Genomic DNA, 288358 nt, shown 5'->3' with positions numbered 1-288358 from the left:
TCACCTCTTCCTCCTATGTCTCAGGGAACTAGGCACTCACACATATCTACACAAATAAAATCTATACCAATAAAAGCATTTAAAGGCAAAATAAAAGTGACTAATACATACTTGGAAAAATTTTCTATATCCTCATTTATCAGGGAAATGTAATTTGAAACTATGCCGAGGGCTGACTTGATGGTTCATTGGGTAAAGACATTTTTTTGTACAATACTGCTGACCTGAGTTCCATATCTAGAACTCACCTAAATGTGGAAAAGAATCAATTTCAGAAAAATCTGTCTTCTAACCTCCAAATGTGTATCATTCATTACACATGCCTCCTGATCATGTACACGCATGGCATATACACATGCACTCACATAGTCATCATAAAAAATAAAACTGTTCAAACCTTTCTGAGATTCCATGCACCCACTCAAAATGAGAAAAAATAAATCAAATGACAACAAATGCTGGTGGAGATGTAGGGAATTGGGGAACACTTAAGTTTTGACCACTGTTCATGGGCGTGGAAATCAGTATGGTCACTCTGGAAGTCAGTATGGAAGTTTATCAATAAAATAAAAATAGGGGTTGGAGAGATGGCTCAGGGGTTATGAGCACTTGTTGTTCTCCCAGAGGACTAGAATTTAATTTCCAATATCCACATCAGATGGTTCATGGCAACCTGTAACTCCAACTCCCGGAAATCTGATGCCCTCTTTTGCCATCAACAAGCACCTGTATACATATGAGACACATATCTACAAGCACATGCACACATATACATAAATTAAGAATAATTCTTTAAAAAAACCTTAAAGCTAGAATCAAATGAACCCATCATACGAATCCTGAGCATATGTCCAAAGGATTTACAATAGACCACAACATGAGCACACACGTTTATTGCAGCTTTATTCATAACAGTGAAAGAATAGTTATGATATGTCTAGAAGCTTATTCTGTTATATATTAAAATTTATATTGACTGATATATATATGGAAATTACTCTAAAATTTTTCTGTTTAAATAACATCACAAAGCTTACATTTACTTTTTTATAAAAAGTTGATATATATATATATTTTTTTTTTTGGTTTTTCGAGACAGGGTTTCTCTGTGGTTTTGGAGCCTGTCCTGGAACTAGCTCTTATAGACCAGGCTGGTCTCGAACTCACAGAGATCCGCCTGCCTCTGCCTCTCTAGTGCTGGGATTAAAGGCGTGCGCCACCACCACCCGGCCAAAGTTGATATATTTTATTTTGCTTCTTAGATTTAATTACTTTAAAACAAAACTTTTTAAAAGTTTAGAAAAAGGACCAACACAAAGGAGAGGTATATGAAAACATGTATGCAAGCCTAATATCTTACACACATCGAAAACAAATATTTTATTTAAAATTGTCAGATTTACAAAATAATTATGAAGATAATAAAGCTCTCACAGCAAACACCAATTTTCTTATGGTAGTTTGTATAACACCCTTATCACAAATACTCTTTCTTATTTCCATGGAAGCTCAAAATCAAGATGCAGCTCCTCCCCCTTAACCCACTGAAAACCAAACATTTTCTTCACATGGTACCCTTTGTTTAGAATCTGTGGACTTGAAGTAGAATAAAAGGCTTTCCTACCTCTTCCCTATAGATTGAAAGCTTTTTGCTCCTGCCCCTCTGCCAGAAGTCTAGAAACAAGCAAGCAAACAAACAAACAAGAATATTTGCTGCCCCTCCAAGTTGTTTTTTCCTGATCCCCTGCCATCTGGTCACTTATTTTCATTGATGCACAATAAGAATGACTATCTCTTTGGGTCTCCACATTAGCTTAAACTGGTCTTGAGCCTGTAATTTATAAATGTTTAGTTGTTTTCCATATGAGTGCTTCCATAATGCTATTGCTACAGTATTTTACCAAAGCCAAAAATGGCCTGCATTGTGAAGGAATTACCCTCCTTTGGAATTTCAGTCCTTTGACTGTCTTGATAAATCTATTTCTTTGAATGGCTTAAGAAAAGTAATCAGTTTTTAGAATTAAAAAGATAAGTTTGGTGTTATCTTTATTTTTACCTCCTCAACAGAAGCAGGGTCTAAAATTCGAACTTCATGTCAATGAAATCCTAAAGTAGGAATATTTTAGGGGGTTTCCATACTTATTTCTTAAATATTATATCATCTGTAGGATACATTCATCTTACTGTGACTGTAGTTATTTTGAGTTTGGAATTATTCCAAATAAATATTTTAAACATCCTCAATTTATGTATTTTTAAATATGTATGGAACTGTAATATAATTGTATCTATGCATAAATATATCATAAATTGTTAATGACAAGGATATACTATTTGGGGCACATCATAGAATTTCCTTATATAAGCTGAAACATGTACAATTTCACTAGGCAATATATTTTCTGCCATCATTACCAGGGGTGTCCTCAACAAGGCAGCAAAGCCCATGAGTCAGTAAAGGGCACAGAGAAGAACCATTCTGGGGATAGTTTTAGGGAAGAGTTTCTGCAAACACTTATATAATGGAAACCTATCGACTGTGATTGGTTAGCACATTACTTCAGATTGGATAGTGAATGCTCATATCACCAAGGTCACTATGCAGAAGAAGCACATTAAAGGAGAAGTGGTGTGTGCAGACATGTCAGCAGGCCAGCTACCAGCTACTCATGCTAATTCAGAATTCAGTATGCTGACTTCCGGGAATACTCAGTAGTATGATGTACCATGCTTCTTATTTAGAAATGTAGTGTGCCAAGTAAGCTGGCCACTAGGTCATTCCTGCATTTTCTTCTACAGTTTTATTTTGTTTTACAAGCTTATCTAAACAAATTTCTTATAATATAAAATGATGTTTCATAGCATATATATGGAAGTTTGATCATCTTTCCCCCTACCCGACTCCCCTCCCTTTTTCCCACCTTCTGCTGTCCTGTTGGTCTCCTTTGATACTTTTGTTTCAGCTTTCATTCTGAACACATAAGATATTATACATCTATAAAGCCTAGAGCCAGGCGGTGGTGGTGCACTCCTTTAATCCCAGCACTCGGGAGGCAGAGGCAGGTGGATCTTTGTGAGTTCAAGACCAGCCTGGTCTACAAGAACTAGTTCCAGGACAGGCTCCAAAACCACAGAGAAACCCTGTCTAGAAAAACCAAAAAAAAAAAAGCCTAGAACCCAGAGATAAGAGAAAATATCTGCTATTCGCCTTTCTGAATGTGACTTCATTTACTCAATATGATTATCTCCATTTTCATTTCTTATATTAGACAAAAGGGGAAATATGGTGATATTTCATTTGTATATTAATAAATAAAGCTCACCTGAGGATCAGAAAAATTAAACAGCCCCACTGGTCAGCCTTACAGACCAAGCAGTGGTGACACACACTTTAATCCCAGTAGCCACACTAATTGCCATGGAAACCAGGAGGTGCACACCTTTAATACCAGTGGAGAGAATTACAAGATAGGAGGAAACAGCCCTCACATACAGTCTCCTTCTGAAATTCCTGGAGGCAAGATTTCCATTTGGGACTGAGGTTGAGGTAAGAGCCAGGGGCTTGCTGTTTTGCTTATCTGACCTTCAGGTTGAACTTTATTTATTAAAATACAAACTACAATTTATTTTCCCTCAAACATTACTTCATTCCTCTTTACGACTTTTTCTTCCCATCTCCTCTCTTTTACTCTTGCTTATTATGTTTCCTTTTCTGTTATTCTACTTTCAGATCACATGCATCCTATTATTCCCTATTCTTTTTCTTCTTTTTTCCCACCCTCTCCAACCCTTCCCTTAGACCTCATGGTCCCTTTTGTAGTTTCATGACACCACCACACATACAAACATATACAAGAGCATGCATGTGCACATATGTGTATAATGTGCATATACACAATTTAAAATGAAGAATCAAAGATAAAATATACCATATTAATCTTTCTAAAACTGGAATATGTCAATGAGTATAATAATTGAATTAATTTTCTTGCTACCGTCATGGTTTTACAGTTGAATAAAATTCCATTGTGTGTATTTACCATATTTTTATTATCTATCCATTTGTATATGGAATCCTCATCTGTGCCATCCATTATCTTTGGAGATTTTTCAGGGGGTCTTCCTTTATCAAACTTTATTTGTATTTTTTTTCTCTTCTGGCAATTTATTTTATAACAAACTATTTGACATTTAACAACTAAAATAAAAAACCTGCTTTTACTAGTTTTATAAGTCAACTATCTTTTCTGTGGTGAAGTATACATGAGCTATTTTCACTTGTAGTTGCCCCAATAGAGTAGGAGCTCTTTTACATTTTCTTTTTAACTCTTGGAGCCAAGGCAATTTATTAACCCCCAGAAGCAAACATTATTTGTCTTAACCCAGAATGAATCCACAGTCTCCCTTATTTCCTGTGGAAATAAAAGCAAAACCTCTTCTCTAAAGTAACATATCTTTTGACTTAAATTTTTAGGTCAGTATTGTTTTAAAATATATAGGTTAGTTTAATCTAGCAGCATTTATAATCAAATGCCTTTTAGCAGCCATTGCTCTTTCCTCAGCAAACAATTCAAAGACAACACAATAACATACAGTATCCACACTCTTTGTGTATTTTCTATCTTTACATGGCTTTTTTTCTTACTTTATTTAATTTATTTTTATTTTTTGTTTTTTGAGAGAGGATTTCCATGTTTATCTTTGAATGTCCTTGATCTCACTCTGTGGACCAGGCTGGCCTCAAACTCACAGAGATCTGCTACCCTCTGCCTTCCAAGTGTTTGGATTAAAGGCATAAACCACCAAGCCTTAATGTGGGAGTCCCCTCTGTATGTTGTGAATATCATTGGTGAATACAGAAACTGGCTTAGCTTGATAGGGTAGAACAGAGGTAGGTGGTGAAAACTAAACTAAATGCTGAGAGAAGGAAGGCAGAGTAGAGAGAAGCCATGTAGCCCCCACCCCTCTGGAGACAGACACACCCAGTAAGTTACAGCCACATGGTGATACTCAGATTAATAGAGATAGGTTAATTTAAGATATGAACTAGCCAGAAATATGCTTAAGCTATTGGCCAAACAGTATTGCAAATAATATGGTTTCTCTGTGGTTATTTTGGGGCTGAGCATTCGGGAAACAAACAAACAGCCTTCATACTACAAAGCGTAGCTACTCTATCTCTTTTTTAAGGACTTTATCCTTTTTCTTTTCTCTCCGAAGCCTATGTATATTTTTAAACACACTAAACCATTTAGAAGTATTTGTTTTTTATCTGAATCTGTATTCTTACTGTATTTATCTATCTTTTTCTGAGAATATGTGTTTTCTTTATTCTGCTAAATAGCACGGCTACGATTAAAGCTGCAGCTTTGGTGACTGGCTACACCCCATTCCTTAGCCTTTTAAGAGTCGAGCTTCATGGTGGAGGTACTGGCAGGAGCCTTTTTATTTTTTGCCACAACTCTGTGGAGTTTCCAGGTCCATACCACCACCAAGAAGCCTGATGGCAGCTGCTCATAAATACCATTTAAGTGTTTGGTGCTAGGGCCTTTTAAAAGAGTTGCAAGGTTTTTGCTGCTAACACTGAGTCAGGAAGCCTCTCTTAAAAGAGCCACACCTCTACTTATCTCCAACAAACAGAGCCTATCTGAAAAAAATGCCACTACCAAGAAGCTGCAATTGACTCCTGTTTTTGTGAGTCTAGAAGATTGTCTTTTAAGCTTTCTTGGGCTTTATGTGGATGTACTTTTAATTTCAGTAGCCACACTAGTTTGTCATAGTGCATGCCTTTTATCCTAGTGGTACATGCCTTTAATCCCAGTTCTAGAGAGGACTCTAAAATGGGAGGAGACAGCTCTCAGTCACAGTTTCATTCTGAGATTCGTGGAGGCAGGATCGCCATTTTGGACTGAGGTCGAGGTAAGAGCCAGTGACTGGCTGTTCTGCTTTTCTGACCTTCAGGTTGAATCCCAATTTTTGTCTCTGGGTTTTTATTAATTGTGCTATAGGCTCTTCCAGAGGGCCTGAATTTGATTCCAAGCACCCACAAGGCAGTTCACAATCACCTATCCAGGAGGATCTAGTGCCTCTGGCCACGACTCACCTACACAAAGAAACTCACCTACACGTAGAAATTCACACATGCAAACAATTAAAAGAACAGAAATCATTGTTTGGAATTAAAGAATGAAAAGAATTTTTACATTAAATATTTTTTAATGTAGGTTTTTACAGTAGACATATAAATGAGCTTTTGACAAGAGACATATAAAGAAGAATTCCCCAAAAGATGGCAAGATAACCCTCCTTACAATATTGCTGATACACAGTATTTCTAAGACATTTGAATAAAATCATGTCAAGGAAAACATAGCTTAAACACGAATCTAATAAAATATGTTTTTACCTGTCCTAGAGGGTAATTCTTTGTTTTCTGAATATATTCTTAGTGATATAGCATGGTATTTGAAAGTCTGAGACAAAGAAGATGACTATATATAGCTGACTAACTGGATCTCAAAATAGATTGGATAGTGTATACTTACAGATACATAAAAGTGCTGGAGGGTAAATAGAATCCAGCAAGAAATTGATCAAGATTTCTACAAACCATATAGAATCTATGTGTTTATTTATGGTAGTTTGTTTTGTATTTAAAAGAGCTATAATTTTTGTAGTTATATTTATAATTCAACTATACTTCTAAAATGTTAAGAATACTGAAAGCAGAAACAAAAGGATCAAAACTACTTATATTTCCAGTAGCAGGAAAAATCATTGTTGTTGTTTTGCTGTATATATTCTCTACTCTATTAAGTTTCTAGAAACATGTTTGTGTCCCACTGTCTTTCAGTCTGATTTTAATTTGTGTAAATTGAAGTAGTGGGACATTTTCATGAAAGAATAGTTCAGCTATCCATTTTAGAGCACAGATTTCTTATTTTAACTAAGATGAGAGTATACTTGAAACAAAAATCAATAAATAATAATATATGAAGCAGTGATTTTTTCAGTTGATGATGGTTGAAGCTCAAGATCTAGAGACACAATGCAGAGTACAGTGAGCATACATGGGATATTACTGTCTCTTTGAATCATAACACTACCTTGAAATGACAGAAAAGGAAGATATAGCTTGCAGGACAAAATTTCAGAGAAGAGAAATCCCTAGAGGTTATCCAAGTTTGGGTATAATTTCTGATTGCAGGAGTCAGAATGGAAAACCTTGTAATACAAGAGGCACTGATTAGACTACACAGAACTTAAGAAGTAGAGGATCAGGAAGTCTTCTGGGAGACTGTGTCTCCTAGTAATGAAGGTCAAGCTATATTCGTGTTACCTAAACACTGTGACTCCTTAAACAATACCCCAACAAGGACAGCACCAATAGACACATGCAAACATGAAGCAGGGAAATCTTGCAGGGCTTACCCTACGTGTACTATAGGCAACTAAAGAATGTTGAAATCAGGAGAAATAGTCTTCCTGATGTATGAGTCCTTTAACTGATTATACAACACTATTCAGCCATCCCTGAAATCATATACATACAAGTAACACTAAACAAATCCAGCAAGTTATATTTATAAATTTATGCATGTATGTGTAACAATTATAAAGAACCCATGAATTTGAAAGAGTGAGAGAGTGGAAGACATAGGAGGGGTAAGAGGAAGGAAAGGGAATGAAAGAAAATGATGTAGTTATATTTTAATTTTAAAATTAAAAAAATAAATAAAACTAATATGTAGAATGGTTTTGCTTTAGTAGTAAGGAAATATTATCCATATACTAAACACTGTTTTTATCACATGTAACACAGTTTAAAGAAATATCTAGTGTTATCATACTTCTTTCAAGTAATTTAGCTGTACCTTATGATGAAGCTCAGGCATATTATGTATTTAGAGAAACATAACAAAGTTGAATTTATAGCGTTTGATATTCAATGCCAAATTACCAGACATTCAAAGAAGCAGGGGAGTATGATAATTAAGGAGGAGAGCAATAAAATAAAACTAACTTAGAAATGAAACATAATAACACTTGTAGAAAGGGACATTAAAATATTACTATATAGTCCCCTTGAGTTTCAGTGATCTATGCAGAAGAGGAGGCAGAAAGATGATAAAAAGCTAAAGGTGATGGATGATTGCAAGGAAGCTGTATCTTCCAAACACGACAATGATGATGCATAAATTGACTCCTTGAGACTGTGGCAGCATGCACAAGACTTTCACAAGTTCAATCCAGACAGGATCCTAGCACTAAGAGGAAGTAGACATGGGATCCCATCCCTTACCAATAATATACCTTTAATTGATACCCATTTGTGAAAGAAAAAAAATAGTTTTCTTCAATGGAGACTCACTGGGTATATTAACCAAACTCCAGGGCAGACCCATGTCCAGGTATCCTGCCAACACACACACACACACACACACACACACACACACACACACACACATCATCTGTCTATTTGTTTATTTTTGTGTGTGTACACTTGTTTTGTTTGGGGTTTGTTTGTTGTGACTTTTTTCTAGTTCTTTTGTCTTTTGTTTTATTTTTGAGAGAGAGAGAGAGAGAGAGAGAGAGAGAGAGACAGAGAGAGAGAAGGAGAGACAGAGAGAGAGAACAGAATAGGAAGTTGGGTGAGTAAAAAAGTTGAGAGAATCTGGCAGAAACTGAGGGAAGGGAAATAGTATGATCATCATATTATATAATGTATATAAACATTTTAAATAAAAATCTTATATAGAACTATATTCTATAGATTCAAAAATAAAAACACAAATAGGTTAAACATATTCAACAGAGACATAGTTTTTCCCAAAAATATATCAAACTTTAATATATGGAAATTTCAATGCTAAAGTTGTAAAATTGCACTTGTTTGGATTAACAGCAGATCAGACATCTATAAAAGAATTATTAATGAACTTGAAAGCAGCAATAAAACTTTCTATAATTAAACATTCACAGAGAAAAGGAAACATTGAGAAACATGAATGGTGAAGTGTGAGGCATAGTGTAAATATATTTGAAGATTCAGAAAGTGAATAAAATGGGAATATAGGCCTAGTTTTGAAAAAAAATGTTGCATTAAAAATCTACAATATTGAAAAAAAAACAGATACCTACAAAACAAAAAATAGACAATTCCCAAGATAAGCGAACAAACAAACTGGAGAGATGAAATGACTCAGGGGCCAAGAGCATTGGCTGCTTTCAGCATGCACATGGTGATTCACTTACAGCCTGCAACTCCAGTTTCAGGGGATCCTACACCCTTTTATAGCCCCATGGGTACTGCATGCGCATGATACACAGATATGCATTCAGGCAAAGTACCCATATACATAAAATAATAAATGAAAAAAACAAGGCAAAGTCTGTGAAAATTAAATTGCTCAAAATAGGTAATGTAAAGAAAAAAACCTAAAATGTACCTAAAAAGAAAGGTCCTTTATTTATATAAGATAATTGTGGATTAAAGCCTCCTTGGAAATGAGACTTTGCTAAGTACTAGAAAGAGCACTGGGGAGATACATCCCATAATTAAAGAAGGGGGCAAGAACACAATCACAACAATATGTATACATATATGAAACATCACAGTGTATCACTCTATACTTCTCTGTTGCAATTTCTAATAATAAAATGATGAAAATGAGAAAAAATTAGGTATTATCTTTAAACTTCTGAAACCATATAAAACTTTCCAGCTAGACCTCTATACTTTGAAAATACATTCAAAATACAAGTAAAATACTTTTTATAAAAATAAACAATAATCAAAGAATCAAATCATTAATGGACACTTATTACATGAAATATTAATGTATGCTTGAAGGAGATGTTAAAGAAACTCCTTCAGGCGGAAAAAAAAAATCATACTAGAAAGAAGTCTTGTTTTCCACCATATAAATGACTTTAGAAGACAACTGCCTAAAGTGTTTAAAAAAATGTGACTTAGGTATGGACCTCACACCTCATTGTAGAATGCTTGACATATGCAAGACCCTCAACTGTGCAAAAACTAAATCATGGTAATATATATTACACATAAGAGAAATGTGGATGAAAACAAAGGATGAAGAGCCAAGACAGAAGACACAGTTTTCATGTGCTTGATTATATTTGGTTCCAATCAGTTAGGAAAAATGAAAAGGTGAGCCCATGTATTCTAGATATTTAAGTGCTATTCATCATCTGAAGTGTGAATGCGGCATGAGTTTTAAATCCTAAATTATTATTTTCTTTTCTTTCTTAAATAAATGATTCATACAGGACTCACTTATGACACTTTTAAAGGGAATTATGCTACACATTTTTAAAAGACTTTAGTTGAAATTACATTATTAACATCAGTCTAAGGAATTGTGTGACATGCTCGGGAAACAGAAATAATACACAGTGATAACTTGACTATTAACATTTTATAATTGAGACTACTCAGAATCAACAATTTTAAAGAAAGAATGATTGATTTTTGGCTCACAGTTTTAGAGGTTTCTTTTGTGGGATAATGCTCTTGCACCCTGTACAGAACTGTCACTCGTATTGGTTTAATAAAATGCTGATTGTGAAGTATAGGAGGGGCGACCAGACTAGGAGAATTCTGGGAAGAAGAAAGGCTCAGTTTGCAGTCACCAGTCAGATGCAGAGGAAGCAAGATGTGAATGCCTCACTAAGTAAGGTAAAAAAGCCACATGGCTACACATAGATAAGAATTATCAGTCAATGTACGTTGTAAGAGCTAGTTAATAATAAGCTTGAGCTAATAGGCCAAATAGTTTATAATTAATATAAATAAGCCTCTGTGTGTTTGTTGGGACTGAATGGCTGCAGGACCAGACAGAAAGAAACTTCCATCTACAGTTTCTGTTCCTGGCTGGCTAGTTCTGGGGCTCTGGACCAGCGATGAAACAGGACATCATGACAGCAGAACATGTGACAGAAGAGCCTGTTCATTTCATGATGGTTAGAAAAAAAAAAGACCATAGAGACACATTCAATTTCACACTCAAGAATCCTATAAAAAACACTAAACCAGAAGTTATAATATGTGTGCAGATGACCTGTAGGGTTAACACACACACACGGTGGGGGAGGGAAGGGGGGAAGAAAAGTAAAAGTAAAAAACTGATGAAAAGATAAAACTCAAAAAAGAAAAAGAGAAAGAAAGAAAGAAAGAGACCAGATGTGACATTATGAGACAAGGAACTTACTGCTGGGAATGCAGCTTACCCTTATGAGTAGTTTGCTTTAAATAGAAGCCCACACAAAAAAAGACCTTCACTATCATCACGCCTGACAGAGGGCTTATTTCTTTTCTTTTTTTTTAATTTTTTATTGAGAAAAAGAAAAAAAGAGTTTCTGCCTCCTTCCCGCCTCCCATTTCCCTCCCCCTCCTCCCACCCTTCTTCCCCTCCCCCCACTCCTTTCCCACTCCCTCTCCAGTCCAAAGAGCAGTCAGGGTTCCCTGCCCTGTGGAAAGTCCAAAGTCCTCCCCCCTCCGTCCATGTCTAGGAAGGTGAACATCCAAACTGGCTAGGCTCCCACAAAGCCAGAATATGAAGTAGGATCAAAACCCCATGCCATTGTCCTTGGCTTCTCATCAGCCCTCATTGTTCGCCATGTTCAGAGAGTCCGGTTTTATCCCATGCTTTTTCAGTCATGGTCCAGCTAGCCTTGGTGAGCTCTCAGTGGGTGGGTGCACCCCTCGTTGATGGATGAAAATCATTTGTTAAAAAATAAAGAAACTGCCTTGGCTCATTTTATTAGTTAGAACATAGGTGGGTGGAGTGAACAGAACAGAATGCTGGGAGGAAGAGGAAGTGAGCTCAGAGATGCCATGCTCCCCTCTCCCGGGCAGACACGACAGCTCTGCTCTCGGAGGCAGACGCGATCAAGCTCCGGCCCAGGATGGATGTAGGCTAGAATCTTCCCAGTAAGCGCACCTCGGTGCTACACACTTTATTAGAAATGGGCTAGTCCAGGTGCAAGAGTTAGCCGAGAAGAGGCTAGATATAATGGGCCAAACAGTGTTTAAAAGAATATAGTTTGTGTGTTGTTATTTCGGGTAAAGCTAGCCGGTGGCGGGAACTGGGTTGCGGAATGCAACCCGCAGCTCCTACTACACCTTGTGGTCCTGACTTCCTTGCTCATTTTCTCCCTCCTTCTGCTCCTCATTTGGATAAAATATATAACGGACTGAAGAGAGTAGACATCAAAAAAAGAATAATCCAATTTCAAAATGGGATACAGATTTAAATAGAGAATTCTCAAAAGAAAAAATCTTAAATGGTTGAGAATCAATTTTTAAAAATAGATTCATTTCTCTATTTTACAACCCAGCCACAGTTTCCTCTTCCTCCTTTCCTCCAAGTCCCTCTCCTACTCCCTCTGTTCCACCCCCCATCTACTCCTGTGATTCTATTTGAAATAAGGCGCACATCCTATGAGTATCAACAAAACATGAAAAGTATCAAGTTGCAGTAAGACTAAGCACCTCCCCATGTAGTAAGGCTGGGCAAGGCCACCCAGAATGAGGATTAGTGTCCTGAAAGCCAGCAAAAGAATCAGGAATAGCCCTGTTCCCACTGTTAGGAATCTCGTGGGAGGTCCAAGCTACACAAATGTTACATATTTGCAGAGGACCTATGTCAGTCCCATGCAGGCTCTCTGGTTGAAAAAAAAATTGTTCAACATCCTTATCCATCAGGGAAATGTAAATCAAAACAACTCTGTGATTCTACCTTATACATGTCATAATGGATTAAAAGCACAGGTGACAGCTCATGCTGGAGAGGATGTGGAGCAAAGGGAATACTCCTCCAATGCTGTTACAAGTAACAATTTGTACAGCTACTCTGAAAATCAATATGGAAGTTCCTCAGAAAATTGGGAAACCATCTACCTCAAGACCCAGCTATACTGCTCTTGGGCATATACCCAAAAGATGCTCAATCATGCCATAAGGACACTTGCTCAAGTATATTTATAGCAACTTTATTCATAATAGCCAGAACCTGGAAACAACCAAGATGTCCCTCAACTGAAGAATGGATAACCATGCTACAAACCACAGAACCAGAGAGATTAGATAACAAGGAGGGTTTAAGGGTCACATAGATCCAAGATACATGAATATCATGAATATAACTGGGAAGGGAAAAAAGAAAAGACTTTGTGGATGGAGTAGGAATGGATAGGGATGGGAACATGAGGGATCAGGTGATGGTGGGATGTGGGAGGAGAGTACTAAGAGTCTACGAGAAAGGGAGTCACTTCAGGGTCAGAGAGAAACCTTGTGCAAGGGAAACACCCAGAAATCTACAAGGATCACGCCAGCTAAGCATCCTTGCAAAAGGGGTTACATAGCCTGAAGTAGCCTTCTCCTGTGATCAGGCCTAACTACCAGTGGAGAGATAGGGAAATTCAATCACGTAAACTTCGATCTGTCCAGCCTATGGAATGTGCTGGGATAAAGGTGACACAGAGATAGTAGGGGTGGCCAACCAATGACTGGTCCAGTCTGAGACCCATACCTTGAGAGCAAGCCTATCCCCAACACTGCCTAGAGTGCCAGGATGTAGAAGCTGGATTGCTCAGAGACCTAAAATAGAACCAAACACAACTTAAACAAAATTACATCAATGTAATGATGGCTAAAGCTATTCTTCTATATTCATAGATTGGTGTCTAGCCCAATAATATCTAGGCTAATAGTCATCATAGGGGTTTCATCCAGCAACTGACAGAAACAGATGCAGAGACCCACAGTCAAGCATTAGGTCAAGCTCAGGATATCCTGTGGAAGAGAAAGAAGAAAGCTTGTAGGAGCCAGAAGGGTCAAGGACAACCTGTGAAGGTTCACACAATCAACTAACCTAGGCCCATAGGGGCCCATAGAGACTGAACCATCAACCAGGAAGCCTGCATAGGACTGACCTAGGCCTTCTACATATATGTTACAGCTGTGTAGCTTGGTCCTCTTGTGGGACCCCTACCAGTGGGAGAAGGAGCTGTCTCTTACTCTTTTACTAGCTTTTGTTACCCTACTCCTCATACTGGGGGTACATGGGGAGGTGCTTAGTCTTCTACAACTTGATATACTGTATTAGTTGGGGTTTCTATTACTGTGAAGAGACACCAAGGCCATGGAAGCTCTTATAAAGGAAAACATTTAAATGAGGTTGTGACTTAACAGTTTCAGAGGTTTAGTCCACTGTCATTATGGTGGAACTTGGTAGTGTGCAGCAGCTGGAGAAATAGCTGAGAGTTCTACATCTTACAGGTAACAGGAGACAGTCTGAGACACAGGGTAGTATATTGAGCATATATGATACCTCAAAGACAGCCTCCACAGTGACACACTTCCTCCAACAAGGTCACATCTACTCCACAAGGCCACACCTCCTAACAGTGCCACTCCCTTTTGGAGACATTTTTCTTTCAAACTACCATATATACCATATTTTGTCAATTTCCAAGGAAGATCTGCCCTTTTCTGAATAAAAACAGAGGAGGGGTAGATGGAGGTGCAAAGGGGAGGTATAAGGGAGAAACTGGGAGGAGAGGATAAAGAGGAAACAGCAGTTAAGGTTATAAAAAATAAAAGAAAACAAAGTAATTTGTTTCCCAAGTGAGGTTCCCATGGACAAAAAAAAATTTATTTTCAAATGCCTACCAGTTGCAGATAGCCTCTGGGTTTCTTGTCCCCTTTCTTAGTCTCCTTTCCTTTTGTTTGTTTTGTCCTACTCTGATGTGTGCATTTTTGTTTTATCATATTATATTAGATTGTATTTTATTGTTATCCCTTAGAAGTCTATTTGTTTTTTAATGAGAGACAAAATGAGATTGGAACTGGGTGGGAGAGAAAAAGTGTGAGGGGTAGAGGAATGGGAAACCACAAATCAGGATATATAATATGAGGGGACTCTATTTTCAGTAAAAGAATAAAGTAATAATAAAGGGAAGGGAGAAGTGTTATAACCTCAAAATGAGAAAATTATGCATCACCTATCAAAAGTCTGTTCAAAATTTTAAGCCACCAATGTATTCAATAATTGGTTAAGTCAGAATCTTTATGACCTAATCATCTCTGAAAATGCCATCACAAACAAACATTGGTATATATTTTACTAATCTTATAGGTATCTTTCAAACAAATTAAGTTGTCATTCAAAATTTAACCATTATAACTTCATATCCATGGGAAATTAGTTTTTGGAACTTTCACAAGTACCAAAATCCATGAATACTCAAGATCCTCACATAAAATAGAGTAGTAGCTGCACTGAATCTTAAGGCATAGTTATACTTATTCTTATCTCTAGATGAGTTATAACACATACATAATATACATATATATATATATATATATATATATATATATATATATATATATTAGGAAATGGCAAAGAAAATACCTGTACTATCCAATTTAGGCACATTATTTTTCTGAAGATTTTCAAGCTCAGGGCATGGCTTTCAGATACCACAATGATGACAATTCAGCAAATTAGCTTCCTGCTGGAGGTCACACTAGTCATGATAAGAAAGGTCTTATGCTGGTTGTGGTGGAACTCACTGGTAGGATTTGCTGAAGGAGGTGGAGGCAAGAGGATCATGAGTTCAAGGCCAGCATGGGCCGCACATTAAAAAAGGAAAGAAAGAAAGGTCTTATACTGTTGGAAAGTTCAGGGTCTGGACACAAATGCTGACTACAGATAAAAGACAGGTCTTTTTTAAATTAATTTACTTATTTTTTTAAAAAAATAAAACAATCATTTTTCATTTTACATACCCATCCCAGTTCCCACTCCTGCCCCTTCTCTCCTTCCTCCCACCCCATGCCCCATCCATTCCCCAGAGAGGGTAAGGCACATTGCTTTGGGGAAGGTTCAAGGCCTTCCCTACTATATCTAGGCTGGGCAAGGTATCAAGGAACAAAGAGAAGGAAACAGGGGTATTAAAGATTTATAATGTCTACAGACAACCCAAAAGTATATGTACTTCTTACTTGCATTGTCTTTTCATCTTGTATGAGCGCTTTCGGCAAATCCTTTGTATCGCCTAATACCCGTTATGTAGAGCCAAAAGAGCCCTGTCCTTAAGAGTCATCGGGCCTAGTAATCTGTAAAGACCCTATCTTAGTTTACCCTCCTTCCCAATGCCATTCCTTTCTACCCACACTGTTCACTGCTTTTAAGGCAATTGTATCCAGAGAACAATGAAGCTCAGTGCTGATGATATTTATGTGGGTAACTGTTGTATTTATGGTACCTCTCCAAGTGTCTTGTATAGTTCATGCTCAGTGAATTTTTATAAATAACAACCAACAACTCCAAGATTAAAACCATTGTACCTCGTTAAAGTGAATCAATGTGTCAAAGCTAAGGTACACATATAGATACTATGTAGAGAATGAAACCTAAGGTACACATATAGATACTATGTAGAGAATGAAACCTAAGGTACACATATAGATACTATGTAGAGAATGAAGTAAATTGAAAAACTTTTATGTTCTCCTTCAAAAAAAAAAGTCCAAGGGTTACCAATGAGCCAGAAGCAAGAGAACAGCCTGGGCTCCTCCCAGTATCTTCACTTCTTAGATGAGGGCAGGGGGATTCCTAATGCCAGGAGCTTCAGGGCCATCACCTTGGCAGTGGGTTTGACAAAGTTTGCCATCAGGACTGCTGGACCATGGGTCCTGCATGGAAGGCCCCTGGTGCGGTGCCTTGTGTGAAAAGTAAGTGGCTATTAGTTCCTTTAGTATTTGTGTTGCTAGTTTTTTAAAAAATATATTTTTATTGAAAATGTTTTTTCATAAAATATAATCTGGGTTGCCCTTCTCGTCTTATAATTTTTTGGAACGTAGAGAAAATGTAGCTCAGCAAGACAGGGAATAGCTAACCAGACAGAGTGAAATTTCATGAATAAAATTAAATGAATCACCTCTCATGTGAAAATCTGGGTGTGGATTAATTCCCACCACAAAGAAACATTTGAGTATGAATCAAGTACCAGCTTCCTCCTCCCTTCTATCTTCTTTTCCACTCAAATTACTGTGTTCAATTATTTACCAACTTCACAAACCCTAATGCCCCTTTCAGTTGGCCAAATTACACTGGCAATAATTGAATTAAAATGTTATTTCAGTAGCGGGCCAAAGAAGTTCTGGTCAAGAGTTCCAGACCTTGCTTTTCCATGCTTCCTCCTTATGTGTCGGGATCCTTTGCAGAGGGAAGGGTAAACCATGCAGTACACATGGTGTAATCAGCTGTCACTCCCATCCCTGCCCCAGGGCAGAACCCCTCTCTGTGTAGTTTGGGTCTGTGCTTAAAGATGATTGCATGTGCCAGTCAAGTGTTCTATGAGATGCTCCCTGTCTGATTCCCCACTGCAGTGTCCACCTCCACAAAAGAATATTGAGATCAGTGTTTCCTTCTCTCGGCCTGAAAAGAGACATACCTCCCAAGAGCCCATCCTTAGCTCCTCTGCAGTTTCATCAAATCAACTTCCCAGACTCCCGAGTTGTGTTGGTTTATAGCATCAAACTGTACTGCTCAGCTCAGGAGACCCCTCTACAGCACTCCTCCTGTACTAGTGTTTGTGGTTTGGAAGGACTGCTCACGGTCTTCCACACAGGGCTGCAGCTCCTGCCCTCACCCCATCTACATGAAAGCATGGATCTGGCTCTCGTATGACACCCTGCTAACAATAGGCCTTGCAAAGGCCATAAGCTTACTGAAAGTTTGGGAGAACTGGAGCCTGCTGATTACATTTTGGGTTAGAATTTAATTAGTTAACCAGAAGAAGAGATTAACAATCATAAGGTGATTAAAATTAACAATTTTATTTTATTCTCCAAGTTCTTTTCCATAGTCTAAGAAATACCAATTTCAACACCGTAGTGTCTTGTGACAGATTACAGATCAGATGGAAAGTATCCCAACTTGTTTTACAAAATACCAACATTTTTCAACATGGGTAAACAGTAGTAAATGCATGACTAATACAACCTGGAAGCTTAAAATTTCAGCCTGATGAGCTTTCTAGCAAATGTAGTAACATTTTAGAATACTAAGAGGAAAAATCCCTAAATCACCCAAACAGAACAGTAAGAGTGGGACAGTTTACACTGTGCACCCATCTGCTCTAGAATGAGGGCCCACTGCTTAGATCACTAACTCTACCTGACCTTATTTGGAAACTGCCATAGCACTAGAATGTGTCATGGCCAAAGCAATAGTATCATGTGCCAGGCTTTTTTAGCCTAGGCCCGCTCTTCCTCCTCTCTTAAAGCTTCGGCATATGACACTGAATATGATCTGGGATCACTCCCACTGATGCTGGCCAAAAACATCAAGATTTTCATCTTGGTTGTTTCAGCATAGGCTCTTGGGCCCCAGAGGAACTCATAGGAAGGAGGAGAGCTGCCAGACACTTGCCTGTACTCCAGGTACCCTTCTTGTACAAAATCATCAGTGATGAGCTTCCTGGGCTCACCATATATGAAGTGATCATTCCCAACATACACGCCTATGTTACTCAACATAGCCCATATCATGTCCTCACTGATACAGTTGCCTTTCATAAATATTATGCTCAATACCATTATCAGGAGGCCTGTCTTGGGTATGCCCTGGACATCAGTCATCATCCCATCATAGGTGAGCTCTAGGGCTATGACAAGAATGTAAGTGTGGCCATCAGGCTCTACTTTCTTCACCTCAATGCCGAAGATTAACTGCATGCACTCTAAGGCTTCTCTAAATATCACAGGGAAGTGGTCCTGATAATTTCTAATGATTTTATTCAGTATTTCTGCCTTGGTGACTGGCTCTTTCATTAGATACTTAAAGAGCAGATATTTCACCAGCTCATCTACTTTTGCATCTATTTCACCTTTAGACAATGAACAAGCACATGGCAAGACGTCTGAGGAATCCGGACTCTCCTCAGTTTCCGAGTCTGCACTGAACTGGCTACATGGAGAGGAGATCATGGCAGTACAAGAGGAGTCAGCTCCTGGAGGACTATGAGAAGGACCTGATGTCCTGGAGTCAACAAATGCCTCCTCTGAGGCGCTTGCTGTTGAACCACTGTAAGAAGAGGAAGAAGAAAAAGAAGAGGGGAAAGAGGAGGAGCAAGTAGAAGAGGATGAGGAATCTACTTCCCCTATTGAAACAGGAGCACTCATTAGATCCTGTGTTTCACTTTGGGCCTCGGGCTCTCCCTCAACCATACATCGCCTACGCTTGCAAGGTCTAGGCATGATGTCTCTAGTCTTGAACACCAGACAGAAGCACGATGATGTAGACCCAAAGACCTAGGGGAAGTAGAGGAGAGTGTAAGTATTCATTATTGACAGTCACCCCACTGGAAATGCTCACAAAGGCCAATAATGGGATTTCTCTTGTGTGATGCTCTAAAGTCACAAGGATTCATTCCTGCCTTCCCAACAGGTCTGTCTGTTAAGAGACTGAAGGAAGTAGCAACAAATTTCCTCAGAATGCAACTGGGACAGAGAAGAGGCTTCTGGATTGCCAGAAGCCTCTTGTATGGGGCCAAGCAGAGTGGGTCTGCTATGTTTGGGGCACATGCGGCACATTCACAGTGAGTGCTTCAGCTTTGCCCCAGACCCCGCCTGGGTGTTCCCCAGTGTCTGACCTGAGGAAAACATCTCAGACCAAGACCTTCATCTCTTAGTTTCTGTGAGAGAGGATGTGGCACCCCATAGCCACAGACGGCAGGAACGGTACTGGAATCTCCATTCCTGACAGTAGACTGAATTACACTGTGAAGAGCTGTCCCACTCTCAAGTTCCCTCTGTGCTCACTCTGGGTTCTCCCTTAGCTCCTGTCAGGGACTGGACACCACCCAAGTGCTGGCCCAAAGCAAACACCTGGACCCTTCTCATCTGCTGGCCTGGGGCAAATTCCTGAACTGCACCCATCTGCTGGTCTGAGGCAAACTCCTGGACCCTTCTCATCTGCTGGCCTGGGGCAAATTCCTGAACTGCACCCATCTGCTGGTCTGAGGCAAACTCCTGGACCCTTATCATCTGCTGGTCTGGGGAAAATTCCTGGACCCCACCCACCTGCTGGCCCAAAGAGGAGCAATCCTCTCTGAAGCAGAACAAAGGACAATGAAGGTACTTTCATCTGGTAACAACTATTCAAGGGTGACAGCAAAAGGTATCCCAGTTTAAAAATTTAGTCCATGAGTTGGGGATGAGGGACCTGCCCAATCCTTACCTTGATGGCTCTACTTCTTCTGATGGCCTGAGGTCACCTGCCTTAAACCAAAGGCCCATTTCAATGAGATAAATGAAAGAGAAGAGGAGGAAATACATCCATAATTCCTAGGGTCCCTCCAGCTAACAGGATAGTAGGTAGGGACTGGGCTCCATCTGTATAGATGATTTGACTCACTCAGTTCTTACCTTGAGTCCTGGCACCCCTGGGAGCCTCCCTTGGATGACCTCAGTCACGATTCCTTTGACCAGGGTCTTCAGGTCCCTGAGACCAATGTTCTAGAAACAAGACAAAGGGATCAAACTGAAAATCCTGCCCAGGAATATGGGGCCACAGTAGATAGGTTTCTGTGGGCCCCCAGATGTGTCCTGAACCGGGGTTAGTTCCAACCATCCTCAAGGTTCCCATCTAGTCAGATGAGAAATCATGGAACCCCTGCAAATAACCAAGGTCACACACTCAAGTTGCTAAACTCCAAGAGATCCTAAAACCAATCCCAGGAGGTGTGAGCAGGTGCCACACTGCTTCTATGCTGAGTGGTATCCCCAGGGAAGCCTATACAGCCCAGCCTAATCTCTGCTGTGTTTCTTTAGTGTAGTGCATTCATCTGGCATGTCTCCTCTGACAGGTTCCCTTTACACTAGAACTCCTCTTCCCTAAGACTGGCCCAACCTTCCTGCCGAATGTAGTTCACGTAACTTTGCCATTTAGTTACCCATAGGGCTGGTCCCAGACACAGCCGAACAGCATAGTCCCTTATTTCTGGGCTGCGGACACATGCCATCGTCATGAAGGGTTCCTGTCTGGAATCTGGCTCCTTCTGGGACCCTTCCCTTTGTTTACCCTCTGAAGACCTTACTACCAGGGTTGTCACATCCCTGAGATCTCCTGTCCCAAGCCCTGAGGCAAAAGGGAGATCCAGCCACAATAACCACCCTTTCAGGGCTTGCCAGGCATCAGAACAAGGGCAGAGCTTATATTGGGGACAACGGGTACTTTCACATGTTCACTTCTTACCATGGCTGCTCACCTTGATTGCTGGCAGATGCTAGACACCTCCCCTGATAACCAGGTGTGACTCTCTCTGCTTTTCTAGCGATATCCCTCTCTCAGCCTCACCTTCCTGAAAGACACAGAAATTAGTATGGAGCCCATTTGAACACCTCTGGAGGTATTTCTCAAGACTGGCAGAAGGAACAGAGTGCACTCTTGCCTTGGGGATCTGAAAAATCTCCTATTTACTTCTCACAAGGCCCCTGCTGACCTCAGATCCATCATTCAGGGTCAGGCAGGCCACCTCTGATACCCACCTTATGCCTGAACATTATCCATGGTCTTCTGGTCTTAACTGACAGCAGAGGCAGCTTTTATACGTATAGTATCAGGGGTCTCCTAGCTCCTTCAGCAATTGGAGGCCGTCACCTCAGAACAAGGCCTGATCCTCTGTTATACCCTACAGGTTGAAGCAAAGAAGCCCTCCATCAGGTCACTTTGCTCAGATCTGGAGGGAGTTTGGAGGTCTATCTATGATGTCAAGTGCAAGGGGCTCAGTCTTACAAGTGGGCTGCATTAATTGAGGATCCTTTTTCTAGAAAGTGTCTCCACAATCCACCTTCAGCAAGCGCAATGGTTATCTCCCCTCTAGGACCCTTACAAATATCTTTAAATTCCCAAGCCCACAGATGTGAAAGTAGAAGGCCTACCTGGTGCCATACTAACCAAAAGGGTTAAATTGCATTGTCTGGAAAATTCTGTAACCACAAAGTGAATAATCCATGCAAATTTCTGAAAAAGCACAAAAGCCCTTACATGGATTTCTCTCTTCTAGAAACCTTATAAAAAAGGATCCAAGTCCCCCAGCCACAGAAGTGGACATGGCAGTATGGTGGGGCTTATTCTTTCAAGTCACTACTGAACCATCCTCAAAGCAAAGATGCACCTCATCAGGTTACTCTGACCTCACAAAATGACTCTAAGCACCCCAGTTCCCTGTATGTGGATGCTAAAGGAGGGAGAACCCGTTTATGCAATTCAGCCAGTTTTTTTAGGACTATATAAAGGACACAGTGCAGTTAATAGTCCCCGCCATTCCATCTGGGGTGGGCTTCTGCAAGTCCCCATCCAGTCCCCACAGTGACTGAAAGAGGCCAGTGCTCCTCCTTTATCTGAAATTCCGAAATGGTTCCTAGGTGCCAAGAACTGTGAGGGCCAGGGGCATTCCTTCTAGTAGACCCTAATGGAATTATCATTTGGATACCCCTCTGGAAGAACTGAAGCTTTTGCATCCCACTCACGGCTTCAAAATACACCCTGAAAGGAAAGCTGCTCTCTATGCTAAAGACCTCTAGACATCATTTCTCAATATGGCCCACAGTGACCGATGGCAAAAGGCTTAATAATACCCCTGTGCCACTGTTTAAAATAGTGCTCATCACAGGGGTGCAGCTACAATTTGAGGTTCCCTGTACTAAGTGCACTTCCCCAGGCCACTCTCCATTGGGACCAGACAGACTTTAATCCCAGACAAAAGCAGGCTTCTATATGGGAACCTCCAAGTGAGCCTCATTTGTTGCCATGCTATGAAGTTTCACAGTCTGTGATCCCTCTTCCTGAAAAGATCCCTTTCCACCCAACCTAAGCATTCACTTCAACTCCGGAAGTGCAGCAAATCTGCCTCCCTTACTTGAACCTCACAAAACAATGCCTAGTTCCCCAAAGTCCCTGGTTTCAAAAGGCCAGGGAGGGGCTCTTTCCCAGAAATCAGCAGTAAGGGATCTTTTAAACTCAAGGAGCCTCCCAAAATGGTTCTCATCCCCTCACCCCTACTTGGTACCTAGATGTGGAAGCTTTAGGAGGGGCTCTTTCCCACAAGTCAAGCACTAAATCGTCCTTTAAACTCAAGGAACCACACATAGCGGCTTTGAACTCCCTTAGTCCCCGGGACATTCACGGAACTAGATGGTTCCTGTTTGCTCCTGTGGGCCCCACTTGTGTCTAAGTCGTCCCCAGGCAAGGGTTGCCTCAGTAGAGGTCCACTTCTCCTCAAAGGGCCCGTTTCTTGCCTCATGAAGTGCTCACCTCAACCCTGAAAGCGATGCGCTGCCATCTCCCTTCCGGGAACCGCACAAAATGGCGCTGAGCCCCAAAGTCCCCGGATGTGTCAGGCTGGCTGAGGAGGCTCTTTTTCCCCCTAATCAGCACTGATGTGCCCTTTAAACTCAAGGAACCTCACAAAATGACTTTGAAATCCCCTGGTCCCCGCATTTGGGAACTTGAGGAGGCGCTCATTCCCACATGCTCATCTAAGTTTGATGCAGGGCCCTCAAAAGGACACGATGTATCTCAGGTCTGTGTATGTAGAGCACTTACTCAGCTTCAACGTGGACTCCCATCACATGGTTCACTTCTCTCTGGGAACCTCCAAAATCACTCCTACGACGACGTTTTCCCCTAGATAGAAGAAAAGGGGCTCATTTACACAACTGAACCCCTATTTGGTGTAGCCTACCACACCAGCAGAGCTATATTATATTATGTTCTTATACCCAGCTCCCACAGCCCATACTCTCAGTCTGAGGATTCCTGGAGACTTATCTGTACCCTTGGGGGACCCGCTAACCACAGCTTTAATTTCGCTCCACAAGCAGCACTCTCTTTTTTCTCTCTGGAATGTCCAAAAATAGCACCCCAGAAATGGAGGGGCTAGAGTCTCCTTACAACAGTTAGAGGCCACCTTATATCAAGCTAACTTGGGGAGTGAATTTACACCATTTGGAGACCCTCTGGTCTGGGATGTTGCCTTTAAACCTCCCCACCCCCCCCCCACACACACACAGACTTTCAGCTCAACCCCAAAACAGCATAACTGTCTCCTAAACAGCATAACTGTCTCCTGTCCAGAAATAGCAGAAAAAGACTTCAAGTCCCTCCAGTCCTTTGATGGGAATGCAGAAGCTTCAGGACGAACTCATCCTCACAAATCAGTCTAAGTTTGGTGCAGAGCCCTCAAACAAATACTGACGAAACACTGTCCAAGAAGGGAGTTGTGTGGTAAGAATTCTGGCTTGCAAGAAAACTCAAAGAAAACAAGAGTCTTTTGATCTCAGTTTCTTCAGAACATGAAATTGTTCTTGGAATGTGTTTTTGTGCTTCTCCCAGGTGTAGCAGCGAGGAGTGAGTTCACTTCAGGTATTTCTATTCATATGCCTTTATGGAAAAACATGTTTTTGCCATGATTGGAATGTCCTTGTGATTGAACAACTTGCTCATGTGATTCTTCTTAACCCTCATAATATAAATTGTCTAATGATCCGAACAAAGTTGGCTATTTTATGAGTCTTTAGTATGCCTTAGTTTTAGGTGCCATTCTCCCAGATTCACACTGCCAACTAGAGCTATAAAACAGACACAATGTATCTTGATTATCTAGACCTTAGATAAATGCTTCTCTTCTCTCACCCTGTGAGGCTCAATTCAGTGGCTGTCACATCTGTAAACATGCCCAGAGCCATCCTGTCCTGGTGGCAGTGGTGGAACAGGATGTTCTGGGGTGTACTCTGTGTTCCGTCATTGTCGCCACTTTGGTCCCAGTTAAAATCTAGACCCCCTGCTTCATGACCTTTAGTCTACCTCCCAGCATTCCATTCTGTTGAACACAGGGAGGGTCTCATTCCTACTTGCCTGTCCCCTCTGCAGGGCTGACAACAGAAGCAGACTGTGTTCTGGGGATCCTCTATCTGTAGATTAGCTTCCTCAATCTACCCTCTGCTTCAGGGTCCGAGCCTTCTCATTTTTCTCTCTTGCTGGATCCTACCCAGCCTCTATTCCAAAGTCTAGTTAGTCTACTCCAGTGCTCTTTAAGGACTCCCTATGCACCTGCAGTTCCCAAATGTCTGTCTCTGGGTATGGTCTCTTCAGCTTCCTGCTTCCTAAAATCTTCTTAGGTTCCTTTACACTTGCCACCACATTTCCTATGAAATTTAGTCTGAATGCCTAGGAGGTCTGAAAGAAACAAGGGTTGCCATTGATTTATGCAGTCCACTTAGAACAAAGTAGTATAAGCTTAGTACCTAGTAAACAGTTCTTGACTGATCCAGTTTCCCATGTGGCTACCCTGGTAAATCAGAGATGACAGACTCAAAAGACAAAGGGAACTGTGACAAGGCTGTACAAGCAGGGGACCCAAAGTAAAAGCAGAATACATCCATTCTAAATCTTTTCATAAAATTGAAGATATATTTTTTCATACAAGATATTCTGATTTTCCACTCCCTCTACTTCTCCCAGTTCCTTCGCTCCCCCCTCCTTATCCAGATTTATCCCTTTTCTGTCTCTCATTAGAAAACAATCAGGCATCTGAAGCTTAATATAATATAATTAACATTAAAAACTAACATAATGGAATAGTACAAAACAAACAGAAGGAAAAGAGACTAAGAAAAGGCACAAGAAACAAATATAGATGCAAAGACCCACTCAAATTCTAAATCTCATTTGGTCCATTACCATTATTGCACTGTTGCCTCCACACTGCTAAAAGAGAACCTCAGATCATCTACAGAGAGGGGCTCTAAGGCTGTGAGTAGCAGTAGCCTAGGTTCTGAAATCTATGATATAGATTTCAATCCTTGCCATTCAGTTGTTTCTTCATATAGACATTGTTTTTTAATGTGTGTGTGTGTGTGTGTGTGTGTGTGTGTGAGAGAGAGAGAGAGAGAGAGAGAGAGAGAGAGAGAGAGAGGAGAAGGGAGGTAGCCATCGCTGTTCAGGATGTATGTAGCTGGTCCAGAAGGGACACGATAACAGCTGTAGAAAAGGTCTCTCAGTGAAGAAGCAAATGCATAGTTCTCGGAAAAGACCTTATGCAAGGTATGTTTATACCTCAATGCCCAGATTTCTCACATATAAAAATAGACATGGAGAAAAACTCTAAGTAACTCCATTCAAGTCAGGAATGAAATAGGGCTGTCTACTAGTCCAATTTCTTTCAGTATAGTCTTTTTTAAGGCCTGACTATAATAATTAGATAAGAGAACAAAGTTAAAGAGGGACAAACAGGAAAATAACTCAAATGAGGACAAAAATACATAAGAGATCCAAAAAATTCCACCAGAAATCTTCTAGAAATGATCAACAATTTTATCATTCTTATATTTCATTTTTAGGAATTTTAAATATCATTTAATGTGTATAAGAGATCCAACTGTCCTTACCAACACTTGGCATGGTCTGTTTTTTTCAGTTTGTATTATTTTAATAGATGGGTATTGCTCATGGTTGCTTTCATTTGTACCATCCCAACAACAAATGATACCGTGATCTTTCTTTCCAGGTGATCATTTGCCATCAGTATGTATTCTATTTGACCACAATGGAATAAAACTTGAAATCATCAAAGAAAGATCTTTAGAAATTTCACAAACTCATGGAAATGAAAAACCACATTACTGAATGCTGAATGGGTAAAAGAAGAAAATAAAGATGGGAATCAACTTGTATTCTCCTGTCAATTTGCTTTCTCTTTTACTCAGGAAATTACTGAATTGCTTTAAAAAGCTTTTTGGGTGCCATCAACATGATCAAGTTTTTTTTTAATTATCTAATTTGTATGCAAGTAATTTAAATTAAAAGCATTTTGTAACATTAAATCATATTTTATCCTTTGAAACTGGCTTGTTTGTTCATTTCACTTATAGCATTGCTGAATATGTTATCAAGTTATTTAGAATATTTGAATATTTGCTTTTATGTTAGAGCTCCTGGCTCAAAGTTATTTACATGTGGTTTCTCATCTGGTATTGGAATCAAGATGTACTGGCCTAGCAAAATGAATTGAATAACTCTGTATACATAATTCTGTATGCTTTTGCATAGTTTTGTATGATGATAATATGTTTCTCCTAGACCATTTTGTAGAACTGTACTCAAAAACTACCTAGAGTTTCAATGTATATTCTTGCATCAAATCTTTAAATGATTAATTTTACTTATAAATGCAAGTTAATAAAAGATATAATGTATTTAAAATATAATTTACATATATTATATAATGAATGTGATTATAATTGCAAGCCCATAATTTAATATATAGGAGAAAAATATTTATAGCAAATACTTAGAAGACTTTATTATTAGAAAAATTCACACCTACTTTCATTTCTTGCTTCTGGAATAATGTGAAGTAAATCCAAGCCATAAGATTTTATTTCTAAGCTGTGGTCATCCTTGTAGATTCTTGGGAATTTCTCTAGTGCCAGGTTTCTTGCTAGCCCCATAATGGCTCCCTCAATCAAGATATCTCTTTTCTTGCTCTCATCTCTCTGTCCTTTCCTCCATCTCAACCACTCAGGTCCCTTAAGTTCTCCTCCCCGCCCTCTTTCTTCCCTTCTCCTCTCCTTCCATCTTCCCTCCTCCCCCACCCCTACACTTGCAATTTTCTCAGGATATCCTGTCTCTTTCCCCTTCCCAGGGGGATCTATGTATGTTTCTCTTAGGGTCTCCTTGTTACTAAACAATAGTGAAGTGGATGCCTGAACTGGCCTTGCCCTGTAGTCGGATTGATTATTAAATGTCATTACAGAACCTAAATCCAGCAACTGATGGAAGCAGATGCAGAGATCTATATCAGAGCACTGGGCTGAGCTCCCAAAGTCCAGTTGAAGAGTGGGAGGAGTGAGAATACTAGCAAAGCGGTCAAGACCATGATGGGGACACCCACTGAAACAGTCTACCTGAGCTAATGGGAGCCTTTGAACAATGGCCTGACAGCAAGGGAACCAGCATAGGACCCAACTAGGCCCTCTGAATGTGGGTGACAGTTGTGTGACCAGGGCAGACTGGGGGGCCACTGGCAGTGAGACCAGGATTTATTCCTACTTTTTGTTCTGGTTTTTTAGAACTCATTCTTTCTGGAGGGATACCTTGTTCAGCCTAGATATAGTAGGGAGGGCCTTGGTCCTGCCTCAAAGCAATGTGCTAGACTTTGTTGATTCCCCATGGGAAGCCTTACCCTCTCTGAGGAGTGAATAGGAGTGGGATGGGGGTAAGGTGGAGGGATCAGAAGGAGGGAAGGGAGTGGAAACTGTATTTGGCATGTAAAATGAGAAAAGATAGTGTTTTTAAAATAAAGGTAAAAAAAGAAAAGAGGTGGGAATTTTTTTTTAAAAAATTTCATTTCTAAGTTTTCCTATACTTTGCATAAATAATAAGACTTTTATGAAACATAAATCCAGTGTAAATTATACTTCTTAAAAAATAAGTAGTCATTGATGGGCGAGTGAAGTATCTCAGCATGCAAACTGGACTGTAGCCAAGCCTGAGGATGTTCGACCTCTTGAAAGCACATATCAGAAAGAGAGAACTGATTCCACAAAGTTGTCCTCTTACTGCTGTGTCCAGTATGCCTTGCTTCCGGATACCTGGGGTGACAAGAAAATGAAGACAGGACAGACACATGTACCGAGAAGCTGGGATAAGGCAAGCCATGCTGTCTCTGATGGAGCTGCCACCAAGTGTGCAACATCCCAGAACCTCAGAGCATTTATTATTGCGGCACAAGAAGGAGGTATTAACTGGTCTCCATGGGAAGACCCTTTAGGGGATCAGCCTCAGGATGTAAACATGCAGGATTAGGAAGCTACAATTAGTAGATACTCTGTAAACTCTGTCAACATTTGCACACAGGCCAGGGGAAGGCTTTGATGATTTCCTGAGCCTGACTCAAGAAAGGTTTGTCAGTTTCTATGGCTCTGAAGCTTTGGTCCTGATTATTGCATATTCACTCAAGGCTTCTTTGCTCCTCATATGCGACCTTCATGTGTATGCTATTTGTGTATAGAATAAATAAACGCAAATAAATGAAATAAGTAATCATCAAATGTCCGTGTGTTTTTATTGTTTATCCCTTAGATATACATTTTTTATATTTTTAAAGAATATAATATAATTAAATAATTTCCCCTTACCTTTTCTCACTCCAAAGCCTCCCTTATACCACTTCTGGCTTAATTTCAGATTAATGGCCTTATTTTTTCATTTTATTGTTACAGTCATATGTGTATATGTATATATTCCTAAATACATAATGGAATCTTCTCAATATATATAATGTATATTTTGGGAGCTGACCATATGACACTGGATAACCAGTTGGTGTGCTCTTCCCTGGAGAAGATTATTCTCCCACCTTCTGTGTTCCTAGTGTCCTGTAGTTCTTTGGGCAGGATTCAGGCCTCCTGGGGTTTCCCCCATATATGTTAGCATGGCTAGTGTTGTCACCCTTGTTCTGCTCATGTTTGAGCAGCCATGTTGGTGAGATTTTATGGCTGTATCTTCTGACATCCCTGGGAGACACAGTCTCACAGCAAACTCCCTGAGCCTCTGGCTCTTGCAATATTTCTGACTCATCTTATGCAATGTACCTGAACCTTAGGTGCACAAGCTGTTCTGTAGATAGTATATCTGATTCAATGTCAAAATATGCTGCAATCATAACAATTATTTGCTATGTTCCTTAATTTTATAATTCTCTAATTCCTCATTTCACTCCTTCTTTTTCCTGGCTAGTAAGTAAAATAAGCACCAATAAACTTGAGTCCTGTCCAGCTTCCCATAATGTGGGCTCTGCTGGATTAAACACTTAGGATGTCTCCTAAATTCTCACACTACAAGATAGTGCAGGCTCATTATGTAGAACCAACCTTTTATCCAAAGCCCCCTACTTCCTTTTATTGGGTAATTAATTCAGAAACCTAGATCTCAGTGCTAGGGTTGTTACTCGGAGGATCTCTCAGTTTACAGAATAAAACAATTATATGTGTTTTATATAAAATATTTTATACTTTAAATTATGCATGCATACATATTTAAAATATTTATATACTAGTTGCCTATATATATGGTAAACTGGACATCAGTATATATTGATTATATAAGCTCTAATTCATTGCCACAAAAAATAATTCCAGGATCCTCCATTTTCTTTCTTGTACTAATCCATCCCGAGATTAAGGGGTTTGCTTCACAGCATTCATTAACTGGCCAACCCCTGTATACTTACGCTAGTTTCCATATCTGTCAATTTGTTCTCCTGGGGGAGAAAATAGAAACTAGTGGCTATCACATACATTCATACCTACATACATGTATATGTGTGTATGTATAGATGGTTCTTGAATATGTATTTTTACGTACAAACACGTGAGTGAATAATGACAAAGGACAATTTCTGCGAAAAGTGTTTTTAAAATATCTTTTGATTTCAGTGCAAAAAAGACCTCCTGGCACCTTTTGAAACAGAGAGCAAGCTTAAAACAAACAAAAATAAACTGGAATAAGCTGACTGCATTCAATGCCTTGTCAGTGGTGGTCTAGTCAGTATACGCCCCTCTGCTACTGCCCTCTGAGGAAGGGAAGCACTCACAAGAGTCCCTCCTTTAGCAAAATCAAAGCTGTGCAAACCCCCTTTCCCTCTAAAGAAACCCTGTGTGAAGGGGAACCATTCCCACACAAGGCTGTAAAGGACAAGGTCGGTTTAAGGGTCACTCATCTGTAGCATTGAATAATCTCAGCTGCCAAAATACACCAAGGTCATACTCGCTTCTTGTCATTTCTTTAAGCATTCCGTGGCCAAACATGTGGCCTGGCAGTATGGTTTTGGATGTAACATTTCCCACTCAGTATGTGACTTGGTGGACAATGATTGACAGTGCCCACTAAGAGTCCACACTGAAAACAATCTTGGACATGATTGCAAAAGAATATAAGCCTACTTTGAGCAGTAAAGACCTTTTCCTTTGTCCCTAAATCAGCAAATTCTTTCTAATATCTTTAGAAAAGTTGTTATGCCTCTTGCATTCTTCCATAATTAGAAAATTTCCCCTATATTCTGCATTCCATCTTAGAATGTCGTTTTCAAAATTTAATGCAAGAAGTTTCATATGAAAGATCCCTGTATCGTCCCCTTAAACAGAAAGGAAGTAGTTCAACCTTTATGTTGTAACTTTTGTGGCTTTTGAAAAGTGTATACTATGTCTGCATCATTAAACCATCATAACAAAGCTTCACTGTTTTAACAAGTCTCCTAGGATTAACCAGTTTTCACTTTTCTAAGATTTCCCAAAAATTCTTCCCTTACCAAAATTCTATGTGAGTAGAGGCATACATAGTCCAAAAATTCTCAATCAACTACATTAACAGAATAATATGTATTTAAGCATTACTTATATCTTGGCATGTCTTTTTTTAATTTATTTATTTATTAAAGATTTCTGTCTCTTCCCCTCCACCGCCTCCCATTTCCCTCCCCCTCCCCCAATCAAGTCTCCCTCCCTCATCAGCCCAAAGAGCAATCAGGGTTCCCTGCCCTGTGGGAAGTCCAAGGACCACCCACCTCCATCCAGGTCTAGTAAGGTGAGCATCCAAACTGCCTAGGCTCCCACAAAGCCAGTACATGCAGTAGGATCTTACAGATGTATAGACTGAGTGGATTCTGTCCCAAACCAATTGGCATTAACTGTGTTTGTACTTGTTCACCATTTTCTATTTTAGAGAGGCAGTTTTCCATGTAATACCTCTCTTACATTAAAAAAAAGTCATCAATTTTCATCTTATTCAGTCTTTTCCCTTGTAATTATGGGAGGGAAATACTTCATTTTAAATAAAATTCAAAGTTTATTTCAGTTTTTAAAATCAGAGATGTGCAAAAATAAAATAACAAAAACCTGTGAAGTCACTATCAGGCTTTTATTTTGAAAATATTCTTATAACCATGGTATATCTTAATTTGAGGGAATGAAACTTAAGTCTCAGGACAATCAAGGGTCTACTAAAAATGTTTAGATATGCTCCAGCGAAGACCCAATGTGCTCATGGAAAGTGAAGTTATGGTCTCATTTGGGCATTTGGATTTTCGTATTCTTTTTCTTACTAAGGTATGGCTCAAAACCAGACCTTCATACGGGTTAAGGGAATATTCTACTACAGGGCTGCATCACCATCCTCAGCTAATTTCTATTCTTTTGCTATTAAAAAAATATAATGCATTTGCCACTTTTTCTTTCTTCTTATGTCTACTTTAGTTTTATTTATCAAGATTTGCCAGAAGCATGATTTACTTTTTGAAGACTACCTTGAGTCTGATTTGATTTTAGCATTACCGTTTTGCTGCTTCCTCATTATCTCTTCCATCAGGTTCTGACTTAGTTTGATTATTCCTTGTTGTCTAGATTGTTTGATAAATATTTTGTTCTTCTTCTAGTTTTTATATAATTCCTCACAAATGCATTTAAAAATATACATTTTTCGCCAGAAGGTGTTGGTGAACGCCTTTAATCCAGCACTTGGGAGGCAGAGACAGGCGGATCTCTGTGAGTTTGAGGTCAGCCTGGTCTACAGAGCTAGTTCTAGGACAGGAACCAAAAAGCTACAGAGATGCTCCAATATGGGTCTCTTAATCTATGTGACTCAGGTTTAGAAACAGTTTTCTATATTTGGTCAGTCTAGCACCCATGACTCAGTTGTTTTGTTAGTCCACTATTCCTTGAATGCTATCTAGGCACATTCATTTGAGCTAGAACTCAAGAATATCTTTGTACCAGATATTGAAAATGAGAAAGAGTATGTCCAATACAAATACTTTTATTTTGTTGATGCAGGCATACTTTGTACATATTATTGTTACTTATATTCTGTTCAGAGGAATTTAGTCACAGAGCTTCATGTAAGTAAGTGAAGGCTTGAAATTGGGACTCTCTAGCTGAATATCCAAGAGGAGGAGCCTGTCACAGTATGCATGAATGTTTTACAAACACACTCATTAATTAATTAAAGTTTATTATTTACTACTAGTGGCTATCACATACATACATACCTACATACATGTATATGTGTATATGTATATATGGTTCTTGAATATGTATTTTATGTAAAAATCACTCAACATTAAATCCATCCATTTGAATTATATAATTCTATTTTTTAACATACCCACAAATTTTTGCAATTATCAGCCTAAGTAATTTTAGAACATTTCTATCATCTTCAAACAATGCCTTACACTTTAGTTATTATCCTTTGACCTATCAAATCCCTGCCAGACGTAGAAGATCATTAATGTACATTTTTCTCTCTTAATTTGCCTACTCTGAACATTTTGCCTAAGTGGAATAATCACATTTGATTTTCTGCAATAGGGTTCTTTCACAAAGCATAACATTTCTAAGTTTCACTTCTGCTCTGGAGCACATCAGTATGATGTTACTATTTCTAGCTGACTAATGCTCTAGTTGCATCCTATTCTCCTTTATTTGTCAGAATCTCCTTTGAATTTCTGGTAACATTATTATAGCAATAGAATAATTTGTCTTTTTAATATTTATATTTTTTACTTCAATGTGGGAGGTACATATGGGTATGAGGTGTATGGGTGTATGGTTTATGAATGCCTGTGCATGCAGAGAGGCCAGAGCAGGTCATCGAACAGCCTCCTGTATCATGTTCCACCTATTTACTTTGAGACAGGGTCTCTTGTTGAACCTGGACCCCAAGTTTTTCAGCTAAGCTAGCGGCTATTATGTCCCACTGATCTTCCTGTCAACACTAGATACCGCCTTCGTTCTGGACTTGCAAGCGTCTATAGAATAAAGACCAGTTTGTATGCACATGATGCTGGGATCTGAACTCTAGTCAACAAGGACTCTTAAATCAGTGTGTCTCTAGCCCCATAAAACATCACTTCTATATAGTTTATTCTCATTTTCCTTATTTACCACATTTAAGTCTTCAGATTTGTTTCTGAGCATCCAAATTAGCATCTGTTATTCTCTTAACCCAGTATAGCACTACCTTCTCCATGTTGCAGACCCAACAAAATAATTAGATGCATACTGTTTTATCCAATTATTTCCAAATTATTTAAGAGACTGTACAGGAATAAATTCATTAACTTTTATAATTATCTAATTATTTTGTTCCTACTTTAAATTTTGGCATGGGTTTGAATTATTGTTTGGGATCACTTGCTTCCATTCTTAAAACTTCCCTTAATATTTTTGAAAGATAGTATGTTAGTAGCAATGAAGTCAATCTATCTGTACACAAGAATAATACTATTACTTTTTTCACTGAAGCCAGGCAGTGGTGGCACACGCCTTTAACCCTAGCACTCGGGAGGCAGAGGCAGGAGGATCTCTGTGAGCCTGAGGCCAACCTGTCTACAAGAGCTAGTTCCAGGTCAGGCTCCAAAGCTACAGAGAAACCCTGTCTCAAAAAAACCAAAAAGAAAAAAATTCACTTGATTTTTGACAGAAACCTTTCATGAATATGTAATTCTTAGTTGATCATTTCATTCTTTAAGTATTTATAATACATTATATGACTGTCATATGCCTGTATTATTTCTGTTATAAAATCACTTAATATTTTTAATTTTGTAAATGAAAGATCATTTTCATCTAGCTTTCAAGATTTTCTCATTTTCTTTGCCTATCAGATTTTTTTACTATGTGTATTATACATTTCATTATAACTCTCCTATTTGGAGTTCATGGAGTTTCTGAAGTATCTAAATCAAAATTGTCATCAATAGGGAATGTTTATAGATAATTGAACATTTTCTTTCTTTTCATCTCTCTTCCCTATATTTAGTATTCTAATTATGTTTATTCCAATGTGCCTTATCATAGTTCAACATTCTCCAAGGCTCTATTCATTTATTTTCTTTGTTTCCCAGACAGCATAATATCCTCTGGTCCTCTTTTCAGTTTGCTAATGCATTTGAATTTTTTTGACGTTTGAATATTTCAGACAATATATTCGATCATATTGTCTCTTCCCCAAATCCTCTCAAATTTTCTCCTTCTCCCTAATCACCAAATTTTGTGTCCCCATTTTTTAAAATTCCTGTTAAGTCCACTTTCTGCCACATATATGCTACTGGATGTGTGAGCATGCAGAGAAGCACGGTCAGCCTACCAGCCCAAGCTTCTTCAAAAATAACTCTCTCCCCCAGAAGCTAGAGATAATTTTTTTGTATTGCTGATACATTTTTCTATCATTTGAAATATGTTGTTGAGAATCCCTAGTATAATTCTCATTTGACTTTGTTTTTCAACTCTAGAATTTCTATATGGCTCATCATGTTAAAACTTTTATATTATTATTAAAAATTTGTTTGACAAGATATTTTGTATCTTCTTTTACAATAAAGAATAGAGGCACGTTTAGTTTGCATTCTGGTTATTGTGGTTGATAGACTTTAGAGCTGGGCGCAATTATTGTTTTACTCCCTTGGCATCTTATGTATTACCTTCTGGTACTATGAAAGGTAGTCCTCAGGGAGAAGATTTAGGACCAGTATCAGAAATCTCTGATTTTACACCTTGCTTCTCCCATTATCTTGCCAGGAGCTACATTAAGAGTCAGGTGCCTTTTCTTCGGGGAAGAGAAAATACAGAGTGTCAATAAATCTCAGATCTGTTTGGAAAGGGACTCTGCCTTATGAACTTAGATAAAGATCATCTATCCTCAATATTCCAGTGTCTTATGACCAGGAGAGAGTATGTATCCTAAGTGTGGGCTGAGGGGAAAAGAGAACTTCCACTCCCCTGCAACCGAGCCTCTGTAATAACTATCGTTGATTAAAATGAGACCTTCTGATGTTCTGGCATTTTGGAGGAGATACCATAGCTTTCAACAGGGAACTCAATATTTCTGGTTGCACCCACCTGGAATGGAGTTAGGAGGTAAAGAAATGATAGGGTGTAGACGACAGTTAAAATATGCCAGTCTTTAACACTTGTAGCCAAACACCAGTAAAAATTTGCATATTTTCTTCGTTTTCTATATGTCTATAGGGCCATTTTTGGAGATCATTTTTAAAGTATTTTGACCTCTTTCTCTAGGACGCTTGTCATCATGTTGTCAGTGAAAGAATTACAACTAGTTTATTGTCATTTGTGACTTAGTTTTAATTTTAATATTTATCTTATTTTCCATGCCATGTCTTCCTATATATTTATTATGATCTGAATGTCTACCCAATTCACTTGTGGAAGCATGTCAAATATGATAATAATGATAATAATAAGTGAAGCCTTGTCTTTGAAAGGTGATTTGCCACTTAATCTGCTAAACAAATAACATTATATATCTCTCTTATACTAGAACCCACTGTTCTACTATTCACTCCATTCTATAGTTTATTTTCCAAAGCTTGTAGAAAATATGCTTAAACTTATGATCTCCCATATAAAAAGAATATTTTATAAAATGTAGCTTATCCATCAGAGACATTTACTAAACTTTTTTTTTATTTCTGTCTTTCCCACCTTATCTGCATATTGATATCCACTTGTCCTTTATTTCAAACTATTGTTTTCAACAGTGGGATATTTTTATTTTATAAAATACTCCATAAATATTTACTTTCACTATGACCCAAAAGTGTACATTCAAATTAAAATTCTCAGATCATAAACTGGGAATTGAACTCAGAGTGTGTACTTTGCATGCTTAACATTCTGAGGTTTGCCTTTGTTAAGACTTGTTTGGATTCCCAGCAGTAGACCATGCATTATTCCCTGAGAGAGGTGATTAAAGATTACTCCTTCTGTACATGGTTAACCTTTTACTCTGAGAGTGTGTTCCCTGCTATACTATCTTGTAGGAAACTACTTGTTCATTCCTGGCTGCTCAGCCCCAAAATAACCATATAAAAACTGTATTAATTAAATCACTGCTTGGACCATTAGCTCTAGCTTCTTATTGGCTAACCTTTACAATTTAATATAATTCATTTCTACTAATCTGTGTATCGTCATGAGGCTGTGGTTTACTGGCAAGGTTCAGGCATATCTGTTTCAGGCAACAGCTACATGGTGTTTTCTGACTGCGCCTTCTTTCTCCCAGCATTCAGTTTGCCTTTGTTGAGACATACATACACACTTTTTGTGGGTGCTTGAGGTTTGAACTCATAACCACATGTTTGCAGAACAAGCACTTTTACCAGTATTAACCCTGTGAGTATGAGGTCTGTGAAGAGTTTTGCTGGGATTTTGATGGGCATTGCATTGAATCTGTAGATTGCTTTTGGGCTCTTTCTGCTGAGGTTGCTGCCTTGGGCCTGCAGTTTCTGGCTCAGGCCTGCTCCGGTGGCAATCACTGCATCAGGCCTGTTCCAGTGGATATGGCTGGCTAGAGCCTGCTTCATCAGAGATGGCTGATTCATGTCCCGTCTGACAGAGGTTTCTGGTTAGGGCCTGCTCCCTCAGCGGTGGCTTCCTTGTACTTACTCCTGTGACATTTGCTGCCTCAGGCCTGTTAGAGCTTAGGTTGCTGGCTCAGTCCTGTTTGTGTAAATGTCCCTGGCTTGGTTCTGCTCCTGGGGAGGTTCCTGGCTTGGGCTTGGTCTTGCAGAGCTCTCTGATTCATGCCTAGCCCCTGGGAGGTCCCAGACTTGCCCCCAGAAAGTTTAATTTTTATATAGTGTTTTTCTATTACACAAATACTTTACTCTCTTCAATCAATTCACACTGACAGTAGTAATTAATAGTGTGACTAATCAATTATACATACATACATAAAGTAAATAAATACATGCATACTATTGCTGGAATTTTAGTTATTCAAACATATAGGAAGACTTTAGAAAATGTAATCACAGCATTAACAATGGTAATAATGAAATTCACTGTGTCTCAATACAGTACTGATGTGAGATTCCCTTTTGGACAGGTGTTGCTTTTATTGATTAATGAATAAAGAAACTGCCTTGGCCTGTGGTTGGGTAGAGTAGAGCTCAGAACTTTAAATCTTTGAAGAAAGAAATTAAGGAAGACACCAGTAAATGAAAAGATCTCCCATGCTCTTGGGTAGGTAGAATTAACATAGTAAAAATGGCAATCTTACCAAAAGCAATCTACAGATTCAATGCAATGCCCAGCAAAATCCCAGCAAAATTCTTCACAGACCTCAAAAGAACAATACTCAACTTCATATGGAAAAACAAAAAATCCAGGATAGCCAAAATAATCCTGTACAATAAAGAAACTTCTGGAAGCATCACAATCCCTGACTTCAAACTCTACTACAGAGCTACAGTACTGAAAACAGCCTGGTACTGGCATAAAAACAGACAGGAGGACCAATGGACCCAAATTGAAGACACACACCTACAAACACCTAATTATTGACAAAGAAGCAAAAGATATAAGATGGAAAAAGAAATCATATTCAACAAATGGTGCTGGCATAACTGGATATCTACATGTAGAAGAATGAAAATACATTCATCTCTATCACCATCCACAAAACTTAAGTCCAAATGGATCAAAGATCTCAACATAAAGCCAATCACACTGAACCTCAAAGAAAAGAAAGTGGGAAGTACACTTGAACATATTGGCACAGGAGACCACTTCCTAAATAGAACCCCAGTAGCATAGACACTGAGAGAAACAGTTAATAAATAGGACCGTCTGAAACTGAAAAGCTTCTATAAAGCAAAAGACATGGTTAACAAGACAAAACGACAGCCTACAGGATGGGAAAAGATCTTCACCAACCCAACATCAGACAGAGGTCTGATCTCCTAAATAAATATACAAAGAACTCAAGAAATTGGTCATCAAAAGAACAAATAATCTAATTAAAAAAATAGAATACATACCTAAACAGGAATGCTCAACAGAGGAATCTAAAATGCTCAACATCCTTAGTCATCAGATAAATGCAAATCAAAACAACTCTGAGATTTCTTCTTACACCTGGCCAAAATCAGAAACACTGATGACAACTTGTGCTGGAGAAGTTGTGGGGTAAAGGGAACAATCCTGCATTGCTGGTGGTAATGCAAGCTGGTACAGCCCCTTTGGATATCAGTATGGCAGTTTCTCAGAAAATTAGGAAACAACCTTTCTCAAGACCCAGCAATAGCACTTTTGGGTTTATATCCAATGGATGCTCAACCTTGCCATGAGGACATGTGCTCAACTATGTTCATAGCATTATTTTTTGTAATAACCAGAACCTGGAAACAACATAAATGCCCCTCTACTGAAGAATGGATAAAGAAAATGTGGTACATTTATACAATGGGGTACTACACAGCAAAAAAAATACTAACATCTTGAAATTTGGAGGCAAATGGATGGATCTAGAAAATATGATATTGAGTGAGGTGACCCAGATCCAGAAAGAAAAAATATCATATATACTTACTCATAAGCTGCTTTCAAAGAGAAACAGCCTACAATTCAAAATCCCAGGGAACCTAGGTGACAATCAGGACCTAAGAGAGACATACATAGATCTAATCTACATGGGAAGTAGAAAAAGACAAGATCTCCTGAGTAAATTGGGAGCATGGGGACCATGGGAGAGTGTTGAAAGGGAGGGGAGAGAAAGGGAGGGGAGCAGAGAAAAATGTATAGGTCAATAAAATCAATTTAAAAACTTAAAGTTTCTTGTCTTATGGCTAATAACTATTGGAAACTCTTAAATTTTATTTTTATATCACCAATATCATTTATATGTTAGTCTTGGTTAAAATTCCCTGTTTTGTCCCAATTTAATCAAAAATTTAAATCTTATGTTCGGCACATTTCTTCACTCTATTGTAAAGTCCAACTTTAGCAAGAACTCTTGTTTAATTTAAACAAGCACCTCCATACTCAATATCTGATCTTACTTTATATTTGTTCAGGCTTTTATTTTGTAGCATCCTTTGGGTTATATCTGATTGCCCTGATCTATCTTCAACAAAAATTTTCTTAGGTCAGGTTAGCCAGACTCCTTCTTACACATGATTGAGTCTCTAATTAATTCTATCTACTGATTCCATCCTGCTCCTTAGCTATAAATTGCAACTTGCTCATGCTGTAAGCAGTACTGATCATTTAGTGATTCTGTTTCTGCGGTCCCTGTATCTTTATCAATGGTCTTAAAATCTTTCATATTTAATAGCTTTAAATAGCATATTTGAAGAGCTGTCTATTGAACAATATTTTACATTCTCTCCACTTAGATGCTGTTTTCTCTTTGACAAAGCATATCTCAGAATAATCATTTAATTCGTGATGAGCAAGTTGTCAGTTTCCTGGGTTCAACTGTGTCTGGAATAGACTAATTTTTTTTTTCATAGCTAGTTGACATTTTTTTTTTGACTATAGTATTCTTGTTTGAAACATGTTTCATCTGACCAAATCGTAAATATAATTTTGATATTTTGCCTTTGACACAAGAAGCAGATATGAGCCATATGCCTATTTTAGGCATTCATTTTTGTAGATATTTTTAGTGTCTGACTTATACACACAATTTGACAAATAATCTTGGATATGTGTATAATTGTCCTAGAAAATTATTGCTGTTTTGCAGATGCTTCCTGTTCTCCTGTTAGACACAGGGTAGATTTGCTTCCCGTCCCCTTGGAGTTACATGTGATATGTATTGGTTAATATGACTTGCTAGGTGATAACAGTATGCCCATAAAGAAGTTCTAAGAAGATAGTTCAATTTGTCACATACTTTTCCTTCTTGCAATAGTGACTTCAGAAACTCACATTGATCTGAAACCTCTGTAAGTTTGCTATCTGGAGAACTAGTACTGTAATAAACAGAGCTTTCTCTGCTGTCTAGCACTGAATGGTCTGTATGGACAAGAAATAAATATTTTGTTGTGTTAAGCCACTGGTAAGTTTGTTTTTTCTAATTTTATAGTATAGTCTAGTCTATCTGTACTGAAACAAGAATTATCACCCAGAAGTAGTATATTAATGTAATAAAACAAGCAACAGTAATAACAATAACAGCACTGATAACAGTACATATGTAGCACTGGCTGAGGTACTGGATGGGGATTACTGAGTAAACTTCCATCCAGGGCTGGAAGAATTCATGTCATGTAGTGTATAAATGTTTGCCAAAGCTGTTGCATTAATTTGATGACAAGATGTATAGCCCCAGAAGAAGAGAGCCAAATAGAGAATAGCAGCACTGAGAGTTAAATACTGTTGGCCACCTCTTTAAAATTATTGCCGGAAAAGCTGAGATCAGAAAAAAATCATCTGGTTTACAAACAATGATGAAAATGAACACAGACTCCAGAAATGTGAGGATCTGCAGAATTAAAAGAGATTAGTGCTTCTCAGCACCAGTGGGTGAAGGGAACAAAAGAGATATTTTTGGTGACCAAATTTTTTGGAACTCAGACTATAGGAAAGATTAAATCATGTGGATATCCAGTTAACCATTGGAGAAAACTTATAATAAACTATTGAGTCAAAAGAATAGCAAAATTAAAGCTATTGTCCACAAGTAAGTCCTTTCATTGAACAAAATATTTTACAGGAAATGAGCTTCATTTGCAATTCTCCCTTAAAAAACATTTTATAGGCTCAAGATCCCCATAATTTAACTGTGGGAGATAAAAGAAAAAGAAAGCAAATGTAAGAAGTCTACAAAGTATATTTAGAAATGAACTGTCAATGTAGTGATTGATATTTGAAACTGAGTGGAACTAAGTGAAAGAAGATCCTGGACAAAGTTAACTATGACCATTTTGTACGGAAATGATTCTTTGACTGTAATCATTTTTGTTAAGTATTTTTCTTAAACGCCCAACCTCTCTGCTGATGCAAATAATCCCAGTCAGACCAAATGAGACCAAATTAGAAGATGCCCATGTTTAATGGCTGCCAGCACTGCCAGGTGGCAGGGAGAAACAGGAGAGGGAAAAAGAGAAAAGGGGAGACCACAGGAACCGGGAGACCACGTGTTCATTCTGGGGGGGACGCAGTTTAAATAGCCTGTGGGAGTGGTCTTCACCTTTCCTGAGGAGGGATCACCATTTGGAGGGTTTTCTCAGAGGTGGGGTTTGTACTGAGGCAAGTCCCAGGGGAGGGAGCTTGGAATGGAGATTTCTGCCCAGCATTCTAAAAATGGATGCCAGGGGGCTGGAGTGAAGCCCCCAGCTAAGCAATCCTAAAAACAGGAGGAAAACCGTGGAGATTTTTAGCCTCCAAATAGGATAAATGGGAGATGCATGGAATTGTTTCATTCAAATGTGGTCCGCTGGGTGGGGAAAATGAAGGAAACCTTCCCATGGCAGAGATAAGGTATATAGAACACTCAAGAAACATTCCCACTTCCTGAGCATGAGGTTCTGGATCGGCCTAGTGGGCTTTCAGAACTGCTTTTAGGATCTCTGTGAGTTCGAGACCAGCCTGGTCTACAAGAGCTAGTTCCAGGACAGGCTCCAAAACCACAGAGAAACCCTGTCTCAAAAAAACCAAAAAAAAAAAAAAGTAAATAAATAAAAAATAAATAAAATCTGTTGTTTAAAAAAAAGAAGAAGAAGAAGAAGTTCCTGAAAAGGATCTTGTAATTATTCAGCCACAGATAAGGCTGCACTTCCGGGTTCTAAAAGCAGGCACGTGCGGACAGTAAATTGTTTCGTGGGCTTGTGTTTTCCCTGTTCCATCACTATACAATGCATAAGCAACTATTCAGTTTATAAACTGACTTTAAGGACAGAAAACATCCAGAAGAGACATTAAAATTTCAAATACCCTCAGAGAACTTAGATTTTTTAAAGCAAAGGAGATCCAGAATAAGACTTTGCAAATCTTCTGTCACAGGGCAAGGTCAATATGTTCTCCATGAAAAAAACAAAATATTTTGTGCCCAAATGAAAATTTAGCTCTCTTTCTTTTTTAAAACTTCTTTTAAAAAAATCCAACCTTTTTATTTTACATACCAATCCCAGTTCACACTCCCTCCCTTCTTCCTACTCTCCCACCTTCCCCCAACTCCACCCCTATCCACTTCTCAGAGAGGGTAAGGCCTCCCAAGAGAAGTCAACAAAGTCTGACACATCACATTGAGGTAGGACCAAGGCCTTCCCCTTATATTTAGGTTGAGCAAGGTATCCCTGTATAGGTAATGGACTCTAAAGAGCCAGTTCATGCACTAGAGGTAAATACTGTTCCCACAGCTAGTGGCCCCACAAACTGCTAACCCCATAACATCTCTCTCTGTCAAGATAGTTCTTCCCTTGATCTCCCTCTCTGTCCTTCCTCCAACTTGATCAACATGTTCCCTCATGTTCTCCTTATCCCTTTTCTTCTCCCCTCCCCATTCCCTTGAATCTTTGAGGGTTTCACATCATGAACCCCAATTCTGTTCTCCTCCTGGTACCCCTATATTTCTCCCCCATCCCTTTTGCATTCCACCCCCTACAAAAGAAAAACAAAACAAAGCAAGGAAGCAAACAAAAGCAAGAACAAAAAGAAAGAAAGAAACATCAAACCAAAATAAAACAAAACAAAAAACAATATCCAAAACATCTTTGCTTCTCCTCTTTTTCCTCTCCATCACCTCTTCATCTATCATGATGGCATTGGAGGGTTTGGTGTATCATCAGCTGGACTGGCAACTGTCCATTGCAATGAGTCATTTGTCTGTTTCAAAGTCTCTGGTTTTTGGTACACCATCCTCACTGGATCTTCACCAGAGCTCTTCTGGAATATCCTGTGTCTTGGATACCTTGCAGGTATAGTTCTACAGGACCAGTTCCTTCACAAACTCCAGCAGGACCTAGATGGGTAATCTCACAGCTTTTTCTTAAGAATATGGTAAGACTGCTCTTCTTACTCTCTGAATTTAGGGGTAGTGACATGATATACACTGCCTAAGAATTTTAATTCAAAATTACATATTTTACCCAAAGATAGAAGATCATGAATAAGCCTGAGATTTCCATGCCCTTTTCCCAATTTGTATTTATGGAAGCAGGTGTTGTATGAAATGCTCATCGTCATGGTTACTTGAAAAATGACAGGGTGATCAAGGGTGTCTCTGTTGATTTTCAGTGAACATACAGAGAAAACAACCCTTTGACAGGTTAAGGTCTGCCATTTAAAGTATGCTAGCATTACACATTATACATTATACCCAAACCTACCCGAACTGATGCTCATTGGTATTATCGTGATCCAGGTATATTCATTGTTGTGGAGCCCCATCACCTTTTTTGAGACTTCAGAGATTACTGTTAAAGTTTATTGTTCACTGTGGAAAAATTGAATATTATTAATATCAAGACAGAAAGTTTAAATTTTAAGGTAGAGATATATCTAAAGAGTCAAAAATAAGTATGAGGGGAGAGAAAATTGTAACAGTAGTCCTTAGATTATGGTTTTCTTCTGCCCCACACCAGGTGACTCTTCCGATATGAGACAGAGACTCTGAACTTTTATTTTAACAACCTGTTTGGATTTAGAGAAGGAAGGAGCCACACTCCGACTCAAAGCAAACTTTTCTAATTGAGTCAGGACTTCAATCTTTTTGAAAAACAAAGAGATACTAATTTTTAGGCAGTAAGAATTTACCCTGTAGAGAATATTGGTACTACCAGGTCATTTTTCACCAGAGTTTCAGTTGGAAATGGTCATATTTTATTATATAACATATACAAAATATCAAATAATAAAACTTAATAGTTCTAGAGATCTCATGAACAATGGCCTCAACACTCAACTAATACTACTTCATTTTCAATTTTCCATTTCTATGTTTGCATCACTTTTATTTTGTCTTCTCTTGTCCACAGTAATAAGGGAACATTCAGTTTAACATAGCTCAGTTTTATTAACTAAACCTTTCTCATTTCTCTCCTTCAACTAACTTATTGTTTCAGGATTTATACTCTATTTTGACAGGCACTTGCATTTACAAAATATTTATTAATTTTATTTTATTTACTCAATTACCATGTAAAAGTCAGAGAAAAACTTGTAGGGATTGGTCCCAGAGGTAGAACTTAGGTCTTCGGGACTGGTATTAAGTATCCTCTCTTTAACAACTTAGCCAACTCACAAGCTCTTTCTCCTTTTTTTCATTAGCAACATTTATTCATTCACTTGGACATTTGTTGAACATTATAATGTGTCTTCAAGTAGAAAACATGCAAATGTACAGTTGAGATATCAGCATTGCCATGGCTTCTCTGAACTCTTTGTTTCTTAAATCTTAGATCTTATGAATGTCCTGTTGGCCCAGCAGTGGAAAATGTGAATTCTAGCATATGGGAAACATTTGTCTGATTCTGATGACTTCCAGCACAGCTCCTATCACCCCACTCTTATAGCTTGATGTTATTCCATTCTGAAACATCTTTCAATTTGGGGGATGGAAATATTGTAATTATATCATAATCTGTTTTACTTTTAAAGTGCTTCCCATTTCAAATCTAAAGTTTGCTTGTAAGAGACATTTAGCTCACCAGTTCCATTCTGTCTATTGCTTCCTTCTTTTTTTTTTTTTTTTTTGGTTTTTCGAGACAGGGTTTCTCTGTGGTTTTGGAGCCTGTCCTGGAACTAGCTCTTGTAGACCAGGCTGGTCTCGAACTCACAGAGATCCGCCTGCCTCTGCCTCCCGAGTGCTGGGATTAAAGGCGTGCGCCACCACCGCTATTGCTTCCTTCTTATTTTGACTATATAAGCATTTTCTCACTTAGGTCTGTTGTCAAATTCTCCTTACTTTTCTACCTTGATTTTCCTAAGCTATTTTAGTACCACATTGGGAAGTACTAATGCCCATTAATCCCCCAAATCACTAATTTATACTACATAAATTATCTTTCTGCAATTTAGCCATTCTACTGAGACTTTTTATAAACATTTTCTAGCTCTAAATAGCTAATTCCTCTGAAATGCTGATTGCTTTTAGTGGATTTACTACTCCTTTATATTTTTTGAGAATAATGATGACATTTATTTTAAATCTGCTTGTCTTTGAGATTATTTCTTCAGAGGTTTGTTCTTTTTAATCATGTGGTGTCTTGAATTCGTGGTATTTGTTTTCTTTAAGTATTTGGCAATCCTTGATTACTCATTGATATCAGTGAGGACCTAACTCTATTGTTTCAAACCATGTAAGTCATTAGAATTACCCCATGAGTTTAATAAAACTCTGATGTGTTGAAAATTTCACTGATCAAATATACATATCCAGATATATCTTCCGAGCACTTGAATTTCTTTCTTTGTATTAACTTGTTATTTTTATTTTATTTTATTGTTGGCTTTGTTTTAATTTTCAAAATAAACACTGCTTCTGTGCCAAAGAATGTAAGACTAGTTGGCCATATACCTGGAGGAAAAGCAAATACTACTCTTATACTAAAGGAGTATAGCAATAAAATGACTCCTGATGACATTCTGCTAAACTCGTAGATCAGTGTCTTGCTCATCCACCAACAGAAAATCTTCCTCCTGCAAACCATGGCAAGAAATACAGAGAGCCACACCTGGACAGTGTGCAGAGAGCAAGAGACCTTGGAATGCTCAGTCATAAATGGAATGCTTCCATCAAAGGCCTCCCCTCACGGTTCAGGGAACTCTGTGGAAGAGGAGGCAGAAAGGCTGCTGGAGACTGACAGCATGCACAAGGCATGCACAGGGCTAAGCTAGATGGGTCCTAGTGCTGAGAGAGGAAGTAGATGCAATCTCCTAGTCTTAATTTAGAAGCCATCTACAATTGATAACTGCTCACAAATGAAAATTTACTTTTTTCCAATGAACTCTCATTAGGTATACAAACTACGCTTAAGGGCTGGCCCTATGCACAGCAGTAGAAGTAGCATCTTCGAAGGGTTGTTTTTTTTTGTTGTTTTTTTTTTTGTCTCACAATGCTTGGTCTGGGAATGATTTTAATCTAACAGATATATATGTTCATGTCTGTGTCCCACAATATCTGACCAAACCAGGTGGTATGTCCAATTTAGCCCCAGAACTTGCTTTTGCCTTTCCCCTCTAAAGGGCAACCATTCTTTAGTGATGGAGGAAGGTCATTGGCTAATAAAGGAACTGCTTTGGCCCATTTTATTGGTTAGAGGATAGGTGGGAGGAGTAAACAGAACAGAACGCTGGGAGGAACAGGAAGTGAGGTCAGAGTCTTGACAGCTCTCCTCTCGGGAGCAGATGCCTGAGAGAGACGCCATGCCCCGCTCCCTGCATGAAGCTCCAACCCAGGATGGACTAGGCTAGAATCTTTCCGGTAAGACCGGTTCTCACAGATTATTAGAGATGGGTTGATCGGGATGTGAGAATTAGCCTGTAAGTGCTAGAGCTAAAGGGCTAAGCAGTGCTTAAAAGAATACAGTGTCTGTGTAATTATTTTGGGTAAAGCTAGCCGTGGGGGCGGCCGGGTGCCGGGGACGCAGCCCCGCCGCCCTTATTACTACACTTTAGTGTATTTTAATTTAGTTTAAATAAAATATAATAAGATAAGACAAAAACTAACACCTCGGAATTGAAAAAAACAAACAAGGAAAACAGCCCAAGAGAAAGAAAAAAAAGACCCACCATCCGCACACTCAGAAATTCCATAAGACCCCTGAACTTGGAAGGCATATGTCTATAGAGAGGGCCTTGTGCAGAGTCCTGCAGGCCCTAGGCACGCCGCATCAGTGTCCATTAGTTCATATGAGATTTGATCATCTTAATTTGGAGGGCCTTATTCTCTTGGTGTACTCCATCCCCTCTGGCTTTTACAGTCTTTCTGCCTCCCTCTCAGCAGGGTTCCCTGAGCTCCGAGGGAAGGGATTTAATGGAGATGTCTGTTTAGGACAGAATGTGACTGTGTTGGTGTTTATGTTTCTCTTTTGGTACAGGAGTGCAGAATACCTTCCTGTACCAAAGATTCCAGAATGAAGTGGTGAAGGCCCTATGCAGGCATCATCTCCACTTCTCCATGTTCAATGAGTTGAGTAGATGATGTCTTCAGCAATAGCCCTTGCTGTCAGTTTGTGGAGAAACTGAGACCCCTTTGGTTAATAGCTCAATTAGAGATAATCCAATCCCAGTACTGTGAATTTCATTTGCTGACAAGAGATGGCCATCTGGAGAAAGACAACTAAAATTCAGGGCCATTTGAGTGATAGTATGAAAATATAATACAGTAGAAGTTTCCTAAAATATATACATATATGAAGGCAATCCAAATGAAGTCACTAAATTTTAGTGTCCATATCTTAAGTCTATCTAAGGGATTGTTATGCATAGCTAAGATAGAGAATTACAGATACAAACCAGCTAGTTGTCATAGGTGTGTATATCATGACAGTATAAGCAAAATGTTCCACTCTGAACACTGGTCACTCTAGACTCAATGTCTTTTGTGAGAATTTCTCACAGTAGATTCACAGCTTTGCCTGGAGAAAGTGACATCATCGAGCGCTTTGAGAACGGACTAGGCAGCACTATAATTGCTATACACATTTCTATGGCCTTTTCCTCAGCATCCAGTTCTAGCTATCTCTGTGTTTTAGTGTTTCCTCCTCCCCTCTCTCCATGAGTGGAGAGGAATGTAAAGGAGAAACAAAGACCACTCCTTCCTCTGCTACAAGGGCCTTCATATCTGCTCACAGAGCACGGAGAATCTTATTGTCTTTGATGGGACAAGTAGAAAGCACCCTGGCCTCTGAGAAAAAGCCACTCCACTAAGGATTGGCCAGCCATAAAGTGATTTATCAGTAAAAGATCCAAGGACAATGGCACGGGGTTTTGATCCTACTTCATGTTCTGGCTTTGTGGGAGCCTAGCCAGTTTGGATGCTCACCTTCCTAGACATGGACAGAGTGGGGAGGACCTTGGACTTTCCACAGGGCAGGGAACCCTGACTGCTCTTTGGACTGGAGAGGGAGGGGGAGAGGAGTGGGGGGAGGAGAAGAAGGGTGGGAGGTGGGGGAGGGAAATGGGAGGCTGAAACTTTTTTTTTCCTTTTCTCAATAAAAAAAAATAAAATAAATAAAAAAAAATATTTCTCCTGAAAAAAAAAAAAGATCTGGAGCTGACATCTCTACTTTCCTGACTCCTACCTCGGGGCTTGCATTCTCTAAAGGTATTTACAACATCTGAGCCCTGGAATTTCAATTTTGAGCTAGTGCTATGATCAGCACCCTGACTATTATTTACGAGGAGCCCCGTGATGGGACACCCACTGAAATATTTCCCACTAGGCACTGGACTGCTACTCTGGCCTGGCCCATTTAGGATTTAGCATGAACCTTGTTTACATCCTAGTTGTTACTCCAGGGTCAATACCTGTCCCATCCCCCAAGAGTGTCTTGGAAATGGGGAAGACTTCCCTGAATCAAAGCCTGCATTTCAACAAGTTCCTGAATTCACAAGCCCTTCAGTGTGTGATGCACTGACTTCTTGCTTTCAATCTGTACGAGACAATGGCAATTTGAGTGGGGAGCACGGTTTGCACTATTATGACTCAGTTTTTGCTTTGCCTAGTCCTCATGCCTGCCTGTAATTTTGTATTTATTATCTCTGCATCCCACAATTACCTTAGCAGAAAAAAATATATAGCCAACTATTATCATTTCCACCCACAATTGGAATTATTTTTGTTTGCTTTGTGTTTTCAGTTCATAGCCATAACATTCGCTTGATAATTCCATTCCAATTACAAACAGGGATGTCAGAATAATAAGAAGTCAGTAAGCAGATGGCTGTACTGTGAAATACAACCTTTATGTCTCATATTTGGAGTATCCAGGGAATTAATAACAAAGATTTGTTATATGTAAAAGTCATATTGTTCTAGAAAATGAGACCTATGGAGTGGTCAAGGGTTATGAAATATAATCCCATGTCAGGAGATTAATGGTGTAAACATCCCATATTAGTCAGAATTATTTAGGGTCACAGAACTTAGAGAATTTTTTTTTTGGGTTTTCGAGACAGGGTTTCTCTGACTTAGAGAATTTTGTAAATATTTCTTCTGTTTGTCTTTGGCTAAGCCCTTAAGGAGGCTAGACTTCCCGTCTTCAGTATCTTTGTCTAGAAAGCTCAATGACTCTACTAGTATGCTAGATGATCTTCCTACTTCCATTCTTATTCCATATGATTTTGTTCTAGTGGCAGCAAAGAAAGTTTTCTAAATCTTGTGTGACCACGGTGTTCTATATAATGTCTCTTGGTGGTAATCTTCAGATAAAATCCAGACTATTGCCTCTGCCACATTAAAGTCTTACTTTACTCCTCAAAACTCTATCATGTGATCATCCATTCTGTTTGCTACTCTAAGAAGTCTCGTTTGAAGCCACACTTGACTCCTCACTTATTCAATAGTGACTTAGCTTTGTATCACACATATTTTCTAAAGAATGACTACTTTCTCCTCTTATAGACTGTCACAGAGTTTTACAGAGTGGGAACACGGGTGCACTCGGGGAAGTGAGAAATATTTTGAGGAATTTAGTTCAACTTTTACTTTAAGCTTTGCAACTAGAATAAAATGGATATATTGAGTAGCCTTGAAAGAGGAGAGAGAAGAAAGGGTCATCTCCTTTTGATCTTTTGCTTCTCTACTGTCAACCCCCAAACTTCCTCTTCCATTTTCATTTCCACTGTCCTGTCAGATGATTGACAGCTAAATAAAACTCACATGAAGGATGGCTTCAGTGGGCAGTCTGGGAGGAAGCTAGTGACTGGGACATTGCTAGGAAACGAACACGTTTCTCCAGAGTTCCCAGAGGATGCTGTATGATGCATCTTCCTTGGTTTCAAATTGCATCTATTATGGTTGTTATTCCTGGCTTCAAGCCCCTGTGGAACAAAGTGAAACTTCTGAGAGCCTGAGGTATGAGTTCTACCAAGCAAAGGGGCACAAAAATGACAGGGAGTAGATGGATGACTAAGTGCCTTTTTGCTGTTGTTCTTGCTGTTTTCATTTGCTGATGACAGAGAATAATTAACGCAACAGCTTTGGTCTGATTCTCTGATTGAATCATTCTGTAAGAAACTATTTAAAAGCTCATTCTATGCATCAATTCAGTTTATCATTACATCAGATGGAAGTTTACTATAAAAAATATTCATATATGGCTAATAGTAATAAGTTAAGTGGGTGTCATAAAATGAAGCAGTTGTTGACTCAAGTTTTCTCAGAAGTCACAAACAGCAAAACACTACTAGTTCTGTCTTCCTTCAGATATTATTTTCTTTTATTTAAAAATTTGTTCTTGACTTCCTTGACTGATAAAATGTAATGGTTGGCCAACTTAGCAGCCCTGTACCAAGACTACAGGGGGATTGTGGAGGTGCTGGAGACACTGTTCCCCAGCCCATGTGTTCTTGTTTCTTAATTCTATTTTAAAGTAAGAATCTGGGGTCCTAAGTGACTAGGGAAGAAGTAAGCACCCTGTCTAGAATCTGGAGCTCAAAGGCTTCCTCTAGGACCCCTATGCTGCTGATTCTGTTTGTTCCCCCTTTGTTGTTGGGATTCCTTCCTCTCCCAGACTGCTCCTTGATGGCATCTTTCAAGTGAGCTTCATTTAGCTGTCAATCCCACTAGGAGGTAGGTTAGAAAAGGAGAAAAATGTATAGTTCAATAAAATCAATAGAAAAGAAAAAAACAGAAAAGGAAACAATGAATAATGGAGGAAGCTTGGAGGTCTGTCCAAAACAGCAAAAGATCAAAAAGAATGACTTTGTCTTCCTAGCTTTCTCTCACCCACATCCCCTCCCATAACCTTCTTCTTCTTATATAATGGCTTCTAATTTCTGTGTGTCTCTTAGAAATGGGAACATTGACTAATCTCACATAAAAGGACCCGAGAAATGCAAAAATAAAACCCCCTCCCTTCAAAGAACATAGTTTGTGCGAAGTAGTCAGGAAAACCAATGTTTAATATCTAACTGTTCTTGTAGCATACGTGGCAGAAGTAGGACAGGAACAGCATATTCAGAGGTCAGGCAAATACTCAGGTATTCTACTGCCTGTCAGGCAGCTGCCTCCGGAGCTTTGACTCATTTCTTACATGATTTGACACCTTATCCTTTAGTTCTGACATTTAGAAAGATCCAAACTTGTGTTGTTTTTCCCTGTGATATCTTAAAGTTGTTTTTTGTTCTTCTATGTGTCCAGCATCATTGCTGTTAAAAAATCATTGATCTATGATGGGTTTTTCTAAAGATAAAAAGCCATATCTTAAAGTTGTTTTTTGTTCTTCTATGTGTCCAGCATCATTGCTGTTAAAAAATCATTGATCTATGATGGGTTTTTCTAAAGATAAAAAGCCATAGGTAACATTTTTGTTGCATGTTACTAGGAATCTCCTCTGTAACATTGCTGTTCAGCCTTGTCTGTTTTCTTCTGTACTTTATTCCTAATAACCTTGCATACATCTGTATATGTATAGATATTTGTAAAATTAACATCCTGTGATACAGGAGGTTGTAGCTTAATTTGCATGAAAAGTTTAGAGTCTAGGAACTTTAAACATTTGCCCATACTGATGAAGCAGCAATAGAGTCTGGGTTATTTCCTAATAACTAGAATAAAGGTAAGAGGAGGTCCACTGGTTTCCTAGAGTTAGTTTAACAAATGACTGTACACATAACTGTTTGAAACACAAATTTATTACCTTCCAGTTCTGGAGGTCACAAGTTTGAAATGAGTCTCATTGGGCTGAGCTTCTTCTGGAGGTTCTATGTAAAATCTGTTTCCATATCCTTTTTAGCTTCTACCATTTACCAGTATTCTCTCTCTGTCTCCTGACTCCGTTTCACTACCTTCAAAGTCAGCAATATACTGCATTTGGAAAGCTGAGGCAGTAAGATCTTGATATATATAGAGACCAGTCTGGTTTATGTAGTGAGTTTGAGGCCAATCTGGGATATATAATATGACCCTGTCATATAAAAAAAACCAAAGCAGTGCCATCTCAGAATGCAGTCATTCCGTATTTTCTTCTGCCTCTATATTTCACTTAGAATAGCTGGCCCTGTCTTATGCAACTCCTCATGGACTTAGGTCAGCTTCCAAGAAGCACCAATGATTTTCCTAACCTCAAATGCTAGGTTAATGGGATGAAACTTTGTCCAATCTATGGGGCTTTATGGGTATCACATGACATCCTCAAGCCTCAGTTTCTTATCCATAACATAATAATAGTATGCTATTCATTCCAAAGGACAATTAGAAGTATTTAGCATAGCAACTGGTTCCTGTAGGCATCAGGTAGATGGCAGTTCTGTGTGTGCAATTTGTTATTATACTTACCTCTTAAAGCCCATTGCTTTTTTTTTTAAAAAAAAAAACTGGACCCAGTATTCATCCATAATTCTTTCATTCTCTCCCAACATATTCTGGGTTAAGATTTTAGGAAAAGTACATTCATTTGTTTACTCAAGAGTCATTCCCTTGGCCCTTTGCACTCTACTAGTGTCTATTGATATCCAGAGATTAGTAGAAGAGTGGAGATGAGACTCAAATCCTGACTGCACATGAGGTGTTTAATATATATTGTCTGTTGGGTTCTTGTTCTGACAGTCCTCCTCCTCTGAATGGCAATTTTCCTTTTTCCAGAAAGAGATTTTGTTCCAGAAACAACCAAGATAATTTTTAAAAATCAAACTAAAGAAAGCCATAAATTACCAACTCATATTTGGAAGCATATAATTGTGCTGAGAACTGTGATAACATCTTACACTTTGCTCAGATCTGATTACAGCTCAAGGGATAAACACAAGCATGGCACTGAGTATTTACCCTGCTAGGCACTGGGACTCTGGGATTTCAGAAGCATTGGCTTTCCCTCCTCTCAATGCCTAGTTTGCTGCTGTTTGCACCCAAAATGCACACTACACATTTCCTTTATATAAACAATAAAAAAGATTCCAGATTGCCTTGGGCTAAAATACAACTGACTTCAACTCTGACAAATTTGGCAAGATGCCGGCGCCATCAGCCCTAGTACAGCCCTTAAAGGTCATGTAGCTCAAGGGCCTCATTATACATTTGATACCTAGAGATGGAGGACACCTATTCCAAGTCAGGAACAGTGTTGAAATTAGACAAATTATTTCTTGAATATGGAGTAGCAATTAGAAGTTCCAATAATCTTCTCATTGAATCCTTTCAATTATTATTAGAAATATTTTCTTGCTATATTTATGCTGCAGAAGTTAAATGAGTTGCCAAAAAAACCATAAATCTGTGTAAAACACTTTCTGTGCAAGCCTCATGACCTAAATTCAGATCTATGGAATCCATGTAAAAGACAGAAGTTATAATTTGGGAATCTGCAATCCTAGCACCTCTGCAGGGACATGAGAGCCAGTGACAAGGGAATCTATCTGGAAGTTCATGGGTCAGCTCATCTGGCATATGAAGTGGTGACCTACAAGAGAGATATTGTCTTGGGTAGAGGGTAGGACAAACATCTGAGGTTGTCCTCTGACCTCCACATGTGCTCTTCTGGCACATCCATGTTTGCACTCACACACATATTCATTGTACACACACACATATGCACACATATCACACACACACACACACACATATATGCACACCAAAAATGCTCTTCAATGGTCTCATATTAATATTAACGAAAGGAAATAATAATAACCTGCCCCAAGGTTCTTGCCAACCTAATTCTATCACTATGAATTTTTCAAGAAAATTATACTATGACTATGAACCAAAGTCCTGAGTCTGTAACTCATTTCCAGTTGAAGCAACCCCTGAGTACCAGCCTTGGACACCACCTCCTACTTAACTTAACCTAGAGATGCCCTACTAGCACCACATAAACCTAGAAATGTTGACCATAACTCCTCACCATGTGGGGGTCCTCTTTTCCCTCTCAGCCTGTTGGCCATCAGTCAAAGAGGGCAAATGGGGCAGAAGTAGTGACAGAAAGCATTGTACGAGGCCCATGAGCATTAATGGAGGCAGCCCTCTAGGAGACTGCTTTTGGTAAAATATCTCAATTTATGCCAGAGTGTAAGGAATATATAGGATTGCAGAGCCTGGAGATAAACACTAATTTGCATTAAGTGGCGTGCTTCTATTACAAGGCTTAGCATATGGCAGTAGGGTGTTGACTGAGGTTTTCTGTCCCACCAAGTCCTGCAGCCATTAAGTCCCAAAGAATCACACAGATGTCTACATTAGTTCTAAACTGATTGGCCCATTAGCTCAGGCCTCTTATTCACTAATTCTTATAACTTACATTAGCCCATAATTCTTATCTGAGTTAGCCATGTGGCTTGGTACCATTTTTGGTGAGGCAGTCACATCTTGCTTCCTCTGAGGCTGGGTCACAACTGCAGACTGAAACCTCCCTCTTCCCTCTTCTTCATTGCCCCACCTCTACTTCCTGTCTGGTTGCCCCACGTCTACTTCCTGCCTGGCTACTGGCCAATCAGCGTTTACTTAAAATACAGTGACAGGCTAAAAGACCATTGTCCCACAGCAGTAGCGTTCTTCAATAGCAGAGCTCCTAGCACAAGTCTTCTTAGCAGAAATCTTTGCCAGGGTTCAAGCTAAAAATAAGTCAGGTTTCTGGTTTCGAGACAGGAATCTAGTTTAGAGACATCTTCTAGATAAGGTCAGTCCTTCAGGCCCAGGGACATTCTCCAGAGAATGGCAGGTAGAGAACAGTAAGCTTTGCTGGAGGGAGGGAGTTGCCAACCTACTGAGAGAAGCTGCCAGGCCATGGGAGACTGCAACTTCTGAGCAGCCAGCAAAAACCTTCACTCCTCACAGGACACAAGCTGAGCATGAATCTAGTATGAACAGACTGGACAGTCTCAGTGTCAATAGGAAATATTGCTGATATCAACATGTAGTGGTTGAGACTTGATTTCATTGGCTGATACTATTTCAACCAGGAGGTCATTAGCTCTATAATTCAACAACAATTATTAAATTTCTTCAAGTCTCCTCCATCAAAAGGTAGGAAAGAGACTAATATGATCTGAAGCTCTATTTTAGGTAGTGGATCGAACATGATACTTCATTTGCTGAAATGCAGAGTCCCAATCTAGTGTAGCTTTCAGAGTCATTTTGAGACTATGATTAAAAAGCAGTCTTGAGGGGAAACTGGTCAGTGTTATTAATCCATTTCATGTAATGCTGCTCATTTCATTTGAAGTCTATTTGTGTCAAAAGGGCCCATGAAGGAGACAATTTATTCAACAGTGAAGTTGGAGAGAGTATGAAAGGATGAGAAACTGGAAGATACTGTTTTTGAAGGAAGTTGACTTGGAGTAGTGACATTATTTCCTGTTTTCCTCAAAGCATCTTATGTGTGCTGCTGTTATCTTTGTGAGCTCACCTTCTAGGATCTCAAGTCAACCTGATGGTGGCATGTGGCCACATTATCAGACAGATGACAGTCTGTCCCTCATACCACTTTGTTAGGTCCTGAGCTACTATATTCATCAGCCATCCTAATAGTCAGTCTGGGCAGTTTTGACAAATAATTCCAGCCGCATAACTCACTCTTGTCTCCCAAACCTTTGGGCCTTTGTGCATCCTACTGTCAACATTCTTCCCAGCCTGAGGAATGTGGCATCATTCTTTAAAGGTCAGCAGCTCACAATTTATTATATTCAGTAGGCTTTCTCTTTTTTCCTTTTTATTTTGTTTTGTATGCATGTGCACACGCACTTGTGCTTGTGCTCTCCTGTGTGTGTGTAGACAGAAGTAAAATCTATGAAACTTCCTTTATCATTTTCAACATTTCTTTTCTTGAGACAAGGTCACTTACTGAACCTGGAGAATGGCTAACCATCAAGTTTGCAGGATCTATCTGTCTCCTCTCCCTGTTATGGGTACAAATATAGACCTCAATGCCTGACTTTTACATGTATGATGAGGAACCAGATTTAAGTGCTCATCCATGTGCAGCAATCTCTTTAACTCCTAAGCTATCTATACAGCCCCTCTTTTGAGTCTTGACTATATCTCTGATCATACCCTGTGATATATGTTAACAACTCCCCACTAAAATGCTTAGACTGGTGGGAAACTGTGGGAAGTATTACGTTACAGTAGAATTGGAAGTACATGACATGGCTAAACATGTAGTGTAGAAAATGAGAACTGATGGGTGAGCAGAAGTCAACCAGATGAACCTGGAAAGGGAAGAAACATTCTGCACCAAGGAAACACCTTGTATACAGTCCCCAAGTGAACCACTGATGTGTGGTCCACATAGCTGGTGCACTGTGAGAAACAGCAATTTTGGAAACAGGATACTAAGAAGTAAACAATATACCACACGAGACTTTTAAGGCCAGGGCTACATTTTGGAGTTTATTCTATGCTGAGCAAGATGCCATCAAAAAGCATTTTATAGGCAAGTGATATAAGTTTTATAGTTTTAAGAGGCATGCTTGTAGAAATTAAGGTGACACATCATGATGAAAGTTTAGATAATGGAAGTGGGAAGGAGAAGGTACAATATAGGATATAAGACTTTCAAATTAACTAGGTGTTAAGTTGCAAGACAGATTAATGGAGAATATCATCTTTAGATTTTTTATAATGGAACATCTGGTTAAATAATTCTTCTATTAAATGATAAAATGAACAATCAAGAGAAGGTGTGTGTGTGTGTTTAATGGGGGTTCCTTTGAACATATAAAAGAACTCATTTGAAAGAACTAGGCTAAAGGTATCAGTTTTGCAGTTATCAACATAAAAGAGGTGTGGTGGTTTTCATACACAGTTAGAAAATCCCTGACATTTTTGCGTCCCTTTTTTTTTTCACTTGTTTTTGATCTTCTATGTGTTTCCCAACACAGGACATAAAAAAAAAAAAATCGATAGCTTCTGCTGATTTCCTTTGAGACTTATTCTCCAGAGGCTCCTTCTAGGAGACATTCCCTTTCAGAAAGAACCCAGATGCCATGCTGTGCAAAGTCACACAATGTTCAGGTGAACAGTCCTAGAGGAGGTTTCCTTAACTCTTCATGGAACATCTGCTAGGGAGATGACGTAAGTTCCTGACCGCTTCATCAGGCATCTAGAATCTCTTTGATCTTCTTGGTTTAGGATCCAACTATTGTCCTTCTGAACAGAACTGGAGTTTGGCAACGAATATGTCTGTATCTCAGTTTATACAGTTCAAGGCATTTAAAAGAAGATTTCTCTCTCAGTAATCTGGTTAATAAAGTCCCTCCCTGCTTGTTTGAGTCAACTTGTCTGTGGCTCCAGAAACTGTGGAGTAGAGATGAGCTATACCTGGTGTGCTCTTTTGACTTTCTTGATCTATGCGTAAGATAAGGAGGAGTTGTTTCACTTATGGTGCTTTGTTATATAAGAGATAACTAGAGAGTGGGATAACTAAGTGGCTCTCCAGGGAGTGTGGTGTCATGAAACCAGAGTCAATTTCAAAGAGAAAGGAGTTGTGAACAGTGTAAAAAATGCTGCTGACAGATCAAATAAGGTAAGGGGCGGGGGAAGCCTTTAGATTTTAGGAAGGAGGACAGTGGTGACTCGCAAGAGCAGTTTCATTGAGAGTAGATAACAAAATTCTTTGACATAGAGAGCAGAGAAGAGGAACAAAGGAGGAGCTGGCTTTAGGGCAAAGAGAGTTCTTCGTTCTGTGATAAAAAAGAGAAGTGGTCTCTCCATATTGCAGGTCTACAAGTCCAAGAGGTTCTCTTATGAGAATTTCTTTTCTCTTCTGGGCTAAGATTTGTCTTTTAATCATCTCTCGAATCTTTTTTTTTTCAAGACAGTGTTTCTCTGTGTCACAGCCCTGGATGTCCTGGAACTAGCTCTGTAGGACAGGCTGTCCTCGAACTCTCTGAGATCTCTCTGCCTCTGCCTCCCAAGTGCTGGGATTAAAGGAGTGTGCCAGCATTGCCAAAAACTTCTAATCTTAGCTTCACATCCAGTTTTTCCCATGGATAGATTGGAGCTAAACCATACTCATCCTGCATCTCTTCACACGTGAGACCTGTAGCTCACGGCTAGGATGTGAGGGTGAAAGCAGAGATCATGAGAGACCCTTGTTCCACCTATAAATATGGCCCCTGTAGCCCTAAGTTTCTCTCCTCATGGATTTTACTTGGCATTTAATAAAAACTCATTTGAAGCTGCCAAGTCTTCTAATTATATTTCTAATTATAATGCAACAGGATTTTTTTTAAAAAAAATAGCTTTTGTGCTTCTAGAGTGGGCTACTGTGAAATCAATAGTAGAGTCAGAATGGGGCCCAGGATCTGGTGACATAGAACATCTCACCAAAGCTGCTACTACAAAGAATATTATGCTGACCTGGATCTAGCAGAATCTGAACTGACTTTTATTGGATCTGAAAGAGAAGGAAAGCAGAGCAAGTCCAGGTTATGCCTACTACTTGTCATGTGACTGACCAAGAGGTCACTATCTTAAGTGTAATAAGCTAGTCACAGAAAGACAAGAGCACTGTGATCTTATTTATGTGAAATATAAAAGAAAGAAAACAAAACTGTGATAGTTAATATTAATTGCCAATGTGACCGAATCTAGCTAGAATCACTTAGGAGAAGACCTCTGAACATGACTGTGGGAGATTATCTGAATTACCTTAATAAAAACAGGAAGGCCTGCCCACTGTGGGTGGAATCATTCCCTGACTGGGATTCTGAACATTTAAATGGAGAAAATGAGCTGAGCAGTGTTCATACACGCACGCATACATCGCTCACTCATTCTTGGTTATGTATATGATTCAACTTCTTGCTGCCTTGACTTTCCTGCCATGGTGTACACTGAACCATGAGCTGGATCTAAAGTTAACCCTCCCTTGAGTTGCTTTTTTAAGAGCATTTTGTCATTGTATCACAAAAGAAACAAAGACAAAAACACAGCTCAAGCATAAAGCCCCAAATGTAGGCTTGATAATGATAATCATTTCACTGTGTATGTTTACCACAACATTATATTTTATACTTTAAACACTTAAAATTTAAGGGACAATACAAGGCAGAAGGCCCAGAAAGCAGTTTTTTTAAGAAGTGCAGGCATCTTTAGCCTCACTGTAGTATATGGGCACATCATTGACTTGCTGGGTGAAAGAAAGTTATGTAACTAGAAGCCACTGAAGCTGGAGAGAGGCATGCCTCGAGTTCTGGGACCCTACTGATAGAATGTCCCCAGATTATTTCTTTCTGTACCCTCCCTGTTACTTTTACTTCTTGTTGGACCTTTTACAAGGAGTCTGTGTTCTAGGGTGTCTGCTATACAAGCCCAGACTCTGAAGGAGTCAGCAGGTATGCCTGTGGTTTCAGAAGGGTCTGCCACTCACTCATGTCTTCTTACCTGTCTGTAGGTCTCTAGGAAGAGGAACTAATGGATTATTAATGAGACCTCCACATTTAAAAGCAGGCACGAACAAACAATGATTTAATTAGGAAAAAAAGCTTTTTAAAGTGGTTTGAAACAGTGCATGCTTATTGGCACTGGAATGTTCTCAGAGTTGCTTCAGAAGGCTGCACATTATATTTGCTTGTCCCCGTTGGCATCTACTGATCATGGAGAAAGCATCTACCTTACCCAACCCTACCATGTAGTTCTGACCTAGATTACTATTTGCTTATTCAGTAAACATTTATTGTGCGCCTACCACATGCTAGAAGGTACTTTTACCCTGGTACACTCAATGCTCTGGGGATGTTCTTCCCTTCTTCTTTCCTTTTCCTTTTATTCTCTTTCTACTTTTCTATCTTTCTCCCTTTTCGGTTCTTCTTCCCCACCCCCAACACACACACACACACACACACACACACACACACACAACACACTGGGGTTTTTTTTGTACCACAAAACCATAAAATATTCAAACATAGGTTTACTGGTCCCAGAAACCAGGAGTGTAACAGCTGGTGATTCCCCTAAGACTAAGTAAATATTTTTCAGAGGCAAGGTGATTTCAGATTCTTAACGAAACAATAAGACTTAAATATTATGTGGAGGAATTTTATAAACATGGCTGCTTCTGGCATTTCTGCATATTACTATGAGGTGATTGAAATGCATGGACCTGGACAAAGGGATTAGTGTAGCAATAGCTTCTATCACATGACCATTCAGCTGAATGAGTATCTGTGGTCAGACCACTTAAGCCCTTCTTTCATTTTGGAGAATAATGTGTGTGTGTGTGTGTGTGTGTGTGTGTGTGTGTGTGTGTGTGTGTGTAACACTCTCTGAAGAATATATTTTTCCCATTTCAGGGACCAAGTAAATTTCTCAAGTACATCTCTTGAGATTACCTCTAAGATTTTTGAGAACACTATGAAAAACAAAGGCGGCATTAATACCTTAAAATATGGCTTAACCAGTCAGATGCTTTCTATCACTTTACTTGTAATATTGTCAAATGAAAACAGACTCGCTGGAAAGGGAAACATATCCAGAACTGTAATGAAAATACATTTTCTTTTCTTTCATGTTGGGTAAGGAGTCATTCAAAGCTATGTTTTCATACAGGATCCATTCTAGATCACTATAACTGATCTCATGCTCCGGAGATACTATTTTCTGGTGGTGTTAAGAAGTGGAAAGTTTAGGGTACCAGAGTGGGCATCAAAGTCAAGAATGTAGTAAATACTGTGTATAAGACTAATGAATGAAATTATTCCAGCACAAGTACAATTCATAAAGAGTTTAATAAACAGCCACTAAACATTGCACCAAAGCATTTAGAAACACAATTTCTACAGAGAGGCAAAGGTCAAGCTTTCGTTCTAAATTCCTTAAGACGATCATTAACAGCCCCCACCCACCTCCCATCCCTACACATCCACAAGACAATACTCTTCTAGTCACAAATGTACCTACAGACACAGTCTTAAGCATAATGGGACTGGCATGCATCATCCCAGCAATGGCAAGGAAGCAGGGGATAAGGGAAATATGGGCGAAAAGGCAACCAGCAGCTAACCACACACCCCTTAGGAGCTTTGTTCAGCGGGTGTGCAGAGATTCTACTTATGGCTTTACCTTGGACCTTCTGGATACTGTGGACTAGTTGAGCTATTCAGATTCAAAGTAGCTGGGGCTGTTGTATTAAACAGTCTCATTCCTTCAAGTCATTACTTCTAGAAGTGATCGTTTTGGGTAATGCATTGTTACCTTCCTAAAGACCTTTATAATGTCAAACTGTCTTCATGACCCAGAGGGCTTACTGTAGCTGTGCTCATTCTAAGGTAAGAATGAACCTCGCTTCTCAGTTATTCCTTCATTTTGGCCCTTGGGAATGGGTGTAGGATATTTATTTATTAAAGACATTTATAAGAAGTCCAGGCAAATTATTCAAACTTCTGGGACTACCTTATAAAAATTGTGTTTATGTCTGTCCTTTTTGCTTATGTTTAAGAACAAAATGAGATCAAATGGCCTCTAATACATTATAAAATCGGTAATAAAGTTAATAATTTAACTGGCTCAAAATAAGTAGAGATATTTGTGTGAATCTGCAATTCACCCCTCATTGCAGTCGGCATCCAAAGTAGGTAAGAAGTCCTGGACATAATGGAAGCAGAGTGCCTGTGTCTGGAAGAGGAGCACGATATGTACAATATGGAAGTAAGAGGTTGGCTTTCCCCTGCTTGTGGCCATTTCTTTTGAGGCAGATTTCAGTGTTTAACCACTACCAGCCATCACATTCCATCTATTGTTTGACTAATTGCCTTGCCAGGGACTTGAGTTTCATAGGTTCCCCATCTTTGACTAATTTTTATATAGGCATTCAATCTCGATCATCTTGTGTGTATGTGTACATTTTTAATTTAACTTCAAAATGTTTCTTCTTTTTTCCAGAAGAGTTTCCAGGCATCCATTGATCCAAAGTAAGCAATACTCCGCTGACTATAATGAGCTCGGTGTTACTTAGGCAAGGGAATTTTCCTGAAGAAGACTTATATTAAGGTGTTACTTTCCTGAGGGACTTGTTGAAACTGGAGTAGAGCTCACTTTTAATGCTTGAATGATCCAGCTAGTTCTCTTTTTTATTATACATGTTTGACACAGGTTATCCTCAATTGTTTCCACTAATTGCTAATTTAGGGGTCATATCAGAAGTTTGATAGGATTCTTTCTTCCCATTCTACCAGTTCATATGTCTAGTAGGCCCTGCTGGAGGCATAAAAGGGGCCAGATTGATAAGATTAAATGGGATATCTGGGCCTAACACCACAGTGCGTCATAATCATCCTATGCAACTCAGTTAATATGTTCCGGGATCTCAACACCTTGAACCCCACAAAGCCAAGATTTCCACTAGAAGAAGTAAGAGTCTCCTGTTCCTTCATTATTGGGCAGAGTAACATTAAACACATGCAATGCCCTCAGCTGGGGAAGACTGGCATACTAAAATGAGCAACTGGACAAATGGCAGTGTTTGACTCAATCCAAGCAATGTTCAAAGGACAAGTCATTTTTCTGTTGTTACATTTTCATTGAGGCTCATAATATGAACTGAGAAAGCAATTACACTCAGCTTGGAACAGGGTTAAAAAGAAGAATCATGAAACACATGAAGGGAGCCCTAGGTTTTGGGTGTTTGGATGCTTCATGGAGTATAATGTGCCACCACTATTATCTACTGTTTGCAGATCATGCCCTTGATAGCTGATTCCCGGTTCACATATGTAGCCCAATAGACAAGATTGAATATAGCAAAGAGCACAGGAAAGATGATGCGGGAAATTTTGTCAACCTTGCTGACACTGTTGTAGGTCTTGGTCTCAGCAGGGCTCTCCTGCACATAAGTGGCCTTGGGCGAAGCAACGACTGTTGGAGTTGAAGAAGCACTTGGAGCAGCACCCTTGGAGATGGTGGGGAACTCAGCATCCTTGGTCAGGTTCATAGGATAGGTGGTTCCCACGATGTTGAAAGTGGTGCTTGTTTTCTTTGTTGGGGCTGCTGGTGTTTTCTTCTAGAGCCATAAAAGAGAGGGGAGGGGGAGAACAAAACAAACAGTAGATGATGAATTCATTATACAAAGTACATTTGGGAACTTCAGGGAGGAAGAGCCATGAAGGACATTAATGAACCTGCTAAGTAGTAGATTTCTACAAAGGGATACTATTTTGAAAACAGAAAACCAGAATGCACCATTTTAACTATCCTAGTCAGTCCCAGTTGTCACCTTGGCACAGTCTTAAGTCACCTGAGAATGGAGCCTTAATCGAAGGATTGCCCGCATCAGGGTTGTTTTTTAGGGCATGTCTGTGGGGACCTGTTTTGATTGTTCATTGATGTAGATAGGTCTAGATCACTGTGGGCATCACTATTCTTTAGGCAGGTGGTACTAGACTATATAAGAATGTTATCTAAGCATGGGCCTTCAGATTGGCCAGCAAGCAGCATTCCTTCATAGCTTCTGCTTCAAGTTCTTGCTTGAGTTCCTGCCCCAGCTCCATTCACTGATGGACTGTGACCTGGAAGTATAAACCAAACCAACCCTTTTCTTAGTTGTTTATAGCCAGTGTTTTATCACAGCAACAGAAAGAAAACTGAAAAAATCTGGCTATGTGTCTTTGGATAAATCATTCCTCCTTTGTGAGCTTCAGTTTCTTCATTTGTGAACTGAAGGTAAAAATAGCTGGCAGATTATTGAGAGGATCAGAAGAGAGAATGCAGTGGGAATTGCAAGGAAGAGTGAGATTTTCTATATTGCATGATTTCATCCTTCACAATAAACCTATGAAGTAGGTGACATTATTCACACTTAATATGTTAGTAAGCCTCAGATTAAGTGGCAGAACACATACTACCAATCTGAGTTCCTGACTTTTGTCCATAGACACACCATGCTGCTTTCTCTAGCACAAGGTACTCTTGGTTACCCGAGGGAAAAACTCCAAAAAGGCTGCGGCCATCAAGGGGCACACTTCCTGTGAAGAAGAGAGCTTGGTGAATCTGCAAAGTCATTCCATCTTAAAGATAATAATAAACACTATGGAATATTTCCATGCACGATCACAACAGCATGCTGCCTTCATGCACTATAAAGGTGCTTAGCAAAGGAGGGGGTGTACAAAGGTTTTCCACTCTTACCAGGCAGCTAGTAGGAGCCACACCCTCCCCACAGAGCTGAAGAAATGACCTGTTCACACATAGCGAAAGTAAAGACAGTGGCAAGATTGCTAGGACATTGCACTTTGGAAGCTTTCCTCCCCCCCAAACATAAGCTATCCCCAAAACACAGTCAAAAGTTCTCCCTCCTCCCCCCCCCACTCTGGTGCTACATCGAGGCTGCCAGTGTTTAGGTCCCGATTGGAATAGAGTGGCTGTATGGCACGGAGAGCAAAGGAGTTCGCTAGCTCATAACTGCAGCCCAAGGCAGTGGCCTAGTCCAGGGTGCAAAAACTCTTCTAACGTCTTCCCTCCAGTTCTTCTTCAGACACCTCAATCTCTCTCTTGATGCTTCTCAGAAGCTGGAATTAACTTCCTCACTCTCCCAGTGCCTTACCTGTTTCCTTACTAGGTTTCTCTGTTCCTGCCCTCTTCTGTTGCTTCTTTCTTCTTTTTCTTACTTCCCCAGAATTCTCATTTTTATCTTTCTGACATTAGATCACAGCACCATTTACCTTCCTGATCCAAATAATTGCCTTTGTACATTTATTGAATATAAACAGTGCCAAAACATACAATAGCTATTTAGAGTGAAGTAGGAAGGTTAGAAGTTATACTTCATTCCCTTTCTCCTAGGTACTCACAGCCTATTGTCAAAGAGAGCTGTGAACACATGATTGTCATAATGTGTAACCTGGGTCCTAACTGTTTTGAGTAAAGTGTTATCAGTGTACCTGCAAGTGTGGAAAAGGCAATTCAAGGGAGGCTATGAGGTTTCCAGTATGAATATTAACAATTGAACAAGAAAAAAAATTAAAAATGGTCCTCTTGTGGGACTCCTAACAGTGGGAACAGGGGCTGTCTCTGACTCTTTTACTGACTTTTGGGACCCTACTCCTCATACTGGGTAACCTTAGCCAACCTTAGTATATAGAGAGGTGCTTAGTCTTGCTGCAATTTGATATGCCATGTTTCATCGATATCCATGGGAAGTATTCCCTCTCCTGAACAGAAAACAGAGGAGGAGTAGATTTGAAGGTGAAAACAAAGGGGGAGGGACTTGGAGGAGAGGAGGAAGGGTAAACTGTGGCTAGTATGTAAAATACATTTTTAAAAAAGTTGAGCAGGCAGGAGTCAGCAAATGATAATGCAGCAAAGGCCAGTGCACAGGTGCAGACCACTATTGGGGCATGACAACTGTTAACTGAATCACAGTGAGCACAACAAACACGGTATAAGAACTGAAGGCACAGAAAGAAAAGGCCAGATCTTTGCGCTATCCTGTGACTACTCTATTATAGGCAAAGAGCCTTTATTCCAGTGAAGGGGAAGACTCTTGGCCACTCATTGTGCTCAGAGGAATCCTGCTGAGGACAGGAAGGAGAGATTGTAGGAGTCAGGGGGTTCAGGGACATCAGAGCAAAATCCACACAGAAGACTAGCCTGGCTAATGGGAATCGGTTCCTCATGCTGGATTGCCTTGTCCAGCCTGAATACAGGGGGATGTACTCGGTCTTATGGTATCTTGATATGCCACGCTTTGCTGATGCTCATGGGAGACCTGCCCTTCCCTGAAAGAATAAGGAGGGTTGGTGGGCAGAGGGAGTGGGAGGAGATAGGGGAGGGGAGGCTTTGGTCAGGATTAAAATAAATATAAATTAATTAATTGAAAAAAGAAAATGCCAAATATTGAAAGACCTTGTATACCACACTCTGCCTGCCTATGTTGACACCAGTATTCTTAGTCAGGGGCAGGGAGTGTGGGAAATGAGGGGTGGGAGAGCGTGCAAGATAAAGGGGTATTCATTTAAGTTAATAAACAGTCTGACTAATAAGACATTTGAAAAGCAATACTTTTCTTCTTTGTTGGAAGATTATAGCTGCATTGTTACAAGCAGAACTCAATGCCTTCTAAGAACCTTCTAAATACTTTAAATACTACACCAGGCTCACTTATAATTAGCAAAGTCATTGTGTGAATAGAGTCCCACTGCTAAATGCCTTTGCCATTAAATAAAATAGTGCTTTATTTCTTTGCCTGCTTATTAACTTGCTTAGCCATTTTTCCCCATGGTTAGACAAAAGAAAAAAAAAACAAGCAAAGCAAAACAAAAAGCTAGAAAGAAAGTGAAGAAAACTTTACACTGACTTTGCTAAAAAAGCTTTTGGATGTCATCTTATAAGCTGGTTATGACTAGGTCTTTGAAACAATCACTTGGGTCAACACTTTCTTTGCATCCACATCCACTTTATGTTCTGTAGGTGACGAGAAGCAGCAGGTGATTTAATCACAGATTATTTAAGTAGTAAAGTAAAATTACCTTATGGTTTCTCTCATCATTTTCAACATAACATAATTTAATCACTACTATATTTCTACCTACATTGCCTAAAAATGAAATGAAATTGAATGTTACAGCCTACAGCAGGATGCAGAGAAGTTGCCTTTTAATGAGAGAATTCTAAGTCTTGGAGATGAAAAGTATTCTGGAGATTAACTGTAATTGTGCTGATCATTCTTGAATTGCACACTTAATTGTTTAAAAATATCTAGACGGGAAGGAGATAGGAACAAGTAGGGTGAGAGTAATCAGAATGCATTGTATACATATATGAAATTATCAAAAAAATTTTCATTACTAAAAAACAAAAATACAACATTTTACCATAATTTAAATTTCATATATCTGTATGTGACAGTTAATTTCAATTGTCAACTTGGCACAATCTGGCTTGGGAAGACAATCTTAAGTGAGAGATTTTTCTACATCAGGTTACTCCTTGGGCCATCTGTGGGTGACTATCTTGGTTGAGTTAGTTGATATGGTAACACTCACACTAAAAGTGGGTGGACACCATTCTCTGAGCTTGGGTCCTAAATGAACTGAGCAGTAGGTATGCATGCATTCATTTGTCTCTGCTCTTAACTGTGGATGGGATGTGACTGGCAGCTTCAGAATTTTGTCCCCCTACTGTCCTTCAGTGCTGGGCTGCAACCTAAAATTGTGACTTAACTAGGACATACATCTGCATTTATCTAAATAATTAAATGAATCATATTGCTGCAGTTTGGACTACCTAATTTTAACTATATATACTATGTTGCTTATGATAGTTACTTTACACAATACATTTGTAAATGAATATGAAAAATTATAAAATGAATGAAAGACCTTAATCTCAGCAAAGTCAGAAAAAAAGACAATTTGGGGATGGGGAAATAGTTCATTGAGACCAGAGTTAACCCTGCTAACATCCATGTTCACAAATGAGATTGAAATCCTAGTGCTGGGAGGACAGGCAGGGCAGTCCCTAGGGCTTGCTGGCCAGACAGTCCAGTTGAATTGGTAATGCCTAGGGAGGGCCAGTGAGAGATTCTGTTTCATAAAATGAGGTAAAAATTGAAAGAGGAAGGCAAATCAACTTATAGGGATCAGTTAAGCCTATAGAAAGGAAAGAATATGCAGATGGAAGGCCAGCTTCCTCAAAGAATGGGAGTTATCTAAACTATATATATCCAGGTTCAAGTTACAGATTAGAAGGAAAAAAAATGAAAGAAATTCAGATACTACTAGTGTTTTGAGGAGAAGAGAAAAAGATAAATATTGAGGTGAACTTCATATGAAGGTTTCCATACTCCCTGGAATGACAGTAAAAGAAAGAGTCAACAGAAGAAAATCAAATGGCAAAAAAAAAAATTTAAGGAATTACTGAACACCCTTAGCCACCAGGAAAATATAAATCAAACCAACTCTGAGGAACCATCTTATACCCGTCAAAATGGCTAAAATCAAAAACACTGATGACAGCTTATTATGGAGAGGAGGTGGAGTAAGGGGAACACTCCTGCACTGCTGGTAGGAGTGCAAACTTGGACAGCCACTTTGAAAATCAGTATAGCAGTTTTTCAGAAAACTGGGAATCAACCTACCTGAAGACTCAGCAATACCACTTGTGCATATTCCCAAAGGATATACAATCCTACCACAAAGACATGTGCTCACTATGTTCATAGCAGCATTATTTGTAATAACCAGAACCTGGGAACAACCTAAATGCCCCTCGACCAAAGAATGGATAAAAAAAATGTGGTAAATTTACACAGTGGAGTATTATTCAGTGGAAAAAAACAATGGCATCATGAAATTTGCAGACAAATGGATGGAACTAGAAAAAACTTATCCTGAGTGAGGTAAACCAGACCCAGAAAGACAAACACGGTCTCATGCATAAGTGAATAGAAATAAAGCAAAGGATAACCAGGCTACAATCCACAGCCCCAGAGAAGCTAGGGTGAAAAGGAGGACCCTAAGAGGGACATACTTTAAAGGTCCCGGGAAGCAGAAATATTTAAGATCTCATTGGTAAACTGGGAGGGGATAGAAGAGAGAGAATGGGTACATAAGGGATCAAGATGACTGAGTTGGGGGAGGAACACACACACACACACACAGAGAGAGAGAGAGAGAGAGAGAGAGAGAGAGAGAGAGAGAGAGAGAGCAATGAAAGAGATGTCTTGATAGAGGGAGCCATTATAGGGTTAGAGAGAAGAGAGAATCCAGGTGCTAGGGAAAGTCCCAGGAATCCATAAGGATGACCCCAGATAAGACTCCCAACAATAGTGGAGAAGATGCCTGAACTGGCCTTCCCCTATAATCAGATTAGTACCTACCCTAATTGTCATCATAGAACCTACACCAGTAACTGATGGAAGGAAACAAATGCAGTGATCCACAGCCAAGCACTGGACTGAGCGAGTTCAGTAGTAGAGAGGGAGGAGGAATCATATGAACAAGGGCAGGGGTCAAGATCATGATGGGGAAAACCACGGAGACAGCTGACCTGAGCTAATGGGAGCTTAAGGACTCTGAACTGAGAGCTGGGGGAACCTGCATAGGACCAAACTAGGCCCTCTGAATGTGGGTGACAGTTCTGTGGTTTGATCTCTTGGGGGAATCCCTGGCAGTGGGACCAGGACTCATTCCGGGTACATGAACTGGCTCTTTGGATTCCATTCCCTATAATGGGATACCATGCTCAGCCTTGATACAGGGGTGAAGGGGTTTGGTCCCACCTCAACTTGGCATGCCAGACATTGTTGACTCCCCAAGGGAAGCCTTACCCCTTCTGAGGAGTGGATGGGGGGAGGTAGGGACAGGAGAAGGGAGGAAGGAAAAACTGAGGTTGTTATATGAAATAAAAAAATAAATAAATAAAACCTTCATATATATATATATATATATGTATTCAAATTAAGAAGCTAAAGGTATGGCTCAGTGGTTAAGAAGGCTAACTATGCATGCAAAAGACACAAGTTCAGTGCCCAGAACTCACGTCAAGCAGCTTCGGGGGAACCAACACCCTCTGCAATGCAGGCCTTCACCAGAAGCATACACATATGTGTATAAACACAAACACACACATGATCAAAAATAAAATAAATCTTGAAAAATATTTAAATTCAATCGTACAAGAAATAAAACTGAATATTAAAACAGAGAAGGCCTATATACTGTTTGAAGGACCAACAGAATTATATAGGGGCCAAAAGAAGTATAAAAGCTCATAACCTTCACTAACCTATCAATAGCTACATTTTTTTTTCAGCAAAAACAAAAACAAAAATCTACCTTGTACTAAAGTGACTAGGGAGTTCATGGGTGCTGATAAGTGACTGTAATCACACATTATTATAACTATCCTGAATGAAGAAACAAAAATAGAGATATCAGATTTTGAAAGACTTCATGTTATTGAATTACTAAATATTTCAAAATTGTCTGTTATAAGGCAAGTTCTCTGGTGCATGCTAGGGATGCTGCAGTGAACATTAAAACACGTCTGTGCCCTCAAGTTCCCATTCTACTGAAAGGAACATGTAGTAGGAATGTAATCAAATAAGCACAACTAGAGTTGAAGCACATAAGATGGATCAGTGCAGTGTAGCTAGAAAAAAAAGGGTCTTTAAGAAGGTGATCCAAGAGCTGAATAAGAGAAAACAAACTCTGAAAAGATCTGAACAACCAAAGTTCAGGGAAGAATTGTGATCACAAAGGGTCAATGAAGGTATAACTATGGACCGAGAGGAATTAATGGTAATTTAAAGGGAGATTGCAAAACTGAGTTAATGATACATGCCAGAAATTCTACCTACTTTGGAGATTTGAGTAAGTAGCTTAATGTCAGCCTGGGCAACACAACAATATTCCAATCCCGGAAAAAGGCCAGGAGCGTGTGGTGTGTGTGTGTGTGTGTGTGTGTGTGTGTGTGTATGCATTTTAACTCAGAACCAATTTTTTAAACTTCCATGTGCTAGAACTAATTCTTAGAATTGAATTTACCTTTGCTTGTAGTGTCTTAATTTTAGCCTGACCTTTCAAACTTCATACATTCTTCTGATTATTTCAAAAGTTAACCATCTCTTAACAACCATATGTATTTGAATCTCCTACCTTGTATGTCTACATTTGAGTTTCAATGGACAACATATTGAGGTTTATCCCAGGAGTCTCTGTTTAGGTTAGATCAATATCAGTTCATTGATGAATTATATTTGACTTCAGTCGGTCAACCAGTTATATCAGTTAAAACATACTACTTAAAGTGTTTTATAGAATGTAATAAAAAGTTAATCAATGAAGCTGAGGCAATGGCTCAGCAGTTCAGACAACTTGATTTTCTTGAAGAAAACATATGTTCAAGTCTCAGCACCCAAAATATAGCTCACAATTCTAATCACAGGAGATGTGATCACAGGGGATCTCTCCTGGTCTCTGGGGAGTACTGCATGCATTAGTATACTTACATACATAAAGGCAAAACAGTTACACACATAAGATAAAAATAAAATTACTTTTAAATTTAATAAGGTATCTTGATAAACTCTACAACATTTCCTGTTCTATCAGTTCATTAAACATTTATTAGAGGTCAATTTTGCATAATTTCTCCTTAGTGAACTTAAACTATATCAGTTCCTGAATTGAATTTCTCTGAAAATACCTATTTTACAGTACATTCTGGAAAGTTTTGCTTATCAGACTTGGAACCAATCAAAAACAATAAAACCTTTTTGAGATTTGTTTCATTTTATTTTTCTTTTTGTAGAGCTGAACTTCAAACTTAGGACCTTGATGTCCAAGATGAGCAAACATTTTACCACAGAGTTATAATCACGAGCTTCATCTATTATAAAAACTGGAATTTTATAACCTTGATACCAAAACACCTTGAAAATCAGGGAGGTGAAGACATTTAAAATATCTGTTGCTTTAGGGTTCTGGCCAAAAATAGAATTTCAACAAGTGGCTATTATAGCCCATGAGGAGAAACAAGTTACCCTTAACTTTATATATAATCAGTTTAATATTGGTAGTAATAATATCCTAGGATTAAGGTTTTTTTTTTTTTGAGACAGGGTTTCTCTGTAGTTTTGGAGCCTGTCCTGAAACTAGTTCTTGTAAACCAGGCTGGCCTAGAACTCACAGAGATCCTCCTGCCCCTGCCTCGCAAGTGCTGGGATTAAAGGAGTGCACCACCACCGTCCGGCCTAGTATTAAGTTTGATCACTACTTAATCACAAAGAATGGAAAATTAAGGGTATAGTCCCAAATGGGCACACGGGGGTACACACACGGGGGTACACACACACAGAGACACACACACACACACACACGTGTGTGTGTGTATAGAGAGAGAGGGGGGGAGAACTTTTCAGTGAGCAAGAGGAAAATTGCTACTTAGCAGAAATATTACAAGTAGTACTACCTAGGAGAATTTGTATAGACAGAAAATGATGTTCAAATTATAATGACTACAATTAACTTTCAAGTGCTCACCCTTGTCCTAATCATTCTCTGAGTCACTTCCTAAAAGGATGTTTCCACACGTAATAGGTAGTAAAGAATTGCTCTATTGCAACTTAAAGTAATAACTGATTCAAAATGTGCTGCAAGAGGAAGGAATATGAGCAATAAAGATTGTTGGAGAATACACAAGAGAAACATGCAATGCCTGAAAACAAGTTACAAACAATCATGAAATAAATGTAAGACAATTCAGGCTGGGGGATGGCTCAGTTAGTGAACTAGCTGCTATGTAAACATGAAGACCTGAGTTTTATCTCCAAAATCCATGTAAAAAGCCAGAGAATCAAGTATCTGTAATCCCAGCACTGAAGAGATAGAGAAAGGAGATTATTAGACCTTACTGGCCAGTAAATATAGCCAAATTGGTAAACCCCTCATCCATTAGAGACCCTGTCTCCAAAGGTAAGGTATATAAGTGATTGAAGAAGATACCACAAAAATGAAACTGAATAGGAATTGTTGAAAATGATGAGAGACACAGAAAATAGGCTTGAGAAAATGGCAATAAAATTAAATTAAAAATAATAAAGAGTTAAAAATTATTATAGAATAAATGGTAAATATAGAAGATAACAGAAATCTCTATAGTATATATAATACTACTTCTAAGGAAAGAACAGAACAAATCTATGATCTCAAAGCTATCCTTACACATTAAAGGCCAAGAATTGACAGCTGCTGAAGAAAATGTTTGCTAATTTTGTATCCAACTATTTTGCTGAATTTTTTTCTCAGTCATAAGAGTTTTCTGGTGGAGTCTTTAGGGATTTTACATATAAAACTAAATCATCTGAAAATAAAGATACTTTGAATTTCCCATTTTAATTTCTCATTTTTCCTTAATCGCCTTCACTTGTCTTATTGCTCTAGCAATGTTGAACAGGAGTAAGGAATGTGAGCACTATTGTTTTAGTGAAAATTATTTGATATTTTCTACCATTATGATGATGTTGGATGAGGGCTTCCTGTATGTCTATCCTGTGTTGAGATACATCTCCTGTATCCATAGTCTCTTTAGGACTTTTATCATGATGGATGTTGGATTTTTGTCAAAGGCTTTTTCTGAATCTAATAATATGATCATATTGTTTCTGTCCTTTAGTTTATTTAAGTGGTAGATTACATGATTACATTTACTGAGTTACGTATGTTGAACTATCTCTGAATCACTGGAATGATGCTCACCTAAACATAGTATACATCTTTTGGAATTATTTAAATTAGGTATATAAGTGTTGTGGGATGATCTTTGTGTACACTGTGAAGATGTGTCTCTGTTTTATATCACCTGCCTAAGGCACCTTCTTATTGGTTTAATAAATGGTCAATATATAGGCAGGAGAAGATGGGTGGGACTTCTAGAGGGGGGGACACGGGGGAGGGGATCTGAGAGGCAGGGCTTTTTACCCGTAAGAGGCAGAGGAAGTGGGATGTTTCATTCTAATGAGAGGTAATAAGCCACATGGCCGAATATAGATTAATATAACAGGTTAATTTAATTTGTAAGAGCTAGTTGGGAACAAGCCTATGCTAAAGCCAAGCTTTTATAGTTAATAAGAGGTCTCTGTGTCATTAGTTGGGAACTCACGGTCCAAACAAAGTTCAACTACAACTGACATGCAACATAGAGGCATGTATATCCAAGTGTAGGGCCTGTGAATAGCTGGCATGCTACCCAGCAGGAGACTAGATAGAAGCACCTGCTGCAGTACAGGGTAAGAAATTTCCCAGAGCTGGGATGGATAAATGTGGCCCAGACAGTGCCTGTAGGCATAAGGCTCTGTTCTCATGGACCCAAGGAGGTTGGAGCCAGCAATCAGTGCCAATTGCTAAGCAGAGCCACAAAAGGAGATTGCAGATGCACAGAATGGCTTTGTAACACTTTTGCTAAGATTTCCTAGATCCATGGCATGTAGAAAGCCAAGTCCAGACTGAGAAAACTTAACAGGTACAGTATGCTTGAAAATGTACTTAGGTGCTGAAGAAAGAAAAGAAAATGGATATATAGAGTCATAGAAAAAAATAATTTAAAAATAATAAAGTCTTCTAAGAGAGAGTAAAGTAATATAAAATCAACAAGCCACATAAAGATGGGAAATATAATACAAGATATTTGGAACCTATATAATACTTTATTAACTTTAATTTTTAAATGCTAAGGAACAAAACACAACAGTCACTGAGTGACATTGGATTATGGAAAAAGCTGCTTAATTAAACAAGCCTTTATATTTTAAGGTTGTCTTAACTTTAGAATGGAAGCAGAAAATGTGTTGTCTTAGAAAAGGGTTGTAACTTTGTTTCCAAAGGGAACTAAAAGTTATGGATTCCTTTAAAATTAATAAGATCAGATGTGACTGGGAGAGACCTCCTGAAATTCTTGGCTATGGACATAAAGAAAGAAACCAAGGAAAACTACAAGACAGATGACATATTGCTGATCCCTTGACATGGGAACAGTTCTGAGAATGGATGAGACATGATAAATCTTGTTGGCTACAGAGTCCTCATTGATGTGGGATGGGATTCTCCTCTGTATGCTGTGAATACCATTGGTTAATAAAGAAAATGTCTTAGGCCTGTGATGAGGTAGAGTAAAGCGATGTGGGGAAAACAAAACTGAATGCTGGGAGAAAGGAAGCAGAGTCACAGAGAACCCATGGAGTCACTGTCAGAGACAAATGCTGGAACCTTGCTGGTAGGCCACGAGCCTCGTGGTAAAATTTAAAATAATGGAGATAGGTTAATTCTAGATGTAAGAGCTAGTTAGCAATACGCTTAAGTAATTGGCCAAGTAGTGATTTAATTAATAGAGTTTCTGTGTGGTTTTTTTGGGAGAGAACTACATCCAAATTCCCAAATATTTTTTATAAATTTTGTTTACACTTAAAGGGGAATATGATAATAGAGAGCAATACTTGGCATTGGTATGGATCTTGGCTTATCAATACAAATTTAAAGTCAATTCTATTATACTGTGAATATCTATTTCTGATCTTGATTAAAATAGTGTGTTTGTGCAGCTCATTTAAAAATGTAATGTGTAGAAATATAGGTTAATAGAGAATCATCTACAATAGTCAAGCTTGTAGTCATGTTATTTAGATTTTATAGATGTACAGAGATACATTTCAGACGGATAGGTATTTTTCAAACCTTTCAAAGACTATAGAATTTGGCACTTAAAATGTTTTAAGAAGTTAGGACTTTTCATGACAATGAGACTCATCTGCTCCTGGCAGTACCAGTTACTTCAAGAGGAAGACGGGCATCAGAGAGTTTTCTCAGGGAGTTTGTTAGCCATTTGCGCAAGAAACTGCTCTTGCCTGGACTTCCTGGACTGCTTCATGGTATGCTGTAAAAACTGGATAAAAGAAAAATGACTGCTGAACTTGACTAAAGGGGAGATAATCTTTTGGGGTTCCTGCTTCGTGAAAGTGTCTGTCAGACATTCTGGAGGCCACAGAGGAAAGTGACTGACAAACTGCCAATCTAAGCGGACCTGTCTTTGAAATTTCCTGCTTCGTGGAAAAGTCTGCTGGATACTATGGGCCTGATGGCTAAAGAGTGGATGCCCCAACAATAAAGAAGAACTATGGGTGACTGTCCAGGCAGCAAGATGTCTCTGTCAATTCTAGAATTTTAGAAGTTGCTTACAATGTACTTCCTGTTTATTTAGGTAATATTATATCCTTATGGAGTCTTTAATGGAGTTGAAGAATTTATGGTTATAGCTTTCCTTAGTTATGATAAAGATAAACTAGATATAAATATTGTAACTGTAATTCTTGATATCTGCTTTGTTATATGTAATTTTACTATGTTAAAGTTAAAGCCTTTCTTTTTGTTTAAACAGAAAAAGGGAGGTGATGTGGGATTCCCCTCTGTATGCTGTGAATATCATTGGTTAATAAAGAAAATGCATAGGCCAGTGATAGGGTAGAGTAAAGGTAGGCGGGGAAAACTAAACTGAATGCTGGGAGAAATGAGGCGGAGTCAGCAAGAAGCCAAGGAGCCACTGCCAGAGAAAGACATGCTGAATCCTTGCTGGTAGGCCACAATCCTTGTGGTAATATATAAAATAATGGAAATGGGTTAATTCTAGATGTAAGAGCTAGCTAGCAATATGTTTAAGTAATTGGTCAAGCAGTGATTTAATTGATACAGCTTCTGTGTGGTTACTTCGAGAGTATGGGCAGCCAAAAAATGAACAAACGGCCTCCATACTACAGCTTATGATTGATTATTACATGCCATCTTTTCATATGGCGTGGATGGAGATTTATATTACAGTTTGATTATGCAGTCCAAATGAACTTAAAAAGTTGACAGACATTTTTTACCTGTTCAAACATAGAACAGAAAGCTGATTTGTACATACCCTGTATTTTATACTTGTATTAATGCATATATATGTATATATATATATGATACATTTAAAAGTTTGTATGTTTTCAGAAATAAAGGACAAGACACCAATGAAGATAATGAGAAGCTAGCATCTCAGCTGATAACTGACATTTTCTAGCTTCACGGACTACTCTAGTCAGGACTTCAGATAATCCCTATACTTTCCCATCACATAGAGACTAGACAACAAATAATACAGCTAGCTCTCCCAGGACTTGACCATTATCCCCATTTTCTAAGGTCCCCTAGAAATGCGATCACCCGCAGAAAACAGGGAGTAATTTTAGGAACATAATGGCCATATTCCCAAGAGGTGGAGTGGGTAGTTCAGTGGGTTGTAGATGTTTGTCATTATTTAAATAATTAAACATTATTTAATGTTTGTCGTTAGTTGCAAGTTGTTATTGGTCATGGTCAGGGAGGAAACTAAACAAAGGAATTTTGATTAAGGTATTTCTTTCTTTTTCTTTCCTCTATGCTTCTTTCTCTCCTATCTAGTGAAAAGGGGGGATATAGAAATGATTGGATAAAAGGGTAATTTATTGAACCTACTTTTAAACTAAAAAGCTACTACTAGTCTCGAATATTTTACATTGGTATGGATTTTTTATATTGATAAAAATTTAAGGTTGTTTTTGTTACAACATACTGTAAGTATTGTACCTATGCAATTCATTGAAAATTGTAGTATAAAGTTCTAGTCCTTGAAAGTTATTATTATAAACATTTTAGAATAATCAATATAATAATCAAACTTGTAGGGAGGGTTTAGATGTAGACATAAATAAGCTTTACTTAGCCTCATGTATTTTAGATAGATACATAGTCTTTAAACACTTCAGAGTTGCCAAATACAAATGGACTGGACATCGTAATTCCTACTTAATAACTGTTCTTATTGTATATAATTTTACTGTGTTAGAGTTAAAATCTTTCCTTCTTCTTTAGATGAAAGGGGAGAAATTTTGTGGGATAATTAATCATTTTTACACTGTGAAGATGTGTCTCTGTTTTACTTTATCCATCTAAGGTACCTTGTAATTGGTTTAATAAATAGTTAAATAGTCAGACTGGAGAAGATAGGCGGGACTTCTGGGAAGAAAGAGATACTTGGGGGAAGAATCGAAGATGTGGAAAATTTGCCAGCAAAACATCATACATGCAGTACTGAGGAGAGGTAATGAGCCACATGGCAGAACACACATTAATATAAATGGGTTAATTTAGCTTTAATAGCTAGTCAAGAATAAGCCTAAGCTAAAGTCAAGATTTATAGTTAATAAAAGTCTCTGTATCATTATTTGAGAGCTGACAGAACAACGAAAGTCCATCTATACCTAAGTATTTTATTGAGTTTTTTCCTGTATTAGTGTTCACCAGAGTTTTTGGTCTAAAATGTTTTCCTTTTTTGATTGAATCTTTGGTTTTAGAATCAGGGTAATTGTAGTGGTAAGAGCGGCAGGGCTCTGTCCCCGGCATCTGGCCGCCCGCATGGCTAGCTTATGCCCCGAAATAATTATATGGAAACTGTATTCTTTTAAACATTGCCTGGCCCATTAGTTCCAGCCTCTTATTGGTTAGCTCTTCTATATTGATCTAACCCATTTCTAATAATCTGTGTAGCCCATGAGGTGGCTTATCAGGGAAGATCTTAATCTGCATCTGTCTGGAGTGGGAGAATCATGGTGACTCCTGATTTAGCTTCTTTCTCCCAGCATTCTGTTCTATTTATTCCGCCTATCTCAATTCTACCCTATCAGAGGGCCAAGCAGTTTCTTTATTAATTAACCAATGAAAACAACAAATAGATACAAGACCCACCTCCATCAGGTAATAGTGGCTTCATAAAAAGAAGTTGAAAATATTCCTTCCTTTCCTATTTCGAAGAAGACCACACAACTGAGAGTATTTGGCAGTACAAATTGGTCTTAAAGGGTTAGTGAACCTAAAGAAGCTAAATAAGAAGGTGAACCCAAGGAAAAACATATAGTTATCCTCTTGCCTATGGGAAGTAGACAAAATTGCCAGAGAGGAAAGTGGGATCTTGGGGGTGGGGTGGGTTGAGGGTAAGGGGAGATGGGGAGAGAAAAGTGAGAAGGGAGAATGGGGGGAACTTGGGGAAACAGGATGATTGGGATAAAGGAAGGCTGGACAGGGGAGCACAGAAGCACAATTCTTAGTTAAGGGAGCCACCTTAGGGCTGGCAAGAGATTTGAACCTAGAGTGGCTCCCAGGAGCCCAAGGCGATGTCCCCAGTTAGTTCCTTGGGCAGATGAGGATAGGGAACCTGAAACTACCCTATCCTATAGCAATACTGAATAATATCTTGCATATCACCATAGAACCTTCATCTGGTGATGGATGGAGATAGAGACAGAGACCCACACTGGAGCACTGGACTGAGCTCCCAAAGTCCCAATGAGGAGCAGAAGGAGGGAGAAGATGAGCAAGGAAGTCAGGACCACGAAGGGTGCACCCACCCACTGAGACAGTGGGGCTGATCTATTGGGAGCTCACCAAGGCCAGCTGGACTATGACTGAAAAAACATGGGATAAAACTGGACTCTCTGAACATGGTGAACAATGAGGGCTGATGAGAAGCCAAGGACAATGGCACGGGGTTTTGATCCTACTTCATGTTCTGGCTTTGTGGGAGCCTAGCCAGTTTGGATGTTCACCTTCCTAGACATGGACGGAGTGGGGAAGACCTTGGACTTTCCACAGGCAGGGAACCCTGACTGCTCTTTGGGCTGGAGAGGGAGGGGGAGAGGAGTGGGGGGGAGGGGGAGAAGGGGGAGGTGGGGGAGGGAAATGGGAGGCTGGGAGGAGGGGGAAACTTTTTTTTTCTTTTCTCAATAAAAAAATATTAAAAAAAAACAGGATACAAAAATATTGGGTGGATGAGTAAGGGAAGGTGGATTTGAGAACTAACAGGGACTGAAAATGTTCAAAACATATTGAATGAAACTCTCAGAGCACTAATGAAATTTGTTATGAGACCATGTAGTGTAAAGCAAATAGATTTCACAAATGAAGCATATAGTTATATGGAAGCCTATACCATAAGATCAAGTATTCTATGATATGAGAAATTTGCAAGTTGGCTCTATTGCTGGATAGTATTCAGTGCCAGCACCGAGAATAGCAATTGAATCCTATAAAGTCTTAGAGAAAGAAGATATGAACTACAAACTTAACAACACCACAAGTATAATACAAAGACATTTGATGGGTATTTTGCCCATGCAATAAATTAGAAAATATGGTTCCAAAGAGACTTTTAAATATTTTTATACAATAGCTTTGAGATAACTAAGAAATTAAAGGAAAATATGTATATTTATATTTAAGAAAATATCACATTTAAATGTAAAAACTATGACTAAATACCAGCAGGAACTATGGTTGCATAAGGTGATAGTAATATTATAAAATTTGACAAGGCTTCAATATCACTAGTACAAAGTTGAACAAGGAATAGAAAAGAGTGTGTGAAGTAGGATAAGTACACCAATTTTCTTATGTTTGTAGATGAAGTTAACATTCTTAGTTAATAAATGACAAATCAATATATAGAAGAGTCAATGTATGGCAAGGATAAAGATAAAAAAACTAGAGACACTATAACAATAAAATAAGCAAAAGTCCTATGGTAGAGTGGATGGAGGAAATATAGTTTTTTTCATTTACAACAAAGTTAATAAGTTCTGTTTCAGTAAGTAATTATAGTCTACTTCTAAGATTGCGAACTCAACATTCTGTTCTATGAAATACTTCTTTTACCCCAGCTTGAAAAGGTTTCAACACCATTTCTCTTTTGTATGATTCTTTGAATGGTGATTCTTAGATTATATTTCCAATTCTTTTAAGAATACTATATAATTTAATTTAGGTCTAGATACCTAAACTCTTCAAAATATTGAGTGATGATATATTTGATCTGAATCATGGGCAATTCCTATTAATCCAGTGAGTTTATCTTGTCTATATATCTACCTATCTAGCCAACATTTCTTCAGCTTTCATTCTTATTCAGCTGCTTTGCCAAGATGAAGACAAGGCCCTAGCAAGGAGGCAAATAATTACTTTTAATACAACTAAACTATTTTAATATCAAGAATACTCACATACAAGAAAGCCAAATCTGTCTTCAAGGTTCCTAATAGGTTCTACAGAGAAAGTAATGTTTTAGTTGGGTTTGGAAGAATGAGTAGGTCTTTACCAAAGAGAAAAAAAAACCACTTCAGGTAGAGAATAAAAATTACACAAAGACTTGGATGAGCATTTCATTTCATTTTGACTGGAATGCAAATCAGAGAGTGAGGGGTAGAAGTGGTATTGGAGACTATTCTTCAGATGTAGATAAGACTCCAAAGCTTCTGGGTAGCTCTCTATCAATGCCCCCAGAGCCTAGCACACCACATTTATATGTGACTCAGCACAACAAGACATAAACCCTATATGCTATTAGCCTTCTTTTCATAGTTCCTATTTGAACTCCAGATTGCCAGAAGCACTCCTGTTGAAAATTGGATTGATGACCCCAGTGAGTAGCACATAGCCCTGCTCAGTTCCTGCGAGCTACAGGCTGTTCACTTCTGGTCCCAATCCAGATCTCACAGGAAGTGCTTTCCAGCCCTTCCTTTACTGCAACTCACCTTCATCTCCAGGGTTTCTGGTACCTTCTTGCCTTCCCAAGCCCAGCTCCGCTTGGTGAAGTAGTTGACAGTAGCAAATTCAATCAGTGCAGAAAACACAAAGGCATAACAGACGGCTATGAACCAGTCCATGGCCGTCGCATATGCCACTTTAGGTAAGGAGTTTCTGGCACTGATACTCAAGGTGGTCATAGTGAGAACAGTGGTGACACCTGAGGAGAGAAAAGTCAAGAGCCAGTTGCAACTGAAAAACACTGGCAGTGTACTTGATGGGGTAACCAACTTCCCACCTGAAAGGAAGTGTTTCACCACACTCAGTAGACCCCTTAGCTTGTGTTGTCTGTGGAGTAGCCTGATGTATTTTTTCTGTAATAAAATATACTTCTCCTTTGCTTCAAGTAATAGTCTGTTTTTAAAGTAAATTGTACAGAATGTCAAGGCCAGATAGATCAACCTAGGAACCACTTTATTCTAACTGCCATAAGAATTAGATTCTTCAGTACGGTACCTCTATTGCTGTCCCCTAGCCTCTGAGTAAGCATTTATGCTGAAGAATAAGTAGCCTGTTTTATTGTAAGAGGAGTTCTAAATTAGAAAGACATATTTTTGAGCCAAATTAGCTTCCTATAATGATCAGCCTACTGATGAATCTCAGTGTTCTTTCTGTGAGCCAACAAGAAGAAAAAATGTACTCCCTCATCTCCAGGATAGGCCTGTGGAGACCCAAGAAAAGTCTTTTCATCTCCAGAGTGATGGAGATCAATGTTTGCCTCATGTCCTACTTTTGCTCACCTTTCTCTCAGCCCTGGTAGTTTTCGTTTGAGGAGCCTGAAACTGAGGCCATGATTCAGAGCATAGGTCAGAGTTCAGTCTGGTTCCTACTTCTTGTTATTGTGATGTTCTTCTGATAAGGAAACAAACTACTATGGGACATGTTTCTGTAGCTGCTTCCAGTTCTAGGTCGCAACTGAGCTATATCTTGTAAGCTTTGGTAGAACTAGAACTTTTTTGGCTGACACTCATTTTGTACCTTGGTAATTCCTTTAATCCCTCTGTGCCTTATTTCTCCCATCTGTGAGTATCAGATGATCTGGGACTTTAAAATTCCCAAACTCAATCAGATTTGAAGGAGAAATGATCACAATCTCATTCTGCTTGTTAAAAAGCTGAGGAGGATGAGAAATCTGTGCATGGATCAAGTTGGGCACAGAATGAAATGCTGATGGGGTGGGATGCTAAAGAATAAGGCAACAAAAGGAGTCCCTGGCTCTATTAGCTCTTCTCTGGTGTGGCTCCTTTGAATTCCTTACTTGCACATATGCTGTATACATGAAAATCTAGACTGGATAAGAATTTGCAATAAAGACCCTAAAGGTTGACCTTTGCAGAAACTTAGCAGCAGAGCTGAGTTGCAAAAATACGGCTTAAACAATGCGAGGATAAGCTATAATGTTAGTACTTACAAACAAAACAACTGATAATAGACTCGAACCTCACCAACCCTAATATACCAAGAAAGGAGTGTATGAGTGATGTACACTTGGTACTTATATATGAAGTTCTCAGAAAAATTAAATTGAGAAAAAGGAAGTAGAGCCTTATGTGAGAAATAAACCATTTCATTCATGGCTATGAGCAAGGGCATGGTCTGCCTAAGAATGTCTATAGCAAATGTACTGTAGCACAAATGCTCTGATTCTTATCTCAATGGAGAGTTTTTTAACTTTAACCCTTGAGACTTAATTAGACCCGTTACATTATGGAGAGTTCTTAGCTGATCAGAGTTGTGGGGGCTCTCAATTAAGCATTCTATATACTTCATAGAGTGTCTTGGCTTTTAAAATGAGAGCCAGTCTTACAGTGATTCTATTTTAAGACTGGTTCAGAAAGCTCTTATTTAAAGACTAAGGTAGAACTGGTTGACCTCGCTTCCTATCAGTACTTCTAGTACACTTACTTGTTAAGATGTGTCTGTTCTACTAAACTGCATGATGAGGGGAACCAACATGACTTCTCAAGATTCGTTTATGAATCTTACATTCCCTTCTTGCTCTCAGCCCCACACCCAGTTTCATGGCATTATTATCCAGTATGTGCTCATTTGTGTCTGGATACATTCATTTGGTGTAATAGTTTGGGTTTATTCGTGTTTCATATATCTTGAGAGTAATTTTCTTGATTTCAGGATGAGTCCATAGTTTTAGTGTAACCTAATTTGTTCATCTATTAATTTATAAATGAGCATCTGAATGTTTCCAATATTCAACACATAATAAAATGTCTAAACAAATTGTGTTAGGTATTTATGTAAGTATCCTTACATTTCTCTTCATAAATACCTAAAGATGAAACGGCAAGGTTATATGGTATGAATATGTTTAAGTTTATAGGACATTGCCAAGTTTATTAAAAATAGTTGTACATTTACCAGTTCTAAGAGATATAAACAATTCCTAGTCACTATGTACCTTTGATTTATGAAAATTTTATGCTAATTGATATTTTTCAATAATAATGAAAATATATGGAATAATTTTTCTTTTTCCATATCAACTTACATAGATTACATTAGACCACAGTATTTTCCTTATAAGATATTGCCATTATTTATAATTTAATGCACTTACTATGACTCATTTATTTATTATTTTTATTAATAATTTCAACATTACTACTAAGATTTTTTCCTTTCATTTAGTGAACAGCCATCAGTATTTTTCTCTTCTTTTTCTCTTTCTTTCTTTTTTGGTTTTTCAAGTCAGGATTTCTCAGTGTAGCCCTGGCTATCCTGGAATTCTCTCTGTAGATCAGATTAGTTTCAAACTCAGAGATCCACCTACCTCTGCCTCCTGAGTGCTGGGATTAAAGGCATGCACCACTACTGGGCATTGGTGGACATGGGAAAGTCTAATAATAATAATCACAAATTTGCATTCTTCCAACTCATCTTGCTAGGGCTTATAGATTTCCTTCTAATTGTAACTTTATATCCTTCTTTAGATAAGGCCAGTTTTAGGCTAGCTATTATCTGTATTTTTTTCCCTTCTGTCATTCTACTGTATTATGCCTTCTCAGTGAATCTCATGTCATTTCTTTCTGTGCATTTCATTTTTGTCTTTTTAGGTGTTTTCTTTTTAATCTATCTTTCTTATTTTATTTAGGTAATATTTTTTTTCATTTATTCTACATACTGAGCACAGTTTCATCAAAAGGCAGCTAAATGTCAGCACAAGTCTTGGTCTCACTGCTAGGAACCTTACACACAGAGCAAGCTACACAACTGTCACGTACATGCAGAGGGCCTAGCTTGTTCCCATGAGGCTCCTTAACTATTATTCCAGAGGCCATGAGCTCACACCATTCAGGGGTAACTTAACTATGTTTAAATAAATTATTATTTATTTATATTTTCAAGTTCCACGATAACCAATATGCTTCTTCCCCCAGTCTTTCTCTTACGTTTTTCCTCATTGATTTCTTTTATTTATAAATATTCATCAGGGCTATTTGAAAGTCTCCAATTACTCCAACATGTATAATCTTACAGGTTTGTATTTCTGTGACATAATTCATTTACAATAAGACAACATATCTTTCATATCTGAGCTCTTTGGAGAAATGTATACAATTATATCACTGTGTGGCTAGTCATCAATGCATTTTTGTGAATTAAATATATGAACATTCTTGTGGAAGTGCTTTCATTTAATGTATTTTATTACATTATTCATTTCAATTGGTTATATATGTAAGAGAAGAATATCCAGATTAGGGGGTTTATGTAAAATGATACAACCGTTTTGGAAAATGTTTGACCAAGTCTTACAAAGTTAAAGTACATATTCCACAAGATACATGGACATTGTATGTTTTTTCTGTTTTATTCCAAGAGCATCATATTTTTAATTTTGGTATTTAAGTCTATGAATAACTTTCAATTCTGTCTCTCCAATTAGGTATCTTTGTGGTAAATCAAGTTTCCATATACTAGAGAATACTTCCAAGCTCATTGTAGTGTTTCATTTACTTTTTTCTTTACACCAAAACAATGCTACCTTAATGACTATTGCGTTTTAATCATTCTGAAACCCTATGGGGCCTGTCTTTCCACTCTGTTCTTATTCAAGAAGATATTGACTATCCTTAGATCTTTGTATTTAGTTTTTAAATTAGCCTTTCAAGTTGGAGGTTTTCTCATGATGCAGTTACTGAAAATAAGAATTCTGAATTAGTATGAGCCCATTTTAAACTATAAAAAGAATAAATTCTCATGGAAGCTTGCATTTTACACATAGCTCAGGCCAAAATCAAAATGCTTTCACATTATCTCTCTATTCTATGTGTAATTTCTTAATGTTCTCTTATATTGAGGTCACAACCATTCAATGGTATTGGACTTGTGGGAATGATATTTTGTCTTAATTTCTTCTGGTTGATGTAACAAGTTATCACATATCTAGTGGCTTAAAACACCACAAACCTATAATTACAGATTACACAATAAGCCTGAAACTAGTTTTAATGAGTTAAGGTCAATCTTGACCAGAGCTGCACTTCCTCTGAAGGTTCTGGTATAACAATAATAATCTACTGCCTTTTGCAGTTTTTCAAGTTACACCAATTGCATTTTTTTTGCTAGTGAGCCCTTTCTTCTTCCTATAAGGCAACAACAGAACTTCTTCCAATCTGGCCTGCCTCCTTTATCACAACGCTTTTCTTCTGTAGTTAAATATCTGACCAGTGCAGAATAATATCTCCAGCTGGAAGTCTTTAAGTGCACCACATCTGGAGATTCATTTTCACCATATATTGTCATATTTCCACATCTCAGACACTTGGAGATGAACTTTTGGTTGATATTACTTAGTATACTACAGATTTAGTTATAATCCTTAACAGTGTTGAAACTCAGCACCCTCTTTTATATTTTAAAATTCAGCTACTTCTTTACCAAAACTAGTAACTCAGCTAAATAGCCACTTGTTATTGAAAATAATTTTTATACATATATTTTATCATGTTTTCCCTCTAATAATGGCCACTTCTAATCACACCTATAAAGCTTATGTTTCCTTTATTTCAGTTAACATCAAAGTGTAGCACAGAACTAACAGATAACTTCCACCCATATTTTTCAAAACTTTGCAGTGAACCTTTAGCCCACGTGACTATTTTGTGCCATGTAATACTTCCCTCTTCACTTTCACTAATGTTGTACCTTTCTTATTGTTTCTCTCTCTCCACTGCTTTCTCCAGTTACAGCTGACCCAATCAGCTATTTCTCTCTGAAACATCATTTACTATTGATGTAAGACTATACAACTTCACGATATTGGTAGAAATGCCTTCTGTATGGGTATCTAGTATATCTTACTGTATGATTCAAAGTCTCTGTTTCCCCAGTGGTTCAATAGCCTGAAAGGTTTAATTTTTTCCTCCAAAAACCTGCTGTGGAAAAAACAGACATAAAATGTTTTGTATGCCTTAAGTCTCTAAGGAAAGAGAGGTCAATGGTATGCAAACTTCTTCCTAGATATAAGTAGCCTCATATTGAAGTAAATTTCTCTTATTCTATATACTGTTCAAGAAACAATTGAAAGTGTATATGTAGCCTTTACTGAATATCAGTGTGGTGTGGGAGATCCTTCTGTCTATGTCTTGCTTTTATTGGTTAATGAATAAAGAAACTGCCTTAGCCTGTTGATAGGGCAGAACTTAGGCAGGCAGAGAAAACTGGACTGAATGCTGGGAGAAGGAAGGCAGAGAGATATGGCATGGAACTGCCACCAGAGTCAGACATGCCAAAACTTTGCCGGTAAGCCACTGTCATGTGGCGATACACAGAGTAATGGAGATGGGTAAAATTAAAATGTAAGAGTTAGCCAATAAGAAGCTAGAGCTAATGGGCCAAGTAGTGATTTAAATAATACAGTTTCTGTGTGATTATTTCATGGCTGGGTGGCCAGGAAAAATGAGCAGCCCCCCTCCCTCTACATCAGTAAATTCATGCTCTCAAAAGGCTGGAACAGATGCAATAAGTCATAAATGTAAACAGAAAGTTGTTCCTAGGGGTTGGAAAAATAACTCAGCATTTGAAAACATTTGTTCCTCTTACAGAGGACTTGGATTCAGCTCCCATCACCCACATGGTAGCTCACAGCTATCTATAGCTCTAGTACTAAGTGGATCTGGCACCCTCTTCTGACCTCATAGGTACCAGGCATGCACACAGTGCACATACATACATACACATAGGCGAAACACCCATAAACATAAAATAAATTTTAAAATGAAAAAAAAAATTACCTTTAAAACCCAATCTAATTCTCTGTCTTCAGGTTGATTTTCTACCCTTATTTTTTTTCTACTCTCTGCACTAAATTCACATAGTTTTCACAAAAGAGTCAATTTCTTCCTGCTAGGATTTCAAGCAGCCAAATTCTGAACAAAGGAGTAGGGATATGAATGGTGCATCTGACAATGCATTTTCTGCTATTGGGCTTGGACAACATCCTGTATCTGTAGCAGGAGTTCATTCCTCCACTTTTCTTACCCCTACTCTGACTAGGAATGTGATTCTACCCCCCATTATTCATAAGGCAACAGTTACCAAAGACTGTGCGGGCAGGGACAGATTCTCTATTAAGCCAGAAAGACACTTGTGACAAAATGACAGTCATGATACATGGCAAGTAGGTCTGGATGACAAAGTAGCCAATTTTTCTCTTCAGATGAAAGTGAGTTGTCATGACGACATATTCTCCTGGACAGAGAAGAAAATTAGGCAGCGTGGAGTCATAAAAACATTGTTAAAGTAACTTGGGCCTCAGTTCTGTTCCCAGAGATCCTCAATCTTATATTCAAGTTAAGACATCCTAATGCCCTACAAACTCTTGAGCTCCTTAATAATCAAAATTATGCAATAGTATTTTGGTGTGAAGGATACACTAACAATATGCCATAACAATTTCCTCAGTGAAAGTCTGACAAGTTTATTCAAATCATGTTTTATTTAAGTAATGAGAAATAATGATGCTTTTTATAAAGAAAGCACTTACTACATTCTCATATAAAACTTTATTCAAATATTAATCTTCACAATTGCCTTATGAAGTGCGGACTTCTGTAGTCCTCATTTTACAAGTCAAGAAATTCAAACAAGGGATCGAACACCATGCACAGGTACATAGTTAGTAACTAGTGGTGCTCAAAAATTAAGCCCATATAGGTTGTATCCATAGTTTGTTCTTTTTGATGCCATATTTTTGTATTCTCAGGTATTGTTTGATTATTAGCATGTATAGGTTCCTGCAGAGGACCTGGGTTCAGATTTAAGCATCCACCATTAGGCAACATAAGACATCCTGAAACTCCAGCTCCAGAAGTGCAAACACTCTCCTCTGGCCTTATGAACCCTGCATGTATGTAATACACAAACAGATAAGCACACACATACATACATATACACACAAATATGAATATATAAATTGTTTTAAAGTTCACATAGCAGAATGTGAACTGACCTTTATTATCTCATTCCCTTCAACAGAGCTGTGATAGGTGGTAAACAAAAGTTAATAGCAATTATTACTCTGTTAACATCAATCAGTAATTCTCAGGCTTCTATATTTTCAACAGCATTTGACACAGGTGAATCTTCCATTTTCCATGAATAGCTGAGTTAGAGAATAGCATGATGTATACTCAATCCAAGCACCACTAAACAACTAAAAATGGCTGGCCATCAGTAGAAGTTAAAAAACAGGCAAAGGACAGATTCTTCCTTACCATCTCTAGATAGAAGTAATCTTGACAATGTTTTGATTTCAGATTACCAAACTCCAAATCTGAGAGACAAGGAATTTAGTCTGTTTTAAGCCACCAATGTGGTAATAACTTGTTATAGGGCATTGGGGTTCCCAACTGTAGTTAGATCTGTATTTGGCACAACTATTTGGACATTTTTACTTTCTCTATCCTCTATTCTGTTCCAAACTGATCCTACCAACAGATTATCCCATCTCAAAAACTAGTAGCTCTCGCGTGTCTGAATCCAAATTAAAATATTTAAATCCTTGGCATCATATTCTCTGTCTCTGTCTTTGTTTCCATATATCTAATTTCCTTTTCCCTTTCTTCCCTTCTCCTTCCAATACCTTTATTCTCCTCTTTCATTGCCTTTCCTTTACTCTTTCCTATTGATAAGGAGTTAAGGACTTAATTTTATCAAGAGTTGGACTTTGATTATTTTGACAATTTTCCCAATACTTATCAACCATACTCCTGATTGATGTGAAATACCTAATATATAGTATATACTATATACTATTTAATATTCACAGCTGTACTCTATGATTCTAAAAAGGAAGACAAATGTGCTTGTGAAATGTTTATCAAATCAACCATTTGTTTTAAATAACCCAATATATTTTCTTCAAGCTTTTCTCCCTTTTTTTCACTATTGACCTTGTTTTCTGTTGTCCAAATAGCAAAGGCCATCTTATTACTGAGAACTAAAACCTTGTACTGGTTGAAAAGTCATAATTTCTTTCTGCCTTTTAATTTTTTTTTTTGCAGATTATCTGTATTCACTGAAAAAAGGAAAGGGGAAAATGGAAGGCCACTTTAGCAATTCACAGATATTTTGCAAATTAATCTATTGTACTAGTTCACTGACAAGTTCTTTTCAAACACATTGCCAACATTTTCTATCATCTCTCCGTAATTTGTCAAAGTGAGAACTCAGCCTTTCATAAGATTGGAAGATTTTTCCATCTTCTCTTATCCTGTTTTCACTGGTGAGCTCCAGCTGGTTAAGCTTATTAAGTACCATCTCTGTTGTATGTGAAATAGTTAATATACTGATATTTACAAATTAATTATTACCTATTATTCAAGCCAGAAACAACAGCTTACAAATTAATGTTGAGGTGTGTAACGGCGTAAATGAATGCAGACAGAGTGTAAAAATATATATATATATAGCTTTAATGTAGAAATAGACTTACAGAACCACCGTTCCCGCGGAGACCAGGAAAGCAGAAGCGAGAAGCTCGGAGCTTGCTCGCCAAATTTATAGGCAGACATTAGCCCGAGGCGAACACGCCCCTTAAGGGGCGGGACTTATCCCTACATCTCCCCTTTTTGTCTAAATAAGACAGAACTAAACCAAATACAACTACATACAATAACAACAAATAATAAATACAACAAACAATATTGAGAACAAAAGCTTTGCTAAACTTTCTATCTCAAGAAGTCCAAATAATGTAAAGAGTAACTACAATTATATAATCTTCAACTCAGTCAAAGATCTGAGAAGGGAATAAACACTACTCAACAAACGAGATATATCCAAAATGTGCAACAATTGACAGAGACAACTGACTACCTGGGCAATCACCCAAAGTCTCGTTTGCAACATTGAGTCAACCAATTTTGGCTAAGGCCTAACATAACTGACATACCATTATTAAAGGCAAGGAACTTTTCAAAACTATCTTACCCTGTCTTGGCAGGATATGACAGTCCTGTTTTATCCATTGATGCACGCTCTGTATCTCTGTCAGTGGTTGAGGTATGGGCATTTCTTTGCCCAAAGGCCAGTTCTGCCAAATAGAAAGGCTCCAGATGGAGTGTTTTTGGTGCTCAACATTCTCTCGGGAATAGAGCGGTGTTGCCAGGAGCAATTGTGTCTCACTATCACGAAACTCTGAGTTAGATTAAATGCCATTTTCTACAGCTCTTTGAAGAGGTTGAAGATTATCTATCTATACTGAGTATAATCTCTATATATCTAAAGAACCTGATTAGTCTAATTATAAATGACAAACTTAGATGACAATTAGTCTATATAATTCTCAATATCTATCTAACTTAAAGACTAAGACAATAAACGACTGTGAAACAAATGAGGGCAATGACCTCCAAATATAAACAATGTACAAATATACATTGCAGTAGGTAAATATATATCAATACACAAATATTATATAAGTATCTTAATCAGAGGTAGAAATGTACACTGCAATGTGGTAAATATATACAATATATATATATATATATATCAATACAATATATGTCAATATATAAAAATGTTTTAAACAGAGGTAGAAACATGCATGCGTACAATAGTCAATATAATTTAACTTTGTATCAATATACAAGAATCTATACCAATATATTTGTCTATTATCCCATCATCCCTCTTTTTTTTTTTTTTCAAAATGATCCCTGAGCTTATAAAATTCCTCCCCCAACCCTCAATCATATACTAATTATAATCAACCCCTAAATGATGTCCCTAAACCCAAGGGCAAACTTTACTGGGAGAGGGGACGTCGTTCTCTAGAATTACTTCCAGCTGTCATAGGGGCGACGTTCTTTCTGGGGGATCCTGTGAAAGTAAAATGATGGTTAAATTTCAAGATAATGTCTTTTAAGATTGCAAATAGTCTCTGAGTATTCTCGTGCAGGTCTGGCCAAAATGTTGCATAAGATGTGCACCATTTCAGCTAACCAAGTTGGAACTGTCTTGTGCAGCTGGTACCCAAAGCAGGTCTTGTAGTAGCGCTGTCAGTATCACGACGTCATATCAACCAGGTGGAGTTGTTGTTATGGGGCCCCATCTTCTTCCTGGAAACTTCAAATGTCACTTCAGGAAAAACTCATTGTTCATTATGAAAAACTTAAACATTAATCATATAGACATATATATATATATATATTCAATGAAAGACATGATAGATATATTCAATGAAAAGTATGATAGATATGAAGAAAAGCAAAGATGTTTTCTAAACTCATATTTCTTTCTGTCCCATATCATGGCTCTTGACATGAGACAGAAACTCCAGAAACTCTGGGTTTTTCTCTTACTAACAGGCTTGGAATTGGAGAGGGACTGAGCCAGAGTCCAACTTCAAAACCAGCTTTATAAATTTAGAAATATGGTTTAATATTACTTACACAACCCATTCAGTTTTCTTGATATTTCCTATTGGGCAGGTATTTTTCCATCTGTCAGTATCCAAACTTCCAGGGTCCCTTGAATTTCTCAAAGATGAGTGTTTTCCTGTGGAGATAAGAACAGAACCCTGCCCCCATTCTATATGTTTTTCTTACCACCTGTATGAATATCATCGTTGTGGATGAGTTGTCATTTCTCCTTTCCAAGAGGTTTCTCCTCTTCAAATCGAAACTTTATTAATTTTGATGGTATCCACAATTTTTCTTCTCCTGTGGAAACAAGAGCAAAACCCCTTCCCCAACGTAGCACATCTCCTGGCTTCCACTGAGAGGTCAGCACATCTTTGAAATAAATCGGTTGATTTAGTTCAGCAGACTTTTCCATTATCCAATGTCTTTCTGCTGCTGTCGTTCCTTTCTCATTAGCGTTAAGAAAATTCAAGGTTAATAAAGCATTATGTAATCTATTTCTGGGGGTATTTTCAGTCCCTTTCTGTTTGTTCAGCATATCCTTTATAGTACGATTTGATCTTTCTATAACTGCCTGACCTGTAGGATTATTTGGTATACCTGTAATGTGTTTTATATTATAATAATCAAAAAAGCGTTTCATTTTCTTAGATACATATGCTGGACCATTATCTGTCTTTATTTGCGCAGGTATACCCATGATGGCCATAACTTCCAATAAATGTGTGATTACTGAATCAGCCTTTTCTGAGCTCAGGGCAGTAGCCCATTGAAAACCTGAATATGTGTCTATGGTGTGGTGTACATATTTTAATTTGCCAAATTCTGCAAAGTGGAACACATCCATCTGCCAGATTTCATTCCTTTGGGTGCCCTTTGGATTAGCCCCTGCAGGCAGTGGCGTTTGGTTATAGAAAGAGCAAGTAGGGCATTTCTTTACAATCTCCTTAGCTTGTTGCCATGTAATTGAAAACTCTTTCTTCAAACCTTTGCTATTAACATGATGTTTTTTATGAAATTCAGAGGCTTGTAGCACACTACCAATCAATAATTGATCAATTTCTGCATTACCTTGTGCTAGAGGACCTGGCAGACCCGTATGGGATCGGATGTGTGTTATATATATAGGGCAAAGCCTGTTCCTGATCAAATCTTGAACCTGGAGGAACAATGAGGTTAGTTCAGTATCATCAGGTATAAATTCAGCAGTTTCAATATGTAAAATAACTCTTTCTGCGTATTGTGAATCTGTAACTATATTAATAGGTTCTTTAAAATCCCTTAGCACCATAAGAATGGCATATAATTCCGCCTTCTGGACAGAAGTATACGGACTTTGTTCCACCTTATCCAAGTCTTCTGATTTGTAACCTGCCTTCCCTGATTTATTGGCATCAGTATAGAATGTACGGGCTCCAGTTATTGGAGCATCACGGACGATTCGAGGAAGAATCCAAGAAGTTCTCTTTATGAAGTTAAGCCGCTTGCTTTTTGGATAGTTGTTATTAATGTCTCCCAAAAAATTAGCACAAGCTCTTTGCCATGGTTCATTATCTTCCCATAATTTCTTTAGTTCATCAGCAGTGAAAGGCACTATAATTTCTGCTGGGTCTATGCCTGCTAGTTGACGAAGTCTCAGCTTGCCTTTTATAATTAACTCAGAGACTTTTTCCACATAAGTTTTCAGTTTCTTACTTGGTTTATGTGGTAAAAAGATCCATTCCAAAATAATATCATCTCTCTGCATTAAAATTCCTGTAGGAGAAATTTTTGATGGTAGTATGACGAGAATACAATCGAGCTCTGGATTCACCCTGTCCACATGTGCCTGTTGTAATTTTTCCTCAATCATTGTCAGTTCCTTTTCTGCTTCAGCTGTTAATTCTCTGGGACTGTTTAAATCTTTATCACCATCCAAGGTTTTGTTCAAATGAATTATTAAATCAGGTGTTATTCCAATAGCTGGTCGTAGACTGGAAATGTCTCCTAACAGTCTTTGAAAGTCATTAAGAGTCCGTAGGCGATCTCTCCTAATTTGTGCTTTTTGTGTCTTAATTTTTTGCAAACCTATTTTATAACCTAAATAATTAACAGAATCTCCCTTCTGAATCTTTTCAGGAGCTAATTGCAATCCCCATTTAGGTAAAAGTATCTTTATTTCTTCAAACAGTCTGTTCAAGGTATCCATGTTTGAATCGGATAACAAGATGTCGTCCATGTAATGGTATACTATAGATTTGGGAAATTTCTTGCGTATTATTTGCAATGGTTGGTTCACAAAATATTGGCACAGGGAGGGGCTATTTAACATACCCTGGGGGAGAACGGTCCAGTGGTACCTCCTCGAAGGTTGAGAATTGTTGTAAGTAGGCACTGTGAATGCAAATTTTTCTCTATCTTCTTTTTGCAAAGGTATAGTGAAAAAACAATCCTTTAAATCAATAACTATGAGAGGCCATCCTTTTGGTAATAAAGAGGGCAAAGGAATTCCAGATTGCAGAGGGCCCATAGGTTGAATAACCTTGTTGATGGCCCTGAGATCTGTCACCATTCTCCATTTACCTGATTTTTTCTTAACCACAAATACAGGAGAATTCCAAGGGCTGGTAGACTCTTCTATATGTCCAGCATCTAATTGTTCTTGTACCAGCTGTTCTAAAGCCTGTAACTTTTCCTCAGCTAAAGGCCATTGCTTTGTCCATATTGGTTTCTCAGTCAACCATTTTAGAGGCAAGGCTGTTGGTATCTCTGAAGGGACATCAATTGCTTGTTCTTGTACAGCCCGAATGGCCGGTTTTCTCCGTTTGTAATATCTTTTAATATTATTCTCAGAAATATAGGCTCTAGATTTAGCAGGAATGTTAATTTCAGTATTCCATTGTTGTAATAGGTCACGACCCCATAAATTCATTGCGATATTGGCTACATATGGCTTTAATTTTCCTATTTGTCCCTCTGGCCCTATACATTCAACCCATCTCGTGCTCTGCCTTACTCGAGATAGGGTTCCAATTCCCAGGAGCTGAACATTTACATTCTGAAGAGGCCAATACGGATGCCAAGATTCTGGGGTAATGATACTTACATCAGCACCTGTGTCCAGCAGGCCAGTAATAAAAATGCCATTTACACACACTCTCAGTTTAGGTCTTTGATCATTTATAGAAGTTTGCCAAAACACACGTAACTTATCTTTCTGTTCATTATTGCTTGTAACAGTAGGCATGGGGCTTCCTAATTGTCCTGATGAGGCACGTTCTCTGCAGAAACTGGATATGACTGAACCATGTTTGCCATGGGGGCCTGTGAGGCCCCCCCTCTCACGTTTCCCGGCTGTATCAGGTTGCCTTGTCTATCTCTTGTAGACCTGCATTCATTCGTCCAATGTCTGCCCTTTCCACATCTTCTACATAAACCTGAAGGCTGAGTCCTCCTATTTCTGTTATTTCTAGAAGATGCATTATTATTATTATTTCTGAAAGATGCATTATTATTATTATTATTATTATTATTATTATTATTATTATTATTATTTCTGAAAATCCGTTGTCTACAATTCCTTTTAATATGACCCATTTTTCCACAATTAAAACATTTGGTATTCTGGTGTCTCCTTTTACCATTGGAAATTGCTTCTTCTACCCATGCTTCAGTGCCATAATCAAATGTATCAACATTGAGTGTATGCAAGACCCATTCTTCCAACGGCGCTGATCTGAGCTTTAAAGGACCCAAAATCCTTTTGCATTCCACATTTGCATTTTCATAAGCCAAAGACTCAATCATTATACGTCTTGCTTCTGGGTCAGATATTCCTATTTGTACAGCCTTAGTTAATCTTTGTAAAAAGTCACTAAAGGGTTCTCTTTGACCCTGTTTAACTCTGACAAATGATTCCATTCTCTGTCCTGGGTCTTGTACCCTGTCCCAAGCCCTTAAGGCTGCTGTAGTACACATGGAGAGTGTGTTTTCATCCAAATTAGCTTGTTCCTGAGGATCAGAAAAGGGCCCTTCACCTAGAATTTGATCTAGGGAAATGTCAATTCCCTTCGCTTTTTCCTGCTGTTCTAAGAGTCTAGCCTCTTGCCTGAATAAGCATTTCCATTTCAATTGTGGTCCACTCTCGAGTACTGCAGAGCTCAGCTGGAGCCAGTCTGAGGGGGTTGCTCTGCTTGTCGTGGCCCAAGATCTTAGCATCTCTTTAACAAAAGAGGCTTGCATCCCAAAAGTCATGACAGCCTGTTTTATTTCCTTGAGATCATTCATACGCACAGGTTCCCATGTATCCTCCTTGATGACCCTAGGGTTTTTGGAACCAATCACCTTCTCTGTTGTTATTACTGGAAAGGCAGGTAGAGCTGTAGGTAGAGCTTTGTGGAAATTGTCCCGGAGAGACTTACCCACAGATGTAGTTAAAATTTTCCTTTCTACCCTTTGCTCTTCCTCATCAGAATTTAGAAATTCCTCAATCTTTTCAATTCTATTCACCATTGCTTTCTGCAATGTCTGAATCTCCTGTCCAGAATTATGTTCCAAAGCCTTCATTGAGGATTCTAAAATATGAAGTTTGTCCGTTAGAGATAACATCTCATCTTTGGACATAATTTTTATGGCATAAACCGTGCCTTCTTGTATTGACAATCTTTCCGTCAATCTGTCATAAGCTTTAGACAAAATCCGATTGTCACATCCAGCAGTTTTGATTCTCTCAGTTAATGTTTCATTTCCTACAGAAAGGGACTGAATCTTATGGTCCAGATCAGCTGTTCCCTCTTCCATAGTAATGAATTTCTCCTTAACATCAGCCTGAAGAACTTCAACCTGATTCTTGAGAAGATTGTTATCAGCCTGGAGAACTTCAAACTGATTCTCGAAAAGATTGTTATCAGTCTGGAGAACTTCAACCTGATTCTTGAGAAGATTGTTATCAGCCTGGAGAACTTCAAACTGATTCTTGAGAAGATTGTTGTCATTCTCAATTGTTTTTAAGCGTTCAATCTCTGCCTTAAGAATCCTGGATTCGTCTCGTAAAGACTTTATCATATTTCTATTATCAAACCATTTGGTGCCAATGAAAACTACGAATCCCAGAAGGATCCATATATGTGGGGTGATAGACACCTCTTGTAAAATCTCCCACATGGTACAATTAAAAAAATCATTAAATTCTTGAACAGTAATGTGTTCAGACATTTTATTTATAAAAGAAAATTTTTTTACCTGCAAAGATCGGTTCCTGCCAGTGGTGGTCTCTGTGTTTTTGGAGCCTGTCCTAGAACTAGCTCTTGTAGACCAGGCTGGCCTTGAACTCACAGAGATCCGCCTGTCTCTGCCTCCCAAGTGCTGGGATAGAAGGCGTGCACTACCAAGGCCTGGCAGGCCTCAAACTCACAGAGATCTGCCTGCCTCTGCTTCCCAAGTGCTGGGATTAAAGGCGTGCTCTACCACTGCCTGGCCGGCCTCAAACTTATGATCCTCCTGCCTCTGCCTCCTTCAGCAAATCCTACCGGCGTGGGCCACCACAACCGGCCAAGTCACTTTGTAACAGACCAAATCTGACGCTGTGGCAGCTTTTGTTGCAAAACCGCAAGTACTTGAGCTTCAGGCAGTGGGGTTCAGGCAGTGGGGTTCCGCTGCAAAACTTAGCCAAGGCAGGCAGAATGGGCCTGTGTCGCCGAGTGTGTCTCGGACTCGGCACTGGGGCCGGAGTCACGAACTGAAAAACAGCACCGGGGAGGGTGCTGTGTTAGCTAGCGGGCTACCCGCTTGAGTCGGGGGCAAAATAGCCCGACGTTGGACGCCAAAATGTAACGGCGTAAATGAATGCAGACAGAGTGTAAAAATATATATATATATAGCTTTAATGTAGAAATAGACTTACAGAACCACCGTTCCCGCGGAGACCAGGAAAGCAGAAGCGAGAAGCTCGGAGCTTGCTCGCCAAATTTATAGGCAGACATTAGCCCGAGGCGAACACGCCCCTTAAGGGGCGGGACTTATCCCTACAGAGGTGAACTAATGTTCCCTTCCTTTTTGTCTTTATTGATACCTCTCTGTTTTTATGAAGATGACTATATAAGTGGTTTGGGATATTTTTCTCTGCTTTTGCTCTCCAGCCTGTTAAACTCCATCTGAGTTACGTGTGAAATATTTGAAGCTTTATTTTAAACAACTTAGCTATTGAGAGTTATGAAATACACAGAGGATTTTTTTTAAAAAAATCTTGACAAATTAACTCAATAAACAAAAAATAGTTTTTCCTGCCTTAAATTCATGATGATTTTTTTTCATCTCTCTACATCCATTCCTTATGCTTTATCTTGCCTTCTGTAGCCTTTTAACTTCCATGTCTCTATGTTTCTTTTATGTCTCTTTCCTTCAGTCTCCTGTTTTGGAATCTGTCTAAACATAAAGACATCATAAGCAATTGCAATTATAATAAACTGATGCAGCAAAAGGTTAAACATCTAAAAGAGATTGGGAAAAATGATGAATCCTAACTATCCTCCTAAGTAATTAATATAATAATTTTCAAAGTGGGAGGAAATTGAGTCAGTATTGAAATAGAAACTGATGTCAATACCTAGTCACCAAGCTTGAAGAATTTCATTCATTTATTTTACAGACATTTGAGTCTAGAGCCAAGAGAAGAAAGCCTCTGAAATTACATCACAGTGGAGTGGAGACTAACAATGTTTGGAGAGAAATTCAACCATACCAAACAGAACACCTGTGGATTGCAGGTCTCTTCTCTGCGCAGGTCCCTAGTCACATAATGTAACCTCCATGGAGGGGCATATTCAACATTTAGAAGGGAAATCCTGGCAAATTTATGTGAGGTTATAATATTTATATAGGTTTTAAATCAAAAGGTATGAAAGAAAATGCATCAATGGTATGGGAGAATTGTCTGTATCCTGTCAATCATGTTTTAAATAAATATTGATTGGCCAGGCAGGAAGTATAGGTAGGTCAACCAGACAGGAAGTAGAGGCAGGGCAATGAGAACAAGAGAATTCTAGGAAGGAGGAAGCCTATTCCTCCACTCCTGCCCAGACCACCGAAGAAGCAGGATGTGACCTGCCCCGATGAAAAAGGTACTGAGCCACATTTCTAACATAGATCAGAATAATGGGTTAATATAAGCGATAAGATCTAATAAGAAGCTTGAGCTAGTGGGCCAATCAGTTTATAAGTAATGCAGACTCTCTGTGTGATTTTCTCTGGGGCTAAACGGCTGGGGGACCTGGCAGGACAGAAATCCCAATGAGCCTGACTCATGTTACACATCAATATCTTTCCCACTCACCCATCTTACTTATCCTTGCTACCAGTAACCATGGTTAACTCTTGCTTGTCTATTTCCCTAGAATTATTAATTACACACACACACACACACACACACACACACACACACACACAGTATGAAAGCTAAAACTAGTTGGAAAATATACAAAATGTACATCCATTCTTATTAAATAATTTGACTCAGAAACAGAATAGAGAGAACATACAAAAGAGAAAAAAATTCAATATGAACCTAAGTTTATATAAATGTGTATTTAGGACACAACAAATGCAGTCAATAAATGATGCAAAACAAGTATGAGCCCCTAAGAAAGACAACAGGTCAAGAATCAGTAAAGAGAGGAGCATAGCACAGTCACAGTGAGCTGTGACTTTCTCTGCCCAAAGAGAGCAAGTCAGAACACCTTTCGCCACTAAGCCTTCCCCACCTGTTCTTTATGAAAAATCTTTTGTAATTATGTTGGTCCTACATGTATAATCCAGGATTGTATCTTTACTTAAATACCATATAAGAAACCTTCATAACCACCCTGTTCATAACCTAACAGACTCTAGGATTAGGATCTTTGGTGTGAATTTGAACCAACAAAATAACTAAATGTAGTTGTTAATCTTCTAGAAAGAAAGACAAGGAAACAAAGACAAAAGAAATGATAGCACATGAAACATAGGTGACTATTATACACATCCAACAAGATATACTGAATCTTCTTGGGGGATGGGATGGTATTGTGTGAGTGAAGTGCACCGTGCATTCATATACTTGAAACAAAGGAATCCATGTTATATCTCTAAAAGTTAAAATATATAGCAGTAAAAGCACAATATAAACCTGAAAGGAACTGAACCATAAGAGCTTAAGGCAATGATTTTTTTTTCTGATACATGATTTCTTTATCCAGACACCTGACCAATATTGCTTACTTCACAGTGTTGTTCAATGTTAAAAGGAGTTAATATGTGTCCTTAGTGCTGTGTCTGGCACATATTATAATCTCAACAATCAATCATTGTTAATTTCATCACTACGCATGTGTTAATTTCTTCATTGATAAGAAAAATTAAACAAGAGTTTCCAGATACATTAATTTGCTGACACTGCCTCAACAAAGGTTCAGATACTGGATTTGTTAAAGCAAGACAATTTTATCACCTCAGAAGTTTGAAATGAATGTTCCAGTAGGGCCAGGCTCTGCTTAAAATCTATAAGGGTTATTTTATATTTTGATGTCTAGTTTCTTGAGTTCTTTATATATTTTGGAGATCAGCCCTCTTTCAGAAGTAGGGTTAGTGAAGATCTTTTCCCATTCTGTAAGCTGCTGTTTTGTCTTATTGACCATGTCCTTTGCTTTACAGAAGCTTCTCAGTTTCAAGAAGTCAATTTATTGATTGTTGCTCTCAGTGTCTGTGCTACTGGTGTTATATTTAGGAAGTGGTCTCCTGTGCCCATACATTAAAGGCCAGTTTCCACTTTCTCTTCTCTCAGGTTCAGTGTGGTCAGATTTATATTGAGGTCTTTAATCCTTGTGGACTTGAGTTTTGTGCATGGAGATAGGTATGGAGCTATTTGCATTCTTCTACAGGTTCACATCCAGTTATGCCAGCACCATTTGTTGAAGATGCTTTCCTTCTTCCATTGTACCATTTTGGCTTCTTTGTCAAAAGTTAGGTCTTCCTAGATGTGTGGTTTATTATCAGGGTCTTTGATTTGATTCCATTGATCCACGTGTCTACTTTTATGTCAATACCAAGCTGTTTTAATTACTATAGCTTGAAGTCAGGTATGGTGATGCCTATAGAATTTCCTTTATTGTTTTAACAGGATTGTTTTAACTATTCTTTTTTTATTTTATCATATGAAGTTGAATATTGTTCTTTTAAGGTCTTTTAAGAATTGTGTTGGGATTTTGATGGGGATTACATTGAATCTGTAGGTTGTTTTTGGTAAGATTGCCATTTTTATTGTGTAGATCCTACCTTCCCAAGAACATGGAAGATCTTTGATGTGGGATTTCCCTTTGTATTCTGTGATTACCATTGATAAATAAAGGAATTGCTTTGGACCTATAGCAGGGCAGAACTTAGGTAGGTGGGGAAAATAGAACTGAATGCTGGCAGAAAGAAGGCAGAATCAGAGAGAAGCCATGGAGCCGCCGCAGGAGACAGACGTGCTGAAACTTTGCTGGTGGGCTACGGCCTCCCGGTGATGCACAGATTAATGGAGATGGATTAAATTAAAATGTAAGAGTTAGCCAATAAGAAGCTAGAGCTAATGGACCAAGCAGCAATTTAAATAATACAGTTTATGTGTGGTTATTTTGGGGTTAAGCAGCTGGGAACCAACACGTGGCCTCCTTACTACAGATCTTTCCATTTTTTGATATCTTCTTCAATTTCTTTCTTCAGAGACTTAAAGTTTTTTTTTCATACAGATCTTTCACTTTTTTGATAGAGTTACTTTAAGATAGATGGAACCAGAAAAAAAAACCATCCTGAGTGAGGAAACCCAGACTCAGAAAGACAAACACTGTATTACTCACTCATAAGTGGATATTAGATATGAAGCAAAGGATAACCAGACTAAAATCCACAGCTCCAGAGAACCTAGAGCCTTCATCCAGTAACTGATGGAAGGAGATGCAGAGATTCACAATCAAGCACCAGGCTGGGCTCTGGGAATCCAATTGAAGACAGGGGGTAGGTGGAAATATATGATCAAGGGAGATGAAGAGATGCGGGAGAAATCTACATAGACAGCTGAACCAAGCTTGTGGAAACCCATGAATTCTAGACTGACAGCTGTGGAGTCTCCATGGGACCAAACTAGGCCCTCTGAATGTGGAAGACAATGGTGAAGCATAAACTATTTGAGAGGCCCCTGGCAGTAGGACCAGGATCTATCCTTGGTGTATGAGCTAGCTTGTTGGAGCCCATTTCCTATGGTGAGATGCCATGCTCAGCCTTAATGCAGGGGGGAGGGGCTTGGTCCTGTCCCAACTTAATGTGACAGACTTTGTTGACTCCCCATGGGAGGGAGTACTTGACCACTGGGAGCAGGGAATGGGGGATGGGCTGGTGGGAGAAATGGGTTGGGGAGAGGATGATAAGGAGGAGGGTTGGAAAGGAGAACTGTGGTTGGAATGTAAAAATAAAGAAAAAAACTGTAAGGGACTCTTTCCTTGTCTCTTACTAATCTCAGCTTGTTTGCAGACAACCTTTGATAGTTCTTTGCTTATGGAAACATTCACCTGATCACAGCCTATGTATTCAAATAGTCTCTCATGTTCACTCCACTCTGTCCAAAGTTTCCCTCTTCATAAGAACACCAATTATATTGCATTAGTGCAATATGACTTTATCTTCAGTGATAACGTTTATATGACAGTAATCCCAAATAATGTCATATTATAAGGTGACAAGGTTAACACTTTGACATAGCTCTCAGGGTAGAGGGGATAATTGAATTCATAATACTTGTATTGCTAAGGCAAAAGGAAAACTAGTGTGCTCATACAGGGACAGTAGGAAAGGGAACTGGTTAAACTTTCAGAGTAGCAGTTTTCAAAAATGTTCTGTCTGGATCATAGACAGATAATTATACTGTAGCAAAATGCTGTCTGGAAATATTGTTTACAGAATTAAACCCAGGGCACAATGGTAGATAATTGGTTAAGTAGGCTAGCAGCACTGCACAATGCCTTTACAAATGAAACTATTCTTTTGCTGTGTTTCAGCAATGAAAGGCTACATTTTCCACAGAAAACCACAAATAACTGTCAAGAATTCTCCGGCCTTGAAAGAGAGAACATTATTATTTTATTTTTATTCAAAGTAAACAAAATAAGAATTAATGCCTTTATTACCACTTTTAATATATTGTTACTGAATCATATGTGCATTTTGCTTGGCTCCTGTACATTTAATGAAAGAAAACTTTATAAAATCTCTAATATTAAAAGTAGATAAAACTATAAAACAGAATAAATGGTAGGGGCCCTTTAATACTGATACATTTCAGTGTTCCAAATTGCCATTTAACTAAACTTTAGAATTACTGAAAAATGCTAAGGGAATTCTCCTATATATCAACATATATCATATGTAATTAACATATTAAATCTTTTAAGGAAAATTTTCTATTTTAGATTTTTCTATTTTTCATTTTTATTTCTGTTTGTGTCTATCTGCTTATCTATCTCCCTCTCCCCATACCCACCACACATCTCTCAGGTATGTGTGTGTGGACACATGCTTGGGATGCCTGTGTAGGTCAGAAGATGGTGGCAGATTACATGAAACTGGCATGGTAAGCTACCAAATATGTATTGGCAATTGAACCCAGGTACTTTGTAAGAATAGCTGGAACTCTTTACTTCTGAGGCATGTCTCCAGTCTCTTGCTAAATTTTTTCCAGGTAGTGCAATTAAAGAGTTAAACTGTAATTCTGTGATTTGGGTGAACTGTTTTCAGGAACCCCTATTAATACAAAATCCCCAAATATTCTAGTCTCTTGCATAAAATTGCATAATATGTGTATAAAACCTATGTTCAAACTGGGTCGTGGTGGCATAGGCCTTTAATCCCAGCACTTGGGAGGCAGAGGCAGGTGGATCTCTGTGGGTTTAAGGCCAGCCTGGACTACAAAAACTAGCTCCAGGACAGGCTTCAAAGCTACAGAGAAACCCTGTCTTCAAAAAAAAAAAAAAAAACAAAAACAAAACAAAAAAACCCCACCTATGTTCAGCTATACTATTCTTTAAAATTAAAATACCACATGTAATACAAATAATTTTATACCAATTCCTGTACTATATTGTATAGATAATGACAAAAATTTTCTACATATGTTTAGTACACAATTAAAACATTTTCATTCTTAGTTGAATCTGCAGATACAGAGGCCATGAACACACTGAGTTGGTTATATCCAAATTTCCTCTACTGGCTGTCCCATGCATTTTTAATATTCCTATTATGAACATATATTTTCCATGTGATAAAACTGAACCAGTGGTTTAAACCGTGAAATGAGATCTTGGACTGCTTGGATAACTAGTAAGATTGTTTGACAAATTTGATGCCAAGTAGGTTTTTCAGAAGAGGTCTAAGACAGGGAGCACAATTAATTTGTACAGAATATACTCCTGGAGATAGGAAATCCACAGCCCTGCGCAAAGGCATTTCTAATATGCTATATTCTCCCCTGGTCCTGAAGTGAAGGACACACAAGGTGACATGCTATAACATCATGAAGTCATAGCCGAAAAATGTCCAAATAATGAAAGAATGGCTGGGTATCCAACGTCATCAGTAATTGTGGACTCAACAGAGACTAATGTTTAAAAAGTAATGCTGAACACCTCCACACTATAATCGCACATATGTTACGTGACATATGGGATCTAGCATCTATTCCATTTTTCCAATTACTCTGTTTTCCTTTTGACGTACTTTTTTATTTCAGTAAATTTTCATTTTTATTGTACCTCTACAATCAGGTAGTATACAAATGGACAACCTGCATACTTCAGAACACGTCTCTCAAAAGGTATTTGTTTATCCAAATATAAGCTATTGCGAAGATGTCACAGGTTTTGTTAAAACACATTTTCCTTGAGGTCGGTAATCTAGTGAAGAAACTAATTTGCTGACTACTCTCTTAAACCTCTAGAAGGGCTAATAACTTACTGCCTCAGCACTAGTGGATCTTTTCTGACCTAAGCTCAGTGATCTTACCACTATGCCCTCTTTGATTTCTATCACATTTCCTTTACTTCTGTCACACTTCTTAGAAGGTATCAGGGTACCAGGCTTCAGAGGGACTTAAGAGCTTATTGCTTGGGTTCACAATTTGATTCTGACACTGAATTCCAACATGGGATAAATTATTAAATCCCTTTAATTTCATCACTGTAATAGTGTTCAAAAACTGTTTTAAAGATTAAATAAGTTATGCATACAATGTTGGCATATGGTAGAGATTACATAGAAGTTTAATAGATAAAATAGCCAATACCTGTACTAGACCAGATTATCTCTGTCCCAACAACATGGCCAAGCAAGTCATACTGATTCAGGCGAGAGCCATCCTGTGCTACTTCCACAGACTTGTTCTTCCCAAGAGTCCAAGAATAAATCACTTCAGCTTTGGTATAGGCATCTATAGCAGAATTGAGTAAAAAAGAAGTTTAAGAGAATGAAAAATGATTTCCTATCATGCTAAACATGGATGTATTTAATAACATTTAATTCAATACATCTGTCATTGACAAAGTTATCTAGATATATGCATATTGTTCATGTGAATCCACCCTTCTATTATTTATATAACTCCTCTAACAACTGTTCAGTAAATATTTATTATATTTATAACATATATGAAATAAAACTACATATTTTATACCTCTAAGGACTGACAATGTTCTAGACTCACACCTTTCCTTTTCTTGGAGAAAATATATCTCCTCATTCACAAATGTCAAATTCAAAGGAGACAAGAGCTAGCAACATACCTGAAATGAGTGATTCAGGCTGGTAATAAAAAATAAACTGCCAGAAATAAAATAAAAATTTCTTGAATTAATGATGAAATGTGCCTATGAGGTTAGGATAAGACTCAAACTAATGAAATTTTAAATTAAAAATAAAAATTCAAATGGCAACAATTATTACAGTTTTCTTTCATAACTTATTTATTACCACTTTAATATGTATACCAGAAATCCCACATTTTCCTTTACATCTGGTTGTCAATGTTTTCTTTTTGATTTGAAATTAAAATGTTAAATACAGAATCTTTTAGAGATTAACAAAGGTGTGAGATGGCATAAAGATACAGACTTCTTGTCAATATCTGAAATGAATGAGTTGATTTCTTCCTAGGGAATTCCTACACCAAATTTCATATTTAGAGTGAGCACCTTACCCTAACTCGGGTACCTAAGCTCAGAAAGAGAAGCTAAGCACCATACAGTTTGCCCCTTCCCTCTGAGTTTTAAGCTGTCTGTTGTTAAAGTCAAAGAGGTAAAGTGTCTCCATCTCATGATGGCAGCTACTGTATCTTTAAAATGCTCTAGATAGATAGTTTACCAGAAAAATAATTTCTGGTGAATCTTTTAGTAAACCAATGTAACCTCTGGGTCTCTGCAATATTTTGCAATACTGAATATACTACTAATAAGCAAATCTTATACTTACTCATGTATATTGTGACTTGCATATATTTTATTTAGGACTTTTTTTTTCAAAAAAGTAAGCTATTCTATGATTTACTTGTAATGAACAACATGCCAAGAACTCATGGACATCAAAATTCTCATTGGTACCACATATAATTCTATGACAGTTTCATATCTGCATTGTCATATGTATCTAAGAAAATTTTGTAAGAGGAGAATGGATCAATTGGTAAAGCACTTGCCATATAAGCATGAGGGTCCGAGTTCGGAGGCAGGAGCTGACGCAGAGACCATAGAGAGGTGTTGCTTACTACCTTGCTCACCATGGTTCACTCAGCCTGCTTTCTTACAGAAGCAGGGCCATCAGCCCAGGGACGGCACTACCTACAATGGGCTGGGCCCTCACCCACTGATTACTAATTAAGAAAATGCCTTACAGCCAGACTTTACAGAGAAATTTTCTCAATTGGGGTTCCTTCCTTTCAGGTAACTCTAACTTATATCAAGTCGGCGTAAGACTGGCCAGCATCACTGACCTCTTGTCAACTTGACACACAAGCAGATCACTGTTAAGCCACAAACCTTCCTTTCTTATTCTGTCCCAAAGATCTTACATTAAAATCATAAATAACTTTAAAAGTCCCACAGTCTTTACAAATTCAAACATTAAAATTTTAATCCCTTTAAAATAATCAATCTCTTTTCAAATCCTAAGTCTTTTAAAAGTTCAGTCTTTTAACTATTGGCTCCAGTAAATTAAAAAAATAAATTAAATATTTTCTTACTTCAAGAGGGAAGAACTAGGATATAGTCACAATAAAACCAAAGCAAATTTGAAGTCCAAAACTGTAAATAACTCAGTGTCCAATATCTGGATTCTCTCATGATTTTCTATGTTTCTCCAAGGGGCGTGGCTCACTTCTCAAGCTCCCCCCTCTGCAGCACACACAGCTTATCTTTGAAGCTTGGCCAGTCTCCACTGCTGCTGCTGTTTGGGTGGTCATGGTACTGGCATCTCTAAAATGCTGGGGTCTTCTGCTACAACTGGGCTGCACTTTCACCAGTAGCCTCTCATGGTGCCAAGCCTCAACTTCTCCGTATGATTCCTTCAGTTCCAGGCCTTCAACTGCCACTGAAGCCTTACCTTCACCAATTGCCTCTCCTAGTCTCTCACACTGCGAAGTCTTGACTGCTCCCCATGACCGCTTCATGCCTTCAAAACTAATACCACCTGGATGACTTTTACCCATTACAAAGTCTTGCTGCCAGCGTGAGGTACAACCTTGGCTGTTTCTGGAATACAGCTTCTGTGTGTTTTCAAGGGACACTGTCAGAAGATTTCACCTCAGTGATGCTGGTCTCTTCTTAATCACTACTAATTTCTTAGCTCCAGTCAACCAGCATCAAGTATCTCAGCAAAGCAAATTTCTATTTAGTAGTTCTGCTGACTTATTAATGACACATGATTCTTCAGCCCCAGCTAAGCAGGACCACAGGATCGTAATTCAAAATAACAAATGACCTCAATAGAGTCTTTAAACTTCGATGTGAAACTTCCCAAGACAGACCTCCATCTTCTGCACTTCTCTCAACATTCTTACCTTCCAAGCGCCCACAGAACAAATAGAGCTCTTAGCACTCAGTGGTTCTTCTAGCGCAATATTCCAAAGTGCTTCTACAATCATCCCCCAAAGCAACATGGTCACATCTGTCACATAAATATCCCACTCCTGGTATCAATTTGTATTAGGGTTTCTATTATTGCAATAAAACACTAAGACCCAAAAGCAAGTTGGGGAGAATAGGGTTTATTCATCTTATACTTTCACATTTCTGTTCATTCCCAAAGGAAATCAGGGCATGAACTCAAACAGAGCAAGATCCTAGAGACAGGAATGATATGGGATGCCCCTTTGTATGCTGCGAATATGTTTTATTACCATTGGTTAATAAGCAATCTGCTTTGATATATGGCAGGGCAGAATATAACTAGACAGGAATTCCAAGCAGAGTGACAGGGAGACACCAGCAGTCGCCAGAAGAATAAGATACCAGAATAAGATACCGGTAAATCACAGAGAACATGGTGATACACAGATTGTTAGAAATGAGTTAATTTATATGTAGAGATAGCCTGAACCATCTGGGTGGTGATGGTGCATGCCTTTAATCACAGCACTTGGGAGGCAGAGGCAAGAAGATCTCTTTAAGTTCAAGGTCAGACTACTCTACAGAACTAGTTCCAGGACAGATTCCAAAGCTATACAGAGAAACCCTGTCTTAAAAAAACAAAAAAAAAGTCTGAGTGTTCAGCCAAACAATTATAATTAATATTAAACCTCCAAATGATTATTTCATAAGTGGCTGTGAAGACCAATGGGTGGAAGAGAAACAAGTCCACCGGGATCCAGCACAGAGCAAATTCTCCAGCTACACAGGAACTGATACAGAAGCCATGGAGTGGTGCCGTTATTGGTTTACTTCCCTATGACTGGTTCAGCCTGCTTTTCTATATCGAGGAGCTATAGGGATGGTGCCACCCACAATAGGCTGGCCTCTCCCTCATCAATCACTAATTAAGAAAATTCCCTACAGTTGGATCTTATGAAAAAATTTTATAAATTGAGGTTCTCTCCTTTCAGATAACTCTAACTTGTGTCAAGTTGACATAAGACTAGCTAGCACACAATCTGATCATTTGACTTTATTTAATATTAGTGCGTGCTGTGTCTTTACTACTACATATTGCTAGTGGCAAATTATCCTTCAAAATTATATATGTTTGTTTGTGTATATATAGCTGTGATGGTTACCTTAAACTGTCAACTTCATACAACCTAAAATCATGTTTACATTGGCCTGGTCTGTGGGCATATGTGTTGGTTTATTTTCTGTCAACTTGACATAAGCTAGAGTTATTTGAAAAGAGGAAATTACAAATGAGAAAATAACTCTATTGTATTGGCCTGAGGCAAGTTCATTGAGCATTTTCTTGATTATGATTAATGTAGGAGGGCCCAGCCCACTATGGACGGTACCACCACAGGCAAGTGGCCCTCAATTGTATAAGAAAGTAACTGAAGCCGGGCGGTGGTGGCGCACGCCTTTAATCCCAGCACTCGGGAGGCAGAGGCAGGTGGATCTCTGTGAGTTCGAGGCCAGCCTGGTCTACAAGAGCTAGTTCCAGGACAGGAACCAAAAGCTATGGAGAAACCCTGTCTCAAAAAATCAAAAAAAAAAAAGAAAAAAGAAAGTAACTGAGTAAGCCAGGAGGAACAAGCCAGTAAGAAGTATTCCTCCATAATCTCGTCTTCATTCAATTCCTGCCTCTAGGTTTCTGCTTGAGATCCTATGTTAATATCCCCCAATAATAGATTGTGATCAGGAAGTATATGTCAAATAAACACTTTCCTCTCCAAGTTGCTTTGGTTCTGAATGTTTATCACAGCAGTAGAAAGCGAACTAGGACAGCATGTCTGTGGGGGATTGTTTTAATTGATGTGAGAAGATCTAGCCCATTGTGGGTGGCATCATTCTCTAGGTAGGGTTTGTGGGACTGAAAAATGGAGGAACTGAGCTTGGCACAAGCAGATAAGCCATCATACATGCAATAATTTCTTTGAATTTCTCTGCTCTTGACTGATATTTCTGATTTTACCCTCTCACAAAGATACACTCTAACATGGAATTGTGAGCTGAAATGAACATGGAACACTAGTAAAGGATATGCAAATGTTGAGGGTATTCTCACAAGAAATAACACATTTTAGAAGTAAAACTGGGACTTTTGATCCATGACTCTAGTTCTATTTAAAATTCATATCACCTGCAACATCTAGCATATAAATCCTATACTATATTAATCCTAATTAATAAGACTAATCTTAATCCTACATTAATGTCAGAAATTTGGAAATGGTATCAAGAGCAATTATATATCAGTTACTGAGGACTTCTACTACAGATTAATGTTCCTTATTTTTGCATATAACAGGAACAGAGCCACACTGAAGATGTTACTCAGACATCTGGCTTTTCTCAGAAAGCTATCTGTTCTGTTATTCAACTTGTTGAACATAATTGACATAATATTATTGTTTTTTGATATGGGTATACCCCACATGTCTAATCCACCCTGACGGACCTTAAGATATTTTTTTTTTGTGTGAGCCTATTACAACTAGTTCTGCTATAGCTGTCACTTACCTGAATACTAATAAACATAAATATTTATATACTGTTGGCAAAAAATGCAAATGTTTCATATGTATATGTTCAGTACTATGAGGTATGACCAAACAATTTCCCCTAAACTTTCTAGAAGTCTATATTCAGGAAAGTACAGAGTTGCTCTAAAACCTCACCCATATGTGGTGAATGTGCAGTGGTGCACTCTGAATTTAAATTTTTGTTTCTTTGATAATGTAGTCATCAACTACTCAGTAAGTCCAAATGTGAGAGAGAAACAGAGAAATCCTAAAGTTTTTGCTTCCTAGAGACTTGTTGGGAGTCTTACGTATTTGAATATTTTGTCATAGCACAAATTGTACATAACACAAATAATTTTTTCATCCTATGAAAAGATTTCTTAGTGTCTTTTTGTTTTACTTTTGTTTTTTAATTTTTGTTTGTTTGTTTTTTGTCTACACAGAATCTTAGTTTATAACCCAGGCATCCTGGAACTCACTATGTATCACAGACTGGCCTCAAACTCACATTAGACCTTCTGCCTCGGATTTCTAAGTGCTACACTTATAAGCTGTACAACCACACTCTGCCATTCCCACCCTGTCTTATTGTTCTCTTAATGATATTTTGATAAATAGAAATTCTTACTGTTTAAGATATATCAGGTATCTTCTCAGTTTCAGTCTATGCCTTTGTTCAATTGACCTCTACATTCTTCAATTTATGAAGATATTCTCTTACATTTTCATCTAAAAGTTCTGGTTTTAAAACGTGTTTTTAGTTGAAATAGAATTACATTACTTTCCTCCTCCAGCCCCGTCCATATACTCTTTCTTGAGGCCCTCTCAAACACTCAAATACCCCCTTTCAAACTCCTTGTATGGCCCTCCTCAAGTTGATAGCCTCTTTTTCTTTACTTAGACTTCCAATCCATCTGGAATTTACTTTTACATATATTTGATATAAAATTATATCCAAGACTTCTCTCAATTTCTTGTTAATTCTATGCTATTAGTCTATTTTTGAAAGAGTAATATCTCGTCTAAATTACTGTAGCTTCAAGTAGATTTGATTTCATTGTGAGTTCTGTGGATTTATTCTTATTCACAATCTTAAGATTTTCTTAAGAATTCTTAGCATCTTAATGTTTCCATGCAAACTTTAAAATCAGCATTGTTTTCTTCATATTTATCTGTGTGCATCTTGAGATTTTGGATTAATAATTTTTATCAGTTTTAAAAGTTTCTTTTCCTTCTGCAAAATACACGTGTATGAAATTCTTATAGGACATTTTTAGTTGCACATAATGATTTTTTCACCATGCTTAACATGTTTCTTACTTTTTTCTGTATTTTTTCTTTCAGTTCTGTATGTGTGTTTATGTGGATGTGCATATGAGTGATATGGAGTTCAGAAGCTGACACTGTATCTCTCCATTAGATCATGGCTTGTCACTTTAAGATGCTTGGGACCTTAAGAGATTAGATGCTCAACCTAGAGCAATCTAGCCATTCACATCCTGCTCTAGTTTCCAGTACTACAGAAGTAACAGACAAACAATGTTCTTTCTTATCTCTGCTGCTCTTGTCTCAGGAAACAACTTTGACACTTTCCCAAAGCTGTCTTTGATTTATGGCGGGGCTACCTAATTACTTCCTGACTGTTTTATTTTTCTCTGCCTCTTCTGCCTGTAGGCCCTTCACACGCCTGCCATTCTGTCCATGGTGTCTTTCTCTCTTACTCTATCAACTTTAAGCTATCTCTTATTTGCTTTTTATTTTAAGCATAATGGAGTTCCTTTCCAAGTTTTCAAGGGGTTTCTCTTTCCTTTCGGGGCCCTGTCGTGTTGCCTATGCTGTATACTCTTTTCATTCTAATTGCTCTCTATCTCAAATCTTGATCATGTCTCTCTCACTAGTGAGTTGCTCTCTCTTAATAAAGAGCATTTCTGAAGGGTAATTTCAAGTCAGCTCCTTTCTCAAACCTGCTGCTCTGATTCCTAACACTACTTGTCTCATTTGACAGCAAGTTCATTAATATGACTGTCTCTTAGTTACTCTTGAGTTTTCCCTCTGCTCCATAACTAATTCATCAGGGGATCTTGCTGTAGGTATTTTCATAGCATAGCAACTCCTCATCACCTTTTACTATCACAGGGAAGCTGAAGTATCTTTACTTTAATAACCTTCATCACCATATCTCACCTTAAATACTGAAATATAAACTTCAATGGATTACCTAATTATATTTTCTGTATTAACAAGTTTTAAAATACCTAATACATTCTTCTTTCAAACTAAGTCAAACAATACCAATCTTTAATTCAAAATATTCCACTCATTCTGTTTACCCACAGAATATAATCTAAGGGTCTTCAATGTTCTAGAAAGTTCTGGAGGCTCTACATTAATTTACAGTCTCATCTATACCTACTATTTTCATTCTTATGCCCACTGGGAAGCCACATGGCTGCTCTGATATTTATTGGAAAAGCCAAATACTTTTCTTCCTTCAAATATTTTTCCTGAGATGCATCTATATTACCTAGAACAATATTTCCTCAGATCTCTGCATCATCTGCCCCATTTCATCATAAAAATGTCTGATCTTACAAGACTTTTAGAATATTTTAATTTATACATAATATGAATAAGGATAATGAGTTGTTCCTGCCTGGATGATATATTTGATTGTCAATTAAACTGAAAACAGACTGGTCAGGATTGCCTTATTTAACAAAATGTACAGGTAAGGAGATAGGTACCTAACAGCTATCACAATGCAGTTGGGCAGGAGGAATACTGATGTGGGATTCCCCTCTGTATGCTGTGAATACCACTGATTAATAAAGAAACTGTCTTGGCCTCTTGATAGGGCAGAACTTAGGTAGGTGAGGAAAACTAAGCTGAATTCTGGAAGAAAGAAGGGCAGAGTCAAGGAGAAGCCATGTAGCTCCACTGGAGACAGATGCCAGAACTTTACCTGGTAAGTCACAGCCACGTGGAGATACACAGATGAATAGAAATGGGTTAAATTAATATGTAAGAGTTAGTCAATAAGAAGCTAGAGCTAATGGGCCAAACAGCGATTTAATTAATACAGTTTCTGTGTGGTTATTTCAGGGCTAAGCAGCTGGGAACTAACTAGCAGCCTCCTAACAACAAAATATTATACTGTTCTATAGCACAGCAGAGAGACTATAGTTTGTGAGCATTCCACCTGTACATTTCAAAGTACCTAATGAAAGATGTTGACTGCTCTTGGCATTAAGAAATGAAAAATACTGGAAATGATGGAAATGTTAGTTACTTTAAGTTAATCATCATATTACATTATATTATATATGTGTTTGAAGTGTCATTCTACATCCTACACATGTGTATAATTACCAAGTGTTCAAAGCTTTTTCCATAGTTCTCCTTACTTTATACCTACTTTCACTTTTATTCAATGTTTATTTTATATTTCACTATCATATTATTCTCAATAATATGAGCTCCATACGTTTAAGGATTTTGTTTTATTAATGAATGCATTCCAAGCTCATAGAATAGAGGCTGTTACACAAGGGATGGTCTGTAAATATTTGACAAACTAATAATTGATAAAATATGTCACATATAATTACTTGAGACTTTTCAAATGCAATTTCTATTTCAGTATCATTCAAATGTGATCAACACAGATATTGATATATTACTCTAACTTATTTAGATAACCTTATGTTCAAAACTGCTCTCAAGTATATTCACTTTTGACATCTGCAATTCATTTCAAAATGCACTCTAATGCTTTCTTTGTAAGAGTTACAGCAAATGGGAAAGGCAGTGCTCTAAAACATGAGCAAATTTCTACAGCTGCCCCTACTATTTACCACCTATTGTTAGGGACTGGATAGTAATAAATGGAGGTGCAGGGAGAATAGATATTAAAAATTATGTATTCTTTTGTCCTTAAGAAGCTCATATTCTTTATCATCTCTGTCTTCTAAAAAAGGACAAATGTTGATGCTTCCACCTAATGACAGAAATTATTCTGAAATAATGGAATAAAGTTTTGTTTTTTAAAGAAAAATTTGCTAAAAGTCGAGTCTACTATTCTTGATCAGTTAGTACTACTTGACCCCACTCTCCTCACTCACTCAGTCCACATCAGCAAGGATTAAAGTCTGCTGTAAACTCAGTATTAGGAACTTCCCAGGGAAAAGTAGAATATATTACATTTCATCTGGAAGCAGATTAGATAAACAAAACCAGAAAATACATACAGCTTCCAAACTTCAGTGGGCAGGCATGCACATCCATGGGGAAATCTTCCAAATGCATAGGACATTCAGCATGTATTGTTAACCTAAAAGAAGAGAGAACATAACATGAAATACAGCAAAGATAAATGTTATTAAACATAAACTTTAGTTCCCCTGAACAGCAGTAGAGTACTCCTAAGAAACCCATGGGGTTTTGTTTGCTTATTTTCACTGAGAGTGAAATCAGTATGCTAACAGTGGATTAAGTGATATGGGGAGTTTCTCAAAGCAGCGGTCAATATTGCTTGTTTTTAGTTACAGCTGATGTGAATCCCACCTTACCAACTTTAGAAAAATTATGTGTGTGTGTGTGTGTGTGTGTGTGTGTGTGTGTGTGGCCTAATGGTACTTCCTTAGCTATCCTTTAATAGGCATAGAAACAGCAGGTCCTGACTCATTTACTCCTAATCACGGCCTCATTATTTCTGAAAGAATTCTTCCCAGCAGGCTTGTATATGAGCTAACCAATTTAAAGACTACATCATAGGGTAGAGAGATGTAGAAAGAGTATATTTGTTAAAGCTAACAGACAAAGAAAAAAAATAACCCTTTGCTGTAGAACACACATGTACACACACACATACACACATGCACACACATGTGCGCCACTCCAAAACAAACAAAGATAAAGAAAGGAATCAGAAAACTCAAAGGTCAAATCTGGAGAAATTTCAACAGAAACATAAATGGGAAGGATCATGCTTAAATTCCTCAGTGGAAGTACTGATTGGGTATGATTTGTCTCATATATATATATTTCCATTAGTCTGTTAAAACAACTCATTTCAAGGTTTCCTTATGAATTCTTGTCAATCTTTTAAGGCTGAGCTGCCATTGGCCCCAGCAGTATTCTCGTTATATATACATATATGGAAATAATGCCCACACAGTAAACATTTAGAGTTGCTTGGCACCTTGCATCAATAGATTATTTTTATCTAGTCTTTATACCTCCTGTGTATATGGGAGACAGTTTCTGTCATGCTCAGGATATTTTAATAAGTGGAGAAGCTGCTCATCAACTAGAATTTTGTTCATTCTCCCAATACCTTCCTTCTTCACAGAGGCATTTTTGATCATGGTTTTATAGCATCCAGATTTTCCTTGGGACAGTAATTCCTGTTTAATAGACTATCAACATGTCACATGGAGGAACTTGTCTTGTTTCTTGTCAAGGCAATAGAGAGAGGCATGTAAGAAATCCAATATATAGTCTTCATTACTATTTGTAACCACAGTGCTACTGTAACAGTGTCAGTCAGCAAAATCTCAGCAGGTGCTAATTGACAGGACACTGTTGCCCAATACTGCTCCAGTTTGGTTGTAATGAGTGAGGTACCAGGACGCATTCGTATTTACAATCAAATTATAGATATCCATACATCTAGGAAGGCATGTGAAGTTCAATGTGTAATTATTATCATTAAATGGATCATTGCTAATAACTTGAGATATTCACAGCATTTTACAATTTCTAAAACACATTCATAGTGAGGAATTGCATTCAAGTCTGTTCCTAACACTTTTGTAATAGGGATCCTGGTTGTTTGGAACAAAAGAGCATGTTCACTCTATTTGACCCCTGTGGCAGCCCTGTAAGAAATACGCTGGGAACATCATTATCGTCTCTGTTTTGGAGAGACAAATAGAAAGATTTTGTGTGATTTGATCAGAAACACAACACAGAAGACTGGAGCAAGTCTAAAGGTCTTGCTACATTAGCTACCTTCTGTCTATTAGAGGGTAAATGGCTCCTCAGCTCCTGGGGAATGTATTAGTCAAGTGAAAGAGGCTTTAATTACTCGTGGTTACTTTTCAATAAACATTTTCTACGTATAAAGCGGTTGCAGGAAAACATGAAGAAAATATGAAAGAATAAGACAAGCATAGGACATTATTATTGCCCTCACAGGGATTAACAGCATATGAGCAGAAAAATAATACCTATTTGACCAACCCATTAATACAGAGCAGTAGTTGTGAACATTTTCTTCTTTGGTTAGGTGGGATGAGCAAGTAATGAATAGAAAGAAAGATAAGAAAGTTATTATAGATCAGTTCTGTCCTAATCAGAAATCACTACCTTTGCATCTTGCCTTTGTAATCTATTTGTTTTGGTCTTATTCTCTACATCCCAAAGGCTGCTGGGTAGACATAAAATAATTTCCGCTTGACATTTCTCATAAGAGGCGTATCTTGAAAATAATAATGTAAGTGGAAAGAAGGAACACAATCTTCTTTATTAAATCCTTATGGAAACTTTTCAGTATACAACATGAGGAGGAGATTGCTCTGAGAAATATATTTCTCTTGTGACTTCTATGAATTGTGAAGTCCCCATTCATGCCTTTAAAAAGTCAGATTGGTGGGATATTACAGGCTGGCTTAAAAATTGAGGTTTACTTTCAAGACACATGAAAAATTTTTTAATTATCTAAGTGTAGCAGGCTTTCTTGGACTGCCATCCCCCAAATTATGACATGGAGACTTATTATTAATTATGGATGATCAGCCTTAGCTTAGGCTTATTTCTACCTAACTTTTCTTTAACTTAAATTAACCCATTTCTATTAATCTATGTGCTGTCCTAAGGCTTGTTTACCTCCTCTGCGTATTGTCCGTCCTGCCTTCCTGCTCCCTCTATGATCTTGCTGCCTGGCTCCTGACTAGCTAGCTGGCTCCCCTTTTCTCTCTGCCCACCAGCCTGCCTATCCCTCCTCTGCCTAGCTATTGCCCATTCAGCTTTAATTAGACCAATTGAGTGTCTTAGGCAGGAAAGGTAAAACAGCAACACATCTTTACATAATTAAACAAATGCATCATAAACAAATGTAATACATCTTTACATAATTAAATAATTATTCGGCAACACAAACAAATGTAACACATTTTACGTAGTCAAACAAATAGCCTATTACACAACATTCAAGGGATCAATTAGAACTGCAAGGATCCTTGTCATCATCAGCCTCCAACCTTTTTTTTTTTTTTTTTGCTTACATGGCACATTGAAAATAACAGTCATGTAGGTATTTGCTAAAGGGCACACACCTAGATGTTCTTACTGTCTAGGAGGAATTTTTTTAAAATGTATACATCCAGTCTCAGAACAATCCATAAAGTTCTCTGAAAGGAGCAGAGAAAATGAAAGAATTATTTTTTCAAGGTCATCATAGAAGACCTTATGAGAACAGGATCAATCAGGATGAAGCTGAAATGGTAAGTAAGATGAAGTAAAGGATGACATTCCGAGGAATAATACCAATGCTAAGACACAAACCACTACTCTTGGATCTCTGTTAAACATTATGGTATTTTTGCTGCATATTTTTCAGTTTTCATGTAAATTTCTTCCTTAAATATTTTATGTTTTTGAAAAGAATTTCATACATGAGTACTGTATTTACCTAATTTCTACCCCTACTTCTAGCCCCTCTAATCCCTCCTGTGTCTCTCCAACTCCCTCTAAAATTCATGATCTCTTCTTTACTTTTTATTATACACACATTTTACTTTAGTTATTATTATTATTATTATACACACATACATATAAGCATGGTCTTCTCTAGGGATGAGTCCCCTAATAGATTGTCTAGTCCTAAGAGGTCAGCCCTAAACACATATACAAATAAGCAACACTGAATTGCAGCAGGTTATATCATCTACAGATTTTAATGTAATCTTCAAAAAGAAAGATCAGAAACTCTTCAAAGTACAATACCAATATCATAGAATTTCAGTCACAATGTAGGATTTTGGCTGCTTTGATTTCTATGTAAATACCAGTAGTAAAGAAGAGCTAACCCAGAAGAGCCTTTCCTTTACTAGAGGCAGATACAGATAAAAATCCAAAGCGTTTTAAGGTCAAGTCCCTCCATTATTAAAATGCCTTCATTTTACTTGCATCGTGGCAGTCTGATTTCTTTGTTACCCAATCCTTTGCTTTAAGCAGAATCAAAGTCTATGTCCACTCAGAGTCTATCATGATCCTAGCTTATGTTCCCCTCTTGCTTCTTTTCTTTTTTTTTAAGAATGCCCATAGCATTTTTATTCATAATAACCAAATGCATTTAGTCGAAATGATTAAGCAATAAGTGACTGGTTAAGCTGTGATACACACATACAACAAAGCACTAATAACAAACATGACTGGCTGACTGATGCACAGAACAGATACAACAATCTCAGAGTCACAAGAGGGAAAACTATGTGATCACTGATGCAAAGTTCTAGAAAATCAGAATTATACCTAGATGCCAGTAATCAACACATCAATTCGTGGGCAACTGACAGAGACCATCTGCAAAGGGCATGATGAAACACTGAGTGTGATGGTGGTTGCATAAAGATATAAATACTTGTTAAAATGTATCCAACTACATATTTTACATATGCACACTTACTTTGTTAATTCTCTCTCAATAGAGTCCTCATAATTCTTTTTTTTTTTTTTTTTTGGTTTTTCGAGACAGGGTTTCTCTGTGGTTTTGGAGCCTGTCCTGAAACTAGCTCTTGTAGACCAGTCAAAAACACCAACGATAACCTTTGCTGGAGTGGTTGTGGAGGAAGGGGTACCCTCATCCATTGCTGGTGGGAATGCAATCTTGTGCAACCACTATGGAAGTCAGTGTTTCGGTTTCTTAGGAAATTCGGGATCAACCTACCCCTGGACCCAGCAATACCACTCTTGGGAATATACCCAAGAAATGCCCTATCATATGACAAAACCCTCTTGCTTATTTTCTTGGGTCACTGGGCTCTGGCTCTTTCTAGACTCTCTGATACCTGGGAAGTTGAATCTGTGTGCTGTCTAACCAGAGTGTTCCTCTTTCCAATATCTAGATGACAGATTTTATTTTTTTCTTTTGCCATCTTGACTTTATTTGGTATAGGCTACATTTTAACCTAGATTTTAGCCATTCAACTAAGAAAACAGTCCAACTGTTTCCTGTTAAAACCAACCTGATATAGAGTTTGTTTGTCAGTACTCAGAAATCTTCCTTTGAATTTCCTTTAACCTAGGCTGATTACTAGTTTCTAAAGAAGGCCTGCACTAAATGAACTCTGCTCAGTTTCCTATTCTTCACCCCATAGACAATGAACTTTACTATACTTTCTTTTCTCTTATCACCTAAGATACACTATACCATTGATGCTATTTTTCTATATATTTTCTATTTATTTTTTTACTAAAGGTTAGGAATTCTTATCCTTTTTATGAATGCCAAGAGCCCAGTTCTCTGAATTACTAGACTTTTTCATTTATTAAGGTATATATTTCTATTGAATACTTGGACTTGAGGATTATGGATTAGATAATACAGAGCTTAAATATTTCTGACATTCTAGAAAACTGTGATTTATTTGTGGCATAATAATTTTTCTCCCCAAAATTTTTATTTTTACTTTCTTCTTTCTATACATAATATATCCTGATTACAGTTTCCGTGCCCTCTACTCATCCCACTTCCTCCCCAGATTCCCTTCCATTTGAATCTATACCCTTTCTGTCTCTCATTAGAAAATAAACAGGTTTCCATTGAATAATAATAAAATATAATTGTGGTAGTTTGAAAGAAAACGGCTCCCATAAAGAGTGGCACTATTAGAAGGCGTGGCTTTGCTGGAATAAATGTGGCCTTGTTGGAGGAAGTATGTCACTGTGGAGGTAGGATTTGAGATCTCCTATGCTCAAGCTACATCCAGTGTAAAATACAGTTCACTTCCTATTGCCTGTGGATCAAGATGTAAAACCCTAACCTCTTTCTCCAGCACCATGTCTGCTTGCACACCACCATGCCCCACCATGATAGTGGACTAAACCTAGGAAACTGTAAGCTATCCTCAATTAAATGTTTTCTTTTATGAGTTGCCATGGTGTCTCTTTACAGCAGTAGAAACCCTAACACAAAATATAATAATAAAATATGAGAAAACAACACATCAGAATTGGACAAAAAAAACAAATAGAAGAAAAAGAGCACAAAAGAAGGTGCAAGAAATGGAAACCCACATGTTTACATATTCATAAATCCCATAAAAACACTAAACTGAGTTAGGTGATGGTGATGCTTGCCTTTAATCCTAGCACTTGGGAGGCAGAAGCAGGTAGATCTCTGAGTTTGAGGCCAGCCTTATCTATACAGTGAGTTCCAGGACAGCCAAGGCTATTACACAAAGAACCTGTTGTAAAATATTTTTCTGAGGTAGGTTACTTTATTTTATGCTCTGGAACATTTGCTTAATGGATGAAAAGAAGTGTTTGATTAAATAAAATTCGCCTGAGGCTGAGTCAGCAACTAGCTGACTGGAACATTGTAGGGAGGAGACAGGTGGAGAAGGGCTTTTGAGGAGGGTTGAAGAGAAGCACAAGAACTTCTCAGGAGACAGGAGTATGTGAGCTAGGTGAGCTCCTTGCTATCCAGCCTCTCTGGGGAGCAGAATTCTACCTCAACCTTTGAATCTTGAGTTCTTTAGAGAGACAGATTTAGATAAGTTTTTTCGATAGCTTTAAAAGAGTCAGTGACTGAGGGAACAGATTTTCTGCAGGCTCATGAGGCCTAACTGTTACTGGTAGCAGCAGAGTTGCAGTTGCTGACTAGGATAGTCACTACTCAACAGGCAGCAACAATTAAAAAAGAAACCAACAGAAACCCTGTCCCAAAACAACAAAAAACCAACCAAACAAAACCCACTAAACTTTCACTCTTTCTGCCTAAATCTGCAGAGCTCCCAGAGCCGTGAAAGGAGGGATTTGATGAAAACATTCCATTTAGGGATGAGTGTGCCAAAGTCTCTCATTCTCTGCATAATATCTGGCTGTGGGTCTCTGTATTTGTTCCTATCTGCTTCAAGAGGAAGCTTCTTTGATGATTGCTGAATAAGGCACGTGTCTATGAGTATAGCAGAATGTCGTTAGGAGCGGTTTTTTTTCTCCTTTTATATTTTTCATTTTATCAAAGTAGAAATTATATCTATTTAGAACAGCAGTATTTGGTTACACTCTAGATCCTTGGATGATTTAGTCTCAAGTTCTTCTTCACGTAAGTGGTGGGTTGTGGGTTCAATCTTATAGAGTGGACCTTAAACCAGATATTAGTACAAGCTTAAACCAGATATTAGTTGGTTACTCTTATAAGCTTTGTGTTACCATTACACTAGCATACCTTGCAGACAGGACATCACTGTCAATAAAAATGCTGGTGGCTTTATTGGTGTTCATGTGTTTTCTTTTGGTAATGTGAAGATAACTTCCTGTACCAAAGATGCTAATACACAGAGATGAAGGCTCTGTGTAGGCACCAGCTGGACTTCTCCAAGTTCAATCAGTCCTGTATGTATTGTCTTAATCAAAGGACATTGCTGTAAGTTTTGGGGGAACAGCCCGGTTTTTTTTTAGGGTATCCCATGGGACCCCTCTTGCCAACATCTCAATCAGATGCAATTCAACCCCAGTACTAGAAGCTTCATTTGGAGACAAGAGATGTCCAACTGGGGTTCTGACTCCTCCATTATTTGTCAATTTCATTTAGATTGCCTTCATATATATATATATATATATATATATATATATATGTATGTATTTTAGAAAGTTTTGACTGTATTAGGTTTCAAAACTACCCCTCAAATGGCCCTTAAGTTTAGCTGTCTCTCCCTATATTCCTTCTCTCATCCCTCTCTCCTCTCCCCCTTCCCACTTGATCCTCCCATTCAAAGACCCCCACCTCTTTCCTAGGGAGATCTATCTGTAACCCCCATTGCTAATTCTATGCCTAACCTCTATGGTTCTATGGACGGCAGCTTGCTTTTCATTGACTTAAAAGCTAATATCCAGCTATAAGTGAATACATATCATACTTGTCTTTTGGGGTCTAGGTTACCTCACTCAGGATATTTTCTCCTGTGAATGTCATTCATTTTAATGGGGTATACTCCATTGTATAAATGTGCCAATTTTTCATTATCCATTCAGGCGTTGATGGACATCTAGGTTGGTTCAAATTTTTGACTATTGTGACTAGAGCAGCAATGAACATAGTTGAGCAAGTATCTCAGTTAGAAAATGAAGCAGCTTTTGGGTATGTGCCCCCAAGAGTGGTATTGCTTAATTTTAAGGTAGATTGATTCCCATCTTCCTGAGGAACCACTACACTCATTTCCATAGCATACAAGTTTTCAGTTCCACCAGCAATAAAGGAGTGTTCCTTTTACTCACATCCTGTTGTAGAGAAAGGCTGCTTGTTTGTTCCTGGCTGCTCAGCCCTGAAATAATCACACAGAAACCATACTATTTGCAATACTGTTTGGCCAATAGCTTAAGCATATTTCTGGCTAACTCATATCTTAAATTAGCCCATCTACATTAATCTGTGTATTGCCACGAGGCTGTGGCTTATTGAGTAAAGTTCTAGCATCTGTCTCTGGCAGGGCTACATGGCTTCTCACTGACTCCACCTTCTTTCTCTCAGCATTCAGTTTAGTTTTCTCTGCCTAGCGAACTTTCTTTAATCATTAACCAAGAAAAGCAACACATAGACAGAAGGACCTCCCACACCATTTCTTCTTTTCTGTCTAAATGAAAAGGAAGGTTTTAATTTTAACATACTATAATTACAAATACAAAACAGGCATCAGGCAAGAATTACAGTTTTATAATATTTACATCTATTTTATCTTTTATCATAACTAAGAAAAACTATAGCTATCTATTCTTCAACACCATCAAAGACCCAAGAAGTATATAATATTACCTAAGTAAACAGGAAGTGCATTGTAAGCAACTTGAAAAACTCTAGAATTGATAGGGACATCTTGCTACCTGGACAGTCACCCAAAGTTCTTCTGTACCATTGGGGCATCCATCTTCAGCCTACAGGCCCATGGTATTTCACAGACTTTTCCATGGAGCAGGAAATTTTAAAGACAATTTTGTTGCGGGAGGTCCTCCCAATCCTCCAGCCTATAGCCGCTGAGATACCATAAGCTAAAGCTAGCCGCGAGGGCGGCCGGGTGCTGGGGATGCAGCCCCGTCACTCTAATTTCAACAGAGTGGCGCCCAGACGTGATGGACTAAATCCACTTAAAAACCTGAGAAGGCTTAAAAATAAGGGAGAGAGAGTTTAACACAGATTTTTGCTGTTTGTTGGTGGCGTGCTGTAGAGAGATTTCCTGATTCGGCAACAGCAGCAGAAAAAAAGCTTTGTCATTTTAAAGTGCGGTTTCTTGGGACTGTACCGCCAGTGCAAACTCTGGCTTTAAAGCATTTCAACTGCTTTTATGGGACTTGATGTTTGTGTTCCCACTTGGGATCGAAAGGAGAGTGCTCTGAGACCATGCCAATGGCTCAGCCACAGCTCAGAGGCACAAGCAGCTCCGCCATGCTAGTGGTGCAATGTGCAAGGATCAGAGGCATTAGCAGCTCCGCCATGTTGGACTGGGTGGGGCCAGCAGGCAGTACCTGTTTTTGACCTAGGAATGTCACAGCTTAGATTCTTAAGCGCCTAGTGATTTAAAGGTGCAAATCAAAAGTGCTCCTGGATAGTAAAAAATTGCAGATTCACAATAGGACAGATTCAGACCACTAAATGAGTCACACTGTTGGATGAATGTACGTAGGCTTGGGAGAGAGAAGAAAAAGAATATAGAGAATAAAGTTAATGGTTTAAAAAAAAAGCTAAAGTCTTTAAAGAGACAGAGTACAGATAGTTAAGAGATTAAGAGAAATAAAGTAAAAATAAGCCACGTAAAAATGGAAAATTCACAGAGAGTCTGGATTATGTACATTGTGTTTTCTTTAAAATTTTTGACTGTGAAGGAGCTAAGTACAGAGAGACATTTCATTACATGATCTGACAAGCTAAACCAGAATGGATATAAGGGTATTACGATTTCAAAATTTGGGTCTAAGGATATGATGCTTTGGAGCAGGTCTTCTTTTGTTTTTACAGAGGACCAGACCCTGTGGATTTCTTCTATCCCAGTTTGGTATGATAGACCACGCCCTCCTGAAAGGTTGATGTGAACACCCTCAAAAAATTACTTCAATCAACTGCCAACTGAGATGACCCTGGCACACAGGTTATACCATGAAAGACCTAATTAACGATGCCCCCATTCAGCAGGAAGCAGTTTGGAAAGAAAAAACTGTGCCCATGTTCCCAAAAATTGTTTATAAATGTTCTTTTACATTTAAAGGGGGATATGATATAGATATGAATAATTTGTATTAGTATAGATTTTGCTTTATTGATAGAGATTTAAGGTCAATTTTGTTATATGTATATGCATATTTCTGCTATTAAGATATTGTGATTGTGTAGTTCATTAAAAAATGTAATGTATAATTAAGAAATAGGTTAATGGAAAATCATCAGTAATGGTCAAGCTTGTAGTCATGTTAGTTAGATTTTCTAGATATATAGAGATACATTTCAGTTAGATAGACATTCTTCATATCTTTCAAAGACTGTAGAATATGGCATTTAATGTTTTAATAACTTAGGACTTTTCATGACAATGAGACACTCTGCTCCTGGCAGCACCAATCTACTTCAAGAAGAAGATGGGCATCAAAGAGGATCCTTATGGAATTTGATAGCCATTTGGGCAAGAAACTGTTCTTGCCTGGACTGTTGCATAAACTGGACACAGAGAACCCGCAGAGAGAGGACTACTGAACTTGCCTAAAGGTGAGATGATCTTTCAGGTTCCTGATTCATGAAGGAGTCTGTGAGACATTCTGCAGGACACAGCAGATAGTGACTGAACTGACTTTGAAATTTCCTGCTTCATGGAAATGTCTCTGGATACTATGGGCCTGTAGGCCGAAGATGGATGCCCCAAAGGTACAGAGAAACTTTGGATGACTGTCGAGGCAGGGAGATGTCTCCGTCATTTCTAGAGTTTGAAAGTTGCTTTTTTCTTGTTTGCTTAGGTAATATTGTATCTTTCTGGAGTCTTTGATGGAGTTAAGAATAGTTAGTTATAGTTATAGTTTTCCTTAGTTATGATAAAGATTATTGTAACTTTTACTTGATAACTGTTTTGTTATATGTAATTTTGCTATGTTAAAGTTAAAGCCTTTTTTTTTGTTTAAACAGAAAAAGGGGAAATGATGGAGGCAGGTCGTTGGCTAATAAAGGAACTGCCTTGGCCCATTTTATTGGTTAGAAGATAGGTGGGAGGAGTAAACAGAACAGAACGCTGGGAGGAAGAGGAAGTGAGCTCAGACTCAACAGCTCTCCTCTCGGGAACAGATGCCTCAGAGAGACGCCACCAGCTCCCAGGCAGACGCATGCCATGAAGCTCCGACTCAGGATGGACATAGGCTAGAATCTTCCCGGTAAGCGCACCTAGGGGTGCTACACAGATGATTAGAAATGGACTAAATTAATATGTGAGAATTAGCCTAGAAGAGGCTAGATAGAAATGGGCCAAGCAGTGATTAAATGAATACAGTTTGTGTGTTGTTATTTCAGGCATAAGCTAGCCAAGCAGCCGGGGTGCTGGGAACGCAGCCCTGCCGCTCCTATTACTACACCCCGCCGCTCCTATTTCAACACAATTTCACCCCTATTGTCAGTTTGTCAGTAACTTTCTTCTGTATCCTGCAGAATGTCTGGCAGGCAGACTCTTTCTTGAAGCAGGAACCTTGAAGGACACTCTCACCTTTAGGTAAGTTCAGCAGACATCTCTCTATGGGTCTGCATGTCCAGCTCATACAGCAAGCAGTCCAGGCAAGAGCAGTTTCTTGCCCAAATAGTTAACCAATGCATAAGGAGCTGCTTCAGTGCCTATCTTCCTCTTGAAGTAATTGCTGCTGCCAGGAGCAGATGTATCTCACTGTCATGAAAAGTCCTAAGTTCTTAAAACATTTAAATGCCATATTCTGAAGGTCTCTGAAAGATTTGAAGAATACCTATCTAACTGAAATATATCTCTATATATCTAGAAACCTAACTAACATGATTACAAGATTGAATATTATAGATGATTATTTATTAACCTATATATCTTAATTATATATTACATTTTTAAATAAGCTGGACAAACACAATACCTTAATCAAGAGCAAAAATAAACATATAAAAAATTGATCTTAAATTTGTATCAATAAAACAAGATCCATACCAATGTAAATTTCTATAGCATATCCTCCTTTAAATGTAAACAGACATTTATAAACAATATTTGGGAATATGGGCATAGTTCTCTCCAAACTGTTTCCTGCTTTTTGTTGGTCAAAGTATTTTTGGGGTGTTCACAGCAACCTTTCAAGGAGTCTTGGTCCATCAAGCCACATTAGTCTGGAAGAAATCCATAGGTTATCATCTGCTGTGGAAATAAAGAACCTCTTTTCCAAAGTAACATATCTATCCTTAGACTCAAATTTTGAAGTCAAGCTACTTTTATGTTGGTTTAACTTAGCAGTCCATACAATGAAATGTCTCTCATTACATAGCTCTTTAACAGTAAAAAAAAAATTCAAAGAAAATACAATAATATACAGAAGCTAGACTCTCTGTATATATTTCCATCTTTATGTGGCTTATTATTCTTACTCTATTACTTTTTCTACAAATTTATTCTCTCTTTAAAGATTTGTTTTATCTTTTAAAATATCATGTACTTTTTATAACTTTCTATACTCCTTTTCTTCTCTCTCCCAAGCCTACATACATATTTTAAACTCACTGTATCTCATTTAGAGGTCTTTTATGTTTGAATCTGTCTTTATCATGTTTCTGTAATTTTTTTCTGATCAGAAGCGCTTCTTAAAATGCTAAGCACTTCTTAAAAAGCTAAGCAGCACTTGACTAGGACCAAGGCTGCTTTGCCTTTTGGCTCCACCCAGTTCAGCATGGTGGAGTTATGTTTATTGCCTCGGCAAGCCATGCACACCTCCCCAGTTCCAAGTATGCAGAGGGGCTATGTTGAGCCATTAAGCAGTTTTTAACACACTACTTACATTTAAATGCTCCTTGGCTAGACCTCCTGAAAGAGTCAGAGCCTGTTGTGTTGGTGAACCAGGAAACCGAAGTTTTTGAAACCATGCAGTTTTATTTTGTACATTTCTTTGTTTTTGATTGTTAGTTTGTTTGCTACCACTGAATCAGGAAAACCTCTCTTAAAGGAGCCATGGCATTAAGCCATGCTTAACTCTGTTCTTTTGTGTCTATAATTCCTTTTTAAGCTTTGTCAGGTTTTATATGGATATAGTCAACCACGTTCGAGTGCCAATTTGTTGTAGGGAGGCAGCTTGTTTGTTCCCTGCTGCTCAGCCCTGAAATAATCACACAGAAATCATACTTTAGGCAATACTGTTTGGTCAATAGCTTAAGCTTATTCTAGTTCATATCTTAAATTAACCCATCTCCATTAATCTGTGTATTGCCATGTGGCTGTGGCTTACTGGGTAAAGTTTCAACATCTGTCACTGGCAGGGATACATGACTTCTCACAGACTCCACCTTCTTTTTCTCAGCATTCAGTTTAGTTTTCCCCACCTAACTAAGTTCTGTCTTGCTCTAGGCCAAAGCAGATTCTTTATTCATTAACCAATAAAAGCAACACATAGACATAAGGACCTCCCACACCAACATATTCCAAAGCATGAGCTGTAATTTATTGATTGATCTTAGCCATTCTGGCAGGTATAAAATAAAATCTTAAAGTACTTTTGCTTTGTATTTCCCTGATGAGTTAAGATGTTGAATATTTCTTTAAGTGTTTCTTGGCCATCCAAGTTTTCTCTTTTGAGCATTCTCTGTTTAGGTCTGTACCCCACATTTAAAACTATTTATTTATTTATTTATTTATTTATTTAACATCTAGACCAGTTTTTCCTCCCTCATCTCCACCCAGACCATCCCCCTATTTCCACTATCCCCCACATCCACTCTTCCTCTATTTCTATACAGAAAAGGGCAGGCCTTCCATGGATAGCAACAAAACACAGTGTATCAAATCTCAGTAATAATAACCACCACTCTTTGTATTAAGGCTGGGCAAGGTGACCCCAGTATGAGAAGTATGGTCCCAAAAGCCAGCAAAAGAGTCAGAGACAATCCCTGTTTCCACTTTTAGAATTCCCACAAGAGGACCATTTTTAAACTGGGTTATTTGTTTTCTGGATATCTAGTTTTTTTCAGTTCTTTATATATTTTAGATATTAGTCCTGTATTGGATGAGTAGTGGGTAAAAATCTTTTCCAATATTGTAGGCTACCACTTTGTCCAAATGATGATGTCCTCTGGCATGCAGATGCTTTTCATTTTCATGAAGTCCCAAATATTAGTTGTTAATCTTAGTGCCTGCATTATTGATATTCTGTTCAGAAAGCTATCTCCTATACAAAGGACTTTAAGGCTATTCCTCACTTTCTTTTCTATCGGGTTCAATGTATCTTCTTTAACATTAAAGGTCTTTTTTTAATCATTTGGAGTTGAGTTTTGTCCTGGGTGATAAGTACAGATTTGTTTGGATTCCTCTACATAACGCTGTTCAGTTTTGTCAGTGCCATTTGTTGAAGATACTGTCTTTTCTTTACTGTGCAATTCTGGCTTCTTGATAAAAATTCAGTGTCCATAGGTGTGTGCATTATGTCTGGGTCTTCATTTTGATTCCACTGATAAATGGGCTTTTTTTGCCAAATACCATGCTTACATTGCTATAACTATGTAGTATGACTTGAAATTGGGGATGGTCTTACCTACAGCAGTTCTTTTATTATCCAAGATTGTTGAATTGTTTTAGCTCTCCTAGGTTTTTTTGTGTTTCCATATGAAGCTGAAAATTGTCTTTTCAATATCTGTGAAGAATTATGTTTGAATATAGATAGGGGTTGCATTGAATCTGTAGATTGCTTTTGCTTATGGCTGTTTCTATCATATTAGTGCTACAGACAATCCACAAGCATAGGAGATCTTTCCATGTTCTAATATCTTCTTCAATTTCTTCAAATAACATATTATCTTAATCTACTTCCATTATCAATCAGAATCTCTTTCACAGAATCTCAGAGACAGAAAAGCCTTCAAGAAAGCATTTAGTTTAATTCCCTCACTGATTTCATATGTGAGTTAAACAAAAAGGAAGAAACTTATCCAAAATTATCTAACATTAGATTTCTGTCTCAGTGCTGCATTCAGAGCATTATTGTTAATCATCTATCATTTAAACAGTGAAGATACATTAGGGGCTTGCTATTATGCTGCCCACTTAGAGTTTACATTTGGCTATGGGAAGAAAATGGATAAAATAGTAAGTTAATTATATTGTGTATTAAAAGATATTATACACTAGAAAGAAAAAAATACTTAGATACAAAGTTTGGGACATAAATTAAAATTCCCATAGGGTATTTGGGGAAGAAAAATATTGAGTAGGTGGTACGTGAGTAAGAAATGGAGGAAATAAACAGTGAAAGTGGGAAGAGAGCAAATGCAGCAGCTCTGAGGCAGAACTGTGTTTGCTTCCAGGAATAGCAAGAAGGCTTCTACAGATATATTGGAGAGATTGAGGGGAGAGATTAATAGAATATAAGTTCTGAGAGGAAAGTGTGGGGCATGGGCTGGATCATGTACTGCCTTATAGGACATTTGGTTTTCACCAGGTGAAATATGGATGAATTTTAAGAGGTTCATTGTGAATGTGACTCAATTTCACTAATGGTTTAGGATTATTCTGGTAGCTGTGCAAGAATAAATTAAACTAAGACAAGGGCAAAACCAAGGGGATGAAATCCAACACCCATCATTATATTTAAAACTCTCAAAATCTGGAAATAAAAAGGCAATTTTCTCAAGTGATAAATGGCATGTATAAAAAAAAAGCTAGCATTACACTTAATAGCAAAAGACTAAATTGCTCAGCCTGAAGCTCAGAAAAACTGTCTGCTCATTTTTGTTCGGTCTTTATTGGAGATTTTAGCAATTCCAAGAAGGAAAGAACTGTGTGTGTGGGGTTTCCAGTGTTGATATTCAACTGCAAATATAGTTAAATACTACTTAATCGTGTACTTTAAGAAAATGAATTGCCTGAATTATAAATTGTGTTTTAAGAATCTACCTAAATATTAAGCAATGTAAACAGCTGGAGATAAAAATTGGAAAATAAAAATCAAAACTGACTTCATTTGAGGTGACAAACACATACATTCCGTGTATGTCATTAAGATGTCACTCTTACCAAAGTGCTCTACAAATTCAAGACAAAAGCAAAAATAGTAAAATGATAAATGCTAGTGAGGAGCTAGAAAAATGGGATTCGGTTTCACTGTTGGAAGAACAGAAGTTGCATAAAGAACATAAATTACATAAGTTACATAAAGAACAACCATTATCATAAACAGTGGAAAGGTTCTTCAAAAATTAAAAATATAACTAATATATGAGTCATTATACCTGTTCTGAACATTCAGCGTTAAAAATGAAAGCAGCACACCAAAGAGGTATCTGCATACACATTTTGGGCAATATCATGACACTAGTCCCAGTATCCAAGTTACATTATCAGTCTAGGTGTCCACAAATGGAGAAAATGGCAAGGAAAACTGCTTTAAACACACAATAGAGTGTTCAAAGACAAAAGAAGAATTAATCCTGTCATTTTCAGGAAAATAGGTAGAACTAGAGATCATCCAGTTGGGAAAAATAAATCAAACACAGAAAGATTAGTAATGCATATTCTTTAATGTGTGGGAATAAATAATTTACAGCAAAGTAGAAGAGGATTAGTGGAGACTGAGGAGAGTCTGAGGGGTTGGGTTGATTAACGAGTATGCATAGGTGTGTTGAAATAACACATTGAGCTGGGCAATGGTGGTGCACACCTTTAATCCCAGCACTCAGAGCAGAGGCAGGCGGATCTCTGTGAGTTCAAGGCCAGCCTGGTCTACAAGAGCTAGTTCCAGGAAAGGCTCCAAAGCTAGAGAAACCTTGTCTCAAAAAAAAAATAAAAAACAAAAAAAGAGAAAGAGAAAGAAAGAAAGAAAGAAAGAAAACATTGAATAATACTAACAACTAACATGTACAATTAACAGATGTTTCAAAAGAATTTTAGGGCCAGGCAGTGGTGGGGTATGCCTTTAATCCCAGTACTCAGAAGGCAGAGTCAGGAGAATCTCTGTGAGATTAAGGCCAGCCTGGTCTACAGAGTGAGTGCTAGTGTAGCTAGGACTGTTAGACAGAGAAACTTTGTCTAGAAAAAAAAAAGAAAGAATGAAAAGAATTTTATGAAATAAACATAATCTTTATCTCAGGCTGTGAGCAAAAAACACCTGTCGCGCCTATTGTAAGACATAACCAGACCCATTTGGCAAAAGAATAAACATAAAATGCATCCAAATATGAAAGACAGAAATCACATTATCTCTATTTTCAGACAATAGGCTATTATATACAGAAAAATTTTAAGACTCCACTAATCAACTACTAAAATTAGCAAACCACTTCATTAAATTTGTAGGGTACAAAATAAATGTACAAAAGCAGTATTTTCATGCCTTAGCAATTAACTCTTCATAACTGAAAAAAAACAAAAATACTTCATTTGCAATTGTTACAATGTAATAAAATGTGTAGGAATCTTCACATCCTCAAGGAGGTGAATGGTATACACACTGTGATAGATATTCTTGGTTGTCAATTAGACAACATCTGGAATTAACAACCCCCCAAAAAAATGTCTGAGCATACTTGTGAGGAACTTTTTGCTTAATTGTATCATCTGAAGTGAGAAGACCCATTTGTAATCCAGACATTTGAGATGGCACACCTTCAGTAAAAATCTTTGGAGGTAGAAAGACCCACCTCTAATCTGAGAGCCATGGCTTCTGCTGGAAGCCTATATAGGAACATTGAAAAATGAAAATTTGTACTTTGCCTGCTTTCTCACACCTCACTAGCAATTCCATCTCTTCATTAGCATTAGAACCTACTTCTTGGGGATTCCAATGTATACTAAGGACCATCTGAGACATCCAGCCTTGTGGGCTTAACAAGGATCCTTGGTCCTTCCAAACATAGGCAACCATTGTTGAATTAGCTGAACCACAGCCTGTAAGTCATTCTAATAATTCATATATATTCATATATATATATATATATATATATATAGAGAGAGAGAGAGAGAGAGAGAACAGGGACTTATTCATTTTGTAAGTTCTGATACTCTAGAGAACCCTGACTAATATACACACTAAAACTATAGAATAACAATGAAAGAGATTGAAAACAGTAAAGATAATTGAAAATATATCCCCAGTTCATACATTGAGAGAATTAATATGGCTAAAATTACTACTCAAAATAGTTAATACTGCAAAAATGCTACTCAAAATGACCTCTATGTTCAGCAAAAGTGTTCTCAAAACAACAATAATATTTTTTTTTCGAAAACAGCCTTAAAATTCCAATTAGTATTATTGTCTTGAGTAGTACAAACAGCAGAGCTAGAAACATTATGCTACCTGGCTTTGAATATACCACAAACATATGCTAATAAAAGAGCATGGCACTCACTTAAAAATAGATGCATAGACAAATGGGACGAAATAGAGAGCACAGAAATAAATTCATATATTCACGGTCAATTGGTTTTCAACAAAGATGCCAAGAACACACAAAGGATAAATGACATTCTCCTTAGCAAATGGTATTATGAAAACTGTACATTCATACACAGAAAAATTAAGTGAGATTCTTACTCGTACAACTTACAAACATAAAGTCAAATCTTATTAAAACCTTAATTAAGCATAGTACCTAAAACTCTTGGCTGCTGGAAGAAAACTGAGGAAAGTTTCAAGCACTATTCTGTACAGTGAATATTTGGACACGGCTTCAAAAGCATAGGTAAAAATCAAAAACAGATTAATTGGCCTACAATAAATTAAAAAGCTACTGAACAGTAAAAGAAACAATCACAATAAAGAGACAGCATATAGAATGGAGGAAAGTCTCTAGAAACATACATCTTACAATGGATTGATATCCAAGAATAAAATGAACCAAGCCAACTCAATAGCAAGAAAATATGATATACTAAAGAACAATTGATCCAAATAAAAAAAGCCAACATGTGTAAGAGAAGCTGTTCCATATCATTAATCAAGGGCATGCAAATTAATATCACAATAGGAATCAAGGGATGGCTTTAACAAAAGACAGGCGACCTGAGTTCAGTCACTGGAATGCATAGGTTTGTCCTCTGAATTCCACATGCAAGCTGTGGCACATCTGCTTTCTCCTGTACACTCTTCTCCACATGTGCATTTGCACACACACACACACACACACACACACACACACACTTTAAATAGTAAATAAAACATTAAAATCATATTGTTAAGATTAACCAGTTAATACAAAATTGAAAGTTGCCAAGTAGAATCAGTGCTTTCACAATAGAGAGGTAAGGCATTTGTTAATTATCTTGATTTAACCAGTTCTCACTGTATGCCTACATTAAAAACATGATTTTATATGGCACAGATGCAAAAAGTTGTATTTGTCAATTTACAAAATTAGACCTCCAGACTTAAAACCCAGTTGTGCCAGCTAGAAGGCTAGAAGGTCCCCTTTTCACTAGCATATTTACATATACTAGTTAAAGCTCTAGGACTGGATTTTATTAGGAAGAAAAAAAACATAGATTCAGAAGAATTTGAATTTAAAGATGAAGATTCACTCCACTGGCTTAATGCATTTCTACAAACTCAAGATATGAGTGATATTAAACACTTCAACCATTTCATACAGCCTGAGGAAGTTTACACATCAGACAGAAGATATATGTATCATAATCTCAAAGTGAAAAGGAGAATAGAGTTGGGGAACAAGGAAGAGATACAATATGGCAATTTTAGTTATTATTCTAGTATTAATACTAGGGCATATCACTGAGCTAAGAGTCCCTGCTCTCGATTTAACATCACCAAGTAACCATTTCTTTTCAATTTTTTTTGTGAACGAAGATGAATTAATAACTTGTTTATTTAGTATCCCGATTGCATCCTCCCTGGAAATACAGTTTCAAGATGAATACAACTATAAAATATTATTCTTATTATGGCATTTGCTGGATTTTTTCTTTTTACTATACCATTCATGCAAAAACCATGTATTTCCCTTGGATTTCCCTGTGCTTTGCATTTTGTTAGGATTTGAGGGTAGACGCATATATCTTGTCTCTTGGACTAGATTGAATATCATGGATTAGCCATTTGATTTTCAATTGAAATTTACTCAAAAGTTTTAACAAAGTGAGAAAATAGCCAAGTCCCAAAGTTATAGAATCTAATTTCAGAATTCATTATGGTCTCTTCTTTTCCTCTTGAAATTCATATATTTAAACTTCTCAAGGAGATAATGTTTAGTGGTGGGACCTTTCAGGAGTGATTAGGTCATAGGGGCTCTACCCCTCAGGGAATTGGTCTTTATAAAAAAAAAAGTTCTGAATGAACTTTTTTAATAACCACAGTTAGATAGGGACAAAGTAAGAAGACATTATCTTGTAAGTGGATACTTAGGCCAGACAATGAATCTAGTGAAACCTTGCTCTGGATTTCTACTTCTTCAGAACACTGAACAATAAATTTGGCTGCCTATAAATTACCCACAACAACATTTTTGTTCTAGTTGAGCCAATTAAGACTGCTCATTTGCTCTTGGCACAAGTACATGGATCCTCTGGAAAATGAGGTTCTGGTCCTCTCTTGATAATAACTCTTGCCTTCCTAAGCCATTTGCCATTTTTAGTATGTCCCTTGTACTACAACATGTAGTATTCATTATATAGTAGTCATTATATATGCCTTAGAACTAACCATAGCATTTTTATATCTTAAACTGTGTATGATGACCTAATTTACACACTCTTTATTTAAACTATAGAAGTAATTTAAATGCAAATGGATCAACTAGATTATAGCTGCTACAGGAAAAACATTAAATGATTCCTAGAATTTTGCTAAGTGGAGACACAAACTAGGGGAAACCCCAGAGAAAATTCAAGTGTAAAATGTGGGATGACTAGAGTTCCAAAGACTAAAGAATATTGGATGCATTTGTGTGTTCTGGCTGTTTGACCAGGAGACAGCCCTGCTAAGGGCTGGGAACATAGGAGTTCCCAGTTTAAAGTCCATAGGTTAACAGAGTCTTTGGAGTTCAGTGTGAGCCCCACTGTAGACAATCTGTCAATTAGGCCTTTTGGAAGTGGAGCAGTGTGCTGTGTGCTCAGAGCGATGTTATTTCTAAAAGGATGGACAACACTATCTAGAAAGAGATGCCAGGCAGACTATTTCTGTAAGCATGGAGTAAAGGACAGGATCTGGAATTTATGGTACAAAAGAAAGGCTAGTAAATCACTAATAGCCATTATCTGTCCAGGATGAGTCACTCGCAAACACCCAAACCAAGCTGGGCATTAGTCACCAGAATTCCACTTGTCTGCAGACTAACCATTAAATCCTCCAGCTAGAGACAGGAGACTCAATGCACAGGAAGGAGGCCATCACCTTATCGCCGTAGCCTTCAGAAGGGACAAGTGAGCTTAACAATTACCTCAGAGGTTTAACTCCATCCTCATTTTTTGACGATCCTACTTTCCCTCACTCACCGTTCATTGACAAATATTTGAGATTTCACAAAAGAATCTGCATCCATCTTTGTTCCTTGCCTGAATGCCTGTTTTTTCTATGTATAACACATCTTCTTCTAATCTGTGCTTAGAAACTATCCATGCCAAGATGCTTTGTTAATATAATATGGACATTATGATTTTCTCCAGTTCTAAGAAAACCTAGAGCACTTGGTACAAATATTACAATCCTTGACATTTAAATTTTAAGTGTCTGTGTGCCTGACTTCTGAAGAGGATTTCTGTTTGTTATGATAACCTACGCCTAGGTTACTGGTTAACTCATAGCCTATCATTGATTTGTGCTTCTTGATGTGTAGGTGCATTCAGCACACAGCATCATTTGTGACTGACCGAAAAATTCTACTAGCTATTCTGTCTTGTCTTGTTCTAAGTCTCCCCAGATGCCCAAATGAGACACTCGACCTCTTCTATGTTTCTTGCTGCTGTTTAAACTCTCTAAATGTGCTTCAGAGCATAAGGAACTGCAGGGAGAATCCACTGGAGCAAAAGCTATCCCAAAAGAACTGTGTGAAAGAAAGCTAGCAAGACTGGCTTGCCCTGATTACATTAAATCCTATACTATTAAAGTTCTTACCCAAATGCCTTCCCTGGTTCCTGGTTATTTAAGGTTATATAATGAAAATTCAAGTGTGATGTATTAGCATCTAAACTAGGAAGAGAGGAGCATTGCCTTAAAGTTTAAGGTAGAAAGTTCCTGGCATCAAGCAGTTTTTAACATTCAAACAATCTATCTGTAACACATTCCAAGTACATGAACAAGACTGACCCAATCATACAATTAAAGTATGAAAGGAGAAATCATAATCTCAGCATGACAGATATCATCTCTCAGTTGGTTCAAAACATCACTTTTCTCTTGATGACTCAACGTGGAGATAAGCGTGACTATTTCCTTTGTTTTTCAGCTAAATATAGGACACTATTATGGCATAGCACAACACGTAAAGGACATTTTGTACAATGCATTCTGTTTTACAAACCCTCACTGTGTGAAAATTCTCCTGGTTTCCAGACCTGCACTTCCCAATGCATCTCATCATGTCCAGTTCATATTCATTACTTTAAAATGGTCCCCAAGCATTACTGTTTTGCAAGAAGTGGCGCATCGTAGTGTGAACAAAAAAACCTCTTTCAACTGTGAGCTAAGTTTCTGTATAGCTCTTCTTTTAGGTTTGTAACTTTGGTCCAGTGAAATTCCAGTTTCTTAAAAGCTCTAGAGAGAGCAGCCACATGCCAGGATGTATCACATAGATCTCACACATTATCACATTTACTGCTGGCAATGGCTTTGAAGGCCAGATAACACTATACGTCATATCGTTTAACAGAGAACGGCCTAGGAATCACCTTACTACACAATCCATTTCCTTAATCAGAATCATAATGCTGCACTATGACTCAGCACTAAATGTCTGTGGAAATTGTTATGAAGATTGAGTGATACAAATATGTATGAAGCACCTCATGCAGTATCTGGCACATTGAAAATACTCAAGAAGTACAAATTTATAGCCTTCTGCTCTTGTTAGCTAAATATTGAATTTTTCTCTAAAATGTAAAGAGTTTGTTTTTATTATTCTTATTAGTAGGACTGCAATCTATTCAGTGTCCAGGAAAATATATCATATACATTTTAAAGGTTCCTTTTAAACTGTACTTGGCCTCTAAGTTCTAAAGAAAATCTCTGTCATTCTTGTTTGCTTTACTACTCTGAATCTCCCCTATTTTTGTCCGGGACTTTGTCATTCTGAGGACCATTCTTAGGACTCCACTAACTAGTGTCCCCATTGTCAATTGATCATTCAAGAATACAACCAGATGTTTTAATTTTAAAACAAATCTGGAATTCTTTTTGCACATAGCAGTATTTATTTTCCCAGCTTGGTTTGCTAGTAAAGCATATACAAATAATTCATTTCATAAAAGCAAGCTACTAGAAATGACTGTGCTCTCAAAGCCTAATGAACTCACAGTCACCTCCCACATACCCATCTCTGTCCTTCCTCTCTGACTCACTTCACACAAACAAGCCGCTGCTGTTAGAAATTATGTGTTTAATATGGTAGAGCCACAAGATGAGTGGGCTTTGGGTCCTTGAACCCATCACTTCTAAATGAGCCTGCTGTCAATGAAGAATATCTGCTTTAAACTTGAAAAAAAAACAAGAAATACATTTCTATCCCATTGATCACATTTGAACTTTCATACATTTTGGGGGTTAGCTGTTTGTGTTAGCACAAAGGATCTCATCGTGCCGCTCACATTTGTTTCCCTTTTATTTTTAAATTTTTATTTTATGTGTATTGGTATTTTGCCGGCAAATACGTTATGTTCCACATGTATGTCTGGTGTCCAAAGAGGCCAGAAGAGTGTACTGGATCCCATGGGACTGGAGTTACAGATAGTTTTGAGCAGCATGTGATTGCTGGAAATTGAATTTAGGCCTTCTGGAAGAGCAGCAAGTGCTCTTAGCTTCTGAGTCAGCTCTCTAGCCACATTATTAAAAAACAAAACAAAATAAACAACAGTTTCACTATATCATCAAAGCTGGCCTTGAAGTTCTAATACCCAAGTGCTGGAATTATAGGAATGTGTAGCTATGTCTAGCACATCTCTTACAATAATATTTCCCTATAATTATAGGACAAAGGTACTCTGTATCTCATAAAAAATGAAACCTTCCAAATAGTAACATAATTTGGCTACATTCCCTCTGCCCCTTTTTGTTTATTTATCTTTTATTTTTGTAATTAAAATGTAATTACATTGTTTTCTCCATTCCCTTTCTTTTTTCCTAACCTCTACCCTTTTCTATTACTGTTATTATCCCAAAGCACATTTCTCTTTGGCACTCAATGGGAATTTTAACAATTGGATCATTTGTCACTTCTGTTTTTTTTTCTTTTTTTTAACTCAACTCCTTCATTTATTTTTATATACCAACCACAATTTCCTCCCTTACCTTTCTTTCTCTTCCCTCCCCCTCCTCCCATCTATCTCCCCATCCACTCCTCCTCCTCCTCCTCCTCCTCCTCCTCCTCCTCCTCCTCCTCCTCCAGAAAGGGGCAGGCCTCCAATGGGAGTCAACAAAACATGTCATATCATGATGAGGCAGGATCAACCCCCTCCTCCTGCATCAAGGCTGGGGGAGGCATCCCTGCATCTGGAATAGGTTCCAAAAAGCTAGCTGGTCCCACTGCTAGGGGACCTACAAACACACCAAACTATACAACTGTTGGTCCCATGTAGGCTTCCTAGATGTAAATATTTGCATTTTCCTAGAAGTCTTCTTTGGTTATAAATTCATACAACCCTCTGACCAGGCATCAAACCCTGGGGGTGAAACTTTTAGAACATACTACATTAAAACTTTATTTACTAGAATAAAATTAGCTTGAAGCTATATAGACTTGTATGCTGTGAATATTTTATTACTATTGGTTTATGAATAAAGCTATTTCAGCAGAGCAAAGCCAGACAGGAAATCTGAACACAGGTAGAAAGTGAAAGTAGGCAGAGTCAGGGAGACGCCATGTTGTTGCCGAAGGAGGAAGATGCCAGAAATTTACCCAGTAAGCCACAGCCTCATGGCAACACACAATTTATTAGAAATGGGTTAATTCAAGATGTAAGAGCTACCTGGGAATACACCTGAGTCATTGGTCAAGCCATGTTGTAATTGATACAGTTTCTGTGTGATTATTCAGGTTTGGGAGGTAGGAAAACAAAAGAGCAGCCTCCGTCTACATATACCAAATAATGGCAAACAATCATGGGAAACTCATTTGTATATTTTAGGCTTCATGATATATATATGTATATATATATATATATACATATATATCATAATATCATAATAAATATCTATAGGCATATATATTGAAGAGTTACTGCTAAGATTTAAAATAATATAAGTGCCTGGCACATAGTAGACATTCGGTACTCAGCAATTCTCAGAAATTATCTGTTAGTGATGAGTACTACAGTAGCTTCCTTATCAAGCACCTTTTTCATCATCTTTCTCTCATTTCAATCTGTCTTGTTCATGTTCTCAGAATGTTCTATCTAAAGTGTAAATCTGTTTGATTTCTTCCTCTGCATGCTTTTCCATGAATCACCATGATCGTTCTGTCAACATGTCTTGGAGGTGCCTTTCCCCAAGACAGACCTAACTGTTCTCTGGTCCTCTTATACTGATGTTTAGTGTGTTACCACTACCTCACTCCCTTATATTAGAGGTCTATAGACCTACTATACCCTTTGTTTACTACTTTTCTTCCTTGTCCCTGAATATAGTTTACTATTACCCATCTCTTAGAACTAAGTTTAAAAGTAGGTTCTTACATGTCTAATTAGATGTATGTCTAATTTAAGCACTGGGAGGGCAGAGGTCAGTGTATCAGTTGGAGTTAAAGACCAGTTTGGTCTACATAGTGAGCTACAGACCATCTAGTGTGATATAGTGAAATCTTATCTCAAAATAAAATGTAGTTTCTCATGGGATTTATGGTAGATGTGTCAAGGGGTAATTTTGTTGTACCTGCTAGATTCTTACTATGCTGGGTAGTTTTATATTGTCTTGACACATGCCAGAGTCTTTTGGGAATAAGGAACTCAGTTGAAAAAATAGCCCCGCCAGATTAGTCTGTAGTCAAGCCTGTGATATATTTTCTTAATTAGTGATTGATGTCAGAGGGTCAAGCCCGTTGACTGGTGCCACACCTGGGTAGGTGGCCTGAACATGTATAAGAAAGAATTCAGGCTACCCAAGTCTTGAAGATCAAACTAGTAAGCAGTATTCTTCCATGGCCTCTGAATCACATTTTTGTTTAGTTTGCTTTTTGATGCTTGGGTATTATTCTATTTTCTTCTTATCCCATGATTCCATGATATTTTGTACATCTCACTGTGAAGGGATTTTGTATTACTGTACATACCTCCTTAACTACAATGCTATAAAGCCTTTTTAAAAGAATTTATGTGCATTGATGTTTTGCTGGCATTGTATGTCTGTATGAGGTTATTGGGTGCCCTGCAACTGGAGCTACATACATTTGTGACCTGCCATGTGGGTGCTAGGAATTGAATCAGCATCCTTTGGAAGGGCAACCAGTGCTCTTTCCAAAGATGGCAACCAAAGACATCTTTCCAGCCCATACAATACTATGAAGTCTTTAAGAGGTAAGTGATTCCTTACTTATCTCTGTAGTGTGGTACATCTCAGAGTCTTACACATACTAAGTTCTTATAGATATGTTGTTAGGCAGATGATTCAACGGAATAAAATCTAGTTAAATTTTATGAGTATTTTCCATCCTATTCAGAAGCTCAATAGGATTCTTACTATATTATTATCAGTTAATATCAATATTACATATTTATCCTTTGTTTCATCATCAATAACATGTTATTATATGAATAAATATTATTATATCATTAATAAAGAAAGGGTACACTACTCTATCTTGGGCAGTTTAGAATAGTTTATAAATGCGTATATCATGTTGAGCTAGTTCTGTGAAATTTCTGTGTTGTTCCAATTTTAGTATGTGTGCTGCTGAGGGTAATAGGGCTCAGCCTGCATTTCCTGGTCATCCTGAAGTTCCAAGATGAGGTATAGCAAAGTTCCACAACTGTCCCAGTTATATACTCATGAGAGACCTGGTTCAATTTTTCCAAGGAGTTATCCTCTGAAGTTTACTCATGGAGTCCAAAATAAAGGAAATAAACATTATATGCCACTATTACTTGTCTACAGAGTTCAGACTGGTTTTAATTGCCTTGGGCACACACATGCCTTGAATGATTTAGTTACCAGAGAAGATAACCCTGGCAGGATGCCAGGTCACCACATGGGGTTGTAATAACAACAGTGCTACAGAATGAGAATAATAATAACAATAAATAAGAGTGCTACAGAATGAGTCTTTCTGAGAGTGTCTAGATGATCTGCAGGCCTTTTTCAATTTCTCTTTTCTGTGTTGTTGCAAGGCAGGCAGCAGCTAGTGTTATTAAACGAAGATCTGAAGAAAAGAAACAGCTTGTGACTTGTGAAGGTCACTAGATGACTCACTTGTGGAGCCATAAAAAGAGCCAAGATTTTATCTCCGAGTTTTGGTTCTCTGTCCACCTTCCCACCCACGTTCTGGGATCTAAGGTATACTCTCTGCTGTGCTAGGAAAATAATGGTTTAATCAACCTTCTGTACTTCTGTTCTGTTTGGATACCATACTTCAACATAAGCATAAAGGCATTCTGCCTATACACAAAGCTCATAAATCCTTACTTTCTCATCTGATTCAGAGCACAGAGACCTCAATAGCAATCATCTTCTTTCTGGTGACTAATCATTTGCTTTGCTTCACCTTTGGCACTTCTCAAGATACATCCTCATGTTCTTGCTTCATAGTTCAGTTTTTACATTCTCCCTTTTCTTTTCTGCCTCCCTCTCCTCTAAAGCTCAAATATGTATTATCTAAGTGATCTAATATTTCTTTTTATAAGATTTATTTTTATTTATGTATGTGTGAAAGAGAGAGGAGAGAGACTGGGAGAGGGGAACATTTGAGTGCAGTACTGGTAGAGGCCAGAAGAGGGTGTCAGACGTTCTGGAGCTACAGGCAATTGCAGGTGCTGGACAGGGGTCCTAGAAACTGAATTGAGAACAGAAAGCAATCTTAACAACTGAAACATCTCTCTAGGCCCCAAACCCTTTTTTTCTTTCACTGCTCATATTCTCCTTTGCTATTTTCATCACTCTCTTCTCCTTTAGGTTCTCTTATTATTCACATTTTTAACAACGCACATACCCAGTTTATCATTCTTTCTACCTCATTTCATTATCTTGTCTTCTGCTCACATATACTCTACTCTGTTCTTTCCACAATGGATTTAAATACAATGTACTACCAAACTCTTTTCCTTCCTCTCCTTATTAGAGTTGTGACTCTCTTCTATCTATTCCTATTCTGATGTTCTAATTATTTCCAAATTCTTCTTTTGCATCATGTGCATTCGTATATCCCACCTGTCTTATTTGCCCTACCTCCTTTTAAGCATATATATTTCACATAGAGTGAAAAAACCTAACTGTATTTTTGATGCAAACCCATGTGCTTTTCTCTGTCACAAAAATGTTATTTCTGCAGTGTCCTCAGTGTTTACCTATCTGCTCTTTTCTGCTATCTGACAAATATGTGCTAGACTCCCCATTTATAGCAAATAGAACCTGACCTTTATAACTACTGGGTAAGCATTATACATCCCCATTTTTCTCCAGTTTCTCAGTTTACTCATCTCTAAGGTAGAGATAATAGTCTCTAGACCTTAAGGTAGTTATAAATGTTCAGTGACTAGAACACTGGCAAGCACCATGTTCATATGATATTGATGCTGATGACTGTAAAGGGCACCGCTGATACTTTTAAAAGTGATCCAATCTTTTAACATATCTATCAACATTTATAGTACCAAGGTTTTTTATAATACCAATCATTTTATGGATTGGTGAAACCAATATTTGCCTTAGTTCATTTTTGTTTTCTTTTTGAGAATACTCAGCCTATACACAGAGGTGTGCTTTACCGCTCTCCTAGTCCCTCCTCAATTTCAACCAAGATACCCATCAAGATTATTCATCACAAGTCCATGCCTTGTTAACTTTGACACCCAAATACATCTCCTCAAGTCATATCTAGCCTGCAAAGAAAAATATGGCAAGATCATAATTCCACCTAACACTATACATCTCACTTCCATCCAAACCACATCAATTGTTTCCCTTCAGTTTGAACACCACTGAAAGAGACCTAACTCTTAACTTTGACCTCCTGTAAGATATTTTTAAAAAGCTTTCAATGTATAATGAAACATAAAGCATTGCCATTTCAAAACAGGAGAAATGGAGTGGAGAAGGGAGGAATTTGGCAAATGAATAGATCAAAACTCGGTACGTTAAATTCTATACCTCTATGTTTAGAATCTCAGGAACAGAAAGGACTCAGGCAGCCTTGAATCTTACTAACTTTCCAGTTACAGTATATAAGGTTACTTCCTTGGTCTGGATCTAGTGACTTCCAGCAATTTTCCTCAGCAGACATTGCATTTTCCTGGCATGCCTAAATTCCTGTATTCTCAGCTTCACTCCCACAGCTACGCATAACTCCTTCTCGGGGATTCCCAGGGAATTTGACCATGCTATATATCTCCTGGTCTCCCTGTCTTTTCTTTGAAAGGTCTGAATGGTCTCATGACCTTTGCACTCTTCATACCTACAAAGTAGCATCACATATAAACTATAAAGGTCTGTTGCCAGCTTGTATGGTAGCAGAACCTGTAGCACAATTAATAAAAACTAAGAGACTGAAATTGAGATTCAACCTGAAGGTCAGAAAAGTAAAACAGCCAGCTACTGGCTCTTATCTCAACCTCAGCCCAAAATGGCTATTCTGCCTACAGGAATCTCAGAATGAGACTGTGTCTGTGAGCTGTCTCCTCCCATTTTATATTCCTCTCTAGGGCTGGGATTAAAGGCATGCACTGCCGGTTTCTATGACAAACGAGTGTGACTACTGGAATTAAAGGTGTGTGTCACCTGGTCTGTAAGGCTGAGCAGTGGGGCTGTTTTACTCTCTGATCTTCAGGCAATCTTTATTTATTAAAATGCAAATGAAATGCCACTACAAGAACCCACTTAGACTACTGCAGTAGCAGGTGTAGAGTGTTTGATGAATCTACATTGAAAGTTTACATCTACCTGATAGATACAGGTTATCACAATAACTCAAAATTGACAATCATTAATATGGGCACAGGGTTCAGGGATTAAAAACTGTTAACAGTAAAGCTATTAAAAATACAAACAGAAAGCACAAGAACCAAGAAAGTGTTTCTTTGTTGGAGCAAAGAATATTATTTCTTGACATCAAAATGTTATGACATCTATCTTAGTCACTGTTCTATTGCTATGCTGTGCAGAGACAACATGACCAAGACAGCTCTTATGAAAGAAAGCATTTAATTGGGGGCTTACTCAAATTTTTAGAGATTAGCCCATTATCATGCTGGGGAGCATGTCAGGATGCATAGCACTAGAGCAGTAGTTGAGAGCTACATGCTGATTCATAGGCAGCAGACAAAGAATGGACCTGAAACCCAAAGCCCATCCCTAGCGACACATTTCCTCCAACAAGGTCATACCTACTCCAACAAGGCCACACCTCCTAATCCTTCTAATCCTTCCAAACAGTTGTACTCCCTGGTGACTAAGTATTCAACGATATAAGCATATGGGGGCATTCTTATTCTACCTACCATAACATTCAGTCACTCAAATGATAATGATAAGCATGAAACATAAAGCTATGCAGTTTTTGTACATTGGGATGAAGGTATAAAGGTATACATTTTATATTTCAATGATATGTGTACTATGAACTTATGTGGAAATTTTACTCATATCAAACTTCTATACCCCAGGCAATGAAACATAACAATTTTTTATTTTAAATGTTCTAGAGAATATCTATCAACATCTCTTTTGCTTTTTATAACTCAGTCACGGTGCTGCTTTGCTACTGCATTTAAAAGTACTATGCTCATAGTGCTTATGACTCTTCAATTATTTTGTAAGTTTATGCAGTTAGGTGTTCTTGAACACATATGTGCCTCTGTTCATACATATAAGTCTCTGAAGATGTACATATTTATACACTAAAAATTATACTTCTTTGTGTCTCAGAATGTTTGTATGTGTAACTATATGGAATATAGAATATGTATGCTTGTGTGTATACATATAAATGTGTTAAAAGTGTCCTTATGCATCAATATGTATGTACAATACATAGCACATATGTTTTTCAAAATACATACTATACAATCTATAAACTGGAAAGAATACTATGTATATAAAACTATTGAATTCATATATATGTATATTTTACTGAGTATATATTAAAATATAAGATCTTTGTGTCTGTTGATAAACCAAAGGAATTTTCAGTGTATAACCTAAAACTTTCTACTTTCAATAAAAGTCCTAGGTCCAAAATATTCTGAGTGGTGGTTACCACTCTCTTACCTCATTGTATAGAGGAGGGTACCATTGTCTACCAGTCTGAGAAGCTTGTTGGGTGTGGTCATATTGTGAGCCACTGATTTCTTGCCATTGTGGAAGAAGGTGTCAGGAGTCCATATCTTACTAGCCAGAAGATTGTTCAGAGGAAGGATCTTCATAGGTCCATCAAATTTCAGTCTTTCATCATGCCATGTCTGTCTAAAAAATACATCAATAGTATATTCCTAGAACAGAAAAAGCAAGAGAGAAGTAATGTTTCAGTAGGATTCTGATGGGGATCAACAATGCCACTGGCAAATATTAATCAAAATATTTTCTGTGATATAGAGGAGTCTACTAGAAGTAGTTACTAGTGAGTATGACAAATGATAATAACTAAAAATTATTGCCGTGCTAACCAATAGAAATAAAATTAATAATGATACATATATCTAATCATATATCTAACATATTTTACTAGAAAAGCCATTGCCAACACTGGCCTATGTACAATACAGGCTGAGCACAATACTTTTCTTCTTTGTGCTATTATAGCTCTAGTAAAAAACAGCGTTCTTTGTCTTTATTGATGAATGATCTCATATGAACATTAAAGGTCATTACAACCATAACCATAAAATAAAACCATATACTTTAATGCAACTTTTTCTGAGCCCCAGCTTTTTACATGTGTTCAAGGGATTAAAACAGGTCCTCATACATATGGAGTGAACTCTTTACTAAGTGAGAAATTTCCCCAGCTTGTTTGCTTTGCTTTTCCTTTCTTTTCTTTTCTTTTCTTTTCTTTCTCTCTCTCAATCTCCCCACTCTCAATTTCTTATACACGATCTCCAAATCTAGAATTCTCTTGGCATACACAACATTGCTGGCCAAGTTAGCAGGAAATCTACAATATTGGGTGTGAATACTGCTGGAAGGAAGAGTGCCACAGAAGGAATTGGCCCCAAACAATGAGTATATTTCTACTTTAAATACTGGCAGACTGTTGGACTACCCATAAATTTATGTTCCAGTAAAAAGCAGGTTTTAAAAACTAGAGCAGTCTTCCACCAGCTCAAACATGCTGGGTGATGTTTGTGAGGTGGCAGCTGTTTAAATGAACCAAATCTTTCAACTTAATTGGCAAAACTCTAACATCTTATTAGATTAATGTGTCACAACAAAAGTTCAACAAGAACATGACCTACAACTGCTGGTCACATTCTTAAAGCAAGAAACCCACTGAGAATATAAATCCCTACTTCTGATTACAAGCTCCAACCAAATCCTTGACTAGTCATTAAAGAGGACATCCCTATTTCAGAGCTCATGGAACTCAACAGAAGGGAGATATAAAGACTGTAAGAGCCAGGGGAGATGTAGGTCACCAAGAGAACAGGCCCTCTAAATCAACGTGAGAAAAGCTCATATGAACTCACAGAGATTGAGGTGTCAATCACAGGACCTGTATTTGGGGTGCTTTTCCTTTTGTTTTGGCTTGTCCAACTTCAATGTAATAGTTTTTGTTGTATCTTATGGGTGTAGGAGGTCCTTCTGTCTAAGTGTTGATTTCATTGGCTAATAAAGGAACTGCTTTGGGCCTATAGCAGAGCTGTAGGGGAACAGAGCTAAGTGGAGAAAACTAAATGACATGCTGGGAAGAAGAAAGCAGAGTCAGAGAGATGCCATGGATCTGCTGCCAGAGAAAAACATGCTGAAACTTTGTTGATATGTCACAACCTCGTGGTGATATACAGATTAATAGAAATGGGTTAAATTAATATGTAAGAGTTAGCCAATAGGAAGTTAGACCTAATGGCCAAGTAGTGATTTAAATAATATAGTTTCTGTGTGGTTATTTCAGTGCTGGGTGGTCGGGATGAATAAGTGGGCCCTCCTATAACATCTTATTATATTTTATTTTGTAAAAAAAAAATCTTTCTACAAAATTGAAATATTTTTGAAAGAAAAATCACTAGGGTCAAAAAAGGAAAAATTATTCAAATACAATGAGAATGTCAATATGAATATTTTACATATATCCATAATATATAAGAACTAAAGGTTTCCATAAATTTAAGCATTGAAAGGCTATTTGAATGCACAAAAATCATTTTGACTTTTAAAATATATTTTACAGATTTTATGTTCTTTTTATTAAATTTTAGTCAAACTTTAAAGGTATGCTTTTTAAAATTATTAAATTAGTTACATTTGAATAGTGACTGACAACTAGAATGATACATGTAGTTTTGCCAAATACTTTTGAATTTGATTTTTGATATTATTTTGAGGAAAATTAAACTTTAAAACAAGGACAAAAGGCACAGAGATATCTTTCCACTAGCCAGGTTAAAAAAAATGAAATAGCAGCTAGAAGTATATGAAAATCCAATCCACTAGCTACTTCTGATCATACTTTGAATAAATCTTCCCTGACATACATTGCTGCCTGTTCCCTTCATGTTTGAGATCTTTTCTGTCAATTAAACAGTCTGGTTCTTTTCTTCCTCCAGGATCCCATTCACATCCCTGCCTACGAATGGGAAGATCCTACAATTTGTTGCCTGAACTGGGATACTTTTGAGAGAGACCAAAAGCTTTATAAAGAATTAGGTCAACGGGTATAAACTGGACCTCTGCCAGTCTATAAACTAGAACTAGACTCCCACATAAAGCCACAGTCTTGAAAAGCTCCAACCTCAGCAAAAGGGGTGAATTAGATAAGATTTGTAAGGCAGAACAAAAGTTCTAAAAGGAAGTGGGTAGAAGAAAAGGAAATATATTTCTATTGAAATTAAGCCTTATCTAATCTTGGATTTATGTTCAAATGAATATACATTTTCTGCTTATTCTAAAACTTTCAAATCGAGTAATTAACATAAAAATTGGTCTCAGATGCCAAAGGAGGAGACGTCACAAAAACTCTGGAAGGACAACACTGTAAATGGTGAAAAGAATATTGTAATCCACAACAAAACACCTAAGGAAATGGTCAATTGTCTAATACAGCATAAAACCAAATTAGACTCACTCCACAGATTTCATACAATATAATGTTCAGAAGAGAGAGAAATAAAATTAGGTTTAAAAAAGACCTATTTTAAGTGATACACTGTAGAAGAAAATGAGTTATCAGGAAAAATTTAAGCAAAGTAGAATTGATATTACTGAAGAGAGATTAATATACATGAGGAAAAACTGTTGAGTTTGCATTTCAGATAGATAAACAGTGGAAAACATGAGGACAAAGTTTTCCTACTATTTTAACATGAATAAAGGAGAAGGGTTCAGGATAGATTCTTGAAAATTCTAAACATAAGAGAATAGAGAAAATGAGGGAGGAACAATCTTCAATCTACTAATGGGTGAACTTTCCCAGAACTGCTGAAAAAAGAGGCATCCTTAGGTTCAAGAACCATAATGAGATCCAAAGTCAATACATTAAAATAGAGAGCAAAGCAGACTCAAAGAATACCAAAAAGGAGATAAACAAAGAGCTATCAATATGATTGACATCAGACATCTTAAAGGTAACAAGTCAAGTAAAAAACGACAATGAAAATTTATCTTGGAAATGCCAAAGGGAAAAAGAAATAACCATTTCTCCAGAATTTTATAGCTGATAGAGCTACATCAGAATAAAGCTAATTTTACATAAGTAAAGTAAGGCAGAGTATTTAGTACTCAAGGAGCATTCTAACTTTGGGTTTTCTTATGGCTGACTTCCTCACAGCCTTCAGTCTCATTTGACTGTACAGCAAAAAGAAATTCTTTGATCATCTTACCATCAACAAATAGGAATCCTTCTTCTCCTGACTCTTAGTTTTTTTTTCATAGCACTGACAAAATATGCCTTTGTTTACTATTTCTTTCACTCCAAGAAGCTGGAAATTCCATTATAGTAGAAACTCTTTCTGTTCAGTATCTAAACTCTACCTAACATGAAGTATATTCTCTATACACAAATATAAGTAAATAATTAAGTAGGCCCTCTCAAAAGGACTTCTAAAAGAATATCTTCCTATAATTGAAGATGAAAGTCTTATGAATATGTAAAAGGAAATGAACGGCAAGCACAAGTACTGGCACATGCATTCAAAAGCTTTAAAAGTGGCTAACAAAGACTAGAAGAATAAGTTAGAAAAACTAATTAGAACAAGTTATATGAAAGGAGGAAGTAAAACATGTGAATTAACACATTCTTAGAAGATTTGGGAATAGAAAGGAGATTGTCAAATATATATGGTAACATTTAAGGTAATCAGTCATGAACGTAAATGAAAGGATATAAAATATAAAAAAATAGAAAACAAATGAATACGTTTAAAGTGTTTCAATTGTATGAAAATAAGAGAAGAAAGAATGAAACAGAAGAGATTAGGGCAAAGTTCAGAAGACACCAAACAGGACCGGAATGATTTGGCTGTCCATGCAGAGTCTATGACCTTCCACAAGCTCAAACAATGACATCATGAAATATGTAGGCAAATGGTTGGAACTAGACAAAAATTATCCTGAGTGAAGTAACCCAGACCCAGAAAGACAGTATGTACTCACTTATAAGTGGATATTAGAGTACTACTCAGCAGTAAAAAACAATGACATCTTGAATTTTGTATGCAAATGGATGGAAATAGAAAACACTATCCTGAGTGAGGTAACCCAGACCCAAAAAGATGAATATGGTATGCACTCACTCATAAGGGGATTCTAGCAATAAATAAAGGACATTGAGCCTATAATTTGGGATCCTAGAGAAGCTAAATAAGAAGGTGAACCCAAAGAAAAACATATAGTTATCCTCCTGGATATTGGAAGTAGACAAGATTGCCAGGCAAAAATTGGGAGCTTGGGGGTGGGTGGATATTAGACATAAAGCAAAGGATAAGCAGGCTACAGTCCACAGCCCCAGAGAAGCTAGGTTACAAGGAGGACCTTAAGAGGGTCCTGGGAAGAGGAAATAGATGATATGTCCTGGGTAAACTGGGGGGGGGGAGTAGAGAAGAAGGGATGGGGAATGGGAGATGAAGAAGAATAATGAGAGAGATTTCTTGACAGAGGAGGTCATTATGGGTTTAGGGAGTAACCTGGTACCAGGGAAACTCCCAGGACCTCACAAGGATGACCCTAGCTAAGACTCCTAGCAATAATGGAGAGGGTGCATGAACTGGCCTTCCCCTGTAATCAGATTGGTGACCACCCTAATTGTCATCATAGAACCTTCATCCAGTACTAGATGGAAGCAGATAGAGATATCTACAGCCAAGCACTAGACCTATCTCCAGGAGTCTGGTTGAAGAGAGGGTAGAGTGTGTGTGTGTGGGGGGGGGGGGGGCGGTCAAGATCATTGAAAACATTCTTAACCTCTATGTGAATTAGAAAATGGTGAATATAATCAATTAGGTATTATTTCCTACCCATAAAAGTATTAAATATAAAGTGTGAGAATTTGAAACAATAATAGAAGTTTATAGAAATGGAGCCACTGTACACAGATAATGGGACTTTAAATTGGCATATCACAAAAGTATTTAATCTCATCTGAAAACTGTAAAACATACATATGTCATATGAATCTCAGAGCTTATCTATAAGCACATACCCTACATGAACTCAAATATGCTCACTAGAAGTTTGAACAATTTTACTACATCACTATTTTTACTATTTAAAAATAAGAGCAGCATAAGTATACACAAAAAAAGAGAATGGATGGCTGGTTTAAAAGTGGCTCTTATGTAATAATTGATAGTAGTTACCTTAATTAGAATTTAATGTATCAAAAAGAATAGCTTTCAGTATTTGGTACAGAGGACTTTTAACCTGTATCTATAATGGCTATTTTCAAAAATATGATGTATTTTAAGAATATTCCTATTAATCCACTTAATAATTTTAAAGTTAGGCTACATAAATCTATTCTCCAGAAGTTTTGACTCTGGAGAAAAATCAGATAGTAACTGTTTGCTTCTTTAGTATCCCACAATCTTTGGCCAAAAACAATCTAGCAATACAATCAATTACTTCCTCACCAAGCCCTTGCATATTCTCTGAGGATGATTGCCTCTAGATTGCCAAATGAATTCTGTTGTTTTGGGAGGCATTTCAATCAAATCTAGGGAATAAGCCTAAGTTTACCTCCTGGGAAAGACACTTAATACTTTTCTACATGGGGCTTCAACTCTCCAAACATGCCACATCAAAGCAAGGACCAGAAAAATCTTTCAAGGTTAGTTCTTATTTAGGAGAATATGGGGTTCAACATACATGACATGAATTAGTAAAGATCTTGTCATTTTTCCAATTTTGAGCACCTTCTCCCTTTCCTTTCTCTCTGTCATTCTCCATGTAGAAAAGCTAATCCATAGCACTATTTCAGTGGTACATGGCTCTTAAAATGTTCTTCCAAGCATTTGCATGTGGCCTGGATAACCATGTTCCACAAATCCCAGTAGATAGCTGATCATAAACTCCTATGAAGAAACTCGTGAATAGAGACCCATTTTGTGATTGCATCTGGAAATACTACTAGACAATGAGATGACAGGAAATTGACTTCCTAAAAAGCATTCAAAATAGGCCAATCCTCTGTGTACCCAGGTCTGTAGTAAAAAAAAGATCTCAAGTGGACATAATCTTTTTCTAATGCTAGAAAGGAACAGATTTCAAGTTTACCAATAACAGTAAAGTCATCCTTCCCTGAACTATTATTTCTTTTATAATGGATGCTTTTTTTCTGTGTGATATTTAAATTTTTGATAACTTTGCATAATTTCCTTAATATTTGTCACAACAGAATATGTTACCTGAATATATTATCAAGAGTTATGACTATAATGTTCATTATGGATTTTCAGTCACTTTTGGTACTCTTTCCCTTTAAGCTAGGTGATCAGTTCTATGACTATAAAATAATACTTGTGATTGCGTAATACTGTATTATTTTACTTGCATCATTACTTGGCAGCCTATTGTACTTCCTAGGAAGTTTCTCAGTTGAAGATTTACAGCTGGCACTTGCTACGTTTCAGCAGTCAAAATATCATTCAGGATAGGATAATACGTAGAACTGACATCTAAACTTTCCTACTTAACAATCCCTCAACCTCCATGATATACATTGCAATTCAAATGATGTTAACAATAATAATTGGGGAATGAGAGGCTACCAATTTAGGGGGAGTGCATGGAAGGCGCTGGAAGGGATTGGGAGGGGTAAGGAAAGGAAAGAAAAGGTAACAGTGATGAAACTATATTTTATTAAAATGTATAAAAATTAAGAAAGAAAACATTACACAAACCACCAACAACAGCAACTTTAAACAAAAGATCTTGCAATAGCAAAGGGAATTTTTCCATATGCAAAGATATAGTTTTCATTATTAAGGGATGGACATCTCAGTCTGAAAGTACATTTTCACTAAATCTTTTTTTAACCATCCTGTCTGTTACTGCCACTTCTCTACCACCTTTCTTTATATCTAATCAAGAAAATGGCCTAAAAACTCCTAAACGTAGAGAGTTCCGGAAAGGCACAGCGTCTCATTTCACTCAAATTGCGACAAGGTCTCTTGTTGACTCATAGTGTTGATATTATTATTGAAGGGATGTGCATTATTTCACTCCACTTATTGCAGAGTTATCATGACCTGTTCAATTATGATGTCTATAAAATCCCTATTATATCCACTTTCCAACTCATTTATTGTACTCCAAATTAAATTTCACGACTTTCATGTACTCTATTGTCAGACATGCTTTTGTTGCAACTCATCATCAAAGTCTGACTGTGTGGGATCAGCTGTTGCACACTCCCAAGAACACTGAGAGGAAACCTTTTAAAAGCAAGAGCAATGTGTTTCTCACTCAGATGAACTACAGTCTTAAGAAAGAATGGGAGTACTGCTCAAAGGACATGAAATGCATTTGACCCAGTATTTCCTCCTGACCAGGAAAGATTCACGCATTCTAATGCTTTAACTTAACTCCATGGAAGAAATATAAACAAACAAGTGAAATAATCAAACTTTGAAAAGAGAAAGAGACAAAAATCTAGATTCTCAGAGATGTCTCCAGAGCCCCTGCATACATACTGGTGGGGAAGCCAGGTGAAGAGACTATGTGTATGCTTCATTGGTATCTCTGGGTTCGAGTACCTGTTTGCATGTGTCATGTATTAGACTATTTTTAAGACAGAGCTTCAACTATGTGCATCTATGTGTGTTTGGTGTTATGTGTACATTTTTCTGAATGTATTTACAGGTGATAATGAAAGAGTGGCACTGAGAAAATGTGGTGTGTGTGTGTGTGTGTGTGTGTGGTGTGCTAAGAGAAAAGAATGTGTTATATTTTCTCTTTAATGTTAATTTTTCTTGAGGCTGAGAGATAGAAAGTTTAGTAGTGAGTGTTTGGTGTAAAGCAGGGAGACATGAGTTCAGATCCTTAGCACCCACATAAAAAGCTGGCCATGACCAACTAAGAACAGACATACATAAATGTCAATGGTCATATCAGAGGAGCAGCAGATAGCAGTTGACTGGGGATAGGCAAGGCTCCAAGACCACAGACTTCAGAATGTATTTTGCTTCTCCTGTTCCTTTCCATGTTTGCTGCTGCCATCTTTCTCTGGTATCTGGTGTAGTATGAAAGGGTGTGAGGAGACCCACTGTCTGTGATATAGTGTGTTTATGTCATAGAAATATCCCATTCTACTGGGAAGTTTTACCTGTGGATTATTATGAAGATGATTTCCTCCTAAGCTGGACTATTTAACTGAAATAATGATTTTGTACAATAATAGTGTTAGTTTAAATAAGATTTTGATGATTGAAGTTTTTTAACAAATATAGTAAGGGATTATGAAAGAGGTTAGTTTAGTGGGGAAATTATCATAGGCAAAGGTAGGATAAAATGTTGCCCCTGTCTCTGATGAAGCAGAGGCTGCAGAGGATAAAAAATAAAACAAGGAAGTGTCACACAGCTAGAACACATGAGTTTCTATTGAGGATCCGCAATTGAATGGGGGATGTGTTCACAGGTTTTAGATGGCATCATAGATGAAACAGAGCCTTAAAATAACTTCAACTTAAATTAGATGTTTTGATAATAGCTTTAATATGAAAAACCCTTGAAAACAATTGAAAGTTCACGAGACACATAGGGCCAAAAACATAAAGCAGCCCAATTTTTAGTAGATGACATACTTTCCTTGCTAGTATTGGTCAGTGATCAAAAACGATGATTAATTCCTTGTACCTATTTCTGCCCTCAATCTTCTGATACAAAAAACTATTTATGAGTAGGTATGCACCCTAAAGATTTAAAATAAAGCTGATTGCTTTTCATATATAAACGTCTAGGTTTGAGAATCCTTTAAGATTCCCTTTCATGATAAATAATAAAGTGATTGATTCTTTCTTTGTAAATGCAGTATGCAGCCTGCCAGCAAAAGAAATGACTGAGAAAAATAGCCTGCTTGCTCACATTCTGTTAATCTATAACAAGTTGCTTAGATGTAAATGTGTGTCCTTGAGATCACTTTGTTTTAATCATGTAAGGAAGATGAAAAACATGTTTTACCTGGATTTATTATAATCATTGACTTAAAAAATAGATGTAACTTCATTGTAATTTTTCTATTACCTGAAAGATTTGCTGGTATATATAAGCTCTAAGGGAAAGAATAAAGATAGAGTTAGAAGGAAAAAATCAAGAATGAGAGAAGGAAATCACCAGGAAAATAAGAAATATAGAATATAGAATACAGAAGAAGAATTAAAAAGAAAGTCATCAAGAGAGTGTGTGAGTGTCTTTTACCTTATACCCTCAGATAAAAACTCTGTGGATTTTTCTTTGAACCCTCTGTTGCTGGAGGCTGGTCCCCCCCGCCCAGAAGCAAAACAAAAGATATCAAAATAGTGCATAAAGAACATTGATTTAAACATATTTTATGAAATATTAAGATTTTCATTACTTGTCTGTTGTAATAGTGCTTAACTGTCATTCAACATTCATGAAGCAGAAAATTGAGAATTATCATGAGTTCAAGGTCAGCCTGATCTACAGGATGAGTTCTGGTCCAGCCAGAGATATAAAAAAGTATGCAGTCTCAAAAATCAACTCAAAAATTTATTCTCAGTATAAAACAATGGCTTCTTTTTTCTCTATATGAAAAAATATAACCCAATATCTGGTATGTAGACATTCATTAGAGGAGGAGAGGCAATCTTTGTGGGTAGCTCGTCAGTACCACTGTTATGCTGCCTCTGCCCTATTGCTAGTACTTGTATCTCCTCCACCTTCCCACATCTATAAAAGGACCAGCATTTAAAAGTGATTTAGATACAAGCACTGAAATATTTGGTCCATCCATGACCTCAGTTAATGGAGACCAATCACAAGGAACAGCCTTCCAGGATCGCATTACTGGCTATTTGAGCAACAGTAGTAATTACTATACTGCTCTCTTCAAATGAACAAATAGGTAAAGTGCAAGAAAAGTGTGCAGGGGAAGATAACTGCAGATACAGAACTAAGCCAAATTTTAAAGATGTGGAGTAGAAGAGACAGGTGTGGCTATGCACAGTTTATGGAAACAGGTGAAGGGGGTACGGAAAAGGTAAATGTGTCCAAAAATATGATAGTAAGGATTTCATGAGAAAAGATATCTCCTTAGAACACAAATCAGCGTTCTACTATGGAAAATGACTATTTTCACTTGTTGAACTATTTTTTTTCTTTTCCTATTTCAGGAAATATACTTACCATGTCAGTGTCTGACACAGGGCCAAAACTGGTCACGTAGATATCTGTCTTCACTTCAGTCACTGCATCTGAGTGAAATAAAGTAGGAAAAAAAGTGTCATGAACAGCACATGAACCAGTGCTTCCTTAGGTAAAAAAGTGCAATGCAGATGTACTCTGAACTGTACCCAGATTGGTATTTCTGAGAAGGAACATCTAACATTGTCATAAACCCTACCCTCAAAAATAAAACCCTACTTCACATATGCTCTTCCTTCACAGAATACAAGAATCCTTTTAGATAATGCTGAAAATTACAGTGGAATTCCAAACATCAAAACTTAGAGGAAGCTGTTAAAGACACCTGATATTTATACCTGCTGACTTCTAACAAAGGCTTACACTTACCCATGGTAGCTTAAACTAGCAAAACCTTATGCTCTTCTATAGGATAGTCGGATCCCCACTTCCTGAAAAACTGAAGCAGGGAGGGGCATAGTAAATGGTCCCAGAAATAGTAAGTTGTTGGAGCAAATAATATCTAATATTGGGCAGAGAGGGGAAGAGAGAGGAATATAAGACAGCGGGAGACAGGAGCACAGATGCAGTCTGAGGTTTCATAGAGAAAGCATTCAGTCTGAGTGCCATGGTGAGCATAGAGACAATACATATTGATGCGCTGCTGCCAAAAGACTGGGATGAACAGTCTGGGATGTTGAGCCCAAGGAGGACAACTGACCAGCCATCAAAGTCTATCCACAATGGACTTTGTTAATAACAGAGAAACATTTGTTTGGAGTTAGCTGATGTCACATAATATATATACATCAGTTTTCCCTGATTATAATATCTGGTTCCTTGTCTGCATTCCCATCTAAATCCAGACCTGCTAGTGGGCACCAATTATAGTGATATTTTGTTTGTGTTGTAAAAAGTAAAGCTTGCCTGGAGATCAGAGTACAGAGTCAAATCACTAGTTAGCTACAGAGGCCAGGCAATGGTAGCACATACCTTTAATCCTAGCACTCGGGAGACAGAGGTAGATGGAGCTCTGTGAGTTCAAGGTTACCCTGGGCTACACAAGATCAACACAAAGGTAATCCCAGCACTTGGGATCCTATATCTTTAATCCCAGCACTAGGGAGGTGGAGACAGGAGTGATATGGCTGGGCAGAGAGAGGAAGAGAGAGGAATATAAGACAGCGGGAGACAGGAGCACAGATGCAGTCTGAGGTTTCATAGAGAAAGCATTCAGTCTGAGTATTCATAGGGACAGGATCTTCCTTGTCCCGTCTGAGTATTGGTAGAGAGGTAAGAATTTTCTAGTTCTTTTGCTTCTTGGATCTTTCGTCTTTCGCCCCTGATAGCCGACTCCAGGTTATTATTAAGACCAATTAGAATTCATGCTACAATCACCCATATGTCATTTTTTTAATTCATAATTCATTTATTTTCTTTGTGTTTGTTTGTTTGTTTGAAACACATATTCTCTGCATAGACCTGACTGTCCTGGAACTCGCTCTGCAGGCCAGGCTGGCCTCAATTCACAGAGATCCACCTGCCTCTGCCTCCTGAGTGCTAAAATTAAAGGAGTTTGCCACCACCACCCCATAATGTGCTTTGGGCTATTTGTTTTATTATTATTTTTGAGACAGAGTTTCTCTGTGCAGTACTAGCTATTCTGGAACTACCTCTATAAACAAGGATAGCCTCAAACACAGAGATCCACCTGCCTCTGCCTCTCAAGTGCTGAGATTAATGTGATACCATGTCTGGCTGACTACAATTGATGTCTTATACCTGTATCCTCATTGTATAGAATAGGGGACATTTACTGAATATTTTTTCATATTAATGGATAAATCTCATCACATATTTGACAAGTTAGTAATAATACAATTGTCTATGCAGCCACAGAAAAGTATCATGAACCAGGTCATTTATAAACTGTTCAAGTATATGACTCATTATTCTGAAGGCTAAGAAGTCCAACATCAAAGTTCTAGTATATTTATTTGATATCTAGTGAGAGTCTATACTACAGAGATAATACCTTTTGTATACTTACATAATAGAAGGAATTAGAGAACTGGCTGGAAATACTTTTATAGAATCACTATTCCCATTGAAAGTCTACTTAATCAACTCCAAATTCTTCACCTTTCACGATAGCCACAAACAGCATAAAATATCTTGGGGTAACTCTAACCAAGGAAGTGAAAGATCTATTTGACAAGAACTTTAAGGCATTGAAGAAAGAAATTGAAGAGGATACCAGAAAATCGAAAGACCTCCCTTGCTCTTGGATTGGGAGGATCAACATAGTAAAAACGGCAATTCTACCAAAGGCAATTTATAGATTCAATGCAATCCCCATCAAGGTCCCATCAAAATTCTTCACAGATCTTAAAAGGACAATAATCAACTTTATATGAAAAAACAAAAAAACCCAGGATAGCCAAAACAATCTTGTACAATAAAGGAATGTCTGGAGGCAGTACCATCCCTGACTTCAAACTCTATTACAGAGCTACAGAAATGAAAACAGTGTGGTACTGGCATAAAAACAGAGAAGTCGACAAATGGAATCATATAGAAGACCCGGATTTTAACCCACAAACCTATGAACACCTCATTTTCAATAAAGGAGCTAAAAGTATGCAATGGAAAAAAGAAAGCATCTTCAACAAATGGTGCTGGCACAACTGGATGTCAACTTGTAGAAGAATGAAAATAGACCCATATCTATCACCATGCATAAAACTCAAGTCCAAATGGATCAAAGACCTCAATATCAGTCCGAACACACTGAATCTGATAGAAGAGAAAGTGGGAAGTACCCTACAACAGATGGGCACAGGAGATCGCTTCATATGTATAACTCCAGCAGCACAGACATTAAGGGCAACATTGAATAAATGGGACCTACTAAAACTGAGAAGCTTCTGTAAAGCAAAGGACACTGTCACTAAGACAAAAAGGCAACCTACTGACTGGGAGAAGATCTTCACCAACTCCACAACAGACAAAGGTCTGATCTACAAAATATATAGAGAACTCAAGAAACTAGACTTTAAAATGCTAATAAACCCAATTAAAAATGGGGCACTGAACTGAACAGAGAATTCCCAACAGAAGAAGTTCAAATGGCCAAAAGACACTTAAGGTCATGCTCAACCTCCTTAGCAATGAGGGTAATGCAAATCAAAACAACTTTGAGATATCTTACACCTGTCAGAATGGCTAAAATCAAAAACACCAATGATAGCCTTTGCTGGAGAGGTTGTGGAGGAAGGGGCACACTCATCCATTGCTGGTGGGAATGCAAACTTGTGCAGCCACTTTGGAAATCAGTGTGGCAGTTACTCAGGAAATTTGGCATCAACCTACCCCTTGACCCAGCAATACCACTCTTGGGAATATACCCAAGAGATGCCCTATCATATGACAAAAGCATTTGTTCAACTATGTTCATAGCAGCATTATTTGTAATAGCCAGAACCTGGAAACAACCTAGATGTCCTTCAATGGAAGAATGGATGAAGAAAGTGTGGAATATATACACATTAGAGTACTATGCTGCAGTAAAAAACAATGACTTCTCGAATTTTGCATGCAAATGGATGGAAATAGAAAACACTATCCTGAGTGAGGTAACCCAGACCCAAAAAGATGAACATGGGATGTACTCACTCATAATTGGTTTCTAGCCATAAATAAATGTCACAGAGTCTATAATTGGTGATCCTAAAGAAGCTAAATAAGAAGGTGAACCCAAAGAAAAACATATAGTTATATTCTTGGCTATGGGAAGTAGACAAAATTGCCAGGCAAAAAATTGGGATCTTGGGGGTGGGGTGGGATGAGGGTAAGGGGAGATGGGGAGAGAAAAGTGAGAAGGGGGGGATGGGGGGAACTTGGGGAAAAAGGATGATTGGGATAAAGGAAGGTTAGATAGGGGAGCAGGGAAGCACAAATCTTAGTTAAGGGAGCCACCTTAGGGTTGGCAACAGACTTGAACCTAGAGTGGCTCCCAGGAGCACAAGGCAATGTCCCCAGTTAGTTCCTTGGGCAGCTGAGGAGAGGGAACCTGAAATGACCCTATCCTATAGCAATACTGACGAATATCTTGCATATCACCATAGAACCTTCATCTGGTGATGGATGGAGAAAGAGACAAAGACCCACACTGGAGCACCGGACTGAGCTCCCAAGGTCCCAATGAGGAGCAGAAGGAGGGAGAAGATGAGCAAGGAAGTCAGGACCACGAGGGGTGCACCCACCCACTGAGACAGTGGGGCTGATCTATTGGGAGCTCACCAAGGCCAGCTGGACCGTGACTGAAAAAGCATGGGATAAAACCGGACTCTCTGAACATGGTGAACAATGAGGGCTGATGAGAAGCCAAGGACAATGGCACGGGGTTTTGATCCTACTTCATGTTCTGGCTTTGTGGGAGCCTAGCCAGTTTGGATGTTCACCTTCCTAGACATGGACGGAGGGGGGAGGATCTTGGACTTTTCACAGGGCAGGGAACCCTGACTGCTGTCTGGACTGGAGAGGGAGGGGAAGAGGAGTGGGGGGAGGGGGAGAATGGTGGGAGGAGTGGGAGGGAAATGGGAGGCTGGGAGGAGGCGGAAACTTTTTTTTTCTTTTTCTCAATAAAAAAAAAAAGAACCAATGATAGGATTCCTGAAAGTATGACCTGAGAAATTCATCGGCTGGTGAACCAAATAAGTATACATCCATAATATAGCACAATAATCTCTAATTCCTTAGACCTAACTATATTAAACAAAATAGATCAAATAACATAATATAGTACAGTTACATTTGAATCCAACATTGGGCAGGCCATTTACAGAAACTGAAAAAATCTTTGCAAGAATATAACTGTGAAACTGTAATAGTCATGCAGAGTTCCAACAAAGGAACCATCATATATGAAAAAGAAATAGAAAACTCTCCAAAACTGACTTTATGGTAGGCCTGGATAATTAATATGAAATGACCAATAAAGTTTCCAATTAGTATCCCCTACTTCTACTGCTCCCCAAACCAACCCAGTTCCCAATAACAGCATAAATGTGAAGTGACAGGAAGGTACTCTAAGTCTAAGGGACTATGGAATCATTGTGGTTCTGACAGAATCTGGGTTGCATTGAAAGGCTTGGGGTTCTATGAATGAAAAGAGAAAATAATACTACATAGAGAATTCAAGAATGGAGGATAACAAGAACAAAAGTGGGAGAAAGTAGGGAAGCAAGGACAATATTTCTGTGCGATCAACAGAGAGATTATAGTGTTTTGAACAGAGAAGCCAGAATTTTCTCATGCAGTGGGCTATGGAGCCAGGATATTTGCTTACATCATGTAAGTGCAAGTGAAGAGAATAATTTGAATTTATGCTATCATCCTTAGGCCTTTAGCCTTATACAGCCAAGCACAGGTAAACACAATGATATTTTCTCTAGGGGCCACCATGCTTCAACAGTTTGTCTCGTTTTCTGGCTAAGAAATCTAGCATCCTTGGAGGATGGTATCTGAAAGTACACAGAACCTGTAGATGGGCAATACAGTGACTAGCTGAGTTGGAACTTAGGTCCTATTAGTTCTTTTGGTAGGATATTTCTTACTGAATGCCTATGTACCTACTTCAACATCTAGAAAATTGGAATGCTAGCATCTAACTCAGTATGGCTCTAAGACTTTAAAGAGATTGTATGTAAACCACTGGTAGACAGACTCAGTGTTCACTGCATATTATTTTGCTGCAGCTTATGTTATTTCAGAAGTTAGACAACAGGGGCCACACTCATCAGACCGGATAGCCAGAATCACACAAAAGTCTGAAATCTATGGCTCCAGATTGAGAGGACAGTATCCACCTGGAATGCCAGCAAATCGTGTGAAGGAAAAATAGTAAAGATTTTACAATTTCATTTGAATGAATATAATGAATAGTTAATTGCACTAAAATTGATGATGGCCAAAGACCACAGAATGTAGTCCCTTTTGTGATCTTTTCAATAGATATAAATGCAAAATGTTCATTAATAAAAGACAAGAGAGGCTTTTCAGATGACTTCCAGATGCTTTTGGCTCATTTTCATTTGTTCTGGGAACTTAATTTTTTTCCAATATAACTCTGAAACAAAAGGTAATTGATTTTTTTTCCTTTTGCAAATTTATTGCAGTATTGGAAGTGATTGAATGGCCTGAAGTGACCAAAACATAGATAAATCTGTGTATGTGCGTGAACACACACACACACAAACACACACACACACACACACACACACACACATTCATTAATGTTCATTGGCACTCTAATTGGTAGAGAATACAGTAAACCAAATCCTGCACTATTTCTTCTTAGTACTTACATGAAAGAACGAAGATTAGCTAATTAACAAATGATTACTGTGTTTATGATGAATACGTTGTTCATAATAACCTTTATTTTGTAGTTTAACTTCAAGCACAAGCCCAAAAAACCTTTCATTTTCTTCTTGAAACCCTTGAATTATGCCAGAAACAGTTTCTACAGGCTTGCCAGTTCTCCCCCAATCCACCAGCATGTGCAAACACTTGATTCTGTTCTTTAGACACACAAGAAAAAATGAGTTTCCTACTTCTTTTGACATTTAAAGATCTGCAGAGGTACAAAGAATGTGAGCATTCTAGACTGAAATCTACCTTTGTTCTTTTTCATACTTTGTCCCAACTTCTTTAAACTCCTCTTTTGAGGGGATTCTGAGTCCCTTCACTTTATTCCATTCACTTTGCCGTAGTTCAAGTCTTATTGATCCTCTGAAATATGTTTTGTGATCTATGTCACAACTTCATTATACAAGTGATGATGATGAAAAGAATTATGAACAGAAGCAAACAACTCTTGTTTATCCCATTATTGATCCTGATGGACTCTTCTTCTTGTACTTCTTGTACTACTAGTCTTGTCAGTAAGCAAAGAAAAATAGGGCATTAGCCAAGCCAACTTTGCTGTTTAGTTTCAGATTATTAGAAATTTTGAGGAACAAGTGCTCCTTTTTGCATGCATTTTTCACCTTGATGAATCAATGAAGTACCTGGAAATAACTAGCTAAGTCTAGTAGCCACGTGGACTTATGCAAGAGGCTGCAGTGACTTTGAGACAAGCTCTTACAAAATTGGAAAGTGGCATTCTATTGTCAAGTCAATGTCCTTTCCATTTCTCTTTGACAATGTCTGTAGGCAGATAGACACTGTAAGTATTCATTCATGCCCTACTCCCAGTGCATTCAACTCAGATAAAAGGGTAGCTAAGACAAACAGAGATTAGAAAAGAGTATAGCAGCACCACTGAACTCTACTGTAAACTCTCAAACTAACTCATACCCCCCTGAACAGGCTGTCTCTGTTCACACCACACTGTTGACATTTTGCAGGCTTAAAGTCTATCTTTTCTTGTCTATGCCACTCCATCTAGTGTCTTGTATCTAGTGTTCAGTAAAGCTCTAACAGCCAATTACCTTTCTGTTGACTTTAAGTGAAAAATTGGAATGATGTATATATTCATAACATAAAACCCAGGAGATATAGCACATTTAAAGGACTACAGTATATAATACCTTAATTTAGGAACTATACTATTGTTCTACTAGAATAAAGGAGCATCTTGACACTCACAAAGATAATATAGAATAAAATAAAGTTAACATTAGCAGTACACATATCTAATCCCAGCAGAAACACCATATCTTTAAGAATAGTCTGAACTACAATGTGAAACCTTGTATTAAATGAATAAAAAGAATTTATGAACTCTTTCTCCAATTTTTCAGTTGTCTTGGTCTTGATGAAACCTCAGAATTAACTGTTGAAGCCACCGTTCAGCCACTCTCAATTTTTCACTGGTTCAACAACAACCAAACAAACAAAACAAAAACAGTGACTCTTGTACCATCAGCTTCCACATTACCCATCCTTCTTTGCTATGATGTGGGATGCCCTTCTGTATATGTGTTTCTTTTATTGTTTAATGAATGAATCTGTTTGGCCAGGGGCTTAGCATAATAGAACAAGGCAGGAATTCCAAGCAGATAGAGGAGGAAAGAAGGAGGAGACCTCAAATTTAGACTGTCTTCATAGAATATCTGGCTGTTAGTTTCCGTATCCACTCCCATGGAAGCCAAAGGAAGCCTCTCTGATGGCAACTGGACAGGTACTGATGTATGAGTATAGCACTATACCCATTGATTCTTTTCCTCATTCTTTTCCTTCTCCTTCTTCTTCTTCCTCTTTTTGCCAGTAATGTATAGTTCTACTCTTTGTCTCTGAGCTATCCAGTCTCTGGTTCGTTACCATCCAGGAAATACCACACAGTTCTGGTACCAATTTTTGTCACAATCAGTGATTTTATTACTGTGATGAAACACTATGACCAAAGAGACTTGGGGAATAAAGGTTTTTTTTTTTGGTTGGTTGGTTGGTTTTGTTTTTTGTTTATGCTTCTGAGCATTGCTCATTGTTGAAGGAAGTCAGAAAAGGAACTCCAGCAGGGAAGTATCCTGGAGACAGGAGCTAATGCAGAGACCATGGAGGAGTACTGCTTATTGGCTTGCTCTTAATAGATTTCTCAGCCTACTGGCTTGCTTCCCATAGCTGTTTTACTATAGAACACAAGACCACCAGCCCAGGGATTGTCCAACTCATAATCGGCTGGGTATTCCCCCATCAATCACTAATTAAGAAAATGCTCTACAGGCTTGCCTACAGCCTGATCTCATTGAAGCATTTTCTCAATTGAAGTTCCCTCCTCTCAAATGACTTTAGTTTGTGTCAAGTTGACATAAAACTAGTCAGGACAATGAATAAGATTAAAATTGGGTGGGTAGAGAAATGAGTAAGATCTTTGAGGAGTTGTAGCAGGGGAAAGAATATAATCAAAATATACTGTATTAAAAACTATTATAAAAATAAAGTACCATTAAAAAAATTATATAAAATTATCAATGAACTAATAAAAGATAAAGCTAAAATAGAAAGTCTATACTTCTACAAGTTCTTTGGGCTCATGGGAAATTATTTCAGGAACAGTGAAACAAACTTAAAACTGTGTCCAGAGTGACCAAAGATTCATAGATAATGAGATGTACGAACATGAGGAAAAATACAGGAGTGGTATGCCCCAAACTGGAAAAATAGGAAATTTCAAGTCTCCAGTTCACCACAAAAGAAAAATTCAAACCTGTCAAAATTAACTTTTACAGGTCTCAAGTATATACTGTAATGCTTACAGCAATCAAGGTCAGATGAGGCAAAGAACACTGCCTGCTGCAGAGAGAAAGCTCACTGTCCTTAACCCCCAGAGCAGCCGCACTTCTCATCTTTGTCCTCTGGGTATAGGTTGGTAGTAACACAAAGAGCTATTCAAATCTTATTCTCAAATGATTTGGTTGAGTGATACAGCCAGGACAGTGGATTCCTAAATATTGGCAATCGCCTTTGTTTCACCTAATTTGGAAAACTCCTAGTTACTGGGGCAGATGTCTTGTACTCATTCATCAAAAGCAAAGATATAAACATTGTTGGCAGCAGCCTGGACTATGGATACCAGTAAGAATCAGAGATTAATTAAAGGTCCTGGGGAAAAATGATAGGGAATAAAGATATTTGCGTGAACTTATGTTTTATGAAGACTTCAAATAGATTATACACATGCCAACATCTAGACATATGATCAGGAAAGGATTTCACTACTCATTGTTGTTCAGACTTCATACAAGGTATACTCAATATTCCATAAACAAAACAACAGAATCCCCAATAAAATCTAAGTTGATTTGTATAGTGCTTTGTTTGTGTTGTTTTTAATTCTTTGGTAGAAATTTACAAATTGATTCCAAAATGTATACAGAAAAAAGATAGGACAAAAATGCCAAATGAATTTTCTAAATGTGTTCTTAATTTGGAAAACTCCAATATAAAATATAAATTTCAAGGTGAGCCATAAAAGTATATCAATAAAAAGAGTTTGAAATTGGTTATAGAGTGGAAAGTTGAGTAGACTGGTTGACTAATTGATTTTTTTTACCCATGATGACACTGCAAAATAAACTACATAATCTTTGTAATAAATTTTGCTATATAGACATAGGCCAAAACAGGAAGTATAATCTGGTTTTCACAATTTATATGACAACTAAATGGAAATACAAAATAGACCCCAATGGAAAAATATAGTACAGTCAATAAAACTTGTTGAAGGAAACATAGCTGAACATTTTAAAAATATTTTATTATATTTTTATTTATTTATATGCACCTGTGTACACATGTTCATGAATGTATGTGTGTGTATGCACACACACATGAATGCTGTGATGTTTGTTTTGAGGCCGCAGTATGACTTATAAAGTCTCAGAGAACAAAATCAGATTGTCTGCTTAGTGACAATTTTTTTTAACCCACTGAGTCATATTGTGGGCCCCATAGTTGTAAGTTTCATGCATTTGAGTTAAACAAAACCAGAAATACAGAAAAATCAATTATTAAGATAGATTTTATCAAAACTGAAAACCTCTTCTTTAAGTAAATAAGTCAAAATATGAAATAAATTCATGTGAAAAAGACTTATATCAAGAATATAAATACAAATTAGTATCAAAGCTAAATAAGAAAACCAAATAACCTAGTCCAAAATTTTCTAATCTATTCAGAGAGTTAATAAAACAAAATGCCTAGAGAGAAATTAAGTGTGTAAAATATGCAAGCTAAATAAATAAACAGTCTCTTCACAGGCCTAGGCTCACTGATTTTGCTAGGCTGACTAGACAGTGAGTCCTAATATGTCCACCTCCATAGCATGGGGATTTCAATTGTCACACTTAGATTTTGACATGGATTTGAATTCAGGTCTTCATTCTTGTATGGCAAGTATTTTATTCACTAAGCCATATCCCCAAATCTCATCATCATCATCATCAAGACTCATTTTTGTTTCAAATTATGTGCATTGTTCTGGCTAGTGTTTTGTCAACTTGACACAAGGTACAGTCATTTGGGAAGCGGAACCTTAACTGAGAATAGTGCCCCACTACATAGGCCTATGGTTAAGCCTGTAGGGTATTTTCTTGATTAATAACTATATGAGTGTGTCCAGTTCACTGAAGGTGGTGCCACCCATTGGGCATATAGTCCTGAGTAGTATACAATCAGGTTGAGCAAGTCATGAAGAGCAAGCCAGTGGGCAGTGTTACTCCATGGCTTCTGCTTCAGTACTTGCCCTCCCCGGAGTTCCTTCCATGACTTCCTTTGAGGAAGTAACTAAACATTGAAGTAAATCATTTTGTTCCCTCCAAAATATAAGTAAGCTACATACATCAATTTTAACCTGAATATGGCATAATTTTGAAACAACTGGAAGATAAGCAATGAAACTTCATGATATATAGTTTGGGGTAGAGATTATATATAGTGCCAACTATTTGCAAGGCTGTGGATAAACAAACCTTCCCATACACTACTAGTAAGAATTAAAAACTGTATATTTATCTTGAAAACCATTTTAAAAATGTTTTATAAAATGAAACACCACTTTGTCATATTAATGAGAAATGCTACTCTTATATATTTACCCCCAAATGAGTGAAAATTATGTTACAAATAAACAGTACATGAATATTTACTTTTTTCTTATTCAAAATAACCAAAAAGTATAAATGATCCCAATGCCCTTCAATTGGCACATGAATAAAGTATAATATACACATTCTCTGGAGTACCAATCAATAAATAATTGCTGGTAGATTCCAGAACATAGGTGAATTTCAAATGCATAACACAAATTCAAAGAAGAGAGAAAGAAAAGACTTTTTGTATGATTCTATTGTTACACTATTTAGGATTGCCAGCTTCTAGGAGATAATGTGGTGTGGACTAAATAGCAGCAAAGAAGCAAGAGGACATTTTTCAGTTGATAGAATTATTCTGCATCTTCATTGTCTTAACAACTACAGGGTTGTATGTGAAAAAGTCAGTCATGCTATGTACATTCTTTTTTCAAAAACACACAATTTTTAATTAGATTAAAAAAATTACCATTCAAGTGAAAGGATGGTAAACATCACAACTAGTAAAATAGAATGGTGAACTCCAAAACTGTTCCAGACATATATGGAAACCTAACATGTCAAAAGTATAGACATTATAAATGGGTGATTTAAAAAGCATATTAAAAAGAGGGAGGAGTATTTGGAAGGGTCTGGGGGGGGGAAGGGAAGGAGAAATGTTGTAATTAAAATACAATCTCAAAAATAAAATAATATGCTAGGACCCCCCAAATGAATTCCCACCTCATGCTGCATATAAATATTGATTGAGGAATAAAGACAATTCATATAAGAAGGAATCCACAGATTAATGGAGATGGGTTAGTTTAGGGTATAAGAGTTAGTCAGAAATATGATTAAGCTTTTGGTCAAACAGCATTGCAAATAATGTGGTTTCTGTGTGATTATTTGGGGACTAAGCAGCCGGGAACTAACTAGCAGCCTCTCACAACAATATACAGGCATAGACTAGTTCTAAGGCAAAGGGATTTGAAACAAACTCATCAGACAGAGCTGAGATATTTTGAGCCACTATACCTTGCTTTATATTAGATTATATTAGATCCAGCTCTTTCCTACTAACATGCACCCCTATGCACTTAAATCAGAGAAGAGAAGCCTGAAGACAGTTCTTCACCGAGGTTATCTTCAAAAGACATATGCTCACCACAACCTGTAATACAATTCAGTGCAGGTGGCCATGTCAGGGGAAGAGCAGGTGGCAATTGAGCTTTGGGAGACTGGCCCACCAGAAAGCAAATCTTCAATAGGCAAGGCCCTGAGGCTTTCGATCCAGAATGTTCCTTGCTACTGCTATACCTTTACATGCTTGCCGCTACCATTTTTCTCTGAAATCTGGCATAGTATGATTGGGTATGGCAAGATCCCCACTGCCTCTCATGTAGTATGATTATCTTTTGGAAATATCCCATTCAACTGTGCCTATTTTTTTACTTATGTATTATTATGAAGATGATTTCCTCTTAAGCTGTACTGTTTAACTGAAGTAATTATTTTATTTTATACAATAATATTGTTAGTTTATGTAAAATTTTAATGATTAAGGGATTTTGATAAATATAATAAGAGATTATGATACAGGTTGGTTTAGTGGGAAAATTTATATAGCTAAAGACTGAATATGCTGTTGCTCCCAGCCCTGATAGAGCAGAGGATAGAAGATAAGAACAAGGAAGCGGCACACAGCTAAGACTTATGAGTTTTTTTTTTAGGAAGCAATACAGACTGTGGCTTAGATTAATAATTAAGGAAAACAATTGTGTCCTGCAAGGTACGTGAGCTCAAGTTCTTTAAATCTGAATGTTGGGAGATGTTTATCATAGCTAAAACAATGCTTTAAATAATGACTTAAGGTTAGGTTAAGATATTTTTGTTAATGGCTTTGAGGCAGAAAATCTTGGGGAACAATTTAAAGTATAAAAAGACACACTTTTAATAGTTGGGCATGGGACTCTTTAAGGTCAGGGAACAAAACAATAACAGCCTGAATATTGCTGGCTGATGTACCTGTCTTGCAAAGATGGCTTGGTGATCAAAATGATGATTACATATTCCTTGTACCCTTTTCTGACCTCAGCTTCCTTAAATAAAAAAATGCTGATGGACAGGCTCCACCTACACCTATGGGAGGAAGAGGTGAGTTATTGGCCTTCTGGATGGACAGCCCCAGTCTCTAGGCCCTAGACTCCAGGGCACATCCTGTTCCCCTACTCTACCCATTGCATCCCCAGAAACTGGTCAGCAGGTAAGACTCCTACAGGCAGACCACTCGACTACTACCTCATTCTCCTGCCAACCAACCCGGAGGCATCAGAGGCTCCCAAGGCACAGACTCTAGCTGCACCAATTAGAGGAAGAGGTGAGTAACTGGTTTCCTAGATGGACAGCCATGGTCTCTAGGCCCTAGAGCCCTGGGAACATCAGTTGCTCCTCCCAGACCCAATTCAAACCCAGCAGCTGTTCAGCAGGTAAGACTCCTGCAGGAAAATCCCTTCACCACCCTGCTACCCATTCCCTTGGCCAAACAAGCCCCAAGCCATCAGAGGTCCCCAGAGGTACAGGCTCCACCTATACTGAAAGAAGAGCCACAGCAGCCAGTCAGCAGTGGGGCCCTGAGATAGATACCATCTGCACTGAATAGAGGAAGAATCAACACCTGAACCTACACTTACACCAAACCCAAAAGGGTAGATAACAGAATAAGAATATACTCAGTAACATAAAGAGCAATATAGCACTGCCAGAATCTAGTGGTTCTACAACAGCAAAACCTGAGCATCCCAAAATAACTTTATGAGCCAGGTGATGGTGGTGCATGCCTTTAATCCCAACACTCAGGAGGCAGAGGCAGGCAGAACTCTGTGAGTTTGAGGCTAGCCTGGTCCACAAGAGCTAGTTCCAGGACAAGCTCCAAAGCTACAGAGAAACACTGTCTTAAAAAAACCAAAATAATAATAATAATAGCAATAATAACAATAACTTTATGATAGAGGCCATTAAAGAGGAAATGAAAAGTTCCGTTAAAGAAATGGAGGAAAAAAACAAAAAAAATTGGAGGAAATCAATAAATCCCTTTAAAGAAAGCTAAGAAAAAAACATTCAAACAGGGGAAGGAAACAGTTCAAGACTTGAAAACTGAAATAGAGGCAATAAAGAAAACACAAATGGAGGGAAACCTAAAAATGGAAAATCTGGGTTAATGAACAGGAACGACAGATGCAAACATAACCAACAGAATGCAAGAAATAGAAGAGAGAATATCAGGCATTTAAGATACAATAGAGAAATTAGATTGAATGGTCAATGAAAATGCTAATCTAACAAAGTCTTAACACAAAACATCCAGGAAATCTGGGACACCAAAAGACCAAACCTAAGAATAATAGGGGTAGAAGAAGGAGAATACCATCTCAAAGTCACAGAAAATATATTCAAGAAAATCATATAAAAAATTTCCAAGCTAAAGAAGGACATGTCTATAACAGAACAAAATTTAAACAATACCTATCCACAAATACAACCCTACAGAAATACAAGAAGGCAAATTCTAATACAAGGAAGTTAGCTGTGCCCACAAACACACAGGATATAGATAATCTGTCACCAGCAAATCCCAAAGTTGAAAAACACTACCAACATCACCATTGAAACCAAAAAATAACAGTAATTAGCAATAACTGGTCATTAACATCCCTTAATATGAATAATAAACTCAATTTGCCTATTAAAAAAGACACAAACTAACAGAATGGATAAAAATTAGAATCTGTTCTGTTGCATACAAGAACAACACCTAAATTTCAAAGACGGACATTGCCTCAGAGTAAAGGGTTGGGAAAATATTTTCTAATCAAATGGACCTAAAAACAAGATGGTGTAGATATCCTAATACCTAATAAAATAGACTTCTAACTGAAATAAGTCAAAAGAGATGGAGAGGGATATTTCATATTCATCAAAGGAAAATATTTATCCAGATGAAGTCTCACTTCTGAACATTTATGCCCCAAATACAAGGGTAACCACATTTGTAAAAGAAACATTACTAAAGCTTAAATCACACATCAAACCCCATACACTAATAGTGGGAGACTTCAACACCCCATTCTTTCCAATGGGCAGGGCTGCCAGACAGAAACTTAACAGAAAAATAAGAGAACTAACAGATGTCATGACTGATGTGGGAAGGTCATATATCTGTTGCTTTCATTGGTTATTAAAGAAACTGTCTTGGCCCATTTGATAGGCCAGCCCTTAGATAGGTGGAGTAAACAGAACAGGATGCTGGGTAGAAGGAAGTGAGGTCAGACACCATGCCTCTCCTCTCCAGGGCAGATGCCATGAAGCTCCAGCCCAAGATGGACTACACCAGAATCTTTGCTGGTAAGCCACTACCACATGGTGCCACACAGATTATTAGAAATGGGTTAATCAAGATGTGAGAGTTAGCCAGTACGATGCTAGAGCTAATGGGCCAGGCAGTGTTGAAATTAATACAATTTGTGTGTTGTTATTTCAGGGCATAAGCTAGCAAGGCAGCTGGAAGCTGGGTGGCAGGAACGCAGCCCGCAGCTCCTTCTACACATGACTCAAATGGACTTAACATTCTTCCCAAACACAAAAGAATATAATTTCTTCTCAGCACCTCATGGAAGCTTCTCTAAAACTGATCAGATACTTGGTCACAAAGCAAATCTCTTATACAACCATTTTCTTAATTAGTGATTGATGGTGGAGGACCAAGCCCATTGTAGGTGGGACCATCTCTGGGCTTGTGATCCTGAATTCTGTAAGAGAGCAGACTGAGTGATCCATGGAAAACAAATCAGTAAGCAATAATCCTTCATAGCTTTTGCATCAGCTCCTACCTCCAGGCTCCACTCTTTTTGACTTCCTGTCCTTTAGTGATGGTCTATGGAAGTGGAAGCCAAATAAGCCTTTTCCTTCTCAACTTGCTTTTGGTCATGGTGCTTCATGATAGCAATAGTAACCATAACTAAGACAGGAGCTTAAGGATAATGTCTTTATATTTAAAAAGTTAACTCTGAGTTATGTCTTAAGTGATTTCTATTATATCTTTCTTTCATATTTCCAGAGACATTGGTGACCATCTAGGGATTCTAAATTATTACCAGAGTATAGAAACATTGTTTTGGTTCTCTGAAAGTTTTATTCTGTAGTGTTGCTACCCAAAAAATGTTTTTCTCATGTGATGAATGTATAAATTGGTTTATTATAAGACAAGCACCTATTTTAGCCTATATAATAATGTGGTGCTAAATTTGGAAGTATTATTAAATTTCTTCAGTCTTAACATTGAATATATTCCAGTTATCTAGGTCTATGCCTTCTTTAATAATGGCTGATAGTGCTTTCCTATTCCTTGGTAATTAGTACCCACAAAAGAAATGATCAAAAAAAACAGTGACAGCAAGATGTTGCATCACTAAAATATTGGAAATACTAGGTAAGTCTTTGATATTTTGAAAAAGAAGTATTTAGAGATAGCTTGTTTGTAGAAAAATCAGAAATTCTCATAAAAACTATTGGAAGACTAAGTTAAAAATGAATTTTTGTTCATGTTCTAAATGGAGAAAGACTAAGATATCTAAATATTGATGATGATCCACAATTCAAAGGCATACGATTGCATGACAATTGAAAAGATGGAGCGTGATGTCAAACCTACGTGATAAAAGTCATGCAGTCCAACAGGAAGATGACTACTCATATCTTAGCTTGATGAGAGGAGTCCATTGGAGCTATTCTTGTTATGAGTGAGGATATGAGTAATATTATATAGAGCTTAGCTTTTTATCTCTCCTTTATCTGGGATATCTTTAGTCAACCTTTTTCTGTATTAAACAATTACTTTTCTCTAACATCCACATTTTTTTCTCTTTGAAGTACCTCACTAGATAAAGCATTTATTTTTGTTCTCAGAACCATTTCTCTTCTATTGCCACAATTATATTAGATACCTAATAGAAATATAACAGTTTTATGTGTTTCAGTTTTTATTGTGTCCACTACATTTAGCATCTCAACAGCAGGAATCATGTATTACTCATTTGTGTATAGTAAGAACCCAGCAAAAGAGATCAATAAATAATTGTTGGATTAAATAAAGAAATGACACCATCAAGCTGTTCATTCTCGAGAATGATGTCTTGTTTCATCAATCACTACGGTCTTATCATTAACCTGGCTTAAAGCACTGTAATGCATTTATAACCTATTTTGAATGTAACCCAAGCCTATCTTAAGACCTTTATATCACATTCACTCAAGCCACTCTGAACCTCACTTCACTCCCACCTCACAGAGTGTATTTCCTTGCTCTTTGGAATGTGTCCAGACAGTTATTACCTCATATCTGTTGTACATACTGTCCTGCCCATACTGGGAAACATCCTAAAGTTAGCCCAGTTCCAGGAGCAGAGTTAGCCCCCTTAAATTAGACAGCTCAGTGTTCACTGCTTTTCGGCTACTAAATGTGTTGGAGTTGAAACTCAAAGATTTTAAAAGAGAAACAGAAAATTGAGATTAACAAACCAAACAGTGCTAGAACAAAGATGAGAGAAATGCTGACTCAGACGCCACTCTAAACTATTTGGTAGTAGTTTGTGACTACAGAGATGACACTCTTTTTAGATAACACATTGTGATGCAATCCACATAGCATAAATTACTCTATTCACTTCAGCCACATATAGTATATTCACAATGTCATGTAAGTATCACCTCCATTTCCCCAAATATTTCACCTTTCCAAAGTGAACCCCTATTTAGCACTAAGCAGTTTTCCCCATTACCCTTACACATTGAATAGCAATAATCAATGCATATTTTTCTCTTTGCATTAAATATCAATCTGACTTTGTAAAGGTACCAAATACTTGACAGAATAAAAACTTGTTTTTACACAGGATTGCATCAGCTTCCATAGAGCACAATTTGAGAATGCTGTAGGAGAGGGATAATGATCAGGATTCTGAAATACCTGGAAACCAGATAATATAAAAAAATACTTGAAGACACTGAAAATAGAATTTGCAGTACAAGAAAATGAATCAAGTACTTCATAATAATGACCAAATGCATGAAGAATGTTTTAAGGATGGTTATTAAAGTTGGAGAATTGCCTTTCTTGCTAGATTTATTCACAATGAAGCTGAATAGCTAACTCTCAGAGATGATAAACAGGCAGTTATGTTCTTCTATAATGAAAGTTACTTTAGAAAAGGTAAAAGTTCCTTCATGAGTTAATGTTCTGTGCCTCACTTACGAGCTGACTGATATTGTATACAGATTTATTAAATCTTTCAAGTGGAACTATCCTGTAACATTGATGTAGATAATCCCCTCTTATCCTATGAATATGTTTTATTACCATTGGTTAATGAATAAAGTTGTTTCAGCCAAAGTTTTAGCAGAGCAAAGCTGGGAGGGAAATCTGAACAGAGATATATATAGATTGAGTAGGCAGAATCAAGGAGACAAAACGTAGCTGCAGAAGGAGACAGACACTCTGGTCTGCCTTATCAGTAAACCACGAGCCTCGTGGTAAAATACAAAATAATAGGAATGGGTTAATTTAATAAGTAAAGGTCAACAAGAAAACAGCTAATAGGCAAAGCAGTGTTTTAATTAATATAGTTTCTGTGTGATTATTTTGGGTCAGGGCAGCTGAGAACAAGCAAGCAGTCTCCACCTATATAATATAACTAGCAGAGACATGAACTGAACATATTTACTAAAATATCTTTTAAAAGTACACTCCTAGGTGAAAGAAATTGCAAAGGTCATACTTAACGTTCAGACCAGTTAGCTATTCCATACTAAGATCCCAGGTGTAACAAAACTATAATGGATTGGACACTTGGAAATTTTGAACTTTAGATTGATTGACAGATCATAAATTAAAGGGACAGAAAGAGATTGGCCAAAATTAAGACAGAAAACTAAAGAGACTTTCTATGGAATTTGGAAGAAAAAACAGAGCTGCTTTGAAGATATATACTCTAATTACAGATTGTGTGACTCTGCATTTAAAACCTCTAAAAGAAAACGATCAAAAACACCAATGATAGCCTTTGCTGGAGAGGATGTGGAATAAGGGGAACACTCATCCATTGCTGGTGGGAATGCAAACTTGTGCAGCCACTTTGGATATCAGTGTGGCGGTTTCGTAGGAACTTTGGAATCAACCTACCACAGGATCCAGCAATACCACTCTTGGGAATATACCCAAGAGATGCCCTATCATACTACAAAAGTATTTGTTCAATAATGTTCATAGCAGCATTATTTGTAAAAGCCGGAACCTGGAAACAACCTAGATGCCCCTCAATGGAAGAATGGATAAAGAAAGTATGGAATATGTATGCATTAGAGTATTACTCAGCAGATAAAAAACGACTCCTTGAATTTTGCATGCAAATGGATGGAAATAGAAAACATTATCCTGAGTGAGGTAATCCAGACCCCAATAGATGAATATGGTATGTACTCACTCATAAGTGGATTCTAGTCATAAATAAGGGACATTGAGCTTATAATCCATGATCCAAAAGAAGCTAAATAAGAATGTGAACCCAAAGAAAGGCATATAGTTATCCTCCTGGGTATTGGAAGAAGACAAGATTGCCAGGCAAAAATTGGAAACTTGGGGGTGGGGATGGGGGTGGGGTGGGGTTAAGGGGAGATGGGGAGAAAAAAGTGAGAAGGGGGGATGGGGAGAGCTTGAGGGAATAGGACAGTTGGGATGGAGAAGGGTGGATATGGGAGCAGGGAAGTAGATATCTTAATTAAGGGAGCCATTTTAGGGTTGGCAAGAGACTTGACTCTAGAGGTGTACCCAGGTGTCCATGGAGATGTCCCAGCTAGATCCTTGGGCAGCTGAGGAGAGAGAGACTGAAATGGCCCTATCCTATAGCCATACTGATGAATATCTTGCATATCACCATAGAACCTTCATCTGGCAATGGATGGAGATAGAGTCAGAGACCCACATTGGAGCACTGGACTGAGCTCCCAAGGTCCAAATGAGGAGCAGGAGGAGGGAGGACATGAGCAAGGAAGTCAGGACTGCCAGGGGTGCACCCACCCACTGAGACGGTGGGGCTGATCTATTGGGAGCTCACCAAGGCCAGCTGGACTGGGACTGAATAAGCATGTAATCAAACCGGACTCTCTGAATGTGGCTGACAAGGAGGGCTGACTGAGAAGCCAAGGACAATGGCACTGGGTTTTGATCCTACTGCATGTACTCGCTTTGTGGGAGCCTAGCCTGTTTGGATGCTCACCTTCCTAGACCTGGATGGAGGGGGAAGAACCTTGGACTTCCCACAGGGCAGGGAACCCTTGACTGCTCTTTGAACTGGAGAGGACTGGGGAAGGGGATGGGGGGAAGGGGAGGGAAATGGGAGGAGGGGAGAAGGTGGAAATTTTTAAGTAAAAATAAAAAATTAAATACAATAGGTGAACCTAAAGAAGCTAAGTAAGAAGGTGAACTCAAGGAAAAACATATAGTTATCCTCTTGGCTAAGGGAAGTAGACAAAATTGCCGGGGAGAAAATTGGGATCTTGGGGGTGGGGTGGGATGGGGGTAAGGGGAGATGGGGAGAGAAAAGGTAGAAGGGAAGGAGGGGGGGGACTTGGGGAAACAGGAGGATTGGGATAAAGGAAGGTTGGATAGGGGATCACGGAACCACAATTCTTAGTTAAGGGAGCCACTTTAGGGTGGGCAAGAGACTTGACCCTAGAGGGGCTCCCAGGTGCCCAAGCTGAGGTCCCCAGTTAGTTCCTTGGGCAGCTGAGGATAGGAAACCTGAAATGACCCTATCCTAGAGCAATACTGACGAATATCTTGCATATCATCATAGAACCTTCATCTGGTGATGGATGGAGATAGAGACAGAGACCCACACTGGAGCATTGGACTGAGCTCCCAAGGTCCCAATGAGGAGTGGAAGGAGGGAGAACATGAGCAAAGAAGTCGGGACCAAGAGGGGTGCACCCACCCACTGAGACAGTGGAGCTGATCTACTGGGAGCTCACCAAGGCCAGCTGGACTGGGACTGAAAAAGCATGGGATAAACCTGGACTCTTTGAACATGGCGAACAATGAGGGCTGATGAGAAGCCAAGGACAATGGCACGGGGTTTTGATCCTACTTAATGTGCTGGCTTTGTGGGAGCCTAGCCAGTTTGGATGTTCACCTTCCTAGATATGGACGGAGGGGGGAGGACCTAGGACTTACCACAGGGCAGGGAACCCTGACTGCTCTTTGGACTGGAGAGGGAGGGGGAAAGGAGTGGGGGGAGGGGGAGAAGGGTGGGAGGAGGGGAAGAAGGGTGGGAGGAGGGGGAGAGAAATGGGAGGCTGGGAGGAGGTGGAAACTTGTTTTTTTTTTCTCCTTTTCTCAATAAAAAAAAAGCCTGAGAAGGCTTAAAAATAAAAAAAAATAAAATAAAAATTAAAATTAAAAAAAGAAAACGATAAACTAATACAAATTTCTAAATGTCCCAAAAATGAAAACAATACATTAATATCACAAAAAAATAATGAAGACTTTCAAAGCTGATAACACTGAAATATTATTGAAAGAAGTGAAAGGACAAAACAGATGTAGGAATATTGCATATCAATGAACTTTAGAAAGATACAAAGAAAAATTTCCAGTATGGCCTATATACTCAACAAAATGTCAATCACTGTAGACGGTTTTTCAGGATATTATTATAAGTTGTTTCTAAAATTTATCTAGAAGTGCAAAGGGCTATTAATAGCTAAACAACTCTGAAAATATGAAAAAACTGAAGGACTTATATCACCACAAATTAACCCTACCATACATTGTAGAATTATTTATTATGAAAAGGAAGGTTGACTTAAACATTTGAAAGCAACTAACAAGAAAAAGTATATAAATTACACATAAAAAGGAATTTGAAAAACTATAACACTCACATTAAAATATTTAGAGAAGATGTTGCTGGGCGGTACTGGCATATAGTTTAATTCCCAACACTCAGAAGCAGAGGCAGGTAGGTCTCTGAGTTCAAGATCTGCCTGGTCTACAAAGCATGTCATAAAACAGCTAGCCTAAACAGAGAAACCCTGTCTCACCAAAATAATTGTGGAAATTACCTTGATGTGATGCATGATATATTCTAGAATTAGAGCCGAGGTACAGATGTGATGGTCTATTCTATACATGGTTTAATGATTTAGCATTTTAAATCATCTCTCAGTAGTCCAGTTTTTAGATTAATTGTCCTAGCAGATGTTGAGATACCCAAGGAGTAAACTGAGGGATGAGAGAAAAATCATTTCCTTTCTGATTTTTATTGAGCTATACATTTTTCTCTGCTCCCCTCTCTGCCTCTGCCCTCCCCACTTCAACCCTCCCCCAAGGTCTCCTTGCTCCCAATTTACTCAGGAGATCATGTCTTTTTCTACTTCCCATGTAGACTGATCTATGTATGAAAAATCATTCCTTAAAAAGCATAATAAATGTCAGACATAGGGGTGCATGCCTGTGATCCTAGAACTCAGGGCAGAGGCAGGTGGATCTCAGTGAGTACAAAGCCAGCCTGGTCTACAGAAGAGCTCCAGGACAGCCAGGGCTATTACACACAGCTGTTACAAAGGGCTGTTGCTCTAAGCAAAACAAAACAAAACAACAACAAAAAACATTAACAAATGATTGGGGGGGTAAAGGGAAAGAAGATTTAAGATGTTATGAAATTGAAAAACTGAAACTAGTAAAAACATTCACTGAATACCATAGTAAAGGTAGAAGACCAGAAGTTCTTTCCACAAGAACAGCAACTAGACAATGGAATCTCATCTTATTTGCTTACTTATCTACTATTTACCATTGTATATAAAATCTAGGCAGTAGTGATGAATCAAGAAAGTGAGAATCCAAGCACAGGAAGCATGGAAATTGCCTTTTCACAGGACAAAATTAATCTATATGTATAATCTGATGAGATCTATGAAAAACTACTCAAATTTGACTTCTGGTGCAAGAGCACTAGTGGCTCTCCAAACCTACTGCCAAGGAAATGCATATTTATTTTTAAATACCACTTGAAGTTTCTGGAAATGGTCCTAATGGCATACAGAAAATGAGAAAAAAATATATGTGTTAAAGAAAATCCACTAAAATTTAGAGAAGAAAGCAAGAACCCATAATGCTTAAAACAAGAGCTATTTCTGCCTACTCTCCTCCTAGCTCAGCGAGACAAAGACCATTCCAGACTTGTAGTGACAGGAACTGCCTGGCTCCATGTCTCATTTCACAGGCTATTTCCGCACTAGAACAGGATGGCAGCATGTCTCACACTAGTCAGTGCTACCTCTTGCTGAAACTCAAGCTGGCTTGGAGATGAGTGTCCCCTTTGTCCTCCCAGCCTTCACCCATGAGATTGAGACTCCAGTACCCATATAAATCTGTAGCTCCAAATGGCTTTTATTCTGGCCCAACCCATAAGCTGATAACATCTGGCCTACTTCTAACACTGCTAAAATCAAGACCTCATAACTAGAATAATGAAGACACCTCTCAGACAATAATGTGCTACTGTTTAACACTCAGCTGTGGCTTCAATAATGTTCTCAGGACCAAGAACAGAAAATATTAAATTGCTCCCCCAAACGAATTTACTTACCTTGCACTAAAGTATGGAAAATTTTAAGTATATTCACAAAACACTGAAGATCTTGCTGAAAGAAAACGTAACAGAAATGAAAAGGTTTCTAGGAAATTAGGCTACACTCTAGACTGGCTAGAGAAACCAGGAAAAGGACAATTAGGAGAAATATTGTAGCCAGAACATGTACTTGCATGAGAAGGCCAAAAGTCAACATCAAATGTCTTTCTAAGTGAACCCCACACTTGCCAATTCAGCCAGGGTTTCTCTTGTCTCTGCCCCATCAGCACTGGGAATACATAACTTCAATGTATGTCCGGATTTATATGTGGGTTCTAAAGGATCAAACTTAGTTCCTCATGCTAGTACAGCAAGCACTTTACGAGTTGAGTTATCTTCCCCAGACCCTCAACAATTTTTGAAAAGTATTTTCTTAGTTAAGTACTGTCATCAGGGGAGAGGAGAAGCTGTTGGCCTGCGAAAAGGGTAACTGGTGAAATCTGTATTAGAAAAGTTTGTTGTAATATTCTAACATATGCCTTTAATTCTTAACATTACATTATTTGTTTAGTCTTTTGCTCCTAGCAATGATACTTACAGTTAAGATTAACTGATGAAGGAGTGTATTTTGTCAAAATTAGGTGTTGCATAATTCATTGAATAAAGAAAATAACTTTTTAACCAATCAGATTATTATATTCAATACTAGTGGTGAGGTTTGTCTAACAATCACCATCCATCCCAGTAGTTCAGCAATATAATGTCAGTGGGAAATGTTTTCCTTAAAAATCATACAAATCTTGGAATACTTGGATCCTTCATGTAAGTGTTGTGAATGCCTCACATCAAAGAAATTTCAGTGGGGGCAAGAACCCAATAAGACCAGTGAAGTTAAAATTTTCAAGAACAGCTAATTAAATTTTTTAAAAGCAGTGAACTGAACTCATAGAAACACCCAGGTTTCTAATTCGGTCTCTCCAGGGGACACTATATTATAATTTCCAGAAACTAGTTTCAAGAAGGTTTTCTTTTTAATATTATAAAGAAGATTCATTTTAGGAGCCAGGGAATAATATGTCTCAAAGGAATCCCAATTGTTTCTCCAATTCCCTAGCAAACACTTTCAATAAGGGATCTGTTTGCCACAGAGACAACGCAGAGTCACAGATGCACTCTAATTCTTCTTCCAGATGGATTCAGCTTTGTAAAATACCCTCATTAAAAAGCTGCAAAGAGAAACTTCAGATTAGAGTAGCAGAGTGATGTTCTTTTGTAGTCACCAAAACATAATAACTCATGGAGTCTAAAAGAAAGCACTACTTAAAAGATTGGCCAAGCATGATGACATGTACCTTTAATCCTAGCACACAGGAAGCAAAAGTAGGCAGATCCCTATGAGTTCAAGGCCAGTCTGGACTACAGAGTGAGTTCCACGACTGGTAGAGACCCATAGTGACATCTTGTCTGAAAATCAAAGATCTTGATAGATACAAAAAAATGGGTTTGATTAAATTTACCATAACTAATTTTAAAAACTGTGAAAAATGAGCATAGTATGAAATGAATTCAACATAATAAAGTCTGTATTAAAACAAAAAAGCCTGCTTTACCATGATGCTGAATTATGGGAAACTGAAAGCTTCCTCCTTAATATCTGGAATAAGCTAAAGATTGCTACTTCTATCAATTTTATTTAATATACTACTGAAAGTCCTTGACAGAGCAATTAGGAAAGAAAAAGAAATGAGGGACAAGCAGTTGGAAATGAGAAATTCAAATTCAAATTGTCACAGCTTGTGACATGTTCTTATATGAAGAAAAATCAAAAATGCAACTATAGTCAGCATGACAGCAAAAGCATTGCTATAAGCCAATAGTGGCTTACAAGTGACTGAACAAGTAATAGAGAAATTCCAGTTTTTAACAGCTACAAAATTCAGATGCCTACAAATAGATTAAACCAAAGAGGCGAAGAATTACTACAGTGAAAAACTACAAAAAAAATTGATGGAAGAAATTGAAAAGAACACAAAAGTAGAAGCAATCCAATTTTCATAGATTGAAAGAATCACATACACCCAAAATCTTCTGCAAGGTGAATGCATACCTTATGAAAATATCAACTAAATGTCGGAAAGAACTACAATAACCCTAAAATCCATTTAATGCTCATAACATCCTAGGAAGTACGCAAGCAATTCCGTGTAAAATGAACAAAGCAAGAAGTATTGTACTACCAAACTCTAAAGTATACTACAAAGCTATGGTATCAAAACAGCATAAAACCAATGCAAAACAACAACAAACAAAACAAAAAACATGCACTGACATAAAATAAACACAGACAGAAGACAAAGTGTTGTACTAAACACATGCAAGTATAGCCAAATGATTTGACATACAAGTGCTGTGAATCAGCAGGAAGAATATATCTTAATTAAGTAAGCCATTTTAGGGTTGGCAAGAGACTTGACTCTAGAGGTGTACCCAGGTGTCCATAGAGATGTCCCAGCTAGATCCTTGGGCAGCTGAGGAGAGGGAGCCTGAAATGGCCCTATCCTATAGCCATACCAATGAATATATTGCATATCACCATAGAACCTTCATCTGGCGATGGATGGAGATAGAGACAGAGGCCCACATTGGAGCACTGGACTGAGCTCCCAAGGTCCCAATGAGGAGTGGAAGGAGGGAGAATACGAGCAAGGAAGTCAGGACCGCGAGGGATGCACCCACCCACTGAGACAGTGGAACTGATCTATTGGGAGCTCACCAAGGCCAGCTGGACTGGGACTGAATAAGCATGTGATCAAACCGGACTCTCTGAATGTGGCTGACAAGGAGGGCTGACTGAGAAGCCAAGGACAATGGCACTGGGTTTTGATCCTACTTCATGTACTGGCTTTGTGGGAGCCTAGCCTGTTTGGATGCTCACCTTCCTAGACCTGGATGGAGGGGGGAGGACCTTGGACTTCCCACAGGGCAGGGAATCCTGACTGCTCATTAGACTGAAGAGGGAGGGGGGAAGGAAAATGGGAGGAGGTGGAAATTTTTAATAAAAATAAAAATAATTCTATTGTAAAAAAAAAAAAAAAACAAACAAGTGCTGTGGATCCACACTAGAACAAAGGCAGTATTTTCATTAAATGATGCTGGGAAAATTAGATACCAGGAATGAAATTGGATCAATAATTATGAGTAGTTCTAAAATACAACTCAAAGTCCTTAAGAAGTTAAGGACTTCCAAGACTTGAAGGTACAAAATTACTAGGAAAATTCCAATGTAAACATTTATAGGACATAGAAAGAGGCAGGATAGAGAAAAGGAGAAAATCTTTGGTACATATACCTCATAAAGGAACCTAATACCAGACTACACAAATAATCGAAACAATTGAAACACCAAAATACTCCCAAATCACCCAATTATAATGAATCAACAGTGCCCCAACTAGGCATGGCAAGCCCTGTTTTATTCTTGTTAACCAGTGAGATTCCACAGCTCTCCAAACATTAAAAACTATTATCAATGTTCTTAGTTACCCTGCTGAACTTGACACTAATACCCTATTGCTGAAGACATCACATAGGAGTCATAGAACCTAAGAACAATCAAGCTGATACTCAGTTGAAAGCTTCACCCCTACCTTTAGCTAGCATTCACAGTGCTGCAAGGTGCTATGCACACTACTGGAGGAGAGAAGTAACCATTGGTCTTACCTAGCTGTAAACCTTGTAAGCTACAATAATGACTAGCCTAAGAAAAGACATGCCCACTGTAAAATAGTGGTGCAAATGTCATGGAAGAAAGAAACCATGTTATGAATGGATTTTTAAGTCCTAACGTACAAAATGAATTCCATACCTGGAATCATTATTGGGCAAAGAACATATGGCTAGACAGGTCACGGTCTCTATTTTGCTAAATGGACATAGTATTAAACCAACTCTAATGATTTATCATTATAGTAACAGATAAAAAAGTGTATCAACCCTCATCAGAGAAGCTCCTATTTGCATTAGATAGTCATTAACACAGAGACCCACAACTGGACTAAGTGCAGAAAAAAAGAGGGTTCAGAATGATCAGCCTTAAATGGAACATCTATAAAACATCATCACTTCCTAAGATTCAGGGACAATCATGGAAGGGGGAAGACAAAGAGTGTAAGGGCCAGACGTGTTGGACAAAATAGTATTTTCTGGACACAGCAGGACAGCTACACACATACACTCACAGTGATTGGGACAGCCTGCACAAGACCTGTGTAACCTCAAGCCAGACAAAGTCTCAGCACAGAGAGAAGTGTTAGGCATAAAGTTCCAACCTAACTGAGGAAATGTTGGCAGCTAACAGCTGGTGGAAGAGGCAGAGTTGAGTTTCTTCAAGGATGTAATCCCTGGTATGTTGATCATACTCTAGTTGAAGGACACACATCTAAGAACATATGGATACCCAAATTGGATGTGGTGTTCATAGAAACCAAGGACACAGAGTTGGGTGTCTGTGAAAGGAGGTTATATCCAGGAGGATTTGGTGGAGGGAGGTAAACACAATAAAAACACATTGTAGAAAATTCTCAAAGAACTGAAAGAATATTTAAAATGTATATTCTACTTTGTATGTTTATTATTTTTGTTAATATTTAATAATTCAGTACTTGCTTGTTCTACCTACTAAAGGTGAAGGGTTGAAACATTGATTTCAAATAATTTTCTAATGCATGTATCCTCTTAGTACTGTTTTATATCATTTTTTATTTCTTTCAATGGAATATGTTTAAATTTGTCCTTTCAGCTATTTTTGTGAGTCAGGTTGAACATATAGAATGCTGTTTGGTTCCTATCTAGTTACAGATTATGATAATACATTCATATTATTGTATTCTGATTCAGTTGCATTTGGCTAAAGAATAAGCATTGTACGTTGTGAATTTCACTTCTGCAGTGATAGTCAACCTGGACTAAAAGAGACTAGGCCTTATATAGTGCACTTTAATTGTATTTGAACAAATAAAGACTGCGTGAAGATCCAAGACTAAAACAATCCCACTGGTCATCCTTACAGACCAGATTATGATAACACGCACCTTTAATCTTAGTAGCCATAATGACAGACACCTTTAATCCCAGTAGCAATATTAGTTGACATAGAAACTGGACGGTGCGTGCCTTTAATGATGGTGGCTCACACCTTTAATCCCAGCCCTAAAGAAGATTATAAAATTGGAAGAAACAGTTTTCAACAGACAGTCTCATTCTGAGATTCCAGGAGGCAGATTCACCATATCAGACTGAGGTTGAGGTATGAGCCAGTGGACGGCTGTTTTGCTTTTCAGATATTCAAGTTGACCTCCAATTTCTGACCCTGAGTTTTTATTACTTGTGCTTCAGTCTTGGAACTAGGGGGAGATTTGTCAAGAAAACACTTGCCAACACTTGCCTCCCAAGCATGAGGGCCTGAATTCAAGCCCCACGATCCAGGTAAAAAATTGTTGCACAGTTGGGGTGAGCTTGTAATTTCTATGCTGGGAAGACAGAGACAGTTCCCTGGGTCTTGCTGATCAGTCATTCTAGTCTAATTAGTGAGCTCCATGCCAGCAAAAGATGTGTGATGTTCCTGAGGATTGTCATCTGGTATACAGAGAGAGAGAAAGAGAGAGAGGAATATGTGTGTTTTATGTTTTTATTTTAGGATGTATCCTAGGCTGGTTTCAAGCTTTCTATGTATCTTAAATTAGTTCCAAAGTTACATTGTACCCCAAGGTGGTCTTGAGCTCACTATTCTCTTGTATCAGCTTCCTGAGTGCTGGAATTATAAGCACAAAATAAAATCATCAGATCAACATTCTTTTCATTTTATAAACCAGAATATTATCTGTCTTGGTAAATATTACCAGGAAACTTGCAACGGCTATCATTCTGTTGTTGCTGATTACAAGGGCATTTAAGTCAAATGGGTTGTTAATATGTGAACATTTTCTGGGGCTTATATTTATTTTCTGTGTTTTGTTGGAGAAAACAGTGTTGAAATTTGAATTGTAGTTCTTTCTCCTTTCTCTTTTAGTTTTTCTTCGCTTATCCCCAAGCTCGGATATTGGCTCATGAGTCTTTTACTTTATCATATTTCTTGCTGAATGAACCCCTTTAGCATTATGAAATGGCTAGTCCAGGTGTGAGAGCTAGCCTAGAAGAGGCTAGATAGAAATGGGCCAAGTGGTGTTTAAAAGAATACAGTTTCCGTGTAATTATTTCGGGTAAAGCTAGCCGTGGGGGCGGCCGGGTGCCGGGGACGCAGCCCGCTGCTCCTACAACTACATGTTACTTTAACAAACACGTGCAATTAACCAATATTAAGCTTGTCACACAGATTTGGAGGTTTCACTCAATGATCATTTGGTCAAACTTTGGCTTTGGGTTTGTGACAAAAGATTTCTTTTTAAGGTTTTCTCTGTCACTGGCTCTAAGCAATTTGTTTGCATTTCTCAGTGAAATTTTCTTTGAATTTCCTTGTCTTTAGAATTTGATAAGATTTTTTCTCACTATGTTAGACTATAATTTCAACTAATTCAAAATATTTAAACCAGTTTTTCTTTAAATTCAATTTATGTCTCCTTCAGAGAATCCTATTATACTTCTATTGGAATATCTAAAGCAATTCCACAGTAAACTGATGCTCTATTTTGTTTGTTTAGGGGTATCTTAACCCCCACCATGTTTCATATTTGGTAGTTACTATTTCTGTCTCAAATATTATTATTCTACTCTTCATGTCTGATCTTCTGTTAGCATTTTTTGTTATATGTGTTGTATTTCTATATCTAGATGTTTAATTTGAATGTATTCAATGCAAATATAAGAAGTGTTTCAGTACTCTTCATCTGCTATTTTTCACCAGTTACATTTACATAAATATTTACATGATGTGCACTAACTTTTTTCTTTACTCAACAATTTTTGACTGCACATTAGCCATTGTTAAGTCTTCTTTGTTGGCTATTACATTTTTTTGTTATAAACACAGATACTCTTGACATTTGTTATGGTATCAATGTTAAGTAATGTGGAAACAGTTTGACCTTTTTTATTCTTTTGAAGCTTAACTTTAAGCTTTGGCATGTATGATTAGATCAGCTTTTAGTCTTAGAATATCCTTGAGTCTCACTGAGATTCTATCCTTCAGAAAAATCCTACCTCATACTTCATGTAGTAAAAACCTTTTCTGCTGTGGTTAGCAGAAACATAAGTTACTCTCAACGCTAGTATCCTCAGTTTCTCCTGTCTTTCCACTTTGTCATGTCATTATTAGGGTTGCTGGGCAGTCAGCAGCTACAGTTGGGAAGTTCACTTTGTTTTCTGCGTTTTAATGATCGCTGTCACATGCTACCTTTTTTCAGTTTCTGAAGAACATTACTCCATGTGTTTGTTCACTTCCCAATCACTGTGTAAGATGAGAAAATAAATCTGGTCCCTATATTTTCAATTTAGCCAGAGTAAATGTCTCATCTCATAATTTTGACATTTACTTTCAACATGAAGTTATATATTTTGTGAGTGGAAGCACACATTATACAGTATGTGTTTCAAGGTCAGGGGACAATTCTGTGATTTAAGTTATCTCCTTACACCACGCAGCTTCTTCCTCCTTTTCATACTACCTTCTCTTTTCAACAAGTCCAAAAGAACAAAAGTAGTAGTTCCCCTCCGGTGTTTGTTCCTGAATTACATAAACCTATAGCATAACTAATAAAAGCTCAGAGATATTAAGGTTTGACCTGAAGATCAGAAAAGCAAAACAGCAAAGCCACTAGGTAGCTCTTACCTCTAAGAAATCCTCAGACTGAAAGAGCAATTCTGCCTCCAGGAATCTCTGAATGAGACTGTATCTGAGAGCCATCTTCTCCCATCTTATCTTCCTCTCTAGTGCTGGGATTAAAGGTGTGTACCACTACCACCTAGTTTCTATGGTAGACTAGTGTGGCTACTGGGATTAAATGTGTGTGCTACCACTGCCTGGTCTGTAAGGATGAACAGTGTGGATGTTTTGTTCTCTGATCTTCAGGAAAGCTTTATTTATTAAAATACAAATGAAATATCAGTACATAAACCATAACTAAAAGGTATTCTGTTCTTCCCCCAATGCCCTACTTCTCTAACTCTATAAACTAGTTTGTCAGGAACTTTGTTCTTTCCCATAATCACTCATCCAGAATAAATACAATTAATGTATGATAGGTCTCTTCTTCTAGTACTGTCCTATACCAATGCATTATTTGTATCACATAACTATCATAAAGACTTATTTTAAAAACAACAAAAACCCTGCAAATATATTTTTTAATTTATATAATAAATGTATATTTCAATGGAAGAGGTATAACAAATCCAAAAATTGTTTGAAGGTTCAATGAAAGTTTGAGTAAATATAACAATGAAAACTACTATTCTAAGCTGGGATTAGTATTATCAATATAAATGTACTACACGTAAAAATCTACATTGATATATATATATATATATATATATATATATATATACCTATGTACTTATGTGTATACAAGTATTTATAACTAAATAGTGTTGATGCACATGTGTGTGGATGCACACATGTATGGCTACCATTTTCTAAGTTCTGTTCACAGAAACAGAAGCAATGATGCTGCTATAGCAAGAAAAACCTAGCACTCAGAATTTAGATTCTAAATATAACTCCTTACAAAATATCTATTTCAGAAAAGTAATTGATTGGTAGGCTGATTGAGGCAAAACACAAGATAAGTCTGAAATGAATCATTCGTGACTTCTACTAAGCAATTGTTCAAAACATGGAATAAACATATCAAAATAACACAGAAGCCAAACTGAAATGATTAGAGTCAGCAAATATGGCAAATTGGGAGAAAAATTCGTCACCAAAATGAATAGTATTGTTTTCGAATGTATCAAGTAAGATAAGAAAATTTATACAGGTTATTAGCTAATTAACTAAAGGGAATACACATGATGCCTTTGAATAATGCCCTCTTAAAATATATAGGAATAATGGATTTATAGCCATCACTGTCACTATTTATGCAAAGTAATTAATAGTTGTTAAAACTATTGGATGCAAGTTGGAAGAAGAGCGGAATAGTCTCAATATTAACACTTCTCCATATGTTACCTATTAAGTATAAGATGAAACATGGTGATTCTAGGGTGCATAACCTGGTAGACATTAACATTTAAAAATTGAAAACACAGTGGTAGATATGGGTCTATTTTCATTCTTCTACAGGTTGACATCCAGTTGTGCCAGCACCATTTGTTGAAGATGCTTTCTTTCTTCCATTGTATACTTTTAGCTCCTTTATCAAAAATGAGGTGTTCATAGGTTTGGAATAAGTCTCCCAGAGTAAATTCACATCACTCGCCTCATGAAGCTGCTGGATGTTCTATGATGTGAATTTATGTCTCTTTTGTTCACATGGGGAGAAAAGACAGTCCTACAGGGGAAAGAGTTTAGAAGAAGTATGGAGCTAAAGTAGATTTCCAAGCTGTTGTGTGGATGGGAGGAAAGGTGACCAACTGGCCTTCACGACTGGGACCTTGTGCTCGCTCTAGCTCCATTTATGACATATGACTACATTTCCTTCCGACTGCAAGTTGATGTAATAGATAAATAAAATTGACCTGACTCATAAAAAAAATTGAAACACACACACACACACACACACACACACACACACACACACGGTGTCTCCTTCTTGAATAATTCCCCAAGAAAGATTCAATTAGCTCTTGTGCTTTTATTTCCAAAAAATGAATAAAGAACACCTTAACAGCACCATAAAGAAGTAACTATCAGATTATAGGTTAAAAGGTCACGATGATTTTCAAGCCTGGAATGGATCAAAATCAAGGGAGATTGCCATAAGGAACATTTAGTTATAATTAGGAAATTTGAATATGGAACACTAATTAGAAATGAGTATTAGGTTAAGTTATATGTGTATTGTTTTTAAAATAATTCCTTTGCTCTATGGAATTATATAATGAAGTATTTAACAATAAAAGAGCATAATATAAATGACTATCAAATTGTTTGGGAAGAATTAAACACGTACACCTGCATATTTGCCATTCAACATAGCCCATAGTATAATGTATTTGTCTCATTTAATGAAATCCTACAAAATTGGATGTGAGGTCACTTGCTGAAGTGAAGGATTAGAATGAAATTCTAATGCTCAGAGGGAAGAAACTGCACACTAAGTCCCTTGGTCAACAGAAGGCACCTCATTACTCTTTTAAGGGGCAATATCTTAGCAGAGGGCTTTTAAAAGAATAACTGACCTCCAAGCCCAGGTCGCAGCCGGTTATCATAGCCATCCAGAAGTCGATCCAAGATTCTGGTGAAAATAGTGATGTTATCAGTGCTGTCGTCAGGAATATCTGGAGCATGCTTGGGAGAGAGTCTGCGATGAAAAATAAGAGTTCTTAATAGGCAACAATTACATGACTAACCATATGAATTCTAGAAGATTTTCTAAGAAGATAAGGCAAATTTAATAGCTGTACATCTTGACCCATAGAGCAAGCAATTTCTATTTGTTACAAAAACTGCTTGCGTGGGAAGAGAACAGAACTCAGTACTTGCTCCCTTCCTTCTACATTTGCATGAATTTTGCCAGATACATGTTCCAGCCTTATCTCAGCAGCAGACAAACAAACTGAAATCCTGGACACAGTGTTACTGAGAACAATACCTGGAACGCATCTGATTGCTTCAACTAAAGAAAGAAAATGTTATTATTGAGAACTTAACCTCCAACCTAGTCCAGAGAGGCGCAAGATCACAGAAGAACAGAGTCAGATAAAACCTTGAACTACTCTCAGGCCCTCCCTTATGGAGACAGCAATCAAAGCCAGTAGTAGTTTAGAGAATGCAGAGTATCTCTTCTCTGTTATTTTATACATGCAGAAACAAGCTGAGAGAAGAAACCAAATATACTCACACCCATCACTAACAGAGACAGAGATAGGACAACAATCAAAAACTCTTTGATTTTCTACTCCATCCTACTTCTTCTGATTTGGATGCCTTCTGAAAGCCCTTCTGAGTACCATGTGCTTTCTAAACAGAAATCATGCCCAGATACTATGATAGATGTTGTTACTCTCTACAAGAGGAGCTTGGTGTTATTAGACAGACAAGGATTTTTGTTTTGTTTGTTTGTTGTTACGGTTGTTTTTAATCACTAAATAATATTCTATTGTGCAAATGTACCACATGTTCATTATTCATTCTTCAGATTATGTTTTTCCTAATATTTGGCTATAGTAAATAGAGAAGAAATAAACATGGATGAGCAGTATGTATCTTTATAATATGAAATGGAGTCCTTTGGATATACATCCAAGATTAGTTTAGCTGGGTCATGTGTGATCTACTTCTTTGTGAGGAACCTTCATAGCAATTTCCATATTATTTCCACAGTGGCTTCTCCAGTCTTCACACCCACAGACAGTGAATAAGTGTTCCTCTTTGCCCATATTCATGCAAGTATCTGCTTTCATTTAAGTTTTCTGAAATTGGCCATGCTGACTGGGATAAGATGAAATCACTAAGTGGTTTTAACTTGCATTTTCCTGATAACTAAGAATACTAATTTTTTAAAATTTCATTTGTTTGTATTTCATATTTTGAGAACTCTCTGTTTAGTTTTAACTGGGTTTGTTTTCTTAATGCATCTTGTAACCTTCAGCAGAGAATCTTCTATTTTCCATAGATAGCTATTAATAGAGAGACATACAACTACGCAGTGTACAGAGAATAAAAGACTGTAGAATGCCTATCCCTAATTGGGACAACTATACAACATCCTCTCCTCCTAAGGCTCCAAGATCATTGTAGAAGAGGGGGCTGAGGGATTATAAGAGTTAGAGGTAGGGGATAACCAGGAAGCTGTTATCTGAACTCACAGGATGCATACCTGTGAAAGCTCAAGACAGACCAAATCCCAGCATGTAGACAGAAGGTTAGTTAGCAAGGAATTCTACCCCTGTACAAGGAGCTATTGGCAGTTAAGAGAGGGAGAGTCAATTTTCTTTAAGAATGAGACCCCCTGATAGGTCGATGATGCTCAAGTAGAAGACCACATATCCAAGAATAAGTGAGCAGCATAGATTGGATTCAATGTTTGTAAAAATAAAAAAAGGAAGGAGGAGCACAAAAGATTAGATGTGTACAGAAATGAAGAATGGATCTGGGAAGAGCTGGAATAGGGAGTGAGTATAATCAAGATACATTGCCCAAGGTTCTCAGCAAACTAAATATTTTTTTTAAAAAAATCTAAGTGTTAAATGCAGCCTCAGCCGGGCGGTGGTGGCGCACGCCTTTAATCCCAGCACTCGGGAGGCAGAGGCAGATGGATCTCTGTGAGTTCGAGGCCAGCCTGAACTACAAGAGCTAGTTCCAGGACAGGAACCAAAAGCTACGGAGAAACCCTGTCTCGAAAAATAAAAAATAAAAAAAAATAAAAAAAATACAGCCTCAAAATATTCTTAGTAAATTTTTCAACAATTGGTAAAATGTCAATGCCAAATACAAGTCAAAATGTTTTTAGTTAATTTCTCTATGATTTTTATACTTGATTACTGATATATTTTTCTCTTGAATAGATAAGCAAATGCTGGTTTGTAGTAGAATGTTAGTAGAACAAGATGTAGCTTTTGCTTATCCAAAGGTACTTTAGAAAAGAAGCCATGGTACATCATGTTAATTAAGGACCTTAGAAGTCACCTAATTCTTTTCCTTTTACTTGGGAAACATCTCAGACATTAGTACCAATGAAAGGAAGAAACTGTACAAAGACATATGTGTATTAAATTGATGGGATGGATCCCATAGTCATGATTATTATTCTTCATATCTATCACTGTTGGTTAGATCAAGTAAGATAAAGATCATTTTCTATAAAGAATAAGATTAGGCTGCCAACACACCATCTGTAGGTCAAACAAATTTAATAATTTATTAGTCTCAAAAACATATTGTTAGCGTTTTCAGAGGATTAGAATCAAGTAAAGTGTCAGTTCTGTCACTACCGCTGGATATAAATGGCTTATTTCTGTTTTTTAAATGTAGGGTTTCACAAAGACTGAAGAGGCAACCGTGGAGTCTATACCAGGCCCTCTGCATACTTGCTGTGGTTCTTTGGTTTGTAGGTTTTGTTGGGTTCCTGACAATGGGAGTAGGAGTGTCTCTGACTCTTTTGTCTATTTGTGGAACCCAATTCCTCACACTGGGTTGCCTTGTCCTGCCTTGATATGAGATTATATGGCCTATTCTTATTAAATCCTCTTACGCTGTGTTTGGTTCACATCCCTGGGAGGTCTGCTCTTTTCTGAAGAGAAATGGAAGAGCAGTGGGTCTGGGGGAGAAGGAAGGTGGGGGTTGGGAGGAGAAAAAAAGGAGAGGTTGAAGTCGGGATGAATTGTATGAGAGAAGAATAAATAAAAGAATAAAATATTTATTTTGAGAATTTCATGAATGGGTACTGCAAGTGAGAACTGTTTCTTAGTTTCTACCTCAAAACTTCTAATAACAAAATGAGAAGCCTTTAAAAGTAGTGTACTTTTACCTATGAGGAAAAGTTCATGGACCATGGACAGATTAAATACTGGATACCAGTACCACCAGTATCAGTTCAGCCTCATCAAGGATCACAGTGTGTTTACCTTCAGGGGAAGCAAAAGGAGCACAGCTGCAGAGCTGCTGAGGCAGTTCACTCAACAACCCAAAGAGAAAAGAAGAGCACTTCAATAAAAGAATGGGAATGTCCCTAATTCTGCATAGCTCCTAGAAAAAAAAATAGACTTCTTTACAATTCTAGAATACTGATCTTAAAGCTTCCATATATCTCCAAGACTAACCAAATAGAAACCCTGTTCCTTAATCTGACATTCATAGCTTTCTATAATATGTTCCGAATATATGTTTACAGTTGTAAATTTAACTAATTGGATCACTAATTATAGGTAAATAAATTAATCTATTTATTTCATTTCTCAGGGTTCTCAAGGCATTCATTCTCCAAGAGAAGTCTTTCCCATACGTGTGAAGTAAAACTAAAGATTCAACCCTACAGCATTATTTGTAATAGCCAGAACCTGGAAACAACCTAGATGCCCCTCAATGGAAGAATGGATAAAGTGTAGAATATATACGCATTAGAGTTCTACTCAGTGGTAAAGAAAAAATGACATCTTGAATTTTGCATGCAAATGGATGGAAATAGAAAGCAATATCTTGAGTGAGGTAACCCAGACCCAAAAAGATAAATATGGTATGTACTCATTCATTAGTGGAGTCTAGCCATAAATAAAGGACATTGAGCTGATAGTTCACAAGAATAGAGAAGCTAAATAGGAAGGTGAACCCAAAAAAAAAAAAAACATGTAGTTATCCTCCTGGATATTGGAAGTAGACAAGATTGCCAGGCAAAAATTGAGAGTTTGGGGGTGGGGGTGGGGTGGGGATACGGGAAGATGGGGAGAGAGAAGTGAGAAGGGGAGGATGGGCAGAGATTGGGGGAATGGGACAGTTGGGATGGAGGAGGAGTAGATATGGGAGCAGGGAAGTAGAAATCTTAATTAAGGGAGCCATTTTAGGGTTGGCAAGAGACTGGACTTTAGAGGGGTTCCCAGGTGTCCAAGGAGATGTCCCCAGCTTGTTCCTTGAACAATTGAGAGGAGGGCGCCTGAACCGGCCTTATCCTATAGCCATACTGATGAATATCTTGCATATCACCATAGAACCTTCATCTGGCGATGGATGGAGATAAAGACAGAGACCCACATTGGAGCACTGGACTGAGCTTCCAAGGTCCAAATGAGGAGCAGGAGAGAGAACATGAGCAAGGAAGTCAGGACCGCGAGGGGTGCGCCCACCCACTGTGACAGTGGGGCTGATCTAATGGGAGCTCACCAAGGCCAGCTGGACTGGGACTGAAAAAGCATGGGATAAAACCGGACTCTCTGAACATGGTGGACAATGAGGGCTGATGAGAAGCCAAGGACAATGGCACTGGGTTTCGATTCTACTGCATGTACTGGCTTTGTGGGAGCCTAGTCTGTTTGGATGTTCACCTTCCTAGACCTGGATGGAGGGGGGAGAACCTTGGACTTCCCACAGGGCAGGGAACCCTGCTCTTTGGACTGGAGAGGGAGGGAGAGAGGGAATGGGGGAAGGGGGAGAGGGAATGGGGGGAGGGGAGGTGAAAATTTTTAATAATAATAATAAAATTAAAAAAGAATATTGATTATATATTATTCAAGCAGTAATCAGAAACATCTGAAATCCGATTGCACACATTGTACTATCTTTACAAAAGGTATTTGATAAAGAAAGAATGGGTTTGGGCTATATAACCTATTATGGTTCAGATATACTGTCCTCCCAAATGCTCATATTTTGAAGTTTTTGTCCTCAGCTGTTGGTCATATTGAGAAGTGATTTTACAGTGGGGGGCTAACTTTCTCAAGTGAATCAATAGTTTATGTAGTGTATTATTAGGAATTGGGAAATAGTGGAAGAAATAGGTGAGAAGAGTATGTCCTTGAAAGTTGTGTGTGAGTGTCTGTATTCTCTCTCTGTGTCTTTCTCCAACTCCATCTCTCTCATCTTTGTCTGTCTGCCTCTCTCTCTACCTCCCTATCTCTATGTCTATGTGTGTGTCCCACCTTTCTTTTTTCCTAGAAACTGTGAAATAAGTTTTTTTTTCCATCACTGCCTGCTGCCATGATGCTCTGATTCACTATTTGCAGGTCCAGAAGCAATGGACTCAAGTGACCACAGACTGAAATATCTGAAACTCTGAGCCAAAATCAATCATGCTGCTCTTGTTTCCTTTGGAATTTTTTCCTAGAGAATAAAAAATGACACATGATCTATCTCAAGAAGACAGCTGTTCTTTTCGGGAATAGCTTACACAGACTGGTAAACTAGAAAACTCTCAGCTTGAGATACACCCATTCAACATGTACCCCAGCTGTTCACATTAACTTGTTTTTCCAAGTTTATTTAAAAATAAAGACCAACTCCTTCATGCTTTCTTAGGCACTTCAAAGAAACTGCTGTATAAAATCACAAAGTCTGACAAAAATCAATACAAGTTATTCATTATTAAAGCTGTTTCATGAGTCAGCTTCAAAGAAAATAAACAAGAATTCAGTGCAAAAATATGACACCTCATATGAATCTACTGTTATAATTTGGGTTTACTTTCATTTAAATTACTTTTCTTTGCATTAGTTTGAAATACACATAGAAAACTGGTCTACTTTTTCTCCTTGTTGTTGAACTCTAGACACATGGGCATTTGAACTGAATCTCAATTTGTGCTTTAGGATTCTGAAAAGGCCTAACTGGTATCTCCAGTACTGAGAAGTAGTCAGAAGAGGACAATTCCCTTGGAAAACTTAACCACACTGTGTTAGAGATGATGAAACAGTGAAGTGACAGACCATGGATACATGATTCCACAAAGGAACATGGGCAGACACTGATAAACTTCAAATGACTCGCAATCCAAAGTTTTCAAGGAAGTCAGAGTTTACTTACTTTAAAATATGGCCATGGGGGTATATAATTTTCCAAGTCGGCTTCTCATATTCTGAACTATTGTAACAATACTAATATATGAGACAACATTCTGATAAGAGGACTTTTATAAACCAATCTGTAAACAATTTATAATAGTTTCTGTAAAGAGAAAAATAATATAAAATAGGAAAGCTACAGTGTTCGAAGCGTTTTCTAGCCAACCACTATTTGCTCCTTAACTGATAGCCACAACTCTGATTAAAGCAATAAGCTGGACCCTAGCTCAAAGCTACTCAGTCCAATCTAGAGGCTAAAATCCTCACATTGGAGATTCCTGAGTCATTGCCTTATCCAAATGACCAGATGTGACATCACCAAAACTGACATTATACAATAAGAAGTCAAGGCATCATCTAAGGAGTTTGCCTGATCATTTCCTCGCATACCCTGCATCACAATTTTTTTGTTCTGCATCACAAATGCTACATTTCCATTTTAAAATGGAAAATGATCAAGTGGTATTTCCTGTAGTGAGCCGGACAGGATCGCCATTACAAGATGGCGCCGACATCCTGTCTTGTTGGTAATAAACAACTCCATATTTGGCTATGCCTTTGAGAGTTGTGTGTCCCCCGCTTCCCACATGTGCGGTGGATGAGGATCCTTGAGCCTATCCCGATGCGGTCTGGTGTCAGCTGTTGGTGGCAGTCAATCACAGGGCGACCCGTGTGCCAATTCCCTATTTAAGCAGCTGCCTAAGTGCCCTTTACCCCTTCACTTCATTCTGTCTCTCCCCTTAGCTCCCTACCCCTTCGCTTCATGCCCTCCCTGCCCTTCCCTTCCTGCCCCTTGTTTTCCTGCCCCTCTCGTTTCCTGCTCCCCATCAATCAAGGGTATTCCAGTAAAGTATGATCTGAGTGGAATTCTGGTGTGGTGGTTGTTCTTTCTCGCCGGTAGAGAGGTCCGCCACAGCTGGTGCCGAAACCCGGGAACTTCGGTCGCCAGGCGAAGGGCCGAAGAGGATTCAAAACTCAACACGCGGAGTGGCGACGTCGGTAAGTTTCTCCCAGTATGCTGATTACAGTCTCCCCAAATATGCTGTTTGCGGGAGTTGATTCTAGGGTGTTTGGTCTCGTGTTCGTGGCATTTATGTTGTTTGTACTGGCCTGCTGTCTCTGGTTGCACTGCCGTAAGTCTGGCCACAGCCTCAGAGCAGGGAACAACGTGGACGTTCCGAGAGAGGGGCAAAAGGCCCGCATTAAACACAAGAACACTTTTTCAGAATCAGATTCAAAGGGAGAAAACTTGGATAGGCCTAAAAGAAAGGAAAAGTTAAAAGAAAAGGATCCTGATACAGTCCTCCCTAAAAGGGAGGCTAATGAGACGAGGGGAGGTCCCCTCTATCCAGTGCTCGAGGAATTTGCGGGCCTGGATGGGTCTGAGGAGGAGTTAGACCCTCAGGAGGAGGAAGAACTGGAGAAAGCCGCCTCTGGCAATCTTAATGTGTCATCCTATGATAGGCTTGGTAGAAATCTGGCCACTAAACAAGATATGCTAGGAAGGGAATTATATTCTTCTGGTTTGAGTTACCGAGGCCTCCAGATTTTGTAGAATGTGAACAGCTGGGGCTCCAAGATGCAAAGCTGCAAACACGGGACCTGCCTTGAGGACCAACAGGCTAGAACGCTAGGCCACTCCCAGCGTTGGCCTCAGGACATAGAAGCACAGCACGACCCTGGTGAGGCTCATCAGCTTGAACCTCTGTCCTAGCCCGGGGCAACAGGCCTGGATCAGGTCGGCCCAGCCACTCTGCTCAGCCACACCTCCAAACAAGGCTGAGCACATGTTCTAGTGGTTAAACAACTTTGTATTTAGGCCCAAAAGGGGTATTGCTAAGTTTTGAGGTAGATATTTGCCTAATTTTTAAAAATAGACAAAATGGGAGACTCCCAATGCTGGGGAAACTCTCACTGGGGTCTAGGGATAGCGTGGCCCCCCCGCATGGCTCGCTGGAGGCCGTCCTTGCTGAGGTCACACACAGGCGGCTTTGATGGGGGAGGAGTTCGACCCTTAGTGACAGGGAGAAAGAATTTTTGAACAAAAGAAGCCACAGTCCAATAGACCAGGAGGGTCATAAATACCAAAAATCCAATGATGGTCGCAGGGGGACTCCCTGCCTCTTGGGACCACTCCCAAGGTCTTAATCGGCTAGTTCCTAAAACACAACAAGCTGATAATCACAAGGAAAAAACTCCCTGTTTCTCAGGATTGTTATCAGGATTACAGTCTGGTTTTGTCTTCAGCTAGTTCCTGGTACAGGGTCGCTGAAGCAGCTAATCCTGGATTTTTGGTTCTTTTCCTGCTGGGAGAGTCTGGTTTGTTCAGGTTTCTCAATACAATGTGTAATCCAAAGATGGCTATGTTGGTTTACACTTCCAGCAATAAGGTTTTTTCTTTAACCACATTTTCTTAAGCATAAATTGTTAACAGTAATTTTTAATCTTGGTCATTTTTACAAGGTTAAGATAAAATCTCAGAGTTTTGGTTTACATTTCTCTGATGGCTAAAGGATGCTATGTTTGAGAATTTTTTAAATGTCTCTCAGTCATTTTTAAGTTCGTCTATAAAGAGTTTTCAGTTTAGGTCTGTAACAAATATTTTTATTGGATTAATTTTTAATAACTAATTTCCTAAGTTCTTCATATTTTTAAAATGGGTTTATGATAAGTAAAGATCTTTTCCCACTCTAGCCTTGTTATACAAAAGCTTCTCAATTCAGGAGATATAATTTATGGTTTCTCACAATGTTTGTGCCACTAAGACTATGTTTAAGATGTGGCAAAGTGTGCTTCAAAAATTTTTCTCTGTGAGGTTAAACATAATTTTTATATGCTAAGGCCCTTGGCTCATTTAAACTTAAGTTTTGTACATGGAGATGGATGTAGATCTATTTTCATTTTTCTACATGTTGGGGTCAATCCTACAGGGCTACAACCTAACGTGTTGTGGCAAATAAATGTTACCCATGTGCCTAAATTTGGCAAATTAAAATATTTACATGTATCAATAGATACCTTTTCTGGCATTATTCATGCCACGCCCCTAGCGGGAGAAAAGGTAACTCATGTAAAAATACATTGCCTTGAGGCCTGGGCTGCCTGGGGAAAACCCCTATGCCTTAAGACAGGCAATGGCCCTGCATATACCTCCCATGGATTTTGTGCCTTTTGTGCACAGCTCCAAGTGAGCCACATTATGGGTCTTCCATACAGTCCACAAGGACAAGGTATTGTGGAGAGAGCCAACAAAAATATTAAAGAAATTCTACAAAAACAAAAAGGGGGAATAGCTGAATCCACTTCCCCCAGGGAAAGAATCTCCCTTGCTCTCTTCACACTTAATTTTTTAAACCTGAATGAGTCGGGTACTGCAGCAGCTGATTTTCCTGCTCCTACCTCCTATGTGCTGAGATTACAGGCTTGTACCACCGTACCCAGGGCCAGATACATTTTCTTTGTTGTTGTTGTTTTTTTCTTTCGAGAATTCTGGCTTGTGATAACTATATTAATAAGGCTCTTTCGCACGCTGAATTCAACTTTTATGTCTGCCATGGCTAAAAAGTTGTATAAGGAAAGGTGAATTTAGGCTTAGAATTACTGGGCTTTCAAATTGCCTTCGGTTCTTTCTTTCCCTGAACTAAAGATCTGCATACCACATAAGAAAATGTACTTTACATGGTCTGTCATCTATTTATTTTGAGTGGTTCCCCAATACCTACACCACAGTCAGTCTTTTTGCAAATTCACCTGTTCAAATGGTCTCCAATGAAATGCCTCGTGTGCATCATTTAGAAACTGTACCGACCATAACATTCATTTGGTATTTGCTCACTAGTTGGGAATGTGCCTGTTGAACCTTTAGTGAACTACTGATAGTTGATCATTTTTACCCAGAAAAGTATACTTACAAGATGGTTAAACTTAACATTTTGTACATATGTAGTTCTAATTTGTTAATGACCAAAATATTAAATCAGAAAATAGAAATATTTGTTTCTTGAATTTGAACTTTTTTCTGTAGGTTTGCCTCAAAAATATAGCAGTAAGGATGTTGTGTGAGACATGAATAAACATCTATCGACTTCATATAGGGAACTGACAACAGACCAAAGTATGGATATCAAGTCTAACTTGGTGAAATAATGAGCTTTATGGGAATTAATTACACAGTGACATCACCAAAAGCCTATGCAAGCAAGAGTGACAGTTTACAAAAGCTGGAAGCTAGGAGTGCACTATTCAACCTGCAGGTAGTTCAACAGGTTGGAAAGTGTCGTTTCCAGGTACCTCAGTTGGCCTGTGGCTCTTCCAGAAAGCTCGCCTGGTCTTTTCTTCTTACATACATCTCGATTTGTCTGACAGTGTCTCTAAGCAATATACACTAAGGGAGGGAGGGACCTAGTGAATATAGTCAGTTTCAGAAACTTCCTGAAGGTATTACATTGCTGCATCCTGACTTTAGTGAACTACGCTGCAGTATGAAAGGTTTTACCTCTCTTTAGAACATCCTCTTGTTTTGCCTTCCTTTTGATATTGTCTTTTGTTACAAGCTTTCCTCAAAGATGAAAGGTTTTACCTCAGAAGAAATTGCTATACAACAAAGTAACAGAGAACTATGCTCTAGACCTGAATTTTCTATTAACTTAGTATAAAGTTTAAGAAAACAACTGTTTCTTTCTTGTCCTCAGTTAATTTAAGTATAAAATTGAAGATTAAATTAGATTTTGTATGTGGGTTTTTCGACAACTGCCCTACTAAAGCTCCAGGATCTGGTATTCCTATTCTGTTAGTTCCTTGAAAACATTAGCTGTCTTCCCAAAGTATTTCTTACATTAGAATGATCTGGAGCATCTGCTCAAATACAAATTGCTTGGCACTGTCCTCCAAGTTTCCATATTAAAAACTACTGTAAAGCCTACATTCTGGCTTTCAAACACCAAACATTGAGAATTATTGACATTAGCATATGATTTAAATCAAGTACTAGCCAATAGATCATTGTTGACTGTCAAAGCTGCTAGAAGAGGAGATTTAATGAAATAAATGACAAAGTGATACAGCAAATGTATTTTTTCAAACACATAATTAAGAAGATATAAGAAGAAACAAAAGGAAACAATAGCTCCTTTAAGTGTGACAACTGTCAATATACACTATATATTTTAAGTTCAGTTAGTTCATTTATTTCTAGTACATACTAAGAGTGTCAAACTTAATATCCAGAGCCAAGTCTTTAGTAGTCTCATCTGTACAAAGCATGGACTATTTTTAACTTGAAAGAGAATAAACAAGAAAAGGTCTCTCTAATTCAAAAGATATGCAGTCATTTTGCCCTAGCTGTAAAACCAAACACTTTTCTCTGCTGTTTCAGGAAGGATTTCTTTTCCTCCTATTTAACATAATTGCAAAAATGCTTGAATATCTGTTTTTCTAAGCTAAAGCAGGATGTTAGAAAACAATATAAACAGGAAAGGTGACAACACTAACGATAAAAATTAAAAGCAGCTGTGAGGGAAATATAAGAAATGCTCTCTCTGAGAACAAAAAGGAACAATTCTGGTCAAAGTCTTTAAGATGATAGGAAACTATGTAATGCCTTTTTAAAAATTTGATCCTCCAAGCGAAAGTATAAAAGCGTCAAGACTCGAAGAGGTGAAGTTTATTCATTTAAAATCTCTTGGGCAGCTGAGGAGAGGGAACCTGAAATGACCCTATCCTAGAGCAATACTGACGAATATCTTGCATATCACCATAGAACCTTCATCTGGTGATGGATGGAGATAGAGACAGAGACCCACATTGGAGCACTGGACTGAGCTCCCAAGGTCCCAATGAGGAGCGGAAGGAGGGAGAAGATGAGCAAGGAAGTCAGGACCACGAGGGGTGCACCCACCCACTGAGACAGTGGGGCTCACCAAGGCCAGCTGGACTATGACTGAAAAAGCATGGAATAAAACCGGACTGTTGGCATTCATAGTAATTACGGATGTAATTCTGTGTATCTTACTGTGACCCCAAAAGCTGTAGTGCTGGCGTCATGGAAATGTACCGTTTCCAAAGTCATTTCATTAAAGATGAAAACTTAAAAAAAAAAAAAAACAGACTCTCTGAACATGGCGGACAATGAGGGCTGCTGAGAAGCCAAGGACAATGGCACTGGGTTTTGATCCTACTTCATGTTCTGGCTTTGTGGGAGCCTAGCCAGTTTGGATGTTCACCTTCCTAGACATGGACAGAGGGGGGAGGACCTTGGACTTTCCACAGGGCAGGGAACCCTGACTGCTCTTTGGACTGGAGAGGGAGGGGGAGAGGAGTGGGGGGAGGGGGAGAATGGTGGGAGGAGGGGGAGGGGAATGGGAGGAGGGGGAAACTTTTTTTTTCCTTTTCTCAATAAAAAAAAGAAAAAAAAGAAAACAACTTTGAAGTGGCTATTACAGGTTTTCACTTCCTTGTCAGTAACATTGAGACAGTTAGTATTACACAGTGCTTCTGAAAGGAAACAGCAAGTATATTTCTGTACAAATGCAAATGACGCACTCAAAAAGTTTCTGTTTTTCTTTTAACTGTCATCAATTCACTCAGAGTATTTTTTCCTTATTCTAAGTCAATCAATAGAATTTTTCTCTTAAAAAAAAAGAAAAGAAAAGAAAAGAAAAGAAAAGAAAATCTCTACCTTATTTAGAACACCTGTCTCAGCCCAGGGAAACCAGACTCAAGGAATTAATGAGACAGAGAGACAGAATTGGTTGAACTTTCCATATTGAAAAAGAATATGCCAAAATTCTAAAAAAAAAAAGTCCAGTTCTGTGTCCCACAACTGTAAAACACTGGGAAAAGGTTGAAAGAGACAGAATATATTAAAATTATCAACATCACAAAAGTCATGAGTAACAAATTCTATTTCCAAGAATATTGGACAAATAGTCAAATGTAAAAAAAAATGTATAGGGGAAATACCAAGGAATAAAATAGCTATTACTCAGAATCAGAAAGGTAAGTATTAGTTGTTTTCTTCTATATATGGGATCCAGATTTTTTTAAAAAGATACATGAAAGCAAAAGAGATTTCATTTGTGAATAGGAAAGGAATTGGTAAGAAAAGATTGAAAGGGGCAAGAGTGGGAAATAAACAAAATATATACATGAATAAAAATGTTATAAATAATTCCTTTAAATATATCCTAATAAATATGTAAAGTAAAAAATGAAAAGAACGTTATTTAAATAATTATTTCTAATAAAATAATATGATTATAAAACTAAAGTATTCCAAGCCTAAGGATTCATTTCTAACAGTTACAGTCCACAGATAAGAGTTTAGTATGCCTCATCAAGAAAAAGTGACAATAAGATTGTAAGATCCCAAATACTAGTATTGTGAAAGAGTTTATCCTAGCAATATCGATGCACATGATAATGCAGGAGGAGAGGGGAATCTCAAGGGGTCATATTCCTGGACAAGGAACTACAGGCAACTGAAGAGTGTTAAGAGAGGGAGAGTTAGCCTCTCCCAGGATGATCCCTCTAATTGGTTGTCCAACACAAAGTGGTCAGCCCTGAAACCATATACAAACAAACACTAAAAACGGACTAAACAGATTGTATTTATACACTTGTGCATACACACACACACACGTAAAAAATAGTAGGGAAGAATTTGAGAGGAGGGATGTGGAAGGAGTTGAAATGAGGGTGCTTGGGAGAGACTGGAAAGGAGAAAGGGTTGTAATAATATTTTCAAATTAAAATAAAACAAACATGTTTTAGATCACTAAGAAAAGTTAATAAGCCTGAAAAAGAGAAGATAAAGGATGCTGAAGAACAATTTTCTGGAAGAATAAGATATACAGTTATCAAGGTGAGTAAATCCTCACAACACCATATTTATGAGTTTTGATTTTACTCTCGAGAGAAGAAGAAAGTATTAAGTTCTTGAAATATATAACTCAATGTGCATTATAGAAGAACATAGCAACAGAATAGAGATGGATGGAAGTAAAATTTTAAGAAGTCAGCTAACTAAAAGCTCTTGCTGAAGTCCAAGTGGAAAACAGCATTGAAGCAAACTGGGTTAATAGATGGAAAATAAAGCAATCCAAGCAATATGAAGGGTAAAAGTGGCAGAGTTTAGTAACTGCTTCAATTTGGAGTAGAAACGGAGAAAATTGGCAAAGATGACAATAATTTTATGACCTTAACAACTGGGTACATGGTAGTATTATGAGCTGAAATATGAGAAAGAGAAAAGGACTGTTTTGTTGTGTTTGCTCTTACAGAAAGAGTGAGAGGTAGAAGGGATACTCTAGACATGCTTAGCTTGAGGTGTTTGTGGAATACCTAAATGAAGGTGTCAAACAGAAAGGTGGATATAGATACAAAAGAAATTATAAATGGAAAGCAAAATGTAACCCTTTGGCATTTACGTTAGGAACTTCACTATATCCCTTTTTATTTACCACTTTCTGTAGTTTGTTGCACTTACCCTCCTTAGTTTCCTCTTGAGAACATCCCTCCTACAAATCATTTGCTCCTGAGACTTTGGGTAGTGCTCCTACTTTAGAGAACATATCCCAAACACCCAGGAAGTCTGTCAAAGATAATTCAAATAAAGAATTGTATTTATTCTATGGATATATTTATATGATTATATGTGCATGTTTTATTGCATGATAGAAAGAAGTAAAGGACGGAAACCACGTTGAATATTGATACTTGTTCTTAAAGAAATTGAGTAACATGAGGATTTGGTTCATCATTTGCCCATTGTTCATTTGATGTGCATTATAGGAGAAAATAGCTATAGAATAGAGAAAGATGAATGGAAGCAAAATTTTAGAAAGTAAGCTAACTAAAAGCTCTTTCTGGAGTTAACATTACCCATCTTAGTTATATAAATTGTCTCAGAGGCCCATGGTCAGATTTCTGACATCAAGTGATATAAAAATGGATGAGAAAAAATGTATCAATGATAAGAATATCATTCCTTCAAGAAGTATGGTTGTAAAGGTGACAAGAGACTTGAGGAATTTTCTATAAGAAAGTAATTTAAGATGAGAGAGTCAGTGTTTCAATGCTAAGTAGATATGATTCCCAAAAGGGGTCAGGTTGAGACTGAGAGTTACTAAAAATTAATAACAAAAGACTGGAGAGATTTGTTTACAAAATCACAATATGGTTTTAGAGAAGCGTGGAGAGTTGTCAAGAAGATCTTCAAAATTTCTTCCAATGGTAACAATAACAGTCTAATCTGATGATTTGTTTTCGAAATTCAATGTAATATTTAAGTACCAGAGATCAGAACATTTTAGGCCCACTGGGGAAAAATTGGGAGGTAAACATTCATAGTATTCATATTTTCTTCCAAAGAATAGCTTTCCTTACCCTCCAATATCATGCTTCACAAAGTCTCCAGGTTCTTGTCGTCTTGTTTCCCCTTGGCCAGCAGTCTCAGGGAGAATACAGATCAGGAAAAGAACTCCAATTCTGGTCACATAGAAATGCCACATTTGTTTGTTTATCATCTTCTTAGACAGCAACTTAGAGAGACCTGTGAGAGCCATAGTACAGGGGAAGAGGACCAACGAAAGGATAGAAAACAAAGGGGGAGAAGAGTTTTAGAACGATTTCAAATTACTTAGTTACTCTACTATCCAGCCAGTTACTTTACACTCCCAAGATGATCAAGGTAAAAAAAAAAGATTCATTCCCAATATATGTTTCTTCTGAACATACCAGAATCCTTCCAAGAAAGGGCAAAAGGCAGAACAATGCTCCTCTAAGTCCATCACCAGGAAACTGGAGTTTTTGCTGCATCTCTCTCCTTGACTTCCTGCATAACTTGGTGATTTATAAGCCTTCCTAAAGTCTCAGTTGCCTCTTGTAATATAAAAGCTAAAAATAGTCTCCCAGGAGGCTAGAGAGATGGCTTGGTGCTTAAGGTTCCCTACCAGAGGACTGTGTTCAAGCCCCAGCACCCACAGGGTGGCTCACAACTATCAATAACTCCAGTTCAAGGATATCTGATATCTTCTTCTGACTTCTGTGGGCACCAGGCATATACACAGTACACAGACATACATGTAGGCAAAATACCTATACCCATAAAATAAAATAAAAATAACTTTTAAAGATAGTCTTTCATGTCTCTTTTCTATTTCCCTGAATCACTTGTTTGATCTTTCATGTCATAGGGGGCTTTGGTTTAGTTAACTACATAACACTGCAGAAATATGTAACCTTATGCATTATGAACATTGTGTCTCATCTTGCTCAAGTTAAACAATTTTTTAAAATATTGAAAGGCTTGAATAGACAGCAAATTCACCAGACTGAAAAACTTCTGAGTGACACAATGTGCTGGATCTTAAATAAGAAGTATTTCCCCATAAAGAGTCAAGGAGAAGACATACACCTTTAGGAAGCTATCACAACATAAAAGAAAATTCTAAGCCTAACTGTACAGTATAGATATTCTTAAAGTATCAAGTTATACCAATGATAAAATTAGTGATTTGGATTATATACAGAAGACAAGCATTTTTTCATGAACTCTATACTATAGAAGATTTACTTAAGATGTAAGTTTAGGAAAATAGTCACTGAAATTGTACTTGCTTATTATCTCTAAGCTCTATGGGTTTTTAAATTTAAAATATTAAACATTCCAGACCAACACTGAACTTTTTAAGTCATATCATCACATTAGTAATTTAATTTTTAGAGATAGTGGAGGTACATGAAACACTTTTCCAGGAAGGTTTAATTAAAAGACATATCCATAAAATATATCCCATATGTAAAAGTATTGTGATTGGTTAAATGAATAAGGCCCCTTTTAAATGTACTCTATTCCTACAAAGAGAGCCAGTAGGTTCTATTCTAGGCTGTCTTTAAGGATCTAGTCAGGTATATGAAGAATCATAATGTTGAATAATATGGACTTCAGATATGATTCAATGTCTACACCAGTGATGAGGATAATTGTGGTATTAGATATTAGCATGACATTGATAAATTCAACAATCTTCATTTCACATATTTTTGAGTTAAACTAATATAGTTGGCATAAGATTGATGATTCATTAATTGTACAAAGAGTTGTAGGACAATTTATATGAATTATCAAGAATAGTACAGTTCAGAAAACTGTATCACATAAGTAATAAAATATACTTACATGGTTAGACAACACTGGACATAAACAACATCCATGATATAGTCTCAAATATCCATCAGACCTGATTTGTGATCATATGACAAGGGCTAATGTTTATGTAATTATGATATATGACTTGTCCACCACTCCACAGGAATAGACATCATTGATAACAGAATATAAAGCCCAGAATGAATAAATAAACCACAGAACAAAATACATAAATATACAACCATGATGCATGTTCAGGATATATTAGTAATAATTTTGGTTAAAAGAGAAGATAGACATTCTACAAAAATAAAAATGTCATTAATGAATACTTAAACATACTATCCTTGTATGTAACTATGGGATATATATAAATGATCTTAAATAAGCAACAAACCATCATACTAAAATAAATGACACAGACATAACTACTCATGATTTATAGGATTAGGATATGGTATGTGATGCATAAGAAGGCAATAATATCAAGGGAAATCATAAGTAGCAAACATGTTCAAATAACCATTATGTAATATATATTATGTAATATATGTTATATATATATATATGTACAGAAGGGGTTGGGCATAACATGTGCCCTTCAAGAACAATTATCATTTTGTTAGCAAATATTGTTATTGTAGTACATGAAAAGGAATTTATGAAACAAAACCATTTGGTTAAGATATATGTCAGAAAATCATAGTCTACAAGTCTATATAATAACAAAACAAGAGAAGATATGGAGATTTGAGCATGTTCTCTTTCAAGCGATAATGCATACAGCCCTCCAAAAAAGTAAATTCAGAAAAATAAGAAACTTCTAGACAGCTAAGAAATGTCAACAGAATTAAGAGACAACTACAGAATGAGAAAAATATTTGATAATAAGGAAGTGGCATTTAGTGTACATAAGGAACTCAAAAAAAGGTGGGCTTTAAACTAAACAGACATACACTTAGCCAGAAAATAAAATAAAATTGGTCAATTTCAGTGATCACCAGAGAAAATTGAATCAGAACCACAATCAGATATTATTTAACCCCATAATGACTATCATCAAAAAGAAAAATATATTATGGTCACTGTGTGAAAATCAGGGAAACTTTGTATACTGTTGGTATTATTGTAAATTAATATAATCACTGTGGAAAACAATATAGAAATTCCTCCAAAATAAAAAGAAATATTGTATATGATCACCAATCATAGCACTGGGTATATATACTCAAAGGAAATGAAATCTTTGTACCAGATACTTGTACTCTTCCATTTATTGAAGTATATTCATAAAAATTAAAATGGTAGATCATCCTAGATGCTTCAGTGAATGAATGAATAAAATAGTAAAATATAGTGTGGAATACTATATAGCCACTAGGTAAGAAATCCTGGCTTTTGCAGGAGCAAGGATAGAATGGGAAGTAATTATGCTAAATAAAACATGCCAAACACAGAAAAACAAATACATGTGCATTTCAGTTTTGCAAAACAGCAAGTCAGCATTGTAGAAGAAAGAGACGAACAAATGCAGACCCACATCCAAACACTAGGCAGAGCACAGGGAATTTCGCAAAAAAAGAGGGAGGAAGGATTGTAGAAGCCAGAAAGGTAAAGGAAATTACAAGAAAACCCACAGAATCAACAAACCTGGGTTCACAGAAGTTCATAGGGACTGAACCAACAACCAGGAGCCTGCATGGGACTGACCTAGGCACTCTACACATATGCTGCAGTTGTAGCTTGGTCTTCTTGTTGGATTCCTAATAGTAGGAGCAGGGGCTGACTCTTATTCTTTTTCTGGCTTTTGTGACCCTACTCCTCACACTGGGTCACCTTGTCCAGCCTCAATACTTGGGGAGGTGCTTAGTCTTACTGCAACTTGATCTGCCCCACTTTGTTGATACTCAAGGGAGACCTGCCCTTTCCTGAACAGAAATAAATGAGAAATGGTTTGGGGTGTGGGAACAGAGGGAGTATGGGAGGGGGGCTGGGAGGAGAGGAAAGGGGTAAACTGTAGATCAGATATGTGTGTACAAAAAAGAGGTGGGGGAGAGGAGAGAGAGGAAAAAAGTGGAACAGTGGTCACTAGAAAATAGGAAGGGCAAGGGGAGTAGAGACAAGAAGATAATAAGAGACACCAAAACAAAGAGAAAAAGAAACTTCTTGTTTTCTATAGCACAGCAGGATACTCATGCATTCAAACAATCTATAATACTTAACCAAATGACTAGACAAGTATGAAATTTCCATTACACTAAAGTGATTAGTGGTTGATTATAAAGAGATGTTTATTATACTTTTTTGATTAGTATACATTGTAAGAGTAGATCAAATTAACATACACACACAAAAATGTACAAACAAAAATTAGACACACAAAACATATGATGCATAATTAAAACATACAATTGAATTACTGGCAACAATGTGAATAAATTCAACATTTTTAAAGTATGTACTTAAAAATAGTTGAAATGATGCGATACATGGTGGTATATGTCTTAAATCCCAGCACTTGTAGACAGAGGCAGGTAGATCTCTATGAGTTTGAGGACAGGATGGTCTATATAGTGAGTTCCACGACAGTGGGCTATGTAGAGAAATACCTTGTCTCAAAAATAAGTCAATATACTATTTTTAAAAAATGATTAAGATGGCACATTTTATGTAAAGGGCCTTTAAGTATAAGTAGGAAAAAGCATAAGAAGTCTGCTGCTAAAGTTAGCAAATATTCACAAAGCAGAACTCATATCTGGTAAATGAATAAAGAAATGTTTGACATTAACCGTTAGCATTAGATGAATGTACAGCCAAAGTACATGCTCAGATGACTATCACATAGTCACAAAGAGTGATTATGGGAAAATAACCAAAAAATAGTTTTGATTAATATGGTGACGTTTTTTTCAAGTGAGCATAAGGAATAGATTGAAAACTTTGTGGTCCATGAGATACTTGGTATAGTTGTCCTCAAGTTGATAAAGGAACACAGTGTGTGTGTCATAGTAACAAAACTCCAGAGCTAGGCAACATGATATAGGAGCAGATAGTCATGATAACAGACCATTATGAGACAGAAGCAAAACTTCAGTGTCCATTAGTGGGCAGCCATGGTCAATTTTTTTCACTAGAATAGAGAGCCAAGATAAACATAAAAAGTAGCTGGATAAACAAATGGTGTTCTTAGGGTAATAATGACTATGGTGAATAATTTCCTGTAATGTATGAACATATAATTACTATGTAAGAACTCCACTGTTATTATATTCTAAATGAAAAATATCCAGAATAAAACCAGTAGTCATCACCTCCTCCAATACAATCTGATTCATTACTCCTTATCAAAATTATCTTGGATTTTTTTCAGACTGCCCTTGCTCACCTGAGCAGCTCTCCACATAGTAGGCAAGGTAAACTTTTAAGTTGCTGAGTTAGATCATGTCTTACTCTGTCCAAACCTAGCAATTTTTTCTTATTTCAAAAGTCTTACTATCTATAATATTGCCTGTAGGTTTTCAGGACTGACTAAACACACACACACACACCCTACTACCACCACCAATAACAACAGTGAAGAAAATAGAGGGCATGAATTTGAAGGAAAGCAAGGGGTAATAACATTGGAGGGTTTGGAAAGAAGAAAGGGAAAACAGACATGATATAATTATACTGTAATATCATAAATAAAAGAAATATATATATATATATATATATATATACTTGTCCACATTTAAACAAATGTTATTTTCAAGATCTTTAAAATACATATAGATATATATATATACATACATATATATAAATTAATTAATTAAAATAGAAAGAGCTCCATGAAGGGGAAGAGGAAGGATAACAAAAAATATTAAACAAATCATTTATAAAGGAGAATATGAAATTAGGAGGCAAATGAGATGGGGGATCTGGGAAAAGTTGGAGGAGAGGAAATGAGGTGGATATACTTAATATAAATTGTATACATTATGAGATTTTTAAAAGAATGGGTACACATAAAACTTTAAAATATTTTTAGAGACATTCTTTTAAAATCTCATTCTGTTAGGCACTTCACTTTGGTCACTGTAGGCTTCTTGCAACACATCGCAATGTCAGGCATGTTCCTAACATGATGCATTTGCACTGCTATATATTCCAGTGTGAACTAAGATTTTTATTTATTTTATTCAGAGATATATAATTCTTCTTTGATACCTATGAAGGGTTCATTCCAGGATTCCCAAATATCAAAAATCCTCAGACACTCAACATTAACCTAGATTCCATTCACAGCCTCCTAAGTAGTTTAAATGGCCTTTCTAGATCACATATATTACAACATAAGTTTGACACAAGTCATTATACTTCTGAAGGAAGAATGAGAATAACATCTGAACATAATTAGCACAGACATAAACTTTTAAATATTTTCAGACTGTGGTTGGTTGAATCTGTGGTGGGAAATGCTGCACATATTCAGCACAGACGTAACTTTAAAAAATATTTTTAATCTGTGGTTGATTGAATCTGTGGATCCAGAACTTGCCAATACAGAGGGCTTATTGCATGAGTAATGCATAGCAGAGTGCCTAACAAATAATGGGTATTTTAAGAACAGCGACTGAATAGATGAATGTTACCGTGATACAGGCAGAACACTAAATGAAGTAAGATGCTATAAAGGATGGGGTAGCAGGGTAGATCCAAATTTCACCTGCATTCCACTGAAACTTTTCTTATTGTTCTTTACTCAAAACTTACGAAGCATCATTCTATATGTCAGGCATCATTCCAAGGGAATAAAACAGCAAAAAAAAAAAAAAAAACAGAATCAGTGAAGACACAAATAACATACCAAGGTCTTCTTTCTCCACCTACTGTCCAATTAACATGCATTCATCAATTTTTTTCTTCTATTCTGTTAAAAGCTTTGTCTGTTGTTTTTTTTCCAACTAAAACTCACACTGATGCTTGCACCACTGGGGCACTAGATGTGGAGCCTAGCAGGAGTTGTCTCAGTTTGATAGATAGATCTCTCATAAACAATTCAATGCTTTCCTTTCACAGGACTGGTTCAGCACCACGAGAGTATGCTGCTACAAAGCAAGCCCACGCTGGCGATTGCCTTCCTCTGTATGCGGCCCTTCTTTGTCTTGGGCTTTCCACCATGAGCTTAAAACATAGGAGGCCTTACTCCAAAACTGAGCAAATTTGGCATCAGGCTCCCAGATTTCTCAGGCTCCAGAACCTTATTAAAGTTTCCTTTCTAGGTCACTCCACCTCAGGCGTTCTAGTTTGTGTTAGCTAGCAGCAGAAATGAACTGTGGCAATGGCCTAATTTGACCTTGTGCCTCCAATTTTGCCCCTTTGTATTTCCATTGTCTTCACTGTGATCAGAGATTCGACTGTGCCCTTTCTTAAGCTTGAACAGTGTATTTGCATTAGCTCCACAGTACTTGATATGACACGAACCATCTACATGATCAGACCACAAGCTCCCACTGAAATCAACTCCAATTCTCTCACTCTACTCCTTAACACCAGGCCACACTTGTTTTCTTGGTATTCCCTAAAAATGCCCTTGTTCATTCTTCTGTCATAATGTTCTTCCTTCATGTATTACTTTGGATCACTCGCTCACTTGCTTTAGAATTCTAGTCAGATTAGAAAACTTTACATAAGTTTCTCTGATCTGAAACTACCCTCTTCTCCACTTTCTTGCTCTACCAGTTTCATTTTACTTAAGCCTTTGTTATCACCTACAATAACATTTATTTCTTCATTGCCCTTTCCCCCTCTTAAATATAAGCTTCATTACTGTGAAATTTTTAACTTAATGTCTGAGCTATTAGCCAATGCCTGCTATATGGTAACCACTTATTAAAATATTTATTGGAAAATTTACTGAATATTTTCCTGCATTCATGGCAACACAACTCTGACTACCATATTCTATTCAGAGATAAAGTCTGTAGATTCTTCTCTTGTAAACCTTCTTCTTCTTGGCCTTTAAATCTTTCATTTACAATAAACAAAATCTGCTATCCTCTCAATGTCTTAAAGGAAACATTTCTCCATACTTTTGCCTCAAAAACTTAAGTTTTCGGCTGGAGAGATGGTTCAGTGGATAAGAGCACAGGCTGTTCTTCCAGAGTACCTGGGTTCAATTCCCAGCACCCACGTGGCAACTCAGAACTGTCTGTAACTCTAGTTCCAGGAGATCTGACACCCTCACACAGGTATACATGTGGGCAGAACACTAAGAAGCATAAAATAAAAATAATTAAATCATTGAAAGACACAAACTTTCTGTCAAAACAACTATTTTACCAGCTTTCCTCTGAGTTATGGCATATGTGTCTTCACATATATATGTAATTGGGAGACATGATGGTAATTATATCAATGTAATTCCAAAGCTGTTTCTCCTTTACATGCTCACATTGCTTCAAAAACAGGTCAGCTCACAGTTTTCATCACTTTCACTATCTCACGTTTATCTGTGCAGGTAGTATACATAGAATAGCTGTTTTGATGTGTGATGTGGGAGTCCCCTCTGTGTGCTGTGATTAGCATTAATGAATAAAGAAACTGCCTTGGCCTGCTGATAGAGCAGAACTTAGGTAGGCAAGGAAGACAGAACTGAATGCTGGGAGAAAGAAGGGCAGAGTTAGAAAGAATCCATGTATTCTCCGCCTGAGACAGATGCCAGTTAGAATCTTGCCGGCAAGCCACAGCCACATGGCGATATACAGATTAATGGAGATAGGTTAAATTAAGATGTAAGAGTTAGCCAATAAGAAGTTATAGCTAATGGGCCAAGCAGTGATTTAATTAATACAGTATCTTTGTGGTTATTTCAGCTCTGGGTGGCCGGGACAAACAAGTGGTTCCTTGCAACAGATGTGGTAGTCTCCTCTGTGTGCTGTGATTACCACTAAAATGAATAAAGAAACTGCTTGGCCTGTTGATAGGGCAGAACGTAGGTAGGCGGGGAAGACAGAACTGAATGCTAGGAAGAAGAAAGCAGAGTCAGTGAGAAGCCATGGAGCTGCCAGTGTCAGACATGCCGAATCTCTGCTGGTAAGCCATTGATTGCCACATGGAGATATAGAAACTAATAAAAATGGGTTATTTTAATATAAGAGTTAGCCAATAAGAAGTTAGAGCTAATGGGCCAAGCAGTGTTTTAATTAATACAGTTTCTGTGTGATTATTTTGGTTCTGGGCAGCTGGGACAAATATGTGGCCCCCCTCCTCCAACACTGTTTATATCCCCACAATACTTAATAATTATCTTCTCATTCTATATTAGCACTCTATATCTGCACTTTGTGTATCTTATGCAAAATGTGTCACATGTCACAAATTTTAAACCCTTACTCTGTTATTCTTCTATATGGTAAACTATTAGTCTTACCCTATTTTTATTTTGAAACTACCATTCTACTCTATTGATTAATGTTTTGCAGATTCTTAGGATGGCCTAGTATTGCATTTCAAGACAAGTTCCAATAGTAAATCATCTAAACTATTCTTTCACCAGCATTTTGTATAAACAACCTCCTACTATAGTCACTTAGAAAATATTTCTTGGCTCGATTTATACAAAATTTGTGTTCTCTAAGGTTATGAATGTGTTGAAGAAAATCCTACAATTATTTGAACAAGTTGCACAGCATATTCACCATCTAGAAACCCAAAACAAGTCAATGTTCTGAATTTCCATGAATGAATTTCTTTTCCTATTTCCTCTCAACTATTCTAAACTTGGTCATAGGGCCACTATCAGACTGAAGAAACTTTTGTCTCTGAATGGTAATGATGAGAACTTTATAAAACTATCAAAACTCCCAACTACATTCAATATGTGTCCTTATACTCACTGAAGTGTAGCTCTCACCTCACATCAAAGAAGCTTTGTTGTCATCTAGCTTCCCTCACTCCCCCTGACTGACAGCAGAACTTCCTTGTGGTCTGTAACTGAAAAGGATGTTTGTGTTCTTTCTGGCTGGTGGTTTTCCACAGAAGCAGTAGAGGTATAAAAGGCTTTAGCTCAGGGGAAAAATAAAAGTTGCTGTTCTTCCACCTGAAAAGAAGCCTCAGTGTCTCAATCCCAGCACCTGCTCCCCGCCAGTCTCAGCATCCAAGCTGCCCTGGTGCAGCAAAGCTTCTTTTTGCAGCAGACAGAGACCATTACAAAAAGTCACAACCAATCAAAATGTAGAGAACAACTGACTTTGTGGTGTCTAGAACCAATAGACAAATCTACAACAGCATTCCTGAATGTAAAGCTCAGCAAACATCAAGGAAGAGGGAGCAGAAAGATCATAATAGTAATAGGAAGTCTGCTGTGAGATTGCCTCTTAGAAATGGCAGGGGAGCTATACTCATGATCAACAATACTGCTGCCCAAATCTGAACAGGGTCAACCCCAATAGACATGCTAATATATAAGGAGGAAATCTCAAGGGGTCCCACCCCTATATGAAGAACCACATGTAACTAATGACTACTGAGAGGAGAAAAAATAACCTCTCCCAGGGATGAGTCCCCTATTTCACTATTCAATACAAAGTGGTCAGTCCTGAAATAATGTACATAAGTCACACTAAATAGAAAAATAGGTTGTATTTGCACTTATGTATGTACATATGGAATAGTAATCAAAATTATGATCAAAAAAGGCAAAAAAATGATAACAAGTGATGGGGAAAAAGAAGAGGTGATGAAGGGAGGGACAAGGAGGGTGTAGTGATTTAAAATTTTGAAGGAAAATGTAGCATCTGGACTTCATCAGTTTTAGAGCACTTGCCTAACATGCACAAGATTCTGGGTAAAGCCCCATCACGACTACCAAATATATATAATAAATAAAGTGCTTCAGGTTTTGAACCCCAGTAGGTAAAACAGCCTTAAAGAAGGGCCGGCAAGGAGAAAGTTGTAAATATTTCTGTTCACTTCTAGTTATGACAACAGCTTGCTTTATGTTTCATTTTTACTGGCCTTTTTCTAATCTAGTAGGGTTTTCCAAAGAACACTTCATACAAACACAACTTCATATGAGTCATGCCATGTTCATTCAGTAACTTCTAAATATGAGACCCCTATCTGCTGAATTAGTGAAACTCAAAATATATTTGATTTCTATTGCTCATTAAAAAGAAGCAGTAACATTAAAAGATAGTGGGAGAATGATGTTTGGTTCACAAAGATAATGTTGGGGAAGCCTAATTATAATGTCTAAAGGTAATTGTAGAATATACAATGCTATTAAGAGTGGACTCTTGGAATTTCCCTAATACCAGGTTTCTCCCTGGCCCACAATGACTCTTTCTTCTAAGATCTCTCTTTCATTGCTCTCCTACTCTGTCAGTCTCCCCCCACCACCGACCATCCCAAACCCTCATGTTTTGATCTCCCATTCCCTCCCCTTTAGCACCTACTCTTACCAATTTTACCCAGGCAATCTCATCTAATTCCCCCTCTCCAGCATGATTCATGTGTCCCTCTTAAGATCCTACTTCTTACTAGCTTCTCTAGAGCTGTGGATTATAGTCTGGTTACTCTTTACCTTATATCTAGTATCCACTTATAAGTAAGTATATACCATGTTTGTCTTTCTGAGTCTGGGTTACCTCAATCATGATGCTTTTCCTAGTTCCATCCATTTGTCTGTAAATTTCAAGATGTCATTTTTTTCTGCTGTGTAGTACTCCATTGTGTAAATGTACCACATTTTCTTTATCCAATCTTCAGTTGAGGGGCATCTAGGTTGTTTCCAGGTTCTGGCTACTACGAATAATGGAGGTGAAGATCATGATGGAAAAATCTATAGAAACAGCTGAATCAAGCTCATGGAAACTCAAGAACTCTAGACTGAAAGTTGTGGAGTCTCCATGGGCCCAAACTAGGCCCTCCATATGTGAGAGACAGTGGTGAAGCTTGGGCTATTTGAGAGGCCCCTGGCAGTAGGACCAGGATCTATCCCTGGTGCATGAGCTAGCTTGTTGGAGCCCATTCTCTATGGTGGGATGCCATGCTCAGCCTTAATGCAGGGGGAAGGGACTTGGTCCTGTCCCAACTTAATGTGCCAGACTTTGATGACTCCCATGTCCCATGGGAGCCCTTACCCACTGGGAGGAATAGCTGTGGGGTGGGCTGAAGTGGACACAAAGGGGAGTGGGAGGATGGGGGGAGGAACTGTGGTGGGAACATAAAATTAAACAAATAAGTGAGTATAAATTAATTAATTAATAAAATAGGGTGGACTCTGAGGACTGAAGAGATGTTGTGGTGATTAAGAGTAGAGCACCGGACAGAAATCTCAAGGTCCAAATCAGGAGCAGAAGGAGAGGGAACACGAGCAAGGAACTCAGGACCGCGAGGGGTGCACCCACACACTGAGACAATGGAGATGTTCTATCGGGAACTCACCAAGGCCAGCTGGCCTGGGTCTGAAAAACCTGGGATAAAACCGGACTCGCTGAACATAGCGGACAATGAGGACTACTGAGAACTCAAGAACAGTGGCAATGGGTTTTTGATCCTACTGCATGTACTGGCTTTGTGGGAGCCTAGGCTGTTTGGATGCTCACCTTACTAGACCTAGATGGAGGTGGGTGGTCCTTGGACTTCCCACAGGGCAGGGAACCCTGATGACTCTTTGGGCTGATGAAGGAGGGGGACTTGACTGGGGGAGGGGGAGGGAAATGGGAGGCGGTGGCGGGGAAGAGACAGAAATCTTTAATAAATAAATAAATAAAAATTAAAAAAAAGAACAAGGTATTACATGGTGCACACACTCCCATGTAAACAAAACATTCATATGTATAAAGTAAATAAATCTTTAGAAAAATAAAAAAAAGAGTACTTACTGCTCTTCCAAAGGATTTGGGTTTAGTTACCAGCACCCATATTAGGTGGCTCACAAACATCTGAAATTCCAGTTACAGGGATCTAACACTCTCTTCTGCCCTCCACAAGCATCTGTATACATACACACACACACACAGACACACACACACACACACACACACGGGGGAGTGGAGGGAGGGAGAAGAGAGAGAGGAGAAAGGGAAATCTGAACAAAACAATGGATTGTAATAGATAAATTCTCTTGGACTATATAAGACAACTTTGCCCCTCTAAAACAGCATATATAAGACCTGATGATTATAAAAACATATAAAGCAATCTCATTTCCACACAAAGAAAAACTTAGAAAACTAGGGAGTGAACAAGTAAAATATACTTGTGATCATTTTCTGATATAATATTTTTATCTGCACTGCTCTTTGAAATACACATTTGCTATTCTCACTCATCATCAATATTAGTAGCAACTCATAAAACTTCGTGTTCTCATTGGCACTACTGGAAAACAAAAATAGAAATGCAGAAATAAAAATAAATGAAATAAATTGAGTTGTTAAGGTAAATTAATAGAGCCTTCTGTTTTAACAGATTAAGCTAGCAAAAATGAATAAATTCAAATATCACAATTAGCATAAGTGAATAAAGAGAAAACAGATATTACAATTGTTTTTTTCAAAGACTACCCCTAGACAAATTATTAAGGCAATTAAGCTATAAAGAAAAGCAAACTCTGTATTTCAAGTGAAAATAATCTCAATGTTACAGGATATATGTATGTAATTTTGCATATATTCACAATTAAACTAGCATTATTCACTGCCTTTGTGACTAAGACCAAAGGAGAAACCACCCGAGAAAAATTTAAAAGGAAAAGCAACAGTAAGTGGGAGAATAAGAGAAAACATATTTACAAAGCCAACTTTTGGTTCTGACAATCTTAGAGCAAGAGAGCGAAATTGTCCACTAGTGCTAATGTGACAATACACATGCATTCACACACTCACTTTCTAGCATACAGGTCAGATTCTCCAAGTGCTATAAATTCAGTTATGAGCAAATTTAGAAGCAAGTTTGTGCCTTCCTCCTCAGCACTTACATGGGAGAAAAAGATGAGTTAGAAACACATCAAACTACAAACAAGTCACTCTTGAAAGAATAGAACCCACCATCAACTTATTCACATTATTAGGTTAAAAAAATCAAACTATGAATTTAATTTAAAATGACTACAAAATGTGTTCCAGGTGGCATGCAAGAGTAAACAGCAATCATCTCTGGAAGATGGCATCTTCATACAGAGCTTTGAGGAATTCTAAGAAATACCTTCAGAGGCATTGATTTGTTCTCAAACATAAGCACACATGAGGAATCTAGATACTATGAAAAAGAAGCAACAAAAAGTGCTAGAATTATGAGCAGAAAATAAACAGCTCATAATTCAGAATTTGGATTCATCATTATCCATAGTATAAAGGGTTTATGATCTCCACAAAAGTGGCATTATAAACAATAAACTACATGACTTAAAAGCACAGCTTCTAGAAATAAAGACTTTGAACAGTGAAGCATATGTATTACTAAATGTGTACTGGATGAGGAGAAGAAAAACAACAAACTGAAAAATGTTAATCCAACTAAAGCAAAAAAAAAAGATTAATGTACCTTAAATAAAAGTCTGAAAAAGAATTCAAATCTAGATTTATCAACAAAAAGTTTACATGTAAATAAACTGAATGTTCATTTAAAATAATAATGTTATCAGACTTGGTTAAAATTACCAAATAACAAGGGAAACAGAGCCCAAACTGGACATCTCTTGTCACCAAATGAAGTTTCCAGTACTGGGACTGGGTTACATCTAATTGAGCTGCTGGGTTACATGTAATTGGTCAATGGCTCCCCCATGGAAACACCCAAACAATGCAAGCTATTACAAAGACAACTGTTGGTGGTGTCTCATAAACTAATAAGACCCTATTGCTGAAGACAACGCCTACAACTCAGTGAACACAGAGAAGTTGAGCTGGAGCTTACCTAGAGGCTTCATCAGTACTGAGTTTGTGGTACAGGAAGGTACTCTGCACACTACCAGAGGAGAAGGGCAAACACCAACCCAGCTACAAACTCTTTCATCTACAGTGCCTACTGTAACATATGCTGGTACAACAGTGACACAAAGCTTCTGGCAGTAATCAACGAATATCTGGTTGGATTTAAGGCCCACTCCATCAGATGGAATTCATCACTGACATTGCTCCTGTGATGAAGAATATAAGACTAGTTAGGCCATATACCTGGTGGAAATCTACAAGGAGTAATCTGCCTGCAAGATACATTGGTGCAAGAGTGGTACAAATCTGTGGGAGTAACCAACCAATATCTGATTTGACTTAAGGTCTATTATGAGATGGAACCCATACCCAGTACTGTTTGAATGGGCAAGAACCTGAAAGGAGATAGGCCAGGTACCTAGGGAAAAAATAAATACTGTTGTTATGACAAAGGGATGCAGCAATAAATGTATCCTAATGACATTCTGCTACACTCATAGGTCTGTGCCTTGCTCAGCCATCATCACAGAAGCTCCCTCTGTAGTAAAGGGAAGCAAATATAGAGATGCACAATCACACAATATACAGACAGTGAGATATCTTGGAACACTCAGCCCCGAAAGGAATATCTCCACTAAATTCATCCCCTCAGGGCTCAGGGAACTCTACAGAAGAGGAGGAGGAATGGGTGTAAGAGCCTGAGGGCATGGAGAACACCAAGGAATCCATGACTTCTACACAAACAAGGTTGACACACATATGAACTCATGGAGATTGTGGCAGTATGCACAGGGCCTGCATGGGTTTGCAACACATAGGGACCGAGAGCTAAAAGAAGCAGACACACACACTAACCCAGAATCTAACTTCAATTGATAGTCACTTATAAATAAAAAACTATTTTTCTACACCCATTGAGTACTCAAACTACTCTTAAGGGTAGGCTGCATGCCCAGCAGTAGATAACCAACAATAAATAAACTCAGTGGCATCTCTGGAGGTTCTTTATCTCATAATGCTAAGTCATGAGTTATTTATTTATTTATTTATTTATTTATTTATTTATTACGTATCTACTTATTTAATTTACCTTACATGTTCCTTAAGTATGTATTATGGCTTCCAATTTTGAGTTTCTATGAGATTCCTATGTGTGCAAATCCATGTGTCTCTGCATCTGTATGCATTGCTTGTGCTTTTCCAATGACTCTCCTTGTTTTGTAATACACTGATTTGTTTTTTATTTATTTTTATTATTATTCTTTGATGCTCATTTGTTTTATAACAAGAGACAGAAAGGGTGTGGATCCAGATGGAAGAGAAGACTGTGTTGTATGAAAAAGATCTATGTTCAATAAAAGAAAAAATAGCAAAAACTAAAGCAACTTCATACTATTTTAAAAAATCAAATCCAAAATTAAGAAAATAATTATTTTTTAAAGTTAAAAATATGTGTAAATATGAACCAAAATATTCTAATATACCTATTTTATTAAAGAAAGAATAGAAAAATTAAAGAAATGTATGCAAATACAGAAGAGTTGATTGTGATTGATTAACACACCAGATCCAATGATAATCTATAAGCCACTGTATTCACTGATATCAAGACATATGTATTTTCCTTCACTATTCACTATGCATATTTTGAAAACTGAGAGGCTATAACGCATTTTAGAACAAATGAAAACTGCCTTGAGATTCCATCTTATCCCACCAGTTTTCTGCTCTCAGGATGTTCTGCTGAAGCAGAAGAAGCAACCATAGGATGAAAACTTTGAAAAACTTTGAGTTAAAGATAAGTATTTCCTTCTTTAAATGATCCTTCCAGTTATTTGGCCATAGTGACACAAAAGTAACTAAACCAAATAGTATTAAAGTTTGGATGCCTTTAAGCCAATGATCCATTTGGAGTTGACTTTTGTACATAGTAAAAAACAAGAATCCAATGTCTTTCTTCTGGATGGAGGTATCCAGATTTGTGAATATTATGTATCAAAGGCACTGTTACTTCTTATCTTAGTTACCTTTCTATTGCTTTCAAAGGCAGTATGAGCATTACAACTTCTAGAAGAAAGAGTTGTTTTGAGGGTTGGAATTCAGAGTGTTAAGAGTCCATGAGCATCATGTCAGAGAGCTGGCAGCATGGTGCTGAAATAATAGCTGAAAGCTCAAATTTTGAGACAACAACCATGAGGCAGAGAGGGGAATCTAACAGATAAATAAAAGTCTTTTGAAACATCAAAACTCACTTCCAGTGTTACACACCCTTCAGTAAGGCCACACCTCCCAATACTTTACAAACAAATCTACCAAATGGGGGCCAACTATTCAAACATATGAGCCTATTGGGATCATTCTCACTCAAACCGCCAGATATTTTCATACATTCTAGTTTCTTGTGGTTTCAGTATAAACTGTCTCTTAAAGGCTTATGAATGGAAAGCTTGGTCCCAAGCTGGTAGATTCCATATTTAAGAGATGGTTAGATTAGCATAATTTTGATCTAATAAATTGGTCAATCTATCAGTCAATTCACAATTGAATGTATGGTAATAACTTTTAGAAGAAGAAAGTCACACCTCTGAAAATAATTTATTGTCACAAATCCCTTCACTTTTATATAACTTGCTAGCTACCATATGGTAATAATTTTTGTATCATCTAGCCCTGTTCACCACAATGTTTGGCTTCACTTCAGTACCACAAAAATGGAATGAGCCAACCATGAACTAAAATCTTGAAACTATGACCCAAAACAAAATTTTCCTCCCTAATTGTTTATGGCAAAAAAAAAAACTCTTGTCATAAAGTAACAGATGGTTACTTTTGACATATTACCTTTGTCAAAAATCAATTGACTCTGAATGCACAAGTTAAAGTTCTCTTTTATCCCAATATAACTAATGTAAGACCTTCAGTTTGGTCCTTCCTTCTCAAAATTGTTTCAGCTATTTGGAGTCTTTTGTGGTCCCATGAAAATATAGGAATAATTTTTATATTACAATGATTAAAAAAGCTAGATAGGAACATTATAAGAAAAGAAAATCAGAGGTCATTCTTTTCTGATAAACAAATACAAAATCCTCAACTAGCCAAATTCAAACACATAAAAAACGTCATTCACCTTGATCAAAGGATCTCTGGGATACAAAGATGTGTACAGAATCTCACAGGCCAGCGAACCATGCTTTCACAGTGGCAAACAAGAGAGACTGTCTCAAGTCGACAAGACTTTACTTAGCAAGTAAAGGTGCTATTATGTGGTCCTGGCAATCTGAGATTAAGCCCTAGAACCCTCGTAAAGGTAGAAGGAGAGAACCAATTAGACAAAGGTGTCTTCTGACCTCCACACACACACACACACACACACACACACACACACAATGCACGCACACAAACACACAAATAAATTAATTAATAAAAAAGAAGCTATGTGTCATCTCAAACATCCACATGCATGCTATGCACATGTTCATACATATACAAGCAAATGAAACATGATTAATATAAACTCGGACAGATATTGAGGTTCATCCTGAAGATCTGAAAAGCAAAGCAGCCAGCCACTGGCACTCACCTCTGAAAATGGCAATCCTGCATCCAAGAATCTCAGAATAAGACTAAGAGTGAGAGGTGTCTCCTCCCATTTTATAATCTCTCTAGTTTGGGGATTAAAGGCATGTGTCACTGGGATTAAAGACGTGCACCACTATTACCCAGTTTCAATGGCAAACTAGTGTGGCTACTGGGATTGAAGGTGTGTGTTACCACTGCCTGAGCTGTAAAGCTGGCCAGTGTGACTGTATTACTTTCTAAACTTCAGGCAAGCTTTATTTAGTAAAATAAAATTAAATGTCACTACAAACAAATACACACACATACCTATATACATACATACATACAAACATTACATTTCAAAATTAGAAAAAAACTAATGTACATTTGATCACACATGTAATAAATTCATTTAAGAAAATAAATAAGAATCAGGATAATGGCTGCTTCTAGCAAAGAACTGAGATCAGAGATGGGCTTATAAACTTCACAAATTTTTAGATCTTGACCTGTATGGTGGTTGAACAGATGCACAATTAATCACTATTAAACAATGTGCATCTTTATATAACTGTCAATATGTGCTGCATTTTATATTTTAAAACTCAGAACAGAAAAATAAGCCCCATGATCACGGAGTGCTAAATATCGAAGATTGATTACATCAATGCATTTCTTTAAAAGACATTCTTAAGATTGAAAACTGCAATAAAAGCAATGAGACATCACTACAACTATTAAGTGAAGTAATTTTTTTATCACAAGTAAGACATATTTTCAGTGAAAGAAATTAAGAGACTTCACCAAAGTAACAATACTAGTAGAAACAGAGAATGGAATTAAACACCCAGTTTCCCAAAGAGATGATTATAGTACAGGGACATCGATCAACATGAGTGGTCACTTCTACATGATGTTCCCAACAGGCTCATATACTTGAACACATGGTCACCAAATGGAGGCACTATGTGGGAAAAGTTTAAGACCTGACTTGTAGAAGTCAATCACTGGGGTTAGCCTGGGAGAGTTATATGTGGGCCCTGTTCCTGGTAGGTTCACTCTGCTTCTTGGTCTGCCAAAATGAGAGCAAACTACTCTATAAATTCCCTTAACTACACACTAGTTTCCTCCAGCTGCCATCTTTTCCTCACCAAGATAAACTAACTGTACTTCAGAAACTGGAAGCCAAGCAAACATCCGCTTGCTTAAGTTGCTTTTGTTTGGGTATTTTGCCATAGTGACTAGAAAAGGAGCAAGTTCAATCATAATACATGATCAAGAAATCATAATAGAATAATAATATACTGGTCCAGGAACAAAGGATATAGTGGGAAACACAATGGCATATGATCAGATGTCCATGTGCAAGAGAAACAGTGTGAGTTACTGTTTTTTATTACAAAACACACAAACATACCTTTAAACACATGATAGGTAAGAAATGGTAGTCAACTGCGGTACTCTTTCTGCTCAGAAAATCATTATCAGTTATGAAAAAACTCAATAAAGCAATGATTGGCTTTGTAAAAGAAATAGATAACACTCATATAATATAAGAAACTAAGATATAATATTAATGGACCATATAGAACAAGATATGATACGAATAATCCAACAACACCAGAAAGCATTTAATATTTGCTACATGCCAGACACTAAGCTAAGCATATTACATTTAAGCTGTCTCCACAAAAACCCTATAAGATAATATTATTATCATTATTTTAAAATTGGCAAAACAGAGACACTGGGAAGAAACTTATCTTTCTCAAGAACATCAAACTATTAAATGGCAAAACCAGTATTCTAATCCAAAAAGGCTGGCTTCAGAGTCTGCCACTGAGTATCTACTCTGATAATATTATGCTTACTCAGATGAATGTGGTAAGATTAAAAACATATAAAACAAGAACAAATGGCTTTGATCCAGAAGTAGATGGCAATGTAGCAAAAGTAGACACCGTAGTGCATGGTCTAACATCCGTGGTGCATGAGCAGCCACCACAGGAATCTGAGCATTTGACCACAATGCACACACTGAAAGTTCTGCAACATGAGTTGACATCCAGTATATAGTAGCAGATACTGAGGAGAGAAGAGGAGGCAAGAACATTGAAGTAAGAAATAATTAAGGTATGCAAAGTGATAGTCAAGATACAGAAATTTCCAGCTTTATTACAAAGCAGACAATGATGGTTGGATTTTGCTGCAATCATGAGGAGTGACCTCAAGATTATAGTAAAACTTCAAACATAATAAAATGGAAGAATGTGTTATACATAGCCAGCCATACAAGTACTGAAAATGCAGAAACACATTGATCAAAGAGGCAAGGTATAGTAGAAAATATCTATAAGTAGCTAATTCACAAGTGAATATGCTGTGAAACTGAAAAAAAAATCTCAATGCATGAACATTTATTTCAGAATCATTTGGCCAAGATATAGAGAGAGATCCAATGGACAACCAGAAGTGATGGAAGTCATGAGCAGTGTGTGCCCATTTGATTAGAATCTGTACAAAACAATCTATACTATGACATAGTAGTCATGCCACAAGAACTAGATGCATAGATCCTAGATATGGTATGGATGAAGAAAGCCATGCTGTGACACCCAGTCAGATGATTTTGCACTTTATAAGTGAGCCATGACACAGGAGCAAAGAGCTTTACTGCATGAGTAGATGTCACATATGACAAGGGAGACGTAGCAGCATATATACGCTCAAATGACCATGTGACCATGATGCACAAACAGACATCATTTGTACTAGAGCATTTGATCATGCTGCTGAGTTATACAATCTTGTGATTTAATTTAAAATTATGTTGTAGAAGCAGACATGCTATCATTTTGAAAATCATAGGTCATGGTTCCCTTTAGGCTAGGAGCAGATGAAACTGATCAAACAGCTTAGAAATCATTGTATGTGTTTAAGCAGTCATGGTGCATGGAAGTATCTGAGCACTTAACTCTGATGTACAGGAAGTCTAGTGACGAGATAATATCTATAACTTTGGAACAGACAGAAATGGTACAGGAAAATGCAGGTATATTCTAGAAGCAGAGATCCATATACTAGGAAAAACAACCACAAAACACAAACTCACAGATAGACAATGCATAAAACACCGTTTTCCTATAGAGTGGTAGGCAGTTAAGATTCCTGCTCAGGAACCATGGGGAATGAGCAGACAAGCATGCTGCGTGCTCAGACAACCATGGTACACGAGCAAAAACCTATACAGTTACAGTCATTCAATGGTAGGAGGAGCAAATAACCTAATGAAGAATATGCCAAGATAAGCAAGATATAGGAACAAAGGTAACATTATTCACAGGGAGACTATTATGAGGTCAGCAAGACATGGCAATTATGCTAAAGGCAAGACACATACTCATACAGTCATCTGATAGTAGAGCATATCACCATGGTGTCTTCCCAGATATTACAAGTAAATAAATTTATGACTACAACCTAAAAGTAGATGTGCAATAATATTAGGGGATAAATTGATGACAGAAGAACAGAAAATAATAGAGTTGGAACTAATCGAATACTCCAGGTAGCACTGACTCAAAGTGAGTCAGTCCTCCGTTGCATAAACTCACACCATAATCTTTTAAATACTATTACAAGTATCATTGTTTGACCATAATGTAGTTGCATTTAGCTTCAGAACTAAAGGTGGCGGTCATGATAAGAAATCAAGAGATACAGTTTCATCACCATCATTACCATTGTCACACACACATACCTCACATTATACTCAGTGTTTGAAATAGTTTGCATGTAATCATGTATTAATCTGCACAGATTTATGAGATATTATCTTTGCCATTTTGTAGAAACCAAAGAATAGAAATGCAGATTAAGATGTCTAAGATTTCACGTTATTAAGTCAACAATTTGCAATTCAAACCCATAATTCTGGTTCAACAACCTGTCCTTTTAAATATAATAACAAATGACAATATGCTGTGATTCTCCTGACAGACAGACATAACACATGGTTTAAAAACAGAGTAGAGAAGTGAATGACTTTGTTCCAGAAGCAGATGGCAATGTTGTAAAAGTAGATAGTATAGCACATGCTCAACCATCCATGGTGCATAAGCAACCACCACAGGAGTCTGGGCATTTGACTACAAGGCACACTCAGAAAATCTTACAACATATGTTAATGCCTTGTTACAAGGGTAGAAACCAATAACAAAGGAGAAAGAAACCTGTGTTATTGTCAAAATACACAGTACACACACAGATTAACATTAAAAGAGCACAAAATATTAAGATTCTGAAAAAATACTAGACTGTCATGTATTTTCACAAAACTTGATGTTTAAGTAAAAACACTTATGAAAACTTCAAACATAGTACCTGACCAAAAAAATGTTTAGGCATGTTAATATTAAGGATAATGGGTCAATTCACACATGAAAGATGAAATACAGGTAATACCATAGAAATAAAGTAATAAAAACCACTCAGCTGATTAAAAATAATGTATGCCATTGATCTAAGAGCATATCTGAATGATATGTAGGGTGTTTAGATGGCGAAAATGTAAGAAAATGCCATCTGAATATGTATTTGTGGTGCATAATCACATACCTACAGAACACAGTAGAACCAATTATAATACTGGTGCATATGGACATAGTGCAGAAATAAATTGTGGTATGATTACATTACTTGGATAGATATGGTATGCTAATAAGAAAAACATACAAGCAGTGGATGACTTTGGTTCAAGAGGATAACAACAAAACAAAAGAAGACTTACATGCCCAGACCCAAAAAGATGAATATGGTGTGTACTCACTCATAAGTGGATCCTAGCAATAAACAAAGGACATTGAGCCTATAATTCATGATCCTAGAGAAGCTAAATAAGAAGGTGAACCCAAAGAAAAACATATAGTTATCCTCCTGGATATTGGAAGTAGACAAGATTGCCGGACAGGAGTTGGGAGCATGGGGGTGGGGGTGGGGTGGGGATACGGGGAGATGGGGAGAGAGAAGGGAGAAGGGGAGGATGGGGAGAGCTTGAGGGAATGGGATGGTTGGGATGGAGGAGGGGTGGATGTGGGAACAGGGAAGCAGATATCTTAATGAAGGGAGCCATTTGAGGGTTGGCAAGAGACTGGACTCTGGAGGGGTTCCCAGGTGTCCAAGGAGATGTCCCCAGCTTGCTCCTTGGGCAGCAGAGGAAAGGGTGCCTGAACCGGCCTTATCCTATAGCCACACTGATGAATATCTTGCATATCACCATAGAACCTTCATCTGGCGATGAAAGGAGATAGAGACAGAGACCCACATTGGAGCACTGCACTGAGCTCCCAAGGTCCAAATGAGGAGCAGAAGGAGGGAAAACATGAGCAAGGAAGTCAGGACCATGAGGGGTGTGTCCACCCACTGAGACGGTGGGGCTGATCTAATGGGAGATTGCCAAGGCCAGTTGGACTGGGACTGATGGAGCATGTGATCAAACCAGACTCTCTGAATGTGGCTGATGGTGGAGGCTGACTGAGAAGCCAAGGACAAAGGCATTGGGTTTTGATTCTACTGCATGGATGGGCTTTGTGGGAGCCTAGTCTGTTTGGATGCTCACCTTACTAGACCTGGGGGGAGCGGGGAGGACCTTGGACTTCCCATAGGGTAGGGAACCCTGACTGCTCCTTGGATTGGAGAGGAAGGGGGAAGGGGGTGGGGGGAGGGGAGGGAAGTAGGAGGAGGGGAGGAGGTAGAAATTAAAAAAATATAAAGAGAAAAGAAAGACTTACATGAACATGATCCCTAATTTAAAAAAATAAAACTGGCCATAGCATATGTGGATTTGTGCATGCTTCTGGCATACAACAAAATTATCCTATTTCATGAGGGAACAACTATTAAAAATTGTAATAGAAATGGTAGAGGAGCAGTCATCAGTCATGCCCTTATCCGTGTACAAGATCTAATGGCCACAATAATAGAATTAATATTCATGTTAACATACTCATTCTGCATTCAGAAGTCTTATATACTCAGCATAGATGAGTAGTATCCATCATGTATGCACAGAGAGCAACAGTGGTTGATAATGTACATATATAAGTGATAATCAGTTAGATAAACTACAGTAATGGATCTAGGCAGAAAGATAAGCTCAGTTGACCATCCACAAACAAAATCAAGAATAAGAGGTCAATGGTACAAAATGAACCTTATGCCAGATGAATAGCAACCTCTCAGTCTTGAGTACTTAGTTATGTTCCATATCTTTAATTGTTCAATTCCTAGAATCCACATGTTGGTTCACAACCAGCAATAACTCTATTTCCACAGAATCTGATGCGATTTTCTAACATTGTACATATGTAGTGCAAAAACATATATCCAGGCAAAATGCCCGTATACATACAAATAAAAGATAACTTAATTAAATTAAAAATTAAATGCCACAATCCAAAAGCATAGGTCTTCAATTACACATGCTGTTATAAATTGAATTATGTCCTCCCCAAAGAGATTTTGAAGTTATAATACTCAGTACCTGTGGTTGTGATCTTATATGTAAATGAGTCTTACAGTAATAAAGTAACATGAAGTCATACCATACCTTATGAATATTGAATATGGCTTGCCCCTGAAACTCATGTTGAAATGTGAATGTCACTGTGAAGTGTTCAGATTTACGGCCTTTTAAGAGGCTGAAAGAGATTAGCTCCTTTCTTTAGAGAGTGGGTCAATCTCATGCGATGGGGTAGGTGTTACAAGACTGGATGATATCAAGAAACTAGACTTTAAAATGCTAATTAACCCAATTAAAAAATGGGGTACTGAACTGAACAGAGAATTCTCAACAGAAGAAGTTCAAATGGCCAAAAGACACTTAAGGTCATGCTCAACCTCCTTAGCGATCAGGGAAATGCAAATCAAAACAACTTTGAGATGCCGTCTTACACCTATCAGAATGGCTAAAATCAAAAACACCAATGAAAGCCTTTGCTGAAGAGGATGTGGAGTAAGGGGAACACTCACCCATTGCTGGTGGGAATGCAAACTTGTGCAACCACTTTGGAAATCAGTGTGGCGGTTTCTCAGGAAATTCGGGATCAACCTACCCCAGGATCCAGTAATACCACTCCTGGGAATATACCCAAGAGATGCCCAATCATACTACAAAAGCATTTGTTCAACTATGTTCATAGCAGCATTATTTGTAATAGCAAGAACCTGGAAACAACCTAGATGCCCCTCAACGGAAGAATGGATAAAGAAAGTGTGGAATATATACACATTAGAGTACTACTCAGCGGTAAAAAAAAAAAGACATCTTGAATTTTGCATGCAAATGAATGGAAATAGAAAACACTATCCTGAGTGAGGTAACCCAGACCCAAAAAGGTGAATATGGTATGTACTCACTCATTAGTGGATTCTAGCCATAAATAAGGGACATTGAGCCTATAATTCATGATCCTAGAGAAGCTAAATAGGAAGGTGAACCCAAAGAAAAACAGAGTTATCCTCCTGGATATTGGAAGTAGACAAGATTGCCAGGCAAAAATTGAGAGCTTGGGGGTGGGAGTGGGATGTGGGTAAGGGGAGATGGGGAGAGAGAAGTGAGAAGGGGAGGATGGGGAGAGCTTGGGGGAATGGGACAGTTGGGATGGAGGAGGAGTGGATATGGGAGCAGGGAAGTATATATCTTAATTAAGTGAGCCATTTGAGGGTTGGCAAGAGACTGGACTCTGGAGAAGTTCCCAGGTGTCCAAGGAGATGTCCCCAGCTAGTTCCTTGAGTAGCTGAGGAGAGGGAGCCTGAAATGATCCTATCCTATAGCCATACTGATGAATATCTTTCATATCACCATAGAACCTTCATCTGACAATGGATGAAGCTAGAGTCACGACACCCACATTGGAGCGCTGGACTGAGCTCCCAAGGCCCAAATGAGAAGCAGAAGGAGAGAGAACATGAGCAAGAAGTCAGGACCGCGAGGGGTGCGTCCACCCACTGAGACGGTGGGGCTGATCTAACAGGTACCCACCAAGGCCAGCTGGACTGAGACTGATGGAGCATGTGATCAAACCAGACTCTCTGAATGTGGCTGACAAGGAGAGCTGACTGAGAAGCCAAGGACAATGGCACTGGGGTTTTGATTCTACTACATGTACTGGCTGTGTGGGAACCTAGTCTGTTTGGATGCTCACACCCGGACCTGGATGGAGGGGGAAGGACCTTGGACTTCCCACAGGGCAGGGAACCCTGACTGCTCTTTGGACTGGAGAGCAATTTAATCGATAAAATGTAAAAAGTTTTGCTTATGTTTTTATGGAAATAATTTTAAATTAAAAAATAAAATATTCAAGTAAATACTAAATTATTCACTAAAATATTAATATATATACTTACATGTATATACTTTTATGCTAGCAGCACAAGTTTGTTTACACTGATATCTCTACAAATACTTCAATGATGTGTTGTCATATGACTTGTGATGGCTATCACATCAAAATATAGAAATTATTGAGTTCCATCAGAACCTTATGAGACCATCATTATATATATACAGACCATGATTGAGTTAAATATCTTTACGCAATACATTATCATTAATCAGCATAATATGAGACTAATATACTAAAATATAATTGTGACTGCTAAAACACATCAAAAATAACCATTTATAAGTCCCAATTAAGCACACTTATTCTCTAGTAGATGTGTACACTTGCATGAATATATTCAGGCAAACCATTAACAAGATAAGCTGTACATAACATAGAATTGTACATTGGTTCTGTCTCTACCTAAAAATCCTCATATTAAAATGAGAAATAAATGAGTGATATAACTACAGATGCAATAATTCAAGTTGATATTAAAAGAGTAATATAGATGCTTTGTGCCAAGTCCCAAAGATATATCTACAACATAATCCCTGAATGTAAGACTTAGGAATTATCTCTGAAGAGGAGTTGGAAAGATTGTAAGAATCAGAGGAACAGAAAGCTTTCCATAAGACCATGTCTACTAGAAATATCAGAGAAGCTACACCCATGACATCTCACCAAAATGAATGCTTAAATATGACCTGAACAAGGGTTGCACAAGTAATTAGACATGCTAACATGGAAAAAGAAAATCTATTGAGGCCCCAATCCTACAGAAAAACCTACAGGCAACTAAGGAATGCTGAGAGCAGAAATAGTCTTCCCCAAGGAAGAGCACACCCGTTGGTATCTAACACCAAGTGGTCAGACCTGAAAACAAACATACAAGTAACATTATACAGACTGAGCAGATTGTATTTATATATCTATGAATATATAGATATAAATCTATATACATAAGTATATAGAGAAATTTTATATGTAGCAACAATTAAAAGGGTGCATAAATTTGAGAACAAGGAGTTACATGGGAGAGGCTGGAAGGAGAAAAGGGATGGGAAAAATTATGTAATTAGATTTTAATTTCAAGAAATAAAGTAATTATTTTAAAAATCAAAAATAGGAAAAGCATATAATGAATGACTCTTGGTAACCTGAAATTGGTATGTAGTTAATACAACACACTATGGTCAAACTTAGATCCTTGTCCCCTATAAAGAGTAAGATAAAGTTGTGTACTCCATTTAAATCAATTTTTATACAAATACACAAAAATAAATACATGGTCAGTTGCCTACGATTTGTGCCAGGATGACCACGGTTAAGTGCTCAGACTACTTCCTATATAATCATATTCTGATTATGTGACATGTAACATTTGTGTATGTTCTTGAGGTAGAGTAGAGTCTGCCAAGATGACCACAGTATATAAGCAGCAGTTGAGACTGCATGATCAAACATGATATCTGTTTGCTTTTCTGTTTGTGATACAGTAACACTAGCATCACTGACAAAGATAAGCTTGTTTAAAATAGCAAAAGACAAGCACATCTTAAAAACCATAGAGGTGTGGTCTTTTTTTCAGAATCAGAGAAACATAATGAAACATGAGTACTAAATGAACCATTATATATAGGAAGCCACAGTACTAAACAACCAGGATACTAGGGCAGACAGGTAGAAGTAGAAAAATTATAAATTATAAAGTAAATTATAAAACAAAAAAAAGAAGAAGAAGCAAAAATACATGAATAGATGACCTAAGTGCCTTAAAAGGCAATCAGTACATTCTGTTGAGTGTTATGTGGCATTAATTTATGTTTTATTAATATTATTTTAATTATATGTCTACAAACATAAATATTAAAATTGAACAAAAAGGTTCTTAGAATAATATTGAGATTTTATTTTCTATGATCTTTAAACCCTAGTATTATACCTGTGAGTATGTTAACATCACACAGCCAAAGGGACTTTGCAGATGGAATTAAATAGCACTCTACTAACTGTAACATATAGGGATTACCCTGAATTCTCCAAAAAGGTCCAGTATACCTACATGTTTAATTAAAGGGAAGAGAACAATGCAGAATAAGAACCAGAAGGTGATATGGTATTCCCCTCTGAAGCTGCTTTGACCTGTGGTAGAGACGAATAGAGATAGGCATCAAAATTAAAGTAAATGCTGAGAGAAAGAAGGTAGAGTCAGAGAGATGCCATGTAGCTGCCAAAGAAAAAAGAGGCCCTCCAGAACATTACCAGTAAACCACTTAACTCATGGTAAAATACAAAATAAAAGAAATGGGTTAATCTATTATGTATGATGTATGATGAGTTAGTTAATAAAAAGCCTGAGCTAATGGTCAAGCAGTGTTTTAATTAATACCATTTCTGTGTGATTATTTCAGGTCTGGGCAGTCAGGAAATGAATGAGCAGTCTCTGCCTACGAGAAGATATTCAAAGAGTGGTAAGAGCTAACTACTGCTTTGAAGATGAAGAGATACATAAGCCAGCAAAAGTAGGTGGCCTCAAAAAGCTGACAAAATGTTCTGACCAACATCCAGCAAGAAAATTGGAACCTGAGTTCAACAATCACATAAAATTGAAATCTATCAACAATCTGAGTTATCCTGGAAGCAGATTTATCACAAAAACTTCCAGAAACAACATACTGCTGACAGGATTTTAACTTTACAATTTTTTAAATGTCTATTGTTTTAAAGTGCTCTGTTTTTGATAGATATTTTCTCCCACAGTAAAAAATTAATGCATTTCTTCTCTTCATTTCTGAGAGGAAGGTAATTTTCTGTTTCTTTTGGGTACAAGATGATTTAAGAGATGCATACAATATATATAATTTATTAGAGTATAGCATACACGATAGGCATGTAATAAGTGTTTACAAATCACATTATCATACTGATAATAACTTTGTATATTCATGATACAGCTTGGCATCTGTTAACATATTTTATCCTTATTACAATCTGATAGGTGAGCATGATAAGAATTTCTCAACCTAATAATATAAAGATCTAAAACATGAAGAGATTTCTGCTTGCTCAGAAACAAATACCAGAATGTAAAGACACTGAGCCCAAACAGAATAATTTCTGGTCATGTGTTATTTGCACATTTCACTTAAAGTAGGAATACTCACTGAAGGAGTTCATAGGATTGGGGAGAATTTGGTTATGCTTTTGAGAGGGAAAGAAATACTTGTTGGCCAACCTAGCCTCTAGAAATAAATCCTAAGTATGTGCAAGAAATATAATTTCACAATGGGTCTGCTGGGAAAACATTCTAGGAGAGCAGCAGAGATTGCAGGATAGAGAGATTTGGATAAGGCTATGTACAAACCAGCACTAAGGGATTTAAAAATCTGATATAGCTGTCTGAAGAACAAAACCATGTAGTTCTTAAACCCAGAGTGCTTTGGTTTCAGCCAAAGCCATTAATCCTCTTTTCTGCTTCTTGCCTCTTCAGCTCACTCACACACCCCTCCAAACAGCTCTACACTTTGGTTTATTTCAAAGTTCAAGAATCTCAGATATAAACCCAGTGTGATACTTGAAACTAGAAAGCAGCTGCGGGTAACAAAAACAAAGGTTTTCTAAGGTATTTTCATATATCCAAATAGAGAAACTCAACACTAAAAGTTCACCCTAAAGAATACTGTTTGCATCTAGATAAATGGTGAGTCAATGCAGAATTTGCTATACCTGAAACTGATGCATACAACACACAAAATAAACGAACAAACAACAACAGCAAAACCCTTCCCTCCTCTCTGCAGACTAATCAATGCCTTAAGTCAATGTTAATCTCCACACCACCATTAACCCTATCTGCATAGCCAGGTCAAAATTCACCACATAGCAAAGACAAATTTATTCCTTTATCATGGTGTCTCTTTTACTACAAAGATAAATTTATGGAGTAGTTTATATATTTACTCTGAGTTTAAGGAACTTCACTTCTTCAGCTAGATCCCAGTATTCCTGTTCGAAGGATGAATGAGGCAGACTAGGCTTGTGTGGTTTAATAATACTTGGTTCAGTTCATAGACCTCTTTTGAGGTGGGGCTAGAATCTTTGAGACACTGATCCAGATGGAGAAGTGTGTTGCTGAGACTTGGTTTCAAGGATGCTATTTTTTCCTGGTGCTTGCTAGAAAATTCCAGCTTCTAACCTGCTGAGACATGAGCAAGCCATGATATAAGCTCCCATCCTCCGCATCACCATGAGTTTCCTACAGTGACAGGATTGTGACCTCTGAACTATGAGCCAGAATATCTTCTCTTCAGATACATTTCTCAGTAATTTGGTCACAGTAATGAGAAAACCAATTAATACAATGACTTAACTTCCAGGTCTAAAATTATATAAGTCAGAGGTACATCAACTGAGAATTAGACAAGAACATGACCACTCATTTACTAGGTCTCAGCTATCCTTATGATCAGAAATCGCCAACATGAACAACTATATGGTCATAATAAAATAAAAAAATGTAGACAGACGAATATGATAACAAATTGTAAATGAGATAGCCCATTACATAATTATTGACTATATTGCAAGTAACTGATACTATGCCAAGAATAGAACTGGTGATACCGTTTTCAAAGGGGAAATCTCTCCCAGGGACAGAAAAAAACAACTAACATGTGTCTCAAGTTAAAATTAAATAACTCAAACAACTCTTTAAGCATTGTGCTGTTAGCCAATTGTAGAATAAATCAGTTATGATTTGGATGATCAAAGCAGTAGGAAATTGGAGACAGGAGATTGTAGGCCAACAAGATAGCTCCACGGTTACACTTGCTACCAAGCCTGACCATCTGAGATTGGTCCCCAGGACCCACATGGTGAAAACAAGAACTTCCACAGGTTGTCCTCTGATCTCCGTAAGTATCACGTGATACACACGCATACATACTCACAAATAAATAAATAGATGTAGCAACTTTTTAAAAAATCTGTAAACTGTACATGTTGAAATACACAACATGAAAAATAATATTTGAAGAAAGAATTAACTAAAATCCTCCTTAATGTTGAAATAAAGAGATATTTCCTGTTAAAGTCAGTGTCATAGTGTTTATCTTCAAAAGTCTTACTCACCATGCACTAGAATCTTCAGCAGTGGAAATAAAGGAGGTAGAAAGGATGAAAGTAATGCAAAGTCAGATTTCTATATCCCACTAACAAAGAGAGTCACATTTCAAGGCACAGAGTCCAAAGAAATGAGATTGCATTCATGTAAAAATCGGCACGCTGATATTCACACTAGCACTATTCTTTTTTCACTTTTACATACTTTTTATACACTTAGTTATTAACAGATATGTACATATAAAATATGTACATTTAAAATTTTGAATATTTCTCTCACTATAGATGATAACCTCTAGAGTTTTGGAGTTTTATATTATTTTAATGAAGATATGTTTACTTTTTTGTGTGTGTATATAATATACAGACAAATATGCATGCTTATTGTTGTGTATATGAGGATATTTAATCACTTGTACATCTGTGTTTGGAAACTAGAAAGCAGTGTTAGGTGACTTCCTTTAGCATCACTCTTAATGGTCTCCAAATTAGGAAAACACACAAAAAGATATTTCATTGGGGAACCAAATAAACAAATTTCACTATTCTCTTTCTTCAGAATAATACTCACCAGTAAAAAGAAAACAGCCTGGTATTGGCATAAAAACAGAGACATAGACCAATGGAATTAAATTGAAGACCCTGACATTAATCCACAAAGTCCAAAGACTTCAACATAAATCCAGTTACATTGAACCTGATAGAAGAGAAAATGGGAAGTAACATTGAATGCGTAGGCACAAGAGATCACTTCATAAATATAACACGAGTAGCATGAACACTGAGAACAACAATTAATAAATGGTACCTCCTAAAACTGAAGAGTTTCTGTAAGACACCTTTGTGTCTTACACAGTAAGTAAAACAAAATGACAGCCTACGGAAAGGAAAAAGATCTTCACCAACCCCACATTGGACAGACAGCTGTTCTCCAAAATATATAAAGAACTCAAGAAACTAGACATCAAATACAAATTAATCCAATTTAAAAATGGGGTACAGAGCTAAAGAGAGAATTCTCAACAGAAGAATCTCAAATGGCCAAGACACTTAAGGAAATGCTCAACATCCTTAGCCATCAGGGAAATGCAAATCTAAACGCCTCTGAGATACCATCTTACACCTGTCAGAATGGCTAAGATCAAAAACACTAGTGACAGCTTATGTTGAAGAGGATGTGAAGTCAGGGAATTACTCCTCCTCTACTGATGGGAGTGCAAACTTGTACAGCCACTTTGGAAAACAGCATGGCAGCTTCTCAGATAATTGGGACTCAATCTACATCGAGACCCAGCGATACCACTCCTGGGCATATACCCAAAGGATGCTCAATCATACTACAAAGACATATGTTCAACTATGTTCATAGCAGCACTATTTGTAATAGCCAGAACTTGCAAATAACTTAGATGCCCTTCAACTGAAGAATGGCTAAAGAAAATGTAGTACATTTACACAATGGAGTATTACTCAGCAGTGAAAAACAATGACATCATGACATTTGCAGGCAAATGGATAGAACTAGAACAAAACTTCCCAAGTGGGATAACCCGCACTGAGAAAGACAAGCATGGTATGTACTCATTCATAAGTGGATATCAGGTGTAAAGCAAAGGATAATCCACAGATCCAGAGAAGTTAGGTTAACAAGGAAGACCCTAAGAGGGAGACATGGATCAACCTGGGAAAGGGAATTAGATGAGATCTCCTGGATAAACTGAGGGGAGGAGGTGGTAAAGGGGAGGGAAGGGGAGATGAGAACTTGAGGGAACAGGATGGTATGGGGGGAGAGGGACAGAGTGGGAGAGCAATGAAAGAGAGATCTTGATAGAGAGAGTCACTATGGAGTTAGGGAGAAACCTGGTGCTAGGGAAAATACCAAGAATCCATAACAATGATGCCATCTAAGACTCCTAGCAGTAGTAGAGAAGGGTCTCAAACTGTCCTTCCCCTGTAATCAGATTGGTGAGTACCCCAACTATCATCTTAGAGCCTTCATCCAGCAACCAGATGTAGAGTCTCACAACCAAGCACCAGGCTGAGTTCTGAGAATCTAATCGAAGACAGGGAGGAGAGACTACATAAGCAAGGGAGGTGAAGATCATGATGGGGAAATCTACAGAGACAGCTGAACCAAACTTGTGGAAATTCAGGAACTCTAGGACAACATCTGTGGAGCCTTCATGGGACCAAAATAGGCCCTTCATATGTGGGAGACAGTGGTGAAGCTTGGACTATCTGTGAGGCCCCTGGCAGTGGAACCAGGATCTCTCCATGGTGCATGAGCTAGCTGGTTGGAGCCCATTCCCTATGGTGACATGCTATGCTCTGCCTTAATGCAGGAGGTAGTAAATTGGTCCTGTCCCAACTTAATGTGCCAGATTTTGTTGACTCCACCTGGGAGCCCTTTCCCACTGGGAGGACTGAATGGAGAGTGGGTTGGGGGAGAGGTAGGAGGGGGAGAAGAGTTGGGGAAAGAACTGTGGATGGAATGTAAAATCAAATTTAAAAAATAAATTTGAATAAAAAAGAAAACCAACTACTAAATACATATACCAGTTTGTAGGGAACTCAAGGGAATCCTGCATAAGACATCAATACCTTATCACAGAGAATAAATGATAAATACAAATAAGACAATATTCTTAGAAGCATGTGTCATTAACAAATTCAGATTCAAACATCCACAAGTTAGTTCTTCCATTTGTAAGAATAATTGAAATACGGGACTCTGAAAACACCAAATGTTTGTGAAAAGTATGGAGGAACAGCAGTACTCATTCATTACTGGGGAGAACAAAAGGTCAGAGAGTAATTTTCAAAAACTGGCAGTTACTTATAGAAACAAAAATACTCTTAAATACAATTAAGCAATTTCATTTTTTGATATTTACCCAAGTGAATTGAAACCCTGTGTGCACATAAAAGTCTATACATAAATGTTGACATCAGCCTTAAACATAATGACTAAAAGTTGGAGGCAGAGGCAATAAATATGCAATTTTGCAGATGAATATCCTCTGGTATATTCATATAATGAAATATCATTTGTTACAAAAAATACAGGGATTGTGAAGCCACAGAGGAAACCCTGAAAGAGCCTTAAATGTATATTATTAAAGTCACGAAAGGCATCCAATTATATGACATTCTAGGAAAGACTATGTAAAGTTTAAAATGTCAGTCATTGCAAAGAATTGGAGGAGAAAAGAAGAGTAATGAGGAGAGGACACAGAATTTTGTTAAGTGAAAATACTCTCTAATTGCGGAAATATGACATAATACATTCCAAATATGGGCTTAAGAATACTGTATTAAGCATTGGTTCATCAATAATAATAAATATACCATACTAATATTCTATAATAATAATAATAGAAAAAAGCATAGAAGATATACAGAAAACCTTACAGTTTTTTTGGGTTTTTTGTAAACCTAGAACTGCTCTAAAATATAGTCTATTAAATTTTAAAGAGCCAATTTCAAATAGGTTACATGAAATTAAAATTTCATAGCATTATTAAACTGGCAAAACTATAGAGATGAGAACATATTAGTGACTTGAAGAATAAATATGGGATGGATGCTACTAGAACTGATAACATGACAGTTTCAGCTCTGATTTTGATTGTAGTAATTGCTACATAAACATAAGTATTCATGTATATGTATGACTAGACTGCATAGACGTATACCCACAGATACAAAACTGGATAAATGTAAAATACTCTTACATAACTGCATACACTAATGTGAAATTGGTGTGGAGTTCATGAGGATATCTAATCGTCTATGCATTTTTCTATGAATCTATTATTTCAAAATTAGAAAGTCAAAAGATACCATCAGCCAGTAGCTTTTCCATTTTCATTTAAAATACTTATTCAAACATAATGTATAAAGAATAATTTAAACCAATAAAGGTGTTATATACTAAAAGCAAATCTCAGGTGCAATCTAGGTACTATATTATTATGATGACCTACAAAATAATGAGAATTTATAGGCACAGGGAGTTATGTGGAAGAGGAGGCAGAAAGATCATAGAACCAGAGAGTTTGGATGTCACCAAGAAGTGTCTTCCAGACACCGTAAGACTGATATTGTATATATGAGCCCAGAGAGACTGTAGCAGCATACATAGGGCTTGTATAGGTTCAAGTCAGGCAAACCCTACTGATGATTGATAGAAATGGACATGAACTCACATCCCTAACCAAAAAGCTATCTCCAATATAAAACTATCTATAAAATATGATTGTAACCTGCTGTGGTAGCACACACCTATAACTTCATATTTGGGAGGCTATATCAGAATGATTGCAAGTTCAAAGCTATCCTACATTACACACAAGTTCTAAACTTGCTTGGGCTACAAAGAAAGATTTTGCATAAGAAAAAACATAATCATAAAATCAGTTTGAGTGAGAATTTATGCAATTAAAAAATGAAAATGAAATCCAAAAATATCTAGTATGACATGAAAACAGATATATAGCAAATCAAAACTTCTGGAAAACAACAGACTCATTGTGAGAGTGAAGTTAATTGCCATGGTTGCATATATTTGAAAAGTAAAAATAAAAATATGTTATTTAAGTATACCTAAGCATAAAATTACATTCAAGCTAAAACCAAAGAAAACAAAGAGAATACAATAAATATTAAATTAAAACTAATAAAATAAAGGTCATGCAATAAAAGAGAAAAGAACAAGTAAAAATAAAAAGCCACCTTTAGACTTATAGACAAACAAACAAAACCCAGTATTGTAAATGGGAAGAAGGCATCCTTGAAGAACCAACTGCTATAAAATGGACTTTATGCCAATAAATATGAAATTTTAGAGTGGACATTTCAAAAAACTGTTAACACTGACAAAAGGAAAAGTATAATCTTAATATTCTTTCAATTCTATAAAAAAACATTGGCTATGTAACTAAATATATTCCCCAAGGAAAACTTGAAGCCCAGATGGCATTAACAGTGAGTTCCTCTAAACATTCAAAGAATAAATAGCCTCACTATTACATAATGTCTTCTAGAATGTACAATTAACTGATTTCATTCATTTTCGAAGATAACATTATTTTAATTCTAAAACCTAACAAGATTTGACATAAAAGGAAAGAATGGGGCAAATTTTATTTATAAGAATGAACATAAAAATTCTACCACACGCACATGCACACAAACACACATACATACACCCCACATGTATAATCACATATTTCCCATCCTGTATTACAAAATATTATGAAAAGCAAGGGTTGGGTTAAGGATATAAGGCTAGTTTAACACTTGAAAATCAATCAATGCGATGCATATCACTAACAAATTAAGAAGCTGGAACCATACTCTGTCAGCAAAGTGTTTGCAATAAAAGCAGAAGATCCTAAGTTTGGACCCTTGGCGACAATGAAAAATTCAGATAGGGTGAAAGGCAACTGTAATCTCTGCACTGGGGGGGGGTAGAGACAGAAAAATTTCTGGGGTTCATTGGCAAGACAGTCTATTTGAATTTAAGCTCCTGGCTCAGTGAGAGGAGCTGTCTCAAAACAATAATAATTAGAGAACAATTAAGAAACACACTTGACATCAACGATCTCCACATGTACACTAATACCCACACACACAGACACATCAATGTTATGCACACATGAACAAAAATGGAAAGTCATATGATCAATTCAATCAATACATGAAAATATGAAAAGAGTTTATAGCCATTCATGTATTTTAAAAGTATTTCCAACAAAAATAGAAACTTGTGTAAAGAAGATGAAAGTTATGAAAAATCCAGATTTAATACTGAAATAATGGAACATTTCCCTGACATCAGAAATAAATTATAAGATAACAATTATCTCCCCTTATCTTCAACATTGTACTGGAAGCGAGGGACAATATAGTAAGACAGAAAAACAAAATAATATGAAATATAGAGGCAATAATTTTAACGATTAATGAAACTATAGATGAATGAATGCTATTAATAATTGGATTTTTTGCTATCTATGAGCATAAATTCAGCTGCTCAAAATTGGTTATATTTCTATTCAACTGTAAAAGTCCCTAGCTCAATCTATAAGATGCATGTATAGGACTATCATAGTAAAACATTTATTTTGAACATTTAGTCAATAAATGAATAATTACAGTAAAAAGGTAAAAGTAAGTGTACAAAATAAAACAGTATATGACAAAAAGAGATTGAATATAAGTTTTAAATGTATTTATAATAGTATCACATAACATTATATATCTAGGAATATCTAAAGGAACTCAAAAACTAGATATCAAGAAAGCGAATAACTTTTTAAAAATGAGATATAGATTTAAACAAAATAGAAAACTCAAATTCTGAGAAACGCTTAAAGAAATGTTTGACTCCTTAGTCATCAGAAAAATGCAAATCAAAACTACTTTGATAGTTCATCTAATCCCCCATCAGAATGATTAAGATCAATAAGACAAATGACAGCTCATATTGACAAGGATGTGGAATAAGGAGAACACTCATCCATTGCTGGTTGGAGTGCAAACTTGTATAAGCATTATGGAAATCAGTGTGGTGTGGTGGTTCCTCAAGTAAGTGGGAATCAATTTACCCTACTACTCAGCTACACCACTCTTGGGCATACACACAAAGGATGTTCCAACCTACCACAGAAACATTTGCTCAACTGTGCTCATTGCTGCTCTATTCATAATAGGCAAAAACTGGGGGGAAAAAAACGGATAGTCTCTCAACAGAAGAATAAATAAAAGAAATTGCCAAATAATGAGGAAATAGAGGCCCAAATGGCCATCTATTATCATCAAATTAGCCTCCCAGTACCTGAATTGGGTTACATCTAATTGAGTTGTTGGCCAAAGGGGTCCCATAGGAATCCCTCAAACAATCCAGGCTGTTGCCAAGACTATAGGTTGCTCTCCACAAGCTGACAGCAATGTCCCATTGCTGAAGACAATACCTACACAATTCACTGAACATATAGAACTTGAGCTGGTGCCTATATAAAGCCTTCATACCTACATGCTAGTATATTTGGTACAAGAAGGTACTCTGCATGCTACCAAAGGAGAAACATAAATACTAACCTAGCCACAAACTCTTTGTAGGAGTAACCAACCAATATCTGATTTGACTTAATGCCTACTCCACAAGATGGAACATATATCCAACACTGCATGAGTGATCAAGAGCCTGAGACTATGTATCCCAGGGACCTAGGGTAAAACCAAATACTACTGCTCTAAAAACAACAAAAATGTAACAATAATGTGACTCCTAATAACGTTCTGTTATATTCATAAATCAGTGCCTTGCTAAGCAATCATTAGAGAAGCTTCCTCCTACAGCAGATGGGAACAAATACAGAGGCCCACCGCCAGACAATAGAGAGAGAGAGAGAGTGAAGAGACTTTGGAACACTCATCCATGAGCAGAATGTCTCCATCAAATCCCTCCCCTCAGGTCTTAGGGAACCCTGTGGAAGAAAAGGCAGAAAGATTGTAAGAGCCAAAAGGAATGGAGAATACCAAGAACCAAGACCCACTAAACAAACATGATCTACACACATAATAATGCACAGAGACAACAACAGCATTCTCAGGACCTACACTGGTCTGTACCTGATGGGGTCCTAAAGCTGAAAGAAGTGGTTATGTGCCCCTATCCCTAACCCAGAAGCAATCCCCAGTTGATAACCACTTGCAAATAAAAATCTGGTTTCTATCAAGTAGGTCTCTGTTTCTAGTACCTTCTCTTGTGCTCTTTCCTGTCTGTTTGTTTTGTCCAGTACTGATGTGATCGATGTAGCAATAAGGGCGGCGGGGCTGCGTCCCCATTACCCCGGCTGCCCGGCTAGCTTATGCCCGAAATAACAACACACAAACTGTATTCATTTAATCACTGCTTGGCCCATTTCTATCTAGCCTCTTCTAGGCTAGCTCTCGCACCTGGACTAGCCCATTTCTAATAATCTGCTGTAGCCCACGAGCTGCGCTTACCAGGAAGATTCTATCCTATGTCCATCCTGGGTCGGAGCTTCATCGCGTGCATCTGCCTGGGAGCTGGGAGCATGGCGTCTCTCTGAGGCGTCTGCTCCCGAGATGAGAGCTGTGGAGTCTCTGACCTCACTTCCTCTTCCTCCCAGCGTTCTGTCCTGTTTTCTCCTCCCACCTATCCTCTAACCAATAAAATGGGCCAGGGCAGTGCCTTTATTAGCCAATGACCTTCCTCCATCATTTCCCCTTTTTCGGTTTAAACAAAAAAAAAAAAAGGCTTTAACTTTAACATAGCAAAATTACATATAACAAAACAGTTATCAAGTAAAAGTTACAATAATCTTTATCATAACTAAGGAAAACTATAACTATAACTAACTATTCTTAACTCCATCAAAGACTCCAGAAAGATATATTACCTAAGTAATATACTACCTTAGTAATATACTAAGAAACTTCAAACTCTAGAAATGACAAAGACATCTCGCTGCCTGGACAGTCACCCAAAGTTCTTTTGTACCGTTGGGGCATCCATCTTCAGCCTTCAGGCCCATGGTATCCAGCAGACATTTCCATAAAGCAGGAAAATTCAAAGTCAGTTCAGTCACTATCTGTTGTGTCCTGCAGAATGTCTCGCAGACTCTTTCAAAATGAATCAGGAACCCCGAAAGATCATCTCACCTTAGGCAAGTTCAGTAGTCCTCTCTCTGCGGGTTCTCTGTGTCCAGTTTATGCAATAGTCCAGGCAAGAGCAGTTTCTTGCCCAAATGGCTATCAAAACTCCATAACAAGCCTCTTTGATGCCCATCTTCCTCTTGAAATAGATTGGTGCTGCCAGGAGCAGAGTGTCTCATTGTCATGAAAAGTCCTCAGTTATTAAAACATTAAATGTCCTATTCTGTAAACTTTGAAAGACATGAAGAATGTCTATCTAAAATATATCTCTATATATCTAGAAAATCTAACTAACATGACTACAAGCTTTACTATTATCGATGATTATCCATTAACAACCTATATTTCTTAATTATACAGTACATATTTAAATGAACTACACAATCACAATACCTTAATCAAAATCAGAAACACTTATATATATATATAACAAAATTGACCTTAAATCTCTATCAATAAAGCAAAATCTATACTAATGTAAATTATTCATATCTATATCATATTCCCCTTTAAATGTAAAAGGACGTTTATAAACCATATTTGGGAACATGGGCGCAGTTTTTTCTCTCCAAACTGCTTCCTGCTGAATGGGGGCGTCGTTAATTAGGTCTTTCATGGTATAACCTGTGTGTTAGCTTCATCTCAGTTGGCAGTTGAGTGAAGCAATTTTCTGAAGGCGTTCACACCAACCCTTCAGGAGGGCGTGGTCCATCATACCAAATCGGAATAGAAGAAATGAACAGCGTCTCATCCTCTGTGAAAACAAAATAAGAAACTCCTTTCCAAAGTATCATATCCTTAGATCCAAAGTCAAAATATCTATGTTGGATTCGTTTAGCAGCATTTATAAGTAAATATCTTTTAGCAGCTGTTGCCCCTTCCTCAGAATTCAAACAATTTAAAGAGAGCGTAATAGCATACAGTATCAAAATTCTCTGTGTATTTTCCATCTTTGTGTAGCTTTGTTTTAACCTCTATTTAGTTTATTTTTACTTTTAACTCTTTGCTTTTTGAGACAGGATCTTTGTATCTTTGACCTGAAGTAACTCTGTAGACCAGGCTGTCTTTGAACTCTCAGAGATCTGCCTGTCTCTGCCTCCCAGGCATTGGGATTAAAGGTGTAAGCTACTACACCTTGAACTCTCAGAGATCTGTTTGCCTCTGCCTTCTAGGCACTGGGATTAAAGGCGTGTGCTACCACACACAACAACTCTCTTCCCTTTTTTTTGTTTTTTACTTTAAGAACTTCAACTTTTAGTCTGCATATATTTTTAACACACTGTAAACCATTTAAAAATTTTCTTTGTCTTTGAATCTCTCTTTACTGTATATCTCTCTTTTTCTGACCACATGAGTCTTTAATTTACCAAGCAATATCAGTAGGAATAAAGGCGTGGCTTTGCCGGCTGGATCCAGCCCATTCCTTAGCTTTCCAGCCTCATGGCGGATATACAGGCTGTAGCCATGTTTACTGCAACAACTGTATGGCATTTCAAGGTCCCTGCCAGCAAGTGAGCTACAACAGACAACACTCAAGTCCTCTCTCTTGGTAGCCGGCCCTCCTGCCTCAAACAGTCAGAGTTTGCGCTGGCAGGATGGCCCAGAAAGCCGGCATTTTTAAACGGCGCAGCTTTTTTCCTGCTATGGCTGAAAACCGAAAAGCATGCGTTCAGCTTTTCTTCAACACCATTTAAGTGTTTCGTGGCAGGACCTCTTAATGAGCTGCAGGGTTTTGCAGCTGAAGCTGAGTCAGGAAGCCTCTCTTAGATGAGAGCGCTGGCTTGCCTCTAGCAAGCAGAGTAGAACCAAGAAATTGCTGCTACCAAGAAACCAGGCACAATGCTTTCATTTTGTTCTAGAATTACTTCCCAAGCTGTCTCAGGCTTTATGTGGAAGCAGTTGTCCACGTGGGCGCCATACGAAGTAATAAGAGTGGCGGGGCTGCATTCCCAGCACCCCGGCTGCCTGCTTGGCGGCTAGCTTATGCCCCGAAATAATTACACGGACAATGTATCCTTTTAAACACTGTTTGGCCCATTCTCTTCTAGCCTAATTCTCACATATTAATTTAGCCCATTTCTAATCATCTGTGTGTAGCACCCCAAGGTGCGCTTACCAGGGAGATTCTAGCCTAGTCCATCCTGGGTCGGAGCTTCATGCCGGGAGCAGGGCATGGCGTCTCTCTCAGGCGTCTGCTCCGGAGAGAAAAGCTGTCGAGACTGAGCTCACTTCCTCTTCCTCCCAGCGTCCTGTTCTGCCTACTCCTCCCACCTATCCTCTAACCAATAAAATGGGCCAGGGCAGTGCCTTTATTAGCCAATGACCTTCCTCCATCATGTGATATTTTTTGTTTCATCTTATTATGTTTTATTTCATTTTAATTGTATTATTATCCCTTAGAAAAGTAATTGTTTTCTAAAGAGAAGCAGAAATAGAGTGGATCTGGATGTGAAGGGAGGTAAGGGAGGAGCTGGGAGAAGTAGAGGGAAAGGAAACCATAATCAGGACACATTATGTGAGAAAAAAAGAACTAATTTCAATTTTAAAAAGAGCATTAAAAGATTACTATTTCTGGCAAACACAGAGTCAATCTGAACAAGTAATTAGTAATTAGAGAATGAAACAAAATGTAAAATAAACAAAGGGGATATTACAAATGCATAACAAACGAAAATATAGTTAACCATATTTTAAACTATATTTTTATACAACTCAATAACAGCCAGAAATATTCTAACAAGACCAAGACATTTGAATTCTAAACCTGAATAATAATGACTAATAAATTAACTTGGAAGTTAGCTAATTAGTTGAGTATGGTATGGAACAAAAGAATGTCATTCATGCATACTGTGATAGGAATAGCATTTCTGTTTTGTATCTTTATTCGTTGAGGCAGCTAGCCTTGAACTTGTGATCTCCTAGCTTTAGCTTCCAGACTGGGAAATTACAGAAATGTGCTACCGTGCCTAGCTTATCTTATTTTTCCACTATACAAATGAATTTTTTCTGGGTCCCTATGTTTTTCTAAAACTACATAGACTATTCCAGCATTCCCTACTTCAGTGATCTACCATACACCATAGCCAAGGTCAAGTTCAAAAATCTGATTTGTCAATAGTTTCCCTATTTAGCCTCTCAAACTACATGACTGTCTTTCCACATTCTACAATACACCAAGTCATGTATACTGCACAAACACTGGACAACAATGACCACAATAGTCCTTGTTAAAGATGTTCAGAAAGGTAGAAAATATTCTGTAAAAAATGAATATTTGCAATGAAATATAGAAAAAATTATACAATGACTAAATGCTCTGATTAAAGACAATTAGATTGACTTAAGGAAGCCTATATGTAGCATACAAGAAAATGTATTTACATGAAGAAAAGTTTAAATGAAAAGTATAGGCACATGAACAGGAACCTTAGCCTCACCAACAGTATACAAGAGGTAGAGGAGAGAACCTCAGGCATTGAAGACAAGATAGAAGAAATAGATACCTTAGTCAAAGACAATATTGCATCTGAAAAAATAAATCCTGGTACAAAACATACAGAAAATCTGGGACAATAAGAAAAGACAAAATCTAATAGTAATAGGGATGGAGGAAGGAGAATAAACCTATGTCAAAGGCAATAAAAATATTTTCAACAAAATCAGGGGAAAATAGGTCGCTAACCTAAAGAGAGAAATGCTTATCAAGGTATAAGAAGCATACAGAATACCACATAGACTGGACCAGAAAAGAAATTCCTCCACAAAATGTAATAATAAAAACATTAAACATATGAAACAGAGTATTATAATCTGCAAGGGGGAAAGACCAAGTAACATATAAAGTTAGACCTATCAGAATTACACCTGACTTCTCAATGGAGACTCTAAAAGACAGAAGGGCCTGGACAGATATGCTACAAACTCTAAGAGACCACAGTTGCCAGCTCAGACAAGTAGACCCTGCAAAACTAGATCCCAAGATCCAGTTGAAGAGCAGAAGGAGGAGAAGATGAGCAAGGAAGTCAGGACCTCAAGGGGTTGGTCCACCCGCTGAGTCGGTGTGCCTGATCTAATGGGAGCTCACCAAATCCAGTTGGACTCAGACTGAACGAGCATGTGATCAAACTGGACTCTCTGATTGTGGCTGACAATGGGGGGGGGGGGTGACTGAGAAGTCATTTATAAAGGCACTGGGACATGTTTCTACTGCATGTACTGGCTTTTTGGGACCCTAGTCTATTTGGATGCACACCTTCCTAAGCCTGGATGAAGAGGAGAGGGCCTTTGACTTCCCACAGGGCAGGGTACCCTGCCATCTCTTAAGACTGGGGGGGGAGGAAGGAGGGGGAACGGGGGAGCAGGAGGGGAATGGGAGGAGGGGAGGAAGTGGAAATTTTTGAATGGAAAATATATATATATATATATATATATATAAAGTTTCAAATATAATAAATGGAGAAAGACATTCCATAATAAAATCAAATTTAATCAGTATCTATCTACAAATCCAGCTCTATGGAAGGCACTAGAGGAAAATTCCAACTTAAAGAGGTTAACCACGCCCAAGAAAGCTCAAGTAATAAATAATGCCAAAACATAATATCAAAAGAGGGGAAAACCTTCACCACCACAATAAAATAACAGGAATCAACAAAACACTGCTCATTGATAAATCTCAACATCAATGGTCTCAGATTCCAATAAAAGACACATACTAGCAGATTGGGTATAAAAGCAGGATCCCTTCCTGTGTTGCATACAATAAATACATCTTAATCTCAAGGACAGATATCACTTCAGAATAAAAGGACAGAAATAAATATTCCAATCAAATATACCTAAGAAACAAGTTGCTCTACTCATTTCATGTCTGACAAAATAAGACTTCAAACCAAAGTAATCCGCAGAGATAGGGAAGGACACTGCTCATCAAAGGGAAAATCCACCAAGAGGACATAGCAATTCTTAACATCTACGCCCCAAACACAACACCCACACTCATAAAAGAACACTACTAAAGCTAAATCGCATGTCCAGCAGTAGATGGCCAACCAAAAACAAACTCAGCAGCATCTTTGAAAATTCTTTATCTTATAATGTGCCAGGACATTTTATTTTTTTCAACCTTTCCACGTCCATTGCAGACAGGTTATGCTCCCAATTTAGTGTGTTATGAGATTCCTGAGTGCGTGAATAAGTGTGTCTCTGCATCCATACATATTTCTCAAGCAATTTCTTTGGCTCCTTTTCTTCTATTTGTTTATTTTGTCTTATTCTGACTTGCTTGTTTTTGTTTCCTCATATTCCATTGTATTATTATTTCTCAGGTGCCTGTCTGTTTCCTGGATACAGATGGGAGGAGAAGTGAGAAAGAATTGGAAGCAGTTGAGGGAGGGAAAACAGTAATCAGAACACATGGAATGAAATAAAACTATTTTTAATAAAAGAAAAAATGTGTTGAGGAACTATGAAAGATACTGAAGATGCTCTAAACTCTACAGCATTAAATTAGTTCATTAATTAATTCTTTATGCAAAAATTGAAGAACATTCATGTCATTAGTATGTCAATTTACTTCAATCTTAAAGAAATGGTGAAAATACTTGTACATGAAAATAATTTAAAATAACTTTCTATATCACTTATTGTCTATAAATGCTTGGTTCACATACCTATTTAATCTTTTAAAGATTTGTTTTACTATTTATGTAAATGCAGGAACAGGGCACTTGTATGTGTGTGCATGCATACATGTGTCTGTGTAGGAGAGAAGACAGCATCAGATGTCCTAGACTTGGAGCTACAGATGGTCTTAATGACCTGACATGGGTCCTGGGAGATGAGCTCTGATCCTCTGAAAAGAGCTACAGGCACTTTTAACCACTGAAGCATTTGTCAAGCCCTTACTTACTGTATTTATCTATATACCTAGGGTCATGTAAAATTTGCTCAGGCCAAGAGAGATCATGACTGGAAAAACTCTAAGAAGCCCTGCTTTGGTTGTATTTATATATTTTTGAATGTGTGTGTGCGTGTATACACTGCAAATTAATTTTTCCTTTTATTAAGATACATTCGTTTCTCACATAATCTATGTTGTTTTCCCTCCTTCTATTCCTCCCAATTCCTTCCTTCCCTGTCCCCTCCAGATCCATGCCCTTTCTGTCTCTCACTAGGAAAAAGAACAAGCTTCTAAGGAATAATAATAAAATATCACAAAATAAAATATAATAAGATAAAAGTATCACATTGAAGCTAGACAAGACAAAACATTCAAAGGAAATGAGCCCAAGAAAAAGTACAAAAGTCAGAGACCTACTCGGTCACACACTCAAGAATCCCATAAAAACACTAAACTGAAGGCCATAATATACACAGAGGACCTGATGCAGACTGTGTAGGCTCTGTGAGTTCATATGAGCATTGATCATGTTGATTCAGACGGCCTTGTTCTGGTGTCCTCAGTCCTCTCTGGCTCTTACACTCTTTCTGTCTCTCTTCTGAGGGATTCCCTGAGCTCTGAGGGGAAGAGTTTAATGGAGACATCCCACTTGGGGCTGAGAAACACATCATTAATTTAAAGGAGGTTACACAAGAAAGTTTTTTTAAGGAAGTAATAGGAAGGGAGAAATGAGGCAATTACAATATAATCTCCAAAACATCAGTTTATTTAAACCCTTTAGATTGTGTATTAGCATGTTTTGTGAAGAAACAAAGAATAAATTTAGCAGAGAGAGATTTCATGTATTCTAGGCTGACCTCGAAACGAATATAAAACTAAGGATGATCTTGAACTTCTGATCTTGCCTCCAGCTTCCAAGGGCTAAAATTGCAGGTGTGTGCCAACCGTGCCAGGTTTATTCAGTACTAGGATTCAAACCTAGCTTCAAGCAGCAGCCAGGCCACATTTCTATCCCGTAGCAGTTTATTTTGAGAAACAAGATCTCAAACTATAATCCATACTGGCCTGGAACACATGACAATCCTCCTGCCTCAGCCTCCCAAGAACCCAGATTACAACAAGTGTAAGCCACCATGCCTGACAGAAGTTAGCACTATTTTTTCATAAAGCAACATAAGGCAAACAATTCCTCATATAACCTCTGTCACATTGTTCGTTTGTTTTTCAGCCACCTTTCAAACATCTAGGACCATTTCAACTTCACCTGCTATATTAAAAACACTTCATGAAGCATATTTGATCTATGGAAATAATGTCCTGTCTTCTGTTCTAGACAATCAAACATTTCTCCACAAATTTCAGAGGACTGGGAATCTGTGGAGTCTACTCTCCGGCTATGAAGCAATTGAGCAAGAAATAAATAAGTGAATGACAATTAGGTTATAAAATCTCCATCCCATTAAAATTAAGAAATATGTTTTGAAATAGCCCTGGGCCAAAAAGAAGATTACTTTGGGATTTGGGCATAACTGCATATTATTGAAAATAATTAATATCAAAATTGATGAGATAAAACTCAAGTCATGGTTAAAGAGACATACCTGGCCTTAAAATGTTTTTAATAGCAAAGAAGAAAACTTGAAAATCAGTTACCTAAACTTTATCTAATGACTGAAGAAAGAGAAAATTATACAAAACTAAAGCAGAATTTTAAAAAAGAAGAAACTGATAGGAAAAAAATGTGTAGTCAAAATGGCCAACAAAACACATTTGTTCCTTAGAAAATATCAAAAATACTGATAAACTACAAGATTGACCAATGGAAAAATAATATATTAAGCAGTAATAAAATATAGAATGAAAAGGGCTATATCTTATATATGTTTACATATATCATATATTATCATTCCATATATCAAAATACATATTATTATATATTTTTCAACATATATTTTTACATAAAACAGAGATCCTAGGATGGCATAGAAACAATAAAGCCATTAACTGCAAAATATTAAAATGTAAAAATCACTGAAAATGTAATTTATAAAAACTGACACAAGTCAAAATAGAAAATCAGAATATTACTATGATATTAAGTAACTGAACCTATAATGTAAAACTCTTCAAGAAATTGAAAGCCTAGATCTGAAGAGCAATAAATAAAAGCTCAGAGCAAGAAGTTGGGGTTTAACCTGAAGATTGGAAAAGCAAAGCAGCCAATCACTGGCTCTTACCTTGACCTCAGTTCAAAATGGAAACCCTGCCTACAGGAATCTCAAAATGAGACTGTATCTGAGAGCTGCTTCCTCCCATATTCCTCTCTAGTGCTGGGATTAAGGGTGTGCACCACTAACACCCGGTTTCTATGGCTAACTAGTATGGCTACTGGGATTAAAGGTGTGTGTCATCACTGCCTGACTATAAGACTGACCAGCATATACACAAGACCATAACACTACTCATCACCTACCTTCCATGGCACACTCCTTTTCATTCTTTAGAGTCAGCTTTAAATGAGACTTGGTTGCCCTCTCTGAGTTAGGTTTCCTAAATGTTCCCTGACACTATTAATCTGTGTATCACCACGAAGCTGTGGCCTGCCATTGAGGTTCTGGCGTCTTTCTCCTTTGGCTACTACGTGGCACCTCTATGACTGCTTTCTTTCTCCCTGCATTCAGTTTAGTTTTTCTGCCTAGCTCAGTTTTGCCTTGCTCTTTCTTTCCTTTCACTTTTCATACTTTACATATTTTTATTTATGTAACCAAAAACTTATAATTCTGTCTTCTCCATCTTGACTATAAATTCCACAAGAATAAGACAAGTAAGACCCTTTCTATATGTTCCATTTCCTTCTGTCCCTCAAGTTTCCTACACAGTGACTGGCACACAAGCCTCATTGCATGAATGAAGAACTAGTCAGTGCCTCCCTATTACTGTAAAAACTGGCAAGTAGGAGGAAGCATAACACAGGGGAGTAATGGTGAAACCACCCAGATTCACGTTCAAATCAAAAATCACAGTAAGCACATTTGACTTCAAACTATAGGAGGTTAGATTGCCTTATATGAGAATAAGAGACACAATCCATCACATATCTTACTGGATTACTAGGATTAAATTCTTATAAAATGAACTAGTATAATGTTTAACACATAAAATAAGCTGCATAATTGATAGACAAGGTTAATCTTCTTTCTGGATTAAGAGATATTCAGTCTTTATAAGAAGCACTCTTACATACTGCTTAGCCTGTTATTCGTTCACAAATACAGGTGAATTAAGTCCCACAAAAAATCAAGTCCCTTGGAGTCAACTCTTCACACTCAATTCTTCTATGAACTCAGCACTATTTCATGTCTAAAAGCTTCCTTAAATGAAAAATAGTGTCTCTAAATAGGTAGGTATGCATCCTCATTCTCTGTCACTACTTTTCCCTGTACTTCCTTGTCATTCCTGCATTTTTTTTCTGTCACCAAATTTTGACATGATAATAACAATGAAATAATGATAGCAGCAGTATGTCTACAGCATGAGTATCATATTTCATCTAATTGGGTTCCTTCCAATTTATGATACACCAATATTTTATATAGCACCAAAAAAGCAAATTGCTGTCTAGTGAATAATTGATGTCATTGATAATTGAGACTTGTTATGATTTTGGAAATGTTAAAATATAAAAGTAAATGTTGCTTTGTAAAACTGATAAAACATGATCTGGATTTGACACTGTTCTAATCCTTTGCATTTATTAAGTTACTGAACCCTTGGAACATCTCCATTAGGTGGGTAGGTTAAAATATTCTTCAATATAAGTAGCTTCTTATTAACTCCCTCTTCTCTATCCACCCTAGCATCTCCATACACAGAAGTATCATTGTTAGCTCTCAACTAATTCTTCCCCACTTCTACTTTTGACTTCCTTGACAACCAATTCTTTCCCTGCTGCCATAATTAGTTTCAAAAACTGCAAACTGGACCATGGCATTCCCCCTTTCCAGCTCTTCAATGGCTCTCCATGAGTTTGTAACAGGGTCTAAAAACTGCTTGACATGATTTGCATGATACTGTATGCCTATGTTCTCATCTCTTACCTCCTAGAATGTAATCTTACCCACAATTAAAACCTCTGAAGAACCTTTTCTCCCTGAAATACTTTTTACGTGCTTCCTTTTCCACTGTTGCTGGAATTGGTAGAAGCTACAGATCCTTACATTCTATGCTTCAGTATTACTTTATTAAGGACACAGTGCTGCCTTTTCTGTCCCCAGTTAGGCTTAGTCTGAATTTTTATTACTTTAGACCATCCTTTGTTATATCTCCAAAACATTAAGTTCACCTGAAAATTACTTGTTCAAAATGTCCCTCCTGTTTTAGATGATACGATCCAGGGAACAGAAAAAAAGTGGGCTTATCTGATTTGCCCATTAATTCCTCAAAGTCTAACATCGTGAGCTGATATATTTCACATAATGAAGAGATGATGAGAAGAAGGAAAAAAATCTTTGATTCTCAAACAAGAAAAAATTTCATTACTGTGGTTAGAACTTGAGTATTCTTTTTTTAATTATTCTCTCATCCATTACATCCAGACTGCAGTTTTCCCTCCCTCCTCTCCTCCTAGACAACTCCTCTCTCCCCAGATCCACTAGTCCTTCTTTTCCCTTCAGAAAAGAGCAGGCCTTCCAGGGATCTCACCGAACATGGCATAACAAGTTATAATAAGACTAGTAACAAACCCTTATATGAAGGCTGGAGGAGGCAACCCAGCAGGAGGAAAATGGTCCCAAAAGCATGGTAGCACATGCCTTTAAATCCCAGCACTTGGGAGGCAGAGGCAGGCAAATCTCCGTGAGTTCTAAGCTACCCTGGTCTGCACAGCAAATTCCAGAATATCCAGAGCTACACAGAGAAATCTTGTCTCTAAAAACCAAAAAACCAAAAAGAATTTAAGAATTCTAAGAAATTTTATAGAGATCAATCACACAGAAGTTCCAAAAGAAAAATGAACATTGAATTTCTCAGTTATGCTCATAATATTTACAGTCAAACCCCGGCTGAAGGCAACACATCAAAAAAATATCATGACATCTATCACTCATACACATATGTTACATAGCATATCTTTATATAAGAATATAGTTAACAGCTAAATTATTTGTACTTAGCAAAGCAAGAAACTCATCTATATACTCACAGCCCAGGAACTAGAAAGAGTAATTCAAGAACTAAACCACCAAAGAAGGAACAACACCCTGTGTCATTTGCACACTCTCCTAAGGCTGATGGCCTGATTTACCACTGGTGTCTTCCTAAGTGTCAACTGAGTGATTCATAGTCCATTGGAGTTTCTTGCCCAAGTCCCAACACATGTATACAACATGCAGACATTGATTGGGAGCTGAGGCTGCTATCCCTACGCTATGGGTGGTGTCCTGCCTCTATTCCAAAAGTCTGCCTTCAATGGTAGCCCTAAATGGAGCTGCAGGAAGACGACAAATTTGTAGACTAAAGCACTTTAGATTTGTAGTTTATTCCTAGTGTTCAAGTACCATAAACAGGAATGTGTAATGTGTATAGTTCAGGAAACCTGCATTTATCTAAAACTGGGGAATCTATAGACACAAAAGAGAGGAATGATTCATTCATATATATGAATTTCCAGCCTGCAGTGCCCACTAAGTGTATAAGCAGGAGCATTTTTGTAGCTTCTGGAGACTGCAGTAGCTTTAGATTTTTGTACAAGCACTCAGAAGACAGGAAGAAATCACTCCACGAGTAAAGATAAAAGTGGGTTCTAGAATTGAGTGTTTAGTTCTTCCTGCCAGGGTGTTAAGGCAGCTGGAATGGCATTTGCACAATAAGATAGTTCTTGTAAACATTTGGTAAGCATACACCCACTCCCTAAGAGCAATAGAGTTAGTCTCAAGCTAGTTCCAGCTGGAAACTGAGAAAGATGGATTGAAAACAAACAAGAAGTTGGGAGATTAAAAAAAAACAAAAGACCACTGAAAATGAACAATGTTATCAATGGACCAATGCAGAAAGCCGAGAAAGAAAATTAATGTGTTATTATGGGATCTTGGCACAAAATCACCACGGAGCCCTTGTGACAGTGGAAGAAAGCAAAAGGCTGATGTTGAAAGAAAAAAATCAAATTAAAAGACAGGAAAGAACAATAAATCCATTGATATGAGTACTAAAGACAGATCATAAAAACAGATAGGAAATCAACTTAGTAAAATAAAATGTAAGCAAAAGTGCAAATTCGGTTACACCAGACGTCCTAGTGTTTGCTAAATATTGCACCCAATATTGTCAACTTTCTAATATACCTTTCACACTCATCTTCTCTCTCCACAGGCCACCTTAGCCAAAACAGCCTCAATTGGTCTTTTCATATTCATTCTAACTCTCCTTCTGCTGCATTAATCCATCCTTCACACAGCAACCAAAGGGAACAATTAAAATGCAAATCAGATTACTTTACTCCCTTGCTTAAAACAATTGGAAGGCTCCCTACTGTTTGTGGAGGAAAGACTGAATCTGGCTCACAAAGTCCTTAAAGAATTATCAAAATCTTACATTTTCAACCTCAATTCTTATATTAGTATCTCATGCCAGACTCCTTTAACTCTCTCTACTGCAACAGCATGGTTTCTAACCAATTTAGAAATTGCTTGAAACCATAGCAAAAATTTCCATTAGTTTCAGTCCAAACCAACCAGAACAGTTACCTTCTGCCTAAGGATTAGTTGCTTCAGATCTATTTCAGCTTAAACCTCCCACCATGATTTTTCCCATACTTTTGTTGTTTCTCCTTGCTTCTACAAAAATAAAAATGTTTCCTGCTGAGATAGGAACTGCCACCAATCCAATCTCCAAAATTCCTTGCTACTAATTTGGGCCCAAGTTTTAGACAAGCCCAATATTCCTTCTCCCATAGTTAAAAAAAAAAAAGACCTGTTCAACTTCAGTGGATTCATGTCTTTGTTCCTTTATATCCTAGGACAATAAATTCTCAGATACACAATCTGTTGATGTCAGATTCCCCTCTATATGCTGTGAATATATTTTATTATCATTGGTTAATAAAGAAGTACTTTGGCCTATGACAGGGCAGAATAGAGCTTGGCAGGAAAACTAACCTGAATGCAGGGAAAAAGAAGGCGAAGTCAGGCAGGCACCATATAGCAGCCAAAGAAGAAAGCTGCCAGAAACTTACTCATAAGCCACAGCCTCATGGCAGTACATAGATTAATAGAAGTGGATTAATTTAAGGTATAAGAGCTAGCTAGGAATACACCTAAGGCAGGAAACAAAAGCACAGTCTCTATTTACAATCTGTGATTGTAAGTTCAACACAAAAAAACTAACCAAGAGCAGTTGGCCTTAACTCATGACTCAAATAATGGGTTGTGATTATCTGAAGAAGTTGTTATCCACCTAGAAATCCCACTATCACATCAAACCAGCAACATTTCACAGAGGAAAAATACCCTATCTCAATTTCAAACATAAACTATAGGGATTATTGCTAAATAATAAGGCATACATTAAAAACCAAAGCACAATCACAATTGTAGAAGTAAAAGGAAATGAAAAATATCCACAAAGCTAGGGAAAAAAATAGCTCACTCACCCTTGGAGCTAAAGCACAGTGGGGTACCATAAACCAGTATTACTGAAAAAGTGGCACGTTAGGAAAACTAAATCATTGCAAAAAACCAGAAGAGCCAAGTACTTCTATACAGGATAACTTTAAATATGCTATGAACAGTATAAGAAGCTAAGACAGCCAACTGAGGTACAACCTAGGAGGTCAGACAGATAAATATATAACTAGGGCTTACATCACACCACCCACTAACTCAAAACCTGGACTTCAGCTATCCTGAAGGAACAAAAGCTTCAAGCTGTGAGAATAAGACCTGCTTCTGAACTAACAGGCTGATTGAATAAAACATAATCTAGCCAGACCTAGGAAAAATAGTGATAACTAGGAAAAGAAAACCAGGAATTTTTTCCATTTGGGGTAACTATTCAGTGAGATAGAATTGCCAAGACTACCAAGAATGTCTTGAGAAAATAAATAGTCAACAAATACAAAATTATAGTCCTGGAGAAACACAGCATTTGAAAAGGACTTAACAGTAAGTGGATTTTGCATCATCAAAGAACTAGGGGACTAAGAGCTGTGAAAAGCAGAAACAATAGGCTTTAAAATAGAAAAGCCACAGAAATAAGAAATGCTCATTTTTCAAATGAAAAATATGAATAATCCAAATCAAGACTGGTGACTCTGAAACAAAAGTTCAAATATTAGCATAAACTGCACACTCACTAGAGGCAAAGAATTATTTAATATTAAGGCCTGATTGCGAAAAGATTTAAAACAAAACGTATCAAAGGAACTGATAAAAGTAAAGAGAAATTAAGGTATCTAGACAAGTCTTAGACACTCCAACCAAATAGGAGTTCCAGAAATAGAAAATAGTAGGGTTAGAAGAGTGATAATGGACAATAGCACATAAATACACACTGTATATACATATAATATGCATATGTATATGTATATATGTATAAGCTCACATATGAATTTGTATGCTGATTTAAACATCATGCAACAGTAGTGGTGGGAAAAAGAGACTTGCACACACAACTAACTAGAAGAGCATCCTAAGAGGAATTAACTAAAAGAGACAACAAAGACATGGACAGAAAATTAGCAACAGAAACCTTGAAATAGCTGTGCTTAATGACAGTTGATTGAATTTGATTGTTTTAAACTGAAACTGTGCTGAAGTACAATAAATTGATTTACTTTAATTCACAAAATATAAGGATAAAGAGATACAAAAATGAAACAATAAAAATTAATAAAAATAATAGTGTTTAAGACACCTTCAACCTTATCACCAAGAATGTAAAAATTAAGTCTGTTCCTCTGAAGATGATACTTATCCATATATTTTGAATCTTTTCAATTCAAGAGAAAGTATCTAAAGATATTTATACTACATCAAAACCCATCCTCTGTAGTTAATGATAATTCTAATTATTCTAGTTAGTATTTAATGTTTTACTCGCATTGTGTAACCATTTCTGAGAAAACACAAATGTCTATTTATATCACAGAGGCTACCTTTTCTAGTTTTGTTTCTGTTTCTGTCCTATGTACTCACTCATAAGGGGCTTTTAGACATAAAGCAAAGAAAAGCAGCCTACAATCCACAATCCCAGAGAAACTAGACAACAATGAGGACCCCAAGAGAGACATACATGGATCTAATCTACATGGGAAGTACAAAAAGACAAGATCTCCTAGGTAAATTGAGAGCATGGGGATCATGGGAAAGGGTTGAAGGGGAAGGGAGAGGCTTGGATGGGAGCAGAGAAAAAATGTATAGCTCATTAAAATCAATAAAAAAGGAAAAAAGAAAAGATGATATGTTAAAATTGATTATTATAAAGTATTCTGAAATTGTAAAAAAATAATGTCACACAATGCAGGAATAAGACAGGACTTCTCTATCCCTATGACTAATTAATATTACATTGTATAGTTTATCCCAAAAATGATAAGAAAAGAAATAATGCATCAAGGTAAGAATTTTAAAGGACAGAATAATAGCCATCTATAGGCTAAATGAAAACATGTAACTGACAAGAATAAAACTTCAAGTATGAATCCAAATCTTCAACACTACCAGACTAAACCAACTTAAATAAAAATCACCACTATTAGAAATGGAAGTAAATATGGCCAGGCGGTGGTGGCGCGCGCCTTTAATCCCAGCACTTGGGAGGCAGAGGCAGGTGATCTCTGTGAGTTCAAGGACAGCCTGGTCTACAAGAGCTAGTTCCAGGAGAGGTTCCAAAGCTATAGAGAACCCCTGTCTTGAAAAAACCAAGGGAAAAAAAAAGAAATGGAAGTAAGTATAACATTCCACATTCCAAACATTACAAGGTTGATGAGGAAATCCCATGAAGAAATTTCTAATAAATTGCCAACTCTCACTCCAGAAGAATTGAATAACTTGTACAGCACTTTTATTATTAAAATAAAGCAAACTTACACTTAACTCTGATGTTTAAACCCTTCAGCAAAGAATTCTGTGAAGCTTTGAAACAATACTAAGTCTTCACATTAAAACTTTTGTACAAAATCTAAACAGGATTATGAGGCCAGAATAACTGTATGATAAGTAAAAATTCAATACATAAAAAGTTAAACATACCTAATAAACATATGTAAAAATGCCCCTGACAAAATAGTAAACAACATATCCCAGAAATACATACCAAGCATTATATATCTTGACCGAGCAGAGTTTTGCCAGAGAATACAAGGATGACTCAGCACTTTAAAAAAAAAAATCACTGTTCCTTGTAGTAGTAGATCCAAGAAATACAGAAAGATCATCCACAAAACTTCAACACACTCATACCCAAACCCTCTAGCAAACAATGGCTAGAAGGCGCCTTCCACAAATTCAGAAATTGCAAGTAAGTAAAAACTCCCAAATTGGCACCACAGCTAATGAGAAAAAACTCCTGTAAGAGCTCCTGTAAGAAGATCAGGAACAAGGCAAGATTTGCTTTAGTCAGCATCTTAATATTCTCTCTAGCTGCAATACAAGAGAGCAAAAGATGGATGGATGGACGGACGGACGGACGGACGGATGGATGACAGACAAACGTATAGATAAATAGATTCAAGTAGGCTCTCTTTTCCATCTTCCTCTCGGAGAGGCAGCTTTGCTTCTGCCTCTCTCTCCACTTCTCTCTTCTCTTCCCCCCTTCTCTGTCTCTTTCTCCTCTTCTCTCTCTCTCTCTCTCTCTCTCTCTCTCTCTTTCTCTCTCTCTCCCTCTCTCTCTGTCCCACCCTTCACCCTTCCTCCTCCATAACCCCCTGAATAAACATTCAACCTCACCCTGCATGTCGTGTCTTTCCATGTTTCTGTCTTCTGCCTGCCTGCCATGTGTCTCCCTGCCTGGAACCAGCCATTGCTCAGGGACCAGCAGCCATCTCTGCCTGGGGCCCACTGCCTGCTGCCACATGGCCTGCCACCACTACTCTGAGACCAGCAGGCGTCTCTGCCTGGGACTGGCTGCCTCCAGGGCCCGCTGTCTGCCGCCACATGGCCCGCCGCCACCGCTCAGGCAACCGCTCTGGAACCGGCAGCCATTTCTGCCTGGGACTGGCTGCTCCCAGAGCCCGCTGCCACCGTTTGGGACCTATAGCATTTCTGCTGCCTACTGCCGCAGGGATCTTGGAGCATTTTTAAAAAAAAAAAAATTTAAATTTAAAAAAAAATAGATTCAAGTAGAGAGATCAAGACAGAGTTAGATAGTAAGATGGATACAAACTAGAAAAAAATATAAAATAAAGCTATCTTTGTTGCCAGGCAGCTTAATCATCCATATAGAAATTAATAAGAACTTTAAAAGGCAGTAAAACCAGAAAAGTGAGCTTTATTAAATGCATAATCAGTTCACAAAGTCTAATTCCACTTATACACTAATGATAAGCATTCATAAATTGCAATCTTTAATGGCACTTATGATGGCATCAGAAAGCAGGCAGCACTTGAGAAGTGGCATAGTAAGATGGTAGTCTCGACTATCTACTACTCCTTCCACAAGGCGGCATTTTCAACAACTATTGACACATAAAAATATTTTCATAAAAGCTGAATGCAACCGGGGGAGAGTACCTGTTAATAATATAGTATTAAGAAAAGGTGTACCAATGAGAATGAGAACCATTTCATACACTCAACCAACCCTAAGCAGCATAGGCTGGACAGAGAGATCATTTACTTCCGATAAAAAAATTAGCTAAACATAATCTCTAGTCATAATTCTCAACATTGGACATACCACAGGGGAAAAAATAATCTTTGAGCACCCCTTCACAGTTACTAAGACCATGTCAGTACAGACAGCCTGGGCCTCTAAACATATCCCAGTGTTACACAAGAACCTGTAGCTGATACAAGACAGACTTGAGATCCAACCCACACTCTTGCCAGGGAACTACACTGACCTTAGGCTCTGAAGAGCCCACAGCAGCCAAGCCTAAGCAGCTAAGAGCTAAGATCCCAACCTGGTACAGCATGGGTCTCAGTGGTCCTGTACTTAGGGTGCCCCCTAGTGATGCACAAGCTGTAGTAATTGTGGGTCTAAAGACCACAGGACAAACAACATGCCCAGAATTTGTTGAGATATGTTCTCAAACAATGCCAGAATGAAAAGACTGATATGAGCACCTAATTCTTCATCACACAGGCCTTAATACAGGAGAACAAAGTTCAGGTGCGATCAGGAGAACATGACATCACTAAATGGACAAAACAAAGTGCCACGGAATAACTGTAAAGAGAACCCAAATTGTCTAAGCAATCTTGAGACAAAAGAACAAAGCTGAAGCACCACATTATCTGACTTCAGGTTGCAATTTTGATCCTTAGCAATCCAAACAACATGGTACTGACTTCAAACAGAAACATACCCTGATGGAACATAATACATGAGGCAGAAATCAATTCATGCATCTACAGAAAACTGGGGTTTTTGACAAAGATGCCAAGAAGACACAATGGAAAAAGGTTCATGGCACTATTATGACCAAATGTAGAGATGTAGAATGAAGTTCAACTCCAATATGAGTCAGATTTTGTGCTAGAACAAAATACCTGAGGCTGAGTGTTCATACAAAAAAAAAGAGTCTATGTAGCTCATAGGTTTGGAGGCTGAAAGCCCAATATTATGCAGGCCCACTTATAGTCTCTGGTGGAATCCTCTTTAGGTTCGAGGAAATGTAGTGAAAGCTGAATAGGGAGACTGGAAGAAAATCAGAGAGATTCAGGTGCCAGTCTTGCTCTCGTTACGATTTGCTCTCACAGGAACTAATTGGGCTCCTATGAGAACTGTGCTAGTATTTTACCTTCAAGGGAAGAATTCCAAGTGCCTTATCCCCTACTAGGCTCTTCAGTCTCCGCACCTGCCGTTGGAATGAGTTCAAAGGAGCAGACTAGCAGTAAAATTGAAGGAATCCCTTGGGCCTGGTCCTTGATATAATGCATGTAATACAAGGGGTGCTTCATGATTTCTGAGGTGTCCTTCAGTCCACTGTCTTTGTGGACAGCACTTACCTTTTTCCCCATGGTAACGTCTTTAGCAAGTAGTTTGTAAACCACACACTTGCACACCTCTTCCCACGCATTCCCTGCTCTTCATGCTCTGCTCACTTTAGCTCTGAAACCGTGCTGAATGCTGTCTAAAATACCCATAAAAGGCTTTTGTATAGTTTGTTTAGAAATTTCTTTTTCCAGTTATACTAATCACTTTGAAATTCAGTCCTCTATAAAACTTAAAGGCAGGGCCACAGCTCACTAAAGTTCTTTGCAATAGCTACAAAGGTAGCCTTTATTCCAAGTCTAATGAGATACTCATTTGTATATGACTTGATTCCATGGACTCTGCATCCTCTGAACCTCCATGAAAATTATGTGTAATACTGTTTACAGAATTCTACATTTTTGTTAAGCAGCTCCTTTGGACAAGTTCAATCACTGCTTATATATCCAATTGTGAAGGAGCTTGTATGTTTTCAGATAGTTATAGTAATTACTTGACTGTCAGTGCCAATTTTCTGTATTAATTTACATTTCTGTAACAAAATATCAATCCTGAAGCTTTAGAAGAAAATTTAATTAGATAAGCCTTAGAGGCTGAAAGTCGGAGATTAGGGAACCCAGCTAAATAGTCACTGGTGAGAGCTTCACCGTGATGGTATCAATATAGCAGTATATTATTTGTATTTTGATAACTAAATCTTGCCTGAAGACGCAAAGCTAAAGCCACTAGAGGTCAGGCAATGGTGACACACACCTTTAATCCCAGGATTTGGGAGACAGAATCACGTGGATATCTGTGATTTCAAGGCCACCATGAGCTACACAAGAACAGTGCAGAAACAAATCCAGGTGGTGGTGGCCAGTACCAGGGAGTCGTGCCTTCGATCCCAGCACTAGAGGGACTATAAAATGAGAGGAGAAGTTTAGTCTGCTTAGTTTTTCAGTTGCCCAGCTTTGGTAGAGGTGAGACTTCTTGTCTAGTGGCTTGGCTTTTCTGGTTTTTGTTTGTCTCCGGTTTTGATTATTCAAGCTGCATTATCACCAAGGCAGGCTAGTTACATGAGAGTGTATTGTTACAGAAAGAACAAGTCTGGTTACCACTTGTTTAGCTCATGTAACTAGCCAATGTCTCCAAGAAAAAAGGGTATAATCCATTCTAAGAGTGGTGCTTCTGATGATTTAAGTGCTTGCCGCAAGGTCACACCTCTTAGAGGTTCCACTACCTCCAAAGAGTGCCACAACCACTATCAAACAGGCAGTCAGTACCTCTAAAACACACACTTCTCACCAAGTACAAAAATCAACTCCAAGTGCATTCAGCATGAAAATGTAAAAACTAGAGCTATAAAACCCTTCCAGACATCACAGTGGAAGAGTGTCATGGAGTTACTCTGAGCAATAAAAGAGTGAGCTACTTAGGTGAGAATAAACAAAGCAAGATTCCCTCAAAATAAAAGTTACGCAACAAGTCCATTAAGTGAATAAATAGCTGGAAAAATGGAAAACAAAAAATATTCGCAAGATATACATATATATATATATATATAAAATAAGGTGTTAATACGCAAAATATATAAAGAACTCAATTAACTCTAAAATCTATGAAAAACTCAATTAATTGGGGAAAATACCAAGAGCCTGATTAAAAGTTTACAAAGAATTTGACAAGATATCTGCGAATAACGGTCAAAAAATATGTAGCGCAGTATTCACTCTTACTAAACCATGAAAAAGATTTCAGCGCTGCCCTCACATAACGAAGGCTGAGTGCTGACAGAGTGTTGGTGGGAATGTAAGTTGGTATAACTGCTATAGCTATTACAGAAAACAGTAGAGAGGTTCCTTAAAAGTTGAAAAACAGGATTGCCACATGATCCACCTAGACAACCACTAACATATACATATAAGTAAATGAAACTAGTCAACACTTATACTGTGTCCATTGTAACAGCACCCACAATAACCAAAAACGGAATCAACCCATGTCCATCCACAGTTGAATGAATAATCTATCTAAACCTAAATCAATGACTTAAAAACCCATTCTACAGAATTCTACAACAAACTGAACAATTATTTTGAATTGAATCAAAGACTTTTTATATTGAAGATAGCCAGAGTACATTGTTAAGGAGAGGGAAATATACTCTTCAGGCCTGAGAGTAGGTAACAGTCAAGGGGATCATCATGTAAGGCCAAGAGCTCTTAGAACCCACAAGGTATCAGTCATAATACAAAAAAAATCAATAAAATGAAAGTATAAAGCACAGAAGGAAAAAAATTTTTAAAGCATGCAGTTTGTAAAGGGTTTTTCACATGAGTACACATCTATCTCTCTGTGTGTACAGTAATAATGTTAGTATTTCAAGCATTAATGTGTAAGTTATTAAAAATGGGCATTTCTCCAAAGAAAGGATGCAGGTGGCTGAGAAACACATGAACAGATATTCAATCATAAGGAAACAAGGAAATACAAGTTGAACCATGAGCTACAATAACACATTCTCTAGAAAGACTGACAAATCAACCTGTAGACGATTGCTTTCTAATGTAGCAACAATAAAAATTTTAAATACAGTATTATTTATATTATTAATAAAATAAAAAAAAACAGTAAGCCAATGAGCTAGTTCAGTGGCACTTGCCAGTCTTAAGCCTGATAACCTGAGTTCAACCTCCAGGACACACATTGTGTAACAAGAGAACAAGCTCCCACAAGTAGCCCTCTGACCTCTACATGTAGGCACTGCAGTATGTGTACATGCTTGTATATGCACACACACACGCACAAATAAATATAATACTTTTCGTGTGTGTGCATGTTATTATTTTTTGCAAAGGTAGTAGTAGATGGAATATAAAGAGAGGAAATTTTTTCTGCTTTCTATTCTCCCTTGTACTCTATTATGTCATATTAAGAAGAAATCATTACAATATCATTACATGTATGCTATCATAGATATATTATTCTTTCTGTTTTATTTATATTTTTGAAATTATAATTTAATTACAACATTTCTTCTTTCCTCCCTCCAAACCCTCCCATATATCTCTTCCCACTCTCATTCAAATTCATAGCCTCTTTTTTCACTAATTGTTACTAAACATATATATGTTTTAAATAATATTTTAAAAATATATACAAATTTATATCTACCACAAAAATTGGTTTAAAGTGGTTCATAGACCAACATGCAAAACTGCAGAACTCCTAGCCCATGGTGTTGAGGGAAAGAAATCTGCTCTACAAAAGTAATAGTCTGTACCTCAAAGAAGTGCAAACTGCTAATACTGAGATAAAGAAAACACAAGTCACGGGTCCAATATGGGACTTATATTCAAAACTTACAAACAAGTTCTTAAAATTCAAAAATCAGAATAAAATAACTCAGTTTAAAAATGACCAAAAGATTGCAAGATTAAAATCAGTGTGAACTATGTAACAAGTTTGAAGCCACTGAGGGATCCATATTAAGTTCAAGGCCAGCCTTGAGAGACAAAAGAACTAAATAAACACATCACTAAAACTATTACCAATGGCAAATATGATTATGGAAACATGTTAGGCATTGTGTCATTAGTGACTTGCAAAGCAAAATATTCAAATGGTACTAAACATCTATCAGAATGCCTGTAGTATTAGATGTTAATCAAATGCTAGCAAAGATAGAGAACAACAATTGCTGCTGCTGAGATGCCATGTCAGCTAGACACCTTGGAAGACTGTCAGTCTTACCATGTAACCTAGCAGTTGAACTCCTCGCAATTCAACCAATGAATTCAAAACTTTAAACATAAATGTTAGTGACAGCCTGTTCTTTACTGTCAAAACGTGAAAACAACAAAATGTTCTTCCACAGGTGAATATACTGTAACATCCCAATTCAGTAGAAAATTACTCTTTAATAAAGAGTAATAATAAGTTGTCAATCCATTAAAAGACACTAAAGACCCTTAAGCCCATACCGACAAGTGTAAAAAGCTAGTCTGAAAAGGGCAAAAGTATACAGAAAATAAATGACAAATGACTCATGTCATATTTTGTCTTGTAATACAAAATAAAAGTCAACAACATGAAAGCAAAGATGGGAAGTATTTGGGAAGGAAGAAGTATCCAGTAGAAAGAAGGAAGAGAAGATAACGTGTCAAAATGAAAGTCATTTTGTACAATATAATAAATACTAATAAAAACAAAATGTACTCAGACACCTACATACAAGCAACATTACACTGCCTGAGTAGGTTGTTTTATGTTTTTAGTAATTAAAGTGTGTGTGTGTATGAGTGTGTGTGTGTGTGTGTGTAAAACAAAAATTAATGAAAAAAAGGTCACACATTGGAAAGAGAAAAAAAGAAATGTATAGGAAGTTTTGGAGGAGGAAAGAAAAGGGCGAAATGATGGAATTAAATTATAATCTCAGAAATAAAAGAAATAAAATCAAAAGATCAATATTAAGTATAGGCTCAGATGGGTGAGATAAATGAATAGGTAAGTCACAGGGAACTTTTGTGGCTGTAAGAAAATACAGTGGTGACAACATGGAATTATACATGTTAAAACTTATATTTAACTGCATGAAATACTTACCCCAAATGTCAAATACGGATTTTAGTTAGTAATAACATATCAGTCCATCAATTGTAAGAAATGTACCACATCAATGCAATAACTTACTATTATAGAAAACTAAGGAGGGGTCATTATAGTTACCTTCTGAAAATCTAATTATTTTTTCTTGTAAAACTAAAATTGAAACAAAGCTTATTAATTTTTGAGAGAAGTTAAATTTTGCAAAAAATTATATTAAACCATCAAAACCAAATATTTAGTACTGGGTGTGGTAGTGAATGCCTTTAATCATAGCACTTAGCAGGCAGAGACAAGTGGATCTCTGAGTTTCAGGCCATCCTGGTCTACAGAGTGCGTTCCAAGACAGCCAGAACTATAATAAAGAAATTCTGTCTCAAAAAAATTAACAAAAAATTAAAAATGCTAACAATCTTTGAATTTTTCTATATACTTTGCAGAATTAAGGTATAAAGGTATATTATACACTCAACACAAATAAACAAATTGATGCTCAGTTTTTCAACAGTTAACAGTAAGTAGGAGAGCTGAGGTAATAGGAATTATTTAAAAGCTATGATAATATTTAAACTTTATAGCTATGTCAAAAAGAGGCAGACCACAGGAATGGAAAGTAGACAAATTTCCTCGAAGAACACACTATATATAACAATTTAGATATATTATACAACAGTGGGAAAGAATGAATTATTCACTATTTGCTGCTATAAAACAACTGAAGAGGAAAACAATTTAGGAAATTACCTTACATCATACAGCAACATAAATTTCAGAGGGATTAAGCACTTATTAAATTTCAAATAAAGAACTGCAATATAATTCATGAGAAGAAATTACACATTGAGAAATGGATATAATTATGTATAAACTTAAGATTGCTGTATATAAAAGTTCTTTTGGAATGCAGACAGAAAAAATATTTTCACAGTTGTAAGAATGGTCCTATACCAAATATAGAAAAATGAGTAAAAATCATTTAAATTCTCAACAGAAATATACATAAAAGGAAACAAAATAAATATTAAAAATACATCCACTATAATAAAAAGAACAAACACTAAAGTGATGTTACTATTTTGCCTGTAAAGTTTGCAAAAATATAAAAGGTGGTCCTGGTGCAGCTATATGAACAGCAAAACAATCTCAAAAGAACATCAAGTGATTTTAAAAGTTAGGCCCATCAAAACCTCTTAACCCATTTCAATAATTCATTTAAAAGATATTTATTATGTAAATTTAGACAGTTTTAGCTACTATAGGATAAAATCGTCAACAAAATGGGGAAATCCTGTGCTTACTTTCTAAGGTATGTGTCTAGTATAGAATCTAGTTATGTGATGATACAAAACTAAAGAAGAAGAAAAGGAAAAAGGAGGTTCATATTGGGGGAGATGAGTTTGCATTTTCAATAAGCTCAGTATAGAAGAGTTTACTACAATAGCATTTGAGTGGAGTCCTTAAAGAGGTAAATTTCGAAGATATAAAGTATAAAGATACTCACAATGGAAAGCAATTTCAACAGTCAATATTGGGGCTGTCAGATAATGATGGCATAAAAATTATGCAACTGTCAAAAATTTTGGAAATTTATTTAATGAGGTGAAAATTCTCAGAATGTAGTACTAATAAAAAATAGTTATGAAACACAAACATATACACAGTCAAATGTGTATGCATCTCCTGTCTCTTTCTCTGTTGTTCTCTCTCTGTGTGTATCTCTCTCTCTCTCTCTCTCTCCCTCTTTCTCTCTCACTCTGCCACCACTCTTGCCCCCATGGACCAGTCTCTGCCTTTCTCTTTGTCCCCTTCTCTGTCTTCTCTCGCCTCTTCCAATAAACCTCTCAAGTGAGCCCTGTTGCATGTACGGCATAACTTCTTTTTGCAACATCTTTTAAATTATAACAACAAAGCCAATAGGTTAGATTTAGAAAACGTGTTTCAGGGAAAAATGAAAACTAATCTGCTAACAATAACTGCTGCATACCATCGGGTAGTGATTAAATCATCAGCTAGTAGACAGCCTTTCCTGGACCCATTTACACTGAAAACAGGTGTCCATATGCACTCAGTGATAAGAGTGCTGGACACAATCACTAAGGATCATGCCACTTCTGAACTCTGTCTTGTACTATTTTTAAAAGTTATTTTATATTATGATCACTTACATAATTCTGTCTGCAAGCACCCTTTTTTCCTTTCAAGAAAGCATTTTCAAAGTGAAAATTGCCCCTCTAAATATACAGCCTGGAGATTTTTATTCTTCCTTCTGTGGATAGTGAGGAGATACACTGTGTACAGACATCAATAACTTTCAAATCATGTTTCAAGTACAAGTATAAAAATGTTTTCCTATTACCAACCAGCATTCACCCCTAGGAAGAGAACACCTCGACCATTCTATTTCAGCATACAAGATAAACACTAGACTTCTGTTTCCCAGTGTCCTGCACCATTGTACACAGTTACTTTCCCTGCTTTCAAAATATCCTTAATGGAAATAGCACCTGATATCTAGCTTACTCCAGATCTTAGGAGAAAGTGCCTTCTTTAGCTCTCAGGACAGTAACAACTTCATCCATCTTAGAACTACAACAACAAAGAGGTCTCCCCGTGGCGTCTTCCAAAGGCTCAGGATACTTTGTCAAAATGTTCAGTGTTGCATCAGTTGGTGGCTAAATTTGAAATATGTGTACAACGTGATTAGAACACGATATTCTACAGAGCAGGACAGTAACTACAGAACCTTGCAGCTAAGAAAGTCTTCATAAATACTCCAACTCCCCAATTATATAGTTTTCAAAACTGAAGCTCATACAAGACAAGTAAGTTGTCATCAGAAACTAAGTCAGTATTCAGATCAGGAATAAATTATAAACTAGGCTATCAGAAATGCATGTTGAGAGAGATTTTTTTAAATATATGATTCTTCACAAAAATGTTTTCTCTGTCATGTACCTTTTTTTACAAATTGCTAACTATACAAAGTCAGTGATCTAAGGAGAGCACTGGCACAATGACAATATAAGTTAAACTAATACATATCATCTGATTTTAGAGGAAGGTTATACTCCTGTGAACCTAAGCTTAAAGGAAGGGATCTTTCCTTTTCCTACTATAACAGTACTATCACCTGCCCAATATCTGCAAAATGGTTATGTATGATTCAACTTAAATGTTAGTGAGCATGTGAGCTTCAGAGTACAAAGGATTTTTTGCACAAAATTAAATACTATTTGTCAGTACTCAACTCTTCTGCAAAATACAATAATAATGATCACATCTTCCCTCTTAGAATAGTACATTCTCCTCCACACAAAAACCATAATTTATGACCATGCCATTCAATAGCTTGTAAAATTAAGTCCTCCCTCACTGTCTAAACCAAAGTGGAAACAACAGCCATATTTTGTCCAACACTGTATTCTCCACTGAGTAAAAAGGATATACATTCAATGAATATCATTCCAAATAGCGAATGGCTGAGGCCAAACCTCTCTTGCAACTTTACCCCCTTTTCCCTTTTCTAGCAATCATGTGGGGTCTCTCCTTCGCTTATAACCTAAAGATAAACAATCACCAAAATATCACAGTTGGATCTCTTTTCCTAGTTCAAAAATCAAGATACAACGACTGTCATGCTGCTATCTCCACATGACTTCTTTGCTGAGCTCCAAGCCCACATTTCAACTGTATTCACTAGCTCTTGTTGGGATTCAGCAATGCATTACTATCTGCATGAGTTTAGGCAGATCAAACCATTTAACCTGTCTAGATCAGATTGCCCACAAGTAGTGCCACCCATCTCTTTTGCATATAAATCTTTTTTTCCAAGTTGCCCTTCAATATTGCTTGTAGTCAAGTTTTCCACCTATTTGCCAAATATTCCTCACACATGTTATTTCATCATGCACAACTAGGTACTTTCAAGCACTGTTGTTTAAAGTTTATCTAATCTTCAATGCACAGTTCACAATCCACTTCCAGTAGTGGTCCTTGTTCCCCTTGAAGCCCTTTGCCTCCTTTTATGGACTTAGATCTTCCATTTCTAATACTGGCATTGCTTGCATTTTTCTTCTCCTTCCTACTTGACTCTGTCATCTCAGAGAGCAGAGACTAGGTCTAACCCATTCTGTCTCTCCCACATTTTCTTCCGACTATTGTAGACACATAATAACCTTACACCATGTGGATCCAGTTTAGACTGTCAATAATCCTACTTAAAATCCTTTTATCAGGAAACATGATTCCTGACCAAAGATTTAAATCCCTTCAAAAGACTATCTATCTCTCATCTCAAACCCCAACGTACACTTTCCCTCTCTCTCACTCTCCCTCCTTACCCATTTCTGTGTCCATCAACAAAAATGTTTCACCACTGCCATCCTGATTCATACGTCCCTCTAGGTAGCTTCAATAGCTCCTCCTTATGCAAATGATAAGCTTGCTATATCCTCAATCTTTGCTGTAACCCCAAGTTCTCTATTACATAGTATCATAACTCACTCCCATATTTATGCTTCATGGCATTCATCACTAAAATGGCATAGTTGTGTGTTACATGAGCACCAGCCTCTTCCCCATCAATGATAAACTTCAAACAAGCAGAGAACATCTCTCTTTTGTTCACCTTTTTAGCCTCTGCACAATGCCTAACTATAAGCAAATGCATTGAGAATGAGAAATAAACCAAGTAGAAACAACTGAATTGATGAAGATAGTTTGACAGCCACAATACTTGAACTACCTGAACTGTGATCAGTGAAACAGCAGTATATTGAAATGCTCTGCCCCCTCCCTAAAACCCCAACTCAGAATTGGCATTTTAAAATCATCCCAGTGGGCATTATTGTGCATTATTGTATGTTAAGGTCTGAGAAGTACTGGCCCTGGGTGGTTTCTGAAGACCTTCACACCAACAAGATTTTATAAACTTCAGACTTCACTTTTAAATGTGAAATACTCTGTGCACCAAATCATTTTGTAAATGGAAAAACTGAGACCCTTGAGGGGAAGTCCAGTGTCTAAGGGAACCGACAGACCACCAGAGCCGGGAGTAGAATCCAGGTTTGCTACCTGTGCTCTGTTCTAGCAGGGTTTATTTCTTTCCTTTCTGATTGTACTGAATCCCCTCAGTGATAGCTGCCATTCTTACAGTTTTTCTTCCGGCTTCCATATCACGTATGAGTCTTGAAGTCACTACCATTTCAAATATCTCTCTACTAATATTTCCCCTTAATCTTTCACTCTGGAATCCCCTATGCCCCATACTTACTGTCTAGCTATTATGTTGATCTTCTGTAGTTTTAGAACCACTCGTACAAAGGGTCCTTGGTCTTTATAAATACAAAAGAGAAGGTCATTGCTTGCAGCAGTCAGATGACAGCAGATAGTCTTCCGAGGACTAGACTTTACACTATCAGAGCTGCTTGGCAACGCTGTGAAATGTGAGTTTGAAGCTGTCAAGCACGAATAAAAAGTCTAGTCTCCAGAAGTCAGCCCTGATCCTTTCATTTGGAGTCTTGTCTGACTCAAGACTTGAGGAGAAGGCATAATCACCATCTTCAACTAGCTGAAGAAAAATTATTAAGAAACAGCAAGTTTCTTCCAGACACTTCCAAAGAACCAATGAACAAAAGCCATGGGCAATTTTTACAAAATTTTTGGCATACTTGCTCAAAAATACAAAGAACCACCTAAGGAGCTCCCTATCACTGCAGGGAATTTAAATAGACAGTAGTCAACAAATGGGGTGCTGAGAATGTACTCAAGAACTTGGTTCAAATCAGAGCTTAATGGCTAATTCACAAATGATTGGCCAAGCTCTCAGAAACAGCAGGATCCATTTCTAAAAGATATAGTCTGAAGCTAGATGCAGAATGACTGCGACTGTAACCATGGAAAAGTAAAGTTTTTCTAGGCATCCTTTGCAAAACAGAAAGCAGGCTGGCCAAAAGCAGCCTTCTAGGGCCTTTGAGAAAGCCTAGGTCCCACACCATTCCCAATTCCTATTGCTCTACACAAGGTCACTAGTAGCTCCTCAAAGCCAAGAGCTGGCATTCCTGCTGCTCCTACACGTGCCCAAAAGAGAAGCACTGGTGCTCCAGAGGCCTGTGCTTTCATTTCCCACTCAAGTGGCTGTGCTGTCATCGAACAAACCACTTAAGCTTGCTGTACCTCAGTTTCCTCGTCAGTCAACCAAAGATAATAGCAATAAAAAGCTTCACAGGCTTGATATAAAAATTCAAGGTAATACACATTAAACCATTAGCCCAGATCAGAAACATTAAACACTTAAAATGTTAGTAATTGGTACAATTTGTTCTGCTTTTATTACCAGGGGCATGACAGTGTCACTAACTCCAGAGAGAAGCCTCTATCAAGCAACAAGACCCTGTACTTTACAAGTTAAAAAGGTTACAATAGTTTCAGTCCTCCCTCTCATAGCTTCAGACAAACCAAACCTGAGGAACCAACCCTAAATAACCCAATACTATTCACAATGGAAATCCTAGCTACTCACACTCTCCTCTCCTGACCAGCAGCCCCTCCCCCAGCCACAGCAGGGGTGGGCAGCCTGCTGGGAAGAAAGCTCTTCAAACCAGCAGGTGTTTCTGTCCTCCTCCCAAGGACACAGCTAGACCTTAGAAGATGCCCACCAGTGGGGGTGGGGGGGTGTGAAATTTGCATTCATGGTTTAGGCGCCAGCACAGCTACCTGGGATCAGGGGTGGGATGCAAGTGGGGCTTCCCTCACTGAAGCAAGAAAAGCCTTCCAAGTTTGTAGAACTCAGGTCCAACCCCACAGTGAACCTCTAAAAGGAAGGGGGAAGGGCTCCACCTGCTTGAAAGGAAGCAGTTATTTACAACTTTCTACTCACTTGCATCTGGGGACTGCAATAAGGAGAGAGGGAAAGGGGCTGCTCAGACTCCTCCCTCCTTCTCTTTTCCAGCAGCCAAACACAGCTGCAGAGAAAGAGTTAAAGGAGGGAGCTCCAGCCATTATCCCATCCTTGATGCCTAGGGCTGTCTGGGGGGTCATGACAGTGCTGTCTGCTCTGGCTAGGAGTCACTCTGTGGCTTTCTGCAGCAGCTGTCGGGCCCCCCAAGCAATTTGCAAGGTCAGTGCTGACCTGCTTCCAAAGAGGAACACAACAATTCACTGACAATGAAGCAAATCGCGTATACATCGACCACATCACAACCCCCCCTCCTCAAACCAGGTTTCACCCCAGCGCCTCCCAGCCCAAATGCCGCCTCTGGGCTTCCACCAGCCCCACTGGGAAACCCAGGAAAGCATCACAGCTGCAGAGCATGTCTCGCCTCCCGACCAACCCAAGGAGACTCTCCTAACAGGGGAGAGATGCTATCAGGAAAGGAGTCCTGAGCTTGGGGGAGGGGGAAGAAGGGAACATCTCTGTGTCTTACCGAGTGCCACAGTCACTTCCCTCGAAGCAGAGAGAAGAAAAGGATGAATGAACTGAAACAAGTTGGAGGCTAAGCCCTGATAGAACGAGGCTTGTTCTCTTTCTCTAGGTCTCTTTCCTAGTCCCTATCTCAGTCTGTCTCTCTGCTTTGCTAGCTAGCTAGCGCGCGCTCACGCTCTTCCTCTCTTCCCTCCCTCCCTCTCTCTCTCTCTCTCTTTCTCTCTCTCTCTCTGCCTCGTTCCCTCTCTCCCTCTCTCTCCTCACTCTCTTTCTTCCCTTCTCTCCCTCCCTCTTTCCCCCTCCCTCAGTCCCTCCCTCTCCTTCTCTCTCTCTCTTTTCTCCCTCCCTCTTTCCTTCCCTCCCTCTCAGACTCCCTCCCAACCTTTCTCCCTTTCTCCCCACCCCCTTAGCTAGCTTTACCACTGCCTAGTGCTGAGCACACAGCTAAGCTGGGGTTCTGAATCCAAAGCTGCAAAGAAAGGCTTTAGATCTGTGATTGTTTTACGAAACACTAAAGTAGTATTTCATTCTTGGAGGTTTCCAGCAGAGAAATCAAGGGAAACTCAGAGAGAAGGGGAGGAACGGGGCAAGCAAAGGGTAGAGAAAGAGCAAAAGGCTAAGAGCAAACAGACATAAAGGAAGTATGGATTACCAAACCGCTGTGAGATGCTTACTTCCCTCGCCAGGACCGAAGAGTGAGCTTCCTCTTCTCTCTTCTTTCTCTTCCATCCCTATGGGTGTGCCTTCTAACCCAGGCTCTGAATAAAGGTTTGACAATCTTGTCTGTTCAGATTCCATCTCTGAGGATAATAATGAACTCCAAACAAATGTACCTCAAAAAAGTTGTCATTCACACTCCACTAAGAAGAAAGAGTTTAGCCACACTGATCTCCTAATGACCTAACTTCAAACCCACTCTAAGGAAGAAAAATGTGGACCCAATTAAAAACAGTCAGCTCAAGCTTTCCTCAAGGGAAAACAGGGCAACAGCAGGTCCATAGTGCTGAAGAAAATATAGAAACCCAAGAGAAGAAAACTGAGTAATCCAAAATATAAAGCAAAGGGTGGAAGATCAGTCTGGGCAATGCAAAGCAGCTGTAACAGAGTGGAAGGAGAAAGAAAATATTAAACAAAGGATCTTAGGTTTGAGGGCAGCCTATAAAAATTACTGTTCCCTTGGGCAAGTCATTGATAGCCTTCAGAACCATCAATGAGTAATTGAAAGGTGATAAAGTATATTGTCTTAAAAACCCTTCTAGATCTAGCCATCGAAGACCTCAAAACAGGGAACTCCTAGATGCAAGAGAGGTTGGTTCTTAAACAATGAAAAACTACCATATTTTAAAGATTCTTCAAAAGTAAAGTCTTTAATGACTTAGCATTCTACTGTTTTGTGTGTTTCAGAAGCAACATGAATGTGGACATGTGTGTAAATAATTACTGCTATCAAAAACCACTCTCTACTTATTCAGGATGATTAGCCTAAAATATTTTTTTTTCTGTGTATGGTTGTTTTGCCTGCATGTATGGCTGTGTTCCACCTGTGTTCCTGGTGCCCAGGGAGGCCAGAAGAGAGTGGCAGATCCCCTACAACTGGAGTTACAGAAGTTTGTGAGCTGCCATGTGCTTCCTGGAAAGCAAATGTCACTTCTCTGCAAGAGCAACAAGTGCTTAACCACTGAACCATCTCGTTCCTTTAAACTTTTTAAAATTCAAACCTTTAAATAGTAATTTCTGGCCTATTCAGTCAAAGAAACTTAAGGACACTTAACTGGAAATCAATTAGTCCTCAGTAGAGAAACAGTACCAGAAACCTGAGTAGGTATTTAAAGCTATCATAGTGTTCCATTTCTATTTAAACTATAGTGCTATTATCTTTTAATTAATGCCTAATACTCTCTAGTCCTACTCATCAAAGTGCATATGACACAACTATACATCTATGACAAAGTATATTTCATCAGATCGATTATGTAGGGAGGGGAAGACACATAAGCTTAGAGTATGGAGCTGAAAGAAAACACGCCTGAAGGAAAAAGAAATCACACACAAGATCATGGTGCATCAGTGGTAGACTCGGGACTAACATCTAGACTGCTGATTCCAGGTTTAGCATGTTTATCCACCAAAAAAAAAAAAAACAACATATAAGTTGTGCATAAAGCAAATATGTTTGTTGACAGATACCCATGCAAGTGCCTTCCAATTTTCTTATGTATAGATTTGTTTGTACAAATGTCCACCTAACGCAGTGGATTAGTAACCCAATAGAAAGGCATGTAATCATCATTAGGATGTGGTGTTAGTTTTCTAGAACTTACGTAACAAATGGCTGTAGTAATAAGAGCGGCGGGGCTGCGTCCCTGGCACCCCAGCCGCCTGCTCAGCTAGCTTATGCCCCGGAAATAATTACACGGACACTGTATTCTTTTAAACACTGCTTGGCCCTTTAGCTCTAGCACTTACAGGCTAATTCTCACATCCCAATCAACCCATTTCTAATAATCTGTGAGAACCGGTCTTACCGGGAAGATTCTAGTCCATCCTGTGTCGGAGCTTCATGGCGTGTGTCTGCCCAGGAGTGGGGCATGGCGTCTCTCTGAGGCGTCTGCTCCCGAGAGGAGAGCTGTGGAGTCTGACCTCACTTCCTCTTCCTCCCAGCATTTTGTTCTGTTTATTCCACCCACAGGGCCAAGCAGTTTCTTTATTGCTTAACCAATGAAATCAACAGATTGATATATGACACTCCCACATCAAATGGCAATCCTTTCAATAGCATAAATAAACAACAATTTATTCTGCCATTATTCTAAAACCAGAAGCCTAATTGAGCTGTTGGCCCAACAACACTCCCTCCACAGGCTCTGCCTTGTCTCTTCCATCAACTGTTGGATCCTGCCTTTCCCTGTCACACAGAAACATCCCTCCAATCATTGCCTATCTTCAGTTCTCCTCTTGTAGCCCTGTGTGTGCAAATTTACAGTCACACCAAACCCAAGATGATTTCATTACTAACAACTTCCACAGAGACTTACCACTTAAATATGGTTACAACCTAAGGTTATGAACAGATATGAATTTTAGTAGGACACTACTCAATCCACTGCAGTTGTTAACATTTTATTTTTGTCCACGATACTGAACAAACAAATAAACAGGATAATATCTTTTGTTTTGTTTTTTAAGACAGAGTTTTTCGTGCAACAGCTTTGGATGTCCTGGATCTTGCTCTGAATACCAGGCTGGCCTCTATTTCAGAGAGATCTGACTGCCTCTGCCTCCCAAGTGCTGGGATTAAAGACATGCACTGGCCTCCCGACTTTGTAGATATCGTGATACAAATTATTTGGCTGAAGATGCCCTCAAAACATTCCCCCTTAAGTCGTATAATTCTATTATCATATGTTCATTACACAGAACAATAAACTTCTTCCTCTGTGGCGTTTTCATATATGTACATCATGTTTATTAATGTATTGACCCACCATTACTCTCCATTGTCTCATCACTGATTCTATTCTTTGTCTCAGATATTCCTGGTTTTATGCCTTACCTGTTTTTTGAATCATGATAATAATATATGGCAAACCATGCGCCGCTTGTCTTTTTTAGTATGGTGAACAATTAAAGTGACAATCTCACTTTTTAAAAAAGACATGGAAACTAATGGAGAATATGAGACACAGAAACCACACTACTTTATCTCTGTAAAAAATAATAATATTTTTATAATTGTATTCATTTCCATGAAAATCAAGAAAAAAATTACTAGGGCCACCTTGGATAATATTTAAGAAGGTTCGTGCAGACAAACCATGATATAGGTCACAAAGCACATAAACGTCAAGCAAGCATCAAGAAATAAGAAGGGAATTGATACATGGAAGTTTTGCCTGGTGGCAGCCCCCAGGCCAAAGCAGCAAATAAAGCTCCAGAGAAACTAGAATCACTATTGCATCTGTTAAACTTTTAGCAACTGTATCTTGAGGAAAACAAATATAAGTAAAATTAAAGCCTAATTCAAAGCATTTACTAAATTCCATAGTGTAATTGTACCTGCCATGCACAACTATCTGGATGGGAGTTAAGATTATAAGCAAACAATCCAGTGCTAGCTAACTCCCCCACACAAGTTTTCACAGTCCATGTGGCTTGAAAAGTCAGGAGACAAAATTCAGGATGAATACCACAGTTTGTAACTAATGTGAGAAAACCAAAAATAAAAAAATATGAAGTAGATATAAACGGGCCAAATTTGGTAAAATTCATGAAATATGCATCTGGGGACAGAGTCCAAAGGACGTAAATAAAGCTGGAAGGAATAAACAGAGTTTTCAATACAGTCTACCACAAGAAACAATTGAGAGGTTCACTTCAGCCATTTTACTGTCTACCAAAACAAACAAAAATCAATACTCTATACAGAAATAAAGAAGGATAAAGGAATCCTAAAGATTATGTCTTAACAATATTGAAGATATATTCCAAATTTATAAGAAAACAAAGAAATATGAAAATACTATCCATACTCAAGAGAAGACACACTTTATAGAGCCCAGCTTGATTAAAACAAATGCTGAAACTTGCAGGAAGAGTTTTAAATAGTCTCTCATTACTACATTAATAGAAACAAAAATGCACTTAAAATAAATAAACAAGCTAGAAATTGCAACAAGGTGAAGAAATTTTTAAAAAATGCAAATTCTATTACTAAAAATGCAAATCTCTAAACTAAAATTTGATGTGGGAATCCCCTCAGCACCCTGTGAACACTATTGGTTAATAAAGAAACTGCTTTGGACCTATTGCAGTCAGAATAGGGCAAAGCCCGAATTCCAAGCAGATAGAGAGGAGAGAGTAGGCAGAGTCAAAGAGATGCCATGTAGCCACAGCAGAGACAGATGGCACCAGAACCTTGCCAGCAGGCCACACCCTCATGATAAAATAAAAAAATAATAGAAATGGGTTAATTTAAGATATAAGACCTAGCTAGCTAGAAATATGCTTAAGCTATTGGCCAAACCGTATTGCAAATAATATAGTTTCTGTGTAATTATTTCGGGTCTGGGTGGCTGGGAATGAACAAGCAGCCTCTGCCAACAAAAGTTTACTGGAAAGAAGATTTGAAACAGTAGTAGAAAGCCTTAAGAGGAATATCAACACATATTCTTCAATCTAAAGTATACAAAGAATATAATTTTTTTCTTTTTTATTGTTTTTATTGAGCTCTACATTTTTCTTCACTTCCCTTCCTTTCTCTTCCCTCCCCTTCTGCCCTCTCCCATGGTCCTCATCCTCCCAATTTACTCAGGAGATCTTGTCTTTTTCTACTTCCCATGTAGATTAGATCCATGTATGTCTCTCTTAGGGTCCTCATTGTTGTCTACGTTCTCTGGGATTGTGAATTGTAGGCTGGTTTTCTTTGCTTTATGTTTAAAAACCAACTTATAAGTGAGTACATATGATATTTGTCTTACTGGGTCTGGATTACCTCACTCAATATGATGTTTTCTAGCTCCATCCATTTGTCTGCAAATTTCAAGGCGTCATTATTTTTTCATTATCCATTCTTCCATTGAGGGGCATTTAGGTTGTTTCCAGGTTCTGGCTATGACAAACAATGCTGCTATGAACATAGTTGAGCACATGTCCTTGTGGTGCGATAGAGCATCCTTTGGGTATTTACCCAAAAGTGGTATTGCCAGGTATTAAGGAAGGTTGTTTCCTAATTTTTGAGAAATTACCATACTAATATCCAAAGCAGCTGTACCAGTTGTCACTCCCACCAGCAATGTAGGAGTGTTTCCTTTACCCCACAACCTCTCCAGCATAAGTTGTCATCCGTGTTTTTGATCTTGGCCATTCTTACTTGTATAAGATGGAATCTCAGAGTTGTTCTGATTTTCATTTCTCTGATGGCTAAAAAAATGTTGAACATATCCTTAAGAGTCTTTCAGTCATTTTGGATTCCTCTGTTGAGGAAGTCCTCTGTTGAGTTTTCTGTTTAGGTCTGTACTCCATGTTTTTTATTGGATTATGTGTTCTTTTGATGCCCAATTTCTTGAGTTCGTTGTATATTTTGGAGATCAGCCCTCTGTCTGATATGGGGTTGGTGAAGATATTTTCCCATTCTGTAGGCTCCCATTTTGTCTTGTTTACTGTGTCCTTTGCTTTAGAGAAGCTTCTAAAAAGTAAAAATATGAACATAAAGGAAAAAGATGAAGTGTCAGTGGTATGTGAGACAATAACAAACTTATCACATATATGTAATTAAAGTTCCAGAAGACAAACAAGAAATAAAAGTATTTGAAAATCAATGCCTAGGATGTTTTTAAATATAATGAAAATTCATGAAATTGAATACATGAAATATGATGAAGCTATTGTATATTAATTCCAATTCTAACAAAGTTTTCTTTAAAAAAGGAAACATATATTTTCATGTTCAGTAGTCTCAATGATCTAAGATATAGAACACATTCAGGTATAGGATAGACTTTGGAAAACAAATACAAATGAAAATCTTGAAACTGTCCAGCAAAAAAAAAAATCTTAGAACAATACAGTTAAACACAGAATAAGGAAGAAGCATTTTATAAAGCTGACACGAATTTGGAAGTTTAGGTCAGTAGTAGAATATTTATTTCTCATATGAAAAGCTCTTGATTTACCCAAGCATTGCAAAAGTCAATCAGTAAAACAATGATATTTTAAAATTTGTAAATACAGAATTATGTATTCACCAAAAGAAACTTTCATAAATAAATGCAAATGCTACAAAATGCAGATAAATTAATGATAGGACAATTTGTCATCAATAAATTTACTAAAGGAAATTTTGTTTTTCTTTACCATGATGAGGATAATATCCAGAACCTCACACATTGTAGGCAAGTGATCTGCCACTAAGCCCTATATCTTCAACCCATACAGAAAATATTAACTCTTCTATGTGAAAAACATCAGAAAGAATAATAAGTATGGGGATGGGATAAGGAAACAGAAAATACCCAAGTCCAAAGAAATAGAATTAAAACCACAAACAACATAGTTTCAAAAATAATCACTTGGGTCTTTTTTAATATCTACAAAGTCTGCCTCTATTACTATCATTCACGAGGCAGAAACAGGAATACCACTGTTCAGGCCAGCAGAACTACATAGAACTACATATAATCAGACCTTGTCTCAAAAAAACAAAAATAAGTAAGAATTAAAAAGATATACGTACACAATTGACAAAATATTTCTGGAAATATTAAGGAAAATTACAAGAAGCTCAAATAAATAAAAAATAATAAATAAAAAAGAAACATTGCAGGTAATGCTACATAAATTTAAAGAAAGATATGAAAGATGATATGCCAGTACTAGAAAAACAAAAACAAATAATTTTTCCTAAACACATACTACCTGCCAGATGAAATTATAAACACACATAAAATATGAACAAACTAAAACAACTAAAAAACTAGACTTCATTTGTAACAAAAAAATCTTATTAATGAAAAGCCAAAGGAATGGTGACTTCATTAATAAATTTTGCCTGAATTTATATCAATACTTGTAAAACTAAAAATATTTCAGTAGACCAAATACTTCTAAACAAATGTTTCAAGGACAGTATTGTCTTAACAATAAAGACAAACAAAGACACTATAAGAGCAGTACATTTCTATTCAACATCTCTAATAAATACAAATGTAAAAATTTTGAACAAAATATCAGAAACTGAAATCAATAGCAATTATAAGGATCATGCACTATTACTGAGTTGCAGTTATTCCTGTAGTGCAAAGATGCTTTGACATGTACGAATCATTAACCAAATGAAAGATATAAACAATGTGATACAGAACAAGCATTTGAAAAAGTTCAGCAGTATATTGTGATTTATATAAACAACTCGGAATATACTGGGTGCAGAAGGTACAAACTCCAAAATAGTTAAGGTTGCATCTGATCCCCCGCAGTTAATATCATAGTAAATGTAAAAAATAAAACCTATCCTGTAAAGAGAGAAAATTTGATTTCAATATTTCACACAAAAAAACTTTACAATGAACAAAGTCATGGC

General features: G+C 37.6%; 2 protein-coding genes across 2 annotated transcripts; both read right to left on the bottom strand.

The window, feature by feature from the left end:
- Nucleotides 1–18289: 18289 nt before the first annotated feature.
- Nucleotides 18290–19291, bottom strand: LOC121440471 (melanoma-associated antigen 10-like). The gene has a single exon (XM_041641240.1). It carries the CDS (start codon nucleotides 19289–19291, stop codon nucleotides 18290–18292), a length of 1002 nt encoding a protein of 333 aa, XP_041497174.1.
- A 43692-nt stretch (nucleotides 19292–62983) lies between these two features.
- On the bottom strand, nucleotides 62984–223465 carry LOC121440443 (gamma-aminobutyric acid receptor subunit alpha-3-like). The gene is made up of 10 exons (XM_041641194.1): nucleotides 223447–223465; nucleotides 208776–208941; nucleotides 193083–193204; nucleotides 158489–158556; nucleotides 147746–147966; nucleotides 115963–116045; nucleotides 106346–106489; nucleotides 88694–88846; nucleotides 82084–82295; nucleotides 62984–64005 (listed from the first exon to the last, which is right to left on the bottom strand). Exons 1-10 carry the CDS (start codon nucleotides 223457–223459, stop codon nucleotides 63670–63672), a joined length of 1518 nt encoding a protein of 505 aa, XP_041497128.1. The 5' UTR covers nucleotides 223460–223465; the 3' UTR covers nucleotides 62984–63669.
- Nucleotides 223466–288358: the final 64893 nt, after the last annotated feature.

The sequence above is a fragment of the Microtus oregoni genome, unplaced genomic scaffold (assembly GCF_018167655.1).
Source record: "Microtus oregoni isolate MIOR12 unplaced genomic scaffold, Mior012 000067F_ref0000223, whole genome shotgun sequence".
Lineage (NCBI taxonomy): Eukaryota > Metazoa > Chordata > Mammalia > Rodentia > Cricetidae > Microtus > Microtus oregoni.
This window is presented reverse-complemented; position numbering and strand designations above follow the sequence as displayed.

Excerpts from the sequence above, each read along its gene's own strand:
- LOC121440471 (XM_041641240.1), bottom strand. The coding sequence starts at position 19,291 with ATGCCTAGACCTTGCAAGCGTAGGCGATGTATGGTTGAGGGAGAGCCC.
- LOC121440443 (XM_041641194.1), bottom strand. Across the intron at positions 116,046-147,745 it reads ACCCTCCTCTATACAATGAG|GTTAACAATACATGCTGAAT; the intron begins GTAAGAGAGTGG and ends CTCTTCTTTTAG. Across the intron at positions 64,006-82,083 it reads CAGAAACCCTGGAGATGAAG|AAGAAAACACCAGCAGCCCC; the intron begins GTGAGTTGCAGT and ends TTATGGCTCTAG.